Source organism: Ceratotherium simum, chromosome 24 (genome assembly GCF_057802395.1).
Source record: "Ceratotherium simum simum isolate JZ-2026a chromosome 24, ASM5780239v1, whole genome shotgun sequence".
NCBI lineage: Eukaryota > Metazoa > Chordata > Mammalia > Perissodactyla > Rhinocerotidae > Ceratotherium > Ceratotherium simum.
This window is the reverse complement of record NC_141923.1, coordinates 10,507,789-10,796,146: the sequence shown is the minus strand read 5'-3', so window position 1 is coordinate 10,796,146 and position 288,358 is coordinate 10,507,789. Positions and strand designations below refer to the sequence as shown.

General features: G+C 46.5%; 2 protein-coding genes across 8 annotated transcripts; both read right to left on the bottom strand.

Moving 5' to 3' along the window:
- Nucleotides 1-41,987: 41,987 nt before the first annotated feature.
- DICER1 (dicer 1, ribonuclease III) lies at nucleotides 41,988-110,483 on the bottom strand. 6 transcript variants are annotated; one of them, XM_087447986.1, is made up of 30 exons: nucleotides 110,408-110,428; nucleotides 92,212-92,275; nucleotides 91,182-91,282; nucleotides 90,629-90,770; nucleotides 87,393-87,581; nucleotides 86,599-86,761; nucleotides 85,475-85,605; nucleotides 84,143-84,277; nucleotides 83,534-83,694; nucleotides 80,982-81,150; nucleotides 79,239-79,711; nucleotides 72,810-72,942; nucleotides 71,044-71,286; nucleotides 70,295-70,449; nucleotides 67,614-67,746; nucleotides 66,744-66,819; nucleotides 65,931-66,070; nucleotides 63,959-64,138; nucleotides 63,516-63,729; nucleotides 63,162-63,315; nucleotides 62,024-62,206; nucleotides 61,662-61,767; nucleotides 61,044-61,219; nucleotides 59,294-60,077; nucleotides 55,782-55,937; nucleotides 51,821-52,709; nucleotides 49,900-50,168; nucleotides 46,955-47,117; nucleotides 46,788-46,863; nucleotides 41,988-46,447 (listed from the first exon to the last, which is right to left on the bottom strand). In XM_087447986.1, exons 5-30 carry the CDS (start codon nucleotides 87,534-87,536, stop codon nucleotides 46,282-46,284), a joined length of 5,772 nt encoding a protein of 1,923 aa, XP_087304112.1. In that variant the 5' UTR covers nucleotides 87,537-87,581; nucleotides 90,629-90,770; nucleotides 91,182-91,282; nucleotides 92,212-92,275; nucleotides 110,408-110,428; the 3' UTR covers nucleotides 41,988-46,281. The 6 variants fall into 6 exon arrangements, 5 of the variants coding, with proteins under 5 accessions (XP_087304112.1, XP_087304111.1, XP_087304115.1 ...); XM_087447985.1 differs by lacking the exon at nucleotides 90,629-90,770; XM_087447989.1 differs by lacking the exons at nucleotides 90,629-90,770; nucleotides 91,182-91,282; nucleotides 92,212-92,275 and having other exon boundaries at nucleotides 110,247-110,483.
- A 44,861-nt stretch (nucleotides 110,484-155,344) lies between these two features.
- On the bottom strand, nucleotides 155,345-266,843 carry CLMN (calmin). 2 transcript variants are annotated; one of them, XM_014790518.2, is made up of 14 exons: nucleotides 266,700-266,843; nucleotides 190,945-191,006; nucleotides 185,668-185,763; nucleotides 183,425-183,508; nucleotides 178,302-178,394; nucleotides 176,144-176,334; nucleotides 173,971-174,164; nucleotides 172,973-173,055; nucleotides 167,321-168,961; nucleotides 162,881-163,077; nucleotides 158,554-158,614; nucleotides 157,655-157,725; nucleotides 157,143-157,239; nucleotides 155,345-155,621 (listed from the first exon to the last, which is right to left on the bottom strand). In XM_014790518.2, exons 1-14 carry the CDS (start codon nucleotides 266,779-266,781, stop codon nucleotides 155,457-155,459), a joined length of 3,117 nt encoding a protein of 1,038 aa, XP_014646004.1. In that variant the 5' UTR covers nucleotides 266,782-266,843; the 3' UTR covers nucleotides 155,345-155,456. The 2 variants fall into 2 exon arrangements, with proteins under 2 accessions (XP_014646004.1, XP_004434299.1); XM_004434242.3 differs by lacking the exon at nucleotides 157,143-157,239 and having other exon boundaries at nucleotides 155,345-155,625.
- Between the last annotated feature and the right edge of the window lie 21,515 nt (nucleotides 266,844-288,358).

The following is a 288,358-nucleotide window of genomic DNA, read 5'->3' as shown; positions in this document are numbered from 1 at the left end:
ACGTGGTCTGAACACGGGAGTAACAGATCTGATTAAGACACAGACCATGTGGACGTCCCCAAAGATGTCATGCAGATGTAAGCAAGCAAACCTCCAGTCCTGAGTGATAAATGTCACCTAAAAGGAAGCACAAAAGTAACATCGGGGAAAGGGGAGGCTGCCAACCCCACCAGGGAGCTCCCTGGAAGCGGGGACGTCTGTCTTGCGGGTGGATTTTGCAGTCCACAAGTTTATTTATGTGTCAAATACATCTGTTTGTTAAAGAACAATTAGAAAATATCTACAGGCACAACGAAGCTGCCGCTACGTCAGGCATGCTCTGACCTGTGCACGGAGCCTGCTGAGGTGCCCGCGTGCTCCCCACCCGGGGCCACAGTAAACCTACTGGGCATCTGAGAGGAGGAGCCCGCGCCAGTCCCGGGGACCGCCGAGGCCCTGCCACCCCTGAGGGTCAGGCTAGCACATTCTAAGCACAGGGACTCTCAGAGGGACCCCAAGCAGCCTGAAGGGCTGGCATTAGGGAAGCGGGCCTGGAGCTCCCCCAAGGGGGACAGACAAAGGAAGAGTAAGGACCTGGAGTGCAGAGCCCTGATTTCCAGTCCTGGCTCCACCGCTTAACCAGCCCTGTGACCCAGCCGTCTTCTCACCAGCCTGACCCGCCCCAGCGGCTCCTGCTGCTCCGCACAAGCTGCCTCCAGGCCCGGCACTGGCTCACCCTCCATTGTGCTGCACAGAATGCCTTTAGGTGCAAGAGATAGAAGCCAAGCCAAACTAATTTGGCCAAAAACTGGGTTGATAGGTGCCCAGAAGGGAGTTCGAGGGTGGTTCACTCCACGTAGCTCTGGACTCTCCGTCCACCAGTACAGCCAAGGGGATAGCCTCCTTCTGGAAAGTTCCAGCCAAGGGCTCCCATTGGCCAAGCTGGGTCATGTGCCCGTCCTTGCACTGTGGCTCGCATCCTGCTTTGCCCAGCCTGGCTCACTTCCTGGGATCCACGGTGGGGTCAGCTCCACCTGGACCCTATGAACTGAGTCTGGAGAGGGGCAGGTGCCCAAAAGAAACTCAGGCTGCTGATGCCAGGAGGAGGAATGTGTGCTGGGCTGCAGAGGGGGCAAGCCGGCGCCCCACAGGTAGAACGGCAGAGCTGTCTGGAAAGAATGCCCACCCTCTTTCCTGGGGAGGAATTGTGAGAGGTGTGCTCATGGAGGCGTGTGTGTGTAAGAGTGTGCATTTGCAGGAGTGCATATGAGCACTTGGTAGCATGCAGAGCTGTGCATTGGAGTGCGTGTGTGTGGAAGCACGTGAAAGTGTTTGAACAGACGTGTGGGCCTAGTGTGGGGTGTGAGTGAGCACCTGAGTGTGGGGGTGCTACCCAGTGGTGGTGGGGGTGGGAGCCTGGGGGCGGGGGCCTGGGAAGAGGGAGGGGTCTGTGTGACGGCTAGTGCACACAGTGGGTGGGGTCTGGCCAGCCAGTAGGACACACACATAAGAAGGTCCTGCCACTGCCATGCCCCCTGCCTTTCTCAGAGGTCTCCAGAAGGCCCGGGGATGAGGAGAGGCAAGTTGACCAGTGTGGGGACCAATAGGCCACCCAAATTCCCCCCTTCTAGACAGGCAAGGTGGGCCGCATTGCCCAAGGCTGTGTCTAGGGGAGGCCCTGGGGCCACCTCAGCCAAAGGGTGCGATGACAGAGCTGTGGCACTGTCCAGGGAGGCGCCCGCCTGTGCTGCCCTCTGCCCTGTGCCCGCATCTGCAGGACAGCGCCCCTGGGAGAGGAAATGGGTCATCACACATCCCATCCCAGAAGAGGGGCCCCGGAGCACGCTACACGGAGCGGGATGTTGGCTCCGGCCCAGGCACGGCCCCAGGGGCCCTGGTCAGTTAGCACCACCACTTTCCTCCACCCAAGCCCCTCATTTTCCCACTAAAGGTTTCAGCCTTTGCTGGGAAGACCAGCTCCAGACTAAACCCAGCACTAGCTGGAGACTCATCCTTTGCCTCCCTTTAAACAGCGCCTACCATGGCCTCGGGCTCCTGGAGTATTTACAGGACAGACGAAAAATCAAACAAACATTCTAGGAAAGGAATTTGGCCCAGACTGGGGCGGGGGTCCCCAAGCCTTTGGCCTCCCAGATAGTTTAGGAACAAGGAGCTGGCATGGTGGGGGAGAGCATGTGAGGTGTGCGCGTGTCAGGATGGGGAGCAGGACATGGAGGGGGTGGAGGGATGCTGGGGTGGCAGTCTCCAGACCATCCCCACCCTAAGCCCCCCTGACCTGCCTCTCACAGCCCTGGACACACACCCTAAATACAAGAGCCACACAGAGGGGATGGGAGCAGCCATTGTGTGTGTTAGTCAGTCCATTTATCCTGCCTGGCTCAAAAACCAAAAAGGATTTGGAGCAACATGAAAAGATACATAAAACATAATATAAAAAAGATGTGAAGCGACCAGCCGAAGGGAAATAGGGCAGGAAGAATGAGATGAAACCCGGAGTCAGAGCAGCAAACAATGACAAGGCTGAGTCCCGGACACTCCGGCCGTGGGTGGGCTGCAGGTGAGGCTTGCACCTTCCACGGAGCCAACCTGCCTCAGAAGTCATTTCACCAAGAACCACGGTATATAAAACAGATGGAAATGGGGCTGCTCGGGGTGGGGGAGGGGAGCACTCAGGAGCCCGAGCTCTGCCCCCTCGGTTCTCCTCCCCCCGACAGCTGTCCTGAGCCACCCCTCAGACCCCCAGGCTCCAGTTCTAGCATCTGGAAACCTCTTTGCTGCTCAGTCTCCTATGCATTCACAGCAAGCGCAGCTGGGGCCGGGGACCTCTCAAGCTCTGCCCAGGACTGAAGCAGGAGAGAACAGTCCCCCCTGGGTCCTCATGGGACATGCTGCCATGGGCCGAATGGTGTCCTCGTAACATTCTGACAGCATAGAAGTAGCTTCTAGGGCTACTTACCCTGCCTGTGAGGCCCCCGCAGCATGAGGCACCTCTCCATGCCATGAGACGGGCCCTGTGGTCCTCCACTCGTCACAGAGGAAGATACGGAGTGTGACAGCCCGGGGCTCAGACCCACACCTGGCACTGCCACCTCTCTGAAGGGCTGTCTTTTGCAAAAGGGAGAGACTGGTCCAGCGTGTCCCCAAACCACAGGACTGAGACCAGGAGGCCAGCCTTGCAGACGGCTGTGTCCACAAATCAGAACCAACGAAGGGACTGGGCTCCCTTGTCACCCAGGTGTCCAACACTGCCGACCTGGAGCAGCACGGGGGACCAGAGGCCACCGAGTCAGGGCTCCCACCCACCCTGAAACCCTCTGCACCCAGAGCCCCAAGGGTTTCTCCCTCAGCCTCCCCTTCTGCTCCACACATCCGACACCCAGGAGGGAGCCCTGCGCTTGCTGAACTGGGTGCCCAGTGGTGCTTGGTCAGGCGCCAGCCTCTCCCTGAGGCCATCTAGACCCCATACCACTCATTAAAGCACGGCCATGACTGTTCACTACCAGGGGACAGGGTGGAAGGAATTATTCACCCCTGACTGGTGGCCTTACAACGGGCGTCTTGCCTTTATGCCCTTTCCGCGGTATACGCGTCATTGACGGGAATTCTCATTTCATGGTTTGCCTTGTCAGAAGGCAAAATCTGATGCGTAGCAAATATCTCTGAGTTCACCAGTAATAACCCCCAGGAGATCATACTGAGGAAGTTATATGCTACCAAATAATAAAATATCTCCAGCTCCTTTCAGAAGCTTTGGACAGCAAAGAGACCCCTCCAGGGGACTCGGAAAACCTTCCGACAGGATCTGTCTGGCTCGTCCTGCTTAATGCACAGTGACTTAATACATCACGGGAAACGGGTGGCGGGGCCAGGAAGCCAAGCACAGCCAGATTTCTTCGATATGAAATGCCATCAACTGAAAGATTTAACAACACTTCTGGGGAGACAAAAAACCCACAACGCTAAGTATACACGCAGATGCAAGATGTTGTCCTGACTTCAAGAACGCTGATAAGCTGGAAGAAAGAGAAAGATCATCCATTTCAAATGAAGGAAATATGGTAAATTGCTGCCCCTTTGGACCTGCAAAGTCTCCGGTTCCAACCCCTTTCCCTGGGGGCACACTTTTTAAAGCTCCAATAGCCATCATGTCCTGTGAATCACACACTCTAAAAATGACAGAGAGAATGCGCCAGTCCGGACACATCAAAGGGCCCCAGGCAGTCCCATCTGTCCCCTGAGGCCCCTGCACTGCCATTCCCATGCCCCACATCCACCCGGCACAGTCCATGTGTCCCTGGATGCAGAATTTAAGGAGAGGGAAGAAGAGCCCCAATGGAGTGCCTGCCATGCATCGGGCACCAGCTAGATGCTGGCCTGTCCAGGCTGAACTCCTGCCCCCAGAGAGAGGAGAGGAGAAGACGATTATAACTTATGGAGTCCCTGCCGCGTCCGCCACTGTGCTGGGCGCCACGCACGTGCCATCTTGTTTGGTCCTTGCAACTGCTCCGCTAGATCGTGATTATACCCATTCCATTGATGAGAAAATGGAGGCTGGGTGAAGTGAAGTCACTTCGCTGAGCACGGGCAGCCAGTAAATGGTAGAGCCAGAATGTGAACTCAGCCGCTCTCCCAGAGCCTTCTGCGCTCTCTGCCATCCCATGTAGCCCTTTCCCATCCCCCGCAGCCCGGAGCCGTATGGTGCCCGTCTCACCTCCACCCCTCCGTACACAGATCCCATCAGCTCCACCTCCTGATCATCGACCTCTCCAATCTCTCCACGTCTCTTAATTTCCACTGACACAGGCTGGGACCAGGCCACCACAGTCGTGGTCACAGGAGGCCACCATGACCTCCCAATGGGTTCTTACCTCCCATGGTCCCATATCCACATTGCAGCCAGCACTGGCTGTAGCACACAAGCCATACAATGCCTGTCCCCTGTTTAAAATGCTCTAAAGGCTTCCCCTTGCCCTGGAAATAAAATGCTCCACCTACAAGGACCCAGATGATCGGCCCAACCTTACCTCCGACCTCTGGATCATGTTTCAGCACTTCCGCCTTCTGTCCATCCTTCCCACGTGCGTGCTTCTTTCCAGCCTCAGAGCCCTCGTACATGCTGTTCCCGGGCCTGGAATGCCGTTCCCTCCACAAGCCAATCCCTCTTCATCTTGCACAGGCGAGATTGCCACAACCACCCAAAGTTGCCTTCTCTCCCAGAACGCGACTCTTTTCCTTAAAGCCCTTATCACAAGTTACAACTATATATTTTCCTGTTTGTTTATTAAATGGTGGTCTCCTTCACTGAGCCATAAGCTCACAGACACCTGGAATTGGGGCTCTTTTGTGCTGCTCACACTGCATACAGTTGATGTCAAATAAATGTGCTGAGTGAATGTGCGAATCAGTGACTAGGAAGAGCATTGCTGGTCACCGTGACATGTCCTCCACTGACAGGGACAAGGCTGAGTGATTCCTCGTCACTGTGTCTCAAGCAGACACCAACTGGGCAGACTTGGCAATTTTGATTAAACAAACTGTGGTACACCCAGGCCCTGAACTCCTCCTCAGTGATAAAAAGGAACAAACTGGGATGGATCTCAGGGGAATTATGCTGAGTGAAAAAAGTCAGTCTCAAAGGTTACATACTGTGTAGCCCCATGTATATAACATGCTCCATGTGACCAAATTATAGAGATTGGAAAAGATGAGAGGTACCAGTCAGGCACGAGGAGGGCGGGCATGACTGTCTAGGAGAAGCCAGAGCAAGATCCTTAAGGTGAACTGTCTGGATTGCGATCGTGGTGGCAGATACACGAATTGACACACGGGAGAAAATGTCATAGAACGATACACGAAGATGTGCAAAAAATAAAACCACATGAACACATGTAAAACCCGGTGAAAGCCAAGCAAATCCTATATCTAGTTCACCGTATTGTGCCAAACAATGTCCTGGTTTTGATAAGGCATTATAGTCAGGTAAGATGTCACCGCTGGGGGAAGCTGGGGGAAGGGTACACAGGACTTCTTGGTAGTGTTTTTGCAACTTCTTGTGAGTCTCTAAGTATTTCAAAATAAAGAGTAAAAAAAGTAAAAATTTAAAAAGATGGATTTCATGTGCTACCCCAGGCTCGGACTCTCCAGGCCCACTTTTCCTCCCTCTCTCCTTGGGACACTAGGTGATACCTGCCCCGGGGGGCCGCTTTTCAGCTGGGAAACCTGCAGGCAACCCAGAGCCATGGGCCGGTCACCCACTCCCGTAGGTGGAAGAGACTGGAACCCACAGGCCCGCCCCTCAAGCGTGGTTGGGTAATGCACTCATATAAGTCAGGGGCCTTACCTGGTGCCTCATTTTTGTACCAGATTCCGAGGGAGGATCCTGTATGTTTCCAATGTGATCAGAGGTAGGAAGAGAAAATGCTCCTCCAAAAGTTGTTGCTGACGCCCGAAGCCTGGCACCCGCCTCTACGTCTCAAAAGAGGCATTTGGCGAGACGGCCACATGCAAAGCCCACGCTGGAAACCTTCTTTGTAGACCCCTCCCTGACAATCTCGGGATGAGGAATCTTTAATTGAACCGTTTTGTCCCAAAGAGGCCGAACATTTTATCTCTCAACTGAGCCACAGGCCACAGGCAGAAAAGCCGCTGGTTTTGGTTAGGGGCAGACGCCGTGCCAGTGCTGCTGCGTTAGACTGTGAGATGGGGTACAAGGGGGCCTGCCTGGGTTTGCGGCTCACGGGTGAGATGGCAAGTCTGGTTTGAGTTCAGTCCAGATTCTGGTGGGAGAAAGTGAAAAAAGTAAGTTCTCGACTTGTGGCCACACAGCGAGCAGGGCCTGCATCTACGCTGTAACAAGGCTGTGGGTACAGGGCTGTCTTAACCCCTGGCTAGATCTGACATTGACTGTCTACACAGGCAAAGGGTGGGCAGAGACTGGGGGTCTCCAAGGTGAATGGAATCACTGAATCGGCCTGGTCTAGGGGAATGAGCACTGGAGGAGGAGGCAATGGGGTCCTAGCCTTGGCCCTGCCCCTGATTCACCATGTGACCCTAAGTAAGCCCCTTCCCCTCCCTGGGTCTCAGTTTCCCCATCTTCACAGGGCCCTGACGTCTGAGGTTCTCGTCACAGCTAAACATTTACCTATACCAGGTCATATCAATCATAGCACTATGGACACTTAAAGCCAGAGCATTCTTTGCTGTGTGGGGCTGTAGTGAGCACTACAGGATCTTTAGCAGCATCCCTGGCCTCTACCCACCAGGTGCCAGGAACAATGCCCTTCCCCCTACACACAACGTAATAACCAAAAATGTCTCCAGACACTGCAAATGTCCCCTGGGGAGTAGGATCACTCCTGGGGAAAGCCACTGCTCTAGACTCACAAACACTAAAATCCGGGAGGAGCGAGGAGTCCAGATCCTGCCTGATGAAGGAAGCCCCCATACACCTTCTCCATCAGACTCTCTTCCTCCCATCTCTGCTCCAACCCCTCCTGCGCCGGGAGCTTCACAGCAGAGCCATTCACTCCCGGACAGCACTCCTCACTCAAAGTCTCTGGATTGAGCTGCAGTGTCCATGGCTGTTTGGAACCATCCAGAACTGGGCTGGGCCCTCCTCTGTGTTCTGGGCCATTGGCTATTTGAAGAGAACCATAATTTCCCTTCTCTTTTCCGGTGCCACCCTTGGGGGAGGACAGGCACACGCCAGGGGGAGGACTGAAGAGTGGGGGAGCAGGTGACCTGGAGGCTCTGAGAAGGGGAGGCCCCATGCGCTGCCCCAGAGCCTGACAACTGGAGATGGCACCTGCCTGCAGGTACAGACTTGCTGCTCCCTGCAAAGTTAGTGCCTGACCGCGGTGGGCACTAATGGCCTCCCAAGCACAGTGTCCTCACCTGCCCTGCCCTCCACCCGAGCCGATGTGAGGCCCCAGGGATGCTAATGGATGCAATTCCTTCAGGGCTTTTCTGTCCTTGCACAGACTTTTTATTGCACCTAAAATCCCCTCATCCAGGATAAGAAATAGTCACAAACTACCCAGGACAGGTGGCCCAGGAAGTCATTTATGTCAGCAGACAGAAATCCTCATTAAAGAGGCTCTCCTTGAACCACTCCCGGCCGAGCCCCATCCCCTCACTCTGCTCTGCCTTCCTCTTTAGACTCGCTGTCATGGGGCACAGAGGGTGCACCGTATTTCTGTATCCCGTTCATTGTCAGTCTTCCGCCTTCAGCATTAGCTCTATGAGGTGGGGTCTCTGCCTTGTTCCTGGCTGTCTCCCCAGCAACTCGACAGGGCTGCCACACACAGACGCACAGTACACTTTTGTCGCAAGGGTGCAAGATCACTGATGAGTCCTCACTGGGGGGAATGGCCGATGGAAGTTGGCAAAGCGAAAACAGAGGAGCCCCCCTGAGGCTTGAAGACCCCCCCGAGCTGGTGTGGTGAGGGTTGGGGTAAAATAGATATCTCCAACACTGATGCTGGGGCAGAAAGAGAAAATTAGTGAATGCTGGAGTTGGCAGCAATCTTAGAGGTTATAGCAGCCACCCTTATGCAGATGTGATAATCAATACGTTTATCAACTAATATGGTAATATAAGTTAATGTATTAATCAATATAAAATACAAATTTGAAAAGTATTTAATTTATTCTAATATATGTGTGTGTATACAAACTAGTTGATATTATAGTTGAAATTGCTCAACAAACCATTCTAACGATCACCCAATGGCTGGCTGGCTTTTGGCAATTGCTGGGTGATGCTTTGGAATGGTGGATACTAACTAAATGACATCCCCGCCTGAGCCATGATTGACACCAGAGCCCCCGTCTCAGTCAGCTCAGGCTGCTGTCATGAAATACCACAGACCAGGCGGCTTCAACACAGATGTTTAGCTCACACAGTTCTGCAGGCTGGAAGTCCCAGATCAAGGTGTCTGCAGATTCTGCTCCTGAAGAGCCCTCTTCTTTGTGTGTGAGCAGAGAGAGAACTCCGGTGTCTCTTCCTCTTCTTAAAAGGACACGAATCCCATCAAGGAGGCCCCACCCTCATGACCTCATCTAAACCTCCTCAACTCTCGAAGGCCCCACCTCCTGATACCATCACCCTGGGGGTTAGGCGAGGACTGTGGCGAGGACACAAACATTCAGTCCATAGCACCCCTAAGCCCTTCCAGCGGCCCACCCAATGGGAGCCACCAGCGCCCCGGTGCCAGCCCTGTGCTGCAGCCAGCCCACGGACAGAAACACCACTCCTGTGACCTGGCCACCTTCCCAGCTGGACACTTGACCCCGTCTGACCTCGTCATGTCCCAGACCTCATCCCCATCACTGTCCCCTCACACCTGTGTCCCAGCCTCTGCCCCCTGACTGGAGTCCTCTTCTCTCAAATGCTTACATGGACTTTTACATGGAAAAGTATTTTGCGTTTTCACTCAAAGGTTAACTTCACAGTCAACCTTCCTTGGCCACCCTTCCTGAAACTTCAATGTCCCCACTCCCGACAGCCCACCCCTCTCTCTGCCTCCTTTTCTCCCTGCACCTGTCCCCAGCTGGCAGGCCGCGCACTGTGAGTTAGGAAGGAAGGAAGAGCGGGTGGTCACTGCACTGGGGAGCCTCAGTGGCCTCCAGGAAGTGGCGTGTGGCCGCCATGAGGAGGCTGCTCACTGAGAACTGTCGGGCCCACTGCAACAAAAATATAATAGGATCTTAAAAGGAGATGGTAGGGCAGAGGAAAGGAACCTTCTTGAGTGCCCAGCGCCTTCTGTCTACTACTCAGTCATTCTTCACGGGATCCTATGAGACAGGTATTTTCACTCCACGTTCCAGAGGTGAAACCAAGGAGGGTTTAAGCTCAAGGTCACAGAATCACGCAGCTCAGAGCCAGGACCAACTCCATGTCTGCTGGCTCCAAAGCCCAAGTCTTCTCTACGCACGGCCTCCACATCTAGGAGGCGACAAAAACACAAGACAGAAACCAAAAGCTCTAGGGCGTGAGCCTTCTTCTCATCTGTGTCCCACAGGGATCCCAACGGCCTGGATCCCGGAGCACTTAGAGGGTGGTTGGCAGCAAGGACCTGACACTTTGGGGCCATGAGCTCGCGTCCTCCCCACCAAAAGGAGCCAAAGGCCCGGGCCCTGCTCTGTGTTCCTGCCCGTCACAGCTGTCGGCTCCCATCAGGACACGGCCTCTGACGTACAAAACCCAGGCCCTGCCTCGGGCTGGTTTCAGGTTTCTCCAGCACAGTAAATCGGTGTGTTTTTATTTCTCCATCTGTAAACATCTCTCCATCTAATACAGTAACTGCTGTTTATACAGAGCTATAAAAACAGAGGTCAGAGCACAATAAGATTATAGTCTTACTTCAATGCATCCAATCCATAATAAAATAAAATCTTACAAACGATCCAGAGGGCCCGTTTAGGGGTCCTTTAAGAATTAATGTCTGTCGTATGTAAGGATTCTATTTGAGCATATTTTCCACAGCTGTCAGGACCTATTTAAAAGGCAATATCCTTTCGCTGGCATTTGATTTAGACTCTGTTTATACCATGTGGAGGATTGTTAATTCTGTGACATCTGACTCAGGGATGTTTGGTTACACCAAGGCCACCGCCAAGGGATGACACATGACGGAGTGTGAGGTCGGGGAGCGGGGCTGTGGCCCGGCTTCCACCAGGCTATCTGTCGCTGATGAGGTGTGCCCGCGGGGACGGGACCCAGCAGCGGGGACACGAGACGCTCTGCTTGCCAGGTAGCGTGGGCTGGTGGCAAGAAGAACTTCGGCGTGAGATGGAGGACATGGCCCAACCACATGCTGGTGACAGGCCTTGGGCGAGTTCATTCGCCTCTCAGAGGTTGGGGTTCCCAGTTAGTAAGTGGAAAACCAGGCCTTTACCTTACGAGGTGCTGTGGGCTGAATCGTGTCCCCTCAAATTTCGTATGTTGAAGTCCTATTCCCCACGACCTCAGAATGTGACTGTATTCGGAGACAGCGCCTTTAGAGAGGCAATTATGTGAAAATGAAGTCCTATGGGTGGGCCCCGATCCAATCTGACTGGTGTCTTATGAGAAGAGGACGCAGACACACACAGAGGAAAAACCAGGTGAAGACACAGGAAGAAGACGGCCGTCTGCAAGCCGAGGAGAGAGGCCTGAGAAGAAACCAGTCTACGTATTTATTTCCTATGGCCGCTGTAACAAATTAGCACAAACTTAGTGATTTAGAACGATACGCATTGATTCTCTTACAATTCTGGATGTCAAAAGTCCAAGATGGGTCTCACTGGGCTAAAATCAAAGTGTCAGCAGGGCTGGTTCCTTCTAGAGGCTCCAGGAGAGAATCCACTGTCCTGGCTTTTCCGGCTTCTAGAGGCTGCCCACATCCCCTGGCTTGTGGCCCCTTCCTCCATCTTCAAAGCCGGCAGCGGAGCGTCTTCCCATCTCTCCCCCCTGACTCTGCCTCCTTAGGCTGGCACATCTCTTCCCACTGGCTCTGCTTTCATATTCTTGCACTGAGCAGCCCACAGCACCCTTTTAATCTGCAAATCAGATCACGTCACTCCGCACCCCGGGGTCTCACTTGCAGGGACTGAGATAGCCTCAGGGTGGCCCGTCTGCTCCCACTCCTGATGCCTCAGGTCTCCTCTCCTGGATAACTCTGTCCTCCTCACACTGGTCTTCTGGTTCTTTCTGGAATGCGCCAAGTATGTTCCACCACAGGGCCTTTGCCCTTACTGTGCCACCCGCACATTTCTCCCAGAGACCCTCACTGCCTACAGGAGTCTGCGGAAATGCCCCTTGGTCAGACAGCTCCTCCCTGACCAGGCTGTCTAAATAACAACCCGGTCCCCCAGCTCCCATCCCCTAAATCTCTCCATCTTCTTCCCTAACAGCTCATTTCTGCATAGGATTTGTCATTGTCTGACACAGATTTATCTGCTGATTATCTGTCTTCCCCACGAGGGTGTAAGCTCCATGGGAACAGGATGTGGTCCGGCTCCATCTCCAGCGCTGGCGGCACAGGGGAATGTGCACACACGGTCATGGTTGCATAGACAGGTGTGCACCTTGAGTAATCTGTGGCTGAGGTTGAAACCTGGGAAAGGTCACTACAGTGGCTCTTGAACCAGAGAATGTCTGAGCCGGAAGGCCTTTCTGGATGGCCCTGTCTTGCCTTGCCCATGCAGGAACCCGCCGGGCACTGTGCCCAGCAGGTCGTCCACCTGCCCTAGGTTGAAGAACTGAGCTTCCCCGACTGCCCTAGGAGTCCCTCACTGGCAAGGACCCGTACTCATCTTTTTCCAGGATTCCAATAAAGAGCGTGATATATGTTGGTCTCTCAGTACATGTTTGAGGGAGAGAGAGATGGATGGTCGAGTAGATGGAAGGGTAGATAGTTGGAAGAAAGATAGGTGGATGGATGGATGGATGGATGGATGGATGGATGGATGGATGGATGGAAGGATGGAAGGATGAATGCTTAGATGGACAAATGGATGCATGGATGGATGCGTGTACAGATGGATGGATGCATGGATGGATAGATGGGTGGATGGATGGAAGGATGGATAGTTGGATGGATGGCAGGCAAGACGATAACAGGAATGGATGGATGAATGGATGAAAATCAGTGACATGGAGCTCATCCTCTCCAAGGCAGCCTATGTCCATTGGAGACAACTGATCAACGCAAAGCCCTTCCTTGAGTCTGTTGGAGTACATTTCCCTTTGTGACACAACTGCTGTTTCTCCAAGAACTGTCTTCTTTTCATTTTCTATAGATTTGTAGGCAGAAGAAAAGAGTGACAGTGCTTGTGTTCCCTGCTTTACTCTGTGCTCCCAGCCAATTCCTCTGGCAGAGCACCACCCGCTGGGCTGTAACCTGTTGGGTGCGTTTCCCCCATGACCCCATGAGCTCTCGGTGTCCCGCACAAAGCCCGGACACCAGGCCGCAGTCATGAAGGACAGCAAGATCCTAGCCCACACTAGGATCCCCACACCTGTGATGCTCATTCACCCCGTGGTGACTCCATTCCAAAAGAAGCTTCCTGTGGGGGCCGTGGGGAGATGGAGCTTGTGAGCCCTTAAAAGGAAGGCGAGGTCAGATACTTCGTGTCTGCCCATCCCAGGAGTTCAGCAAGAATCTCTGGTGTGCTTTTTTAAAACATATATTAAGAACCAGGCCCACATTCTCACCTACTTAACCCTCAGAACAAGCCAGCTAGGTTGCATCACCGCCCCCTTCTGTAGGTGGCGGAAACGGACACTGAGTTTAAACTGGTCTGCCCAAGGCCACGTAGCTAGTACACGGTGGAGCAGGCCCTGAGCCCGGTCTCCTGCCTGGCTCCATCTGCACACACCCACACTGACAGAAGCGAGAGGCGGGCCCCGAGCAGGTGTCTACAGAAGGGGCTGCAGGCAGGATGACGTGGGCCTTTGTGGGGTTCTTATTTCTGCTCTGTTTCCCTGGAGGTCATTAAATATCCCAGACAGGGAGGACCCCAAAGGATATCTGGTACATAGGGATCCCTGCACAGAGGGGAAACTGAGACACATAGCAGGAAAATGGTTTGGCCATGGTCACAGAGCAAGAATGTGGCAGAGGTAGGCCTAGTCTCAGGCATCCTGGCCCCCAGACACCACCCCTATTTTCCTGCTGCTTCTACCTGCTCTGGAACCCATTTCACCCCTCGTAGCTCCCTGGCTTGACCCCCTTTCTGGGCCATGCTGGATGCCCAGAAGGCTCCGTTGGAGTCAATTTCAAGTTGCCCAATCCTAGGCTCTTACTCCTACTGGTGTCCACTCCTGAGAAGGTGTATTAGTCAGGGTTCTCCAGAGAAACAGAACCATTAGGATGTGTGTATATGTATAGAAAGAGGTTTGCTTTAAGGAACTGGCTTGCACAATTATAGACTGGCAAGTCCAAAATCTGCAGTATGGGCTGGCAGGCTGCAGACCCAGGGAGAATGCCAACATTGCAGTTCAAGTCCAATGGCTGTCTGCTGAGGAATTCCCTCTTGCTGGCAGAGGTCAATCTTTTCCTCTATGCAGGCCTTCAACTGATTGGATGAGGCCCACCCACATTAGGGAAAGCAATCTGCTTGACTCATAGTCCACCAATTTAAATGTTAATCTCATTAAAAACACTCTTACAGAAATGTCTTGAATAATGTTTGGCCACAAATCTGGACACTGTGGCTCAGCCAAGTTGACACAAAAACTAACCATCACAGAGGTGAAAACGTCCATGCAACAAGCAGATCCTCAGATCCTCGCACAACGCAGTGGCTTGAGCTCAGGGTCTGCAGCAGCTCTGCCTCTGGCTGGCTGTGGGACCTCGGACAAGTCATAATGTGTCCAGTGTCACACCCTCAACTGACGATGGGAGTAAGATACCCGCAGTTTGAGGCTGGAGCACGGATTGAATGGGACAGTGTCTGCAAGAGCTCAGCAGAGTGGCCGGCACGCAGGGATGTCGAGGAAAGACCATTTCATGGCAGCAGTAGAAGCAAGGCCCCATTGGCTGCTGAGCCGAGGACCGGCCCTCCCCCTCCACTCCCCTGGCCCCTGTCTGCTGGTCCGCTCTGCGTCTATCACACACCTGACCCTTGCTGAGTCTTTAGCCTGATCCCCTGCCCTCCTCCTCGGAGGCAGATCCACTACTGCCTACCTCTCCTCTCACTTCCGGATGCTCCAGCCACCAGCTAATTCAGCCAGGCCTCTGGACCCCTCCCTGGCATCTGTCCACGTGGCCACCAGCATAGCCCATCCTGGAGCTGATCTCCATTCCCTACCACACACGTACACACACACACACACACACACACACACATATGCACTCAACACATACACACATATGCACCCCAACACACACACACACACACGCCAGGATTGGACGGCTCTCCTAATCTGTAAAAGAAAAGGTTTGGCATATAAAATCCCCTTTTGTCTCCACGCTGACATGAGAGACAGCCACCTCCAGCCCTCCTGGAGGGCTGTCACCCTGGACTAAATGGTTCTAAATATTACACAGTTTTGTTCAAAAATTGTTCACAGAGACCTCCTCTGTGCCGGCGCTGTGCCGCGTTCTGGGTGAGACCACAGCGAGAACGGGTGACGGATTCGTCTTGGCATCGTCAGGTGACTGGCAGGGACTGTGTGGCTGAGGGGCAGATGGACGCCTGGCAGAGAAAAGGGACTGAGGACCAAGCACTTTCCTTCATCCCACAATGGCTGGGCCCCCTCAAGTGCCGGAGGCTTGACCCCTCTGAAGGCTTCCACCTGAGGATGTTGTTGTCCCAGGCGTGAGCTGCCCCTTGGACGGGCCCCTCATGAGTCACCCATGAGTGGCTCCTGGGTGCCAGGCCCAGGGACACTGAGAGGGATCACCAGGGCCCTGCCCCCAGGGAGGAGGATGATAAACAAACTCACACAGCAGATCTCATCCTCCCAGGATTAAAGGCCACACCAGCGCAGATGGCGAGAGTCACGTAGAGACCAAATATCCGCACGCTCCACCTCCTCCCACCACCTCGGGTGCCCTGCGGGGCCTGCGGTCAGAGCCGCCTCCTAGCAAGCCCAGCCCAGCCGTGTCCTTTCCCGCATCCCAACGCATCACACTTCCCCACTCCAGCACCAGCCCACCCAGTTGGCTGGTGTTTGGAGCCGCATTTGAGGAAAAAGATGCATCTGTGAGTTCCTGGGAGCTGGGGCTGAGGGAGGGACGGTGGCCTGGCCACTGCCACACCCAGGTCGGTCCCAGGCATCGTCCATGGGCCTGCGGGGATGGAGGGAGGAATCACCTGCATTATTTAAATTACTTTTTCCTCCCGTTTATTCGCTGGTTGCATATAGTTGAACATGAATATAAAATAATGGCCAGACAGCCTGACTCCACTGTGAGTCCCGAAATCACAGTTCAGACGGATGTGTTCCACGATGCAGGATGCGGTTCCGTGGGGGTCTGGGATGCGTCCTTCGATGTCATTGTATAAACATGCTCATCAAGAGCCTCAGCCGTGCAGCAAAGCCACGTGGGCCGCATATATGTAAAATATCTAGCTCCACAGAGTAAGGTGAGGGGAGAACCAAGGAGGCCGGGAGACCGGTGACAGCCCAGCGTCGCCGCCCACTGTGTGCAGGGGTGGCCACGTCACTAACCTCCTCTGCACCTGCACAAGGAGCAGGTTATAGGGGGCGATCCTCAAGGCCTCTCCCACTCTAACAGTCCTGTACACATGGAATGTTCTGGGCTCTCTCTAGAATGGCAGCCAGCTGTAGTTGTGAAACTTTTCACAGGTGACTTCCTTCTGGAAAACTGCTGGAAACCAGAGTGACACAAATAAGGTCGATGGGAGAACCCAAAGGCTTGTCCCAGACTTGAATTCAGGCCTCAGAGGTGCTCCACAGTGGGTAAGAACCTGAACTCTGCAGTCAGACAGACCTGGTTTCTAATCCTGGCTCTGCTCTTTGCAGGCTGTGTGACCTTGGGGAAGTTGCTCAACCTCTCTGGGCCTCATTTCCTTAATCTGCAAAATGGAAGTGATGACAATCACTTTGAGCACAGAGGGAGGCATGAGGGTGAAGACACATCACGTGAGAACTTACTGGCAAAAATGCCAGACAAATAGTCAGTGCTTCCTACGTATTTGTTGTGCTGATCAATATTGAAATGTGTTCCTGGGGTGCACAGACACAGCCCCACCCGCAGTGGCCACAGCAGCACGGCTGGCCAAGAGGCACACGGCATCATTTGGCCTGTGAAAACATTTTGGTGCAATTTTCTGACCCGCAAAAATATTTTTACAGTGAAAACGCATGTCTGGCGTGGAGAGGCTCAGTATCACGGGCTGGTTTCGCTTCTCGGGAAAATAAACAAAAGTAGATTTGCAGACACCAGGGGATTGACCCAAATCAAACAAACGTGGCACTCGCCGGGCCCAGCGTGCCCCCCGCCCCGCCCGGCAGAGCAGCCAAATCTCAGACCAGGTCACCAACCCGGTCACCCGAGAGGGCACAGAGCCTCGCAGCTGGAGGGCGCCAGGACCCTGGGAACGTACCCACTCCTCATTTCTCAGAGGAGGTGACAAAGCCCAGAGCAGGAAGGGGACCTGCCCAAGACCACACAGCACGACTGTGTTTGCTCGTTTGTGTGCTTGACTAGATGTTTAATGTTATTTATGAGCACACTGATTCTTTAAGGAAGCGTTCTCAGCACGGCTTTTACGGGAGGGCAGTGCAGTCTGGGAAGTGCTGACATGCCCAAGGTCATCAGGTCCAGGGCTCGAGCTTCCTTCCTTCCCTGTGCTCTCAGAGCCTTTACTCTGCACTAGATGGCTGTTTCCCGGTCAATTTACTCTGTCTGGGAAGGCGGCGGGAAGTTAAGGAACAAGCACGAGTCTTGACAGAAAACAGGGTTCCCAGCATCACCGCTGATTAAATATGTGACCGTGGACAGGCCAGTAATGTGTCTATGTTCTATTTCTTCCTCTGTGAGATGCCAGGGAGAGATAAACCATCAGTGACAGGTCGACGCGGTGGAATACAACACAGCAATGAAAAAGAACGAATCGCCCACACACACACACCCAGACGTGCTGAATCTCACAGACATGGCGTGGAGCAGAGAAGCCTGGTGACTCCACTGATGTGACGTTCAAGAGCAGACAAAACCCCTGGGGTGATAGAGGCCAGAAGAGTGGTTGCCTCCAGGATGGGGTAGGCGCCGGCAGGGAGCCCACAGGAAACAGCTCACATCTTGGTCTGGGTGGTGGTTACCTCGGTGCCCACATACGTAAAAATTCACCCAGCTGTACCCCAAAGATTCATGCACTTTGATGCACATAAACTAGGCCTCAACACACATAAGTGAGATAAAAGGACAATGACAGAGGTGCCTGCTTCATGTGGGCGAGCTGTACTGTGGACATGTTGTGGATGAGAAGGCAAATGCAAGTCTTCTATTTATCATCCTGATCAGTATTTTGGAATCACACCTTGTGCCCCCTTCATTCATAGACGGAATGACTGTGTAGATTCATTCGTAACTCGACTGTTCCTTCAGCCACTCGACACACACTGGGCATTCAGTGCAGGCGCACATGCGATCGGGCTGGCATTTCAGCAAAATCATTCTGGTGCTGATGGAAGGGCTGCTGGAGGGGGCAGGAGAAGAGGCTGGTCCGGGAGGGAGGAGACAGAGAGCCGGCTCTCGGGCCTTTTGGCTGATTCTCAGTGAGTCGCTCCAATCAGAAAACTTACCGGCTGAGGGCTGAGTGCGCTTGCAGCCAGCTCACCCCAGAAGTCCGGCAGGAAGCTGCCCTGGTCAACACTTAGCCACCGGAGATGCTCAGCGAGGTCTGCTCACAGCAGAGGCGCCGTTAGGAACCACTGTCCCCAAGTTTTCCCAGCCACAGGCCTCCCCACTGTGCCTCCAGGTGTCGAACATTTGGACGGACCCAAGGATAATCTTGGAGAAATAAACTAGGCCCAGGAGTAAAGAACAGGCAGAGGGTTCCCTTTTGTAGGAAATGCCAGCCCTGCTACTCTTCCTTCTCATTAGCTGAGCGATGCAGCAGAGACTGTGCTCGACGGGGCTGCAGCGAGGAAGGCACACCGGCCTCTGCCTCCAGCGAGCACACACAGCTCTGCGCCCACCATCACCACTGGGACAAGCGCTGAGGAGGAAAAGGAACAGGGCACAGGACTCAGATGTCAGGGAGGCCTGGCCTCATCTGGGGTGCAGGGGGGCCTCCCGGAGGAGGTACATCTCAAGGATGAGGTCACAATTGACCAGAGGAAAGGAGCAGGTGGCAGAAGGTGTGCCAGGTGGAGGAAGCTGTGTGGACAAAGGCCCTGAGGAGGGAAGGGGCATGTCCTGTGCATTGATGAGGGAGAGGAGGCTGGTGCCCGCCGAGCAGGGTGTGGGAGCTGAACAGCACGAGATGAGGCCGGGCCAACCCAGGCCGGGCCTCTAGGCCTCAGCAAGGATTTGGGTCCTTCTGTGAAGAGTAGGGCAAGGGAAAGGGGGCTCTGAGGGTTAAGCAGGAGCTGACTTGGTGACAATTAGAGTTTTTACCTTCATTCCGGCCACCAGGTCTCCAGAGAGTGGCTTAGAGGAGGCAAGTCTGGAGGGGACAGGAGACCTTTAGGGCCTATAGGAGTCATCCAGGTGAGAGGGAGGAGAGACTGACCACGGGGATGGAGAGAGGACAGACCTCTTTCCTTCCTAGGAGGAGCAATCCCAGGGCTTATGACCAGTCAGGGGTGGAGAGTCAAGAGAGGGAAGGATGTGGGGTGATGCCAGATCACTGCCTGGAGCCCTTGGGAGGAAGACAAGGCAGGGGGCCCCTAAGTCCGGAACGTGCTCTTCTCTTACCAGCACAGAGCACTAGCTCTTGCAGCCCCGGATTGGAGTGGTCGCCCCAGCTCATGAGGAAGCCAAGCTGAGCCCAGAGGCGTTGGAGAAGCAAGTCCAGGCGCCCAGCTCCCTCCTTGTCCGCAGCCCAGCACTTCTCCAACGCCACGGGCATCGAGTCACCGGGCACCTTGGTCAAATGCAGGTTCTCGTTATGCAGGTCTGGGGCGAGCCCGAGAATCTGCAGTCTAAGTCCCACACTGTCGGTCCACAAGCACACTGAGCAGCCAGGGGTTACGGCAACTCCGCCCCGGCTCTAAGTCGGAGACTTGCCGGCCCCGAGCCTGGGGGAGGACCAGGAGCACAGTCCCCACCACCAAGCGGTTTTCCTCTCGCCTGCCCCCACCCTCAAGGCAGGACCTCACTTCTCTCTCCCAATCCCATCCTCGGCTCTCCCCAGGAGTCCCCTGAGTTTGTCATTTACATGCTCAGGATCACGTCCTCTTCGCCACCAGGTGGTGGCTACCATGTTCCTGCTCACCTGCTCCCGGACCCCGCGGTTGGGGAGCGTGGAGGCCTCTGAGTCCTGCCAGGCCACCAGAGGGCACGACCAGGCGCTGCCGCAGTGAAGCTGAGCTGAGGGGCCCGAGGACATGCCCAAGCGGCGCTAGGGAGTAGGCGGTCTGCAGCCCGGAGAGCCCTGGCCGGGGGTGTGCAGCGAATGCATCCTGGCGGAGGTAGGCGGTGCTTCAGTCACCTAGGGCGGCCTTAACGAAGAACCACGAGCTGGGTGGCTTAAAACAACAGAAATCTATTCTCTCCCAGCTCTGGAGAATGGAAGTCTGAAATCAAGGTGTCAGCAGGGCCCTACTCTTCCTGAAGTTTCTAGGGAAGAATCCTTCCTTGCTTCTTCCAGCTTCTGGTGGCTTCTGGCAGTCCGTGGTGGTCCTTGGCTTGTGACAGCTTAACTCCAATCTCTAAGCCCATCTTCACATGGCCTTCTCTCTGCGTGTCTTCACGTACCTTCTTCTAAGAACACCATCATTGGGCTCAGGGCCCATTCTACTCTAGCATGACCTTGTCCTAACTCAGCTCCATCCACGAAGAGCCTATTTCCAAATAAGGTCACATTCGCAGGTTCTGGGGTTAGGACTTCAACACATCGTCTAAGGGGACACAATTCAACTCACAACCATGGCGGAACCGAGGAGAGTGTGGAAAGTGAGGCGGGAGCCGGGAGCCCCCCGTGCTGCCCAGTGAGGCGGCCCCACAGCAAGCACGTCCCCTGAGGGGCCCTGCCGCGTGAGGACCCGCTGGATGCCTGCTGTCTCCGCAGCCTCCCCGGCCGCCCAGCAGTGAAACCCTGGCCTGTAAACTCTGCTCCATGGGCTGTACACTGTTTGTAAGGTTTTAAATAAACACCCACAGCCCTTCTGAAGTCTGGTGGCTCACCACTCCCCCGGGGCTTTGGCAGTTGTCAGCAAACTCCACAGCCCCAGACCCTGAAAACTAACCGACGGGCAGAGCCACCCACAGAGGCCAGCGGGGGGTTCCCGAGGCGGCAGCCCAGACCAGGGCACCTCCCACGGCCCTGTGGGGCCAAACCCGCAGTGGGGACGCAGCACAGGGGGCCGGGGAGGGGCGGGTTCCCAGGGGCGGGTTCCCACTCTCCGGGCTGGTTCAGATGCTGCCTGGAGGGTGGCAACTCAGTCGCTCCTTCCCCTGCAGCCTCGGTTTCCCCAGGTTGTTCAGGGAGGCCCAGCCCAGCCCCATGGGGGGTGGTGCTTCAGGGAAAAGACTTCATCCCCTCGGGTGGGCTGGGCCCAGGAGCGGGTCCCTCCTCCCCACTCATGGAAGTCGGAGGACCTCGGTTTCCCTGTTGAAAAGACAGACGGCCTTTTATCCCTTGTGGCTTCCGGCTGGTATCACTCTACAGCCAGGGTCACAAGCTGGCGGCCCATGTGCAAAATTCCGTCCCTATGTGGGGTTAATTGGGCTACCAAAGGGGGGGATTTTAAATGTTTTTACGTAATGGCCAGTATTTTAAAATGGGAAATTTCATATAGAAATCTGGATTTCAAGCTTTCTGTGAAAACTCCCGTCTGGCAGCATAGACCTGCATTGCCTTCTGGAAGGCCACGAGCATTCACCCTTCTGCTGCTGTTTCCTTCTATTGGATTGAGAAAACAGTCAGGCGGTTTTTGTGCTGAGGACAGTCGTGCGTCACATAATGATGGGGACACGTACTGAGAGACCTGTCATTAGGCGATTTCGTCATTGTGTGAACATCACAGAGTGTACTTACACAAACCTAGATGGTATAGCCTACTACACACCTAGGCTACATGACACTAATCTTATGGGACCGCCGTTGTCTATGTGGTCTATGGTTGACCAAAACATCGTTATGCGGCACATGACTGTATCTTTATCAAGTGGGAAAGAGCCAGATGAATTAAAAAGGCACAGTTTTCGGGCCGGCCCCGTGGCTTAACGGTTAAGTGCGCGCACTCCGCTGCTGGCGGCCCGGGTTCAGATCCCGGGCGCACACCAACACACCACTTCTCTGGCCACGCTGAGGCCACGTCCCACATACAGCAACTAGAAGGATGTGCACCTATGACATACAACTATCTACTGGGGCTTTGGGGGGGGGGAGTAAATAAATAAAAATATTTTTAAAAAAAAGACAGTTTTCAAAAGGAATGTTGAGACCAGAGGAATGGCCTAGAGACTTTCTAGGGTCATAGGACGCCTTCTCATCTCCCACCTGGTCCACCCAGCACTCACGTGGAGACCTCCTGGATTACAGTCCACCAGTGCTTTCCCCAGCTTCATGCTTCTGGATGGTTCCACCCAAGGGCACAGATCAAAGTGGCCGTTTGCCTAGATGTTAAAGCTCAGACTCATGCCCCTTCAGGAACCGAATCCCAGCTCTGCTCTCCCAGGCTGTGAGGCCTGGGCAGGCTGTGGAACCTCTGAGAGCCTCAGTGTTGTCCTCGTCTGTCAATGGGACCTCCAGCTGGGGGAATGAGGGATTCAGTGAAGATGATGGGTGAGGAATGATTAGCACACTAATTGGCAGCTACTTTTATTGTTGTTAGGGTTGTTTTTCTTGCCGCTGCTATTGGTAGGCGGCTCGTGTCTTGGTTTCTTTCTCCCGGAAGCTGACCTAAGACCAGGAGGCAGTGCAGACTGAGAGGGAGGAAGGATCCCAGGACAGGCCAGTAGTGGGGTAGAAGCCAGACAGGGAAGGGAAGGCAGCTGAGCAAAGGTGCAGGGTCAAGCCCATTACCACTGCGGGCAACCGCCCCCTAATCCTGCTGGATGCTCTGGAGCCACTGCAGCCCACACACCTCAGAGCCATCCACCTGCCAGGTGCCCCACCCCCATGAACACAGAAGCTGCGGCATTGATACACCAACTCTGGGGGCTCACTGGTCCAGGGCTGCCGCCAGAGGTTGTTCATCTGGCCGTCTGGCCTGCACAGTGGTGGGCGGAGTGGGCTCTGCAGCCAGAGAAATGCTGGTGCCAGCGTTTGGGAGATGAGGGGTGAGACCTGAGGTGCTAAAGGGGGAGGAGATGCGGGCAGGCCACCAAAGCGTCTGCTAGAGCTCATGTTCCTCTTTTACACGGATGCAAAACTTGCACTCGATTCCATGCTATGTCCATGTTTGTTTTAATGTAAAAATGTATTGGATAAATAAATAAATATTGAGCCTCAAGAATTGAGTAAAACCAATATTATAAGAAAATGCCTTATGTTTAGCCCGCAATTTTTTGTCCTCCCTGGCATGCTACAACACACACACACATTGAGATATCCATGACCCAGTTTGTGAAAACTGGCCATAACTTACCTCATTCGAACCTCATCTCAATGTTGTGCGTTAGGCACATGTTGTCCCCATTTCACAGATGAGGAAACTGAGCCTAGGGTTTTAAATGACTTGCTTAGACCTGAACTGGTAAGTAGGTGAGAACCACTGGAAGAGGGCCCTTCAGCAGCAAGACCACATGGAGCACAGGCTACAGAGGGGCTCCCCTATGTACCCCCTGCCGGGAAATAGCCTCTTAGGAGCGAAGGTCTCCTGAGGGAGAGGTGGTAAAATTAGGCTTGCATTTCAGAAAGATCACTGTGGTGACTGTGTAGAGAAGGGATCAGAAAAGACTGAACTGGGGACAGTGGAGGAGTGAGGAGGCTGCCTAGACACGTGCCCTGGTTGAGCAGAGAAAGAGACCAAAACCAAGATCTCTAACAGAAGAATTGGCACGACCTGGGGGTCACTGGCTGGGGGATGATGAGGAGAGGAGGGAGGTTTCAGATTTGGGCAATTGGATGGATGGTGGTGCCCTTCACTAAGACAAGTAGCACAAGAGGGGAGCAGCTTTGGTGGGGCCGGGAAGACCGTCAGTTCTTGATGAGTTGATGGTGAGGGCCATCCAAGAGGAGAGTCCAGGAGACGGACGGATATACGGGTCTGGCAGTGAAAAGATTGGTCTGGGCTGAAGACGTAGACCTGGGGAGCCATTGGCACCAAGAGTAATTATGGCCATGGGAGTAGAAGACATCACCCAGAGAGAATAAGGAGAGGGGAGGGGAGAGCAGAGCCTGGGGCAGAGCCTGAGGATCCCCCACACCCAGGGTCGGGCAAAGGATGAACCCATATAGACAATTAAGCTGTGGTCACAGAGGCCAAAGGAGAACCTGGAGCTAGAAGAACATGGTGGCGAGGGCAGAACGTAAGGCCCGCGGAGCCTCCCTGGGGCTGGCACACAGTGGTTGCTCTAAGAAGCCTTTCTTGATGGAAGGAGTACATGAATGAATACATTTCCTTAGTGCTTTGCAGCTTGCAAAATTCTGCCAGAACCATGGGCCCATTTGACTCTTGCAGACGGCAAGCAAGACTGACTCCATACGACTCGAAAACCCGAGGCTTCCAAAACTTCTGCAGCTTGTGGAGATCCCAACTCCTAGGTGCTTCCCAGGGTAATTTTTCTTGCTTTAATCCTGCTGGACGGTTGGGCCCTTCCCTGGCTCCCCATGGCTCTGTCTGGCCCTGAGGGCAACTAATTGGTGCCGTGAGGTTAAGCACTTTCCCAGAGCCCCCTCTGTACCCCTCCCACTGCCTCTCACACCCCTAAACACCAGGCTGGTGGCTGCACCAAGCAGGGATATTTGGTGTGTGAGAGCTGATTGGTTTTTGACAAATCCAGCTTGGCCCCTTTTTAGCACCTACTCATCCCCCAGGGGCTAGAAATCTGATATTTTAATGATTTGCTCCAGACCCTTTGAGGGGTGGGGCGGTGATTCTGTGGAGCCAAATTCCCGGTGGAGGCAGGCCTGGTAGATGTAATTAGCAGGTGAGGACTCGCTGGGCTGGGAAGTTGAGTGCTGTCAGCACACAGTGGGCTGTGCTGTTAACTCACTTCCATTCCAGCAGGAGCGACTTTCCATCCCCCAGAAGTGGAGGGAAGGCCTTCTCAGCAAGGGAGGAGAGAGGCTTTCAGGAGAGGTCCCTCTTGCGGCTGCACAAACGGTTCCCCTCTACTCCTGTTGGTTTGGTCCCAGCTGGTCTGATTTCCCCCAATCTTTTTTCTTTCTTTCCTAAAAGATTTTTCTACATCCTTCTGATTCTTTCTTTGGATCACAGAATCTCAGAGGAGATTTAGCCTCTCAGAAGGAGACTAAAGTTTCACCTCTTCCTGTTATAAATGGAGAAACTGAGGCCCAGCGAGGATAAAGGACTTACTCAAGGTCACACAATGAGTTAATATGATCATTATCGTCATGACCACCAGCAGCAGCAGCAGCATGACCAACATAATCATTATCATCACCACCACCATCATCACTATCATCATTGTCATCACCAGCACCACTGACACTACCATCATCATTGTCGTCATCACCATCATCACCACCATCACCACCATCACCATCACCACCATCACCATCACCACCAGCATTACCACCACCATCATCACTATCATTATTGTCATCACCAGCACCACCAACACTACCATCATCATTGTCGTCATCATCATCATCATCACCACCATCATCAACATAATCGCCATCATCATTATCATCATTGTCATCATCAGCACAACCGACACCACCATCATCATTGTCGTCATCATCATCATCACCACCATCATCAACATAATCGCCATCATCACCACCATCACCACCATCACCATCATCACTACCATCACCACCAGCATCACCATCATCATCACCACCATCATCACCATCACCATCATTTATTTGTTTATTTATCCAAAATTATTCCAAAAAGGATTCAGGACACTTAGCCACCACAGATCTTGGGTCTCCAGACTCCTTCCTTTGGGGTCCTCCTTCCTCCATCTTGCCCCCTCTCTCTTTCTGCAGGTCTCCCACTCTCACATCACCTCTCCATCATCCCCTCCCTACACCGAGAGACGGCTTCTGTCATCTAGGATCTTCCCGTCAACTCCCCCATCCCTTGCCCAGTTATCTCTCATGTACACATTCCTTTTCAAAATCTCCTCTGTCTCTACTTCTTCCTTTTGCTTAGGGGATGACTGAAACAGAAGGATCTTGGAGAAGAAAAATATGAAACATGGCAGATGAAGGGGAAAAATGGAAATGAAGGAAGGAGCGTGTAGTGTAAAGTGAAAAGGGTCCCAGGCATGTTGCTGCTTCAGCCCCACAAGGAGGTAGGTGGGGACACTAGACGAGCCACTTCCCCCCTCGGCACCTCAGTCTTCTCCTTCAGAAAATGGTCTGGGAGGAGGGAAGGAAGGATTTTGCTGGAAGATCTGAAAACCCCACACAGCTCACACATTGCACGACTCTAAGGGAACGAGGAGGAGGGAGGAGGCCCCTGGTCCGGGCGTTCCCTGAACTGGGCAGAAGAAACACTCATCACAGCCCCCAGCCCCTAAAATCTGCTCAGCCCCAGAGTCTGGGCCGCATCTCCACACCCTACTGGGGAATTCGGGTTTCAGCGGCCAACTCTCCTGACAGCCGCTCCTTTTTCTGGATGCCTGTCACTGGAGCCTCCTTAGACGGGGTCTGGCAAGCTTATGCGTGGGAGGCACCAGTGCTCTGATCTCTGCAGGGACAGCCACACTGGCAGTGTCACCCTCCAACCTGTGCCCTCCTGGGCGACCTCCTGAGCGCACCAATCCCCAGCCTCCCCTCTTCCCGCCCACTGCTCCCCCATGCCCTCTTCCCCGCCCTCCGTCCTCCCAGCCTCACTCTTTGCAGCCTGACACTTCGAAATGTGGGGTCCAACTTTGCCTGGGTTTGGCCAGAAAACATCCATCCATCACAGCTGCATCTTTGGAAGGAGAATGAAATTCACAAAGCCTCCTCCAGGAGCCTCCCAGCAGGGAAGAAGGCCAGCTCCACTCCCCTCCCCAGAGTGATGAGCGAAGGGACATAGTTAACTTCAGGCTGCCCAAAAGCCCCCATGAGCCCAGGGCGAGTGGTCCAGCCAAGGCCTGAGTTATGCCCGGCAGAGCGAATCTGACAACCTGGCCAGGCCGCCTTCCCTACGGCTGCCTAATGAGGCCCTTCCAGAGACGGCTGCGAGGGGAGGCCACAGCAGTGCTGACGTCCAGGGGACCAACTCGGTCATGGAATAACTGACCTCGCTGTGCCTCGGCCCAGCAATCAATCCCACCTGGCCTGGCAATTCTGGGCTGCTCTGGCGTTCACGGCGCCCAAGGACTGGGCGCTTTGGGAAAAAGGAATCCAAGGTAGCCCCCAGTAAATGGGGGGACAGCCAAGAGCAGCGCCATTTCCCCTCCCTTGCGGGTGGGGGCCAGCTGGCAGGGGACTCATAATCACCTGGGAGACACTGAATGTGACTTAGATAATATCCTGTGTGCCCGGCCTCGTGCTGAGCACTAGAACAGTCCTGCTATGGTGCCGTCATGGTCACTTTTGTGCCAGAAGGTCACACAGCTGCTAAGTGGCACGATCCGGGTTCAAACCCAGCCCTGCCTGATTCCAAAGCTATGCTTTTCTTCGTTATGTCATGTCATCTCCACCTCTGACCATTCACTCTAGCCAACCCACTCATCTCAGTGACACAAAAACTAAGGGTCTCTGGGTAAGTAGCTTGCCCAGGGTCACCCAGCAAATGGATGGAGCCTAGTCCTGTGCGGCCCCAGTGAAGGTGGGTGGAGGGGTAGGGGAAGATGAGGTGAAGGAGGAAGGCTGGAGCTGGGTGACAGCTGTGATGGGCCAGCTGAGGAGTGGAGCAAGGAAAGTGGGCGAGGGGAGTGGAGCATGGAGGCAGAGAGAGGAGGAGGAAGCCATCTGAGGAGGGCTGGGTGTGATCTGAGTATCTTTTCATCTGAAAATTCTGACAGCTGCATGGGACAGGGGTGGCAGGAGAGGAAGGCTGAAAACAGGGCAACCACTTAGGAGCTCTGAGAAAGGTCCCGGGGGGCCAGAAGCAGGCCAGAAGGAAGGGCAGAGCCCTGGCAATGGTCGTGGAGGGATGGCGGGAGAGGCACTTCTAAGGGAGCAGTGAGAGGAAGGGAGAGGAGAAGGTGCCTGATGTTTCCAGAGATGGAGAAAAGCAGGTCCATCAAGCCCGTGAAGAAAGGCAGAGGAAACAGCGGGTCTACCTACACAGGCTACGTCTGGGGAAAGCTGAGTGGCATTGGGAAAATCAGGCCTGGGCTTAAAGTCAGGTTGGAGTGTAGACGTAGAATCCACTCCACACATTCAACATTCATTCATTCAATAAATGTGTATTGAAAATCTCCTCTTTCAGACTCTGGACTAAACAATGAGAGAGATAAAGATGACTTTGTATTGGTCCTTGCACTGCAGAAGCTCAGGCTTTCCCACTGCTAGCACAAGGGTGACGGCAGAGGAAGACCTCACCTCCTTCTTCTGAAATGAGATCCAGGATACTCCCACCTCCATCCACCCCCAATTCTATCTGTCCCCATCTCAATCCACTCCCTCTCTATCCACCCCCATCTACAAATGCCCAAACTCTATCCACCCCATCTCCATCCACCCCCACCTCCATCCACCTCCACCTCCATCCACCCCGTCTCTATCCACATCCGTCATCTCCGTCCACCCAATCCCACCTCCATCCACTCCCACCTCCATCCACCTCATCTCTATCCACACCTCTCATCTCCCTCCACCCAATCCCATCTCCATCCACCCCCATCTCCATCCACCCCATCTCATCCACTTCCATATCCATTCACCCCCATCTCCCTCCATCCACTCCCATCTGCATCCACACCCATCTCCACACAACCCAATCTCCATCCATCCCATCTCCATTCATCCTCATGTCTATCTACCTCCATGTGCATCTACCCATCTCCACCCCCCCCTCCCCTCCCTCCACCCCCGTCTCCCTCCACCCCCATCTCCCTCCACTCCCACCTCCATCCACCCCCTCTCCATCTACCCTCATCTCCAAACACCTCAGCTCCATCCACCCCTCACCTGCATCCACCCCATCTCCTTTCACCTCCATCTCCATCACCCTCATCTCCATCCTTCTCCCCCTCCATGGTCAGAGTCCAGGTTTCTCCTCACTGCATTGCTCGCTGTTTACCTCTGTGCACCACCTCCCCACCTGGACTGGGGTCACCTCCGTGGCAGGAGCCACCAACCCCCATGGGGCTCAGTGCACAGTTGATGCTCAGCAACCGAATAAGATAACTTTGATTACTGTGCTGAGTTAACTAATAAAGATCCCCATAGGTAAATAATCATTAAGTGGTTCCAAGTTCTAATTTTTTTTTTTTTTTTTTGTGAGGAAGATCAGCCCTGAGCTAACATCCGTGCTAATCCTCCTCTTTTTGCTGAGGGAGACTAGCTCTGAGCTAACATCTATTGCCAATCCTCCTCCTTTTTTTTTCCCCCAAAGCCCCAGTAGATAGCTGTATGTCATAGTTGCACATCCTTCTAGTTGCTGTATGTGGGATGCGGCCTCAGCATGGCCGGAGAAGCGGTGCGTCGGCGCGTGCCCGGGATCCGAACCCAGGCTGCCAGTAGCGGAGCGCACGCACTCAACTGCCAAGCCACGAAGCCGGCCCCAAGTTCTAATTTTTGAAAAAAACAAATCAAGTAAGCTACCTTCCCAAATTTGTGGGTGAAGACAGCTCTTTGGGGTCAGCTCCTCCGTTTTGCTTCTCAGTCATTCAACAACAGACTGCATCTGCTCTGGGTGATACAGAGATGAATCGGACACCAGCCCCCAAGAGGCTCAGAGTGGGGCTTCAGGAAAGCAAAGAATAAGACCGATAACATGTGGCAGATGTGTATGGTAGGTGCACTGAGGAAATTGTCGGTTATACCAAAACCTGGAATCCAGGAAGGCTTCCCAGAGGACGGGCCGCCCTGAGAGCCGGGTGGGGCCGGCCAGGGAGAGAGGGAAGCCTGTTTTGCAGAGCAGAGGCTGGGAGGTTGAGGCCATGACAGTGGGAGCACGTGGGGAGGCTGGAGGGCGTGGATTTCCTCCTTCAGGGGCTTGGGAGGCCTCTGCCAACCTGTTCATAACGTCCGGACCAAGCTAGGCCACTGGGCTGATCAGACCCCGGAGTTTCCTAATTGCATCGTCATTGCCAGCCCTGGAACTATGTGGCACTGGTGCCCAGTCGACTTCCCAAGTCCAACTCTGCCTGGAATACCCCTCTCCCACCACTGCCCCAGAGTCCTGCCCAGCCTCAGAGGCCACCTCCCTTCCAAGGTGCCCCTCTGATTCCACCTCCACCCACCTCCCCAGAATCCATCACTCCCCTCTCTCTTACTTTGGGACTCCTTTGGCACCTTCCTTGGAGTGCAAATTGTGCTCTGGCTGGTCAGCTGGATATTCAAGTGTTTCCTTTCCCCTTTGTAGGAGGCCGCACTGTGTAGTGGATGCGAGTGGGCTCTGGATTCAGAATGTCTGGGGGGAGGGCAAGGGAGGAACTGGAAAGCTTCCTGGAGGAGGTGACCAAACTGTGTCTTGAAGGAGGGAGGAGGAAGTAGCACAGGCGCAGGTTGGAAGGATGAGAACACGGCGTATTTGGACCATGGTAGGAAGTTGAGTGAGATGGAGAGTAGGGCGCTTGGTTGAACAGAAGTGGAGTTCCTAGGGGCTGGACCAGGAGGGACCGCCCATATAGTGTCCAAGAAGGCAGACACAGCCCCTCTCAGCCCTAGAACGGAGCGCACATCACCTGGATGACACAACACCTTTAGCTGGCTCAAGGCTACAAAGCACCAAGGCGTTTCCTAAAGAGTTCTCTATCTGACCCTAGCAGTGAGGAGCTTTCTGGCCGGACCCAGCTCAGGCTTCCTTCCCCCTCCCTTCCCGGGACTCCCAGTCTGCGATCCTATCAGCTGTCACTTTTTTTTCATCCATTCACTCACTGATCATCATCCTCCCCACTTCCAACGCTTCAGACAGGCCGTCCATTTAATTTTGTAAAACTAAACAGCATGCTCAGTTCTTTCAGAACGCACTCTGAGCGTGCTATGTTCTGGGGAATGTTTTTCAGAGCAGTGAAAAATTTAATTTTTTCCCCCAGCATCGTGATGTGTCAAACATAATTTATGCCTGGACATAATTCATCCTTAAAGATAAATATTGAAACCCAAGAGAGGAGAGACGGCTGCAGAATTTCCAGGGGCAGAGGGGTGGGCAAGGGGGTCTCCCTTCCTGATCCCACCACTGGAGGAGTGAAAAAAGTGTAAACTCAATGAAAGTCAAGTAGCTAACTCCAGGTCTGGTCCCAGTCTCCTTCTAGAACTGCTGCAGACTTTTTCTTTTCTTTTTTTTTTTTTTTTTACAGGCCTCTTTTGTGTCTGTTGAACTGTTGCTCTGTCTTGCATAAAATCTCTTGCAATAGAAGTCCTCAATTAAAGTCACCTGCTGGTCTTTGTCAGCCGAGCTTGACGCTGTCAAATCACGCAGAGCTCCTTAAGCCAATACAAGTCATTAAGGAGGAGGTGAATTAGAGATCCGACATGGCGGACAGGAGCCATCCATAATCGATTGATATCTTCCTCTGCTGGAGGCGGGGTCTCGGGGAGCCCCCCCCCCGCTGGCCTCCTCCGCGGGGGCCTCTACCCCTGGATCTAATTAGGCTGAGGCTCAGCAGGTCCGAGGCTGCGTTGAAAGGCCATCAGTAGGCGAGCCCATTAATAACTCGCCGGTGCCCTGCGTATTGTAATTGTCAGGCTGCAATTTACAGTAATCCTCCGATGCAAGAGCCTAAGTCGCTGCAGCTGATTGGAAATTCATACACCCATTTGAAAGAGAAAAACACAAGATGCGTGGGTTAAAAGGCCAAAGCAGGCAAGTGTGTGTGTTGAGTGACAGACATTTTAGTACTAGCCTGGGACCATATTTTAAAAGGTCACTGAAAACTCTTGGCTTGGGCCCTCTGACAAACAATGAACGTTCCATATATTTATTTGCCATCTCTTTGTTTTTACAGCAAGCAGAATAAATGAGTTAAATGACGTTGTGCGGGCCTGCATATCGTCAGCACAGGTTATAAGTCATTATTAAACTCCATCAAATCAAACCAAACCCGGTCAAGGCAATGAGACCAAAAGTTATTTGCATTCCTTCTGTCATAAAAAATCATATCCCCTTACTCAAGACTTTCGTTTCTTTATTAAACGCAGCCACAAGAGTATTTCAGGTCTGGCAATATAAGCCGGGAAAACCTTTCTCGGTATAACTCAGTATAACAGCTTAGACCCCATTCCACTAAAAAGTCCCAGTCGAGCGTATCTGGGCACTCAATCAAGACATACATATTACTTTTAAATAAGATTAGCTTTTATATTTTGCTGCTTAAGTTAAAACTTTTCATGTCATTCTCTACTTTTATGTAAACTCCAGCATAATTCTGTTTTAGCAAAATACTTCAAACAAATTAAAAACCTCAAGTCGAACGTGTCCTTCACAAAAACTCTCTTAATGGCATCGCAATGTGTTTGCTGACACTAAAACACTTTTAAATAAGATGGATTTTCCCTCCCTTCCCCTGCATTTGTAATTACGGCCGTGCAGAGCGCGCCTTCGGCTACGATGGCAAAAGCAGCTATTTGTGCTCCAAAAGTCGTTTGACTAATAACTGACCAGTGACCCACAGCAACTGTGTAAAAATTCTCTCTCCCTGTCCGTCTCCAACTGGGTTCTACGTTAATTGTGTAATGGAAAGTGATGGACAGGGGTGATTTGGGGAGGGGGTACCGGGAAGACAGAGGGAGGCGGGAGGAGGGAATGTGTCCCCCCCGAGTGGCCGTCATATGGTAAACCACGGAGTTGTTGACCACAGTATCTTTCTGACCTGATGAATGGTTGGGAGGAGACTAGAGAAGCAGAGTAAACAATTGGACCCTGTATCCACTCCTAATCCAAAAAAGATGTCAGTAGCCATTATTAAGAGCAGGGATTTGGGAGGGCAACTGTTTTGAAAAGTGAACTATAAGCAATTTCAGGGCCCATGCGGGTCACTGATCAAATGAAAGGGAATTGACTATTTCTCCGTGGCTCTTCATTTTTACATCCGCTGTGTATTCCGTGGTATCTTCAGCCAGAGGCAGAACTGCAGCGTTAGCAACACTCCCACGTCTCATTCTTCCACTCTGGGACACTGCATGGACGCTTCCCAGCTTACTCCCAGATTCCCCACATGTGATCTCATGGAGGCCAACAACATCCCCACAAGACAGGTGGGAACTGCCATCCCCATTTGACAGCCGTCAAAAGGAAAGCTCAAAGAGGTTGAGAAACTTGTCTAAGGTCACGTCCGTGGGGTGGCAGGCAGAATTCTAAGATGGCCCCAAGATGCCCACCCCTTGATGTTCACGCCCTGTATAACACCCTCCCCTTGAGTGTGGGCAGGACCTGGGAATATGATGGGATGTCACTGTCACCATTAGGTTATGTTTGTATGGGAAAGGTGAAAGAATTTTGCAGATGTTATTACAGTTCCTAATCAGTTGACCTTGAATTAATCAAAATGATATCCTAGGTGGGCCTGACCTGATCAAGTGAAACCTTTAAAAGAGGGTCCAAGCCTTCCCTGCAAAGAGAGGCTGAAGAGGAAGAGAAGCTCTCCTGCTGGGTCTTGAAGAAGCAAGCTGCCAGGAGTTCTGCATCTGCAGGGAAATGAATTCTGCCAACAACCCCATGAGCCTGGAAGGATCCTGAGCCCAGAAGAGACCTCACCCCAGCCAACACCTTACTTGCAGCCTTGTGAGACCCTGAGCAGAGGGTCCAGCGAAGCTGTGCCTAGATACTTGCCCCACAGAAACTGAGAGGTAATAAACGCGTGTTGTTTGGAGCCATCAAATTTACGGTCATTTGTTATGCGGTGATAGCAAACCAACACACATGGCTGGTAATGAACTCAGGGCCTCCAGGCCGCCAACCCAGTAGACTTGCCCCAACATCCACACTGTGGCCATATTTCAACCCCATATGTGGACTCCTCCCTAATATTTGCAATCTAAACATCAAATATAAGCTTACTTTTAAGTAGCTTTTATCCTACCATTTTCTTATCCCAAAATATATTCTTAGACTGAAACCTACATCTTGATTTGGCTATTACTGTGAAAATTATTTAAGAGCTTTCTTATAATACAAAAAAAAAATACCTTTTCCTTTTCCATTTCAAAGGTCTACGAACAGCAACATACTTGACACCAATATGAAATTTTCTTGTTAAGCCCATAAAAATCAGTACCTTATGAGAAAAGTCGTACCTTTACAAACACCTGACTAAATATTTCATAAATGCAACATACAGCAAATTCCTCCAGTAGATTCACTGGATTTACAACCATCAAACTATATTAAACTTACAATATCAAGATTTATCACCTATTAAATGGAGTCTCGTTTTAGTAATATCTCGCATTTGATCCCAAAGGATCTCAAATACCTTCGACCCTTCACCAGGGCACTCCACTGTAATTCACAACGAGGTAATCAAAACCCTCATTGTAATGCCGCCCCTGCCATGTTTGGGAATTAGCTCACCTATCAAGGAAAGGTAGCCAGATCTGGGAGAGAAGGCAGCGGCTGCTTTACAGAGTGCAGAAATGGCACCAAGATCCAGACCACGGGGGAAAACCCACAGAGAACCAGAGATGAAGAGTCAGAGGGTCCTAGCAGGCCTCTGCCCCAGCGGTTTTCAAACATTAGTTTTTGGCAATAGATAAAACTGGAATGGCTCAGGCTGAGGTAGAAAGAAGAGAGGCCCCAGCCCTATACCACCCCCCTCTTCCGACCCCATCAGCCCTCTGCGGCACACAGTGGGAGACCCTGTCTCCACTCCGGTGGTCCCTCACCTTGGCTACATATTAGGATCATCTGGGCAACTTTTTTAAAAAATGCAGATGCCCGGGCCTCACCCCAGAGATTCTGATTTCGTTGTGATTCTAACTCACATTCACTGGTCTGGCTGAGGCCCCATCTTATGTTTGAAGAACCTGAAACTCTTGCGAGGGGAAGAGATTTGCTTAAGAAAGTACAGGTTTAAAACTATAACCCAGAAAGATATAGCCTGCTCTCAGAATGTTTGCAGGGATGTCATTATCCATGTTGAAATTGTAAATCTGAGTTAAAATGTGTGAGTTAATTTTGAAGATTTATAGTGATCGCTTAACTCAAATAATTCCTCAAAAACGTTCAGGGCTTATGATACAGGCAAATAACACAACCCAAGTCTTAGGAATCTCCCTGGACCCAACACCAAAGAATAACACAGTCTGTTGAAGAGACTGCAAATGTCCACGGCACCACGGACCAACGACCACTACAATGGGACATTCTGTAAGAACTTCTACTCATCCCTCAAAACCCAGCTCAACTATCACCCCTTCAGGAAATGTTCTCTTAATCCTCCAGCCTTCTTCTTCCATGTGCTGGTCAGTTCTTTATTGGAGGGGACACTGGATTTAAATTATTCAGTTATATGCAATTGTCCGTACCATAATTGGAGCCTTGAATGCAGGGTGTGTTTTTTTCACTTTTCAGGGATGTCTTCAGCACCCCTGCCTATCTTTACTCATCTGTAAAATGGGAATGATGGTAGTATGGGCTTTTATATGAAATACAGGGAAAGTGCTTAGAACAGAAAGCACTCAATCGATGTCATCTATCATTATTATTTAAACTTGGCCACACCACTCCACTTGTCACTCGAATACACTACCCTGTTCTACTATCTTCCTAACAAGTAGCATTCTCTAAAATGATCAGATTTCTTTGATTAAGATCTGTCCCCCCTCCACCACACTCCCACCCTGCTGGCAGGTAAGCCTCCATGAACGTGATGGACTAGTCTCTCTGACTGAATCCCATTGACCCCAGAAGGCCTGACCACTCGAGTGGCTGCTGAATCGGTACTCAGGATGAATGCACAGATGATGTGCTGAGCAAAAGAGCAAGCACATGACCTTGGTTTCTAGGAATTGACGGTCTTCACCAGCGATGATTCAAATCTCTATTATTTCTGCATTCACAACTTAAATCTTCATGGCTTTGAGTATTATCGACCGTTAGTAAACCCTGCGGGCAAGCTCCTTCACTGTACAGAGACAGGCCGAGGGAGGCGAATGACCCGGCTAGAGGGGCAGACAGAGGGCTGCCCTACGGTGCAGGCTCCGGGGCCCCCGCTGACTGGCTCCTTTCAGCCTCCTTGGTACAGGAGGGTTATACCAAGGAGGCTTAAAGTCGGACAGCCCCAGAGGCATGTCTGGGACTCAGGAATTCCAGATGCCTAGAAATGCTCAGACCACCAGTTGACAGTACCTCCCCTTCGTCAACAAAATTGGTTTTAGGGACTTTAGTTCTGGAAAGCCTAGATTTTCTATCTATAAACATAACCTCAAGTTGGAATTCTGCCTTGTTCAGAGGACTGATTCAGCCCTTTATTCCAAAATAGGTAAATATAAGTAAAAATAACTAACCACTAACAAAACCCAAAGTGGCCTTACGGCTCTAAAAGAACTTAAAGCTCAAATACACTTTCCCATAAAAGCAACTTCTGTCCCACCGTGTCTGCCCGCATTTGAGCCTGGGCTCTCAATGGGAGAAAACTAAGAGCGCGACGCCCCGTCGCGTGCAAAGCCACGGCTGTCGTCCCCTTTGTCTTTGCAAAACGGCGTGTGAACTGTGGCTGGACCCATTTAACACGCTGGCCCACTGGGACCCGGCGGCACAAGCCAGCACAAAGTTCAGCGCTGTGACGATCGAGCGCTCCCGCCTCCTCAAGAACCACCACACTCACCGAGGTCAGCTTCATGTCGAACGCTTAGTAGCTGCTCGATAAATACATTCTGGACTGAGGAATATCCATGTGTTTGTTACAGCCCGTCTCATTCCCAAAAGGATCTGTGGCAAGAACACAACAACCGTGACTGCACAGATGCTGTAACAGGATAGGATGGAGAGTCAGGGAATGAGGGCAAGGGGAAATGAGACACTGCTAACACAAACACAGGGTTTTATTCCCAGAAAGGAACTGTCCGTTGATCTGGCTGTGGCCTGTCTTCCCACGAGGATCCACGAGGATGTAACAGTTCTTCATGTCATTCACTGCTCTGTCCCCAGTGCCTAGAAGAGTACCTGCACACAGAAGGTGCTTAATAATACTTCAGCGAATAGATGCACTGGGGGTCTGCTAGGAATCTGGCTCCGAGTTGCCTAGTACTCAAAGCAGAAAGGGAAAAGATTGGCTACGACATTCAGTGTCCATTCCAACCAAATCTTCAGGAAAAGAACAGGCTCTTCTAGACATTTCTCCCCTGGGTCTTGAACTCTATATGTATTAGCTGTCAGCGTGACCAGGAAACCCACCCTTCACCCAAGACTGTGACACAATACTCAGGAGGGACCCACGTCCCATTCCACTGGGTGAAAACATTGTAGAAGGCAGGGACTTTCCCTGCTCTCTCCTCTGCTGACACCCCCGCCCTTTCCCTCCAGATCCTGCACTTGATCCGTGTCCTGAAGATTCAGTAACGTCCTCAGACAGCAGAGAGAGGAGGGCATGGCCCTGAGCTGAGACCAGCGTCGACTGAGGTGCTCCTGCAGGCCAGCGGCATCTGGGACCGGAACGTGTAGTGGTGGCTAGGACACGGTCCTTTGCATCCCACAGCTCAGACACGAGGAGAGATGGTGACGATGGGTGAGAGGTGCTGTGAGAAGGGGAAGGGCCTGCAGGGGGACCCAGAGGACGGGCGCGGGCTGAGGGTGTCCCGGGGGGCTGGGCGCCCCTATGTCTGCGAGGAAGGGTGATGTTGGACGAGCAAGGAGGTGGAGGATGGCCAGGAGAGCTTCAGGCAGCGTCAACGGCACACAGAACGGCCTTCCTGAAAGCTACAGACGTGGGGTTATTGGCAAGACAACGTCCATCACCTCGAGATGGGTCCCGGGGTCTGCATCCTGCTCTGGGACTGTCAGGGGCCAGCCCCTGGACGTGAAAACTTGTTTTGACATAAAACACACATTTCAATAGCTTTACTTCACCACTGCTAGCCACAAGCCAAGTTTAGTCGGGACCACAGGACTAGACTCACCCACCGTGGGTGGGAGCCAGAGCGGCCCAGTGATTGGAAAACCTTAGGGTTCCCTTCCAGCCCACTAACCGCAGGGACGGCTGGTCACCTTCACATGTGACCTCGGACCCGCTGGCTGGCAGACCAGTCAGGCTGGGTTCCCGGGCCCTATCAGAGATGTGGTTCACCAAATGCCAGGATGCCCTTGGTAGGGCATGTCTTCAAGTGTGTTGCTCAGGACGCTGGTCCCATAAGATCTATTGTGAGGTGTCTGTGGTCTAATAAGTTTGGGAAATGCAGCCCTTATCAAGCCCCAATGTACTTTGGCATAATAAAGGACCTGAGAAGTCCTGCAAAGAATGCTGCTCAATTTTGTTTAACCCATGATCGTCCAAACAGTTAATCATGGGACCTTTTTTTGCCCTATCACATCTATTAACATCCCTGCAAGTCTCCATCTCAAAGGCAGATGCAGGCACTGAAGGAAAGAGGGGAGGGGTAGGGAGTCTTACAAATGAAAGAGAATGTTCTAAACAAAAAAGCAGGGAGCACTCAATGATAATAAGCAGCTCACTGAAAGTTATTTCCTAAAACAGTTAGAAAAATGTTTCAAGATACGAATAGCACTCTAGTAGCAGTACTTGGTCATCTAACAACTTCCTACAAGTCGCAGTTACGGACACACCACCCATCACCCTCTGCCCCCAACCAAGAAACACTAGAGGAGGTTCCCAAGATCAGAAAACACCCCATTCACGTTGCAGGGTGACAATGCACTGCGGGCTGTGCTTGTGCATGTGTGTGTTTGTGTGTGTGTGTAAAAGCCCCAGCTTCACTCAGCTTTTCACTCCTATTACAATGGCACCTGACAGCATAACAGCAGTGGCTTGACTCAGCGAAAGGGGCTTTCCTTTTTCCTCCAAATAGAGTGAATGCAAAAGCAGGAAGGAAAAAGCACAGAGGCTCAAGGAAACTCTTGCTTCTTGTTGGACGGGGCAGAGCGTTACTAACATGGGATGCCAACAGCTTCTCTGACCGAGACTGGCCTCCTGCATGCAGCCCTTCAATGGCCAGTGGGCATGTCCCCAGTTTATCAGGCTAATGTAAGTCAGGTAACAGAGTAATGATAGGTTCTAACCCTGGCTTTCTAATGAAGACGACCACGAGTCTTTTCCTCGTTTGAAAAAATGAGCTACTAGGATGACATACAAAACAAAGAAACAAATAAATCTCGCAATTGCTGCCGATGTTGGTCATGAGTCGTCACCTTCTGGGATTCTTCACAACACCAAACATCTATAACATATACATACACTCACATATTCTAACTCCACCTTTATCTCAAATGATCCACACAGAGAATTACTGAACGATGGTTAAACACTTGTTTCGATTTAGGCAGGTATGGGTTCGTGGCCCAGCCCTCTTACTATGATCTCGGGCAAGTTACTTCGCTTCTCTCTGCCTCACTTTTCCCATCTGTAAAGTGGGCACTGTAGTGACAACTGGCATTTATTACGGGCTCATGTGTGGGTACTGTGCCCAGCACTTTTTACGTGAACTCCACTGAACCCGAATGACTCCGTCCTCATTGTAAAGGCAAGGACGTGACGCTGAGTGGTGAATAACTCGCCTGAAGTCACACAGTGCTGGAAACCAGGTGGCCTGACTCCAGTTCTCAATTTGAATCTCTGTGCTCTACTTCCCTCCAAAAGCAGCTGTTTCCATAATCGTGGTAGGAGTAAATGGCATAAAACGTGTAAAACATTTAGTACAGAGCGGGCACCTATCACACAATAAATCAACATCATTCAATAAATCTTAGGTCCACCGGTCCTTATCTGAAATCCTGGAGGCCAATGTGTTTTGCAACTCAGAATTTTTCAAGAGAGAATTTTGGAGAGTAAAAGGCAACCCACAGAATGGGAGAATACATTTGCAAATCATAAATCTGATAAAGATTTAATATCCAGAATATATAAAGAACTCCTAAAACTCAACAACAAAACCAACCCAATTCGAAAACGTGCAAACGACTTGAATAGACATTTCTCCAAAGATCTATAAATGGCCAATAAGTACATGAAAAGGTGCTCAACATCACTAATCATCAGGGAAATGCAAATCAAAACTACAAGATACCACCTCACACCCATGAGGATAGCTACTATCAAAAAAACAAAATAGGGGTCGACCCGGTGGTGTAGTGGTTAAGTTCGTGTGCTCTGCTTCGGCGGTCCAGGATTTGCAGGTTCTTATCCTGGGCGCGGACCCATGCACCACTTATCGAGCCATGCTGTGGTGGTGTCCACATATAAAGTAGAGGAAGATGGGCACAGATGTTAGCTCAGGGCCAATCTTCCTGACCCCAACAAATAAACAACAAGTGTTGGTGAGGATGCGGAGAAATTGGAACACTTGTGCATTGCTGGCAAGAATATCAAACGATGCAGTGCTATGGAAAAAAGCATGGCAGCTTCCCAAACAATTAAACATAGAATTACCATATGATCTAGCAGTTCCACGCCTGGACATACATACTAAAGAATGAAAGCAGGGACTCAAACAGACGTGCGTACACCAGTGTTCGCAGCAGCACTGTTCACAAGGCCAAAGGTGGAAGCTACGCAAACATCCACTGGCAGATGAATAGACTTAAAAAACGTGGTAGATACACACAACAGAACACTATTCAGCCTTAAAAAGGAAATTCTGACACATGCTACAACGTGGACGGACCATGAAGACATCATGCTACGCCAAAGGACAAATACTGTCTGATTCCGCTGATACAAAGTACCTAGAATAGTCCAATTCATAGAGACATAAAGTGAAATGATGGATGCCAGGGCCTGGGGGAAGGAGGGGCGAGGAGTTAGTATTTAACGGGTACAGAGTTTCAGTTTGGGATGAAGAACAAGGAAATGGATAGTGGTGATGGGTACACAACCATGTGAATGTACTTAGGGCCACTAAACTGTACACTTAAAAATGGGTAAGCGGTAAGTTTTATGTATAATTTATCACAAATAGAAAAAAGAAACAAAAAGGTCTCAGTGTTGTTCCCACGTGGCCTTGCAGACAGGATGGAGAGCGTGCTCCCCACCTGCACATGCACCACGGGTGCAGCCCCTCGCTCCTCGCGTCCTACAAGGACCACAACTCAGCTCTCCACTGAGCCAGCTGTGAACGGCATCCAGCATTCCGTCTAGAACGTGCATTATGCTTACGGATCTGCAGCAAGAAAAACAATTCTCTTCCGTCTGGATTCTCTTCACGCACATCACGGCTGCAAACCGATATGCTTGGCCAGGCTGTGTTCTCAACTGCTGGCCACGGGAGGGCAAGGTCACGGTGGCAGGAGGGAGCTGTGGCATGAAGGCTTGCCCTCAACCCTCCAGTGAATTCTGGGCAGCAACACCTACACACACAAGCACGTAGCACTTAACCAAATTCCTCAGGATTAAAATACACATACGTTTTTCCCCTTTCATTCAGAGAAGTCAGAAGGAGGGAAAAGGAAGGGATTAATTTAAACTCTTATAAAGGAAAACTAAAATTTTTTCTTGTTTTAAGAAACTTACTCTCAACCGCCTTGTCCCTACAGGCAAGTCCTTCCTAGTAGCGCTTAGTTTACTGAGTTACAAAAAGGTTGGGTCAAGGCTTGAAATAATAGAATTCTTTCTTAACCAACAATATTGGAAGCGTGTCCTAAAAACCCGGAAGCTGAAATTCTGTCCACTTGATTTCAGAGTAACCAAATTCACTTAAGGAATGTGTCAAACGTGTCAGAAATAATCCAGGACCTGGAACACATCTGTCAATGTGGCAGAATTTCAGAAAAACACACTGGTATTATTTAAATCTTGAAAAGAAAAAGACAATTGTTACTATTTAACTCTACAAGTAGACGTGAGGCAGAACTTGGTAAACAAAATTTTATCCTATTAAAACATGCATTTTTACATGACCATGGAATTAATACATTTTAAAGATCATTTCTGCTACAGCTATTTAAGTGTTATCGCCCACTTGAACTGAATCAAAACGAGAAAAGAAAACGACAGGACACAAAGTGAACAGACCATAACTTTATTGGAGAATTACTCGGCTACAATTATTACAAAAAAAATGACGAAAGGTAACTGTGACCCATAAGGTGCAGACTGCAAATTTCTGCAGCATGATAACTGAGTGAATGAATGGCATCACGTTCCTAAAGCAGCTGCAGCGAGTGACGGCAAACATCTTATTGCCAATCCAACTAGATGTGTTAGTTTTACTTGATTTTAGTCATTTTCCTTCACTCTATTTACAGCAGAAAAGCCAGAAATTTTACTTCCTGTTCACCTCGGCATTTTTGCTACACAACCTGCTGCTGCGGTGAACTCTGAGTGCACCTACAAAATTAAACTGTCTGTGGTTGCTTCCAAATAACAATGGGCTAGGAAAAAAACAATGAATGATTCAAACATATTTACAAGTCAGTTTCGAAAGACCATTTTCACTGCTAGTGGAAAATACAACGGTCTCAACGCAGATCCCCTAGGTATTGCTACTGGCGTCTCCAACAACTTTTAAAACCATTTTAATATTCTTGGTCTTAAGCATATCTTAAAAACTTTTCATGTACAATATAAAATAAAGAAATTTATTTGGAAATAATTAAGTTCCTGAAAAGTAATCAGTGGTTGAAAAAATATACCTATTTAAATGTAATTAAAATAACCATATAGGTAATAAACGTTACAGGAGTTTCTCTTCCGCAGATAACACAAACTGATCAAGGATTCTAACGTGATTTCAGAGGCAAGCTGAATAAAGATATCAAGGTTTCGGTTTGGTGGCTTAAATTTTGTGTGAAGCATTAGATGCCCCAACAGAGCAAGACACCAAGTTTTAAATCAATGGGGTTCAGCCTGACTACGGTGGGTCTGGATCTTGACCACCCTCTGCTCTCTGCAGTCGCCATCTGACCTCAGGGGACGACTGGAAGGCTGAGCAGCTGTGCTTACAAACTGAACCAGCAGAAGCGAAGCACCCTCAAGTCTCCTGCTATCCGGGCAGGGTAATCTGAATGTTTCTGAGGGCAAGCTATTATGAAGAAAGTAAAAATATCAGTATTTTAAAATATAATTACAGGAGTGTTAAAGGTCATTCGAAATTTAATCATTTCACATAATGTAAAAAAAAAAAGAAAGAAAAAACTGTAACAAACATTTTTAAAACATAATTAAGAGTTCAGTTAACAAATCTTTGTCATACTTTCACAAACAGTAAAAATGCCACAGACAAAAATGACCTATTTAAGTTGTGCAAGTATATGACACATTGCAGGCATTATAATTATCTTTTCCAAATTCGGTAAATCCAAACAGCAGCGAGGCCAAACCACATTTTTTCCTCTCAGTTAAGCATCTTTTCCTTGAAATGAGGTAAAGCACGGTACCAAGGGCAATGCTTATCTGTGCTACATGAACAGAACAGAGGGGAGAAAGCTATTACAAACGCAGCATAGTCAGGACTGCTGAAAGTATATTATAAAAGAAATTAAGAACATTTAACAATGAAGGCTCAAACCAACTGACCTCCACACAACCATGGTAAGGAATTTCCGTAGTTGCTTTTTCAAGACACGTTCATCAGTCCATCACACGTGTGCTCGGGCACAAGCCCACCTCCCACTAGTACAGGTTTTCCATATTACATTCGGTCTCACATTGCAATCACAGGAACAAAAGGTGACATACACGGTCGGAAAGTGGGGCAACATAGAGTGATTTTTTTCCTTAATTAATGGATGCAAAACATTTCAACAAGCTAAACTGGGGAAAACTTTACAGCATTAAAAGTCAGCAGCACAAAAGCGTTCATAACCATTTCATATGTCTAACTCATAGTTTTTATTTTTTAACTTAGTAACCAGGGGATCAGAGAATGCTTCAAAGCGTGAGTCACAAATTAAAATCAGCTATTTTTCTCCAGCAACAAAAAGTGAAATAGCTAAAGTTTGCTGTTGATAAACATTTTGAATGGTAGCAGGAAATTTGAACCCCTGAGAATGTTATGACCTAATCATACCCAAGTCTGAACTTTTTAGTATTAACAAAAAATACTCTTCTTACGGTTACAAAATATATTGAGGCATTTTTCTCCCAACGGGAACTGTAACTGTGAAACAATCTGATTTTGGTGCCAGGAGCAAGAGAATCCCTTAACACTGGGACGAGTGCATTAGACCCAAGGCAAAGCCCTCAGCCCCTGGCATCAGGTAGTTTATAAATCATCAAGAGATCTGTGACACAACTTCATCACACATCACCCTCACGGGTAAAATTCACATCCAGCCTTACTGGTTAATTGTACATGTTTACCATTCTATAATTCAAGAATTGCTTGGTTTTAACTTGCCAAGAGATCTTACACTGAGGTTTTTTAAAAAACCAAATAGAAATCTAAGGTTCCAAATCAGAATTAAATACTTTAAAAACGAGTCCACCCAAATTAATTTGCTCAAAAACCCATTTAATAATTTAAATCTTGATTTCAGTTTAAGATTGGAGACAACAGATCATGTTGGAGAAGCTTCACGGCCCCTCACTCAGCCCCGGGGAAGCGGAGCTGCCAGCTTTCTGTGTGCACACATGCAGAGGTGTCTCCCTGGGGTGAGTGGTGCAGAAAGAGCAAGAAGCACAGTATTCAATCGCAATTTGAAACAGAAATGCAGCATCACATGAAGCATCAAGTTCAGAATGATGTGCTGGAAAATATTAGACACCTCTGCTCAGCCTTCTTAAACTTCAAGCATAATTAATGGGGCAAATTGCAGCAAACCTCTACTGGTATGTTGGTGGGAGTGCAAGACTGACCCACAGCTTTTAAAAAGGTAAATTAAGAGGTATTATAGTTACAGTGCAAAAAAAAAAATTAAAATTTCAAGCATATACATAAACATAGCACCAAACAGGGGAAAAACATGCATGCAAAAGAAAAGAAGAACTGAGGTATTTAAGTGAAGAGTGCCCTACAAGTCTAATTAAAGAAACTTAGGCAAATGCCTAAAAACGTCTTTTTTTTCTTTTCCAAAGATGGAAATAATGAGCTAGTTTATCTAAATTAATGATCTAAATCACAGATGTATCAAAATTACGGCAGTTTGTGGCAGACGTTAACCTTCCATGGCATTAACAGCACAGCTTTGGTAGGTGAAATACGCATGCAACATCGTGAAAAGTACAGTAAGAAATTTACGTGAGAAGACTAAGGGTAAAGGTGCTCTGTTTTGCTTCTTTAAATAAGCAACCAATCAATTATAAAATCTGCAGCATATTTTAGGTGTGATATGTCTAAAGTTTATTTTGTTAGAGCAACAGCCTACAGGGCAAAATTATTTGCCACAAACAATTTCCATCAGTGGAACGACCTAGCAGGAGGTTGTTAGTAAAACTGGGTATTTAGCCAAAGATCATGTTTATTATGGTGTTTAAAAAAATCCATAGACTACATATTCTGGTTTTTAAAATGTCTTCAGTACACATATAACAGAAATCCTAATATAATCCTGTAATAAGTTAAGTCACAGCCATACTAGTGAGTTGTAAATATCACGCTGTCTCAACATCTAATGCATAATAACATGAAGGGAATGTAAAATAGTTTGTTCCAAAAAGATCAGAAATTAAAGAATATCCATGAGGATTTTACTTTTAAGGCAAGAACCTTTTTATGCAAGACTATGTGGCGTGAGAAAATTAAAATCTGATTTAACAACATGCCAGCCATTGTTAATTAAAAGTCTGTCCCTTACTATTAAGTGCAATAGCGACCAGGAAACATCATCTTACATGATCTAACATGGAAAGAAAAGACAACACGGGCACACTCCTCCTCTCACGAACCGCGTCATTCTACGGGGCTTATCAACTACGTGGGACGGTGCTACCGCAGGAACGGAGGCCTGTCAGTGTCGCTTAGTTCTCGGGACTGCTGGAGGTTAAGCTCCTTGGCCTCCTAATACTAAGCCAAGCTGACAGAAATTAAACTAAAAAACAGAAACAAAAAACAAAAAAAAACTGTCAGTGATTATTCTGACCACTTGCTAAACGCCATCATTAAAGCACTCGTGATTTAAACGAAGCAGAAGTGAGGAAAGACAAGATTGTGTTTGCGCAAAAAACTAAAACTACCATTAGTTCCAAAGTTTTTATACATATGTTAAATGTTTTATTCTGTAATCTAGCTTTTTATCAAACAAACTTTAAATTCTGCCTTCAATTCATTCCACTCAGTATCAACTTTAAATCATCCCTTTCAATTTAAATATTTTCCACCTTAATTCTGCTTTTTTTTCTTTAATTTTAAAAAGGGGTTTCAGCTGTTGGGAACCTGAGGTTGATTGGCTTTGAGGCTTCGTAGGGCTCTTCTTGCGGCTGCAGATTTGGCAATCCTGTAACTTCGGCCAACACCTTTAAATTTCCCCTTTCCTACCACTTCCACGGTGACTCTGACCTTGCCGTCATAAGTTCTCTCAGCCGGGCTGTAAAAGGGCCAAACAGCTTGAATGAGACGTCAGAAGTATTTATTATCATTGTCAATCAGCGCTGAGTGTGCACTCTCAGGCTGAGAGCCTCACGCACAAGCCGACAGCACACAAAGGAAATGTGCACTACAGCCCACAGACAGGGCTGCCGTTTCTCCCTTAATTCAGCATGCTTCATAAATAAAAGAGAGAAGTCAATCAGACTACAAATGGAAACTGCTAAGAGCACGCCCCAGTGTAAATATTTTTCAGAATCCTTCATTTATGGCAACTTTGAGAACTTTTCACCCCTTGTTTTTAAGTAAGTTAACTTTTTTCCATGCACAATTTTGCTTACCTAAATTTGGCAGTTTCTGGTTCCATTTCAAGCAATTCTCGCACAGGGGAACGGGGCACATTAGCAGAAAATTTTTCTGTAATCAAAATGAAAGAATAATGTGAATAATATCCTTGAAGCTGTTTTTAATTTTGCTTTTGCTTCTTTCAAAGGGGAGCCCACAGTACCTATTAGCGGCCGCATCATAGGATAGTACACCTGCCAAACCATCTCCAGGGACATCCCACTATCCATGTAAATGGCACCAGCAAGCGACTCAAAAATATCCCCCATGGCCTTTGGAACTTCAATATCCTCTTCTTTCTCTTCATCCTCCTCAGATCTCCTAAGCTAGTACAGAGAGAAAAGGGACTCGTAAGCAAAAAGGCCACTTCTAAAGGCAGTCCACAGAGGTGTGTCTCTTTTCTTGGATACGATTTTATTATATCTTTAACAAGGATAACAATATCAACGATTTATGGCATGCTTACTACATCATAATAGGTTCTTCACACACATTATCTTATCTAAAAAAAGAAAAAAGTTTTCTCAGACTTCTCAAAAAAATCCCCTCCCATTTAGTATGTCTATATTCAGCACAGGAAAAAAATTACTTCTAAATAAAAACAAAAACAACTTTTAACATAAAATTAGAAAACAGTCAATGAATGTATACACAAACTTCAAATTCACCTGTAGTCAAAGAACTGCACATTAAAACAGGTCTACTCTCGGCGGCGTGGCGAGGAGGAGGCAGAGTACTAATCACAACGCTGACAAGCGTGCATGCGGCTTTGGGGAGCAGAGGGGCAATTTCCGTGTCATTGTTTGGCAGGGAAATTCTACTTGGAAGGTATGTTCCTCCAAGCTCCCTTTTTATTAAACCACTTATAAATGTATACTATAAGAGAGTACTTGCCACAGACTAGGTATTCAAATTAACAGAATAAAAACTTACACATGTATCAAGTGCCTTTTTAAAGTTCATAATTCTCTGATGCAGCAATTCCATCTTAACAACTTTATCTTGAGGTAAGTGGATATATAAGCATATTCACCATATCCATGCTTATTAAAAGCTCTAACTAAAAACAACTCACATATCAAGCCACAAATGACTGTTCAATACACTACATTATAGCCATATACTGACTAGTGTCTCCTACTGAAAGTCCTAATGCCAGTCAATAGACGGAAAGTCGTCCACAACACATTAAGTGGAAAGAACAGGTTATAGTATACCATGCAGAATATAATTCCATTTTATATTCTATGTATGCTTATGTCTCTATACATTAACAATAAAACATCACCAAATGGTAATTTTGGTTATTTCTGAGGTGGTATATTTGCATAATTTAATTTTCTTTTGGCTTATTTGTATCTTCTAAAATAAACACAACCTATGAAAGAGAAGGGCAGATAGTAATTTTTAAACAGACTGTTTAGCCATACAAAGCTCTACATAACACATTTATAAAGCTGACTTCTGGAAAAACAAGACACTTATTGTTCCTATACCATGGTTTTGAGGTCTCAAGTTTAATTCTCTCTTTTTACAGATAGTAAGTTAGAAGAGCCAGACCAGGACATTCCAATCAGTTTTTGTAACTTCTATACATGTGTTTATATAAACAAAAGGATGAACAAAACTAAGAGAACCAGTATGTCCCACTGTCATCAAAAGAGAACTTAAACCTAATTTTGGCTAATTCTTCAAATTCTAACCTTAAATATTTCTAACGAATGAGAGTAGGAATCATAATGAACACACAGGAGATGGTCCTAATTCCTCAGACCATCCATCCCAGAGGAGGGCACGGGTGAGAGTGCAGGGGAGGATGCTGCCTCCTGAGATCCCCTCAGCACATCTTCTGTGCAGCTCACAGTCTCAGACACTCTGCCCTGTGGCCAACCTCAAAGCCCAGACTCTTAATTTCTCTCACAGAAAGTCAAGGAAATGTACTACTTCCCAAAAACGGTTTGGCGCCATTAAAAAAGGGAAGGTACAAATTAAAGAAAAAACAATTAAAACCATTACTAGAGTTATAATTAAATTCCTTGACTCCTTATAAGAAATCTACAAAAACAGGAGAAAGGAATCAGAAGGGGAAGAATAAGGAATGAGAGTGCTCTCCTGGGCACACAGGTATGCAGATAGGTGTTTGTGAAGGCTCAGAGGAGACTGGAAAGATCTAAGCAATGTCTTTTCCTACAAAACTTCAAAACAGTTCACAAACACATTAGAACTAGCTCCATCATCAAAGAACCTTTGGCTGAACCTACAGCAGAAGCCTCTCAAATTCCAATGGTTAAAAATTTAGAAGTTTGGTTTTTAAATGAGATTTTCCCATTTCAAGTAGAAGCAGTATATTCGTGATGCTTATCTGAGATACTGGCAAATATTTCTGATCCATTTTAAAAAGACAGACAGACAGACAGAATGAAACATGCTGAGCTTTCACCAGGGTTAAAGCCACTCTAGGGGCGGGGGGCGGACTCGCACTTCTCTGGCACGCCTGGACACTGGAAGCCCGAATCAAGGCCTGGGAACAGGACGATAACGGAGCGCCACGGGCTCCTCTATGCACTGGAAGGACCACACCAACCACAGCGTGGGCAGTCGAGTTTAAAAGGCCAGCCTGAAGACCACAACTCAGTAACAGTCCTCCCCAGAGAGGGACTGCGTGCTGGGCACCACAGCCCTGGCCTTCAGCTGTCTCTCGGGACAGCTGTGCAGCCAGGACTCTGAGACTATGGAGCACCTGGTTGGATGGCTTTTTTTTTTTTTTTTTTTTTGTGAGGAAGATCAGCCCTGAGCTAACATCCGTGCTAATCCTCCTCTTTTTGCTGAGGAAGACCAGCTCTGAGCTAACATCTATTGCCAATTCTCCTCCTTTTTTCCCCCAAAGCCCCAGTAGATAGTTGTATGTCATAGCTGCACATCCCTCTAGTTGCTGTATGTGGGACGCGGCCTCAGCATGGCCGGAGAAGCGGTGCGTCAGTGCGCACCTGGGATCCGAACCCGGGCCACCACCAGCGGAGCGTGTGCACTCAACCGATAAGCCACGGGGCCGGCTCTGGATGGCTTATTTCAAACAGGGAATTCAACACGCTTTCAAAGGGCACCAACCTCAGAATCCATTCCCTGCATTTCATTCTTCTCCAGCTGGAACTGCACGAAGTCGTCGATGACGTGGAAGAGCTCGGGCGACACCGCCTTGAAGTACTTGTGGTAGTCGTACTTGACCGCCAACGACGCGAAGATGGTGTTGTTGACTAGCGCAGAGCGCAGGTCGGTCAGGACCCCCGGGGAGTGCTGCCGCGGGTCTTCGTAAAGGTGCTTGGTTATGAGGTAGTCCAAAATCGCATCTCCCAGGAATTCTAGGCGCTGGTAACAATCTGAGGGAGGATCCCAAGTGGAGCCATAAGTTTGGGCAAAAACACTTACACGATTTCCACAGAATAACTGATCCCAGACCCACTTTAGAGAGTTTATTGGGGTTAATTTTCACATATATTCTTCCATGACAAAATTATTTTTCATATCATACTTACTGAAGTCTATGGAAATTAAATTTTAATGGCAAATTAAACACATTTCTGATACATAAATTGGGGTCATAAAATCTTTAAGTGGCCCAAAGACTAACGGTTGTTAAGAAAACAAGATTTCCCAGGCAATGTCATTATCACTGAACCTTTCCCTTGGGCACTGCGCTGGCCAGGCAGGTGCTGGGCATTATTCTGAAGTCCCCATCACACGTCCTCCCTTCGGCAAAGCCAGACCCTCACACACTCCCACCCACTCCACCCTGTGCTGCCATCATTGCCCTTCGTCTCACCCACGCTCTGGAGTGCGTGTAAGTGATGCTATGCCCTGCCACTCCTGGGTTATATTTGCTACACAAGATGACAGTTAGTACAAGAAGACCCTTTTCTCAGCTCGAATCAGAAGTGCTGAATTTGAAATAAATCAAGAGATTGAGAAAGAAGAGCTGTGGAAGTGAGCAAAGACCTAAGGCAAAACGGCCGACTGTCAGAACGTGCAGTGGCTGTGCTATCCGCACCTCTGCGTTCTCACATGACTACACAGAGGAGAGGGACAGGGACAGAAGTGACTTGTCCCAGCAACCCCAGTGCGTTAAGAGGCAGGGGCGGAGACAGGCTGGAGCCCAGGTCTCGTCCCAGCAGGGTGCAGCAGACACCACGCTTCCTTTCTCTCCACAAAGACAAACAGGTTTGAGTTTCACCTGAGTCTTTCCAGTCCAGTGTCAAATAATTTTTCACTTTTTGGTTTTACTTTTTTCTGATCATCTTAACCTACACCGTTTTTCTTATACAAACTTGATACTTTGCTTTGCTATTCTGGATTTGAGCACTGATTACTCTGATAGAGAAGACCACATATTGACCTGAGCTGTGCTTCACAAGCTGAGGCTGATTTGCGTTTAGGCCTCTAGTCTCCCTCCTCATCTAATAGTTTGGGAGCCTATTAAACCAAGGGGGGAAAAAACAGGAGCCCAATGCAGAGAAGATGACAGCAGAGCCACAGTAAGGGCAATGAAACCTTCCATGAAGCAGTTTCTTTTAATCTATTCATCTTTAGATTTAAAAAGACCTTAAGAGAGGGGCCTTTTTGTTCAGGAAGAACAATCAAGGATGTGGAAATACATCCAGAATTTACGAATAGATCAAGAACCAAAAGCAGCACTGAACGGGCATCAGAAAGATAGTGGGGTAGGATAAAACGGGAAAAACACACCAAAATAACTAAGGCTCAAATTTCTCTAATTACGCAGCATATAAACTGACACATACGCAGGGACGTAAGACAGCTATACTCCCAACTATCAAAGCGCAGGAGCATGCATGCTCCCAAAAAGACGAGAAAAATCAAGCTTCTTTCATTTTCATTTGCTTCCTCCCCCCACCATGCATATTAAGCACTAACTCCGTACATGCATAGATCATTTTTTTCACAAGGCCAAAATAATGCGATTAACACAAGGCCTCACTTTCAGAGAAACGAAGTTTGGTCTGGGGCTCCTTACCAGTAATGGTATTGTAGTGGTAGGAGGCATGTGTAAAAGCCTGAAGAAGGTAAGCCTTATTCTTGAATCTGTAGTTGATTTTCTTTTCAAAATTTTCAAAACCCGATATAAGGTGATTCAGTGTTTTATCTGCATCTGGATGATCAAACATACATCTCGGTGGAATCTTCAAACAACCATATTCCAAGTCTTTCAAGACAGGAGAGCGTGAGCTGGCTACGGAGGCAGCAGCACAGCCCCCAGAAAGGTTCTTTTGTCGGCTGTGGAAATTCTCCCCAGTCGGGCACATGGCCTCTTCCCGCTCAGCGCTTTTACTCAGCGGGAGCACCTTCAGCCCCAAGGAGCAGAGGAAAAGCTGCGCAGCCCTCTCGCCACAGCTGGTCAAATAGCAGCCCAGCAGGGCTTCCACACAGTCGGCGATGCTTTTGTCAGCAATACACTGCTCAGTGTGCAAGTCGTAAGAAATGGACTGTTTCCCCGCGTCAACACCACAGTTTTCTTCTGAGGGATTCCAGAACCCCACCACAAAGTCATCCTCTTCAACAGCTTTGCTAGGATCCAGATAGCACATTGCATCCCAAGAGCTATAGTCAAAATCCTCAAAATCTGATGAAAATGGCATACTACCTAAGGAGGATTTTTTGGGCATTTTCCATTCATATGCAGAATCAGTGGTTGAAAAAGGAGAAAGAGAAATTTTCTTTACAAAAGCTCCTGATCCCATTAACATGTTATCTATAAACTTGATATGTTCCTGATCGTACTCCAGGAAGTCATCCTCATAATCGGCGTCCTCCTTTGGAGCCCTCCACATCAGGTCCTCCTCCTCCTCATCATCCTCCTCAAAGTCCTCGTCCAGTTTGCCATTAGCCAACATGCAGTCTTTTGTCTGAAACCAGGGGGAATGGGTAAGGAGGGGAGACATAGCTGCTGTTTTTAAAAGGGTTTGAAACTCAATAAAAGCAAGGGTTATGGATAATTTCAAATGACAACCACAAATACTAAAAGGCAACTTTAAAATCATGGCCATTTGTTTTCAATTAACATAAAATAAGTTATTTAATCATATAAACAAAATAAAACATGTTCTTTGAATGTTCATTCTCTAAGTTATAAAATGACCTCTATCCAGTACGAAGCTTTAAGCTAAGGATTTTGTACACGGATATAAAGTTAAAATTAATGTCCACAAGCCAAAACTTCAGCTAAGAATTCTAACTCCGGCAGGATACACAATGAAAGTACTCATACGCCGATCAGACAGAGAGCTTCAATTTTGCTGACAAAGTTTTAAAATGTTTTCAAATTAATAAAATTAAATTCCAGATGTAGAAAAAGCATAATCTTTGCCATGAAGAGTATAACATGAAAACTGATAAAATTATTTTAAAAATCTTTATAATATTAAAAATGTACAAGAGGGTTTTATGAAAAAGTTTTTGTATCCCTATTGCCACTTCTAAGTACATTTGCTACAATGTGAAACTAAACTGCTTTGCTTGAAAACTAAAAGTGATCACTGAACTAAGCTACGAATTTGAGAAATTTTGCTCTTCTCCTCTACTGAGCTACAGTAATGAGGGTAACAGATTATAGCATAACTGACAAAAATAGAAGAAAATTTAGACTAACATGAAACACAACAATCCAATTCCTGTCAGAAGCTCTTTGCTAATTCCAGTTTCTTTGGCAAAAGCTTATTTGTGAATGACAACCTTCATAATGGGCTGGATTCAGTAACGATGTAACTTTTTTGCTAGAAAGATGCCCCATTTCTGTTGTGCAATAACAACAACAAGTTTTTACCTCGAGGGGAAAGGCAGGAGGGTGTGCTTCAATTTTGATAGTGTCAACTTTCCAGAGTATTTTGACAAAAATTTTTCAAACTTTCTGTCAAGCATTTTTTAAATCCTGCAAATATTTCATTTTAAGCCAGACTCAAAGAGATACAGCATATTTGTTTGAAAAGAAATACGAGCAGCGAGCCAAACCATATATCAACAACTACATACCTTTACATTTTTTTTATAAAAAAAGTTTATAAAATTTTTTCAAGAAAAAGGAAAGAACACCAAAAGAAACTACAGCGGCAGGCCTCTAGGAACTATTTCCCGTTAAAACCTTATATTTTTCTAAGGTAACATGAGATATTTTTGACTATTGTTTGGTCTTTAAGAAAAAAAGGCCAAATTGCAATTAAAAAAAATCAAAATGAATAATTTTTTTAACTAAAAAAATCCTTATATATCTTTAGTAAGATGATACCATAAGCTAAAACTGGCAGAGCTCAAAAAAACAAAGGAGTGGCTTTTATCAAAAATAAGCTGTGTGATGATCTTGGGCAAAGTTCTTCAATACATCTGCATTTCAGTTTCCTTATCTGCAAAATAGTGGGATTCCACCTCACTAAATGGTTTCCAAGAGCCCTTCAAGCTCTTTAAAGAAAACACCAGCATGAAACTCTTCTCTTATAGTTCAAGGCAACTTTCTACCTGAGTTATTACCACCTTCGACATTCGTGTGCAAAGGGTTCCCTTAAACCTATTTGCTGAGGAGGGAGGCGGGCAGAACAGGAATGCAACAAGCATGTGCTTTCCAGTATCATGTAAGGACCTATTTCAATTTATTAAGTGAAAATATGAACGGTATTTTTAACGTATTCCAAGAACCAAAATGCCAGGTCACCTAAAATGTTAAGGAAAATAAAATAAAAATTTTGTGTTGTATCTTGAAAAAATTTTTTTAAATCAAAAGGACATGCCAATGTCACCTCCCGCTAAAAAATTTTTGTAAAGAGCCAATTATATTATGAAACAGTATTTACAAGACAGGATAATTGTTACTGGAATATTTTTCATAGAAATGCAATATTTTCTCTAAGTTTTCAAAATCTACACATTTTCCTCTAAGGCTCTACCTATTTCTAAATTAATAACAAAATGTAATTTTTCTAACCTAACTTGCATTAAAATATTCTCTTAATGCTTTTCCAGACAAGTTTAATTTCTGGAATAAGTCAAATATTGAATGAGTTAAAAACATACTCCATAAATAGGTAAAAATCAAAATAGAGCCACAGAGCATGCTACCTGGAAATACTAAGTCAGATATGTAGGATATACATGTCAGATAGAAGACAGGAAGAAAATGCATATTTAGAAAATATAACCTGTGAAAGAAACGGTAGTCTCATTGTTGGCCTAAAGCAAAAATGAAGTAAGAACTATCCAGTTTATCATCAATACAAAATAAATGTCCGAGAAATGAAACTGTCTGAGACGCCTGTAACTTGGGCAGAGGCACCAAGTCCTTCCCAGCCACCCACAGCTGGACCGACTGCTTTCACAGCTCCGAGGCCTCCGAGGTGCCCTCTGGCGGCCTTCAAGACAAGACAAAACGAAGCAGCTGTAGCTAATAATCTGGAGTCTTCTAAAGTCAATGGCAAGATTTAAACTATTTCTAGAAAACTGCAACCTTTATGTATGATTTTTTGTTTTTACGTCACAAGAAGAGAAACAGTCCTAAGTGCAAAAACCCTGAGCTGCAAAAGCAAGATTTTATTGCAATTATTTCATAGACAGCCTAGAGATCAGAGTTCATTGGAAAGTCACTTCACTGACCAGAGCTAAGGATCTATGATAATTTAATACACAATTTATCATAATAGTAATACATAATAGTAATGTGAAATGTTATGGGATTTTGCTTTTTTCTTTTCTGGGTCACATCATCAGACACTTTTCAGCCTCTGGGAAAGGAAGATAATAGAAATCGTCCTCTATCAAAATTACAACACTGTTTCTAAATTCAATGAAAAGACAGTCTATTTAGAGGAATTAATTCAACATATCAAATATCTACTCTATTTTAAACACACCAGGGAAAAGAAACAAAAAATTAATAGAACAAAACTGTCCCCACCTCACCAAAAAATAAATCCTTCCAGGTACCAAAAACTTACCATTTCCTCTTTTTCCCATTTCTCTGTGTTACTTTTGTCTTGATTTACTACATAACCAGGAGGAAGCCAATTCACAGGGGGGTCAAATATCGACACCACCATGCGGCTGGGCAGGCCCTTCTTCTTTCCAAGCCGATAGAGATTACAGTTGCTGACCTTCAGCAGAAAAAACTTTCAATGAGACACTTGTCCGTAAATGATTACCGCAGAAAGTCACACATGGCACAGTAACGTAGTCTCAGCTAAATGTTCTTCACATGACTATAACTGGGCATCAAGGATAAGACTGTATAGCTTTTCTACCTATTCACAACAGGAAATATTAAATTCCCATGTATTCTATATCCTTTAGTCTAGTTAGATGAATATTTCTGAATATAAAATGCAGGTCAGAAAAACTGATGTACATACATACGTAAATTCCTTATAAAGTCAGAAAAAACAGTTCAAACAATTTCAAACTTTTGAAAGCACAATCTGATAATATAAAGTGCAAATTGCTAACTGGGGCTATCAGAATAGAAGAGAAAATAATGCATATAAAAAGTCCAAGGTGTCACAATACTCTCCATGAAATAAAAGGGGAGAATGCCATAAACTAAAGTGACAATTGGCACTGAACAGAGCTAAAATAATTTTACATTCTAGAATCTAAGCCACAAATATGATTTCAATTGTAATGTTTTCTCAAACATTATTCCTTTGTTTTGGATGGCATTTTAAGATATTTTTGTTCAACCCTTTTAAAGCAGAGCAAAAGGTAATAAAGAACAACTCCATGTTTATTCACATCAATAAGATAGCTTTACTGTCTACTCTCTGGTCTGTTTTTCCTAAAGCTTCCATCTCTTCCCTAATTCACTCAAATCATTGCACATCTGTCTAGTTTTTACTCGGAAACTAGGGTCTAGAACTATCAATCTCATCTTTATCTCCTAAAGACTGGGTTCCCTTGTATTTAAGCACCTCATGAGCCCTTTGTCCACATACTCAGTATCACTGAATGAGCACCCACCCTGGGAGAGGCACCGCCCGGGCACCCCAGAGAACAGAGTCAGCCAGACCGAGGAGCAGTCTCTGCTGACCACACAGCGGGGGGGACAGGAGTCCACACAGGACACTCCCGGTGCGCTAAGTGCTCTCCCACACGCCTGACACCTAGCAGCTTAAGTCAACGCTAGTTTCCGTTTCCATACTCTGAGAACACAACATCACAAATGCCAACAAGAAGATGAAATGCAACAGGGACTTGAAAGGGATGGAGATCACACTCAAAGTCGACAGAAATGGTCGGCAGGATGGAAAACGAAAAGAAGTAAGTAAGGACCCCTGTGAGGCACAAGGGAGGACAGGCAGAAGTCAACAAGGAGAAACGGGGGCGAGCACTCCGAGGGAAGGAACGCAGCGCGGGGGTGGACACTGAGTCCGAAGGAAGAACAGCAAGTGGCTTAAGCTGGTGAGGGCACAAGACGCACGTCGGTGTGAGCAGTGAAGGGCCTCCCACACAGGCTGAGCGGCTGATAACGACGTCGGCCGGAAACAGAGGGGCAGAGCTTTCTGAGCAGACGAATGGACGAATTTTCAAAATATAAAATAATTTCTTTCTTACCTAATAGACAATACCATTACTTTATACTCATTTTTAGCCTGATATTTTCTTCCTGCAACCAGCCCTTAGAAATCTCATTTGTTCTCAGAGCTTCAACTATCACACTTAGAAGACTACTCCCTCAAACTGTATCTAAGTCCTAAATTTTCAATTATCTGAACATTTCACTTCAAAATCCATGAGGTCTAAAGACCCTAACCCTGACCTCCTTCATTTCTGTCTCCTCACCACCTGCACCGTCATAGCCCCAGCTTCCCAGTTTATACGGTTGTCATTACTGCATCTCCAGTCTCTCTTCCTCCAATCAGACTTCGAGGCAGCAGAGAAGACTGGGGAATGGTGTGGGCTCTAGCTTCAGACACACTCCTGACTAGGCGAGACTAGCTAGATGACCTTATACAAGCTAATGAAACTCTCCAGCCAAGAGCTTTCTCACCTGCAAAATGGGGACATGCTCTCTACTCTCAGGGGCTCACTGAGAAGATTACATGAGAGAAGGTCTGTAAAGGCTCAGTGTAGTGCCTGGTGTTACAAAGCAGTATCAGAGGCAGGTCAGCGTGGTGGTGAAGAGCCAGGCTGTCTGGGCTCTGCCACATACTTGCCCTGTGACCTCGGGCAAGTTAACCTCTCCTGCCTCAGTATCCTCATCTATAAAATGGGGATAGTAAAAGTATACATGAGTACAAATAAAATAATAAAATAAAAGACACAGAATTATAATGCGAATTAAATTAGGTAATTAATATACATGAGGTGACAAGAGCAGAGTAAACCCTTTGTGAGTGTTAGCTAAAATTATTATTTCCTCTGAACTATCACTCCCTTCAGTCCTTTCCTCACTGCCAGAACTCCAGATCTATCCCATTTTCTGCAAAAGCTTAGACTTCAGAGGCACAGCCAACGGCTCAGCTTGGTTCAGTTTTGCTTTTCCACTCGCTGCATTCTGCTACGAGAGTGAACTGATCCTACCACTCACTGACAAAACCCTCCAACAGCACCACAACTCCCGAGGGCACACTCCTCGGCCTGGCACTGAAGACCTTCCACCAGACAGCTCCAGCCCACCTGTCTTTCTCAGTCTTCTCAGGTACTTCCACACATGACTGATGCCACAGTTTACTCTGACGGCTGCCACTCAGCCACGTGTTCATTGTTTATGCAGCGTGAATGCACCTCTTCCGTTAACACCTTCCCTGATCACAAGTGACATTCCTTCCTTCTCAGTGCTTAGGGCAATTAGCAGCTTTGTAAATTACTTGTCAAGCAGGTACATGCTGCCTTGTGACACCTCTTATCTTCATTTAAATATTTTACCTTCACTACTTTTCTTCCTTACATCTTATTTCCACACTAAGTGGATCATGCCCTTCCTTTGGGCTATCAGAACTCTGGTAGGAGTCATTCTCCTTACACTGGAGAGTCACTGAGCTTGGGGAAGGTACTGTTCCCTCCTCTCCCTGCTCTCCAAACCCTTGAAGACAAGCTCCTCCATGAAAGATCAGTGTCTTATCTATGCTTGTTCGCCTTGTATGCCAACACAGCACCCTCCCAAGTAACTAAACTAAAGCACAAGTTCCTTGAATAATATTTCGTTACACCAGCCTCAGGATCTAGGAGGTACACACATTCTCACAAATAGCTTCATTTGAACTGAATTTCTATCATTAAATAAGGTACATACAGATCAGCTTAAGCCCTAACCCCTGAGTGCTTCCTCCTTGGACGACAGATGTGTGTCAGCTCCTGAGCGGGCATGCCCCGGGCTGCATCTGCACGCGTCAGGTGCAGCAATCCCCATGGGTAAGACTCTCCTTCCTCTCTGAAATTATCCAATACTTTAAACTACTCTGATGCACAATGAATAATTACTCTAACTGCTCAAAATGGAAGAATTATTTCTTACCTTTTTGCTTCTCATATATGAAAGGCGGCCCTCGTGAGCGTCAGGATAAGTGCAAAATAGATAGGTGGTGATGGCATGCTTCAAAAAGGAGTCACCAAGCATTTCAAGCCGCTCCAGGTTAAATCCATCACTAGCATTTGAAAGGGTCAAAGCCTGAAGAATAAGTCCAGGATTTGGGCCCAGAGTCCTCGAGGAGTACCCAGGAGAAGGGCTCAGCTCAGAATCCATCCTGTCCTGGAGCGCTTTAACAGCTTCTGCAGTACCAGGCGTCGCAGCCTTCATGGGACTTCCATCTGAGGTAGATGTGTTAGCATTTCCATCAAGGTATTTATTACTCAGTAGAGTACATTCATCGCTGGGCTTGGGCTGGTTCTCGTAATTGTATAAACTCTGAATGGGAGATGAGGTAGTTGGTTGTACAGGTATTTCCTGCTTGTAGTCATTCAGCTGATTTCCTTGGCAAAAGTCTCTGTTAGCTAAGTCATAACTGCCATTGGCAAGATTTCTACTGTAAGAAAGACCATTAATTGCCATCAGATCTGTGGAAACCTCAGTTTGGAGCTTACCCGGTGACTCACTGAACAACGTTCTGCAGTTCACAGACATTTGGTCATGATTTTCTGGAGAGGAGGTTCGATTAGCACCTTGATGTGCAGCATTTTCAGGGACTACAATTGTGCTGTGCTTACAGTAATTATCATTTTCAGCTGAAGAGGAGTTAGCAATTGAGATGAAAGATTTGCTGTCGATAGATTTTTTCCACCCGAAGTCTAAGTTAGGGTATCTGCAAAGACATTTTTATAACTTTTCATCAGATCCTTCAAAAGGGCTAGGCTTAGAGCAAGAGCAATTTGAAGGGAATTTAGAAGGGAAATGCTTCCAAGACAGAAATCAACATAATGGGAATTCTGCACAATGTAAATTACTAAGTGGGACGTAGTTCACTGCCCCACTCTAATCCCCTGCCCTAAAGCACATGGTTAGACCATGAAGCTTGGGGTCGGCCTGCAGGACCTGGAGCCACAGACTTCATGGGTTAGGATCCCAGGCCCTCCGGTGACTAGTTGGGTAACTTCGCGCAACATACATAACCTCTCTGTGCCTTAGCTTCCACACTTGGAAGAGGGGTTAAAATAATCCCTACCTCACAGGATTGTCCTAACAATTAAATGATCTAATACAGGCTATAGCTTTTAAACCAGTGTTTGACACTATAGTACGTACTCAGTAAATGTAGTTGTGACCATTACCATTATATTTTAAAGTTCCTCAACCCCTAGGACCATCTTGGTCTTGCCAATTGGATAACCAAAATTAATTTGAGTGGTTAAACCAATAATTTCCTTAGAATGCAGAGACCTTACTAGTGGGAAGAACATAATGGAGACAAAGAACATACTGACGCAATAGCCTTTTAATACGTATTTGATTTCATAAAAGAGGAACCAGTCTTAAAATGTCAGCACAGTAACGATGAACTGTTTCCATTTTCACTTCACCTGCCATCACTGAAGGAGGAATAATTATTTTTTACCTTAGATCTCATCTCCTGTAACGTTACAAGAACAAAGGACTCAAAGATCTGATATATAGATTTTCACTTAGGAGTCAAATGATGCCTTTATTTCATGTGTTTTCTGTCATCTTGTAAGAACGGTTTTACATGAAATTAAAATTTGAGCTTAATTCAGTTCTTTTGCAATTAGGATTTCATGACCCGTGTCCTTCCTGGCCAAGAGCACAGGCGTACCTAAAATCTACGGGGAGGGATCGGACTCCCACGCCAGCATCGCTGGCCGTCTGGGCTCGTAGCTCCTCTGCGGTCAGAAGGCAGTGAAGGCGATAAAGAATGCTGGGGAGACAAACTGCTTTTCTCCACAGTGATGCTGGAATTGGATGGATAGCACAGAGTTCTGGGACCAGGATCTGAATGAGGAAAAACAGAGAGAGAGAAATATAAAGCAAACACATAGAAGAATAAAAAATAAAGTTTAAGACCAATTTCACTAACAGATAAAGAAAAAAATCACAAATACTAGCAAAATCTTGTTTTTTAAAATATTCTTTTATTTTTATTTTATTTATTTAAAAATATTTTTAAAAATAATCGTTTTTGGAAAATGGGATTTATCTTAGGATTTATAAGGATGATTTCATGATATAATTGTATCAATGGACCAAGTATAAAAGCTAAACCTCTCATACTTACCAAAAAGACATTCAAATAAAAGTCAACACATAATGCTAATTAAAACAAAGCAAAACCTAAGGGCTGGGCAACTTCCAAAAAATTCAGTTTACTTGATAATATAAAATTCAAACTTATCTTTAAAAACATTAAGTTATGCTGGTAACAATAACTCATTACCTGTTTATTCTGCAGACTTTCCCATTTGGCTTTCCTCTTCTCAGCACTGCTTAGAGGAAGAGCTTTCCCCTTCTGATTCAGATGGCGAGGTGTCAAAAGATTAAGTCTATAAAAATGTCAAAATAACTTTATCAGACAGACAGAAACAAGTACACTCTCACAGTGGTCCTACAACGTGAGTGTGCCTACAAACCACCAACTGCAGACCCAGGGGTACAACTGGGCAATTCTGTATATAACGGATCTCCTGATCTCAGACAATTTAAGGGGGCAGTGCAGACGGCGAACCTCAACATTTGCCTACTGACTGCTGGAAATAATGCCTCAAGGGAAATCAAAATGCCGTTTCTGAAATTGCTCACCTTGAAGATGTGTGGTCCACATCCAGCAGCGGCTGGTTGAGATTGGTCAGATCAAGGTTATACTTTGTTTTATAATATTCTGCAAAAGTTTCATACTCAGGGGAAGGAAATTTACTCAGTGGGGTAAGATCAGTGTACACATCAGCTACATAAAATCGATGAGGCTGATCAAAATTGCGATATCTAAAAAAGAAAAACAATCAGTGACTTTTTGGTTTAAATCAACTATTCTCAAAACACAACTGTTTTTAATATGGAAACGTAAATTACGATTTTAAAGTAAGAGTTCAAAAGGTTAAAAATAAATAACATTAATGAAAACTTCAATTCCAACAAGACCTCTATCTCAAGTAAAAAACTAACTCCCTTCTCCCTGCTTTACTATTATGCTTCTTCTAAATATCTACACGTTGATGACACATGAAAGCTAAAAGGCCCCTTTAAATCTCTCTTAATTTCATCAATAGAAATAGTACAGAAAACTTTCAATATCCAAACTGAGTAAATACTTTGTAGATTACTAAAGCTAAACATGAAAGACACTTGCCACATAAACTGCACCATTTATGATACTGATAGTTTCATGATAGCTAACATTTAAAATATGGCTTTGAGGTGCAAAAAGACAAAAAAAACTCAAAGAAAGACTGAATGATAGCCGTACTCTAATTCTTTGAAAAGTGTCTATATTTAATTTTATTGCTCAAAAATTCCATCCCCTAAATTTTTACAAAATAAGAAAAGAAGCATTCTGATTTACTATTTTCATTGCACTTAATAACATTATTTCTTATAAAAATGTTAAGAAAAGAAACTATTATTTATGATCAAATTCTATTATTGGGGATTTGGGGATTAAAATCTATGCTTTTTATAGACTACATTATCTATCAAATACAGATATAGGTTATCTGACCTTCCCAGAGTAAAATCCCTTGACCTACAGTGTTTTCACACTTTGTTTTTTCAGGAAGTAAACTGGAGAGAACATGTCCACAGTAAGGTGAGACCTCAATTTGCTATTAGTAATATCCACGCCGAAGTCCCAGCACACTCCCTTCCCAGGTGAACCAGGGAATCTTTCTGGATCCTGGAAACAAAGGATCACCACCACTTGGCTTTCCATTTAAACACCTACCTTGGAATGATAACTGCATCTTGGTAATCTTCTAATTTAAAAACAAAGGGTGTTTCTTTTGAATACTTTGTACTGGGAATGCCTATGCGAGCTTCAGATTTCTCAATGTCTTCCATGAATTTAAAGTCAATGTCCAAAGTGCTGGAGTCATTAACTTGGGGGGAAAAAAGACTCTTTAGCTTGTTAAAATATAATAATACAGGTAAGATTCTTACTTAAGCTGTATATTCATACACATGTCTAACTTAGTTATCCAAGTAAGAGATTTCTGTAGTATATACAAGCTAATTGTCAAGCAAAACTTGAGTCTCTTAGCTCTCTCAGTGCCCACTGCAGAGTCTGGGTGCTCCTTACCAACGTTAAGAGGTAGAACACAGTATGCTGAGTCAGCGTCTGTGGGCTTAAACTCTAGTGCAGGTTTTTCAAGCCGAAGAATATGTGAGAATATGTACTGGTGAAGTCTTGTAATCAACTCAAGCATTTGTAGAGACAACGTGAAACCAGACTTCTTCAACTCAATAGATATGGTAACCTCTCCAGAGCGGGTGTACACAGGAAAGTGCGGAATCTTAGCAAAAAGAAAAACAAAGCACCCCTCAAGGTTAACAGGCATTTTATTCCATCACGAATTAACTTCAGAAGAGGAATGATGCTTTCTATCAGGGAATAGAAGAGACACCTCAATTTTTAAAAATTAAACATACTGAGGTAACAAAAGGCAGTTACTCTTAAGTAGTTTTTCCTTTTTTTAAAAAAACAAGATATTTTTAAATAAATAGTCATTACGAAGTGTCTACCTGAGGTATGGGTTTGGCTGTCAGTATTCCAAAGCATCTTGCGGTATCCTCAGGGGGATAGAGCTTCCGCCTTCTGAAGTTGAGCTCATCCGGTAAAGGTGTCGTCAGAACCATTCCTATCACATACAGGTAACAGGGCTGATCCGGTTTGGGATAGCTATCCCGCAGACATTCTGGAATCTGGAATTGTAAAGAAAAGTTAAGCATCAAGCTAAAGTATAATCGCCTCTTCTCCAGATGTTGGCAAGAAAACAAATATATTCCTGGCTTTACTAAAAGCTGATGAGAAAAAGCTAAGAAAATACCCAAAGCATGAGACCTCCCAATTGTTTAACCCCACTGGGGACTCAGCATTTCTCAGGTCTGAGCTGCAAGGTGGCCCATGTTATCTACCTTATAATACACTGTTAACTATACAGCTAATACCAAAATTATATAAAACAAACACTTTTTAAAAGTGTTTAAAAACAAACATTTTTTAACACTTTTAAAAAAAATACTATTCCTTTGATCTATTTCTTTTGACTAGAGAATTCTTTTCTTCCTTGGGCTTTTTAGTGTAGAATATGCGAAAATAAAGGTACGCAAAACCTCCATATAACCCTATCACTCGAAGATAATCTTCATTAACATTTTGATATACTGTATCATCTCCCAGACTTTTTTCTACGCAGAAATGTATATAAATGTATACACATACATATCTTTCATTACAAATGGAATCACATAACAAAGACTGTGCCAAAACCTGATTTTCATCTCCAGTTACTAAAATGAGAATATCTTTCGGGGTCAATATGAATCAATATCACCATTTTTAATGGCTATCTCATTATACAAGTAACCCATAACTTAATTAATCTAAGCTTGTTTCTCAACTTTCAGTATTCATACAACCCTACCCAATAGTCTTACAGTTTCTGAGGGTCAATGACATAAATGATCACATCTGTAGTTAAAAGGCATAGAAATGCTGGCAAGAGATGGCTATAATTAACAGAATATCAGATAATACAGAATGTATCTATTATTAAACAGGACACAAGGCAGTACTATGCTTCTCAAGACACTTATTATTAGTGCCAACAACTGTCATATGAAACTAGTCCAGTGATCTTTTGGGTAAGTGTTAGAGCAGGAAAACTGAGGGAAACAAAATTTCAGGGAGATGAGTAACATTCATGATTTTTGAAAAACTGACATGATTTTGAGCCTTGAAAATGCTTAGCTGGGTACAAGTTTTTCAAAAGTAAAAACTCAGTAAAATTGCAAAAATAAAACAAAAGAACCACATATTTAGGCTAAGATGAAAAGTACATAGCAAAACTTTGCTTTTGTTTGGGGTTCTTATGAGGTAACAATATTAACAAATATTTTAAAAGTAAGTCTTTCAGCCAGTATGGCCCTAACTAGAAGTCAGACTCAGGGACACTGTGGTACCTGAACCCTGCTAGGACGCCATGTATCAAGCTGGACATGACACACTGAAAGAATCGATTTCTACTACTCTTGTAGGCCCATCCTAACTCCTGACACATACTTGTGCCTACGCCTGCTGGTGTGGCCCACATCTTGAACAGGCAGCTTTCCACTTGCCTGTTTCTTCATATAAATCCTCTTTTGTTTTAGCCCCAAACATAAAAAAGTAAGAATCTTACCACTGAAGTGAATAAAACAAGAAATGTCTCTTTAAATGAAATAAACTCATTCTGGATAGAACCTGACAGATGAGTCCAAGAACACTTTTGAGAAGAAAAACAAAAGCAACGTCTGAGGTGGGAAGGGCACAGAGTGCACATATGAAAGTGCAGGAGCTGATCTCAGGGAAGCTGTGAAGGGGAAATGAGCTGAGATCCAGAGTGGGCCACGTTACAAGGGTTTGGGAAGCCAAGCAGAGGAACCTAGATGTGATACGACAGGAAACAAAACGTCAGAAAGTCTCGATTTTTATTCAGGTCTAACCAATACTAACTGCTTTTGGGTAGCACTGTCTTCGTTTTGTGGAACCTGGTCTTCCTGGAACACTGGTCTCTTCTTCATCATGTAAATCAAGCTCTTCCTCATATTTAACAGTCTCTTTCCCAACTGGCATCAAATGGTCATCCAGTTCGCCTAAGAAATTTAAGGAGAATTAACTTAACAATCCCGATTTTGCCTCTCTAATTAATTAGTAAATAATACAGAACAGCACTGTGCTAGGAAGCAACTGGAAGAGGGATGACAACCAAGACACCTTTGCTCTTAACAATAAAGGAAGCAGATGTGATACTTGAGGCAAAGTCTGTCTTGGCACTCATACATTCAATGGGAGCAGGATCACAAATTCTGTTCTACAATTCAAAAATAAAAACATCTAAACAGGAAAACAGCACGTCAGCACTTTACAAAAGCTATGGAGAATTTTCTAAAAAATGGATTAATCTGTACACTAATATAGACTAATTTGAGAGACTGACATATTAAAACACAAATGTTCATGATTCAACATTAAAACAAACGCTCATGATTCAACAATATGAGAAACCTTTACGTATTTAAAACGGGTCAGCAGAGGGAGCGAATAAGCGACACTTGTTTGCAGTCAGCTGTGGAAAGCACAGAGCTTCCCCCACCACCAGACCTTCAAGTCACATCCTACGTGCACCCTCGCTCACCAAAGCACACCAAGGGCAACGGGCTCACAGCTCCACAAAATCCTGAGGGACCTACACAGTCCTTGATATGCTTTTGTTTTACAGTGTTTTTAACTTGATCTTTATTTGCATGTACTTTCAAACACTCTTACCAATTTTGTGCAGTTTTTCACAGCAAATGAGAGCTACAACTCTTTCAGCCAACCGTATACAGCTCATTGGTGGACCCTGAAAGTAAAAAAGCATTTCCATCGTATATGCACGCACCTATATTACCATTAGCACATAAAACAGCTAAGAAACCTCTGGCCCAATAGCTTTCAAGTTGAAATTTACCAGAGCAAAGTTCTTTACGTTGAAAAATGTCAACAAGTTTAAAAAAAATCCTAATCTCCATATTTGAAATAGCCATCTTTAAAAATCTTGCACAGTAAAACCTAAGTTATAACTAAGATTTGACAATTTTGATGAATTTAAATTTCTGTAAGATTTTAAGGTATCTTATTTTCACTAATCTACAAATATGTAATAAAACAAAATAAAGATATATTGAGACACGACTAACACATACATTAATAGTACTGAACAACTTTCCATGTACAACAGAAATGAGTCATCCTGGAACAGCCAGAAATCAGTATTGGGACCAAGGACAGCAGCCACACAAGGGCTGCTTTTCAAGTCCACAACGAAAGAAGTAGAGCAGCCTAACTACATCTAAGGAACTCTGCGTCACTGTGAGTACCAAGCCACAGCTAGAGGATTCCGTCAGAAATGTTTACACTAATAAGACCTTAGAGGAAACTTCAGAGGTCACTGAGCCCAATTCTAAGAATCTGTAGCTTATATAGTCTATTGAAGATTTGAACAGGTAGTTGACTACAAAAAAGATTTATAAATCTACTTTTTAAAGTAGAGTTAAAGCCAAATTTATCTATAACTTGCATAGCTTAGAGAAGCTGAAAAAAAAATCCATTAATAACATACTTTAAAGACACAATCATTTCTTTTTCTAAACTTACAACAATGGAGGCTCGAAGAGGTGAGTTAATTGGCAGATAAAGAGTTGAATAAAATGTACCATCAGGCAACTCTCGGGTTCTACATTTAGGAGCTAGATGAGTAAATGGATCACTTGGTAATCTAGCACAGTATCTGTGAAGAAAAAGAAATTCTGATGCTGAATCTACAACTGAGAAATACATGAAAAACATCTGTACTGATATTCACGTCCTCAAGTTTGATATTTTACGTCCCTCTCCCCTCTACTGGATTGGTATTTATATGTGCAGTTTGAGCTTCATTGCTTTAAACTTTCAAAAAGCTGGCACAGTGTTGAAACTTTCTGGATCTTTCTGAGATGATGTTCTGTAGCTGCACTGTCCAACAGGGCAGCCACTGAGCACCTGAAATGCGGCAAGGGCAGCCAGGCAACTAAATTTTTTATTTTATTTTAATTACAACTGAAATTTGAATTTAAATAGCCATATATGCTTAGTGCTACCGTATTAGACAGTGCAGAAATATTGTTCTGAATCCATTAAGAGAACACATTGCCAGTGTTTATTCCTCAACAATCTTACATTTGCCAGCAACCACTGGGGCCTGCAAGGAAGACATCACGAGAGGGTGGAAGGCCAGCCCAGCACTGATAAAGGAGGGCATGAGAACAAGACCACCCAGGAGCAGCACAAGGAGAGTGCTGCAGCAGGGCAAAGCCAGCTTAGAGGAACTGAGGCCAGGTAAGGAGGGTGCTGGGACAGGAAGGCAACTCAGCGAAGGCCAGAACCCACGCAAGGAGGGCACTGGATTGGGCGGCAGCCCTGCCAGGTCAGGACCTGTGCGATTAGGGTGCCCAAACATGGTGGCAGCCCTGCAGAGCAGGGAGACTGGCTACATACAGGGAGACTGCTCATAAAAGTAATTATTTTGAGGATGATGGGAGTCAGATTTCTCACTACTGAAGAAGCCAGGAACAAAGAGGAAAGCCAGAATAAACTCTCTGGTGTCAGCCTAAAAATGGAGGTAACAACAGATAGGTAGTCAGATACAGAAATAAATATAGATATAAATGTGTGAAGATATATACATGTATATGCATAAATATATTTCCTAGCTGTCTACTAAAGAGCCTGAGAGCAGCAACACTCCACTGGCAATGAACATACCTAGTGCTCAGATCTTGGTTTCTAAACACCACTCATTCTCCACTAAAAGAAATCAGGGCCTTTTGGAGAAACAGGTGATATCCAGGCTAGGGCAGGGAAAATATGAGTTGAGTCTAGAACATCTTAGTGTGCCATAAAATAAGCAAGTGTTCAAAGAATCATGGTGACATGTTAAAAAGACATGGAAGCTAGCTTGAAGGGGCTCCCACCAGCCAAATCTGAGGCAATTTTAACATCAAAATAAATGATAAATGATAGTAACAGATTATAACCCACTGAATAAAACAGGAGTCCATTAGTTCACATTGGATAAAAAAATAAAAAGGAACAAATAAATGGAGAAAAAAGAAAGCTCCTCCTTACAGCAGAATGCCAACTAATAAATGCAGAAAGATTAATGAAATTAGAAAATCATTTTGCAGACATCACAGTAATAATCAATTCAGGCAAGAAATATCAACGGATAGTTAAACTAATGGGTGAAACTGGGAAGAGGAATAAATTTTACATAGTCTCAAAGTATCTCCCCATGAAATATTCACAAATTATAAAGGGGGAAAAAAGGTAACTTTATAATAGAGAAGGCTGGCAGACCTTACATAAGTGATCAGGTCACCACCACCACCAGTAAGAGCACAAATTGACAACTGAGTGCACCAGACAAGATGGAATGAGAAGAACACAGCAACACTTCTGTGATATGCTGGCCAAAAGTGCATAACCTGGGTCTAATCATGAGAAAATATCAGGTAAACCTAAACTGAAAGAGAGACTACAAAATGACCGGTCTGTAATCTTCAAGAGTTTCAAAGTCACGCAAGTCAAGGAAAGACTGAAGACTGGTTCCAGGTTGAAGGAGACTAAAGAGATGAGAAAAATGGGTACAACCCATGATCCTGGACTGAATCCTTTCACTTCAAAGAACAACGTGAAATGGTCTATCTGGGTGAAGGGTATATGGGAGTTCTTTGTTTCGAAATAAAAAGTTAAAAAGAAAATCTTACATGTTTGCCATTCCTTTATTTTGTCTCTGCATGAAATTTATCTAATATACAGTCTAGGTATGTATATGCTTTTCTTAGCTTTTAGAAATGTTATTACCAACTCAGGACAAAGTAAATTAGAACACTCTCAAAAACACAAGTTAATTTATCATAATCTTATGTTGTTGCTAATGGAAAATTCAACATACCCCCAGTATGGCACAAAGCAACAAATTTCAGGATTTAGGAAAAAATTAGTGAACACTGTAAAATTAAATTAAACCTAATTAAAACAAGCATGCCTTCATTATGTCAGCCTTGCCAATGAGAAGTAATTATTTATTACTACGCAATACTGTTTTTGCCTTTTAACCAAAAAGAAGAATGAATGGAAAAAAGCAACTTTTTTTTCTCTCATCAAAATATTACAACCCCATAAATGAAAAGACTAGTGATTGTTTGCAAAAGGTAAACAATAATACAATACATACAGGTTTAGATTTAATCTTGCAATACTCATAGGTTCTCCATACAACGGATTTGATACCATACCTATTGATGTGTCCGATGGCCGTGTTGATTGTGACTCGTGGACCACCGTCATCGGGCCTCAACACGTATGGTGGGAAAACGTCATCGTCATCCACAACAGGCTCAATGTCAGTCTCACCAGTATCAATTGACTTGGAACATTTGTTTCTCAAGATCTGAACATTTTAAAAACAGAATTTAGGATGAGCAAATGTCTTCTTTGCCATCCGTTAGATGCCTGCTTCTGCACCTAAAGAGAAAGCTCTCTTGACATGAAACATCTCTCTCTTCTAAACACACTTCAATACTCCAAAGTCACCTGCTGCAGAAAATTTCTCCCAGTGCATCCCTCCCAGCTCCAATCACGTGGAGACACTCACCATACAGGTCTAAGGTCTACACTGCACTGAACCTACACAGACACACGTATGTGACTGCCAGGCTTTCACGAGTACAGAGTCTTCGTCGTCACTCTCAAATCACTCTACAACTCAAGCAACCAACTGTTACGACACTGCCCACCCTAACAGTACACCTTCACTTTCTAGGCATTCTTCCTCAATAATCCATGCGACCATTTTCACCGCTATTTTATTGTGAGCTTTCAAACACTTTGTAAAATACTGCTGGTTCTTTGTAATTATTCTCGACTTTCTTATAATGTGCACATTGCATACCCCTGTTGAGACTATTCTCTGTAGATAAAACCGTTTTTATCTATTTCTAGGCACAGAAAAAACAAAGATACCATATTAAGTTTTAAATCTTACCTTTTCAATAGCTTTGTATGTTTTAAGGTCTTCTTCAAAACTTTTTATTTTGTCTGTATCGGCTAACATTATATAATTAGAGATTGGTGCCCTTGCTCTTCCCTTAGATTGCACATAGGATCGATACTCTGTAGGCAAATCAAAACGAACCACCAAGTTGCATTTTGGTATATCAACACCCTCTTCCACAATACTTGTTGCAATAAGCAGGTTGGTCTCATGTGCTCGAAATTTCCTAAGTACCTAAAAAAAAATCCACCAAGAAAAGCAATTCTAAGAAATTTTCCAAAGAAAACAATATAGTAAAAATAAGTGATAACTGTCATTTCTGATGCATACTCTGGGCATGCAAAATCTTTAAGGCCAGGCTAAAGAAGATAACATCACCACAGAAAACTCCAAATGCATAAACACTTGAGCAAAGAAATTCTGATTTAATGATAATTTTCAACTGAATATGACTTGAAAAATCAAGGTGCCTTTCCACTCTACAGAAGTACCCATGTACAAATCACAGAAAGCCTTCAGGTTGAAGGGGCTGACTTCTTTAATGACCACAAAAGAATCTAATCAACAAAGTGACCAAATGAACCCACTTCTGGAGTCCTGTTGATATTCTGACCTTCATATGATACCTTATGTCTCTGAGACTGGGCCAACATATTTACAAAGACTTCCAAACTCACTAAAATCCCCAAATCACTTGGAATTAAAAATTACAACTGGGGCCGGCCCCGTGGCATAGCGGTTAAGTGCGCGCGCTCCACTGCTGGTGGCCCAGGTTCAGATCCCGGGCGCGCGCCAATGCACTGCTTCTCTGGCCATGCTGAGGCCGCGTCCCATATAAAGTAGAGGAAGACGGGCACAGATGTTAGCCCAGGGCCAATCTTCCTCAGCAAAAAGAGGAGGATCAGCATCGGATGTTAGCTCAGGGCTGGTCTTCCTCAAAAGAAAAAAAAAAAAACCAAGCAAGGTATAATTTACTTTCTGGCATTTTGGGACATTTTCAATTTAAGGAATCAGAACTGATTAAAAAATGAAGTGTAAACTTTTTTCATACTAGATTTAAAATAATATCATTTCCAAAACCTAAAAAATAAGTTAAATAATAAAGTAAGTTGGTTTTTAAACAGATCTATCAGACTCTGGCTATTGAACTCACCAAACTTGGAATATTATCAAAAAACTATGACATAGAAAATGAGTTCACCATGAATTATTCTGCTACTTTTAAGTTAAATAACAAACTGTAAGTAGGTTTTTGTTTGCAAGCCAGAACACTATATTAGGTTTTAGCATCTTTACAATGCTGCTTCCTATATTAAAACCTTAAAAAAGATGAAAAAATTTAAACCAACATCTTTAAAATATAGTGTTTCTTTTAAAGTGTTCAACCAAGCCAGGACTTTAAACAGAAAACAAAACACTTTCTAGGAAAAGATTTCAGTTTGTTGCTTCAGAGTTTTATGGAGTCAACGTTACACATGCTTTGTATTTCTATGAAATGTACTTGTGTGCCATCAGTCCAATAAAGGAAAATCGTTGATGGCAATTAAGACACAAAGTTAATTTACCAGACAGTGATTCTAATTCTGAACATAGGAATCACTATACACTCTCTCACAGGAGACAACTAGTCTATATACGAATAAGTATTCCATATTACAAAAAAAATGCTGAGGAACTGTAAAGAAAGGGAGCTCCTAGGAGCAGAGTTTGTCTGTATATGTTCTGAAAATTGTTATTGTACAATTATTTTAAGTTACCTCTTCCTGTTTTCTGAATTCTGCTTCCATCTGTTTGTTCCGAGGCTGATTCTTTCCAATGCCATGTCCAGTTATAAAATTGCTGCTGATGTAAGCCAGCTCTGGATCTTGTTTGCCAGCTTCCTTTATCAATCTAAGAAAATTATACACATTTGGAAATTAAGCATTGCTGAGGGAAAAAAACTTAAACTTTTGTTTGTAAGGTCTCCCTTAAGATGGAAATACAAGTATTTTTTGCCAACATACCTAATAAAATGGTCTTGGTATTTTTTTCCAACCAGCTTAAACAGAAATCACTGCACTCTCCACTGCACAGATCTGTGGACCAAACACTTATAACAGCAAGTAGAGGGCTGATTTACACTGACGAGTGAAATGGTCACAGCGCCTCAAACTTCCTAACTGGGCAGTGCTGACTGAACAGAAATGCGGCCCAGGACGGGACAGAGCTAGGCAGAAACCAACATGGACTCCTCATACTCCCTGGCTTTAGGCCAGGACTTATAATGAAAAAAGCCACACACACTTCTCTAAAATCTCAACGCAATTCTCTAAATGCATGCACAACTTGCAGCAGTAGCAGGCACGCCCTTCTCTCCATGGTCATGCTAACAAAGAATAAGTACCAAAGGCCCTGACACCAAAGCGAGAATGTCTACAGCAAAGGAAACCTCACTCTCCCTCTACACGTAATAAGAGAGTTCCAGCTGTGCCTGAAAGAAGCACAGTTCCTTCTTTTAGTCTTACCCCAACACCCTGAATCACTGGAAGCAGAGCTCTAGGGAAAGAAATGTCTCCTCCATAAGCATCTCCCTTCCCACCACTTCCCTGACCCCAGGCCACTGACCACAGTTCTGCGTTACACGATACTGAGCTGGGCACAGCAATACCAGAGAGCCCCGATCCCATCTTGTCGTGAAAGAGAAGAGACTCCCAACGCGTCCCTCTTCCTGCCTGCTCCTCTGTATTAACCCAGAATGCTAGCAACCTAAAGCTGGCCTTTCAGCTGAGAAATGGAAAAGAGCTACAGGATGGGATCACGTTACCCAGGTACAGAAGGTTAACAGTTAGTGTTGCCATTACAGCTATTTTGGAAATATCCACATTCAAAAACTCAGCACACAGGATAAATGGTTCCACACCTGATGTAAGTGATTCCATATGGTTCTTCTGAAGGCGTACAACATAGCATAAATTCCTAATAGAAAACTGCGTTTGTAAGTCACACCATTTTTTTTTAAATACATGAAACAGACTAATATCAAAGAGCTTGAAGAAACCTTGAGTGGCCATCTAGATTATCTTCCTGCCTCCCAATCAGCAAAACACTTACACATCTAGGTTAGAGAGTCTGTTCTACAGGTCAAGTACTTAAAATGTTCAGAATCAGAACTTCCTTAATATGTTCCAAGCTTTGCTTAGTTATTATAATAAACCTATGATGTCAGTAACAGAAAGCAGTGTTACATGTAAAATAGCAAAAACATCTAAAATATGAAATTATCTTAAAAATAATATGTACTTCCAAATTTTAGTTTATGTAAATAAGCATCAATTTGAATGTAACAGAGGTAAAAAGTGCATTTCAAGTTACTCCTAATTAGGCAAACAATGTATTTTACTTTGCCAAATGATCAGTCTGGCAGACTTCAATTAGCTGAGAAATGGAAGCACTGAGTAAATCTGCTCCTCCTTAATGAAACCCACAGCAATACCGCCAAGAAGAGACAACATGCACATCAATAATCAGAATCTCTTGTAAGCAACAATTAAACGCTATACACCTATGCTGATAATGTTTAGAGAGAAAGCCTTTATTTCCCTGTAGATCAGTTTAAGGACTGCCTATCATGTGCCCAGGAGGAAGCTCGAGGCTCCTGGAGAAAGAAGACTAGGTCCACTGTTGTCGGGAGCTGAGGAGTGAGCGACACAACTGCTCTCAGAGCTCACTGGACCACAGGACTGCAAGACAAAGCCTTGTTTCTTGTTATTTTTACACTGAGTTCAGGCGAGCTGTTCTGCACAAGCTGTGTGATGAACTACACTGTTCTCTAGTGCGCAGAGCTTCTCAAACGATCTGCAGTGAAGAAATGGTTCTTTTTTTTCTAATTTCAAATCCATCAGAAACTGAATTAACCATTAAGAAAATAAAACTAAAAAAGCATTAAAATCCAAGCACCAACTGTATTATATTCAGCTGACCTAAGTTACTGTCAAAACTCAGAGTTTCTAGACGCTCACCCCTCAGTCTCTACACCTCACTCACCACAGCTGGCTCCAGCCCACAGACCACACTGTGTGTACATGCACACTGCCTCCCCAATTACATCGAAAATAGCACAGCCCCAGAAAGGAAACATGTATGCTAGATTCAGAAAACTAGTAGATTACTACTGAAAATTGTGATTTGATAATATTAAATGTGCTAATTCACACAGTCAACCATAAGGGGAAAAAATTCAAATATACAAACACATCATTTGAAATCTGTCAGGTACCAAAGTACGTTATCAACAATACCTTTAATAGTACCCTTCCTACTTATATTTTCTTGTGAATGTGAGACAATCACATGCAATTCCTCTATGTCTTACCAAAAACTCTACCACTGACAGTTACAATATACTGATACTGTATCCCCCAAATGTGTTTAACGTAAGAAATTAGCACCTACTGTGTCAGGTGATAAAACAGCCATTTTATATGTTGTCTCCTATTAACAACCCGATAAGAGAGGGAAGTATTACTACTATTTTACAGATGAAGAGGCTGAGGCGTTAAAAACTTAAATAACTTTCACAAAATATACATCTAAAAAATGGGTAGAAATAAAAGGAACCAGGGCTCCTTGGAGAAATGGCTGACTCTACAGCTGGAGCAGGGAGAAGGCAAGAGCATGGAGCATCTCGTGGCACCAAAAAGTAAGGAAGTGCTCAAAAAACAAAAGGATGAGATTATGTCAAAGGGACCCAGGAGCCAACCTCAAAGAGCTCCCTGTGGCCCAGGGGCGAGCAATCTGAGCAAGAAAGGAAATTACTAGTATCAGATTATAACCCAAAGTATAAATCAAATAAACATGAGTCCCACTGATAAAAGAAGACGATTCAGTAAATACAGATAGATAGATAAATTGGATAAAAGAACAAGTTTTCCTTACAGAAGAATTCCAATAACATACATAGATAATGCCCCTCTCCAGGAATGGAGCTTAACCCCTCCCTCCCAGGATAAGCTGGACTTGGTGACTTGCTTCCAAAGAATACAGAAAGAAAAGGGAAAAATAGTGACTGTACAGTGGAGAAACCAGGCACACACCATTAGGACCAGGTGACGAAGTCTACCACCACGAGTGATATCTCATGTCGATATCATGAATCCCTGTGATGAGAAGGGCACGTCACTTCTGTGGATTCTTCCAAATGCTAATACCCCAGCCTACTCCCGAGGAAAACATCAGCTAAATTTAAACCGAGAGGCACTCTACAGAATACCTGACCAGTACTCCTCCACACTGCCAAGGTCATCAAAAACAAAGACTGAGAAACTGGAACAGACCAGAGGAGATTAGGGAGACAGAATAACTAAATGCAATATGGGACCTCGGATTAAAGAGAGGACATTAATGGAAAAACTGATAAAATTCAAATAAAGTCTGGAGTTTAGTTAATGGTAATGGTAACACACCAATGTTAGTTTCTTGGTTGTGACAAACGTACCATGATAACAAGATGTTAATAATATAAGAGATGGGAGAAACCAGACAGAGGTATAGGGCAACTCGGTATTATCTTTGTAACTTTCCTGTAAACCTAAAATTATCCCAAAATAAAAAGTTACTATGAAAAGAAAAGGGGGCGATAGAGATAGGACGTGAACCCAGGTTTGTCCAACGCTAATGTCACACAACACTAGTAAATGACACAGTGAGGGAACACTGGACTTGAAGGGTGGAAGCCATTTCAAGCCACTTGATAGCAGTGTCATTTTGGGAGGGTCACAAACTGAATCTTAGTTTCCTCCTCTATAATATAGGAAAAATATCTACCTTCCTCCCTTGTGGAGTGTTGTGATATTTAAAAAAATATATATATAGGTAAATCAAAAATCATAAAGCTCTATACATATAAGGCAAAGGAAAACAATAAACCTAAGACTATGCACAAACGTACATATATACAGAAGTAGCTGTCCATTTATTTTTTTAATTAGGAGAGCAGAAAACTACCCATGTATTACAATAGCTTATATTCCCATCAAACTTCACTGAAGAAGGGTTTTTCCTCCCATTAAATTGATGGAAGGAAAGAATCTGGATTTCTGGAAGTTTTTCTAAGCTTATTAAAAAGCTTACTGAAACAAGACCCCTATTGTATATTTAATTAGCTGCCCATAAAGTCCACTCTCAAACTGCTCTAGATTCATCATGCAACACTAAATTCCAGCCACATTTTATGAAAGTTGATCACAATTAACCTGATCCTCAAAGTTAACAGGAAGTAACTGATCTGTTTTTGATAAACCTTTTCAGGCTAATATTCCTGCAATGAAAACTGGCACATCCCTACATTTAAAAAAACACATAAAGAAGAGAAAGGAAGAGCATAAACCCCATTTCTGCTCTTCAAGCCCCGGAACATTTATTTAATTCTTAAATCTCTAAATCCTGTATGGGGGCAGGGAATATGTCTATAACTAGCTTAGAACTGTGCCAATATTCAACTTTTCTGACCCCTGAAATGCTTTTTCCCCATTCTGAGAAATGATCCCAACAGTCATGCTCTCCCTGGTCTGTCTCCTGGCAGTCTTCCATCGTAAAGCACTGGTTTTCAGTGTTCTGTGAGGCCCAGGGGCATTATGATCGTAGAGAGAACTGGAAACCAGGAGGCAGGATATGGGGATTCTAGAATTGTCTCTGCCACTGACTAGTAATTTAACTCAGAGCAAATCACTTTTCCTCCTGAGGCCCTTTTTATAAAAATAAGTGGGTTGGATTAGATAGTCAGTGAAGTCCCTTTCCAATCTTAAACTTCTGATTCCAATGTAATTCACTACCTAAAGTTATTTTACTTCATATTCATCATAAGGATCAGGCCCAACGACTATGAAAATTACTAGACTGAAAATCGCCAGATGACTACCCCAGAGTCCAATTTCTTGTTACTCAAGTAAGTTTTCAAAGCCCCAAAACAGTCAGAAGCAGTTTAGAAAAAAAAAATCTCAAATTGCCTCAGGAAACAAAGCTTAATTTCTCCTCAGAGATCACCAGTTGCAGAAAAGGCTCTTAGGGATCAACTTTGGCCAATTAATGGATCTCATAGAAAAGTAGATTGTCTGAAGTATAAAAGAAGGACCCTTTTTTGCCCTTATAAACAACAGAGCATCTATCCACAAACCAAAAGGACCATACATTAAGTGACCACTGGACACAAATTTGAAGTCCAGCTCCTTGGCTAGGTCTGTATTCAGGAAACAAACTTCTATCGAAGGAGTGGGAGGGGTGGAAATCCACAACCTAATTTGGATTCACTGTCACCTTTGCCAATATTCTCAGAATTCTTCCCTAACATTTTCATTCTCTTCTGATTCAGAAAACTTTAATATGTGGTCTATGAAACAATCCAAACTACAAATCCAGTTGTTCTAAACTTTTTCCACTGCAAACTTGAATCAACATTTGTTAAGGAAAAAAGCTAACATAAAAAAATGAGCCACAACAATACCCAGATGAGGGGCTGGCCCGGTGGCGCAAGCGGTTAAGTGCGTGTGCTCCACTGTGGCGGCCCAGGGTTCACTGCTTCGGATCCAGGGCGCGCACCAACGCACCACTTGGCAAGCCATGCTGTGGCTGCATCCTACCATAAAGTGGAGGAAGATGGGTACGGATGTTAGCCCAGGGCCAGTCTTCCTCAGCAAAAAAAGAGGAGGATTGGCAGATGTTAGCACAGGGCTGATTTTCCTCACACACACAAAAAAATAATAATAATATCCAGATTAAATTTATCCTAAGATTACCTGAAGAAGAAAGCTTGGTGTGAAATGCTTAATGCAATGCCTAACACATAGTCACAGATGAATAAATATCTGAACCGAATCTAACAAGTGAATACAAAACAAGAAATGCTTTACTTTAACGTAACTTAATTTGTCTATGCTTGCTCTCTATTTTAGATGAATTAGAATGGATTAGCATCCTTTAAGAAAAAAAACCTCAGTCTTGTCAAACCTAGCCTTTTGGAAAAGCTATCGTATACATAATCATCCTCTCTGTCAATCCCAGGACAGCATTACAAGAGAATTATGATGGTACCAAATGAAGGACACTTACATAACCCTTCTGCTAGCTCTTAACACTATCAGAGCATATCACTTCACAAAACAGAAAGCTGCCTTGTTCTACTATGGAAAAAAATGTTAATCTTAGAGATTTACCTGTTTAAGACAACTGCCGTGTATCTTCTTTCAACAAAAATAATTCCGCACAAAATATTGGTAAATGGAGAAGGAAAATTTGTCTCTGGCTTCTCTTTTTCTTCAATTTCTTCATCCTCATCATCATCCTCAGAATCACTCCAAGACACGTAATTATCTTGATTCCTATTATTATACCACTCAACACTTTCAAACTGCTGTCGCTCATACGGTTTATATTTGCGTAAGATTTCAAGCAGTTTTATGACCTTAGGAGTTACAAACTTCAGGTCAAGTGAGGCAGGTGAGAAGTGCTCTTCACATAGTGCATGGATTTTCCTTAGGAAAGTGTCTGTAAACAATAGAAATTTCCTGTGCAGCTCCTCTTGTTCATGTTTGATATATTTCTGTAGTTCTCTTACCATCATTCCAGCTACTTTATCTGCACACCAGGGTCCCAGAACTACCAACACCGCACGACAGTCTGATAGTATCTACAAAAAAATGTAAAGAGCCAAATGCTAAACAATAATCTTGTAGCATTCTCATATGGAGTTTAACCAGGATTTAAGCTGTCTTCAATCTGCCCCTTCAAAATAAATTTACCCCACTAATATAAACACTGAGGTTAATTCCTAAGGTTGGGGGAGGGGCCAGTGGTCTTGTCAAGCTCTACTTTCCCATATATACGTGCCCAGAACCATCCTTTTCTTTTCCCCAGCAAAAATAATCAAATCAAATAATAGAAATTAAAAGATGCAACTGTACAAGGTTAATAAAACTTAATTTTAGATCTGTGATTACTTAGAAATACAACCGAGTCATTGGCTTCCAGGTAAATATGCAAGAAATTATGTAGAGGAGTAATTTTATTTTAGATATCAAAGAAGAGGAAGACAGTTTTCCTTGAACTTTATCTATGTCCAGAGTGCCACAACTTAGTACCCTAGTTCAGAGCAGAACGTAAATCCATAGCGAGGCTATAACTGAGGAATCGCCAGTTCTGCAGGCAAGTAAAAGACACACCGGGTTGAACGTGGACTTAATGAGAATGTGGGCTGAGGAGAGTCTGGGCATTGCTGCTCCAGAAAAAGTCAGCAGGAGAGAAATTAGGACTCAGACTCAACAGTGTTAACATTCACAAATGGTTGCAAAGTCCTAGGACAATGGTTCTCAAGTTTTAATGCATCAAGATAACTGGAAGGCTGGCACATCTCAGACAGCTGGACCCCACTCCAGAGCTTCCGATATAGAAGGTCAAGGGTGGGGCCCACAACGTGCATTTCTAACAAGTTCGAGGGGAATGCTGATGCTGCTGGTCTGGGGTCCACACTTTGAGGACCACTGTCCTAAGGGATCTCTTCTCAAAGCTGTACCACTCAAGGAGGATGGGCTCATATCCAGTTACATACAAGGAAACAGCAGAAGAATTTCTTTAGGCCCAAGGATTTGAGCAAGAACTAACTCATCTGACCAAGAAAAAAAAATTGGACTCACTCTTTATACTTATAACCATACCATGAATCCTAACTCATCTCCTTAAACCAGGGAGGTCTATACTTAATAATATAAATGTCTGTCGGGTCATAGTAAACTCAACCCAATATGATATGTTCAATGAAAAACATCCAAAGACACAAGAAGTAAGGCCTTAAACTAAAATGTACAGAAAGTAGCCTCATTAGAAGCATATTTTCATTTCAATATTAAAAATAAACACAAGTCTTTTATTATACTTCCTATACTTACTTTGGATATGCTTACCTGTTTAGAAATTAAAGTAGAATCTCTTTCTTTTGAATGTACAGATATGTTACAGTCATTGATAAAATTAAGTGCTTCCTCTAACTCCATCAGCAGTCTGTCATAAAGCCCACTTCTGTCAGTAAATGGTCCACAGTCTACCACAATCTCACACGGCTGAGAAGTATATCTTGAATATCAGAAACAAAAGTTGTCAATACCACCACATATTCCCTACAGCATTACGATCCATTACATATCTAAACCGAAAAGAAGCTTCTTATGGGGCCGGCCCCGTGGCTTGGTGGTTAAGTGAGCGCGCTCCACTGCTGGCGGCCCGGGTTCGGATCCCGGGTGCGCACCGACGCGCTGCTTCTCCGGCCATGCTGAGGCCGCGTCCCACATGCAGCAACTAGAAGGATGTGCAGCTATGACACACAACTATCTACTGGGGCTTTGGGGGGGAAAAGTAAATAAATAAAATCTTTAAAAAAAAAAAAGAAGCTTCTTATTTTCAGCCTGTGTACCTCCTTGGGACACGGGCAGGTCACCACAAGCCTTCCTAAAGAGGCACTCTTGTCTCTGTGCTGTGTTTGCCTGTTAGGTCTCAACGAATGACTGCTTAAGGCTGACAGTCAGAGAACTGTGTGAGTTTTGTGATTTCACTATCATCCCAGGTTTTCTGTTTTGTTTTTTCAGTTTAGACTTCCATCTTTTGCCGCCTCAGGCATTTGGCAGGATGAGGAACAATGTTAGTCAATATACTCAAGAAACTCAATAATGATTACTTCTCAGAAGCAGAAACAGGGATGGGGGGTAGATCATAGGGTGAAAGCATTATCATTAAATTTATCCATTCCCATACTATTTGAAACTTTCACCATTTGTACGTATCAATTTTATTTTTAACGTATTTTTAACATATTCTTGTAAGGAAAGCTCCCCTAACTTCCAATCCATTATGATATTCCTTGGATCTGTCATGTCTTTCATAAAATATGACAACCAGAGTGGCACATAATATTCTAATTAATGATTAATTAAAGAAAAGAAATACAATAAAGACATATTTAAATACTATAGTTTTAATTATTCTCAATTAGAATTTATACCTAAGCAAAGAATCATGTTTAGAGAACTAGGTAATGCCAAATTCAATAGATTACTTATCAGTTATACTTAAATGCTCTAATACCTGCAACTTCTCCTGAAGACTAACAAGTACTACAGGCCTAGCAATCTAATTCAGGTCAGATAAAAGCAAAAGTATAATAGCCTTTTACTTTTACATCACACATGCAAAACCATGGAAGTCAGAAACAGCATGTCCTAAAGGTCATGAGATTTGTATTTCATTCGGCATTTGGATACCCAAGTTCCACGAATCTGAAACATTACCTTTTCTTCTCATTCTACAAGGAGAACTTTTCCCAAATTCCTACAAATGAGAGGCACAGTGCAAGGTGTTTTCCATGTGTCAATGTAATTGATCATGAAAGAATCCCCGAAACCACCGTCAATGCCATTTTACAGGTTCAGGGACAGTAAATGACTCACTTGAAGTCACACAGCTTAAATTAGTGGAGCCAGTATTCAAAACCCATGTCTGATTTAATTCCATAACGTGAGAAATCAGTCTTCTCTATTTATTATAACTGTTCCAAGAACCACCACTTGGTAATCTTGAGCCTTGTTAAAGACTGTATCCAATAAGGATATAAGGATATTTTAATATAAATTGAATTAGTTACATTTATTTTAAAACCTAATTTATATAAGCTTCCTTCCACTAACTTAAACAAATCAAAAAGGTTGTGTGTGTGTATGTGTGCGTGCACACATTTTAATGAGACTCAAAATAGCAACCTCCTCAAAAAGAGACAAACCTAGAAATCATAAACAACACCTTTCTCAGAAATTCATACCCATTTTCAAAACTATAAGGTGTTTCCAATTATTTTAAAGCATATTGTAAAATACTGAATTCTCTAAATAAATTGATGTTCTTTCAAAGCATCATGTGGGACATTTAGGTCAGAACAACAAAGCACACACATTGACAGAAAGGACACTAATTTACTGTTCAAATTCCCAGTCCTTAACAACATCAGCAAACAGGAAAGGCCGATGTTAATGCAATATTCTCTCAAGTCAGAAACACCTCCATCTGCCACTCTCTGTGGAAACAAGGTTAGATTCCTGCATTCACAGGTAACTGTCCTGATAAAGAATTCTTAGTCTTGCTCATTCTTTCTAACAGCCATTTGTTCACTTAAACAGGTACTCTCTGCAAGGCACTATGAAAGATCCTCAGGCTTAAAATCAGTTATAGCTGGTCTCCTTAAAGCTGAGTTAGTCAGAGTACATACCTGTCCAAGACCACCAAGTGAATCGTAGTGCATACCTGTCCAAGACCAAGTCAATCGTGGTGCATGCCTGTCCAAGACCACCAAGTCAATCACAGTGCATACATGTCCAAAACCACCAAGTCAATCGTGGTGCATACCTGTCCAAGACCATCAGGTCAATTGTGGTGCATACCTGTCCAAGACCAAGTCAATCGTGGGGCATACCTGTCTAAGACCACCAAGTCAGTCGCAGTTTCAGCATTACTCTTAAGAATTTTCTCCAGTTTCTGAATCTTTTCTTCCAATTCCTCTGGATCACATTTCCCATTTAAAATGGAAGCAGTCAGTCCCAAAATACGAGGACATGATGGACAATTTTCACAGAGCTAACATAATAAAAGATACTGACAGTAAGGAATTTCACTTTGCAAGGCCATAACAAAAAAGACATCACCATATTAAAACATGTCAAAAAGAATAACAATACTAAAAATATTACTTATGGAATTATTGTAGCTTGTTTAAAAGATGTGTTTATCAAAAAGTGACATTTAAATAGGCTACGGCAGATTATGTAATTCATTTATGACAAATTATGTGATTCATTTATTTTGTTTAAAATTTTATTATAGGTTTAGAGTATTAGAGATTATTATAGTTTACTACTATAGACTATAGATATAAATGAACATTAATTTAATATTCATTTTTTCATACGCTGGAACCACATTCCCAAAGCTAGTAACTAGTATTATTGCTTTTGATACATAAAAACATTGCTTATACTCAGTAATTTGACTTGAATTATTAAGACAATAAAATCTAAAAACTTACCTTCATAATTTCTCGGTAGGGGTGATCTAGGATTGCAAGATGACACTCATCAAACACCAAAAGGTTAATGTCTGACAGTGATAAGTAACCATTTTTCAAAACATTCAAGGCGACATAGCAAGTCATAATGAGAACCTAAAATAAAATCAATATCAGCTTACAAAACATGCCATTCACCTGCCTGGACACACTCATATGAAATCAGATTATGGAACCATTGTACTGCAGATGAGGATTAAGAAATTCATTAGTCACGGGCCAGTCCCGTGGCTTAGCGGTTGCGTGCGCGCCCTCCACTGCTGGCAGCCCGGGTTCGGATCCCGGGCGCACACCGAAGCACCGCTTCTCCGGCCATGCTGAGGCCATGTCCCACATACAGCAACTAGAAGGATGTGCAGCTATGACATACAACTATCTACTGGGGGCTTTGGGGGAAAAAAATAAATAAATAAAATTATAAAAAAAAAAAATTCATTTGTCAAAATTTAAAAATTCTAAACATATAGAAGCTCATACAATGGAACCAACTAGAGTTAGGAAAACACAGAAACGGACTATGACAAAAAATTCTTGATAACGGAGACGATGTTTTATGATAAATCTACTAAATCTATTTCAGGTTTTCAGGTTCCTACAGCCATATTTCAACTGACGAGACCTGTTAATTCAATCAAATCAAAAAACAATTCACACTGCTTTTTCCCTTTTTTCCGTTGAACTGACAGGTTTTCTAGAAGACACAGACTAAACGTTATTTTGATAGCTTGTCATTCTGTGGACATGTAAGTGTTCTATTAAGGAGGACTTAACCCAGTATGTGAGACACACTAGTAGACGGTGGACTGCTTACGGTTAGTTAGGAAGCATTTCTTAACCACTCCAGATCCACCAACACCAACACACACGAGGCCCTCAACGTTTGCTGGCTACACGGAAACATCTAAATTAGAGGAAGTCTCTGTCAAAGACAAAGATCTCAACCAAGAAATGTCTCCAGTTTCAAGACATTTAACTCAAGAGTAAATTTTCTGAAAGCAGGTTATTTGCAAGTTGGAAATAGGTCGTAGAAATTTGTGTTTTTTAAGTAAGTAAATCGTATGGTAAAGCTGTTTCTTCTCCAAGTAGTAAGAGCAACACAAATCAGTCATTTATTTGGTTCAGGATGAGACTTACAGTGAGAAAGAGCACATCAGGGCTAGTTTCTAGGCTGACAAAGCACAGGGAAGCAGAGTTTCCAATTCTCACTCAGACACCCAAGGCACAGGTACATCTTATAAACCACGTCAAGGATCTGCAGGGATTTATGAAGAGCAGTTTCTCTACAAGTCTTACCTCGTGCTTAGTAAACTCTTGGTTCCATTTCTCTTTTGTCCAAGATGCATTTCCTTCTAGGTCTGAGTATTCCCCAACCTTGAGATCTGAATGCGTTCTGACAGCTGACACTTGTTGAGCAACCTGGTTGGCTGATTACAAATATAATACTCCATGTAAATACGAGAAAATTTACCTAGTTGGCTCTCTGGACGAGTAATGATTAAGAGAGTTAAGGAAATCCTTATTATTATATATTATACCTAATCACCAATTTTTTAGATAGCCAATTTAAAATCATATTTCCAAGGTTATCCTCCAAAATGCACTTACTAGACTCACCACCTGCCTTTTGTCCTTCACTTCAGGGAACCTTATACCACCTTCCTTCTCTGAAGCTGATTCACACCAACCTAAGAATGTAACTTCTAGGCTGGAATGCTAACTACTCCAGATCCACCCCTCCTGTTTTCTTCACTAAAATTGGATCATTTCACTAAAAAGTAAGGCAGTTTAATACTTATTTAAAGCACATGAGAACACCACATGCTGAGACAATCTAAAAAAAAAAGGAGAGGGGCAACAGGGTTATATTAGTGCCCTAGCAGCTTAGGTTCACATTTTATACTTTTTCTCTTAATATATGATCCCAAACACATAAAAACCAGTATTTTAAACTCTTACTGAATATCTAACTCTTAAGAAGCATCTAATTTTATTTCTACAACTGGTATAGCAAAACCATAAATCAAAAAGTTACCTATCTCATAATTAAGCACCTTCTGACATACTTTGTGAAGCTAAAATATCAAAAACAAAGTAACTGTAACAACTCAGATTAGATTATGTTCCCAAAGTAATCCATTCAAAAGAAATGCAGAATCAGAATTAAATACAATTACATTTAAGAGAAAAGCTTAAGTTTAATACCTATGAAATGAAATGGCTAACATTTAAGAGAAATACTATAAAGTTAAGAAATAAGACAAAATGATATTTCTGCTATCAGAGCTTCAACAAGCACATTACTCATCAAACTCTCTACACTTCCATAACTTAACTTAATATCCATAGGGAAAATCTGCTTAACCATAAAGTCTCATCCAATTTCCCCCACGCAGTTTGATAAAATAATTTTTTGTTACCAGAGTTAACCAAGAACACCGTCCTTTTTCCATTTCTGTTGAAGTCTCCCCTGATCTGATAGGACAGCTCTTTCGTGAGTAGTACTGCAATAAACGTCTTCCCTGAGCCAGTGTTTAAACAGACTATGGTATTATGATCCAGAGCTGCTTCAAGCAGTTCAACCTAAAAACACAGTGGAAAAAAAGATTATACACTTCTTACCTAAGTACAAAATTTAGAAAATTGGATTTTGTTCTAATTCAGGAAATTTCATTTTTTCTAAAATCTTCCTCCAATAAATTTTCCAAAAAACATACTTTCCACATCTTTATATAAGAATAATAATCAGAGGCATTAAAATGCCTGTTATATATAGCTGTGCTGTGTAAACAGATGTTGAAATGGCATTTACAATTTCTTTAGGAGTTATTTTTGCACGGACAGAATACTTCTCTAGAATAATATGAATGCCCAAATTTACAGTAACCGTGGTTCCGCCGGTTCATGGTTGTTCGAACAAATCTCAATTCCCACCCAGCTCATGAGGACAGACACACCCAAATGGATATTAATGAAGAGTGAGGTTTCAGAGGAAAAAAAATAAGAAACTTCACGAATAAAACTAGCAAATCAATTACCTAGCAGATGTTAGAAAAGAAAAGGTCTATTAAGAACAAAAGTATTTGGAATGAGAAAATTAATCAGAAGAGGAAAGCTTGAAAAGGTAAATGAGTTTTATATAAGTTGTGTCAACTCTATGCTAATTTATTCCATTTTAGTGAAAATGCTCCAGTATTAGTGTTCTCATTAGTACCTGATATTTTCTTGGCGTGTAAATGTTATCATGAATTGCTTCTTGTTGCCATGGCAGTCCAAAGAAAGGACCCATTGGTGAGGAAGCAGGGGTCATGAGCTGCAGGCCTGCCATGCTGAGGGGTTGCAAAGCAGGGCTTTTCATTCATCCAGTGTTTCTTTCATTGCATTTTTGTTCTAGCACAGCTTACTACAAAAGGGAAAAAGAATACCATTACACAACCATGCAGGGTTAAAAACCAAAGAAAGTACAGAAACAAGAGAAACATCAGAATATCATTCCTATGGGCCTTTTCAAACTCTCCCTATAATTGTTTTAGCTTTTTCTTGATCTAAGAGGATCATTTTAAAAGTCAAGCATTCTATCCATTCAACCCAACAATTCTACACCTAGAAACTTATCTAAAAGAAGTAGACAGCTGCACAAAGATATAAGTACATGAATATTTATTGCATTATTACTTAAGAACAAGAAACAACTTTAAAGTGTATTAATAAAATTAGCTAAGTAAATTATGGTATAGCTATATAAGGGAATACTCTGAATCCATTAAGATAATACACATCTATATTTACTGACATAGAAATGTGTCCATAATATACCTTTAAAAGAAAACATGCATAGTATGATGTCTTTTTAAATATATATGTGTATACATAAAACACGTAAATATATACATCAACAGGTTTCAAACATTCTTTGCAAATTCTGTGACGCTATTATTGATAAAATAATGAGACAACATATGGAAGGCACTTACTGTGCCTGCACACAGGAGAGATTCAAATGCCTGCCAACATTCTGTCATTGCATCAAAAGACCATAAACATGGAAGGTCATTTTCCTCAAATGACAACCCATCACAACTGCACAGCTGATCGGCTCTTTATATATGTACCTCTAAAATTATACATATTCCAGATAAATTAAAACAAAGCACACCATTCTGTGAAATGGAAGTTTTCTCATGGTATTGAAGCACTCTTCCATATTTCATGTATTCTTTTTCAAAGATAAATTTGATAATGTAAAATGACAAAATAAAAACTGAGTCTTTAAAATTCCTAACCTGCAGATAGAGGGTTAGGGTTTCAAATCTCTATGTGAAAGTCCATCATCAGCTTTCCTGACACTCAGCAGAATTTACTTGCCCCGTAGAAGGGAATTTTCTGTCTTGTACTGCTTTGGAGTGTTCATTGTTATCACTCTATGAAACCAGAAAGAAAGAATCCCGCTCTTTGTTCCTTGACGACAAAAACTTTGAATCTCCTGACTTGTTAAATTTATAACCATGGTACAACACCGTGACTTAAGTTGTTGCATCTAATCCAACAACAAGTCTCAAGTGTAGAGTCTCTTTTATGCATAGGCGTAATACCAAATTCTGATTTCAGAGATTAATTCATTTGACAAGAATTCAATATCCAGCTAATACGAGTGTGACCTCAACTAAGTGGCACAGGAGCAAATGGCCGCAGGAGCCGAGGACCTTGGCAAGGCAGGCACGCCCGCAGCCAGACAGTACCACCATTCCATTATCCTCTCAGAAGATGGCAAGCCAAGTACCCCAGAGTACAACACAAAAGACTATCATGTTAGCATTTTCCCTGGATCAAACAGAACTATGTTCTTCATGAGAAATCATCTGCTCGTTTTCTACTGAACCAAAGCCCAACAGCCACTCCTCGCACTGCACACTTAGTGTCTACTTTTCTCAATTCCACAGGCCCACAGGATGCAAAGCCTCAGGCTCATAATTCAAGCTTCTTACTCAACACAGCTGCCAGGAACCTGAAGTGAAATCTATCTTACCTCCTTTCCTGAGATCCGACAGGTCACTCTGAAGGCCCACGGCTGAGGTCTGCAGGCACGTCCCCCTGGCTGCCACGCCTGCAACACCTCTACACTTCTCCTGCGTTTCCGTAGGCTGCTTACTGGTAGGCTATTTATCCTGAGGCCTGACTCCGCACTTTTCACCCAACCCAAATGCTAATCCAAGACCAACCAAAGACACGCTGGAAGGTGTTAGGAAGCAAGCCTAAGTCCTCGTGGTGGATGGGAATAAAAAAGGAAGGAGAAAAGACGGCAGCAACGTAAGTCCCAAACACGCCTTCCTCCACCTCCAGAAACCACATACGGCCAGGAACCAGCAGCACCCCCTCCTCCCTACCACTGTCACCATTTCTTCTCATAGAGATAACATTAGTAATAATAATAATTAACAACTTTGCAAGAAAAACAGTTTAAAAAATAAATGAGAGGAACGTTCTATTTTTTAAAAGGGGAGGGACTATATTCTTCAAAAATATCAATATCATAAAATAGAAAGACTAGGAAAATTTTCCAGATTAAAGACTATAGAGATGACAACTAAATGCAGTAACTGATCTCAGACTGCGTCCTACACTGCAGAACATGCATAAAGGACATTACGGAGTCCGCTGATACAACTGTAGACAACAGCATTGTTAAGTTCACTGAAGCTGATAACTGCACTATGGCTAACGTAAGAGAATATCCTTATGCTTAGGAAATATACAGTGAAGTATTTAGGAGTAAAGGGCCACGATGTATGCAACTTATTCTTAAATGGTTCAGAAAAAGAAACGACCTGTAGATACAGAGAGAGAGAGTATGTGCAACCGATAAAGCGAATGGGGCAAAGAGGAAAAGCACATATTCCTGTCCTATTCTTATTCTTGCAACTTTCCTGCAAGTTTGAAATTATTTCCCGATAAAGAGTTTTAAAAAGTAAATAAATAAATATGACCAAATAGACTAGGATTTCCTTGAGTATAGGAGCTGTATGTCTCACACATATTTGTATCACCCACTGTACCAAACCACGCCCTGGACATGGCAAACAAAACACTGCAGGTTTGTAGAATGAAAACAGTGTCCACATGAGTGACGTAAAAACCTTCAAACAGCTCCTATTTATGTTTCATAATTTATATCATGTTGCATATATTCACACAGAGACACAGACATACACACCTTTTTCTTTTACTGGCACACATGCTCCAAAGAACAAGATGTGTGTCATTCTTTGCAGCTCTTAAATTTCCTGGTACAATGTACCACATATACATTTAAATATTCGATGAAGTGAATCAGAGATTCACGAATGTCCGCACAATAACTAACGTAAAGAACAGAATCATTCAAAAAAAAAAAAAAATCAAAAGATATTTCTATTTGGTTTAGAAATTTACACCCACCCCATTCCTACTCACCCTGAAGGGGGAGTGCAGGAGAGGATTTGCAAGGAAATGGAGGAGAGCAATTTGATCCTCTCAATTATATTTTCCATACGGTCATAATATTTAAATTCATTTTCATTCATTTAGTATACAGTGGCTGGCACCAGTAATACACCTTCGATTTAGGGAAAGCAAATCCAAGATTAAAAAATTCAACACATAATCCAATAACGTGAAAACAGAAAAACCTATAATTTTGCCAATTTTTACTTTCTTTGGCATGTTTAAATAGATTTTTTTTTTCTTAACTTGGCCTTAAACAAAAGCTCTGAATCCCCGCTGGTAAGTAAAAGTTCTATAGTTTCACGGATTAACTGACCATGGTTAACTGCTTTAGCAGAGCCAGAGTAACTCCATGTGACTGTTGTTCAATCACAGATTTTAAATTTCTGGTCAAACAATTTACACTCATGAAATTGGTGAGGTTGTTTCATAGCTTCCATATATTACTCACTTAGAAATAACTTAGTAAAACACATGAATAAACTCTCTTCCTCTCTCCATATATGATAAATCACAGATTTACCGTTTTAATGTTTGAGATCTCTGTGTTGCTGTTGTCTGAACTGCATTTTGACATTGTGATAGCAGTTTTTTGGAAAATCACAGCATGCCCAAGCTTCTGCTCTAAAAATAAATGCAAAAATAGCGAAGTTTAAGATTCCTGTACTTAAACTGAATACAAACACATCTACAAGAGAGCCCTATTGATAAGAGGACTTGAATAAAGGCCATTATTTTGTATTAAATTTTAAACAAAGGACATTTGGGTTATTTTAGGATACTAAGTCTTACTCTAACACAAAGAACAAGAGAATGAACTGCAATAATAGCATGCCTAATTCCCAGAGATCTGGGGGAAAGAAAAAGTTAGAGAAAAGTTCAAGAAAAGATTTCAAAATGAATACAAGGAAATCAAACAAAGTAAATAAATTCTAAAGATAGCGACTAGGAAAATAAATAAATAAAAGCATAAGTATGTGTTATTTCCTAAATTCACATACACAGAAGAAATAAAGAAGGTCATCAGAAGAGGGACTTGGCTGAGAAATCCAAATCACTACTAATAAGTATTCAATACGTGTATGGACTCTACCAGCAATTCCAATTTCTCAAAATGAAATTAAAAACACCAACTCAAAGAACAGTTAAACCCACACTATAAACTCTGTTACAGGAACACAGTTCAATGATGTTAATGTTGTGGGGAAACTTAAATTTCGGGGTGCTTCTCCTAAAAAAGATTATAAATCAAAAATGAATGAAGCATAAAGTACTGAGATGAAAAGCTTAATTTAATTAACAAATGTTGATTTTATTAGATTTGACACCAGATTTCATTTATGCTCATTAACTTACTGCAATGCCTCTATTACCACAAGCTCAGAAGAACAAATGGGCAGTGGTCTTTTACTTATCTATGTCTAGTCTAATCATTTAAATGACATTCCTGTGGAGGTTAAACTTTCCCACTTCATACACAAATTTGTTTTGCTAATCAGTTAACAAAGCAGAATGGGGAGACCTTAACACTACTTTAGCATGTACATATTTACCTCAAAATGCTGATTCTAAGTTCTTTCAGTTTCCAAGTCTGTATTAATTCATACCCTAGGTAACCTAAAAGCAATCAGAGAGAATATTTTAGAACATAAAACTCATTTTAAAAAACCAACTTTAAGAAATTACCTACTTGACAAAATTTTCATATTTAACTTATCAAAATAAGATCTCTGAAAAAATAATCTATTGGGAGTCAAGAAAACAGCTTATGTCTGAAAGAGCTGCCCTTTAAATTAGTAGTTATTATGTTATAATACAAATGAAAAATTTTTTAAAGTGTCAGTACAATCCAATTAGATATAAGGGGAAATTCTTGGCACTAAATTATATTTTCCCCCAGTAAAATCTGGCTTTAAAAATACTTAAACACGATGGTCAGTCAGTATGGTGCTTTGCACGAGCTGTCTCCCTATCTCCTGGTATGTCGACTTGTTTTCTAAAGCTACCTCCTACTTTGACTCTTCATTCCATCCTGCACTGTCAGCTGGTAAGATGCAAACTCAACACCCCCGCACGGCCTGATGCACCACACTCTACATCATCTTCCTCTCTTTGCTGAGGAAGACTGGCCCTGAGCTGACACCTGTGCCAGTCTCCCTCTATTCTGTATGTGGGTCGCCGCCACAGCATGGCTGACGAGTGGTGTAGGTCCACGCTCGGGATGCGAACCCATGAACCTGGGCAGCTAAAGCAGAGCGTGTGAACTTAACCACTATGCCACCAGGCTGGCCCCTCTGCATCTTTTCTTAGCATATTCACCTCTTTTTTAGAAACACCATAACCAAAATAATAAACTGATAATCCTTTAAAATTTAATGCAACTCCACTATTACAAAATTATTGCTGCGTTATCCACATTATTTCCCTGGACAATTCTGTATACAGATACATTAGAAAGTTAACATGCCAATTGTTCATAATACAGAGCCAAGAGGTCAAGTTTTCTAATTTTAATTGATGACCACCACGATTTAAATTACGAACACGCAAACTTCTGTTGGATAGGCCCCCTTAAGATAACTCTGAAACAAAGGCAGGCCACTTACCAGACACTCAGTCAAGTTTTAGTATAAACCAACAAACTTAACCCACATTAGCATCTAAATCCAGTATAGGGCTGTGCTCTTTCAGACCAAGGTCTGCAACAAGAGGCCGCTAACTAACCCTTCTGGTCTGAAGTCTAGAGGTATCTAGAGCCTCCTTGGTCCGCATACTCAAAGTGGGTAACAGAAAACTTCCAACTTACTCGCTTTATTACAATGTGTCACAGATTCTGACACTACTAACTTTACAAACATTACTGTCCAGATTTCATCCCTCCTCTCAGGAAGCCCAAAATGCACAACTACCATAAAGTACCACAGTGCACAAAGGAAAAAAACACACAATATCAACAAAGTGACACTAAAACACTGTCAAAAGTACTTCTTCTGTAAGCTAACAGATAAAACTCATAAAGGTTTGAAGAGTTTTTAGTTCTGAGTAACAAATATGCTATGGAGACCCCAAGGCATTATTTTAACTCCAATCTCTAAGGGCACACTCAGCTATGGATACAAAGTAACAGGTTTATATGGTTGTTGGTATAAAGGCAAATGAAGAATAAGAGGCTTAATTCTTCCAATTGAAAATAAAGGGAAGAAACTCTTCCTCCTCCCTTTTCTTCAGAATTTCTTTCTCAATCCTTTTCAAATGTATGTGAATCTTTTTCAAAGGTAAATAAGCCTCTAGCCAGCCTCACCTCTCAGGAATGTTTCCTTAAGGACCTGTGAGCCATCTGAAATGTAATCGTCATGAAAGATAATGCCCCATCTCCCAGTTTCCTAGGAGGAGATGGGCCTAATTTGTCACCCGACTACAAATTGCAAAACCTACCTCCAGTCATAAATTACAAGAAAACTAGCAATTTTATCTTGAAAACATGGATGTAAAGTGTTGTAACACAACTATATGAAAGAGTAGGATTTCTTTCTGTCTTTGCGATCTCTTCTGTGAACAGCCTGTGGTGCACATCACATTCTGGTTTAATGCTTGCTCAAAAATAAAATCGTTTTCTTCCCGTCTACTCTTGTGGAGTTATTTTCTGGGTTGGAAGGAGATTTTTGTTGTTTTTCTTTTGTGGTTGTTGTTGAGGTGGCAGTGATTTATAACACTGTATAAATTTCAGGGGTACATCAGAGGAGATTTTGTTTTTAATTATATTTCCCCAACACTGCCTTTAAAAAAAAAAAAAAAGTCCAATTCTCAAATAGTATTCATGCCAAATAACAAAATTCCATTTCTCGGAACTTAAACACTAGAGAAATTCTAATGTATACTGCCCAACTATACTAGCGAGAGGAGTTTTAAGAAGGAAGATGGAGCTAAGAAGGCAAACATTTAGCTATGTTAACAAGGAATCTGCACATGGAAAGGATCCAAGATGTTTACAAACAACTCCCACCAACCTCCCTTTTCTAAATTAAAGTTAGAGGAGAGAGTCTCTGCTGTTTTAAGCTAACTTCATAAGCCAAGCTGATGCTCTCACCTCTGAACACTTTCAACTACACAGTCACTCCCTCCTCACAGAGGCCTTATGAGGCAAGAGGGGCACTGAGGAAGGCCAGGGGGGATGTAGAAAGCAAAGTCACTTTTTTTTAAGTATCTTTCATTTAAAATCATCTGAATGCCAGCAACGGGTCCACTGTCAGGAAGACCAAGGTTTATGAGACTCCACTAAGTTTCCCTACGGTTGTTTCCTTGCCTGTAAAATAGGAACACCTGACTATTATGAGAACTAAATAAGATCACACAGGTTAAGCTTGGTAGAGAAAAAGGGCTTTTAACACAGAAAATGCTCAATAAATGGTAGTTTTTAATAAACCACACTACCATCTCTATCTAGAACCATTCTCAAACATTCTTAAGACTTTAAGGAACTCAAAGAAAACCTAAAATGTTTTATTAATCGTAAGATTCAGTACAGAAAACTTAAAGTATGTATCCAAGATTTTATACAGTATTTTTAACCAGATGAACCTGAAAAACCACAAACTCCAAACTACCTAGTCATTATGAATTTACAGTAGGATCAAAACCAAACAAATTTAAATCATAAAATATGGTATGTAATGTGAAATAAAATTAAATAGCTTTGTGTCTAAGAGTTCTCTTTAAAAGCAAAAACAAAAAAATACTATATGCTACTTCGGTATGGCTCCACAGACATCACTGAAAATATTACTTCACTTAACTGTTTCTTAGGCAATGAAATGGTACACAGCTGGGCAGGAAATCATCATCAAACAGACAAGTTTCAAAAATGTAAAATATAAGGAAAAACAAAAAGATAGGAAATATCCAAAATATCCACAGTATATAAAATAAATATTTCAAAGATTCATCAACTACTATTTGGTGAATATAGATTATGAAAAGACTAAGGTCAAACCAAAGATTGAGAGACCAAAGAGAAAAGAAAAGGGATAATAATTTCAAGAATTTAAACACTGGTATCTTGAGCTAATACACAGCAAAAGAGAAATATTTCCATTTTTACTTTTGTCATATCTGTCATTATTAATTAGAAATCCTTGCATATTAATCTAGCCTACAATATTATCACAAACCTCACACAGAAATGCTCCCTTCAGCATTACCATTTATAATAGCAAAAAATGGCCCCCCCACCCCGTGCCCCACTATGTCTAACAATGAATGAGGGAATGGTTTGGTAAACCATGGTTCCTTTTACATGATGCAATTCAACTGAGCCATTAAAAATAATGACAGTTTATAATGAACAAAATGCTTATCTTATGGCATTCAAGGAAAAAAGCAGAACATTTTTATTTATAGTAAGATCGTGATTTTTGTCTTCAAGTTAAAACTAAAGAAAAGGGAGGGAGGGAGGGAAGGAGGAATGGAGGAAGAGAAAATTCACCCCAAAACTGAGGATGGGATTACTACCATGAGCAATTTCTTTTTCCTTAAAATTTTCCTGCATTTTAAAATTCCCCACAGTTTAAACACTTTATTACGTTTAGAATTGGAAAATAAACTTTCAAACTGAGGATGATTTATACGAAGACAACAGTTTAGAGATACATGATTCTGTTTAAGGTATCGAAAAAAAAAACTTCTCCCTTCTTAAGCCATTAAATGTGGTAAAATTTACCCTAGTTTCTATAACTTAAACCACAAATTCACTAGCTTTCTTTTCTTGCACTACTCTATGAACCAAACAAATTTCTGGGTTTCTCTAAATCTGTAACATAAACATATTATGTTTACATTTCAACGTAATTATGCCTAAAATTAGATTTGTCCAAAATTGCAGTTGAATACAGGTCAAATACCATGTTAACAAATTCCATCCATCAAAACCTCCATATAAAAAGTATCTTCTAGGCTGCCAGCCAATGGCCCATTTACTTGGAATACTTCTTAAAAAGACAACATTCCAACGTATCAAAATGGCACAGGCACCGCCCCTCCCCTTCAAGTTACCTACAATGACCCACCCTGCAGTTTTATTTCAAGACAGGTAAATCCTTAATACAGCACTAGCTTTCAAGGTGAGTTTTAAGGTTAAAATTTGATTCCAAGTTGCTGTACTTTACTCAATAAAACATGGTTCAACAAGTGCTAGAACTTGACTCAATTCATCACTACCTTCTGCCTATCTTTTACAGCAGGGAAGAACATCCACGAGGAAGAAAGGGCCACAATCTTTTATGTCAAGCTGTTTTAAGACAATACAGTGTGAACATTTTAACAGTAAAGAGAGGTCAGTCCTGAGACAGAATGAGCCTAAGCGACTGCCAAGTATGATGGATGTTTAATCAACGCTGAGTCAGGAGAGCCAACATATCAAAAGTTCCGGGCAAGAGGTGCAGCACGACATCACAGCTGTGTGCAACCACTCATGTCATCTGCCTTCCCTATAATTCCAGAACCAGGACGTCCCAATCTCTACAGATGAGCTTCTACTGCTGGGGCCCCTCCCCCACTCACCCACCCCAAACTTTCCCTAAAAGCCTGACGACTCTCCTCTCACCCCGCACACACGGACTATACCACCAAATCGGGGCCTAATTATATCTTCTGCTCCATATTAGATGTTATTGCTTGCTATGCCCCCCCAAAATTGTAAGATCTTTGAAAGGAAAGACACTGTCATACTTGACTTACATAGAATTTAAGGAAAGCTGGAAATATCCATAATATATTTTCATTAATTATTAATTATAATTCTATGGTGAGAATAAACCTTATTGCTCTAACAAATTAACATATATCTTTCTGTAAGTTGAATAAAAAATTCAATTCAGATACTTCCTACTTTCAAAAGACTTTAAACAATCCATATTATTTTAACAAGTTTAATGCCCCCATCCTTGTTCCCACACCCCACAAAAGTTCAGGGCTGACCTGAAAAAGCTGGAAAGGCATCAATTTGTACAATGATAATTTTGACATCATCCAACTATACCCATCCTCCTATCACAGTCCTCCTCCAGGAACTCCGACCTACAGGATCCTCTTCCACATTAATGCAGTCTGATCTGACACTAACCTTGAAAATGTTTCAGCAACAATTTAAAGTTCCAAAGTTACATAGTATAATTGGAAAAACCCAGATTCAAATAATACTTCTCATTAATTTTTCATTTTAGAAACTGTACTTTATTAAGTTTAAAATCCATATAAAACTCTATGCAATGTCAACTAATAATGTAGAAGGAATGACAGAAAAATCACCATTTTTAACCATCACATTAGTAATTGAGGCAAGAATCACTAATGAATGCTACAACTATTGGGTAAAGGTTATAAAAGAATACTTACATTGTCTCAAAGTATCTCTGCACAGATTACCTACTAATTCAGATGAAAATTGATATTTTTACACTGGAAAAGCCTGACAGATACCACCTTAACTCAAGTGACAAACATCACCAATACTGGGACAGACAGACAGAAAACATGTACCTCCTAATGAGAAAGAAATATCATGTATGTCAAAAGTGCAACAAAACCTGAATCTAATCGTGAGGAAACATGAGAACCAAACCTGAGATTCATTTTACAAAACAACGGGCTTGTGCTCTTCAAAAATGTCACTATCATAAAAGATAAAAGCTGAGAAATTATTCCAGACTAAAAGAGTAAAGAGACGTGACAACTAAATGCAGTGCACATCCCTGGACTGAGTCTTCTATCAGGGAAGGAAAACTGCGATAAAGGACATTACTGGGATGAAGGGGGATCAGAATACGCCACCCCGAAATATGCCACTTGGGCATAAGGACTGTCCTGAGCTGAAGGCAACAGAGAAACAACACAGGAGGCATTCAAGAGAATGTTCTTGTTCTTAGAAAACATATCTTGAATATTTAGCAATGAAGAGCCTAACACCTGTTACTACCAAAGGGTTCAGAAAAACAATAATGATATGCAGAGAGAGAGAGAGAGAATACAAATGTGGTAAAATGTTAATTACTGGTAAACGTAGGGAATTCTTTATACTGTTTCTACAACTGGTAAGTTTGAAAATATTTTAAAACAAAGTTAAAAACAAAACTCTACTAAACACTGATATATATGTTTGGCTATCAGTAGAACACAGAAAAATGGAACTTATCCAATTTCAGAGTAGTATAAAAAGTAATATTTAAGGTGGTTTTCCCCACTTAAACTTTTGTTTTACCTCCTGCCCCTTAAATTATTCATTCATGCATTCAACAAGTATTTATTAAGCAAGACATCTCGAGTGCAAATTTGTATTCTGGAGAAGGTGAGAAGTGGACTTGAGTTCAGTTTTGGAGAATGAGTAGTCATAAGTACTGGCAGGGTGGGGGTAGAGGACATCCTGGGGGAGAGGAGCCAGCAGGTGGAGAAGCACTTAAACAGAAAGAAGGCAGGTCACGCTGAGGAAACGACAAGCAGTGTGCTGGAGCGCTCATCCCACGGGAGGATGGTGCAACAACGCAAGTGGTGAGATAACCAGCAGCTGGATCATAAAGGGCCTTATAACAGAGCTCGACGGGGATTTGAACCTCATCCTGGGGGCTTCAAGCGAGATTCCAGCCTCTGCCTTTTTAGTCTCAGTGCACACCAAGAGTTCTCACCTAGTTAATCTCAGCCCAAGAACAACTCTCTGGCCAAGGCCCACAGTCAAGAACATCGGAACACAACGAAGAGTCTCCCAAACTTGAGTCTTGCCTTCAGAGAAGACGTTCCTTATCCTGGTTACAATCATTGCCTCTGCTCATAGTGGTTTGCCTGGAACTGTCCCTGTTTGTGCACTGGAAGTCCCTTGTCCTGGGAACCACCCATCCACCTACCCCAACTGTGGACAAATCAGGATGGTTGGTGACCCCATCTCTAGCTCCAGTTCTCTATACTTGACTGCCTACTGCACATTTCCACTCAAGAAATGTACACATTTCTTAAGATACTATTTCATACTTTACTACTTATTTTCATTGTCACTATCACTTAGAAACAATCCTTCAAAGAACAACAAAGAATATGTAATTATAATTCATTAGTCAAATTAATCCAAAGCGAATTTTGGCCAAAGATTAAAAATTCAGCTTCCAATCTAATTACAGATTTCACATACCAACAGCTTTTGAATATCATTAGTTTTCAGGGAACTAACTTTGTCCATATAAATCACACTTGTGCCTAAATTTTAAGAGTACAAAAAGCCTAATTTAAGTGGCATTAACCACTGCCTATTCTTCCATACACCACAACAAAGAGTATTCTTTATATTAAACCACTTAATGATCTCTTGAAAAGTTGTAATTTTTCCAAATGGAGCAAAGGTTTATCTGGTTATTTTTATTTTTAGTATCAATTATTTCTTAGGGGCCACCAAGGAAATACTTGAGATTAAGTGCACACACAATTTACCTAAATTAACATCTAAAGAAACAGAAAATTTGAAGAGGCCTATAGCTTTTAAAGAAACTTGATTATTAAAAATTGATTAGAAAACTCCAAGCCCAGATGGCTTCACTAGTGAATTCTTCTAAACATTTAAAGAATAACTCCAATCTTAAAAAGAAACTCTTCAGGAGGACAGAAATAAGAGGGAATACTTCCCAACTCTTTCCACGAGACCAGCATAAACTTGACACCAAAACCTGACAAGGACATTACAAGAAAGTAAAATTATAGACCTATCTCTCAAACAAAAAATGTAAAAATATTAAACAAAATATGAGCAAATAGAATCCAGGAATATATAAAAAGGATAATGCATCATGACCAGCTGTGGTTTATCATAGGAATGTAAGGATGGCTTAACATTAAAAACTCAACTGATTTATGAAGGCAGTATAAAGCTATAATAATTAAGGCAGTGTGGGTACTGGCACTAGAATAGACAATGCAACAGAACAGAACATGGAGAAAAAGACCCATACATATACGGTCACTCACTTAATGGCAAGAACAATACTATAGTACAGTAGGGAAAGGATGATCTTTTCAAACAAAAGCTAGGTTAATTATGTATCCAGATGGAAAAGTGAATCTTGACCCCTACTTCACATCATATACAAAAATCAGTGCCAGCTGGATTACAGATCGAAAGGTACAAAGTAAAACAATAAAGTTATTAGAAAAAAACATAGGAGAATACCTTCATGTCCCTGGAGAGAGCAAAACTTTCTTAAAACATAAATGCATTAATCATAAAAGGAAAAAATTGACAAACTGGACTACATTAAAATTAAGAACTTCTGTTTATTAAATGATCTGGTTAAGAGAGTGAATAAGCAAGCCAGAGTAGGAGATAGAGAAACAACTCCTACAAATTGGTAAGAAAAAGGCAGACAAGCAAACAGAGAGTGGGCAAAGGACTTCACAGCACAAGATATCAAAATGGTCACTAAACTTCATAAGCAATTAGAGTAACGCAAATTAAACCACAATGAGCTACAACCACACACCCATCAGAATAGCTAAAATGAAGCCGACAGACAATATCGAGTGTGGAGGAGAAAGCGGAGTTTAGAGAACTTTCATACACTGCTGGTAGAACTGTGAACTGGAAGTATCTGCTGAAGCTGAATATATACATACCCTATAACCCAAGTAATTCCATTGCTAAGTGTATACCCAACTGAAATATGTACATATATTCACGAAAAGACATGCACAAGAATGTTCAGAACTACACTATCTATAATCGTCAAAACTGAAAACGAGCCAAATGTCCATAACAGACAAGTAAATATCGACATATTCATACAATACTATAACTAGATGATGCAACAAGGAATAAATCTCACAAACTTAAAATGGTAAGTTAAAGAAACCCAACACAAAAGCTAACATAAAACCACACCACATGACTTCCATTAAAGTAAAAATAAGGAAAAGTAATTAAGTCAGTATGAAAAAGTAATTAAGTCAGTATGATGTGTACTTTTGGGGGGGGTGTAGTGCCTGGGAGAGGGCACTGAGAGGAGCTTATAAAATACTGGTCATATTTGTTCGTTGATGTGGGCACTAGTTACAGGTGTGTTCACTTCACGTATCCTTATAATTGATGCACTTTCCTACATATCAACTAAAATTGATTTCATTTAAAGTTTATTTTAAAAGAGAAGCAAACAATCTTTAATACAGTATGTAAAAATTCTTCATTTACCATGGTGAGCTTTTTGGTAAAACCCCCAGAATAAGAGGGGAAGGGATAATATTTACCCTTATTGAGCACTTAAATTCTATTATCTCGTTTAATCCTCAAAACAACATCAAGGCAAGTATTATCTCCATTTTACAGGGATCTGAAATAACTTACCCAAGGACAGTTGACTAATAAATGGGAGAAGTGGAATTCTACTTAAAATTTTGTCTTTTACTTCCACAACATACAATACACTATGGTCTCATGGGAGGTGTCTATTTACATCCATCTGCCAGTCAATATAAGTTGCATCTCGATGTGTTCCTTTTGATCTCCCTGGGGGGTTGAAAAAGAGTGGACCCAGAAGCAAACTGAATATTCTATTTTTAACTGAATCTGCATAAACACATATAAGTAAACACTGCTTTAATTGTAAAGCCTTAGCAACTGCAATCAGCCCTGTCCACTGGCATTTCTCTTGGCCTTTGTAGTCTGGAACATAGGACTCAATAAATAACAACCACTGACTACAGAGCTCACCGTCTTTCCCAGTATCTGTATTCCATTCAGCTGAAGACTAAACATGATTTACTGCTTGACACAAACACTACATAATGACTTCTCTCTCTAGTGAAAGGAAGAGTGCTACCTTAAGAGAGATTATCATCATAAAGGGGGCTCAAACATAGTGAAATAAACTAGATAAATTAATATTGCAGAAACTAGAGTGGACTGCGTAACTTTTTCCTCACTCAATACAGATAAGAGGTAAGCATTTTGCCAGAGCATTCGCTGCTGAGGCAAGACAGAGATTTCATATGTGTATATACCTATGTAAAAGTGCGTGTGTGTGTGTATGTGTATGCATGCTAAAGAAGCCTTAAGAAAATTATCGATTTCCCTACTCTTGGCCAAAGGATGGACCTAACTCATATGTAAAAAACTTTCCGGAATTCTCCTAATGTCCAGCAATGAAAAAGCTAGGGATTTACAAAGATTGAGTATGAAAACAATATTCTCCTTCAGAATTCTGTCATATGTTGATAGAAACTTTTTTTAACAAGTGTATCCCAAAAGGAAAGCATCCTTTGACAACACTTCATTTCACATATTTTATTGAAGAAGGGTTGGAAACTAAAGTCCATATATTACATAAGCAATAAAGAATTAATGACTCTTTTAAGATGGTAATAGTGTTTAGAAATTACAGCTTGCCTTGACTCCAGTTGAATTTACATACTGCATTTAAATGCCTAATTTAGGTTGTTCTATTATCTGTTCATATATTTTAATCAACAAAATTCTGCATTTTTCTTAAAACACTCAAAATTATGTTTGGTCTAAAATTAATAAATTACTTGAGTTTGTTACATGTAACAGGTACATATAAAGATTCAAGAATTGGGTTTTTTTTCTTTTTAACGTTAGCTGTACAATATACAAGACCCTGAAAGAAAGCTAGGTAATCTCAGCACAGTGTTACATACAAAACACAATCTTTTCAAATTAAAATACAAGAGCGCGTATGAGACACTTTTTCCTCATTAACAGTATCAGAGGCCTCTTAACGGGTCACTTGCTCTTCGTCATATTGATCAGATCGAAAGCTTTAAACAGTTCCTGTCAGATTCTTATTCATTAACAAATATTTACTAAGCTGTACTAGATGCACAGATAGAAGATGAAAAGACTCAGCTGTCTCTGAAAGATTCTGCCATTCACTCAAGGCACAATCCGACTTTACCTACTTGTCAAGCCTTATTTCCCAGGGTCTTCATCTTACATTTCCTGCTCAGAACATCTCACAATCCCATCATCTACTCTCCTGTGGTCACTGTATACAAATCTTAGTGCTCAACAATGCAGTCTCTTCTCCATGTCTCACATTTAGTTTAGAGTCTCAGCCTGAAATGGAGAAGTCCCTGAGTTATATGGGCACTTCAAAGATCACCGACTATAAGATCTCGTGGAGACCTGTAAATGTTATCATTTTAAAAGTGGGAAAATTAAAACAAAGTCTAGAAAGGCCAGGCTGACCTGCCCTTAACACACAGCTTGTTACTTAGAAGTAAAGCCAAATGAAAACCCAGGTTTCTTAACCACTCATTATTTTACACTGTTCACTGAATGCCACCAATCACATCTGCCTCCATTATCTGGAATGTTGTGGTTGTTCTTTTGTTAACCTATGACCTGAGCTTACATGTGCAGACATAGCCTAAATCAGCATCTATGGATGGGGTTCAGGAGGCATCCCTGTACCTCCTATAACTGTATATAAAAGTACGAGTATGTACATGTACATTTCTCTGGGGATAAGATTCATATCTTTCATCAAATCAGGAATCTCCAAAGAGTAAGAACCACTGGCCTACATCAAGTGCACATGACACACATTTAAACAGTGTGCACTGGTCTGAAACAGAGATTCAAGGACAATGCATTTATTTGTGCTTAATAGAAGAATAACGGTTATTTAGGGAAAGTTAGCAATATTTAAGGCACTATGACACTTGGTATCATTATTATAGAGACACAACTAAGACAGCTGAACAATCTGATCCAGTATACACATCCTCGATACAGAAAACTTGTCTGTGAAATATTACTCTCAAAGACTCTTTCCTTTCTCATCTTCCATTATAAAACTGGACATACATCTTAATATTTATAATTTGGGGGGAAAAAAAAATCACAACATAATCTAATCACATTAAGAACATAGCAAAATTTTCTCTAACGTACATATTTAAAGCAAAATAACATCAGCTAAATTTTTTCAAGTAGTAGTTACGTGCTAGAACTGGGCTAAGAGTTTAAGAAGCTCATTTTTTTCCTCGCAACCTCAAGAAGTAGACACTATTATTATGACCAGTTTACAGATGAGGAAGCTGACTCAGAGAGGGTGCCATACACCCTGTGTTCTTCAGCTATAAATTGGAGAAATGAGAATTTGAACCCTGGTCTCTCTGACAGCAAGGACTTGCTCTTACACATCCCTCTAATGCTGTAATAAAACATTAATATTTAATTTTGCAAAGTGGAAAAAGCTTAAAATACCACTGATCAGAACTACCCAGGAGCGACGGCTGTGCAGCAGGATGTGTGCAAGGAGGAGAGGCCGTTCAAATCTCTGGGTTCATCGTGTTAATCTTGTCCTCCAGGCTGTTACCAACAGAAGGAAGACAGAAATTCTGGAATCCCAAAATATCTCAGTGTACCGGCTAAGCTGACTGCCTTTTTTTTCCCTTCAGATAGGGTTACCGATCTAACTCCTTAATCACAGAACCTTTCTACATCACTGCAGAGATCAGTCTCTAAATTGAGATCCTTCTCTCATTATTTGAGTTCTTTAAGTACGTTATCTCTTAACTTGTGAACTGGTTTGCTGACATTTTCTAATGCCCAAAAGAATTTCCAAATGTGTTTTCAAAATCCCTACTTCACTGTACACACTGAGCTGTCACCTAAAAAAGAACCACCACCACAACTATCAGGGTTAGCCTGCTTCAACAATGAGAAAGCCTACAGTGGCAGTAAAACTCCCAACTCTTACAGCAACCTTCTTCTACAGAATGCTTAACACTCCTCTCGGCCCACAATGTTTCTACGCACCTAATCATATGTACCTCACAAATGGAGAACCAGGCAGCATGATCTGTCCAAAACCCGAACAGTAATGATCTTTTCAAAAGCCTTAATATACAAGCAATATTATTCTCCATAAAACTGTGTTAGTTTCTAGTACAGTAATGCATGGCATAAGGACGTTTCGGTCGACAACGGACCGCATATAAGACAGTGGCCCCATAAGATTAGCACCGTACAGCCTAGGTGTGTAGTGGGCTACGTAAGTACATTCGATGATGTTCGCACAACGACGAAATTACCTAACAATGCATTTCCCAGAACGTATCCCCATGAATAAGCTCTGCAGGACAGTACTGCAGAAAGTGCTATAAAGACAAACTACTTTATTCACTCAACAAACCTGAGCACCTTCTAGTGCCAGGCACTGTCCTGTTCCATCCTTACTATTCTATACACCTTAACACAGCCAAGACATCGAATGGCACTTTGAGCCTCAAAAGTCAAAACATTAAGGCCAAAATTGAAGACTTGCATGTATTATTTCTAATAACAGTCTTACTGGCATCCTCAGACAATGTTTCCTGGTGGCATCTTCTCAGCCACTTATTTAAAATGTACAGCAACTTTGCATACTGAAGCAGAACCAGCAATTCACTGACAATTTTAGATAAACAGGAAAGCCGTTTTGTACTCAGAATTTATTTCAACAAAGGCCTTCTTTCTTGACTGAAAACTTCAATTTCAGCAGCTGGACCTCAAAAATAATGCTCTTCTCTCTGTATTCATCCATCATGCATATACCACCGTACTCGAGTCCTACTTTCTAGACCAGCACATATTCCTAAGGATGGGCAGAGAGAATGTGGAAAACCCTGACAGCCTGTACCGACCAGAAAGGAGTGCATCTGTGAATGGACTCCTATCCAGCATCTGGCAAAAGCCTGAATGAGACAATTGGTATTTGACAGACGGCATATGAAAGATAAATTAACTAAATTCTAATAATTCAAGTCACCAGAACAATGTACACCTCTATTACTAAAGCTTTTCTATTATGCCTGAGGCTTTTATCCAGTTTCTCTAAAATGGCACGTGAAAAATGTTTCTCTATCACTGTAAAATGTAAAACATTTTCTCCACATATTGTTAATGTCATTTTATGTAAGAATTTAAACTCTTATTCTTCATACGAGAGAAAAGTCTGCTTCTCCTGATTAATTGGTATACTTCCTTTCATTCATCAATGCCAACTATAATTAGTCCTGTTTCCTCTCTTGCTTTGACTAATAAAATTTTTTTAAAAAAACCTTGAGTTACAGCAGATGCTGAGCTATCCTTCCCCAAGCTCCTCATCAAATTCCCTGCAGCTCCCTCCAGTCTACCCCTTAATCTTTACCTTTATTTTCACAGTCCTCTCAAACACCTATTCTATGAGCATCTCAAATCCTTTCTTGAAGTAGACAAATAATAAAACATCTGCATCCATTGGGCTTTTAGAATGAGCTAAACTCCTGAACATCCTAAAAGCAGAGCAGAAGGTAAACAGGATAAGCCACTTGGCTCCAACTCACTTTTTGCACAAGTTCAACGCGGACCTTACTGGTGCCTTCCTCAGCATGCAACAGAGCCAACACAGCTCCATGATGACCAACTGAACAAATCCAGTTATCTGAATATCTACCCGCCAAACACTAAGAGGAACTGAGATCATAAAAAAGAGCAAATCCTGGGCCTCAAGGAGATTAAGGTCTTTTATTGACACAGAGGAATTGTTTGTAGGAAAGTATAACTATCTGAAACAGCCCTGAAAAAACTCATATTGCAATAAATGCCGAGTCTAGTGTTTTGATGATCAAGAAACAATCTGACCACTTCTGGGTATATACCTAAAAGAAGTGAAAGCAGGGACTCAAACAGATATTTGTAAACCCATGTTCATAGCAGCTTTATTCACAATAGCCAAAAGGTAGAAGCAACCCAAGTGTCCATCGATGGACACACAGATAAGCAAAATGTGGTGTGCATATATACAAAACGAAGTATTATTCAACCTTAAAAAGAAAGGAAATTCTGACACATGCTACAACATGAACGAATCCTGAAGATGCTATGCTAAGTGAAACAAGCCAGTCACAAAAGGACAAATACTGTATGATTCCACTCATATGAGGTTCCAAGAGTAGTCAGATTCATAGAGACAGAAGTTAGAAGAGTGGTTAGGAGGCTGGGAGGAGGGTGGAATGGGGAGTTAGTGTTTAATGGATAGAGCTTCAGCTGAGGAAGATGAAAAAGATCTGCAGATGGATGGTGGTGATGGTTGCAAAACAATGTGAATGTATTTAGTGCCACAAACTGTACACTTAAAAAGGGTTAGAACAGTAAATTTTGTTATGTATATTTGACCACCAAAAAAAAAATCTGAATTATTCAGATAATCAGAGGTCCCCTGATCATTTAAGGGTAGACACTTTCATTTATTCAACAAGTGTTAGCTAAGGTCTGACCTATGTGTTATGCAGGTTTTCCCCTAAAATCCACGTGGAATAGCAATGCAATACAACACAAGGACTCTGAAATCAAACCATGATTCAATCCTGGCTCTGCCACTTCTAGAACCATAACTCGGGGCAACTATCTCCGAGTCCTAGTTTCCTTGCGTGTACAATAAGGACAGTGTTGAGTTTGTCTCAGGGTCACCATGAAGATTAAATGAGAATGGATATAGAGGCACCTGAAACATCCTGGCACATAATAAGCAGGCACTTATAAACGTTATCATTCTCTCCTTTGCCACAGTGATGACCACAGGAAGCTAAGGTCACAAGTGAGAGAATGTCTATGAAAAACCTACTTTCTCAAACGAAACAAGCATCTCCTGTGTCAGACAGTGGCAGGGAATAAATATCTCACTGCCATAAAAGTCATCCTTCCTAGAAGGCAGCACTACTCTAAAAGTACAACCCACCATGTAACACCACAACATCACTATCTAATAAGAATCGTGAGCCACATCAAAATAAATGCCTTCCAAAGCCAAGACAACAAAACTCAGCAACGGCAAAACCACCTCGTTATACAACTCACACACAGGGCCTCAGACCTAACACAGCAGACAACTGAACCCTTCAGTGATGAGATGATAGCATAAAAAGTAAAACAAGCCCTTACTAAAATAACTGCAGGAAAAGACAGTCTTTTCTCCCCAAATTAAATTCAACTAATACATCTTTACTTAAAATAGCATTTTGATGCCATGAATTAATCCATTAACCAAAATTACCAATTTAAATGTTTACAGCGACCCTATTAAAAGCAACCTTTTAGTATTTCTAATCTATAGACACTTTTATAAAATATGGCCTAAAATAAAGTTTCGAAACAATTATGTGTGTGTATATATAGCACATATGACACATAATATACACGTGCCACAGGTAGCTAGCTAGCTTTAAAGACACTCTGCAAAATAAACTGATTATTCTAGAACCTAGTTCCAAAGATATTAGTGATACTAAAATTACAATTTACTAGCAGCCTCATTCAAAATCCTGTACCATCATCCATCCTTCAATAAATTATTGGAGCTCTTGGTTAAGATGCGTATTTTTATTTAGAAAACTTAATGTTTACACCAACACATTTTCAACTTAACCTTTTGTTAAAGCATTTTTTTAAAAAATACTTTCCAAGTTTCTTAACTCCTAACTTCTGCCCTTTTCCCTTCACTGAGTGCGCTGCACTTGAAAAACAAGCGACACGAAGACAACTGAAAATCAAAACTGTCAAGATTCAGAAAATCCAAAGACAGAAGCATCTCAAAGACACAGACTTCAAAGTAACACTCTTGAATAAGATGAATGTTTTTAAACCGTGCAAGTCTAAGAACGCTTAGACTTATCTTGTGGGTCAGTAACGTGTCCCTTTAAGCACGACTTCCCCACAAAAGCACTGACCGAACACCATAGAGCCAGGAGTCCCCACTCATCTGTTTTTGCAAATCTTCAGGCTATTAAAGATGCATTAAGTGGTTTGTTAGCTCCGTGCTGCGGGCAAAGCCATCGGGGCAGCTCAGCTTTTCTAGACAATCTACAGAAATCCCACGGGCTAACTTAAAACATACACTGATTTCCTAAAGATTAAAAACCCTTAAGAAAGGCTCCTTGGGCAGGGTCCAGGCGTTTGGGTACAAAAACATCGGAGGGGAGGGGCGGAAAGATGGCCTCGGCCACCCGCCCCGTGGGACCCAGATCTGGTCACCTGCCAATAAACACGAACAATCCTCCGCGGGCGGGCCCCGAAGCTCGCGCTTTCCTGCCAGCACCGACAGCCCGGCTTCCTTCCCTCCCAGCCCTCTCCAAGGGGTCCGCGGAGACCCAGCGGAGCGGCCCCCAGCAGGGCAGGGCCCGAGGATGCTCCAGGTGCCGCTGCGCACTCCGCACCTCTCGGTGCGCCACCCGACCCGTCAGAGCCCCGCTCTCCACGGGCTGCGGGCGAGCGGGGAGGACAGGCTCCAGTCCGCGTGCCCACCCGCTGCCCGGGCGAGCGCACGGGGTCCCTCCACAGCGCCCACCCAGAGGGCCGCCGCGGTCGGGGAGGCGCGGAGCCCGGCGGGGGCCCCGACCCCGCAGGCCGCGCCGCCCGGGACCAGGCGAGGCCGCGCATCGGCCCGCGCCGGTGTCCCCCGCGGGCCAGGCCGGAGCGCGGGCCCAGCGCGCCCATGCGGGCCTCGGCGTGGAGGCGGGCGCCGGGCCGGGCGGCGCCGCTCCCCGCCCCGACACAAAGCGGCTCCGCGGGAGCCCGCCTCACCTGCAGCACGGGGCGCCGCGGGCCTTCGAGAACCATCGGACCCCGCTCCGGCGCGCGCGTCACAGCCCAGGCCTCCCGGTGCCGCCCGGCGCCGCCGCCGCCGCCGCCATTTCCTCCCGCTCGCCGTCGCCGCGTCCCCGCTGTCAGGTTACTCCATTCACCTGGGCCTGGAGCCGCCTGCGCCGCGCCGCGACCCCTCCCGCTGGCGCCTGCGGAGACTGCGCAGCGCCCGGCTCGCCCGCAGCCCGCGCACGGCCCGCGGCAACGGCGCACCGCCGCTTGGAGAATCCCACCGGCGCCCGCGCCGCCCCGCCGCGCCCCCACGCTCCGCTCGCCCGCGCCGGCATGAGAGCGGGCCTGTGATTGGACGCGGCGCGGCGGTGAAAGGTTAACCCCGGCCCCCCAGCCACTCAGGAGCCGGGAGACAGCGGACGCGGGCGGCGGAGGCCCAGGCGGCGTTTGCGGCCCAGCGCCGGGGCTGGAGCCGGCCGCCCACCGCCCGCCGCCTCTGCAGCCCCCAGGCCCCGCGCGCTGAGGCGGCGGACGCTCGCAGGCTGGCAGAACCTCCTGGCTCTCGGCATTCGCCCGCCTCCATTGTTGCCCGTCTGGCACCCACCGCCCCCTAAACGTGGCCCTGCCCCCCGGCGGTGATTGTTCTCCCGCGGGCTGCGCGCCCCTTTTGCCACTCCCCCCTTCACTTTGTCAAGACCTTCCCGCTTGCCTGCTCTTCCCCCGCGTTAGTGGTGCAGGGCCCTCCGCAACTGGGGAGACGACAAACCCCACCCCACTCCCACCCCGGAACAGGGATAACCAGAAAACGAGATGGGGACAGCGGCCCCGTTTATGTAAATCGTTCATTTGCTGGGGTCGCAACCGTGTACCATACCTTGTAGCTGTGAATTAAAACCTGGAGGTCAATTAGGTGACTAGCTTAAAGAAAGTCCTGTTAGTTTATCCCAAAATGCAGGCAGCTCTGCCAGAGGACTCAGTGATACACTGGTTTACTGCAGAGGAGGGATGGTACCAGCAACCACACTTCTGCTAGTAAGAGTTAGCTCTTGGCACCTACTCCCCAGACTGTCTGGGGCTGCGCGGTTCCATACAGTGGTTACTAGCCCCGTGTGCCTACTGAGCACTAAAAATATGGGTAGTGCTAATTGAGACGTGCTAGTTGGAGCTCAGATGTATGTGTTCTTTACCAAAAGAGAATGTAAGACATCTCACTAATAACTTCTTATATTGATTACATGTGGAAGTGATGTTTTTGATATATTGGGATAAATCTAGTTTCGTTTTTTTTAATGTGAGTAATAGAAAAATGTTAATGTCTTAGGTGGCTAGCGTGAATTGACCAGGGTAGTGTAAGCCTGTGATCTTTATGTGGAGCCTGTGAGGTAGGTGCTGTGATTGCCCCCTGTTTTAACAGATGAAGAAAATTAATAACCTCCATCAGGTAAGCAGCTACTAAGTGAATCACTGAGATTTGAACCCGGGTAGTCTGGCTTCAGGGCTGATGTATTCAGTCACTGCAGTGATCAAATTTTAATCATATATTTACTGTAAATTGGTCAGATAGAAGTTTCACCTAAACATAGAATGTTCATGGGCAAAATTAGGAAGTAGTCAGAATGCTCTTGGCAGACCTCTGTAAAAATAATGTTTCTTGTATGTCAAGCACTGTGGGCAGTAGACCTCCCCAGTCATATGCGTAAAGGCTTTTGGGAGATAATCCTTTATGAGAAGGATGGCATCTCAAGGCGGGGGTAGGCACCACGGTCCACTAGCAGTGGAAATTTGTGGGCAGGTAAAACTTGCATCCCCTCCTGCAGTTGCCTCAGTCTGTCAAGATCAGCTGGGTTTCTCCATCAGCAGGTTTGTCTGATTTTCATCAATTTTTTTAATTTTTGAAATAAGTGGTACAACAACTCGATTAAAACATGGGCAGAGGATCTGAACAGAGATTCTTCCAAAGAAGATATACAGATGGCAAACAGGCGAATGAAAAGATGTTCAACATCACTAATTATTAGGGAAATGCAAATCAAAACCACAGTGAGGTATCACCTCATGCCCATCAGAATGGCTAGAAGACAAGAAATAACAAGTGTTGGAGAGGATGTGGAAAAAAGGGAACCCTCATAGACTGCTGGTGGGAATGTAAACTGGTGCAGCCACTATGGAAAACAGTAAGCAGATTCCTCAAAAAATTAAAAATAGAGCTACAATATGATCCAGCTATTCCACTTCTAGGTATTTATCCAGTGAACACAAAAACACTAATTTGAAAAGATGTATGCACCCCTATGTTGATTGCAGCATTATTTGCAATAGCCAAGACTTGGAAACAACCTAAGTGCCCATTGACAGATGAATGGATAAAGTTGATGTGGTATACATACACAATGGAATACTATTTGGCCATAAAGAAAGATGAAATCTTGCCATTTAAAACAACATGGATGGACCTTGAGGGTATTATGCAAAGTGAAATAAGTGAGATGGAGAAAGCCAAATGCCATATGATTTCACTCATATGTGGCAGAAGAAAAAACAACAACAGACAGACAAACACATAGATAAAGAGAATGGATTGGTGGTCACCAGAGGGGAAGGGGGGTGAGGGGAGGGCAAAAGGGGTAAAGGGGCACATTTGTATGGTGACAGATGGCAACTAGACATTTGGTGGTGAACACGATGTAGTCTATACAGAAGTCGAAATATAATGATGTACACCTGAAATTATATAATGTCATAAACCTATGTTACCTCAATAAAAAAATTAAGTAGTACATACATATGGTGTATCCATCAGAAAGCATAAAAAGGTATACAGTAAAAAGAATATCTCCCCCATACCTGTCCCCATGCCTCAAACAGGTAACCATTGTTTCTTGCTCCTTCTTCTAAAGAACTTTTTTATGCATATACAAGCCAAGACGTTCCTCATTTACAAAAGTGATAGTGTGCCATACACGTATACTATACCTTGCTTTTTTTACTTAATATATCAAAAAGATATGTCTACAGCAATATATACAGAGCTCCTTGCTATTTTATTCAATCCCCATAACATTTTGTGTGTGTGTGTGTGTGAGGAAGATCAGGCCTGAGCTAACATTCCATGCCAATCCTCCTCTTTTTGCTGAGGAAGACCGGCTCTGAGCTAACATCTATTGCCAATCCTCCTCCTTTTTTTTCCCCAAAGCCCCAATAGATAGTTGTATGTCATAGTTGCACATTCTTCTAGTTGCTGTATGTGGGGCGCTGCCTCAGCATGGCTGGAGAAGCAGTGTGTCGGTGCGCGCCCGGGATCCGAACCCAGGCCGCCAGTAGTGGAGCGTGCACACTTAACTGCTAAGCCACGGGGCCAGCCCCCCAATCCCCATAACATTTTATTGCAGAGATGTGCTATAATTTATTTAACCAATTCTCTATTGATGGAGATTTAGACTTCCAGTCTTTTGCAATAAAACACTGATCCATTTGGAAATGATTCAATATATGGGGTGAGGTATGGATCCAAATTAATTTTTTTTCTGGATGGCTACACAGTTTGCCATTTATTGGCCATTGTTGAAGAGTTCACTTCTAGACCCTGTATTTTGTTCCAATGGTCTATCCATGCTCCAGTTGCTGGTTTGTTTTAAATCTGGAGACATAAAATCTTGTAAAGGATAACGTTTCACACTTTGTATGGATCACTAGAAATCTTGGAGCTAATATTTCGGCTCATGTTAAGCAACAGTACAGTACCATGTGGTATGCATTTTCTGTGTGCTAATTTTTATTTTCCCTTTGCCATGATTATTTCTACAATTTGTTTTATTTTTTGTAGCACATTCCAGGATATAAATATACCTTGTTTAAGACTCTCTGTTTGCAAGTAACAGAAACCATCATGAAGTACCTTAACCAAAAGGGAAGAGTTTGTCATAAGGATGTAGGAGCTTCTCACAAAAGCCAGGAGCAGGAATACAGGTACAGCTTAGCAAATGACTGGAACCAAGAATTGGAAAGCTTCCGGGAACTTAAAAGTTGCTCTCTCTGTCCTTCTGTGATTCTTTTTTGTGATTCTGCTTCATCTGTGTATCTCCCTCTACTGACTGATTCTGCTTTTTCATCTACATAGGAGAATATAGCCACCCTCATGTTCAGCTAGGAAGTCAGCCCAGTGTGGAGTCAGAGCCCCAACAAGGAAGGTGGGGCGGCTGTCCTGCAAAGGTAGGTGGCCATCTACAGGGGGACTACACAAAGAAAAAACTATATGGAAGATAATGGAAGCCAGAGTTCTCACTGTTGGAGAAGGGGCTACAAATACAGAACGGGGAAAAGCAAGAAGGCTTGAGAGATTGGATTGGAATTAGAAGTATTGATGTGAATTCAAAGTTTTCAATATATATAGATATAAAAATAAATATAAACGTAGAAGTATCATATAGAGGAGCCTGGAACATCTTATTGTGCCAGAAAGTATGAAAATGCTCAAAGAACGATAGAGACATTTCAAAAGGACAAAGCAGTCAGCTTGAAGGGGCTCCCACTGGCCAAATCTGGGACAATTTGAGCATCAAAATAAAATATGATAGTAAGAGATTATATTCCATTGGAATAAAATAGAATCCATGAGTCCAGACTGATGTTTTTTAAAAATGAATAAATAAATGGGGAAAAGAGACAGCTCTTCCTTGGAGTAGACTGTAACTAATAAATTTAGAAGGAATAATGGAATTAGAAAGTCACCATTTGGCAATCGTCAGACAAGAAATATCAATATTTGCTAAATCTAGTGGGTAGAAGTTGGACAAGGAATGAGATATTTGCATAGGTTCAAAGCATGTCCCCGTAAAATTCTTATTTTAAAAATGAGAACTTGACAAAAGAGACTCTAGCAGACACCACCTTACTCAAGTACTCAAAGTTAACTGTCATGCAAGGGTCAGACACACACCCCACTGGTGCCACATGGGGTTTTTGGGGGGAAACTTACATGCAGAGAAGTGGCAGAGTGCATGCTGCCCCCTGAACTTAAATTGTTGCACGGCATAGGCCAAACATAGCTGCTGTGTGTGCACTGTGGCCAAGGTTCCAGCAGCCAGGTGTACAACAGACAGAGACAGAGCCCAGGATGGAAAGTGGGCCCCACTCCCACACTGTGTTACATATTTATATGTTAGCCTAATTGGGCTTAGGGAATTCCTAGTTTCTCTAAGTAGTAAGAAATACATCAAAGGAAACCCCAGGTAGAGTGCCAGGAAGTAAGCACACCAAGGGCCAAGGTCTGCTTAGAGGGCCCTGGGGACAGCCTTGCCCACTAGGAATATTGACACTGGCCCAAGGTCTTGTCTCTCTGCAGACCTACTCAGTCCAGCTTAGCGGGCTCTCAGCTCTGCTATGAAAAAAGGGACAGAAAGGAGCCTCCAGGGCCATCCAGATTCGTCTCTGATCATTAATGTCACCTGTGATGGGACAAATCAACATCAGGTGCTACAGCGTCACTTCTGTAGTATTTCTGCCAAAAATGCATGTTTTGAATATTAGAGGAAACATTGGACAAACTCAAATTGAGTGTTAGTCTACAAAACGATTGGCTCATAATCATGAAAAATTTTAAGATTATGAAGGTCGAAGAAGGACTAAAAAACAGTTGCAGAATGAAGGACACTGAAGGTACATGACAAGTAAGTGCAATGTGTAATCCTGGTTTAGATCTTTTTGCCCTAAAAGATATTATTGGTATAATTGGTGAAAAGTGAATGGAGTTTCTGAGTGAAGGGCATATGGAGTTCTTTGTGCTTGTGTATTAGAGTTCTCCAGAGAAACAGAACTAACAGGATATATAGATAAATATAAGAGGAGATTTATTATGGGAATTGGCTCATGCAGTTATGGAGGCCAAGAAGTCCTACAGTCTGCTGTATGCAAGCTGGAGAACCAGGAAAGCTGGCAGTATAATTTAGTCTAAGTCCAAACGCCTGAGAACCAAGGGGCCATTAATGTAAGTCCTAGAGTCTGAAGGTCCGAGAACCAGGAGCACTCATGTCCGAGGGCAGGAGAAGATGGACATCCCAGCTCAAGAAAAGAGAAAGACTTTGCCCTTCCTTTGCCTTTTTGTTCTGTTCAGGCCCCCAACAGATTGGATGATGCCCGTCCACACTGGGGAGGGTGGTGGATCTCTTTACTCAGTCTACTGAATCAAATGCTAATCTCTTCCAGAAACACGCTCACACATACCCAGAAATTATGTTTTACCAGCTATCTGGGCATCCCTTAGGCCAGTCTAGTAGACACATAAAATTAACAATGACAACTTTCTTGCAACTTTTATGTTTGGAATTATTTTCAAACAAAAAGTGAAATTAAAAGCAAGAAAAAGAAGTAAAGCTGTAGAAAATTCTAAAGAATCTGCAAAAGACCTACTAGAACTAACATATGAGTTTACCAAGATCACTGGATATGAGGTCAATATGCAAAAATAATTTATATTTCTATATACCATCAATAGACAATTGGAAACTGAAATTTTAAAGTATCAGAATAACATCAAAAGACATGAAATATTTGGGGATAAATCTAACAAAATATGTGCAAGAGTTTTATGTTGAAAACTACAAAACACTGATAAGAGAAAGTAAAGAAGACCTAAATAAATGGAGAGGTAGACCATGTTCATGGAACAAAGACTCAGTATCATAAAGATGTCAGTTCTCCCCCAAATTGATCTATAGATTCTAGGCAGTTCCAATCAAAATCCTAGCAGGATTTATTCGGAGAAATTTACAATTTGACAAGTTGGAGGGTGCAACTACCTGACTTCAAGACTTACTATAAAGCTACAGTAATCAAGATGGTATGGTATTGATGTAAGGACAAACATATAGATCAATGAAAAATAATAGAACATCAAATAAAAAAACATATATAGTCAATTGATTTTTGCCAAAGATGGCAAGGCAATGCAATGGAAAAAGGATAGTCTTTCCAACCAATGGTGTGGGAACAATTAGACATAAAAAAAAAAAAAAAAAGAATCTCAAACCATACTATGTATATATACAAATACTAACTCAAAATGGATCATAGACCTAAATGTAAAACCTAAAAGTATAAGACTTCTAGAAGAAATCACAGGAGAAAATCTTTGTAACCTTGGGTTAGGCAAAGGTTTCTTTGATAGGAAGAAAAAGTCTGAACCAGAAAATTTTAAAAATTAATAAATTGGACTTCTCAAAACTTAAAACTTCTGCTCTTTGGAAAAGACATGCTAAGAAAATGAAAAGACAAGCACAGACTGGGAGAAGATATTTTCAAAATATATATCTGCTAAATTATTTGTGTCCAGAATATATAAAGAACTCTTACAAGTTAAGAATAAAAAAGTCAAGGGGCCAGCCCAATGGCATAGTGGTTAAGTTCACCAGCTGCACTTCAGTGGCCTGGGTTCACAGGTTTGGATCCTGAGCGTGGACCTATACCACTTGTCAGCCATGCTATGGTGGTGAGCCACATAGAAAATAGAGGAGGATTGGTACAGATGTTAGCTCAGGGCGAATCTTCCTCAGCAAAATTAATTAATTAATTAATTAAATGAAATACCAAAAAAGTCAAATAACCCAATTAAAAAATATGGGCAAAAGGTTTGAACAGATCCCTTACCAGTGAAGGTACACAGATAGCAAATAAACATGTAAAAAGTTCCTCAACGTCATTAATTGTTTAAAAAATGCAAATTAAAACTACAATGCATACCTAATAGAATGGCTCAAAAGACTGACCTTATCAAGTGCTGAACAGGATAAAGAGTAATTAAAACTCTCATACATTGCTGATGGGAATGCAAACAACCACTTTGGAAAACAGTTTTGCAGTTTCTTATAAAGTTAAATACGTACTTTCCATATAACCCAGCATTATTACTCTTAGATATTTACCTTAAAGAAATGAAAACAAATGTCCTACAAAGACCTGTACATGAATGTTTATAGCAACTTTATTCACAATAGCCAAAAACTGCACACAACCCAAATGTCTGTCAGTTGGCAAATGGAAAAGCAAATTGTGGTACATCCATACAATGGCATACTACGCAACAATAAAAAAGGAATGAACTATTGATATATGCAACAACATTGTTGAATCTCAAAAGTATTATGCCAAGTGAAAGAAGCCAGACACAAAAGGCTACATCCTATAGGATTCCATTTATCTATCGTTCTGGAAAAGGCAAAACTATAGAGAAAGAAATCAGATCAGTGGTTGCTAAGGGCTAAAGGAGAGGGGGAGGGGATTGACTACAAAAGGGCGCCAGGGAACTTCTGGGGGTGATGGAAATGTCCTATATCCTGATTGTGGTGGTGGTTATACACTGTATACACTTGACAAAACTCATTGAACTGTACACTTAATTTTACTAAATTTAAATTAGACCTCAATAAACCTGACTTTACACCAAAAATCCCAGTGGAGACTCCTCAGTGGAGCTCACTTACGTTTTCATGGTCACCCTAGGCTCTATACAACTAGTGCACAAACCATCTTTGCTCAGACCACGTTGACTCAGACATGAAAGCCAGCTTTCCCTCTATTTCCCCAGCAAGCTCCTTCTCTCTCCCTAAGCATAACAACCCTTACCAAAAATGCATGACGTTGTTAGGAGGAAGGGAGGAAGGCAGGATGGGGGGGAAGAGGAGAGTTTGCCTCGTATCACTGAAAATAACTTCAGTTGAATGGAAGGCACCGTTGTCCTCGAAGTGACTTCTGGACACCCCATCACCATAGAGTTCCTTTCTGCCTTCACCTTGCTTCACTCTCTCCTCCTTCTCTCCTCGCAGGTGGTGTTTTTTTCATCTCTTGGAGTCTGAGAATAAAACTTCTCTCCCTCCACCCTCCCAGAAGAACTGATTGTTCTTCTGCTATAACAACATGTAACCCCCAGAAACAGTCCAAATTGATCAACTCCACACGAATACACATGCTCCTGTAAACCGGCCAGTCGATGACAGCCCCTACTTTCTGAAAGTCAGCTGATTAACAACCCTCAGTCCAGTAACCACGTCTCCATAGCTAATGGTCAATCAATCCCTGACATTCTCCTGTATGGAAGTCCTCTGATCTCTGAACACCACACTTCCCACTGCCTGTTTAAGATGAGCAGCCTGCTTTGATCAGAAAGACCATGCCCTGCAAGTACAGCTCTCCATCTCTTAAGCAAACTATCAATTCAGCTCTTTAACTCAGACATTGGGTGGCGGCGTCTTCCTCAGACAGGTCTTAGTTCTTGTTGACATCCGTAACTAGCAAGGGCTCACCCACCCTGATCAGCTTTATCAGAGTATTTCCCCCAAGAGAGTTCCTTTCCTAAGGGGAATTCTGAGTGTTGCTGCTACAATATTTTTTCTCACTTCGTTACAAAAACACTCATTTGTTCACTAAATATTCATTGAGCGCTTCCTTTGTATGAGACACGATTTTAGGTTCTAGAGCTATCGAGTTGAAAAGGGTAGACATAGTCCCTATTCTCATGGAACTTACAGTCCAGCAGGAGAAAATGTCAAATAATATCAATAAACTTTGAGGATTGCTATGATGGCAGATGCGTATGGGTGGATATGGGGCATGCAATAGGGGAGCCTAACTTAATCCATGCGGTTAAGGAAGTTCTTCCTAAGCAAGGAATCTACCTATGAGCTGAGACCTGAAGTACTAGAGCCAGGTGAAGGGTAGAGAGCGTTCAGGTAAAAGGAACAGGATGCCCAAAGCCCAGAGGCAAGAAGGTGTGGCTCATTCGAGGAACTGAAGGGAGTCCAGTATTGACCCAAACCTGGGGCAAGAGCTGAGGAAAGACGGGAAAATGGCACCAGAACACAAAGGAACTTGTGTATCGAGTTAAGGATTTACTGTTTCATCTCAAAGACCGAGAAGCCATAGAAAGGTTTTTAAGCCAAAGGTGATGTGATCAGATAGACCTTTTTAAAAGTTAACTCAAGGCGATGAGGGAAATGGAGAAGAGCAGAATGGAAGGGTTCATTTGCAAGAGTGTAAAAGATGTGATGGCTTTGATGAGGATAGTCTCAACGGGAGAGGGATGTAGCTGAATTACAGAGATTTCGGATGTAAAAATGTGTTTTACTTTCCTCTTTTATGTTGTGGTTTCAAGGCCACGAAGACTCTAGAAGGTGCAGTTAGGGTAGAACATGCCAGTATTAGAACTCTGGGATCCAACCAAAGGGTTGACTCTGATTAAGGTTAGCAGTCTTTAACCACAAGGTTAAACTTCTTTTGTTGTTATTTTGCTTTGTTTTTAACAAAATAATTAAAATAGCTAAACAGGAACATTAATCTAGTCAAATAACATTTTCAATTAGAATAAAATGTGGAAAAAAAGATACACCAGTCAGACTCATTCAATACCTTTTTCACTGTCACAGATTATATCCTGCTTCTCTTTAGACTTGAGTAAAATTAACTCAATATTTCTTGGCATCTCCTTTTTTGGGGTGACTTGCGCCTCAATTGTGTCTGTTGCCCTCACATCAGTACTGAATGCCTGAGGCTTAATTTAGAACTGAAGAACTTCAGACTATGCAGTGTTTTACCAGGGAACGTTATCTAAACCTACTTTCTGCTTTTCCCAGTACCCTGAAGAGCTCTCCTAGGGAGTGTCAGTATCTTTTCACTCCTACTGGGAAAATAAAACAAGAGAAAGATTATAGCCATGTGGTAACCATATCAGTGTCATGGTATTTGATTTTCCCCCCAATTGGAATACAACAATTTCCCCATATCTTAGCATCAACTCTTTTTCATTTGGGAAAAAAAAATAGTGAAATCTTAATTTATATTGAATTGTTACTCAGTAAATAGCATTCAGGCAGCATTAGCAGTTCTGCTGAATACGTTTCTGAAGAAGGTTGGAATTACAAAATCAAGTTTGCCCACATTTTTTTTAATGCAGTTAAACAGAACTTTAATATTGATTTTAAGTAGCTCTGTCATTCATTCCTTCTCTCGTCACTACCATTCACCAACCTGTTTTCCTAGAAAAATGAAACTTATGATTTTTTCTCTTAGTTCTCACACTCCAGATTTTCTTCCCTGCAATTCTCTGACATTCTTCCCCATGTGATATGAGCCAAGCAAATCAGAATAAGGCAGATGCCGGGGTCACTCCCTGCTATTGTTGAATGTTTGTGTCCCCCCAAATTCATATGTTGAAATCCCAGGGTGATGGTATTGGGACGTGGGGCCTTTGAGAGGTGATGAGGTCCTGAGGGTGGAGCTCTCAAGAATGGGACTAGTGCCCTTATACGAGGGACCCCAGAAAGCTTGCTTGCCCCTTCGACCATGTGAGGACACAGCGAGAAGTCAGCAGTCTGCAACATAGGAGAGGGCCCTCACCAGAGCCCGCCCATGCTGATGCCCTGATTTTGGATTTCCAACCGCCACAGCAGTGAGAAATAAATTTCTGTTATTAATACCAGTCTGTAGTATTTTGTTATAGTAACCCAAATAGTCTAAGGCACTCCCTATGTACATCTAGTATCTGGGAGCACCTTGACATACTGTATGTATTAGCTTGCTAGGGCTGCCATAACAAAATACTATGGACTGGGTGGCTTAAACAACGGAAATTTATTTTCTCATGGTTCTGGAGGCTGGAAGTCCAAGATCAAGGTGTCAGGAGGTTTGGTTTCTCCTGAGGCCTCTCTCCTTGGCTTGCAGATGGTCACCTTTTCCCTGTGTCCTCACATGGTGTTCCCTCTGTACACCCGCATCCCCGGTGTCTCTTTTTTGTGTGTCCAAATTTCCCCTTCTTATAAAGACACCAGTCATACTGGATTAGGGCCCACCCATATTTATCCATTTTACCTTAATCACCTCTTTAAAGGCCTTATCTCCAAATACAGTCACATTCTGAGGTCCTGGGGGTTAGGGCTTCAACGTAGGAATTTTGTGGGGACACAGTCCAGCCCATAACACTATACAATGCTTCTGCCATCAATGGGGTCTCAAGATGCATGTAACTGACCCCTAGAATGCCATCTCAATCTGGACACTGGTGGGAGCCACCTCCCTTACTTGTTCACTGTCCAATTATGACATTCCCTCTTACCTAATAATTCAGAGGAAAAAAAGAGGCTATTAAGTGCGAATTCCCTGAAATCACCTTAACCTCAAAACTCATCTCTTTCCAGATCTAGGATCACCTCTTTCCATTTCATATGCTATATTGGTGTAGACTGATTTTTCTAACACATAGATCTGATTGGATCATTCTACTACTCAAAACTTCAATGGCACCCCAGCCAAACTTTTTAGCATGGCATTCAAGGTCCCCCATAATCCAGCTTCTACCTGGGATTCCGACCTCACGTCCTGCTTCCCTGATCTCCCTGTACTCTATGTTCTGGCAACACTGACCTCCTTGTGCTGCTATGAAGACTCTCTCCTTCCCAGAGACAAGATGTTTGAGTTCCTATGTTTTGACTTGTTACGGTAGTTATTCTACAGGTATTTGCTGGAAAGCCTTCTTCCCCTCATCTCTGTCTGCAGAGCCCCTTGTCCTTCAATCAAGTTCACTCGAGTACCGTCTCATCGTGTCTCCTTCCCTGACTCCTCTCCCACAAAGAGAGTTAATGCTCCCTCCTTGGTTTTTTGGCAGCAGCTTCACCCCTGATTATAGCACTGATCAACATTGTGTTTACTCTTCTCTCTGCCTCCCCACCTTCACCCCCAGCCCACATCCTCACTGAGCAGAGCTCCTCGAGGGCACAAGGAGTGGTGTTTGGGTCTTCCTCAGCTCTGTATCTCCAAAGTCCCCACATAACAAAAGTAAAAAGAAAGAAAGAGAGGGAGGGAGGGAGAGAGAACAAAACCCAAGTCTTCCTTCCATTTCCTAGGATTTAAACGTATATTCACCCCTCATGCCACTAGTATGAAGGTGCTCTTCTCTGTTTAAAGTTTAGCTGAAAATACCTTCTTTTGTGCAGTTTCAAGGCAAGTTACACAGCACACTAACTACCACAGAAGGCAGTGGCCCATTTTTCAGTGTAGCGCACACAATCATTGTTTTGTCTGTCCCAGCACATGCTTTCAAGTAGGAATTCTCTTCCCCATGATCCCATCTCTGACACCGTAGTTCTGTGGGACTGCCAGTCACAGACCCTACCCCTAACCTTGGAGCTGGACATTGGACATGTGAAGGCAGGAGCAATCACTGAACACCTTTCTCCTGCCATGTGACCCCAACCTGGCCAATCAGAAACCTTCCCTAGGATTTTTCTGCCCAGAATTAGTGAAGATGAATCCCTTTGCCTCACTGGTCAGGATTTTGTATGTGGGCCTGGAAGCTGCTGGCACCATGTTCCCCAAATGTAGGGAAAGCCCACTCCAGTAGAAGCAAATGATGCCAAGAAACAGAAGAGCAGAGGTAGGAGATGGAGGCAGGGAGTGGAGGAGGAAGGAGAGACAGATAGATTGAGACTAACCAAATTTATTTGGTTTAAGTCCCCGATTCAAGGTATCCTTAAAGCCAACTTCACGCCTTCCTGTCCCCATTATTTTTAAGTTGTTTGAATTGCATCTCTGTCATTGCAAGTAAAATGATTATGAATAATAATAAGCTTGAATTTCCATTGATTCTTGGCAATTTTCCATTAACTGTGGTCACAGGACTGTATATATACATACACACACATATATATAGTGGGAGAGAGGTCAGGCTCTGCAGTCAGGTAATCTAGATTGGAATCCAGCTCCATCTCTTACTAGATCAGCTTATTAAACTTGCCTCCTTCATAAAGTGGGAATAATAGTTCCCATGACGTCGGGTTGAGAGAATTCAATGAAATTACATATGCAGAGTGATTAGCACATAATACGCATTCCATAAGTTGTAGTTATTACTAATATTAAAGACATGTAGCAAGAATAACTGAAATCAACTCAGCAAGAGTAGCAACAAATACATTTGCATGTCTTAAGTATAGAGATTCTCTACCCTTATATCCCTGAGCTGCAGAATGAGGGAATAGTACCTGGTCTATGCCCTCAAGATGCTGACAGTCCTATAAGGAAAAGAATTTTCAAAATGTATGAGAAGTCACAAGGTAGGCCAAGATTATTTGCCAAAGAAGAATTGTAAATAGAAATTTAAAAGAAGAAAAGTTTGCTTCAGTATCAGTGACAGAGGTTGATTAGATTTTGAAGAGCAAGTGGGATTTGCAGAGGTGGAGAAGAGTCTGGACTTGAATTTCCAGCAATAGAGAAAGAGTGTCACAAAATTAAGGAGCTGGACATTGGGAAATGCACATCAAAACCATGATGAGATGCCACTTCACACCCATTAGGATAACTTTTATCAAAAAAGGAAAATAGTAAGTGTTGGCAAGGATGTGGAGAAATTGGAACTCTTGTGCATTGCTGATGGGAATGTAAAATGGTGCAGCCACTGTGGAAAGCAGTTTGGCGGTTCCTCAAAAAGTTAATCATAGACTTATCATATGATCCAGCAATTCCCCTTGTAGGTATGTACCTAAAAGAAATGAAAGCAAGGACTCAAACAGATACTTATGTACCAATGTTCATAGCAGTAATGTTCATTATTGACAGTAGCCAAAAGGTGGAAACAATCCAAACATCCATGGGCAGACGAACGGATAAACAAAATGTGGTAAATACATACCATGGAGTATTATTCAGCCTTAAAAAGGAAGGAAATTCTGATACATACTACTAAGGTTTTGGATGAAACTGAAAAACATTATGCTAAGTGAAATAAGCCAGACACAAAAGGAAAAATATTATATGATTCCACTTACACGAGGTATTTAGAATAGGCAAATTCATAGAGACAGAAAGTAGAACAGAGGTTACCAGGGGCTGGGGGAGAGGGAAAGGGGGAGTTAGTGTTTAATGGGTATAGTTTCTGTTTGGGATGATGATAAGGTTCTGGGTGTGGATTGTACACTTAAAAATGGTTACCATTAAAAAGAGTAAATTTTAGTTTATGTATATTTTACCACGATTAAAAAAAACTTAAAGAGCTAGAAAGCACCAGGGGTTTGTAGAGGGATAAGCAGACCAGTTTGGCCTTAGCAGAAGGTTCATGAAAGGCTGGATCCCAACACTTGTGTCAAGAGAGCTACTGGGAGACTGAGGGAGATCATTTAAGGAAGAATTTGTAACCACAACAGTGATTCCTAGTGGTTATGAGAGAGGAAACACCCTTTTCAGCTTGAGATCCTGGTAAGCAGACTGAATGTGTATCAGAAACAGCCATCTCCATGACTCCTGCAGAGGAGCTCTGGTATGGCAAGGAGTGAGATAAGGAGGAGACCTGAGTGTGGAGGAAATTAACTGGAAATCCAAAAAGCTAGTTTGGAAGAGTAGACTGCGTCTCCTCTCCTGCCCGACCATTATCTGAGCTAAGGGCTGTCCTGTGCTCCATGCTTCAGCTGCCTTATTCCACTGGGTCAGCACAAACCCCCAGGTAGTAGTAACTATTGCTATCCCATTTTACAGATGAAGTATTTGAAGTCCAGAGATTTCAAGTTTTTCCAAGGTTAGCCAGCCAGTAAGTGGGGAAGTTGGGTTTCAAGTACAGGTCTGTTCTGATTCCAAAATACGTTGAGTGTGCAGATCCTCAGGACAACTCCTGGAGATTCTGATTGAGTGGGGGGGGGGGGCCTGGGACTCTGCAGGTATATGAAGCTCCCAGGTAATTCTGATTCAGAGAGTTGGCTATGGACCCCAGTAGGGGAAACCATTCTCTCTCCTGCTCCTGGAGCCCTCCTGGCACCGCTAAGGACTCAAGACAAACAGCACTGCTGTGAACCAAATCCGGTGTCTCCCAGCCATTGCTGCACTGGGCCATACTTCATCCAAGCAGACATCTGGGGACCCCTGCCGTTTGCAGGCACTGAGCCTGCTAGGCTCCAGGGCTACTGTGGCAGGTCGCTCACAATCTTTGTTCTTCCAGGTCTGTGCTCACCCATTTTTTCTCCTGCCATTGGCTCCTTGAAGGCCAGAGCCACGTCTTTTAAAGTCAACTTTGTTTTCCAGGATTCTGGCCACAGTCCCTGGTATATAATAGATGCTTTGCCAAGTATGTATACAGGTTATAGTTGATTTTTTGTGAAGTAAGAGGCTGCTTGTTTTTTGTATTAATTTACCTGCAGCTCAACCTGCCTGACACCCTCTGCCTTACAAATCTCTTTCTAGAAACTTGTTCACAAGAGTGTGAATCATGCCTCTATGCAACAAGGGACACATTTTATAGTTGGTTTGGTCACTCTTCGTCTACATGTACAAACTGGCCTGAAATGTTGGCAGATTTCCTATTACTCCAATCAGCATAGACCATTAGGAAAAAGAATTCACAGTAAGATAAATTTTATATTTGTAAATTATCATCAGTCTTTCAAGACTGGCCAAGGCAAATAGGTAACCACCAAGCTTCCACCTTACTTGGTAAGGGGGTACCTAGACATTGTACCCCAAACCTCTTTCTAAAAGGCTGCCTTTCCTCTTGGTTTGCAAAACGTAAAACTCAACCCACAGTCTTTGATTCAACTTTCTCTGCTCACCTTTCATGATGAAGATTTGAGCCTATACTTAACATTCTAAGTTGAACTTCAGTTTTGAGACTTCCCATGGTGTCTACTCAGCCAAGCTAGCCTTCAGCTAAAACCTACTCCCATCTCCCATTAAAAGGAAACTGCAAAGAGATCCTGTCTCACCTGTAATGGTACTCCAGCGACCTGTTCAATAGAGAACTGTTTATCCAGAGGCCATCTGGGGGAATTTCCAGCACCAGGAACACCGACCAGAATGCAAATCCAGCCCTGCCCGTCCCTGGCCTCCTCAAAATTCCCCACAGAAGCCATCCCCTCAGGCTAAGGGTCAGACTGCTGGCCCTGCCCCGTAGAACTTCTGTCCATCTCTCCAGCCTCAACTCCTCCACTCCTTCCCTCCAATTGTCCCTTCCAGCTGTGTGCAAGCCCCGAAACTTTAGAGCCTCTTGAGGGCTGTCTTTGAGAATGCTGCTTCCTCTGGCTGGCATGCCCTCATCCCACCTTCCTTCTTCACCTGGCTGATTGTCACTCATTCTTCAGAGTGCAGCTGAGATGTCACCTGCAGGAAGTGTCCCTAAGTCTCTAGTTAGGATTAATGCTACTTGGTGGCACTTGGTACTTAGCACTACCTCAGCGTTTATCAATCGCGTAGAAGCAGGCCGTTCTCTGTGTCTCCCAACCTAAGCTAGCAGCCCTTTGAGGGCAGGAAACGTGTCATATTCCTCTTGGTGCTGCACGTACTTTGCACCAATCCAGGGGCAAAGCAGTAGCTCAATAAAAGTCTGCTGAATGAGTGAACCCTAAAGTAAGACACATCTGTCCTTTTGATGTGACTGTCACTGAACTGGCTCTTGAACAGATACCAAGGAATATAAAGTAGGCTAGACAGAGAAACAAATTCCTTCCCACGGGCTTCTTCCACAGCAGCCTCTCGTGTGGCCCCAGGGTGGCTGTAGTCCTCCTCTCTCTTAAAGGGTACACACTATGCGGAAGTTGACCACTTGCCCCGTGTAATCATGAGTTTTTTAGGTTAAACTATCCATATTTTGTCTTTCCCTGAGAACTTTGGCCATTGAGCAATGGGAATGTTTCTCTAATTTCCCACCCACAGTCTCAGCAAAAATCCAGAAGTGTCTCAAGAATTGTGCAGCTGTACTCAGAATGACATTTCCTCGAGGTTTCCCCCCAAAATGAGCTTCCCTGCCTCTGGCTGGGCCAGGCCAGGGTGAGCTACATGTTCTCAGTGGTCCAGCATTGTTAGGAGTTTTGCTTTGGGAATGGCATTTGTCTGCTCATTGTTCACTTGTGCTGCAGAGCGTCTTCTCAGGGACCACTCCTGTGTGCTTTAAAGCCACACAAGCCTGGACTTGTGCTGCCAGAAAGACTGCAGGCCAGTGGCTTGTGCAGACAAGCTGTTTTCCTAGTTGATTGTTCGTTACAGCTTGTCTGCATTGATCAATTTTTGGGGGTGACAGTTAACAAAAATGAAAGCTAGCTACCTTAATTGACAAAGGGATTTTGTTGGAAGGATACTGTTAAATCCCATGATATAGCCCTGCTATATCTGAGGGAGAGCTGAATAATCAATGGGGAGGGCAGGTGGCAGGACAGATGTGAGAACCTCGGCGGCAGAAGCTCATGCTCCATCTCTCTGGCATTCTGCCATTTATGTGACTCAATACCCACAAGTCCCAGGTCAAAATTCTGAACCCGTGGGAGGAAGAATCTGATTGGCCCAGCTTAGGTCACTCTTAGACCAAGGGAGAGAAATATGGCTGTTGACAGTCCCCCACTGTGAGTGGGTATCTTAGTTTCCTGTTTCTGCTGTAACAAATTACCACAAACTTAGTGGCTTCAATGTATTCTTTTATAGTTTGGGAGGTCAGAAGTCTGAAATCAGTTTCATTGGGCTAAAGCTGAGGTGTTAGCAGTGCTGGTTCCTTCTGGAGGCTCTGAGGGGAGGATCTGTTCCCTTGCCTTTTCCACTTCTAGTGGCCGCCTGTATTCTTTGGCTTATGGCCCCATCCTCCATCTTCAAGGGCATCATTCTGCTTCCAACGTTACATCGACTTCTCCTCTTCTGTAGTCAAATCTCTTTCTGCCCCCCTTTTATAAGGACACTTGAAATTACCTTTAGTGTTCACTTGGATAATCAGGATAATCTCTCCATTTCAGGATCCATAACTTAATCTCATCTGCAAAGTCCCTTTTGCTGCATAAAGTAGCATTTATAGGTTCCAAGGATCAGGACAAGGATACCTTTGGGGGCCATTATTCAGCCTACGACAGTGGGTTAGAAAGTTTTCAGAGAAGGACAGGTGGATGAAAAATCCCAAAGATACCCACAGATACCCGCTACTGTGACATCGACTGATGGTCGAGTGATTGCTATGCCCCAAGCATTGTGCTGAATACCTTACATGCATTAATTCATTTAATCTTTAGTGCTGCGCTGAGTGGATGTTATTGTTATCTCAATTTTACAAATAAAGAAATTAAAACAACAGATTATCAATAGAAAACTCATTAGACAAAGGACACAGACACACACCAGTTAGTAGTGCATTTGGGATTTAATTCCAAGCCTGACTGACTTCAAGGCCTGAGTCACCAGGCTTTTTATTGCCAGGCTATGCTCCCCAAAAGCCCACCTGTACTGTTTCCAAGTTCGTTGACATATGGAGGCCTATGGACACGGGCGGATTTGTTAGGGCAAATTCTAAGGTAGGCAAAGCTTGTCTTCAACACTCTTCGTGGCATTTTCTCCTCTCTGACAACCTTTCCTCAATACTTCATGCTGCTCCTTGGTAAATTCAATCCTTCCTGCAGATTTCCCTTCCCCAAATAAAAACTCGTGCTCTAGACCCATCCCACTTGGTTAAGGTGACCATATAATTTATGGTCCAGACCTCAGCAGTAGTGAAACAGGATACTATTGAAATAACATTGGGATGACACACGTAAACTGGCCGGATGGAAGTCAATCCACACTTACGTGTCCTGTGACTTATCTCCTCAGGGCTCCATTTGTAGACAGCTGATTGAAAGCAAGGATTGAATAAGACACTGTAAGTGGTTAATAGATAATAATGGCTTATTATCCCTGTCAGGGGTATGTATTAGTATTCTGAAAGACATTTCTGGAATCGCAATGATTTAAATCCAAAAAGAAAAATCACAAATGGTAGTATTCCTAGTATTGAGAGAGCCAGGGGCAAGGTGTGTGTTTGGGGTGGAGGAAGGAGGGAGTGGGGACCAGAAGAAGGAAAGGAGAATATTTTAGGTGGAGGGCTTCCTAGACTCCCCATAACAAACTCCACAGCAGTAGAAACCACCTCTGCCTGTCCCTAAGGCCAGTCTTCGGTCTTCCCACCTTTGTTGTTGACTGCCTGATGGCCTTAACTGCAAATCATCATGGATTTCAGCAGTGGACCAGCAGGATAGGGCACAGAGAAGGAACTGGATGGAGGTCAGGGTTTGGGAGACTAATGCACCTGTAAGCTGGAGTCAACAAGGTTCCCAGGATCCAAAAGATGTTGATAGATCTGGGCTTGGTCCAAGAACACTCAGTGTGTTGGGTAGGGCTCAGTAGCAGATGAGGTTCTCAGAAAGCATCCTGACCTCACATAATTTTCCAGTTTGTGATAAGATTCCAACTGATAAGTGAAGATATTTGGATAATAGTTTTGGGCTTCATGGAATGAACTAGAAAAGACTGAACAAAGTCTCCAAGTTTCAGCCTAGTCACCAGGATTCAGGGCTGTTCGTGCATCTTTGCTTGGAGAACTAGGAGACAACCAAGAACTTGAGCAGAAGCCCAGAACCATAGACTGGGCAAACAAGGCTGGAGTATGGAGGAAAATCACAAATTGGTGGTCAAACAAGGGCTATTTGACCAGCCATCAAGCTTAGAGCATCACCATTTACAGCAGCACGGGCAGGTCCCCCAGCATCCCACTCCCACAGCGCGGGGGGCCTCCCCAGTGGCCAGTGTGGCACTTGTAGGGGAGGAAAAACAATCTTCTTTTTACCTTCTGAGTTCTTGGCTGAGACCCCTGTCATCAAAGACAGATGAACAAGAGAAATACGAAGTTTATTAACACGGGCAGCACACATCATGTGGGAGAAACCTAAATCGAAAGTAACTCAAAACGGTAGCTTAGAATTCCAGCTCGATAGCATCTTCAACAAAGAACGATAAATGTATAGAGAAATGATAGGACAAAGGGAAGCAGTTTTAGGCTTCCAAGGCAGGCAGACATGGAAGGTGGGAAGGTAGGCATGTAGGAGGAATTTCACGGCGTAAGATTCATTTGCAGATTCCTCTGGTGCTGTGTCTGGGCTGATAAGAATGTCTTCTTTCCTCCTGGTACAGAGGGGGTACCTCTCACATGGGGGTTTAATCTCTTGCTTTCAGGAAGAAAAAGGAGGTTCAGAGTGTCCTTCTTGTGCCTGCTGTTTCTCAAGTGCCTTTAATGCAAAATAATTAATATGCCAAAATGATGGTATATTTTGGGGTGACATATTCTGGTTTCCTTCACAGTGTAGGTGGCTTCCCCAGAACATGGATTCTGCAGTACACAGTGCTCAGCGGCACCCAGCACCCAGCATCCTCCACTGGTGGTTTCATAGTGCCTCCATGACTGGCTTTCCCCAACACCTAGAGGATGGATGCCAGCAAGTTCACCAGCATGGCACCGCAGCAACTGCTCCGCCATTCCGTAAGCCATGCTCTGCCCTCAGACAATTCCCAGATCTCAGCCCTCAGCCTTCTTTATATCTGCAAATCCTGTATGCTTTAGCATTCTCTTGACTTCTTACTAGGCCATCCCTTGTGACACCAATCTCTGTTATAGTTAATAATTCTTTATATTACAGTTTTCCTTTTCAAATTTCTCTGTGGTTTCTGTCTCCTCACTGAATTCTGATTAATACAGAGAGTGTTGACCACAGAGACTGGGCACGTTCTGAATGGGACATGTGGCCAGCCCTGTTAGTGCTGCCATCTCCATTCATCTTATTCTGTTAGTGGGGGTCCTTAAACTAGGTTCACAGACCCCAAGAAGCCTCTGAATAGAATTCAGGGTGTTCATGCACCAGGATGAGAAAAAGTTGCATTTTTGTTTTGACCAACCTCTAACTGAAATTTAGCATTTTCTTCAATTATGAATGTAGGTGATGGCCACGGTAGGGTTAATAGTGCCTGTGACTCTGTCACCAGAAGGAATCAAAGGTATTTTTATACCACATTACAGTTGCAGATAACTTATAATTTTGCTTATGCTCATCATGACTGAAGTTATGGTAGTTATTAGACCTGCTGCTATCTTTGTTGTTAATGCAATAATAATAAGCAAAAATGCAAATATTTCACAATTTTTTTTTTTTGAGGAAGATTAGCCCTGAGCTAACATCCATTGCCAATCCTCCTCTTTTTGCTGAAGAAGATCGGCCCTGGGCTAACATCCCTGCCCATCTTTTCATACTTTATGCAGGATGCCACCACAGCATGGCTTGATAAGCAGTGTGTAAGTACACGCCAGAGATCCAAACCTGGGAACCCCGGGCTGCGGAAGTGGAGCGTGTGAACTCAACCACTACACCACCAGGCCTGCCCCTTCATAATTATTTTTTAATGTAAATATTTAAAAAAATTTTTCTCTTATAGACTTTGAGAATTCTGAGAAGTAGTTTCGCCAGATTGCCAAAGAGATCTGTGCATAGGAATGGTCAAGGACCTCTGCTCTATAGTGATAGAGGTTTTAGCCAGGCACGTGGATAGCCAGCTAAATGCTTAATTTCCCAGCATCCGTTGTTGCTAGCATGGCCATGTGACCAGGTTTAGGCCAATGAGATGTGACCAGAAATAACGTGTGCAACTTCTGGATCATGCTCTTAAAATTAAAAGAAAATGTCCTCCCCTTCCTTCCTCTTTTCTCCCTTTCCAGGGCCTGGACTAGGGACACAGTGGTGGGGAACTGGAGCTGTCACTTTAGACAAGGTGATAGAAGGTGCATGGTGAAGATGACCGAGCTACAAGATAGAAAGAACTTGGAAGCCCAATACCTTGGAGCCTAAACTCTTAAAGGAGAAACATGACCTTGTATTTTATTTAAATCCCTGGTATTTTGGGGTTTGTTCCAGCAGCTGAATCAATATCTTGATACAAAAGTCTGTGAAATCTGCAGAAAATCTGAACAATATTAGAAACTGAATCCAAATTATTTGGGCTGAAACCTGCCCTCTTTGAAGAATCTATTTAGCTGAGAGAACTGCTCTGGAGAGGGAGAATGTGGGTGGCTTAACTTCAGCTGCCCTTGAGTAGGAAGCTGATCGCCCTTGTTGATGGTGGATTCCAGTGTGCCAAAGTGTCTGTCCAGGGTGCATTCTACTCAGCCCTTGGCTGGATCATTGGACCAATTTCCGAGCATGATACACATCCTATTTTATCCAGAAGAAGGGATTTTTTTTCAAGGATTTAATTCTCTTTGTTGTTCCATTTATCCTTTCATTCATTTAGTCATTCATTCTTCAAGAAAGATTTCTGGAGCACTGGCCATGTTCCAAGATTCCCCTCCAGACTGGCAAATAAGTCACAGCATCTGAGCCTGGGAAGCTCTCAGTCCAGTGTGAGGGCAGGAGGCAGAGAGAAAGGAGGTATAGTAACATCCTAATGCTTCACAGTTGCTTTGTGGGGCAACACTGAATAGACTAAGTTACCAAGGCTCTGATTTAAGAGTTCATGATCTTAAACGCAATAAAAGTTTTTCTAGTGATCTCTGGTATTTTACTTAGTATGAAGAAATCCAATTATATACCTTTCCTAAAAATTATCTATGAAAATGAGTATTTGAAAAAAATCAGCAAAAGATGACTTAGTTTTTGAGATAAATAAAAATAGTAATAATAGTAGTAATAATAATAGATAACATGGCTGGAACACTTTTTATGTGCCAACAGGTGGATCATAATCAAATGCCTGATCACTCCTTCTCTGAATGTCCCGTTTTGGCTAAAGATGCCACCCAAGTCCAGTTAGTGGCCCAATGCTGTCCCTTCTTTTTTTTTTTTTTTTGTGAGGAAGATCAGCCCTGAGCTAATATCCATGCCAATCCTCCTCTTTTTGCTGAGGAAGAGCGGCCCTGAGCTAACATCCATTGCCAATCCTCCTCCTTTTTTTTTCCCTCTTTTTCTCCCCAAAGCCCCAGTAGATAATTGTATGTCATAGTTGCACATCCTGCTAGTTGCTGTATGTGGGAAGCCGCCTCAGCACGGCCCGAAAAGTGGTGCTTGGGTGCGCGCCCAGGATCTGAACCTGGGCCACCAGTAGCAGAGCGCGCGCACTTAACCGCTAAGCCAAGGGGCCGGCCGCCAGTGCTGTCCCTTCTGAAGGTGAATTTGAACTCCCTCTTGTGATTCTGTTTCCTCCTCTTTATACTGTCGCTGTGCTGGTTCTGAACCTCTATTTCTCTTCTAAACTCGTTACCATAGCTTCCTAACCTGTCTCTCTGACCTCAGTCTTAACCTGCTATAATCCACCCTACGCTTTGCTTCCAGGTGATTGTTCTCTGGTCTCTGCCCTGCTTCAAAGCTCTCAGTATCTGCAAACTTTTCACCCTGCAGTTCAAGGTCCTGCAGAAGCTGGTCCCCGCTTATGTAACTTCTTGTCCCACCATCTTACTAAGTGCTAGCCACACCAAGCTACCCTGTTTCCTAAATACGTGATGGAATTTCACCCTTCTATGCAGTTACCTGTTCATGCTGTTCCTTTTGCCTGAAATGCCCTTCCTCTCTTCTGTGCCTTTAGAAATCCTACTGTTCTTCAGTGTTTATCTCAACTGTCTCCTCCTTTGTGAGGTCACCCCATTCTGAGAGCTGACACCCCACTGCCCAAGCCCCTACTCCCTGCAGCTTCCTCTCTACTTTCAAGGCACATTGCATACACTTTATTCCAGCACTTTTCACAGGGTCTGGGTTTTTCTTGAGTATCTTTTTCATCTACCAGACAGTAGTTACTTGAGGCTTCTCCCAGTTCAGAACATGCCATCTGGCCTGTGCTGGGCATGACTGCTGTAAATGAATGACCGGCCTGTCATGGAACCATCACCTCTGATCGCGTCCTTGAGTCGCTGTGAAATGCTGGTCAGCCCAGGACAAGCGAGAACACCATGGCCTCTCCTTACTCTTGCTCCTGGACCTCTGTTTCCCTATCCACCTCTCCAACACTTTCCAAAAGGCCTTTCCCTTCTCATTTAATCTCATCCCACACCAACGACTGTGGCTTTAGGTAGAGTAGAGTAGCTCCTTTTACACGCTAAAACCTCAGCCCTTCTGAGGCAGCGCCAGATCAGCAGATCACCAGATGTCAGCCTGAATGAGAGGCCGCCTTAAAACTGCTCCACTAGGAGATCCTGAGGGCAGCATCCTCATGTTAATTATGTTTGTATCCTTCAGAGTCTTTCAAAATGCTCTCAGCATGACAGTGCTTATAAAACTCCTAAACTAAATTCATTATGAAAGTGAAGTAAGATCCATAAAGTCAAAAACCCAGAGACAATCAATTCAAAGTATTCACAGTAGATGGAGCTATATATTTCACTGTGGTCTACTCTGTATTTCATATATCATGTGAAATTATTAACATGACGGCAGTTCTTAATCAGTTCATGCTTTTGCTTAAATATATTAAAAGCCATGGGACTCACTTGCCCTGTTTATCCTTGTTAGCTATAAATTGTTAGAAAATGTTATTAAAGAGTTTCCCTAAAAATCGTACTGTGATTAAAAGCAATTGGTACAAGTAATTCCAGACATTATTAAAAGCCAGAGATAAACACTAATGTAAACTACAGACTTTAGGTGATGATGATATGTCAATGAAGGTAACAAATGTACCACTCTGGTGGGAGATGTTGATAATGGGGGAGGCTATGCATGAGTGGGGCAGAGGATATATGGGAAATCTCTGTACTTGCCTTTGAATTTTGCTGTAAACCTAAAACTGCTCTAAAAAAAGAGAGTCTTAAAAAAAAAAAAGAGCCAGAGATACAATAAAATCTTAAGACCCTAATAGATAAATTGTGCAAAGGACATTTACATTTCATATAAGAGCAGTCAACTCACAAATAAAGAAGTCAACTGTACTTGTAATCTTAAAAAGGCAAAAAGAATAAAAGAGGTATTTTTTATAAATATATTTCTAAAATATATTTTCTAAATTAACCAAAAATGTAAATGACAATGCCCAAATCCGGTGAAGTTCTGTTAAAACTGTTACATTCATAGTAACGATAATTGGTGCAGCTCTCCTGGAAATCACCTTGGCAGGAAACATGAAAATAATCACTCTTTTGAACTAGTGATTATATTCCTGGATACTCTCACTAAGAAATAATCCAAAAGGAAAAAGATAAATTCATGAAGTTGTTTATTATAGCAGTTTTGTCATAGTAAAACATTCAAAAAAATATTAAAAGACTAAGCAAAATATGATATTAGAATGATGGAATATTCTGCAGCCATTAAAATGTTTGCAGTCTATATAAAGATATGAAAAATGCTTGAGTGAGGAGAGGGTTGGACCAAGCATTTCAGAAGATAATCCTATATCCGTGCTTTAGTTAGGCTTTGTAAAAATTGTACATAAATATAAACAAGGACTGACATAAATGGAAAAATTAAAATAGTGTATGTTTTAGGTGGTTACCAGTGGAATTTTCTCCTTTAAAATATTTTTGTTGTTATAATGTCCTGCAGCTAAAAATTTTTGAATAGCTACTGCATCCTTTTACCACTCAGATCAAGGCAGGTAGAAATTTGTTGAGATTTAGAATTTTATATCTAATCAGAAATATAACATTGTGCTTGGTCTTAGAAAGATCTTCTATTTTCCATCAATAGTGCACATATTTCTGCCCTCAATCTTATATAAATTAAATCACTAGACCACAAGATCTTCAAAAGGGGGAGAAATAATACTTATTAATCTGTTTTCTTCAGACCCAGCATAGTGCTTGGCACATAGTAGACACTGAATCTGAATTTTCCTTAATCTATAGTGACTATAAGTAATGGCTAAGAAAATTCCTTAACAAGCTGTTTTCAAAAGTTCCCAGCTTTTGGCTGTGAAGTTCACGGATTTCCTCCTGATTTACTGGACCTAAACCAAGCTAATGAGGGTCTTTGTGCATGGGGTGTTCAATACATGACATTCAAATGAATGTCCACTTGATGTAGTCATAGAAATTAGTCCTCACCATACACAAAAATTAACTCCAAATGGATTAAAGACTTGAATGTAAGACCTGAAACTGTGAAAGTTCTAGAAGAAAACATAGGCAGTATGTTCTTCGACATCGGTCTTAGCAACATCTTTTCAAACACCACATCTGACTGGGCAAGAGAAACAATAGAAAAAATAAACAAATGGGACTACATCAAACTAAAAAGCTTCTGCACAGCAAAGGAAACCATCAACAAAACGAAAAGACAACCTAACAATTGGGAGAAGATATTTGCAAACCATACTTCTGATAAGGGCTTAATCTCCAAAATATATAAAGAACTCATGCATCTCAACAACAAAAAAACTACCAACCCAATTAAAAAATGGGCAAAAGACCTGAACAGACATTTCTCCAAAGAAGATATACAGATGGCCAACAGACACATGAAAAGATGTTCAAAATCACTAACTATCAGGGAAATGCAAATCAAAACTACAATGAGATATCACCTCACGCCCGTCAGAATGGCTATAATTAACAAGACAGGAAACAACATGTGTTGGAGAGGATGTGGAGAGAAGGGAACACTCATACACTGCTGGTGGGAGTGCAAACTGGTGCAGCCACTATGGAAAACAGTATGGAGATTCCTCAAAAAATCAACGATAGAACTACCATATGATCCAGCTATTCCACTGTTGGGTATTTATCCAAAGAACTTGAAAACACCAATTTGCAAAGGTACATGCACCCCTGTGTTCATTGCAGCCTTATTCACGATAGCCAAGACTTGGAAGCAACCTAAGTGCCCATCAAGGGACGAATGGATAAAGAAGCTGTGGTATATATACACAATGGAATACTACTCAGCCATAAGAAACGATGAAATCCAGCCATTTGTGACATCATGGATGGACATTGAGGGTATAATGCAAAGTGAAATAAGTCAGAGGGAGAAGGTCAAATACCGTATGATTTCCTTCATTAAGTAGTAGATAATAACAACAATAAACAAATACATAGGGACAGAGATTGGATTGGTGGTTACCAGAGGGGAAGGGGGGAGGGAGGAGGGTGAAAGGGATAATTGGGTACATGTGTGTGGTGATGGGTTGTAATTAGTATTTTGGTGGTGAACATGATGTAGTCCATGCAGAAATAGAAGTACAATGATGTACACCTGAAATTTTTACAATGTTATAAACCAATGTTACTGCAATAAACAAAAAATTAAAAAAAAAAACAAAACAAACAAACAAAAAAATAAATAAAAGCTGCATCTCCTAAGATGACAGACAAGATAAGAGCCATGACAGCAGATTTTTGGGCCTGTTTTTATGAGATCCAAACATGAGTATGCCAGTGGCACAACCAGATGATTTTGCATTAAAATGTATACTTAAATAACTTAAAAAAAAAAAAAAAAAAAAAGAAATTAGTCCTAAAATAGGTCCAGAGAGATGAAGTATCTTTCAGTCTCATCTTTATGTAGTCGAGAATAAACTTCTGAGGTTAGGGAGCAACGAAGGGTTCAAGACTCCTTGGTTCCTTTTCCAGTATTTCTGACTCCAGCAGGATAGACATGGGACATGGCAAAGACCAGGGGAACCATGTACACTTTGTTTAAGAACAAGGCCCCTGAGTAGCACACGTCACGTTCACTTAGATCTTATTGGTCAGAACTTAGCCACATGGCTGCACCTACCTGCAAGGAAGGCTGGGAAATGTAGTCTTTACTCCATTTACTAGGTGGCTAGGTGGCAGCTAAACATCTAGAACAGATAGTAAGCTACCACTAGTAGTCTGCCGTAATAGGATATTTTAAAACTTTTTATTATGGAAAATTTCAAGCATATAAAAAATGTATCATGAATTTCAATGTACCCATCATAAATCTTCAACCACTATTAACATTTGCCAACCTTGTTTCATTCCTCCCGCCCCCACTTTCCCACCCTCTACATTTTTTTTCTGGATTTTTAAAAATTGTGGTAAAATATACATAACATAAAAGTTGGATTATTTTTAGCATGACATTTTACCCATAAATACTTCAAAATGCCTCTCTGATAATGACTTTTTAAAATATCTGCCATTTTTATATGTAACAAAATTAACAATAATTCATTAATATCATCTAATTTCCAGTCTGTATTAAAATTTCCCCATATGTCTTAAAAAAAGCCTTTTTATAGTTGCTCATTCAAATCAGAGTCCAGACAAAGTCCATACATTGCATTTGATTGTTATGTCTCATAAGTCTCCTTTATCCTATAACATCTCCCCACACCTGCTTTTTAAAATGTCACTAATTTATTTCTGAGACCAGGCCATTTTTCCTGAACAATAATATTCCACAGTGGGTTTTTAACTTATGTTGAATTAGGTCCTCAGGAAACATTCTTTAGAAGAAATTTCTAGAATTTTCTGGTCAAAGGGGATGATCATCTCTGTGGTTCTTTCTTACAAGTGGAAGTGTTTATTAAGTCTACTGACACCGGTTGGGAATTATCCTATCACATTCCTCACAGCTTGGTGAACACCAGGGGGCATTTGAAATTGTATGCTAATGTGTAAAATAGCACCTCTATTTACAGTTTGTTAATTTAAAATGTGTAAAGTAGTACTTTTAGCTTACATTTTTTCAGTTGTCATTTTCACTCATATATTTACTTACCATTCATGCTTTCTCTTCTGTGACTTGACTGTTCACATCCTCTCAGTAGGCAAATGGTGTCCCCCTCTGACCCTTCTAGGTAATTCTGTAGTAACTTGTTATAATCACAGCTGTCCCTCATCGTTTTTATTAAACTCAAAAAAAAATTGTGTTCATATTTTTAGAGTTTTAGGGTTAAGGAAAAATTGAGCAGAAGTACAGAGAGTTCTCATATACCCTACTCCACCCTTCCTCAGTTTCCCTGATTAGTGTAGTACATTTGTTACAATTGATGGACCTACATTGCCACAGCATCACGCAAAGTCTGTAGTTTACATTAGGGTTCACTCTTTATGTTATACATTCTGTGGGTTTTGACAAATGCACAATGACATGTGTCCACCATTACAGTATCATACAGAATAGTTTCACTGCCCTAAAATCCCCTGTGCTCCACCTGTTCATCCTTCCCTCCCTCCCCCGTGAACCTTGGCAACCACTGATCTTTTTACTGTCTCCATAGTTTTGCCTTTTTCAGAATGTCATATAGCTGGAATCACACAGTATGTAGCCTTTTCACACTGGCTTCTTTCGTTTAGCAATATGCATTTAAAGTTCCTCCATGTATTTTCATAGCTCATTTCTTTATATTGATGAATAATATTTCATTATATGAATGTACCACAGTTTGTCCATTCACCTACTGAAGAACATCTTAGTTGCTTCCAAGTTTTGGCAATTATGAATAAAGCTGCTATGAACATTCACGTACAGGTTTTTGTGTAGACATGTTTTCAACTTCTTTGGGTAAATACCAAGGAGCATGATTGCTGGACTGAATGGTAAGGCTACGTTTAGCGTGGTAAGAAACTGTCAAACTGTCTTCCAAAGTGGCTTTCTCATTCTGCATTCCCACCAGCAACAAATGAGAGTTCCTGTTGCTCCACAGCCTCACCAGCATTTGGTGTGGTCAGTGTTCTGGATTTTGGCCATTCTAGTAGGTATATAGTGATATTTCATTATTGTTTTAACTTACAATTCCCTAATGACATGTGATATTGAGCATCTTTCCATATGCTTATTTGCCAACTGGATATCTTCATTTGTCGGGGTGTCTGTTCAGATCTTTTTTTCACTTTTTAATTGGGCTGTTTGTTTTCTTATTGAGTTTACAAAGCTCTTTGTATATTTTGGACACAAGGCTTTTATCAGATGTTTTTCAAATATTTCCTCCAGGTCTGTGGCTTGTCTTTTCATTTTCTTAACAATGTCTTTCACGGTTAAATTTACTTTTGAGATAATTGTAGATTCACAAGCAGTTGTAAGAAACAGTACAGAGAAATCCTGTGTACCTTTTCCTCAGTTTCCCCAATGGTAGCATCATGTAAAACTATACTAATATGTCACAATCAGGATATTGACATGGATACAGTCAAGATACAGAACATGTCCATCACCACAAGGGTCCCTCCTGTTGCCTGTCCCTCATCTTTTGAACAGTCTTTCCAGCCTGAGAGAAATTCTTGCATGCGGAGTCCTGCCTCCCAATGAGAATGAGAACTCAAGTCGAAGCTGGGATAGAGACATGGACATATACGTGTAAGATTGATTTGGAAGTGGGAAAGTGAGAAATCAGGCTCATGACGCTCTTGTGTTTTGTTGGCGTGGTTGTGGTGTGGGCATTGGGCTTTCAGGGAGGCAAGAGAGGTGGAAATTTGCAAAACTGAGCTCCTGGTGTGGAGAGGGCATGGGGGTAGCCCTTGTGCTTTCCCTGCAGAAATTTTCTCATCGGATTTGGGTATTGTTCTCTAAGTGTTAGCCTCAGGTCTGGTTCTTTGTCTCTCCCAACGATTCTTCTCATGATCCCATATCCTTTTATTTACTTATGTAGTTTATTTGGGGAGAATTTATAGCCTTTGATTATATAAACAGAATAAACAAACAACCACCTCCCCCCAGCTTTATTAACTACCCCACCCTTATCCTTTTAATTTACTTCTTTCTGTTTGATCATCCAGAGTCAATTTCTCTTGCTTGGAACAAAGAATTTTGACTGAGCATTTCCCTAAGACTCAGGCGCCACTGGAACCTAAGAAACAGGTGAACTTTAGAGTATTTGTGTTTATAGGAGTTTTGCTACGAAAATATTTGTGGAAACCAAAATAACACAGATGGCCATCTGAGACTGGACACCAGTTCGTTTATATCAGTGAGTTAACCTGTGAGATAGGCAGCAGAGGAGAATAACCAGAATACAAAAGATGCTGAATTTAGAAGAATAATCTTAGGTGTGAAAATCGCTCAGCACCAGCCCTTCCTCTGAGGCAATAATCAAGATATACATTGGGTTATGGTGGAAAGTTAGATTTTAGGGATAGAGGCACCAGGGTTAAATTTTTTATCTTGTCATCTATCTGCCTGTGTGACACCTTGGACAAGACACTTGACATCTCTCAGCCTCTATTTCTTCATCTATAAAATGGGGATAATAATAATCTACCTGCAGGGTTATTGCACGGATTGAAGGAGAAAATGAACATCAAGAGTCTGACAAACTTTCCAGTTTATGATAGATATTTAATAAGAGGTCATTATTATTAGGTGCCCTACTGGGAAAATAACGAGGTAACCCCATTCCCTGAGATGAACAAGAGGAGACTGGAGCAGACATGACCAGCTGCCTTCCCAATATTCATCATCCCCTTCTTCTTCATGAACAGAGAGATTTTTCTTCCTTACAGGGCAGCAGTATTCCTAGCTAAGAACTACATTTCCCACCATCCCTTGCAGCCCAAGGCTGGTCATGTTCCACAGTGTCAGCCAATGGGACTTACACGAAAGTCTACTGACACTATTTTATTTTCTCCCTGTGGCTTCCTTCTACTTTCCTGGCACAGAGATGTGAGGTGGCAAGGGAAGCTCTCCTGCCTAGTTTTCCTCCCTACGGCAGGAGGTGGGCCCCAGGCCAGAACCCTGGTGGCCACTCTCTCCCCGTGGGTCTCTGTGAGCCCTGCCCAGGAGGTTCACCTTCTTTCAGAGGGGGCCACTTCTGGGGGCATAGAAGGCAGGCTGATGTGATGGAAAAAGTCTGGTGGCCCCAGGTTCCTATTCTAACTCTGTGGGGTAGCATGTGGATGAATTCATTTTTTCCAACCTCAATCTTCTTGTGGGCGGGATGGGGCCGCCCACCTCAAGGGATGTTTTATGATCATGCAATGAGTCCCTCATCTAGCACCTGCAAAAGTGCTCAAGAAACGGTAACTCTGTTGCATATAGAGCACTTTCTTCTCCAGCTACTCGGTGAGCTCCTTCTGAGGATGGACTTGATCTTATTTCTGACTCTATCACCAACACCTCGCCCCATGCACCCAGCTGGCATCCCATACGAGAGTGTTTAATGAACAAGCTGCCCCTATCTGGCCCATCCTGACAGCCAGAACTTAGGCAAGTGTCACCGAGGCTGCTAGTTGCTGTCCCAACCTACATCCCTCCTCTTGTTAGTAATTCATTTAGCAGAGTGTTCAGCCAAAGGACGCCCTTCCTGCCCCCTAGCAGCTAGGGTCAGCGACTCAGCTTGGGCAATGAGATCAAAGCTGACGTGTTGTGTGGTTCCTCTGGGAAGTCTTAAAAGGCAGGGCAAACCTATTTTTGCCTCTTCTTCCATTCTGCAGCACAGAACTTGTGTTGTTTGGATGGACAGACACCACTTTGCACGTGAGGTCAAGGATAGTAGTCTAGAAGAACGCCGGGAGAAGCGAGAAGGACAGGGAAGCTGCCAAAGCAACCTTGGGTTGAGGGCCTCTCTCTTAAGAGAGACAAAAATAAAACTTCCATCATGTTTAAGCCATTGCTTTTTTGGATTTTCTGTCAGAGGCACTGAAGTTAATCCTAAATGTTACAGCAACTAATGGAAAGAAAAATATCACCCCATCTTCACATTTGAGCTTTTATGGCATTGCTGCCCTGTCCAAAATAAGACTCGAGCCACCAAGGTAAGACACGATTACACACAGCTGGTTACAGGCTTTGGCGGTCCAGGCGCAGGATCTATCTTCCTATCATGTTACCCCCGCCCTCCGCCTCTTTGGTTCATGCGGCCAGATATTGGATGCGTTTTCTTCCTGTATTTTCTCCATTCAAGCAGGGAGCAGGCTCTGCACAATGTCAAGGGCGGTTTATGAAGGGCCTCCTGGCAGCTGTGTTCAAAAGATGAAAAATGCGAAGGCAGCAGAGTGAGAGGAGGGAAGGCCCACCTCGGGGTGGGGTGCAGAGGAGAAAGTGGTGAGAGAGAGACCAGTCTGGGGCTCTGCAGGAGGCTGGCGGGAATGCCCTCATGGGGCACTGGGGACCTGAGATGCTAAAACCCACCAGGGATTCCCAAGCATCAGATGTGACACATTAGCAGAGCAGCTACGGGGCCGTTGGGGCTGGGCCCTTCCCAGGGTTGACAGATGACCCATCATCCCCGGGGCATTTCCCACACCATGGGACCTGGTACCCTTGGGCATGGAGAGGGGAAGGAGACGTGACAGGCATCTCCACTTAACGTGTTCAGAGTCAAACTTCAAACCTGCTCCTCCCATGTCTCCCCATCGCAGCTGTAGCACCTCCATCCTTCCAGCGGCTCAGGGAAAACCTTGGAAACTTTCTTGATCCTTCTTTTCCTCTCACACCCCACACCCAATCCATTAGCAAATCCAGAGGGTCTGCTTTCAAAATACATCCAAATTCAGCACTGCTTACCACCTCCCTGCCCCCACCTTGGTCTGCGCCATTGTCGTCTCTGTCCTGCCCTATTGCCATGGCCTGCTGGCTGCCTCCGTGCTCTGCCCTTGTGCCCCCAAGTCTATTCCCATCGTGGCAGCCAGGGTCAGCCTGCTAAAATGTGACTCAACATGTGCTCCAAACCCTGCAGTGGATCCCGGCTCACTCACAACATCCTGCAAGGCCCTACCTGACCTGGCCCAGTAAACTCCTCTCCTACGTCTCCCCCATCGCTCACGGTGCTTTAGCCACACTGGGCTCTTTGTTGTCCCTTAAAAACACCAGCCATGGTCCCAACTCAGTGCCATTGCACTTTTTGTTCCCTTGGCTTGGAAAGCTCTTCCCCCAGATATTCGAGTGACTTGTCCCTGTATCTCCTTCAGGTCTTTAGTCAAATGTCTCCCCCTCAAAGAGGCCTTTCCTGACTACTCTATTAACATTGCATCACCTCCCCGTGCACCCCCAATCCGATCCTCCTTCCCTGATCTTTCTTACAGCACTGAGTGATACGTATCTGACATACTGTGTCTTTTACTTATGCTGTTTATGTCTATCTCTCCCCACTAGCACATGAGCTCTAGGAGTACAAGGACTTGGGTTTTGTTTATGCCTCTATTCTCAGCAACCAGAACAGAGCCTGGTACCTAGCAGACTTGCAAGACATTTTTGTTGCACCACCTTTTATTCCCTTTCCCTCCTTCTTTGCCTCTCTCTTGCTGCCCTGCGATGGCACCCACCCCCCAATGACGCATCAGCATATAAGCTTTGACTGAGGCTCTGTTTTCTGGGGAACTCAGGCTACTATAGTAACTTGCTGTAGGTCACACAGGGTAAGAGACAGACCCAGGATGCAAACCCAGGCAGGTGGTCTAACTCCAGAACTATATAGCAGCTGCTTCTGCTGTTTCTTCTTGGAGCTTCGTGTGCAAAGGCTCAAGGCAAGGTAATAGTTAAAAAGGGTACCTTCCCTACAATTTCCACAGCTCCACAACCAGTTGGCTTCCCTGTTACCCTGGCAACAGTACTATTTGTTGGGACAAAGGAAAGAGAGTGTAATTTCTGGCTGGCAAAGACACAAACACACATGGAAATAAGAATTATCCATGAGATGGTCAGCTCGTGAAATTTATACTCAAAAATTTCTTAAGAATACATGTAAGTTTACAAGATCATTCATCGTAGCACCAAGCCTAATATTCCTTAATAGAAAACAGTCAAATAACAAATACTCCAGTTAATTTCCCACAGGTATAAATTATGGAAATAGTCATATCTTCATTTACAATAATCAATAAATAAGAGTGCACATTCATACAATTTTTTTTACAAAGATCCCTTTTTACAAAGCTACAGCTATGTATATACTAAATAGACAAAATAGTCCTTGTACTACAAAATAACATTTCACTTTTTTCAATAGTCCTCTTAGAGCTCTCAGTAAAAATGTTCAGACATTGTCCACTAAGTCCTGCCATGACATTACAGGAAACTGTAGCATCAAATCTGTTAAACATATTACAGACCTTGAAAAAAGAAACACCTATCACCATCCAATACACTATGTTCTGAACAAACTCCTGTTTCCAGGTTTAGGAATTTGTACCAACAATAAAGCGTAGGAAACAACCATTTTTCCATTTTTACTATTTGTCTTTGGCTGACGTGACCAGCACCAATGCAAGTGATACAGGCAGCTATCTTAAGGTGCAATTTCAAGGGCAAAGGGCCCGTCCCTTCTTCATTGCTCCCCTCCCCCCAGGTACCGCGCCCACCCCAGGGACATTCTACACAAATGGGCCAGCCTTTGGTTTAAGGGATCCAGTGCTAGAATGCAAAGAGCCTCTGATTCCGAGCGGAATTTCTGTGCCTAGTTATTTTGAGTCCGTTAGCGGAAGGGGGAAAAGATGGGAGCAGAAAGGTCCAGTCCTTTATAGCTATTTATTCCTGCAGCTGAACTTCTCAATTTGAAAGAAATTCCTCTGGGAAACGGCCTCAGATGCTGACTTAATTTAAAGACACCAGTTTAGTTCTGGGAGCCCTAGGAAGCAGATCTCCCACATTCTATGCCAAACTTCCATCCCCACACCTTTAACAGATGACCTTCGTCTTACCAAACCCTTTCCGAAGGCACCTTTCTTAGATACTAAAACTGGGAAGCAACGCTCTAAGCTTTGGCATTCACTGACAAGTACAGAGATGCATTTATTTTAAGCAAATAGGCCACTTACTGAGATTTAAAAAATAAATCTAACTTGCTAACCTTTGGATTTTTAAATCCAGGAAGGACTTTTAAAAAGAAGTCTTCAATGTCCCACCCAGACAGGTAAATGAATTACTCAAGGTGTCACAGCAGGTGAGCCAGAGCTAGGATGTGAGTCCCTAATGCCCAGGCCAGTGTTGTCCTCCTTTGGAACAATGTCAACTCTCCAGGTTACAGACACCCCCAGAGCCTCCTTTAAAAAAGTGTTCCACTCTTTGCATGACATTTAGGAACACAGGCATTTTGTGGCTGTCCTTCCTTACAGCACAGTCTTGCAGAGAATATGCTCTCATTGACTTTGGGTAGGGCTAAAAGAAGTGCTAGCTGCTGCAGACGGAATAAACCTATCAAAAGATATTTTTCTATTTGTTTTTGCAACAATGCAAAAATCATGACTTTTACATTTAAAACAAAGGAAAAATAATGATCCACCTCACAGCCAGCCCATTATGACTTCATCCAAGTAAGCCACATTCTCCACGCCCATTTTAATTGTGCTCTGCCCAGCACAATGAAATAAATTTGCTTTTTGAAGGAGAAAGCCTAATTTCCTACCCTGAAAAGCACGTGCTGGAGGTGGACAGGTGATTAGCTGTGGGCAGGATGTGTAGTTAACTCAAGTTGCTGAAGTCTTCGACGTTAGACACTGAGATTTTACTGCTAAAGGCCAGTCATTTTGGTTGCAAATTTGCAACCATAGGCTAAAATATGAATTTGAGGCATCCCCAGTCATTTTTATGCGCACATGAAGGAGATATTTAAGCAGTTTTGGTATGAGGTTGGGAGTCAACGTGCAGAAACTTGGGGAGGGGAAGCAAGATATGAGGTGGGGGATTGCAACACGACTAATAAAGCTCGCCACCTTCCCAAAGTGTGGGAGAATTTCCACCCACACTTGCCAACTAGGCCAAAGTCACCAAGAATCAGAATCTCATATGTGCCTGGTTCTGCCCCTTACTTGCTCTATGACCTCGTTGTTGCTCTTTCCTGTACTTTAGTTTCCTCTCTGAAATAACCGCCTCCCAGCACTGTTGGTAAGGGTCCAATGTGTAATGAGTATACAATGGCTTCAACTTCCTCTTGTAAAAGCATGAGTTAGATTTGAGACAGAGCAGCTGGCAAGGTGAAGGCAGACTGGCAGAGGGTGGAAGAAGCTAGCGTCAACTGAATGTTAGGACAGGAGGTATAGTCAAGGCTTGGAGGAGAGGGACATGCAGAACAAGGAGCTCCTGAGCCTTTTACAATGTCACAACAAACTGGCAAGGAAGCATCATTCATTCGACAACATGTCCTGAGTGTCTGCTCTGCACAGAAGATGCTCAGAGAGGTTAATTTGCCCAAGATCATCCAGATATCTGAAGACAGAGCTGGGACTTGAACCTAGATCTGGCTGATTCTCAAATCTGTCCTCTTTCCCTGTCCCATAATACCTCCCGGAGAAGGAGAAAGGGAGTGATTAAAAAAAAAAAATGGGTTGTTTAAGAGAGCCCTGCCAGATGAAAGCTAGATTTGACATCTGAGTATCAGGGATTTAAAAAGTTAGCAGTGTGATCAGGGCCAGAGATTGTTGAGTTGTGCGTGTATTTAAAATAATGCAGTCCAACAGTACAGAATACTGGTTGTCTTTTTCCCATAAACCAGAATGTTTTCTGGCTTACTGATGCTACAGCCTGGGCTGGGAAGAATTGCTTGCCTGGTGTGTTTTCATCAAGGTTCTCAGAACAAATTATAAACACAAATAAGTCATTCTTCCTGGCATGGTGGGGTCTGGCCATTCCGGAATAGTCCGAGGAGCTCTGGAGCTCAGATGACCTCTGCCGACTCTCAGAGAAGCAGGAGCTGTGAGTCTCTAGGCCTTTGCCCCATTCCTCGAGCAAGCTCACCTCACAACGGTGGAGAAATCAGAAGGCCTGAAGGTTGCTGTGCCATTGTTAAAAATCAGAGCGATAAGGCTGGCCTGGTGGTGTAGTGGTTAAGTTCATGCACTCTGCTTTGGTGGCCTGGGGTTCGCTGGTTCAGATCCCGGGCACAGACATACACACCACTCATCAAGCCATGCTGTGGTGGGACCCACATACAAAATTGAGGAAGATTGGCACAGACGTTAGCTCAGCAACAACCTTCCTCAAACAAAAAGAAGAAGATTGGTAACAGATGTTAGCTCAGGGCCAATCTTCCTTACCAAAAAAAAAAAAAGAGAGAAAAAAAATCAGAGCAAAGAGGGCCATGTGCTCATGTGCAGCCTGAAGACATGGTGTCTGCACACAATGGAAACAGAAGGTTCAGAGCACAATGCATGCAAAGCCCATGCTTCTCAGGCACCAGGCTCACTTCCCCGAGTTGCTGAGTGTCGTTCTTCAAGAAAATGCCTGACAAGAAGCTGAGTTGAAAACATCTGTGGAGCTCAAAATCCCGCAAAGAAGCTACATGTCATTTCTTGGCTCCCTGACACTGGCTAACTAACTGTTAAGGCAAACTCCACAGCAATTTTCTACAAATGGGCATGACATCACTCACGCCAGCTCTCAGCCTTCAACCACCCACCCCAGGTCTTGGACCTTGTCATTAGGGCAGCCCTGCTCACCAGCCGGATGAGCCACAGGAACAACCTGCCTTTCAGGGGGGCCCCAGATGGCAGCTGCAGGCCCAAGACGTTAAATCTTCCCCAAAGGCAGTGTCAGCGGAGATTATGCAATGTCGGGAAGGAGAAATAACACATCTGGACCCAGAGAGCTTTATGTGCTCTTGTTTCTTGGCAAGAGCACCACTGAGAAGGTTCTGAGAAGCCGGGTTGGCTTGAAGCTCCAATACAGCCCACTTCGGGGACTCCAGGATGTGAAGCTGAACGCAGCAGGGTGACTCAGCAGAGATCCCTGAGGAAGGTCTCCAAGCAGAAAGGAGAGAGAGGTCACGACTCAAAACTCCAGTGGGCCTTTGGGGTCCTTCTGGAGATTGGAGATAAACCGAGTTCACGAGAAAGAGTTTGTGTCCCGTGACTGCAATGACATAACCACGGAGAGAAGAGTTCTTACAGAAGAAGCCATGACGAATTCTGACATTCGGTAAGACACACTCTTTACTCGCTTACTCTGACCTGAGTTTGTGAGATTAGCTCCACGATGTTCTGAGTCCTCGGCGAGGAGGGAGGCGCAGGTCAGCTTCAGTGACTGGAGGCTTCAGTTTTGTAGGAAACTAAATTGGGAACGTCCCTCCCGAGGGCACTAGCTAGCAGAAGTGACTAGTCACTTCTTCCTGATCTTCAGTTTTCTTATTTCTTAAATGAGGTGCTGGAACCCCCATGATTCCTAAGGCTACCGAATAATCGATGACTTAGGAAGAGGGACCATACAGGCACTCCAAATCTTCTGCTTTCTAAAATGTTCTACCCTTACAAGGAGCAGGCAAGCACTGCGTAGGGCAGAGGGTTGGGGGGACTATGCTGAACCCCGGGAGGGAAGAAGCCACATGTGTCCCAGCGGCTGTTCTGGGCAGCGAGGGTGTACTCCCCGGCTCCCAGCCCTGCTGGGAGCCATCTCCCCACAGAGGGCGGGTTTGGCCGGGAGCAAATGCTCGCCATGTTCCACACAGCCAACAACAGAGGATGCACCCTGTTTGTTCGCTGGCAAACACCAGCGTGGACTACTTGTTTCTAAACAAAGTGAGGGTGGCAAAGAAAATCTTGAAACTATATGACTCTATAGACCGGAGCTTTTGGGGAGGCGGGAGATCTAAGACAATTTCCCGGGGGTAGGGGGTGAGCAAGGGGGAAGGAAGTAGCACAGCTATTTTAACTGCGGCATGCAAGTGGAGCTTCCTCGCACTGGGAACCCTCTCCTGCACCTGGCAGAGCGTTACACGAAGGCACTCAGCAGAGATAGCTCAGCAGGATGGATGTTGCCACTGCCCCAGCTGGACTCAGGGCAGGTTCACAAACAAGTCAACAGAGCAGCGAGCTACCTAATGAAGTAGTGAGGAGGCTCCAATGGGACCTGCGGTTCAAGATGGTGTACTGAGCACATGGGCTCCTTTCTTCCCTTGTGAAACTCCACGAAAATAAGAGCAAAGGAACGGAAGTGATGCAACGCTGAAGATAAAGGGATGGAGATGAGGCAACAGTAGGCAAGAGATGCCAACCCACTTATGGCAGGGGCAGAGCTGTTGGAGAAGTGAGCAGGGCGGAGGAACCCTAATCCCACCCAGGCACCTGCAGAGGCATGCCACCGAGCAGTCAGGGTGGCCGTCATACTCCATGGGGAAGTTAGAGGAGCTCCAACCCAGGGACGCCAGGCACAGCGAAGCGGGAGAAAGTCAATGAGTCTAAATACTGACTGTGATGAGACTGCCTGCTCAGAGGTCAGGATGGCCACTCAGGTGTGCGCTGGGATATCTGGGTACGGCCCTACAGTCTGTGCACTGCACAAAGGTGCTTGGCTAAGGGGGTAACTGGGAGTTAAAATCTAGCCCTTGCTCTGCTCCTCAAGCCTTGTCCTAGCTCATGGCTGTATCTTCCTGGAGGAATGGGCACAAGGTACCCTCTGCCAGTCAAACCAAGAGCCCATGGGTGGCTTCTGCCCAGGGCGGCACCTTTTTCTAAGTCATCCACTTAGAGGGGACACCTTTTTTGAAATTGCATGAGGGCACTGGCATAGGCCAGTAGCAGCCCTGTGAGCGTCCCTCTTTCCAAGGTAGGAGAGAAGTGGAAATAGCTCTAAAGAAGGGTAATGAGCCCCAGAGAAAAGACCTGCAAATATCAATATGTGGGGTCCTCCCATGAAGAGTCCAGGTGTCCACCTGGTGACCATATAGAAAAGCCCACCAGTGGACACACAGAGCTCCCAGTCCGTTTTCCGATGCGTCACGATCCACAGGATCACCGGATAGTTGAAGAAAACTTGTAACATGAAAGACAGAGACTGAGACCAACCCAGAGAAGGAAACTCAGAGAAAACAAAAGCAGCACAGGGAGCAGAAAAGAACTCCTAAACCCCACTCTCATGACCATCCACAGAGAGATCTGATCTGCACCCACGAAACAAGAACAGGATGCGATAAAACAGAAACAAGAGATCAGCAACAACATGTTTGGAAATTAAATAAAACATTCATCATGTATATCGGGAAGATAAAGCTCAGTAACTCTCCCTGAAAGCAGATCAAAAAAATAAAGGGACGAGAAACAGAAAGGATAAAAAATATTGGAGGATTAGCCTTGGAGGTCCAACACAGGAACAATAGGTGGTCCAGAAAGAAAGAATGTGAACAATGACCAAAAAATTAAAAAAATTTCCTATGAGAACTCAGCATGAGGTATGACATCAAGGGTACAACACCATCAGGACAGTTCAGAACACTAAGAAGAAAGAGATCTTAAAGTTTTCCTGGGAGGAGGGAGAAACCCAAGTCACATCTAACAAAGACTTCCTGGGAGGAGGGAGAAACCCAAGTCACATCTAACAAAGTCTTCCTGGGAGGAGGGAGAAACCCAAGTCACATCTAACAAAGTCTTCCTGGGAGGAGGGAGAAACCCAAGTCACATCTAACAAAGTCTTCCTGGGAGGAGGGAGAAACCCAAGTCACATCTAACAAAGTCTTCCTGGGAGGAGGGAGAAACCCAAGTCACATCTAACAAAGTCTTCCTGGGAGGAGGGAGAAACCCAAGTCACATCTAACAAAGTCTTCCTGGGAGGAGGGAGAAACCCAAGTCACATCTAACAAAGTCTTCCTGGGAGGAGGGAGAAATCCAAGGCACGTCTAAAGTCCTGGGAATCAGAACAGCATCAGAAATCTCAACCACCACGTTGGAGGTGGTGGGATGGTATTATTTTCCACCTGCCATTCTGTATCCAGCCACATCTGCGTAAGGGCAGAATAAAGACATTTTAAGTTATGCAAAATCTCAAAATATTTCCAACAATATTTACCTCCCATGTTCCTTTTCTTAGGAAGTTACTAAACAATATGCCACAGCAAAAGAAAAAAAAAGGGACCTGTAACCACAGTATACTATCTGGCTCACGAGTAAACAGTCCTCATACACCTAACCTGAACAGAGATGTACCAAATAACATGACCTAATTATACTGGAAAAACAAAGGGAGGTACAGGTAAGAGCAAACTCTTCATCCATCATAATAGCAAGTCAGTAGATGTTTCTAAATTAATTCAAAAAATAAAAGAAACATAAGTATTTTATGTAGAAATGCAAAAGTAAACATTAAAAGAAATAGTTAGAGAGTGGAAAGTGTTACTTCCAGACAGCAAGACTTAGGGGGCTGAGAGTTCTCACTAAAAGCCTTATAGTATTTGTTTCTTTTTAAACTATGAACACATATTAGTTGGATAAGAATTAAAAATAAATTCTTTAAAAAACATTACAAGCCATGGGGTGGTTTGTCTTGCAGGCTTCTATATCCACCTTCTATACCCAGCTTCTTCCATATGTGCCTATACTCCAATGAGAATCCTTCTTTTGCCTTAAAAAAAAATCAGTTTACTACCAACCTGAACCAAATGACGCTAGGCATCTTGCCAGTAGATGGTTTTCAGCAATATTACACGTTGTAATAGGGGAGAGAAGCCTGCAGAGATTTTTCTGAACAAGGTCTAGACCCATAAAATGAAACAATTACCGTCTGAGTGAGCTCTTCCCTGGCTCTTTAAGCATCTAATTTAGGCGACGACTGCATGGTGTCCAGGGTTATAAAATACCACACATAACCTTTACTATCTGTACCTTTGAGCCTTCCATGATGTCAGGGAGCTCATTAATTAGCTCCTTTTCCAGGAGACACTTGGCCTTCGAGATGGAATCACTCCAAGTTCCCAGCAGCTTTCAGCTTGGAAGTCTTAGCTTCACTCGTGGAGAGAAGGCAGGCTCTAATCAGAGCGGGTTAGAGGCCAGATTGCGACTGTCATCGACTAGCATGTGCTACGTGAATTCTTTTGGCCATGCTAGAATTCTGTAAACTTGAGACCCACTGCTTGAAATGAGCAAGTCCTTGGCTTGCTAAGATGGCAACGTGATTCCTGAGGTAAGAAGAATGCTGGAAATGTCCATGACAAGCTGTTAGAGCTGTCATGGGTCCTCCAGAAGTAAGAGGGACAAGCCTGAAAGTGAATACAACTTCCTCAAGGGAAAAGTAGGAGAACAAAGCAAAGGCTGATGGTTGGCCTAAAAATTTTGGTTTTGTTTCAAGGAGGACATTTTTATCTAGTCATTTAATCTTTTTTGCAGGACATTCAGGGGCCCCATGGAAGTTTCCTAAAAGAGGTGACAGCTCTGGACTGGGCATCAGGTGGCCTGGGTGCGCTTGCAAGTCTGTTTCTGGTTGGCTGTGTGACCTTGGTCAACCTGCTCTGCCTCTCTAGGTTCAGCAGACAAGACGCTGTCTGAGGGCCCCTCCCGACCTAATAGTTGGTGATTTTATGTGTCGCCTAATACATGCTTATTGAGGGGGAGGACAATGGGAGAAGGAAGCAATACACAGAGTCACCATGACCTGCATTTTGGCAGGAAACGGAGCAGAGGGAGCCCAGGATGGAGGAAGACGGAAGGGCCGGTGGATGTCTCTCTCCTCTCACAGGCTGCCTGTTCTTGTCTACCTCTCAGGGTGCTTTCCAGAAAGCCTTTTCCAGAAACCCATTATGATGGACCACAAAGGATGCCTGTGCTTCTGAGGCAGTGGTGCACGAGGGCTTGTCTGGGCAGGAACCTGCTGGACCACTTCTAGCTGTAACATCAGCTAGAGCTGATTCCCAGCCCCACCACGTCTGCACTCCTCCTTGGGGCTTTTAAGGGGCTTTTGGCAGTGCCCTCTGGGGCCTTGGGGATCAGCACTGATGCTTCAGGAGCCATTGAAGGAAGCCAGGGGCTGTGGAGGCAAAGTGGGGAGGACCCCAGGCCCTGTCCTGTGTCAGCCGGAGCTCTGCTTTTAGTGTTGTCTAGACTGGCTCCCCTCAAGAATTCATTTGCAAGGAGGGCTCCATTGGTGGAAAAGACCTGAAAATCACAGCTCTACCTCAATTCCATCAATGCAAAAGTGAATTTAAAATGCATCCCAACCTTCCCCCCCCCCCCAAAAATCTAGGGTGAAAAGAGTTCACTACAGCTCACAACACAGCCTTCACTTTCCTCCTCTTTCCTCCTTGGATCTGCCATTCCTGGATGTGCTTTCCTGGATCTGCCAGATTTGTGCTGCTCAGTTACCCCTCAACGAACACAGCCAATCGCCAGACCACAACAGGTGTGCAGACACCCAGCACCTTCCCTCAAATGCCGCCTCTTGGAGGAACACTCGGCAGTTTTCTTCCCAGTGGAGGCTCTGCCTGGGACATCCACCCTCTTTTCATCAGGAGGTCTCTCGAGGATCTGAGAGCTAAGTAACTCAAGTCCATTCAGGACCTTAGAAATCCGCATGTGGAACGACCTAGGACCCAGGTTATGGCTAAATATTAGGAACGACGCTTAGTATCTGACAAAGCAAGGCACGCAAGAACCCACTCCACCCAAGGATCCAGTCACGCACCTGAGTTTTGAGTACACAAAGAGAAAAGCATGCTTTGACTCACAGGAGACAAAGGAAACATGAAAGAAAAAGCAAGGAGAGGGATTCTAAGTTTCCTTGGAGGTCTGCAACTGTCTGCAGAAGTGCCCCAGCCAGAACCCCAAATAAAATGAAGAAAGAACTCCCACCCCGTCAGGGTCCAGTCTTTTTAATTGTGCAGACACGCGTGTCAGAGTCTGTTGACGTCCAGCTGTGGGAAGAGCAGCAGGCAGTAAACCAGGAGCCAGAGGAAGAGAATAAAATACATCACATCCGGCTGCTGGACCAACTGGGTCAGCGAGTCGCTCTGGGGGCCACGGCTCTCCCACGACGTGGCTTCTCCAGAGTTGTTGGCCTTCCTGCAGGAGGGAAGACACAGGCAGGGCAGTTACGAGCAGGTCCCCAGTTGAGTGGACCCCACTCCCTCCCTGTACTGCAACCTCACTGCTCGACTGGAGAGCTGAGGGCTTCCAGGGAGGCGTCCAAGAGGCCCCCCATTGTGTGTGCAGACCCACGGCGGAGGGCCGGGGTCCAGGTGGTCCTCTGAGCTTTCACACGTATACCCAGTTCATCTCCACAACACTAAGAGAGAGGAGCTGTCAGCCCATTCTGCAGACAGGCACATTGAGACTCATGGAGTGGAGCAGCTTGCCCAAGGCCACACAATTACTTTGTGCTAGAGCTGGAACCTGGGCCAGGTCTAACTCCCAGTCCAGGACACCTTCCTTTCCCCCACAGTACTCTTAATGCAGGGTTAGATACTGACAGCTCTCTGTTGTTCATTCAGGACAGAGAGGCCTTCATAAGCCATCTAAAAGAATAGTGAGTACTTCGATTACAGATAATTTAAAAATAGCCACGAGAAACAAATAAAGACACATCCCCCCACCACCAAGTTTTGTTTTTGGCTTTGGAATATAACTTTTAAAATAATTAATAGATTTGATTTTGGTCAGATTTATTGTTCTTCTTTTATTTTACAGAAAGTAGTTAAAGTGACATTTCGTTTTTTCCTGGCAGATGAAGCCCAGAGCGGGCAGTGTGGTGGTGACCAACCACAGCTGCAGATTCGCACGAAGGAGGGTTGGGGTTGGGGGCCATCATCTGAGTGGAAGGGGCGTTGGGAGCCTCTGCTTGAAGCTGCATTTACAGAAGCCTAGGGCGTAAGCTTCTTAGGGTCATTTGGGGCGTGTGATGGAGATTATGAGAAGTGCAAACACCCCGTTTCTGAACTGTCTCTTGACACAGTGAGAGGCGAGGCCAAGAGGCAATTAACCGTTCGCCTGGGTCTAGAAACTGATCCACAGGCAGACAACGGACCACTGACCGAATTTCCTTCTCTTTCCTAAAACTGTTTCTAGAAAAAGTTGAAACTATATTTATTTTTTATCACAAAGGGAATAAATGCTCAAAAACATGGAAGAACACGACTGCATTTCTCAACCCTGCAGGCTCAATTTTCAAAGTCTCTATCTCATAAAAGCTACAAGTATTCTTTTCCTATGAGTGTGTCAAGCCTAGCGGAAAATGTGAATTAATATTTCCATTTTAGGGCAGGGAAGAGAAACAAGTCTTGCCTCTTTTTTAGGAGCCAGAGTGGAGGAGTTCTATGAATTACACTCCTGGGTGTTGGGCAATATTGAGACAGAGGCTTCCCATGCCAAGAACCTAAGTCCTTCCAAGCCAATTCTAGTCCGTAGCAAAAAAAAAAAAAAATCAATAAAATTAAGTGATTCAATAACTTTAACAGGGATGGGGCATTTCAGAATAGTCAGAATTTTAGGGATTTCTCTGGATTGCTGTTCTACATGGGCAGTTTCACAGCAATTCAGCAATCTTAGTCTAGGTCCTCTAGTTCTCCAACAGTAAGAAATACTTTCATGGACATCTTGGCATGTTTGTATTCCCTCTTCATGTCTGCTCTGATGCCATAAAACTGTAAAATCAGCTCAGTGAGCTTCTCTGTATTGTACCTGCAGTGGCGACACAGAATGAACATGCTTGTCAGGCCCCGTAGCATTTAGAACACACACAGAATTATATCCCTACTACTTCCGCCTGCCTCCACCTCGGACAGCCAGCTTACGCCGCTGCGTTACTTAAATGCAGCTGCAAGCTCATGACCCAGAACTGTCTTTCAAGTGAGTCATTTTCTGAACCATGCGCTGCCCATCAATGTTAATTAATACCCACTTTTTCCTCCCACTCATATTCAATTTACATTCATTTTCTCTGAAACAGGTCTTTTCTTGCATTATCTTGGACTCTTATTATTGTTATCAACACAGCACCGTTGGGAGAAACAGCCACCCCTATCAGGTAGTCCGCATAATGAAAACAGAAAAAAAAAATTTTAAACCCCATAAAACTCGGAGCAAAGCCACCAACCTGGTTAACATTCGGTTTCTCCTGTCATCCAGATCGGCTGAGTTCCTCAGTTGAACGTAGCTAGAATGATCCTACAGTGAAATTTATAAACAAAACCCCCGCAACCCAATTAGTAAAGATGAAATCTCTGAAACAGAAAATAAAATGATTTTAAACATACAAAGCCGGGCATGCCACGCCGTTCTCAATACTGCAAACATCTAGTTCCAAAATCAAACTGCTAAAAGATACATTGTTCTACCCTTCCACCCCGCCCGCTACTGGGAGAGGCCCCACCACACACACCCCGAAGCCGGGCTGTGGACCACGGTGCTCCGGGTCCCAACACATCTAGGGTTAAGTAGTTGCGAATGTAAAGCAGACCCTCTACTTATGCTGCACCTCTGTCTTTGAATGTGACCTTTCTGGGTGTGTGTGCAGGGAAGGGGTGATCTTGGATGATCTTGGATGCGTTCCTTTTTTTTTTTTTGAGGAAGATTAGCCCTGGGCTAACATCCATGCCCATCTTCCTCTACTTTATATGTGGGATGCCGCCACAGCACAGCTTGATCAGCAGTGCGTAGGTCCGTGCCGGGGATCTGAACCCACGAACCCTGGGCCGCTGAAGTGGAGCGCGCCAACTTAACTGCTACGCCACCGAGCCGGCCCCTTGGATGCATTTTTATAACAAAGAGGCCTTTGGGCTTTAAAATCATCACTTTATTTACATCTCCTATTGCCCAAACTGAGCAGCCGACTGGACTGTGCTTAACAACAAGGTTTCAATGTGCTTGTCTTCTATCCAAAAGCATTAGCTGTTGCACGGCAGTAATTTCAAAGCTCTGGGCCGGGGAGGAGGAAGGATGGAAAGGAATTGATTAGCGGGGGTGGATGGAAGAAGAAGAAATTCACATACTAACCGATTCCAAAGACCTATTATTATGTTGTCGAATGTAAATGCTGGAGTCACTGTGACTGGTCCTGAAAAATAAACACACGTTTTGAATTGGTGCCACCAAGAGCTCCCCATGGCTCCGCTGTACTGTCACCCCCATCCCGAGTCTTCCACATGTGGATTTAGGCAAGCTATGATTTCAGACCCAGCAACGGAGAGACATTTTATTCAATATGCCCACTTGGGTTGGAGTGTAGGGTGGGTATTAGACAGACATACCGTACCCTTGTCTATAAGGAAAAAACTGAGAAAGAATTTTAAATAGAAAGCAGACCACATATTCTTAAAAATCATAGAGTTTCGAGGCAGGAAGGGATTTCTTTTTCCAAGCATCTCCAGGTCCTGGGACTCGCCCAAGGTCCTCTGCAAGCTAAAGGCAGATCCAGGCCGAGAGCTGGTGCCTGGACCAGGGCTCTGGTACCCTTTCCAGTGCTCCTTCCACGTACAGTGCTGCTCTCTGCCTGTGCAGCTCTCGGGCGCACCACCTGTTTTCCTTTCATACTCGAGGAGGCTAATTTTCTGGCCCTACCTTTGAGGCAGATGTGAATGTATCTCTGACCTTCTAATAAAGCTGGCCCACCTAGGGCTGAGGCAAAAGGTATCTAGCCAGAGGCCTGGGCTGATATCCTGGCTCTTGGTCGATCAATTGGCAAACTTAGCCAAGAACTTAGTCTCTGATGAGTTTTACTCGTCTGTAAAATGGATCATCACTCCCACACCACCTGCTTCACGGAGCTGGTCGTGCTGGTGGGGAGAACAGTGTACCGCAGGTGGACATGGCCCTGTTTTGCTACTCAGCAGGAGAACTAGGCATTGGGTGTCGATGTACCCTGGTACAGAGATAGTCATCTCGGCTTCCTCAAGGGAAACCTACCATGTGGCATCCTGGGGTCCAGAAAAAAGGCATTTGACCCAAGAGTTTATTCCCGGGGAATTCATCACTGGCAGCCTTGCTGTTCCTGCCCACTGCTGTCCTGAAAACCTTACCAAGCTCCTCCCTTGCACTGGGCATGTTCCCAGCTAATAGGTACTGGGTACCTACTATGTGCCAGGGGCTGGGCTAGGCCTAGGGAACTTCAGTCCTCGTCCTCCATCCAAAGCCTGTGCTAGTTTTTCCTGGCCATATCACAGCACAGAAATGAAACAAAATGCACCTACAAATAAAAAAGACTCTTGGTGCCTGGAACCCAGCAGTGTCCCGTGAGAACTGCCTCCACACTCTGGAGCACCTGGAGATGCACAGGCCCTCTCTTCCCCGCGTGTTGGTAATGTTTTCTAGCAAAAAAGCACATCCCCATCAAGAGGGGACTCTCGCTCTTCCCCCTCCCCTTTTTTTCCAGCATGCTGGCTTTTAGGTGGTTTTTCTGTTTTGGTATAATCAATGTGAGACTTATTCAGTTTGAACCCTGAACTTCACTCTTTCAGCAAGCGTTATCAAGAGTCTACTGTGAGCCAGGTGCCGGGGACCTGGCTCCTCCGGGAGCTGACTGCAGACTGAGAGCACACTCATTCATTCATTCATTCACCCAAAGAATGTGTGTTGAGTGCCAACTGCAAGCCAGGTGCTATGCTAATTGCTGGGCTATGCTAGTGGGCCCTCCCCGCCTCCAGGAAGCTGGCTCACTGTCTAGGGGAGAGCAGATGATAAAAACATCCTTACAAAAATGATTATAGAAATTACTTTTTGATAAATGCTGTGAAGAAAAGAGTAGAGGCTATGAGAACATATAAAAAGGGAACAAAAACAGCCTGGAGGGATCCAAGAAGGCTGCTTGGAGGAAGTTGTAGTGGTGGCTGAGACCCAAGGGAGCAAGGCAGGAGACAAGCTGGGGACACAGTGGCTTCAAAGGCAAAAGAGCTTGGGGGGGCATTCAAGGATCTCAGCTAAGGCCGGGGGCCAGGCGCAGTGAGGATGAGGGGAGAGGGTGACTGAGGGTGACTGAGAGTGGAGGGAGATGAGGCTGGGGAGACAGAGATCTTGCAGGTTCTGGAACAACGGGCCTTTCTGCCTAGAGCAGTGGGAAGCCACAGGGTGACCGAGTTGAGGTACAGCCAGGAAAACATCCTGTGCCTGGAAGAGAGATGCCCAGGGCTCTGTCCCATTCAATGGTGTTGCGCCAGGTATTGTAAAGGGGGTGGTAGCACCTCCCACACTGCAGCCAGCAGGTGCGACAGCCTGGGCACAGGAGGGGCCCCAGGGGTGCTCGTTCGTTCATTCACAGGAACGAGCACCGCTCCAGGCCACCTTCCTACATTTGCTATGCAGCTTGCACCTCGGGCTGAACTGGGGTGAGAGGGGAAGGGGGAGCTGGGAGGGAGCTGCTGCCTGCTTCACGCAGACTGTCCACAGACATCAGAGCCAAACCCCTGCACTGGAAGGTCACCCAGGCCTCATGCCCACACACACCGAAATAACGGGTGACTTTTCCATATTGTCCCCCTTCGTCTCATCTTCCCAGGACAGGTTTTGCTGGTCCTTCTCGATGCTGCACGTATCCAAGATGCTCGCTTTCCCCCACCGCTCTCCTGGATTCTCCTCCCACCTCCTTGCATCCCACAAATATTGACTGCGGGGCCTGCTGCGTGCCAGCTGTCTGCTCAGGCTGTTTCTACCACCTGGAAGTGGAAGAAGGGCCTCCTCTCTCCTCCCAAATCCAAGTCCCACTTAGCCCTCAATGCTAGACTCATGACGTCTCAGCGCCTGGGCTGCCCTGACCCTCTCGACCTGCCTCTGAGGCCCAAAACGTGAAATCGCTATCCCCTGTTAACACCTAAGGTGCCCTGCCAGTGCCAGTGGAATAGGTGAGCACATCCTATCTCCCTCTAGACCGTGAGCCCCTGGAGGATGGAGCTGTGCCTGAATCACCACTGTGGCTAACCTCCTCTGAAGTCCCCAAGTCTAGCAGACTCGGTCTCATAGTGGCTGCTCAAAGATGACTGAGAACTGACCTGCTGAGGGAGAAGACGAGCGGTCTGGCAATGACCAACGGCCCTCCCTGAGTTGTGGTGTAGGTGCCAGCCCTGCGCCTTTTGCCCATAAGTGTTTGTCTGCACTTAGAGCAGGGGCCAGCTGAACACCAAGACTTAGATGTCTATTGGACAGTCACGTCCAGGGGCAGGGAGAGGGATCCTGGGAGTCACGGGCAAAGTCGGCAGCAGCCTTCCATTGTGCCTGGCCCCTCCTCCTCGGGGTCCCATCTGCTCTCCCTTTGTCCCCCACAGCCCAGGCAGGGAAGCAGAGCAGAGGGGACATGGAAGTCTGGGTATCTGCCAGCTCCTCCTCTGGCTCTCCCCGTCTGGGCCTCTCCTCGTTCATTCCCCAAATGCATATCCAAATAATTTCCCTTTGCAGCTGGTAGGACTCACCCACCACAGGCAATGAGGGGTCATGGAAAGAATGTGGACTGTGGATCTGACAGTTCTGAGTCCAAGACCCCAGCTCTGCCACCTCCTAACCTGAGAGGTGCCCCCTGAGCTGCCCTGGCTGTATAATGATGCACATTCCCACCCGCCTGCCTAAGGGGGTGCCCATGAGAATTGATGAGGAAATGTATGGAAAATGCCTGAACACATAAGGGCGTGGTAGACGGTGACTGCTGGGATGACGTGGCATAACGAGGAGAGCCCAGGGTCTCCTGACATTCAGTTAAATATTGTCCCTGGGACCAATCTGGCTCACCGGGGGCCTTGGAGTGACAGAGCAGATGTGTGCTCCAAGCTTCCTGTAGCTCAGTCAAAGCTCATTGTCCTCCCTGCTTCCTCCTCCCCTGAGATAATTCACCCACCCTTACTTCCTGGGAACCAAACTCTTGGGCGAAGCTGTAATATTAACATCCGGCTTCCATGTGACAACGATGAAGGGTCCCCTCAGCGCATATGCTGAAGTCAGGAAGATGCTGACTTTATAAACGGCTAAGTTAGGTCTCTACTGAGCCCAGCCAGCAGGTATCTGGGGAGGGGGTGGCCGGGAGAGTCTCAAGGTCTCTTACTTCACACCCCACACCCGCCTAGGGTTCGGCCATTCCAGGGCACCCTGATAGTTTCACCCAAAGGTACTCAGAGTGAGGAGAGAAGGCGAGCTTCATGTCCTTCCATTTTTGCTAGTTATGAGCAGGTCTGGTAACAGTGAGGCCAGGTGGGGGGACCCAGGTGTGACGAGGAGGACTTTGTATGAATCTGATTTCCCTCGTCGTCCAGTCCCACCCCTGTGCCCCCATAAATCAGAAACTGAAAATGCAATGAGTTCAGAGTAGCTCTCCTGCTTGGCCTACAGGGTGAGAAGATATTAGTACCTGGAAAGGACTTTGTGGTCGCCAGTGTCTTCTTCTAGGTCATCTGAGGATCGAACAGTTCCAGGTGCTACAAATATCGAACTTTCTACGTGGTCCACATGTTTCCTTTTTTCCTTTTTTTTACTGCTGATTGATTCTTCCATTACCTTTGCTTCTAAAGGGTTTGCTATGTTTTCCGAGTTTGGGGATTCCTGGGACTTAAGGACAGAAAAACCAAACACAAGTCAGCCTTTTGTGCCGAGATGTCGAGCGAGTGACCCACCCAGCTGGGCTCCACTCCACCTTGATTCCAAGGCCCAGCGAGGGCGTCCCTTCCAATTCTGCCTCTCCTGTGACTCCTTCCAGCACAGCCTGCCTTGGAAGAGAATCCACCCAACCTCCTGCTCCCTGTGCAGAGTTCAAATGCTCCAGACGGATGGAGTGAAAACAGCATGGGTTTTAGTCAGTAAGACCTGGTTTCAAATCCTGGCTAAGACAGCTGTCTGATCTTGAGCAACTGACTTTATCTCTCTGACCCTCAGTTTCCTTGTCTGTCAAATGGGTATAATAATTATCAACCTCTTCCCACCATACCATAGTGTTTCCTATAAAGGATGTCTCTTACAGTGGGCAATGGTTGGACCCTTCACACTACCATCGTCCACTTAAACAGAGGAGCAAATCTGGAAGCCAGGTGGGTCAAGGGGTGCAAAGGTAGCCCCGAGTTTGGAGAGGTACAGACACAGGCAAACGTATAGCTCGTGGGGTGACATCTTCACTGTGCCTTTGGCTGAAGGTGGATCGTAGAGCAACATCTCTAGCATTTCTTTGATAAGGAAGATTCTTTGACCACTGTCCACACCAGGCACTCTGAAACCCATCAGCAATGCTCCTGAGGGAAGTCAAGCAGCGTGGGAACTGTTGGGGCCCCTCTGGAGAATTCCTTCAGGGGCTGGAAGAACCTGCTCAACAGGTGTCAGAGTAAGAGGATCGGAGTCCCCAGGCCCGTGTATCCCCGGAGAACAAAGCTCCGGACAGACATTAGAAACGCTCTCAGCACCTTGAAACGCTAGCCCTCCTCCATCATCAATGGGCAAATGCTGCCCTTTCTGAAAGGTAAAATGAGGAGAGGGCGTTTTTTTAAAGACCAGAAGAAGGAAAACCTGCCAATTTCTAGTTCTTTTAGAAGATCTTTTTTCTTTCTTTTAAAGGAGGGCCAGGTATCAGAGAGATGCTCCATCTTGTGTTGTCTTGTCTGCCAGGAAGCAAGACTCCCAGACCTCACCTGTCATCCCAGGCTGTACCCCACCCCTGCTCACCCACAGGGATCAAGGCCAGGGCTATGCTTGGGAGCCAACTGCAAGGTGGGCTGGGGAGGAGTGGGCGCCTGTGTGCTGGACAGGTGAGAGCCAGAGAAGCAGATCGGAGCCCCGAGATGCAGGTGGCGCCAGGATCGCTCCCGCACTGTGCCCAAGGGATGCAACCTCTCCCCCCCAACTCAGCGTGAGATGGATCCAAATCTAGGTCTCCGGATTCCATCCCTAGCCCAGGGCCCTTTCAACCCTACCCAAAATCACCCGCCCACATGCTGGGCACAGGCAGGTGCACAAACTGGAAGGAAAGCAGAAGAGGATGAAATGCTATGCCTGCCGCAGGAGAGGGACCGAGCCCCTAACTAGCCGTTTTCAGTAACACAGAGGGGCAGAGGTGCAACTCAGGCTTTCTTCCTGCCACCCACACTGTTCCCTTTTTTTTGTCCTAAAAGGGCTTTTTGGCCCATAACAATCCAGAGAATCGTCCTGTTACTGTCACGGTCCCCCAACCTGGGGACCCCAAGACCTGATCTCACTGAAGGACATTTCTAACCCCGTTGGATCTTGAGGTCTCCCTCAGGAAGAGCCTGCTGGGGCAGGGCTGGCTTCTGACAAGTTAGCAGACAGCAGGTGGGAGGGGGTGCGGGACCAGCACTGGGATCCTCTCCCCGGGGCAAGAAGGGGAAGACCGCAGGCCGGTCCACGGCACCTGAGGAACCACCGAGGCCTCTTCTCTGTCCAAAGACAGACATAGTGTGGATGCCTCTGCCCCAAAGGGTCAACTGGTCCTGCCATGCTTGCAGTCTAGGCCATCACGGCCCCAGAATTCTGCTCCTCCCAGTGCTCCCAGCAGCTCTTCCCCATTGTCTGGAGTTGGCAAACCGATAAAACCAAGCTAGCCCTTCTGGCCTACCCAAATCCTGGATGTCTTTAATGGCTACTGATTCCCCTTTCTCCTGGAGCCCTCCCAGGCTGCAAGGCCTTCTCATTCGTCTGAGCACCGGTGGGCCCCTCACTCCACCTGAATCTCCACTGCGTGACCCGGAGCACCATCATTTATCTCCGAGTTTAATTTACCCTACGTTCGCCTTGCCCCCAAACCGCCATGCGATATACCTTTGTTTCCTGCATTGCAGGCCCTGTCAGGCTGGTCTCTATAGCCCAAAGATTAATACACAAATGCTCACTCTCTGGGAGAGAGGATCACAACCTGGGAGAGAGGATCACAACCCACGAAAGCAGCTGGAGAACTGTCGGAAGTGTTCCGGCTAGAGCTGAGAGAGCAACTCTTCTGCCTGGGGGGGAGCTGTGAAGGCTCCCGGGAGGAGGTGATATTTGCATTGGGCTTTGAAGGTGAATAAGCGATTGCCAAGTGAAGGGCGTCTAGATCAAGCAAAGCCGGGAGGCAGAGGAGAGCTGGAGTGTCTGGGAGCCAGGGAGGAAGCTGGCTTGGCTGGAGGGGACCAAGAGAAGGGGACCAGAGGGGTGGGTGGCCAGGTTGGAGAAGGAAGAGTCTCGAAGGTCATGCTTAGGAATTTGGACTTTATCCTGGAGACAGAAGTAGGGGAGCAATGGGATGGGATTTGTGTTTTGGGATCTACTGCAAGCGGTGGAGGGGCTGAACTGGGGAGTAGAGCTGGGAAAGAGTGGGGAAGACACGATGGGATGGTGTTAAAAGCCATTTCAGAGGAGGTCAAAGTGATCTGGGATAGCTGATGTCCTCAGCACAGGCCCCACTTCCCCACCTTGGTTCCCATGCTGCACCCTCCACCCAGAACTGCCTCCCCAGCTCCAGAGGCCCCCACACATGCAGCCTTTCTGGATCTGGGTGAATCTCCCTCTGTTGAACCCCTGAGTCCCTTTGCTGGGCCCCATCTCTTATGTCTGATGCCACATTCCCTCACAGCACAGTTACTCGGGATGTGGTCTCCCCAGCATCAAACACCCAAGGCAGGATCTCCTTTGCCTTGGTTCTTCTGCCAGTGAAGAAGAGGCACACTGCCTTCTGCAGGGGTGGACCGAGTAGGCAGGTGAGCTCCCCTGGGGTCCTTTCTCCTCCCAGCTGTCTCACTCTGGGGCCCTGTCTGCACTGTACCCAGCAGAGGCCCAAGCAGTGTGGTTTTGGATCCACTCCCACATTCCCAGCACTGCGGTGGGGAGCTCTTATTAACAGGAGGACTCCTGCAGGAGGACCCTCCCACTGCGCCCCCACGGGATCAGGCCAGGGCCCCTGCACCTCTCACTGCTCACTCCGGGGGTCCCTCTTGAGCTGCTGGGCCAGATAAAACGGGAACATCAAGTGGCAGATAAGTGTGTGCCCAGCTCCTTGAGTTCAGAAGTGCGTGCCCTGCCTTGCCCTGTGTACACAACCCACTCAAACCACAGGAGCCAAATAACAGTGCTGAATACACAAAAGGCCTTTAAAAATCAAGGCCGGGGGCCGGCCCTGTGGCTTAGCGGTTAAGTGGGCGCATTCCACTACTGGTGGCCCAGGTTCGGATCCCGGGCGCGCACCGACGCACCGCTTCTCTGGCCATGCTGAGGCCACGTCCCACATACAGCAACTAGAAGGATGTGCAACTATGACATACAACTATCTACTGGGGCTTTGGTGGGGAAAAAAAAAACGAGGAGGATTGGCAATGGATGTTAGCTCAGAGCCGGTCTTCCTCAGCAAAAAGAGGAGGATTAGCATGGATGTTAGCATAGGGCTGATCTTCCTCACAAAAAAAAAGGAAAATCAAGGCTGGAGTCAAGGGTGAGGTCTCGCGGGCTGCGGCAGGAGGCGGGGCTCCAAGTCTCTAGGAGCACGCCAGGTGTAGCTATGATTACTCTTTAAAATTATTTCTGCTGCTACCATGCTGGAGCCTCAACCACGACCTCATTTGATCCTCCTGGCGGCACTGTGGGCAGGGCCAGGACCCGGAGGAGGCCAGGGAGGCACCCAGGGTGCAAAATTCAAGGCGCGCTCATTCTCAGGTGCCAGCCCTGCCCAGGCCCGGGCCCCAGTGCGCGCCTCTTAAATTTTGGCCCCGGACGCTTGTGAGGGAAGCTGCTGTTTCCCTACGTCACGGAGGAAGAGGTCGAGCCTCAGAGAAGCGCAGAATGCCCGGCAGGACCCAGGGTTCCCGAACCCGCACTCAAGTACCTGATGGCTCCCCACGGGGGCACTCTCTTCAGCCTCCCTTTGCTGGTGGTCCTCTTGGCGGGGTGGGGGAGCGGGTTCCGAGGCTGGTTTGGCACCGTCCGCCCCGCTGTCAAGAGACGGCGCCTGGACGCCGGCCCTGGGGGGCTCCTCGCCCGGCCCGGAGAAGCTGCAGCTGCTCTGAGAGGCCTCGGCCTCCTCCTCCCTGGACCCCAGGTCGTACAGGTAGCCCTCTGGTTCTTCGAGGTCCATCTCGTCGTTTTTCAAATCCTCCGAGCCTTCCGCGTAAGCCTCCAAAACTGCGGCCAGGGGCACCTCGTAATGCGGGTAGTAGAACAGATCGTGAGGAATGACGGAGATCTTGGAGAGGGGCGGCGAGGGTCTGAAGTCCAGGCCTTCTTCGCTGTGACTGCCAAGGGTCTCCAAGCTGACACTGCTGTTCGGCGGGTTGCAAGGCAGTTCTCTGCCAAGCTGCGGGCCCTCGGCGCCCCACTCATCCTCGCCGTGAAGGCGATGGGGGGACTTCTGCTTCGCCTTCTCATATCCTTCTGGCTTTTTATCCACTAGTGCCTCCTCTGGGGCCAAAGAATAGCCTTCATCTTCTCGCTCAGGGTGCTTGTGCGGTTCCTGCTTGTCAGCCTTCACCGGGGGCTCATCCGAATCTTTCCTTTTGTGGGCAGATTTAGCTCTCCTTTTGCCCAATTTCTCAGCATGATCCTCCAAAACCTCATCCTTGGCAGGTTTTTTCTCCCGGGGCAAAGGAACCTCATTGAAAGCCCGGCTGGTGGAGGCAAAATCTACTAGGTCGCTGTTAAATTTAGAGGCTTTTAATGGGATGCCTTCGAAATAGTCTTCTTCATCCATAGGTTCTACAGTCAGCAGCTTAACCTTGATCTCCAGGGATTCGGCCATAACGGTATTCTCTCCCAGGGGTGAAAGGGGACGACCTTCTTCCTCCTGGCTGGCTGCACTCTCCAACGCCCCATTCCAGGAGGGGGGACGCTGGGAAGCCTCAGAATGACTGGTCTTACCATCCGCCAAGGAAATGTCATCTGGGGCCTCATCAGAGGCTGCTTCCGGGATCTTTGGGGCTTCCTGTTGCGTCTTTTCCTCGGCAACCTCAACCACCAAGATGTGTGCATCCTGCTTGCACAAGTCCTCTGTCCCCCTTGGGCTCCCTTCAAGGAGGTCTTGACTGCAGGGTGGGCCCTTACTGCCGGAAGCATCCTTGTAGGCGTCAGCCTCAAAGTGCACGGTTTTCTTCATTGGCAGAGAGTTGGACCTCTGGTTGTCCTTTCTGGATGATAAAATGGAAGATTCTGGAGATGGCTCACTGATGCTGCCGGTCTTACCTGTGACCCCTTGGAGGACCTGGTCGGTGATCTGGTGCATGAACTCAGAAGAGCTGTCTGACAGCGCACGGTTGGAAACGCCACCCGGGTAGCATTCCTTCACGCTCTCGGGCTTGTCACAGACAAAGACTTTGGAGGGTGGTGGGTGGCTGGTTTCATGGTTAACCATGTAGGCACGTTCCCCATTTTCAGTCAGAAGGAGGACTGTGCTCTCCTGTTCAGAAGGGGTTTCTTTGATGCGGACAAAGGTGGATTCAATAGGGGCTTCTTTATCTGAATCCACAAAGTCCTCCTGCAAAGAAACACAGGGCAACGTGAAATGAGAAGAGTGTTTAAGTATAAAGTATACTCCCCTCTCAACAAACAAAAACCAAAGTGGAAAAAACCACTTCAGAACTAACGCGAAGTATCCCGATTAAGATGTAGATGGTTGCAAAAGACTACTGTTCCTGCTGAAATGTGAAAACACCAGATACGTTCAACATAATGTGTTTTTTTAAAGCTACGGATGCAAAGAAATCTCAATGACCTGAACTCTAGAGAAGGATGAGCCCTCCCTAAGTGAGCAGAGACAGTCAGCTCCTTCATACCTGTGGGCCATTGCCTAGTCTGGGTAGGACAGGAGAGGTAACCCACCGAAGATAAAGAAAGATCAGCCAAATCTTTATTGATTGTGTAGGCCAGTATGAGAGACAGAATCTGCAAGGGCCCCAAATGCAAAACCAATTCTCCTCTTATGCTAATTCTCCCACACAGGGACTTTGGCTGAGTATGAAGCAGCTGAGAGCAGGGCTGAGGAGCAGAGGGCCATCTTGGTGGGACGGCAGTGCCTGGCTCCCGAGGCACTGGTGGAGAGAGTGGACTGACCTCATACTGACATCATTTGAAACCAGAGGGCTAAAATTAAATAAAACGGCAAGGCAGCTCCTTGATGAGCTGCTTATCACAGGTCCTTATTTGGGATAGGGCTATATTCTCTGGGGGGGAAAATGTCATCTACCTCAATCTCCACTGTTCTTTTATACATCAGGTCTGGCAGAAAATAAAAAATTTTAAGACACAAAGAAACAGGAGAATGAGACCCATAATCAAGAGAAACCATAGTCATTAGACATAGACCCAAATGTGGCCCAGGGTTAGAACTAGCAAAGACTCTAAAATAACTACTTAATCTACACTACCAGCAATACAAAGGTTGTTCTTCAGGCTAAAGGGAAATGATCACAGATGGACGCCTGGATCTGAAGGAGGGAATGAAAAGTACCTGAAATGGTAAATATATGGTCAATAATAAAAGACTATTTAAAAAGTTTTCTTAAAAAGTCTTCTGTTTAAAGTAACAATAATAACAAAGCACTGGGGACTAAAACGTATGTAGAAGTAACATAAATGACAGTAACAGCACAAAGGAATGGAGAGGAAGTGAGTGGAATTGTTGTACATATAAAAATATATAAAATATGCGTTTCACTTAAAGTGGTATAATAGTAATTCAAGGTAGACAGAGCCATGTTCAAGATCAGTATTATAATCTCTAGAATAACTCCTAAAAAGATAAAATGAGGAGATGTGGCTAAAAAGCCAATAGAGAAGATTAAATGGAACCAGAAAATAATAGAATAATCCAAAAAGAAGAAGGAAGGAAGGACAAAAGAACATAGAACAGATAGGATCAATGGAAAATAATAATCAAGATGGTAGATTAAATCTATGTAAATGGACAAAAAACACACTAATAACATGACATGCTAATTTTGTCAGAATGGATAAAAAACATGACCCAACTGTACAGTGTTTACGAGAGAGATGTAAGCACATCTACTCTGAAAGGAACAAGATGGAACAAGATGCATCATGCTAACACTAATCATAGGAAAGCTGGTATGGCTATCTTCCTATCAGACAAAGTACACTTCAAGACAAAGAGAAATTGCATGCAAATAAAGCAATCAAGTCAGTCATCAGGAAGATACAACAATCCTAAATGCGTGTGTGTATACAGCACAGCTTCAACGTACATAAAGCAACACCCGACAGAACTAAGAAGAGAAATAAATCCACGGTCATAGTTGGAGATTTTTAACATATCTCTCTTGCACTAATTGATAGGAAAAGCAGGAAAAAAAACCCAGTATGTTTACAGAATATTAGAATGGCATATTAACCAACGCCACTTAATTAAAGAATGTCGATTCTTGCACTGCATAAGATACATTCTTTTCCAGTGCATATGGTCCATTTACACATATAAACCACATGTCAGGCCATAAAGCTGGGCACAGAGTCTGGTACGTGCCAGGGCCTGCTGAATGTTGACTGAAATGAACTGAACTCAGTGGAACTGTTAAGGAATAGCTCAGTGGGTGTCCAGATCAGCTGCGACCTCTCGTCTGTACCCCCTGCGGCTGTAAAGGGACCGTCCTACAGTGATGCACTGTGGTCTGTGCATCAGGATGCCTGTCTCCAGATACCACATCTTGTTCAACCTCTGTTTCTCCAGCCCCAGTCTCTGACCCCAGCCCTGGGGACAGCCAAGTGTCAGATTTGCTGAATCCTGGCTGTGACCTTTGACTCACACAAATACCATTAAGTTTTAGTTGATTCCAACTCTGCCTACTGCTTAAGAGCTTAGGGCTAACAAAAGCCCCGGTGCCTGGTGTTTCAGTATTTAGTAACGTGCTAGGAAAATTGAATTACAAAATAATAACCACCACCACCATTTGCCGAGCAGCAACTGTTGTCCAGGCACAGGACTTGGTACTTGAAATATCTATTTATTCTTTACTCAACTCTGAAATGTGGGTAATATTTCCGTTTTACACATGACATCTCATAGAGACATGCATCAGAGAGGTTAAGGAAGCAGCTCAAGGTCACACAGCTTCAAGACGTAGATCTGACATTCCAGCCCATGGACTTCCCGCTTCTAAAGCATGCTGGGAAGTGCTCTGTGGTGCAGGGACAGAGGGGAAACACACACACAGGTAGGGACAGGAATGAAAGCCACAGCACAGGAGGACCCCATCTGGCTCTTCTGAGTTGTACAAAATGGGGTCTCAGTCTCAGCCTTATGTTGTAAGGGATCTAAGACCCTGAACTTTGGAACCACAGAGATCTGGGGTCACACCCCAGCTCTGTCCTTGGTAGCTGTGATCCTGGAGAGGCCTTTACGCCTCTTTTAGCGCCCTTATTCTCATCTATAAAATGAGGATAATGACACTGAACCATGTGGGGCTGGTGGGGTGGCAGGCAGCCCAGAGACACACAGGACAGTGGCCTCACCAGCCTCCAGCTAAAAGAGCAGCCCCGTTCCCCCTGCGACCTTAGCTCCTTATGCTCAGTTTTTTTCTGTTTAGTACTTACAACTACCTGAAATGATCATGTGTTTGCTGACTTATTAACTGTGTGCTGTATTAGAACCAAGCTACACCAGGTCACGGACCTCATCCGTCTAGTTTATTGCTGAGCACCCCTGGCCCAGCAGTAGCTGTTCAGTCAATTACCACTGAATTCAATAGAGGGCTGTTGTTGTTGTCATTATTATCATCATCTCAGGGTTGTGCATGGGTTGGGTGCAGATTCAGTGGAGCCATGACAACTTCTAAAAGGCCCGATTCTGCTCCAAAAATAAAATCTGTCCCCACCTACAATCTGGGATTCTGAAAATAAAAAGGCATGCTTTTGAACAGTTGTTGTCTTTTATCATTTTTCACACTCTGATACAATCTGGTAGACCGCTAAAATGTTCCACCCAACATCTAAAAAATCAAGTAGCCGATCCCTATGACAAGTGAGCATCTTTTTTAATCTTAATAAAGTGTGGTGTGGGAGGAGGTTTGCAACAGGTGTGGCTGTCTAACTTCTCATCCTTTATTTTTTTTTTTGTGAGGAAGATCAACCCTGATCTAACATCCATGCCAATCGTCCTCTTTTTGCTGAGGAAGACTGGCCCTGGGCTAACATCCATGCCCATCTTCCTCCACTTTAAATGGGAAGCCGCCACAGCATGGCTTGACAAGCAGTGGGTCAGTGCACGCCCGGGATCCGAACCCCGGGCCGCCATAGCGGAGCGCGCACACTTAACCGCTACGCTACCAGGTTGGCCCCTTCTCATCCTTTTTTTTTTTTTAAATGTGATACATGTTATATATGATTTTGAAATTAAAATGTGGCAACACTCAAGAGACTTGAGATCAGGTTTTGATTATTACTGCTCATCACACAGAACAGCACCAGCTTTGTCTGATGGCCAGCTGATGGAAATGTACAGTTTCTGAATTAAAGGTAAGAAAAACAAACGTACGGCTTCCAACTCCGGGAAATGTTCTAGAAATTGTGCCACGTAAGTCACGATAGACTGCTCATCTGGTGTGTCAACCATGATGTCTGTTAAGAGAGACACAGGAGTTAGAGGGATATACAAACACGCCATTTTTAAATAGGATCAAGGGATGCTTGAGGGTGAAGAATCCCACAGGCCACTGAGGTTTTTTCTCTTTATTTTACACTCGAGGAAATTGAGGCCCAGAGAGAGTGAATCATTTGACTGAAGTTGCACAGCTGCTGATGAAGAGAGGGAGCCGGAATGCAGAATCCAAGACTCCTTATTCCTAAGATCATCCATTACTCCCCGCTGTCTCAGTCCCTCCACTGTGAGCAGCCAGCTCGCTGCCGGCTCCATCAGCGAGTCTGGTGACCCAGGACCCTTACTCATTGCTGGAGTCCCAAATTAGCCTAACTCCCGTGGAAAGCAATTCGACAGAGGTAGCCAGGCGCCTTCAAAAGGTGTGTACTTTCCAACTCTGTCATTCCTCTGATGGGACCTGGTCCTGAAGGAAATAATCTGAGATGCACACTCAGCTTCATTCTATAAGATGTTCACTGCAGCATTATATACAAACCCAACTATTTCTGAAACAACCTCAACATCCACCAGTGGCAGAAGAGCAAAGGAAATTTTGGTACATCCACCAGATGGACCATTATGCAGCCAATAAAAACATATAATGAAGACATTAGGGCAACATGCAAAATACTTATGTCATAATTATAATGTTAAGTAAAAAAAAGTAAGATCCAAACTATATATATACTGAACGATCCCAATTATGTAAAAAGATTGTAATAAGATGCACAGAAAAATACTGGGAAAATGATCTCAGTGGTAGGAATACAGAAGATATAAAAATGTCTTCATTAGATTTTTCTGTATTTTCCAAATTTTCTACATGGACAGCATGTGTTACACATGTAATAAAAATTGTTAAAAAGGAAGAAAGAGAGAGAGAAAACCACTGCTACCTTCTGGCTCCAGGAGCCTGGGGATATGCAGGGCGTCGTGTGCGATGCGGAAAGCCTTCTCCAGATTTTCCCTCATGGAGTCTTCCAGGGCCTGCTTCATGTCCACCAGGCTGGGGTCAATGGCCTTGATCACAGCCAGGAAAGCCAGCCCACTTCTCCAGCTGCCCGCAAAGTCCTGCACGGCCACGCCATACCTGAAGAAAAGCAGGTTAGCAAACGGACTTCAGGATAAGGGGGCCAGTCTCGCTGGCCTCGGAGAGGGGCCAGGAGCCGCTGACCTTGCAAGGCAAAGACGCCCGGGCCCTGAGCCCCGGCAGAGCTGTAGCGAACCGTTCATATTTCTGCTTCCGGAGAAACTGAATAAGAGTTGCACAAAGAAGCAGAATAGGACCTGTGTTCCCCAATTCCCAGATATATACAGGAGCAATTTTATACACTGTTCATTTTATCACTGATACTCAAAACGCAGCAAGCAAGGATGTGCTGTGCAATAAAAATGGAGCCAGAAAGAGCCAAGTTCACACCCCAGCTGCCCCTCTGCGCTTCTGGTGCTGTGGCTTTGGGCGATTTATGGACTCTCTAATTCTTGTTTATAAAATAGGGATCATCTCACTGCGACCTCTCGGCCGCTGCTGCAGGGAAGTATTAGGTTGAATCCACAAGAACGGCCGTGACACGTGGACAATCTAATGTGCAATGTAGGTGACACACGGAAGCCACCCTAGACACACTTAGCTAGCCACACTAGCTAAGTGACAGCTAGTGTCATTATTAATATAAGTAAAATTAAAAATTTAAAAGTGAAGGGCAAAGATAGATAATCCTGCCAGGCACTAATTTCCTTTAGAATCCATCCCCTGAGACTCCACCAATCTCCCAACTTTCTTAAAAAAATAACCAAACATCTTTTTATTTAGAAATCATTTAAGATTCATAAGAAGCTGCAAGAGCAGTCCAGAGGGGCCCTCGACACCCTTCACCCAGCTTCCCTCAACGACAGCATCTTACATCACCAAAGGGTGTCATCAAGACCAGGGCACTAACTTTGGTACAAGACTGTGACTTAAGCCACAGACCTTACTCGGATTCGCCAGTTTCATAATTGGGGGGGGTGTATGTACCACGACATTTCATCGCAAGAACAGACTCCTGGAACCACTGCCATAACGGAGATACAGAGGTGCTCCATCCCCCCAAGACACTTCCTCTCCTTCAGTCACCCCACCTCCTGGCAGTGAGCTCTCTCTGGGTTGATTTACTTGTCAACAACATTTAACGGTTGTTCACATTAACCAACTCTAGCACGCTTGACCCCTCAATCAAAACTCCAAGGATCGACCCTCTATTCTACCTGTTTTCTTCTCCCATCTTTTATTTCCATACACCAGGGAGAAGGGATGCGATGTTTAAGTGCTTATTCAGTGCTGGTACTGCAAGGAGCTTTCACAGAGTTTATTTCATTTAATCCTAAGGATCCCGTAAGGCAGCGAATGGTAAGTTACCATCCTGCAGATGCGGCTTAGAGAGGTAAGTGATTCACCAGGATCTCCCCGGTCTGTATGTGGCAGACAGAGCTGGGGTGGCCCTGAGGTGGTGTGGCTTTTGCCACATGTGGCCTAGCTTTCTACCCATCCCTGCCCAGGGCGCAGAGGCCCAGGGGATGCTGGCCGGCTGCCAGTAAGGCCTGATACAAAGCTGATGGAAGCCCTCGCCGGCCGGCACGGGGGCTAACAGGACGCCGGGAGCTTTTTTCCTGTTCACCTGTCTCAGTTTTGGAAAGGCCAAACCTAACTCTATGTCACAGCCTTTATGGTTATTAGTTTTTAAGTAGGTACAGACTCTGAAAGATATCCTGAAGCTTAATAATAAATATGTACATGTTATTAGGATCCAAGAGACATCCCCATTTTGGGAGTTAACCTGGTGAAAGCCCCTTGGATTTATATTCAAATCCTCTCATCAGCTTTCTGCAAACCAAACATTCTGTAAATACAGTTTTGTGTGTGCAGAAACTGAAGAACATACAGCATTCCCTGTCCTAATAGTCTATACAAAGCAACAGGCATGTAACTGGCACATAAATGTTAATGCCCCTTTCCTTCGCCCACCCCGGGAGGGTCCTCCTCCCTCTGCCTGACAATAGCCTGGGTGGTAGGGACGGGGCACCACTTACTTCCTCGTCTTCCTCTGCACCCACGCCAACAGGGTCCGGATGGCCTTCCTCTGGTCTTTCACCGATATCGCCGCGCTCCTCTCTGCTGTGGGCGTGGGTGGGAAGGAAGAGTCTGAGTCCATGCCCCCCGGGCCGGGTGACAAGCTGGAAGATGGAGAGTTTCTGCTGAGGTTGCCCGTGAGCTCCTTAATCTGGAAGGAAAACAGCCTTTCAGACCCCAGAGCCAGATCCAGCACACATGCTATCTGACCCGAGGCCATGTGGACCCTGGCTGAGGTACCAGCTCACACAGAATGATGGCTGTGGGTCAGGGGACAGGGCAGTACCCATGATGGCCTGACCGTTTCAGGTGGCTAGTGATAGGGACAATGACACTTCACAGGGAAAATCATCTCTTCCTGGAGTCTCTCAGGCTCTGGCCCAGAAAGCATTGTACTGCTTTAAGCCCCACTGCCTATGCTCACCCTGGTCCTGCCGCCCAGATATCCTTTCCCTCCATCATTGAATTCCACTCAAAATGTGGCTCCTATCATGGGGTGCTTGTGAGAAATGCAGAACCCCAGGCCCTGCCCCTGATCTATGGAATCAAAATCTGCATTTCAACACCACCCCCAGGCAATTCATATGCAAAGTAAAGTCTGAGAAGCACTGGTCCAGTGCACTCCTACTCAACCTTCAAAACCCAAGTACGGTGTCACTTCCTCCAGGAAGTTTTCCTCACTCCCCTCGCCCCTCTGAGGTAGTTGCCCCTGCTCAGCACTCTTACAACACTCTGCTCGTACCCTGATCATAGCTTGCACCCCAGAGTTCTATAATATGGGACTGACTTGTCTGTGATCGCAGAGAGTCATGAGGGCAGGACCGTGTATGTTCAGAGACATATGCAGAGAGAGACCAAATCGACATAGAGAAACTCAATCGACATTTGCTAAATGAATGAATGAAGATCTGGGGTGGATTTAAGGCCTTGACTTTTTTTTCTTTTTCTTTTTTCTGGCAAGAAAGATTGGCCCTGAGCCAACATCTGTGCCAATCTTCCTCTATTTTGTACGTGGGACACCTGCCACAGCATGGCTTGATGAGCAATGCGTAGGTTTGCGCCTGGGATCCAAACCCATGAACCCCAGGCCACTGAAGTGCCTGTAAGCTTAACCACTACACCACCAGGCTGGTCCCAAGGCCTTGAAGTTTTTACACATTTTCTGGATGTTTCCAGCATCTATCAGAGAATTTAACAAAAACATCGGTAACTGAAGCCTGTATATAACACTGTACAGCTGACAAAGGGCTTTCCCACACAGCATCTCTTGGTGCTCACCACATATTATGACCACTGCTCCCATTTCACAGATGTGGAAACTGAGGCTCAGACAGAGAGCCTTTGGTTTTTTAAGTCAAGGCTCACATAGAACTCGATCTATTGTCTCCAACCTTCTTTGTGCTTTTTTGTCTCTGAAATGCAAGCATTGAGCCCAAAGCCCCAGCAAATCACCTCCAGGCAGATCATTTCTACTCTCGGAAGGGCAATTAAATAATGAGCCACGATTTTCTATTTCAAAAGAGGGAATTTGAGAAGATGAAATGCCAGCTGACTCCCTCATATTCAGGGAAGAGAACTTGAGCACAATTTTAAACGCCACCTTCACACTCCAGCCACAGACCCTGTCTTTCCTCTGTAAAATCTGGTTTCCAAATCGAGGCAGAAGGTACTGAGGAGGGAAAGATAAGTCCAAGGTCACAAACGCCTCTTCCACTGTACGAGCTATCTTTCGTACAGGCTCTTCAATCGTCTCTGCTGAACACCTGAGTTACTTTAGGAAAGGAACTCGACCAAGTTCAATCTTTGGCGGGAAGTAGTTCCCCAGTTCTTGGGACACTTAGAACAAAATTATTTTTTGAAGTAAATATTTAACTCTTCAAGTCCCAAGAGGATGGATACACTCTTCTGGAGAACAGAGCTCACGCCACTTTTAAAATCACAGGGACCCAAAACCTTCAGCAACCAGATGCCTCCGGTTCTTTTGCAAGAAACAGAAAAGTCAAAATTTGTCAGAAACTAAATCTCACTGTCTCCCTCGATCCGGCCCCACTCTCCCGTTGCTGCTGAGTAGACTCAAGGAGATTGCTACCGCGTGTTATGGAAAGGAAATTATTTTACCTGGAAGAAGAGGATTATGTTCCATATCAGCCCGAGAACCAAAGAGGGGTTGCCATCTGCTATTTCTGCTGCGTCGATGCTAACCAGTTTTACCTGGAGGGAAGCAATTCATGAGCTTATCGTGGGTGTCCAAGGAGGCTGAAACACGTTATTTTCTGAGGCTCTCATGGGCTTCTCTTTCTGCCCAAGGCCACGTCTCAGGGACCCCAACATGCAAAAGTGTAACCATGTTTGATAAACACGTACATCGCACTCACCACGCGCAGACACTATTCTAAGCTCCTTACAAGGATTAACTCAGTTTGTCCTCCCAATAACCCCACAGTGTAGGTACTTCTCTTATCTCTATATTTCAGGTGAGGAAACTCCAGAGAAGCAACACGCCCAGGGTCACACAGCTAGTAAGTGTTGTCATTCTCTCCCAAGGAGAGATGGTAAGTGCCCCCAGGGTCTGTCTGCATGTTACACTAACACTAGCAAACCTCCAGATTTAACACGTCTTTGGACAAACACTGAGCACCGACATCAGCCATCATGCCCCACGATGGGTGAGATAATTATCCATTGCTAATTAGAAATAGCGTGTCGGGATGAGGCTGATACCCAGAGCTTCTGCATCATTACCAAATATCCTACTGATTGGTTAAAATGTGCTTATTTGAGAAACCCTTAGGAGATGACCTATTTATTTAACTAAGTTCTGACCACTGGATGATGCTCTTGGTGAATCCCTGAGGCACTGGTTCTCAAAGTGTGGCCTCTGGACCAGCAGCATCTGTACTGATTGCCTGGCAACTTCTTAGAAATGCAAATTCTCCTCCAGACCTACTCAGTCAGAAACTCTGGGAGTGGGGCCTGGCAATCTGCATTTTAACCAGCCCTCCAGGTGATTCTGATGCAGGCTCAGGTCTGAGGACCACTGCGAGGTCATCATTTTATTCTACAAACAAAATCTGAGCCCATAGATCACGGGTCTGCAAACTTCTGTAAAGGGAGAGAATAAATAGTTAAGACTCTGCAGGCCACATCTGTCTCTACCACATTTTCTTCTTCATTCTTTATAATGCTTTATGAATGTAAAATCCGTTCTTTAGGAGGAAGAGAGGAGAAAAAAATTAAGTCAAGGTAGTCTTTCAAATCCGCCCTGCAAAATTCTGCCCCGGGGACTGGGAAAGAAAACATGAGGAGACCATCTTACACAAACTCTCCTCTCTTCCTTTCCCTCAGGGCTTTTGAAGGTCTCTGATCCTATCAGTTCATCAGGGGTTTCTGACAACACCAATCATAGGGCCTGGGCTTTCCTAATTAACGGAGAGACTCCTGAGTTCCCTGGCTCAGGTCTGTTCCGCAGGCTGATGCCAAAACTATAATTCAGACAGCACGAGCTCGTCATCACTGGCAGGCTGGAGCCCGGAAGGAAGTTGTCAGTATTGTGAACAGCACAGCCGATCAAACTCAGGTCCAATATTCCGTCCACATTCGTCACGGGCACACGTCCCACCTGATGAATCACCTGCGATACGCGGCCAGCTCGTCTCCTGAACCTCTGCTCTGACAGCCCCCTCTGTTTTTGTGGCTTATGAACACAATCCAATGCAGGGGGATCAAAGCGGTTAGCTAAGTTGATCATCCTGGCCTTCACTCCCACCTGGAGGAAGCCCAGCGTGTCCCTCTGAGCTGAGGTTCGTGGAAAACGTTCCAAAGTGAGAAAATGACAGAGAGCCTTGGAGGGATGCAATGAACAGGATGGAGGGGAGAGGGAGGGCCGGGCGGGGAGCAGCAGCTCTTGCGAAGGCCATTTGGAAAATAAAAGCACGAGGGAAGGTGGTGACTGCAGAAGGTCCAGGGCCTCAAGGAGCAGACATTCCAGAAGACCTCGCCTTAGGTGCCCGCTGCTGTTCGGTTCTCCGTGGTGAACAATGTAACAGCCAGAAGTCAGTCAGAAGCTTCAGGGACAATGTCCTCCTCCTCTTCCCCCAGCTCAGCTGTTTTTGTCATATTGACAACAGGTGGACCAACTGGCTTATGGGAATACTCCTTCTCCCCCTCTGGCTGGCACATCGGCCATGGGGCAGCAATAACGGTCATCACGTAATGCCTTCCCCTCTGGAGCCCTGACCTCCTGCTGAGTGGTTTTCATGGCTTAGCTCATTTAATGCTCATAATATACCCATTTCATAGAGGAGGAAGCTGAGGCTCGGAGAGGCTGAATGATTTGCTGGAGGTCACAGAGCTGGTCCCGTGGGGCAACTGGTCTCCGACAGAGTGAACGCTGTGCTCTGTGATGCACAATTGTGGGAGAGGGAGGAACAAGGGCTGGCCACATCTAACAGCGTCTGAATCCTGGGGCAAAAAGGGCCTGACCGCTGCCCCTCCCGGCACTTATTTAGCAGTGACCACCCAGGTCTGGTCACTTCTTTGGCTCAGCAGAGCCACTGTGGCCTGTCCTCTCTCGAGCTGGGACAGTGGGACAGGAAGGGGCCAGTAAGGGCCCAGGAGTGGCTTGTGGATTCTGGGAACGGGGCAGAGGCTGCATCTGAAATGCCTGTTTCCCCGTCTCACCCATCTGTGCTCACCTCCCCACCCCCCCGGGGCATTCACCTATCTTACCTGCCTGCAAATGAAGCCAAATGGGGCACAAAGCTGCATAACACACCCACATTTGGAATATTTCCAGGTTTTTTAATAAAAAATAAAGAGGGGCGCCTTCATGTTCTATGGACTGTACGACAGCCACCGCAGACAGTTTGGGAACATTTAGGGGTGGATTACAGAAGGCCAGGCCTCCAGTGTGTGCTCCCACACTGCCACACCTGTGCTTGGGTGGGGGTCCCACCTGGAATGCCCGCCCCCTTGCCCCCTACCCCCCGCCCCGGCTTCCCAGGAAGCTGTTTGTTGTCGCCTCTGCAGGATCACCACTCCTCTCCAGCATGCTGTCCACGTGGGGTCTCTTCCGCCAGACTCAAAGCTCCTTGAAGGCGCAGACGTGCTTCTACCACAGCTGTGTGTCCCCAGCACCGAACGCAGCCCCAGGTCCCCAGAAGACACTTGGTAAATGTGCCCTGAACCGTTGGAAGCAAACCTACGACCCAGCTGGGAAACTGACACAGGCAGCGGGCGAGTTCTGCCTACAGCACAGACCAGTCGACACGGCGCGGCTGACAGAGTAGGAAATCACTCAGGGGTCGACACTGGAGAGAAGAGCAATGAGCATCCTAGGCAGGTGCTCCAAGGCCCCACGGTACCCCAAAACCACACTCCTTTGGAATGATGGCGGGGACACTGCTTCGAGGAGCCACACCTAACCCTCCCTCCAGGGGCAGGTGATGGAGGAGGATGAAGTTGGAAGAGCCGCAGCCTCGCCCGGGCCCGCACGTGGCTGAACTCTACCCGCACGGGCACACTCAGCCCTCAACGAGGCTCTGGGCAGGTTTGGTTTTTACCACTTATGTTTTACAGATGTGGAAACTGAGGCTCAGAAAGTTGACATCATTTCCCAGGATTGGGAGCCAGGGCAGGACCCGGGCTCTGAACTGCCACGTGAGAGCCGAGGCTGATGGGGAAGCTGACTGCACAGAGGCCAGCCTTTTAACGAAAACGTGATGTGCTTTTTTAAAAAACAGCTTTATTGAGATATAATTCACATTCCAATCAATTCACCCATTTAAAGCCTACAACTCAATGGTTTTTAGGATATTTACAGATATGTGCGTCATCACAGTCAATTTTAGGATGTTTTCATCACCTCAGAGAGAAACTCCGAATCCTTTAGCTAACACTCCTGTAATCCCCCATCCCTCCTCAACCCTTGACAACTACTAATCTATTTTCTGACTCTAGAGATTTCCCTGTCCTGGACATTTCATAGGATAAGAGGTCCTTTGTGTCTGGCATCTTTCATGTTTTCAAGGTTCATCCATGTTGTAGCCTGTATCAGTACTTCATTCTTTTGCATGGCTTAATAATATTCCATTGTATGGATATACCACATTTTGTTTATCCATTCGTCTGCTGGTGAACATTTGGGTTGCTTCCACCTCTTGGCTACTGTGAATGACGCTGCTATGAACTGTGCTATGCTTTTGGTGGCCACCATCTGAACTCCCTCCTACGTCTGGGACTTTCCCCACAGTAAGGGAGGCAGAGCCCACCTCCCTCTTCAAAAGCCAAAAGTGCTTTCCTCTCTCCACTTGGCAGCTGGGATGTGGGCCCCGACCCAGGCTTGGCAGCCCAGGCCTTTGAATCTGAATGTGTGACATGGAGTTCACTCCAGGGGCTGTGGTGGGGGCAGTGATGTCCTTCTCCCAGGGGCAGCGGATGGAGGGGGGCTCTGCAGTCCTGGCACCCAGCACCCCCAGGTTCCATCCCAGACTCCCCAGTCTTTCAAGTTATTCTGTGTGCTACTCGGCATCCTTTTATCGAATTTCTTTCTGCTTAAATCAGCCAAGCTCAGCTTCTGTCGCTTACCACCAAGAACCCCAAGTGAATCAGACTCTACAATGAAGTTTTACTGAAGAGGCCAACGCATCGGGCAGGCTGAGGGGATTTTACCCAGACTAATTGGTGAAACTTAATGAAAGGGGAGCTCTGGAAATTTCACCCCTCTAGGGCCATCCTTTCTCATTTTTGAAGGACATGAAGCAGAATTCAAAACACAGGAAAAGCTAATTTAAATCCAGAAAGCTCTATCAAAGAGGGGAGAACTTGGTAATTTTTCCCTGGCTCATTTATCCCTTTTCTCCTTTGCTTTTCCCATATTCTGAGCTCTAAGAGAAAGTTTTACCCTCTGACGTGCTCACCATACCCTTATTCAAAGGAAAGAAAAAGAAAATGTCAACTAAGATCTAAAGATTTGAGAGCCAGTCAGCTGTGAGTCCTTCCCACCACGGGATGTCCATCGGAGTCTTCATCCTGATGCACACAGAGGGGTGGGTAGGGGGCCAGGGACTATCTTTCCAATCGCTGGATTAGCTCAGTTCCGTTACAGTTCAATTTAGTTTAATCTGACCATTTTAGCAGGGTCTCTTTTACACGCTTCTCCTGTGACCAGTACTTAACTTCAAATTATGTCCTTTTCGTCACAGGAAAGGCCTGTGTATACGAAATGTGTTTCAAATACTTACATTGCTATCTTCCAAAAACTTAAGTGCCTTCGCTATGTTGTTCAACCGAAAAATACGATGGGACGATGATTTGTATTCATGCAGCTGTAACACAAAACAGAGCAAAACAAGAGGTTAAACCAACAGAGGCGCTCAATGCCCAGTGGCGCCAATGGGTGTGTTTTTCTTATTCTTTACCTTTTTCACATGAATCTCAAGAGAAAGTTAGCGGTTCAGAGCTGAAGCCCACCCCTTATTTATGGTTCCCGGGACTTAACTCACTGGAGTTGGTGAATGGGGGGAACCCAGGCGGGTTAAACGAGGGACAGATTTGTCAGATTTTTCTCTCTGAACAGCTCCTGGCTTTTGGTAACCCTCCCTCCTCCAGAGACCTTCAGGGACATGTTCTCCCCTCTGCGCTGATGGTTTCTGTCCAGACAGGGAGCATCCACTGGGAGCATCACCACACAGCCCCTAAATCATCAGGCAAGTCCCTCCCTGGGCAGCAGATGTTTCTGTTTTCTGGCCAAGAGCTTTGTGGACAGTTGTCCCAGATCTGGGGGTGGGGGGAGAAGGAGAGAGAGGGAAAGAGAGGGGGAGAGAGAAAGAGAGAGACAGAGAGAGACGGGGGGTGGGGGTGGGGGGTGGGGAGAGAGAGAACAGAAAGAGAGAGAGGGAAGGGGGAGAGACAGGGACAGGAAGAGACAAAGGGAGAGGGAGACGGAAGGGGAGAGAGAGTCAGAGAGACAGACAGGCAGAGAGGGGGAGGAGAGAGGCAGAGACAGAAAGAGAGACAGAGTGAGACAGAAAGAGATCCCGAGAAAGAGAGAAACAGAGAGTGGGACACAGACAGAGAGAAAGGTGCCGGCAGAGCTAAACGCTGACGTTAGCTGTACATACTGGGAGCCCCATCAGAGTGACCCACCCTGAGCACACTGCTGCTGCTCCAGGGGCTGGTTTACATGACAAGGCAAATCAGCGGGGGTCAGGTGTGAACCGCCAGGCAGAGCTAACCGGTAAGTGGAGGCCTGTTCTTGGCTGGGCTCCAGAATCAAAGACTCTTAACAGAGGCCCAGCAAGCATGTGGCAGCACCGACCAGTGCTCTGGCCACGAAGTGGGAGCCTGTGTTGCTGGGAACACAGAACAAGGGACTCTAATACACTTCAGCAAGCCCTTTGGGGACTATGCTGCTGGCTCATTGCAAGACCTGCTGAGAAACCAAATACTATTTTTACCTCAATGGGTCCACCCTTCATTAGAATTCATTATGCAACTTTTTGCACAGCCCCCTTGGGGTGTGGCTAATGGGCATGTCCCATTTTGCCGGGGGGAGAGCAAAGATGGGAAGGGTGAAGGGTGTAATAAGATTCCAGCTACATCAGATCTGAGAACAGAAGCAGGGGCTCCTGACCTTTAACCTACGATTAACAACAGATCGGGAGAGGTCGGCACTGGCTGAGCTGTGGATTGGCAGAGAGGGGACTCCATCTCTGTCCCTCTGTATCAGCCACGATGGGTCACACACCTGACTCTAGAGCGGGGTTTCTCAACATCAGCACCACCGGCATTTTGGCCAGATCACTGTGCCCCCTCAGGGCACATTTGGCAATGTCTGGGGACATTTTTGGTTGTCACACCTGGGGGTGTTGCTGGCATCCAATGGGTAGAGACCAAGGATGCTGTTGCATAATCCTGCAACGCCCAGGACGGCCCCCCACTAAAAAGAACAATGCAACCCACATGTCAACAGTGCTGAGGCTGAGAGACCCTGCTCTCTGAAGGGGAGCAAGAGGACCAACCTGCACATAGCAGACTTGCACAGGATCTTGAACCTCAAGATCAGTTGGTTCAACTCAATGTCGGTCATACTTACAAGAAGGTTCTAGAAGCCAGCAGTTCTACCTTTAGACTCCATCTTCCTGATTCTTAGCTATCATTCTAGTTAATATAATCACTGGCTAGCTAAACTTTAATGATCTACTTCCAATCTTTAGCCTTAAAGGACTCAAAACACTGAGCAGTTATTTATTTACTTACTAAAGTATATTTGCTAAAAAAGAAAGAAAAAAGATACTGCTTGGTTACCCATGATAATACCACTCTTAGACACTGAGAAACGAATGTCACCTTCCAAGTTTCCTGCCATAGGACTTCCGTATGGCCAGGTATGTGTACACACATATAGATCTGTATTGAAAAGAAACCCTCAGCACTGTTCTCCTTTGCGTCTTATTTCTTCCCAATCCTTCTGTGACATACGTACCAGATTTCGCCCAGACAGGACTTCTAACAAAGCCATTAGGATTTTGCCATCTTGTATATCAATGAACAAATCTTTCACTTCTAGAGGTGGGTTGCACTATGGAAGAAGGCAAAAGAAAGCAGCCGATTAGTGACATGTGTCATCCACAAAAGTACTTCAGAGCTGCAGGTTTCACTCAAGAGAAAGCTTCCAGACTTCCAGATCCACCTACAGGCAGCAAGGCCCGTCCAAGGAGGTGGTAAGCCCGTCCCCCTGACGGTGGCGCCCAGGCAGCGAGTACGCTGGAGAGCCACGGAGGAGACAGTGTCAGGGGGCCGATTGAACAAGTGACCCTTGGGGACACTTCTAACCTGATATCAGACCCCCAAAGTAGATTACATCCACATTCCTCCTTAAGGGAAGAAAGAAATGCATGTCTTGATTATAGCCTTCCACAGAATAAAATAATTCTAGAAGTAGGGTTCACATGAAATTACCTAGAGCAAGCCCTTCACCTCAGATTTGGGGAAACTGAGGCTCAAAGAGGCTGGGCAGTGTGCCCAGTGTTTGGCAAAGTCACGTCTTTTGTATAGCCCTGTTTCCTCATCAGGACACCTCGGCTAACCACAAGTGCAGCCCGGATCCCACCACGATGACATAACCCTGCTCAGTGATCCCCTGGGCCTCAGACTGGGTGTCGGCAGGGACCCCCCCATCTTCAGTACTGCCCAGTCTCCACAGGTGCACTTGTCTGAAGCCCGCTGTCACTTCATCAGTATTTAGTCCAGGTCTGGAGGTGAGGCCCCTTGGCAGAGAAAGTCAGGAAGGTGGCTGGTGTGTGCGCCCTGGGAGGGAGCGGAGGGTGGATGGACACATGGCGGGCCTGCTGAACGGCCGATGGTTGGGTGAGGGGAGAGAATCTCTCCTTCCACCCCAAGTGTGTAGGTCTGTCAGGAACTCAAAGGTTGAGAGGCTGATTTTCATGTACGTGTTCATACATATTTATATGTTTAGCTACAAAAGTAATACATGCTCATTATAACAAATCAAACTAATTAAAATTGTATAAAAAGTTAATCAGCTGAGTGCCAGCCCCGTGGCTTAGCGGTTAAGTGCGTGCACTCCGCTGCTGGTGGCCCGGGTTCGGATCCCGGGCACACACCGACGCACCGCTTCTCCGGCCATGCTGAGGCCACGTCCCACATACAGCAACTAGAAGGATGTGCAACTGTGACATACAACTATCTACTGGGGCTTTGGGGAGAAAAAAAAATGAGGAGGAGGATTGGCAATAGATGTTAGCTCAGAGCTGGTCTTCCTCAGCAAAAAAAGAGGAGGATTAGCATGGATGTTAGCTCAGGGCTGATCTTCCTCACATAAAAAAAAAAAAAAAAAGTTAATCAGCTGAACGCCACTCCCTCTGTTCCTCCACAAAATCCAGGCTTCCTGAGATAAACCAATGTTGTCTCAAGATGCACCTGTTACCTGTTCCACTGAAAAGCAACACACTTGAGTTCAAATCCAGCCTCTACCCTCAACAGGGACTTGGCTTTGGGCACTTTCCTTAACCTCCCTGGGCCTGCGAGTCCTCGTCAGCAAGGGCTCAGAGGACAGGGGCCCAAATAGAACAAGACCATGCAGGAGAAGAGCCTGCCACAGCACCTGCCTTCTCAGATTAACAGCATCAGTAAAACCAGCTTACTATTAAGTGGCTTCCTTCCTGCAGACTCTTGGGGTGCCCTCTGCAGTACGGCTTTTCATCCAGGGGGTGTGTGCCTCACGGCTTTATGAGGGAAAGGGAGATGTCCTTAGCTGGTGGCCCTCTGCAGGGCTCGGCTCTTGAATCACCCTCTCTCCTCCCCACCCAATTCTTGTTCTGGGTTCCCTGGGTCATTAAAAGGCAGCCCCAGGTCACCCAGGCTCCTCCCTCTCCCTGGGGGAAAAGGCAACTCCCCACACAGGATCTGGAGCGTGGAGAAGGCCTGGGTGGGAAGAGCCCGAGCAACCCTGGCCCTCCTCTCTGAGCTCCACTTGGAGAGGTCCACGGTCTAGGTGAACCGACACTATGCCGTCCGACATGGGGTCCACCGAGAGCTTGGCTGGCCATAGTCTGCAGTCTATGGGTTCACCTGAAACTTGTCGGTCAGATGCTCCAGCGAAAGAATTTGCAAACTGTGTTCCAGGAACCCTAGGCTTCAGCAGAGCAGCCGCAGGGCGCCCCATGGTGGCCGAGGGGCGTCGAGAAGGAGGCTGACCCACTGCCCCCTCTTCATCAGAGAGGCTCAGCTCTTACTGGTCTTTATTTAGGGTTCCAGGTAAGACCTTGCTTGAAGAAAGCTTTCTGTTGACTAAACAAGCTTGATACTAACTCCTTTAATGCAGCACGGTTAGCACTTGCTGCAGCAGAATCTCGGGGAACAGGGTCCAGAAACAGGCATTTTTAATAAGCCCCGACCCTGGCATGAATTCTGTTTACCTTTTGGAATTGGGGCCTTTGGCAACATTAGGACAGTTAGGGTGGGTGCTCTCTCTGCTCCTGGGTACAATGAAAGGGGGTGTTCACATAGGAGACAGGATTAATGGGGGTGGTGGCAGCTGTAACCAACCAGAGAGCCAGTAGTAAGGAAAATCTTGGAAACACGGGGGATCTGTGGCCCAGGCACCCTCTTCCTCCGGGAAGGCCTCCTCCCGGTGAGAGCCTCGAGGGTCTCTGTTTTCTTTTTTCATTAAGGAAGGTGGCATTTCCTTACTCCTTATACGAGCTCCCTGACCCCCAGTGAGTCAAAATACTGGGCAGTTCCACCCACAGGTGCACAGAAAAGGGCTTTGCTTCAAGGACAGCAGCGACTTTGAACCAAAAGGCAAATTATTTTCTTTGCAAACTCCTGAGGCTCCTTGGGTGCATTCCACCGGAGCATGAGGGCATCAGGTTACCGAGCCTCTTACGGAAATGTTATTCCTGTTAATGCGAGGCAGAAAACGTGAGACCCAAACAAAACAGCCCCTGATAGATGGACTCACAAAATTCCCAGTTACCAGCCCGACCGTGGCCGAGCCCTGCTTTTGTGTTCCACCTGGAGAATAATTCCCATTGACAGTGTCTGTAAGAGCCGCAGCCGCAGCAGCAAATGGGGCCTTGGCCGGACTCCATCCTGTGAGATGGCAGGAGGAGAAACTGAACGGGCTCCAGCAAAAACACTCCTCGGGCCCCAAACATTCCGCGGGCTTCACGAGATTGGTATGGCCGAATAAACAGCACCCCCAGGGCTCTCTTCATGATCTAACTCCTTCGGTAAATTAAGGAATTTTTCCAGAAGCCAGAGACTCAGTAAATATTTCTGACAGCCTTCAACTTGCAGTTAAGCCCAATTCCCCAAGGAGTTCCTGGGTTTCCTTTACATGAAAGGTGGTTCTTGAGAGTCTCAAGGTTAGAAACATGGCTGTTAATTTTGCCCTGTTTATTAGGCATCAGTTTCAGACGCTATCTGATTTGTCCTCAGAGTGGGTGCTACCCACCTGCCCGGAAAAAGGCGAAGAAGCATGGCCAGGGAGAACATCCTTGATACGATGAACAGTAACAGAGGTTCACTAGGGGTGGGGGGAGGTGAGTGCCTGGGTATTTGCTATATTACCCTCTGCTCTTTGCTGTATTTATTTTTTAATTAAAAAAAAAGAATGAAATACGCCATGGCTACACTCCGTCCACCAGGAGGAATTTCCAGCTACCCTGACACACATCAGGCATTAATTTAGGAGTTCAATGAACTCAGGTTTGGGGAACGGGTTTCCTTTTTTTCCCAAAATAACACTTCGCTTTACGAGCACTGCCTTTAAAATGCCCCAACAGTCAAAACAACTGGCAAACGATTTATAATGCTTCATCCGTGACATACAATCTTTCACCTGAGGAGTTCGGGAACCTCCTGAGTCAAGGGGAACCCATTCTACAGGTGGGGAATAGAGGTGTGGGTGGTCAAAGGCCTGCTTGGGAAACACTACAGGCCTAAAGGTAAACTGTGAGAATTAGAATTTCCGTCAAGAGCTCTATATCCTAAAAACCACACTTATTTTCTCTGCTTTCTAATCATTTCAATGATTTCCTCTAAGAACCTTTCTTTTGGGTTAACTCGAAGGACAGTCAATTGTTACTCCTGCACCTTTTAAGAGGAAAGGAGAGAATAAAATACATTTCTAACCTAACTCAAGTGGGGTACTTGAAAATTACCAGCTTTAAAAAGAAATGAGAGGACTGGCTGGGTCTGTTCGGAGAACCAGATCGTGGAATTTAAGAAAGAAGTGCAGTGAGTAAAATGAATCCTGATAAATCAGCTGTTTCACAAAGAGAAAAATAATCTCTCCTCCCCCAGCCCTGGGCAACTTAGAATGTTCCCTGCCTCGGGGCCTAATCTAGTGGGTAAGGAGGGCTCAGATTTCTCCCTCCGAGCTGTTCATCCACCTCACGTCAGTCCCTGCCCCTCCTCTGCTGCTCATCCTTTCGTCTGCTTCTCAGCAGGAGCTGGTTGAGTGCTTTTGTTTTATGGAGTGTGTGCATGAGAAGCTTGCAGACAAAATGCAATTCAAAATGGCCTGGCCAGAGAATGTTAGAAAGAAAGAAAAAGGGGGAAAGAAGGGCCACAGGAAGAGCTTCCTTCTTGGTGGTGGGGTTGCAGGAAGCCATTTAACTTCTCGAAGCCTCTGTTTCCTCATTAGTAACAGGAGGGGTGGGGGGTAACGAGAATCGTCATGAGGATAAAGGAGATGTGTGATGCACCAGGCAGGTGCTGGATGCACCAAAAGGGGCAAGTAATACTGTTAATCAATAGCAACATTACATGATTAACAAGGGAATCCGGCTTTGTTAAAAGGCATCAAGAATTCTTGCATAAATCAATTCACCTGGCTCTGAATGAGAGCCCCCTATGGAAAGTCAAGATGCCCCCCACCTCGCTGGGTTTGCGTCCCGAGGGCACCGCCTCCTGCCCATGGAAGGGTTTGGATTTTTCCAACAATGAACGTCTTCTACTTTTGCTCATCCATTCCTATTTAAAGACAGACCTCTTCTTTCCCAATGAGACTGAGAACCCCAGGAGGAGAGAACCATATGTCCTAACTCCATGTTCCCAGCACCTAGCTTGACACCCAGCAGTGAGAACGCACTCCATAGGTGTTTAAATGAATGAGTGAAAAAAAATATCAACAACACTAACAGAGCCACCATTTCCCCCTCCCCGCACTATGAACTGTACACTCAGTTACGGACAAACCTACCACTTACCAAGAACGCCAGTGCCCGCTTACCTTCTCTAGATGCAGATTTATCCATCGAGTGAAGGTCCTCTTCTGCACATTTTCCCTCTCAACTGAAAATAGAGAAATGCCATCAGCTGGGCAAAAAGAAACACGTGCAAAACCCCGCCCTCCTCTTCCCAAGGGGGGATCCTAGGAGGACGGCAGGCAGAGGCCCGGAGGGTCCCATGTATGAACGGAGGCTTTCCCAGAATGGGGGTGACAGGTGGTTAGGTGGCGCCTAGAATCCATTTTCCCCAGCCTGAGCCCAGAGCATCTTCAATAGATTAAATACCCATGAATTTAGACACACAGAACAAAACGTTCTACACAACGTAACGTGAGCATTTGGGCATTCGCCTCTCCAGCTTAAGAAGCACTGGTGGGAAGATACACACGAAAACCACAGGGTGACGGCACCGCACACCTGGCTTGGCAGCGATGGGTCTGAGGAGCTGGGATGGAGGAGAGACAGGGTAAGAAGGAGGGGAGGCCACTGGTTAGGAATTGGGATGGGGGCTCTGGAAGGTGCCAGAGAGTAGCAGAAAGAATTTGACAGTCCTGGGTCAGACTGTCACCTCCTAGCTTTGTGCCCTTGGGCCAGGCACCTGTTCCCATGTCTGATCTGCCCCATGAAAATAAGAAGCTCACGTCCGGGCTACCAAAAAATTACCTGTGATCCTTCAAATCAACTCAACACAGTTCTTGGCACAATGGTTGCTCATTTTCTTTTTCTTTGTAGCTCTTATTTTCAGAGCCAGGGAACACTCTGCGCCCTCCAGGAAGGGCGAGTTCTGCAGGCGTCTGCTGCAGAGCCACAGTGAGCAGCGAGGACATAAACCAGACACACATCCCTCCTCCCAGGGGAGAGCGTTTCCCAAACAGGTTTCTGAGGAAAGATCTTTCCTTTTCAAGGGTTACTGCTATCTATCCAGCACTAATTGTGACCCGGACACTTTGTTTCCATTAATCTTTAAACCTGACAACACTGTCTGCAAGGTAGAAACTATTATTTCACAGATGGACAAAATGGGGCCCAGTGAGGTACCAGGACTTGCCCAAGGCACCAGCTGGAGAGAGGAAGCTGGGCGTCACCCCAAGGTCTGTCCGCCCCCCATCAGCCAGCGCCCTGGAAATGGAAGGCCGGCGTTTGAATTCCAACTCCTCCAATTACAGCAAAGGCGTCGGCAATAGTAATGACAATGATTTAAAAAGTATTTACCGAGGACTCGCAATGTGGCAGGTCCCCATCTAGGCACTTTACACGAATTCACTGATTTAACTCTTCCTACAACCCTCAGAGGCAGGGACTAGCACAACCTTCAGATGGGAAAACTGGGGCGTTTGCCCAACATCACACAATTAGTAAGGTTACTGTTCCTATTTTACAGATGAAGAAACTGAGGGTTGAATAGCTAGTAAGCAGCAAAGTTGGGACTTGGAACTGGATTCTGTGATCTTCCCACTCCCTCCAAGCTCTGTGGCATTGGCTGGCTTGGTGCCCTGGGACCCGGAGGGAGTTTCCGGGATGGGTGGCAGTGCCAATGCCTGGGTCTGGGCGCCAGTGGACTGTGGCAGCGCCCACCCCCCCACCGGCAGCTTCAAGCTGCTACACTCTCGGGAAGCTTCCTAGAAATGTCGGAGCCAGATGACTCCTGAATGACTAAGTTCTGGATTTCAACATATTGGAAGAACATATCACATACACTTAAAACCATTTCACATTTCTTTAGCAATAAGAAAATGAGAGGCAATTTATCTCCTGGGGGAGAAAAAAGGCTGCGTTTTCTGTAACGACTGTGGTTCTTTTTCCCTCTCAGCCTCATTATTAGGTAGATAGTGGTGCCCATAAATCAAAGTTTAATATTGTGCCTTTCAATCTTTTTAATTGAAGAGCTGGCAGACAGTAATTATGCACAGAACTGCTTTTCTCTCATTTTCCTCCTTTTCTGTAAGGGAAGGTCACTGGCAAGTAGGTATAAGGATTAAAGATCTAATTCCAGGGAACTGTGTTATGTGGGTAGGGAGAGGAGGGAGAAAGGAAAAGAAATTGATGGAAATGAGATAAGGAGGGGGCATTTGTTACAGAGTCTCAGAACTTTCCAGAAGATCAGAGAGATCTTTCCACTTCTACAGCTTTTTCCATAGTATAGGTGTTCCACAGTTACCGTCCCTCTGTTGATGGACACTTAGTTATTTCCAGTTTTTCACTGTTATGAGCAGGGCAGCCACAAGCCTCCTTGTACAAGCACCCTGCTACGTGGTTCTTTGTGCACAAGCGTATGAATATATTTCTCATGCTTGACGACTAAAAGTGGAGCTGCAGGGTCTTAGTGGTAGGCACATTTAAAATTTTAACAGCTACTTCCAAATTGCTCTCCCAAAAGGCTGCCCCAGTTTATACTTTCACCCCCACCTGTCTTTAAACAAGTTTATGGGGATTGTAAAGTATTTACACACACATTCAAACCCTCAGGCTGGTTTCTCCATATGGCTTCAGAAAGAGCGAAGTATGTTTGCTGAAACAGAAGTGCATTCAGTGAAAGCCTGAGAGATCCTGGGCTAGGCTGTTAGTTTAACAGTGCTGAGGGTGTAAATGAGGAAGTAGGTGTCTGTTACTCTATATACTCCTCATCTATCTGTGTACCTACCCACCCATCTTTCCGTCTGTCCTCCATCCATCCACCCATCCACCTACCCATCCATCCACCACCCATCCATCTGTCGGTTCATCCATCCATCCATCCATCCATCCATCCATCCATCCACCACCCGTCCATCCATCCATCCATCCATTCTCCTAGCAGATACTCATTCAGTGATTACTCCTTGCTGGGACTATGCCAGACATGTGGGCAAAATCAGAGATGAAAAGACTAAGAATTCATGGAGTCTGTGCTCCAAGAATTCACAGCCACACAGGAGAGAGAAAACATGGATGCCACAAGGCACATATGAAGTAGAAATGAATTAGAAATTTTGAAGGCTGATGGGATGGGAGCGAGCAATTTCAGATCTCATGGGGCACTCCTCCAGGGGCCCTAAGAGGATCCCACGGTAGAAGTGGGACATGGAGGGGCTCCTGAAGGCAAAGACAGCATGCTAGCCCTGCCCTGATCCAGAGCTAACCTCTGGGCAGCCTCACTTCCGATCCAGCCAAGGCCAGCGGGCGAATCTGGGCAGCAATCAGCTTCGGCAGCAAAGCTGACCCATGGGAGGGCAAGATGATGACCGAGGATACCAGGGGACCGTGAGACTAATCACAAATAGCAGATGAATCCCAAACTGAACTAGGGTATGGAGACCATACTTTCTGGCCCTGAAACTGGGACACATTGCTCAGTACACAGGAGAGAGAGACTGCAAGAATTCAGCCTGCCTCAGATCATCCACTTGAAAGCCACACACCATCAGCTGTGCGACCTTGCACAAGTTCATAACCTCCAAAGCGCCTTTGCCTCAGTCTCCTCTCTACAGAACGAGAATGACCGTGCCTCCCTCACGGGAATGCTGTGAAGATTCAGTGGGATCACCCCGAAAGGCATCGCCACAGCTGTTCCAGAAGGGCTGCTACCCTGCCCCCCAGTCACACAGCATGCCCCGGACTTGGGGGACTTTGTCTGGTGTCTGACGCTCTTTTATGGCCTTTTCCATTTCGAATGCCCACCCCCCTCCTGCAGGCTTTTGCTACTTCTGGCCTGCCAAGACTCCATAAACTTTATATAGTTTCCATAAATCCCACGGCCCCTTTTCTCCACCGCACCTATCACGTTGTAAAGGTGTAGGAAACAGTTTCTCTGGAAGGGTCTGGCTTTCTCACGGAGTGTTTGGGGGGCTTGGTGTGGGTTTCCTGGGCAACAATAGGGTAATAACAGCACCGTAAAAGCGCCATCCCAGCTCTGGCTGGCTGGCCAGGGTGCCCGAGTGCCGGGGCAGCACGGAGGAGGAGGAGCTCGTGAGGCCCTGGACTCCAGCACCCGAGACAGAAAGGGTGGCCCAGCCTTCTGGCCCAACTCCACCATCCCAAATGCCCAGGCGTGACGTTGTCCCCGGCTCTGCCAAAAACAATGTGAAAATGGGAGGTGCGACATTTCTCCCTTCTCCAGGCCATCAGTGGCCGGTTCAGGAGTCGGGAGCCACAGAGAGAGGGACACTGGCTCTTGGTGTTAAAAGAGACTCATTTACACTTGTGGCCTTCTTTCCCTCGAACCTACATTCTCTATAATATTTCCTCTATAATATTTCTGCTGTTCCGGGCCCATGAGAAAGGCTTGATGGCTTTACCTGTTTATAAAAGTTATATGCTCATTATAAAAAATTAAAATACAGGAAAGCATAGAGAAATGTATCTAAAATCTCTTGAAATCTCATTATACCCAGAGGTCAGCACTATTGACATTCTCTTGACCATCCTTCCAGAACTACACACACACACACACACACACACACACACACACACACAGAGCTAATGCACGTAGATACTTGTACACAATTTCAGTGTGATCAGTAAACGACTCAGCGTTTCTCAAAGCATGGCACATGGGTCACTGTCACCAAGAGCCTCTGGGGTGACAGTTAAAATGCTAATCCTTGGACCCCATCCAAGACCTACAGACTCACACACTCTGGGGCTGGGGCCCAGGGGTCTGCGTTTAACCAGCTTCGTGGGTGATGACGGCGCACGGTTTGAGAACCCAGGTCTTAGTGGGAAGAGACAACTGGCACGATTCCGTGGTCACCTTTGGGCAGAGTAGAGAATGTGATGGGCACGTCACTTGGCATAGGAGAAAGAGCAGACCACAAGGTGGGGACAGGGATATGGCTCCCGGGCTTGCTAGGACGATTAAGGAGACATCGCTCACTGGCACTGGGCAAGAAAAACGTCCTCTCCTTTCCCTCTCTGTCTGAGGGGCTCTTCCTGATAACGGCTGTAGTCCCTGAATTCATACAGCTGAGAGGCGAACCAGAACTCGCCTAGGAGGACTGCAAACCAGAATTCCCACAGGGAGGACTTATCCCTTCACGTCCATCTGGACGCGTCAGTTGGGAGCATCTGTTTCCAGCTTCAGAGGCGCTGCCTGGGCAGGGGAGGAAGGCCGATGGGGCAAGTGTGGCCTCATCTCTAGGTGCGCTAAGACCTTAGCACAGGGCGGGGCACGTCATGAGTGCTTAATAAACACAGCTGTTATGACTGCTAACCTTGGATGACCTACTGAACTTCTCCGAGGTTGAGTTTCTTCTCTGTAAGATGGACACAACGCCTCCCTCCACCGAATGAGACAATGATGCCCGTGTGTGCTGGCTGCATCAAGGAGCTCAGGACACAGACTCATCCGTCCTCACAGTTCACGGCACCTCCTGGACACACACACTGGCCCTATAGACGGCTCTCATTTAGCAAGTCCTCACAGAGCCAAATTCCTCTTTCCAAGTCGACCTGGCAGCCACCGAGGCTGGGAGAAGCCACTTGGCTCCTTGCAGCTGGGGCTGTGCTGGGGAGGGGGCGGCAGTGGCAGAAAGGAAGGGTGGATCCCACCTGGACCCCAGTGGGGTGTGTGTGGGGGTGTCACACCCCCACGATTGGGACAGCAAGGTCATTGGGAGCTGATGACAGCTGGTGGGCTCTCCCTATCCCTGGTGGGAAGGTCACCGGGGGTAAAGCCCCCCACCTCTGTCCAGGAGGGTGGGGCAGGCAGGGCCCCGCACTTTCAATCTTTATTCCTGTTTTGTGCTGGGGGCAAGACTCTGGCATCCATCTGCTCCCATGCTCCATGCATTGTTTCCTGCAAAGCGGGGCACGGTACAGAGGGCCATCTCAGCTCCAGCGGACAGCCACAGGCCCCACTGGTGGCAGTCTCTAGGGATTCCTCTAACAGCAAGCTGGTCCAGAAACCTCTTGCCCAACCTTACATATCAGCAGCCTCCTGAGACACTTACATCTACTTTTCCATTCTTGGTCTGCGCTGACTTCCTTTACTGTCTGGGAAACCCATTCTCCTCCTTGGAAAAATATTCTTTTTCTCCATGGCTCAGACTCCTTCTCATTCTAAGGGTGCTATTTGGCTCACTTCAGCCATGCCCCTCACTCCTCAGCTCCGGCTGGCCCCCGGGGATCTTTAAACTAGGATGGAGAGAGATCTTTTCTCTCTCTGGTCACAGAGGCGGCCCCCCGAGCTGCAGGGCCACCAGACCATACGAGGGTACCTACCGCCCACGGGCAGTGCACCGAGAAGCCAGCACTTGGGCGGCCCCCGCCTGCCCCTCCAGCCCTCAATGCTGCTGGACCCCCGGGAGCCTGCGGCCGCTCCAAAAAGAGGCCCCCCCATTCTGCCCCGACGCGCCCGGCCCCTGCTTGGTGGTTTCGCTCCTTTCCCCATCTTTCAACACCTCCCAGAAACACAACCTCATTACATGGCCCCATGCTGGTTCACTTGAGAAATAAAACTCAGAAACAAATTAAACAGCAATTTCTTTTTAAACAGGAGAGGGGCCAGGCTTCGGCAATACCAGGCCAACGTCCTTCGGTTCCGACTCCTGGGGGCCGCTTCCCCCCATCGGCTCTGGCGGTATTAAAGCCAAGGCCTCCATGTGGTTTGCACCAGCAGCGATTTTGCATTTCATTTCCTTTGTTTTTCCTCCCTGAATGTTTGCTCTGACCCAAGTCCCTTTTATCGAGACTTTGGTAATAAAATGCAAAACCCTCGTTGGGACCACAGGCCGAGCAGCATGCAACTACTCAAATAAGTGTGCAGAGAAGCGGCAGGCTGAGCTGGCAGAGTCCCCTCACCCTCTCTCTGGCGCCTCCGCTGTCTCATCTCCTGTGTCCCTCGTGCTGGCCAGGGATGCGCCGATGGGCATCAGGACGAAGAGTGAGTAGCCTGCTGGACCTGGCGCAAACCGGTGGTCTCCCCAGTACGCGCCCACGGAGACTCAAATAAAACTGCCAAGCTCATTCTAACTGGGGACTTAAATCCAATTCTCTCACAGGTCCCAGAGGCCACCAATTAACATACCACGTCCTGCCCCACCGTGGCCCTGCTTCTCAGCTGCTCCAAAACACATAACCCAGGGCTCCAAAGAGCTAGTCCCAATTACACACCAAATTAAGTTTTAAGCTATATATATATATACAGGGCTGGTGCCTGTAACTAAAATAAAAAATAAACCTGCTCTAGTTTTTTTCTGAGAGTGACTCTGTCTAACTTCAGTACTAAACCTCAGTCCACCTTGATTTATGACAGATGACGCCAACCAGTCATAAAAACCCACGCTTAGACAAATGAAACCAGAATCAAGATGAACAGACAACCAACCAGCTGGGAGAGAATATTTGCAAAACATACATCTGACAAGGGGTTGATCTCCATAATATATAAAGAACTCACACAATTGAACAACAAAAAAACAAACAACCCGATCAAAAAATGGGCAGAGGAAATGAACAGACACTTCTCCAAGGAAGATATACAGATGGCCAATAGGCACATGAAAAGATGCTCAACATCACTAATCATCAGGGAAATGCAAATCAAAACAACACTAAGATACCACCTCACGCCTGTTAGAATGGCTATAATCACCAAGACAAAAAACAACAAATGTTGGAGAGGATGTGGAGAAACAGGAACCCTCATACACAGCTGGTGGGAATGCAAATTGATGCAGCCTCTATGGAAAACGGTATGGAGATTACTCAAAGAATTAAAAATAGAGATGCCCTATGATTCAGCTATCCCACTACTGGGAATCTATCCAACGCACCTGAAATCGACAATCCAAAGAGGCTTATGCACCCCTATGTTCATTGCAGCATTATTCACCATAGCCAAGAAGTGGAAGCAACCTAAGTGTCCCTCGACTGACGATTGGATTAAGAAAATGTGGTGTATATATATACAATGGAATACTACTCAGCCGTAAAAAAAGACAAAATCGTCCCATTTGCAACAACATGGATGGGCCTGGAGCGTATTATGTTAAGTGAAGTAAGCCAGAAAGAGAAAGACAAACACTGTATGATCTCACTCATATGTGGAATATAAACCAACACATGGACAGAGGAAACTGGACTGTGGTTACCAGGGGCAGTGGGGGCGGGGGTGGGCACAAGGGGTGAAGGGAGTCATATATATGGTGATGGACAAACAAAAATGTACAACCCAAAATTTCACAATGTTAGAAATCATTAAAACATCAATAAAAAAAAAAAAACCCACACTTAGGAAAAGGGATTTTAATATCTACCCAGATGGGTAGACCAGGGTGACACGACCAGCCCAGGGAGACTTCCCAGACATGTCCAGCTGAAACAGAGAGAGGATTTAAGTGGTGGTGTACAGATCGTTCACACACCCACCCAGGTGGCAGACATCGATGAGTATACTCAACCTCAGATAATAATATGTGGATCCTGTCCTCATGGGCTTCCTTTGCTAGGTTCTCGAAGTTAGGATGGACAGAGGGAGAGGAGGAGGGGGAGAAGGAAAGCAGGAAGGAAGGAAAGGGAAATAGAAAAATATTCTCTTCACATACCATGAAGACGCACCTTATGGGTCCCTGACTCTGCAATCTCTGGGGGACTGAACTCTCCATCGTGAACCATGAATGTTGCTGATTTATTTTTTTTAGGAAGGTTGGCCCTGTGCTAATATCTGTTGCCAATCTGTCTCTCATTCTTTTTTTTTTTTTCTCCCCAAAGCCCCAGTACGTACTTGTGTATCATAGTTGTAGAGTTGTAGCTCTTCTATGTGGGACGCTGCCTCAGCATGGCTTGCTGAGCAGTGAGTAGGTCCGTCTGTGCCCAGGATCCGAACCGGCGAACCCCGGGCCACTGAAGCGGAATGCGCAAACTTACCCGCTACACCACCGGGCCGGCCCCCGATTTTTTTTTTAATATCAGTGCTTTCATGAAAGTATTCTGGCTTCTGAATACTAACTTGAATAACTTCTAAAGCACTGTTTTCCAAACCACATTCTGCAGAGTACTAGTTCTAAAAGACCTCTCAAAGGAGGAACCCAATAAGTCTAGGAAATATTGCATATTTCCCCTCTCATGGATATTTATGATCAGTATATTAAAGGTTCTGATAAGTCCTGCAAAAAAGAAATTGCTTTAACTTCGTCTACGCTAAGCTCATTTAAAGCCAGACCCCTTTTTTGTGTAAAACTAATCAGAACTTCTTTGTAGAATCCTGCTTTGGTGGACATACAGAGAGATGTTCATCAACGGGGGGAGACATCTCCACTGGGTCCTTACAGCCAATGAATTAGGCAGTCACACCTCCTGTGACAGAGACCACCATGTGTTCATCAAACCCTGTTTCCTTTTCCTCTTGGGCACAGAGCCAAAGTACATTTCCCAGCCTCCCTTGCAGGTGGCGGGCGTCACATGACTGAGTTCTGGCTGATGGAATGTGGGTGGTGCCACTTCCGTACAAGGCCCGTACAATCCTCCATGCCTTGCAACCACTACACGGAGGTGACTCCACGGACTTAGAGGAAGACAGAGCCACGAGAGGGAAGGAGTCCAGACTCCCGTGTGTCCCCTTGGACAAGGATCACCCCATAGAGACGCCCCATGAGGAAAACCACTGCTGGACCGTCGGGTGAGTGGGAAATACATCTTCACTGAGTTAAGTCACAGTCATCTTGGGGGTTGTTGTCACAGCAGTTGCCCACCCTGGCTAATACCTGTCTTGAGGGAGAACCAGGCCCCCAGGGCGAGGAGGAAAGAAGTCAACATTCATGATGCCTCTTCCAGGCACAGGAAGAATCACTTAACATCCGCCATTTAATCCTCACGGCAACCTCAATGGTGCTTCCTGTGTGCGTGAGGAAACTGAGTCGCAGAGACAGGGAGTGACCTGCCCCAGCACACATCTGAGAGAAGAATCTAGCCTAGTCACTGTGTGCCAAGACCCTCTCCCGGCACCACGCTGGGCTGGCTGAACCCCTTCAAAGCCAACATCTTGCTGAAGAGCCTTCATGAAGAACCCGTTCCATGCCCAGGTTAGCTCAACTGCAGAATAAAGGCTCACCTGGTGTTCTGATCCTTATGAACAGAGCTCAACAGGCCTAAAAAGAAGAATTAGCTCCACCTCTTGGGTTCAGCTCTTTTTAAAAAAAGAATTAAACATACTCAATTTCATATAAATGACTTTGATTTGCTTTTTTTTTTTTTCCTGAGGAAGATTAGCCCTGAGCTAATATCTGTTGTCAATCCTCCTCTTTTTTAGCTTGAGGAAGATTAACCCTGAGCTAACATCTGTGCCTATCTTCCTCTATGTTGTATGTGGGTCACCGCCACCGCATGCCTGCCAACGAGTAGTGTAGGTCCACACCTGGGATATGAATTCACAAACCCAGGCCACCGAAGTGGAGTATGCCGAACTTAACCACTATGCCACGGGCCAGCCCCTGATTTGCATTTTTAAGCACATCATCTTCAATAAAACTCCACACTCGCCCTTCAAATACTGATGTTCTTATGTACATGCAAAGGCCAACCAGCTGAGAGAAGCTCTAGCATTGGGGTGACTAACTGTCCTAGTTTGCCCAGGACAGAGGGGGACCCCAGGACAGGGGATGTTCAGTACTAAAACTGGGGAAGTCCCAGGCAAACTGGGATGAGTGGGTCATTCTAGCTGGTAGACGTGGGCGTGTGTCCAGGAGAGCAGGCCTTGAAGGGACAGCCGCTGGGAGGGGCAGAAGGCACCGGAATCCACGTGGGAGACAAGGACAGGGAAAGGCAAGGTGGCTAATATTTGCTTTACATGGAGGGACACACCGTGAAATTCCCATTTACAACTTCTACCTGCCAACGAAAAGTGACACCAGCGTGAATTTAAATTCCTACCCTGAGCAGGAGAGGTAAGCACTGGAAATTGTGATGGGGAAAGGCAAGAGGTGTCAAATTCTCCTCGAGATGGAACCGTCGCCCACATTTCACGTTAATTAGCACAAGAGATGAGAGGCTGCCCTAAGCCGGAGCCTGGGGACCGAGCTGTGCCAACATGACAAATACAAAGCCTTCACACATCACTGGTTCCTTTCTGAAATGCATTTGTTTAAAACAGACAAGAGTCATCTACTAACACAAACCATCCAAATATACACACGCGTGCCCATGAGTGTGTGCATGCGTGCATACATACACATGCACCCCCCTCGCTGTAGTGTGGCTCACTTTGAACCCTCTTTAGGGACATTTAGAACTCAGGGTCACTAGAGGGATTTTATCATTACAAGGTCTCCCTTATGCCACAGTGGTTCTGACCCCAAGGACTTCTCTGGCATTGAGGTCAAGGTCGGATCATTGTCACTGGGTGGAAACCCTGTCGAATGGCAAATTCCAGTTCTGTAAACTTAAAGAAACCCACTGAGACTAGACCCGTGATTCTCAACCCCGGCTGCACATGAACAGTCCCCTGGGGAAACTTTAAAAAACACAGATGCCTGGCCTCCACTCCAGACTAACTGAATCCGAATCCCTGGGTGTGGGGGCCCAGGCATCTGCATTTTTAAAGCTCCCTAGGTGATTCTGACACTGAGCCAAGGTTGAGAACCACCGCTCTCCCTCAGGAGTTGGCAAATTTTTCCCATCAAGGGCCAGATAGCAAATTTCTTAGAGTTTGTGGGTCACATAGTCTCTGGCAATTAGTCAACTCTCTGGTTGTGGTGGAAAGCAGCCAAGACAATACATAAATGGGCATGGCTGTGTTCTAATAAAACTTTATTTATAAGAATAGGCAGTGGGCCACAGTTTGCCAAGCCCTGCTCCAGACTCCACAAGCCCTACTGCCTGATTTAAGCAGCCTTTCTAGCTGTACCCCTCACAGCCCAACTTCTAAATTCAGTTTCAGGCTTCAGAAGCAGGGGTTTGTTTGCATTGTTTACTGTCATAAGAAAATCAAAGAGTGGTGGCGGGGTGGATGGGCCAGCAGGTGTGTGGGGGGGAAAGAAAAGAAGCAGAAAACTGAGTGTTAGGGACCTGCAAGTCAGGGAAATTCACTTGGATTGTCTCCTCCCGTCACCAAAACCATAAGAAAAATCACATTTGGGCAACCAGACTTTTAAGTAATTCTTGCCTTTGTTTTCCTTTTTTCAGCAACTGGCCTTTTTCAAATCAAGGTATGTCACCTCCTCCTCTCCCCCTCATCTCCTACTAAATAATGTGCCCTTTGTCTGAAGAATCCAGGGAACATTGAGATGAAAAATAACCACAGTCATCTTTGATCTTTTTTCTTCTTCTTTTGTAAAGTTTAAATGGAAACAGCTTAAAAAAAAAAACAACAGTGCTACTTGTAGGTAAAATTTCTCAGTAGATTAAAATTTTGTTCAAGAGTTGTAATCTTTGCCTCCATTTTCCACAAAAAAAAACCAAAATTATTCTGCCTCTCAGAGCATTCAGCAATCCAGTTTTCTGGTTGGAGAGGCCCTGAAATACGGAGCGTAGCTTCCCATCCAACACTGCCCTAAAGACACTCACACAGAGTCTGCGTGAATTCCTCCCAGGACGAGGCGCTCAGCACCTCTCCAACATCAGGCTTCCAGTATCTCAAAGCTTGTCTTGTGGAAAAGGGGAAAGTTCAGTGGGTACAACCAGGAGCAACAGTCAGGAGACAGAGGATGACAGGTTTTGGTTTGAGATCAGGAAACTAGGCCCTCAGAGCAGACCAACAGTGGAACGGGCTGAAAGGCCAAACATTTCCAGTTCTTCAAATCTTAACATTTTAGAGAAAAACTAAAAACACACAGATACTCTACGTCAGATGATTCTGACAGGAAGCCCTGGTAAATGTTTTTCAGATGAGCTAGAAGAAGGTTTTGTGACTTCTCTTGAAAACGACTGTCATTCCTCCCTCCAGACACAATATGAAAACTACTCCTTGTCACAGGCTTGTTAGGGGTGAATTTGTATTTGAAAATGAATCCGTACATGTATCGAGGAGACGAAACCATACTAGTCCACTGAGAGAAGGGACACGTCCTATCACTAACAGACTCTTGAACAGACTCTTAGACAAGAAGGCAGCGGCTACTGTGAAGAGTCAGGTTTTCCCCTCCGGGGCAACAGGAATCTCGTAACCAGTTGAATTTCCTTTTTCACTTTGCTGTCAGGAAATTCTTGATTAAACTTGAAGTCCAAGTTTAACAAATGAGCGGGACTGTGGCCTGTGCCTCTGAAGGCTAACTCTCCCCCAGACTTCAATTTTTACAAAAATATTATTTGATTCAGATTCTTCTGTTTATATATTTTTAACTTTATTTTATGGTATATTTTAAGGTAAGCCACCTTAAATGTTTTTGTTCAAGAAAGTGGGGTATAATAAACAGATGAACAAACATGTCAATGAGTAAATCCACAAGTAAACAGAGTGTCTTGTCTGTCGTTGTCACCCCCGCCCCCTCCAGTACCTGGTGTGTTAGATGCTTGTTGAATAATTGAATGAACGAATGAATAAATGAATGGAAAACCCATCTGTCAGTCCACTCATTGCACTTGGCCTCTGAAACCACCATGCTCCTTCTGATACAGCCTGGATCACTCAGTTTCCATCTGTGACCCTGACCTCTAATCTGTTGATCTAACTTCACCAGCGTGCCTCTAGGAACAAAACCTAAGTCTCCTCCCTTTTTGTACCTGCCCCCTGCCACCCCCAGCTCCTGCTCACAGTATTGCTCAGGCTGTTAATGTGAGCCACAACCCAGGGGGAACCCACCAGACTGAAGCAAGACAGTCCGGATGAAGACACCCAGGCACCAGTATGGGGACCAGCTCTGCAGTGCGCTGGGCCGAGGGCCCAGTGAACATCCATCCTGGGGGACGGTCACTATAGCTCTGTTGGTGAGACTCTGACCTGGAATCCAAGCTGCCACTTGGGGCTGTCCAGGGCACTGAGACACCAGGAAGGGAATTCTCCCAGGCTACCATTTTCTTCGCCCAGGTTCAGGTCCCCAGAGCACAAGCCTAAATCCTTAACAACCACCACCCGCCCATGTGGCCAAGAGCCACGTCCGGCCCAGGTTAAGCATCTTGGCACTTGGCTTAAATGAATGGCCAATTACGGTGCAGCGTCTGACTGCCCCTCAGGAAGAAAAGAGGTGCTGTGCCCTGAGGCACCATTATGCATGAAGTAATCTTCATGACTCCTTAGAGATTCTGACTGTGTGCTTTTTGTTGCTAAAGCCGCTGTGTGTCTCTGGCTCACCACGCGCCCCGCACTGTGCATGCCGCCTCTCTTTTCTCTGACCAGTGACCCTATGAGCGAGGGACTGTCATTGTGGTGTGCACCCCCTGCGTGCTCTGCGGGGCACCCCTTGTATGGCATGCCCCTCCCTGGCCGGTGATCCAGGCGATGAGGGCAGTGGGGCCCTGGAAGCCAAGGACACAGCCACTGGATCAGGGTTGAGCCTGAGTGCCTTCTTGGGAATTCAGAATGGGACCGATTCCAGCCTCCACCTGGCTGGTCCCTCGAATGGACCGGGCGGCATGGAGGCCATCTGCTGCCACGTGGACGGGAGAGCAAAAGGTCAGTCGGGAACTAAGAAAGACACAGAGATGAGAGACGGGGTGAGAAAGATGGAGGGGGAGAGCATGCAAAGGAGAGTTCCGTTCCAGCCTGTTCCTGAGGCCCCTGCACTCTGGCCTTTGAATTCAGTGGCACCCACGGTCTTTTCTTAAAGTAAATGCAATCTTTTCGCTTAATCACGCTCTCCTGGGTTTCTGTTGGTTACAATTAAAAGCATCCTCACTAATTTCTTCAAAAAGCAAACTGCAAATGAAAAAAGAGAGATGAAGGGACACCTGGAGAGGAAGAAGGCTTAACGGACACCAACTGATTGCAATGCGTGGTCCTTATTTGGATCCCAATTCAAACCGACTGTTTTAAAAATAAAATGATTGTATTCTGAAAGTTCAAAAACATAACTAAAATAAATTCTTAGAAAAATATAAAATGCCAAAATTAGGGCAAGAAGAAACTGGGAATTTAAATAAATCAACAAATGTTAAAAAACAACAATGAAGAATCCTTAACTTGAATGTTCCTGATTCCCATTTTACAGATGCACTACCAAAGCAGGGACAAGTTTGGTCACCCTTCTAGTAGGTAACAGAGCCAGGTTTCACACAGAGGCCTGGCCCCAAAGCCTGTGTCCAAACCGTTACACGGCACTGCCTCCCAACCTCGACCCTGACCAGTACGGCCACCTCACAGACTTCCCTGTAAATCAGGATGGACATCATTACAAGAGCTATTCTTACTCCTTCCAACTTAGGTCACTACCTCCTGCAACGCTGCCTGCCGTCTTGGCAAGTCCCTCTGCGATGGAGGCATACTGTCAGCAGTTATTAGCAATCTCACAAATTTCAGTCAGTTCTCCCGCACTAAACTGCATCTTCTACAAGGGAGGAACCCTATCTTCAAGAGTCGAAAAGCTAGAAAAAGGCTTCCCTGGGGGAGCAGGCCTGAGGTGGGGGAGCTAGGGTGGGAGAATACTACTTTTATTATAAGCTTGTCAGTATATTTTATTTTTTTAACTACATGAATACAATTGATAGAAATTTTAAGTTTTACTTAAAAAAATTATTATGCACTCAACCCTGTGCATGGTGCAATATTTCTGATCTTTTGTCCTCAATACCATTGGGGGAAATATTTACAAATGTAAGATCTGACACGGGAATTTTCTGTTTATGAAATTAATAGATGCCTGTAACAGAAAACATCAGAAAATACAATACACATGGATTAAATTATTCCAAGACTGCTTATTTCCTTCCATTCTTCCTTCTATTTAACATAATTTGACCACATTATGTATGCAATGTGGTATTCTGTGTGGTGGGCACTGTTGGTTGCCTGGCCTATATCTTTTCTCAATTTTCCTGAATGGTAGGAGTTGTTGTTGTTATTATTATTACTATTATTAATACAATTTATCGTGCTCTTTCTCCATCATTGTATATCTGCTGTGTTGGGGAAAGCGACAGATAACTTATCTTAGTTTATAGGCACAAGGAACCAGACACATTCAAACCTGACAGTGCAACTGGCACAACCCTTCACGATCCTGGATTTCCAGCCCTGGCTGCAACAACAGAGTGAAACTTTGTGACTTTCTCCTTGGGAAGAAGGTGGATGAATTCTGATATGAAGAAGGTACGTGTATGTTGGGTAGCTAATGGGGTAGACTCTAGCGGACACTGCTGGCTGCCTCACCAGTTTGCATTCTTCCCTTCTTCTCAACCAATGGAATCCTGATTTAAAGTCAGCAAGCTGCCTAGTTTAAAAATGATCATTTCCCAGCTTCCCTTGCAGGCAGGGGTGGTCACATGACAAAGCTGGGCCAATGAAGTGGAAGTGGAAGTTAGGGGGTGGGGTTTCCAGGAGTGCTCTGTACAAGGGAGCAGAGAACACTGGTGTGTGGGCTTTTTCCTTCTCCTGTAATGGAGCTGTGAAGTTGGAAACACAACAGCCACTGCTAAGAATGACTGAGCAGGGAAGAGAAGTAGCTGGTTCCTCGATGGCCCTGCTGGGCCCCAGAACTGGCCCCAGCCTGCTTATCTCTGGCGTCATCATATGAGATAAATAAATCCTCCTTGATGAAGTCACTGTGAACTGGGTTTTTGTTACCTGCAGCTCAACACAATCCTAACTGATACAATACCCGTCCTCTTGTTATTATAAACCCATCACAAACCTTCAACGCTCTCCCAACCATATCCCTCTTGTTGGACGGTTAGGCTAGTTTCAGTGTCTTTGGCTGCCATAAATACTTCAGTGAGGAGCACTTTATGTGTAAGCACTTGTGGCCCTTACATTTCTACAGCACTTTACAATCTGCAAAAACTCCTTCACCTCCGTTCTCTCATGACGCCAGAGGAAAATGACTCAAGACGGGATGGCTCAGCGGCCAAATTAGAAGCAACGGGCTCTCTGTGATGTCTTCTCTCTCCTTTATGTTCCCCATAACATCTAAGTTCTGCTCAGAAAGCCGTCCAACTTCACTAAATAGTGGCTGCTGAGGCCAAGCGAGAAATGAGAAACAATTACAAATTGTGAAGAGCTAGGGACATGTCATCCAGGTTCTAAAACCCTGCAGATTAACCCTCTTGGAGGTCACCCTCTGAAGCCAGGAAGCCTGTCTCTAACCGCAGGGTGCAGGGAACCAACGACTGGAAGAGATTAAGGCAAACACGAGGGCTCCTAAAGACCGTGTATTGCTTGGGGCCTCTGAACACATGGTGGGATTGGACAAAAGCCTCAGAGACGATGAGCCAAATGTCTGTGTGTCGGGGGGTGGGCTGGTGGAGCAGGGGGTTGACTGGGAAGAATAGGTATTAGAAAAGGTGGCAGAGACTGTGAGATCTTGGAAAGGCATCAGGAGAGGGCTGGTTCTTAACGACATTACAGGAAAGCTGCTCCAGGGACCACCTGGAACCAAGCATCACTCCCTCTAAACTCTAGGTTTCCTGAAAGCAATTTTTATTTTCCAGGTGGTGTATGCATTCGGCGTCTGCACGCAGTGATCCCACGTGTGTGTATAGCGGGGTGGGAGTGTTGAGGGGCCAGACAACACCCATCTTCTTAGTCCCTAGATGATGTTGATGTAAAACCGCCACCTGCCATCTTGTATTCTGCAAAGGCTCGGTGCCTCTGCACTTGATGTCAGTTTCATAGATGGAGTCCCAACATTCTAGCTATAAAATGAATCCCATGTTCTCATTGACCGACCCTAGAAAATCAGAGATGTCAATCAGAGATGTCATAAAAGAGACTTATCTCCGAGTCAAGTGGTTGTTGCGCTCTTTAAAACACATTTCTTCCCTTGTCCAATTTTGAATGTCTTCAATTTTATATAGAACTCATTTATTATAGAACAAGGAGGATCTGGTGTCAAAACCACCAAGGTCATCTCTTACCCTTGACTGTGAAAACCAGGAAGCTATATACATCACGTTCCGGGCTGGGCACTTGTGAGGTGGGTGTTAATATCTCCATTTTACAGATGAGGAAACTGAGGCTCAGATAGGTGAGGGAATTTAGTGCTCAAGATCACACAGGAAAAAAACAAAAGGAATTCTAAATGTCTTAGGCAAATTCGCCCTAATCCTGGAGTGAGCAGTGTCACAGAGAGAATTGTTGGGCCTTTGTTAGGGAATGGCCCCTCCTCCCGCTGTTCAATTACTTCTTTCATAAGGAGCAGTTGGAACCTTCCGGGTCTGGTGGTTTTCCGAGACATATTCCTTTAGTTTGCTTATTCTCAAAGCTGCAGGCCCAGGTCCTCGACTCTGGTCCAAGGGCTGGAGCCAGGCCTCGGGTCTCTTCACGCAGAGAGGAGTTTTCTGCCCTCGGCCCCTGCAGAGGGGAAGGATTAGACAGGCAAAGCCCAACTTGATTGAAAAATAACTTCCCTCCAGGCTGCTTTATGGCTTTGCGCCTCTTCCCTCCAGCTCTCGCGGAGTCTGGCCCTGAGACCGGTAGACTCGGGGTGGTCCTCGCTTCTCCGAGGGGCCGGAAATTACCAGAGGAGCGCCAGGGGGTGCCGAGCAGGCCATCTGAAGTAGAGCAGCAACTTATTAATGTTTTTAAAAAGTTTAAAAGTGAACACAGCGCACTGTAAGGAGTTGAGGGGCTCTGGCTCCACCACGGACTAGCCCTGTGATGGTGGGCGAGGGGCTTCCCTCACTGCCCCCGTCTGTAAAGTGGGGGGGGCATCCCCAGCACCACGGGGTCGGCGTGAGGATGAAATGAGAGCTGGTGTTTACAAAGGGCTCAGAACCTGACCCACAGCAGTGACCGCAGAGGGGACAGCCCCAGCCCGTGCCTGAATGAGCGCATCTACATTCGTCAGACCAGCCAAAGCCGGTTTCTGGCACCCCTTCTGAGCAGTGCAGGATCTGGCCTTGCCCAAAGAGAGGTCTGGGCTTTGCCCCAGCTTCTGGGAGTAAATTGGGTCATACCTGAGAGGACTGTGCTTGTCTACAGCAGGGGCCGACCACACCAGATCTTGTGTGGGGTTGGCACACCAGAAGGACCCACCATGCGATTTAGGGTGGGAGCTGCGGGTCACACAGTATCAGTCAGCCTGGAGACTGAGTTCAACCACGTGGGTAATCAATCAATCAACCATACCTACGTCACGAAGCCCCAATAAAAACTCTGGGCACCGAAGCTCGAGTGAGTTCCCTAGTGGGTCACTCTCTGTGCATACTGTCACAGGTCGGTGCCAGGAGGTTGACATGAGTGTAACAGCTTTAGTGAGTTCTATGTCTTTCTACTGAATTATCAAACCTGAGGGGTGGTTTTGGGAGCCCTGGAACTTGCAGTTGGGGTCAGAAATGAGGGTGGTCTTGTGTGGAGACCATTCCCTCAACCTTCACAGTTTGGCGAACTCCAGGCAACTTCCCTGACACAAACCCTCCTGAAGCTTCACGCCCACTGTCACCCCCAACCACCCAAACTGGAAAGGATGAGTGGACAGAGGAAGGGAGCTTATGCCTGACTAAGTGGAGTGTTTTCCAGATGCGATCTCATGGGTGCCTCAGTTTACATATCTGTAAAATGGGACCCACAGCGCTTACCTCTCCAAGTTGTGAGTTGCCCAAGGTCTCACAGCTAGGGAACAAGAACACAGGATTCAACGCCATGGCCTATGCACTCTGCACACAGCCACACTACCTCTAGCGGGGCTGAGGTCAGCCTGGGGGTGAGACAGGCCCACCATCAGAAGGGGGTCTCACTCCTATGGAAAATGCTGTTTAATACATATTAATCATCACACGTACAAATATGGATTAAGTCTCACCCACATGCTTGGGGATGTAGGGCAGTGTCACCTAACACTGCCTGGTCTTGTCATGACAACCACCTGGGGTGCTCATTAACACAGCTTCCCAGGCCCAGGCCCTGACTGAGAGGCTCCGAATGCCCAGGGAGGGGCCTGGGAATCTGTATGGTTAATATCCCACTGCGGACTGAGTCTCACAGGGGCAAGTTTGAGAACTGAGGTCAAGATGTAAAGGGTCTCGGTTTCCCCCCTGGCAGCACTGCTATTGGGCAAGTCTCAGGTTCCAGGCCTCGGTTTTCTCATCTATGCAAACAAGGTGATGATCGTGGCTGTCCTTTCTCACTCGTGGTACGGCTGTGAGGATGACAGGCTTGGGACAGGCCCAGCACCACGACCCAGGAGCCACAGTCACCCCTAAGGACAGCAGGTACAGCCCGTTCTGCCCAACGCTTGTTAGAAAACACAGATCGGTGCCAAAGCAATTTGATCTATTAGGGAACAATTTAAGCATGACAAGAATTTTGCATTTGCTGATGCACAATTTCATCTTCAGGAAACACTAGATGTATACAGAAAGCTGCACCCAGCTGCTCAGAGCTAAACAGAGCTACAGAGGAATACACAACACACACACATTCGTGTGTGCACATCTCAAACATCTACCAGCTACCTTGGTTCACCGTGTGTGTTATGAGCCACACTCGTCCACATCTCATGCTACAACCTGCTGTGGGCTGACTTGTGTCACCTGCAAATTCATATATTGAAGACCTAACCCCAGGACCTCCAAACGTGACTGTATTTGGAGACAGGGCCTTTAAAGAGGTGATTAAGTTAAAACGAGGCCTTTAGGGTGGGCCCTAATCCAACATGCCTGGTGTCCTTCTAAGAGGAAATCTGGACACACAGGAGGACACTAGGGGAGTGTGTGCACAGAGAAAAGACCACATGAGGACACAGTGAGAGGGCGGCCACCTGCAAGGCTAGGGGAGAGGCCTCAGGAGAAACCAAACCTGCCGGCACCTTAATCCAGGACTTCTGGCCTCCAGACCTGTGAGAAAATGAATTTCTGTTGTTTATGCCACCAGTCTGGTCCTTTGTGACGGCGGCCCTGGCAAACTACTACACAACTTTCCATCAGATCTCAGATCAGCCTCCTTGATCCACCTCACAACAGCTCACATGCCGCACCCTTCCCACGCCCAGTCCACAAGCAAGCTTCAGGCCTTTCTCACGGCAGGATGCCGTATTTATTATAGTCTTTACACACTTAACCAACCGACAGGTAGAAAACTGTGCTAGTTTTCCTTTCAGGTTCCCATCTCTTTTTTAAGGTGTGACTGACAAGTTTTTGAGTACTGTGGTCTTCCCTAGACTGAAGGTTTGTGTCCCCCAAATTCATACGTTGAAACCTAACCCCCAACGTGATGGTGTTAGGAGGGGGCACCTTTGGGGTGATTAGATCAAGAGGGCAGAGCCCTGATGAATGGGATTAGTGTCCTTCTGAAAGACACCCCAGAGACCTCCCTTGCCCCTTCTGTTACGTGAGGACCCAGGGAGAAGCAGGAGCCAGGCCCTCACTAGACACCGAACCTGCCAGCCCGTGATCTTGGACTTCCAGCCTCCAGAACTGTGAGAAATAAATTTCTGTTGTTTATACATCACCCAGTCTGTGGTATTCTGTGATAGGAGCCCCGACTTACTAAGACATGCCCCAGACCTATTTTCCCTTATTCTCATTTTTTTTTTTTTGGTGTGGTGATTTTTAGGAGCACATATGTCATGTTATAGCAGAACTGACTGTACTATTCTAAGCACTTCACCTAAATTAATTCTTTTAACCCTATGAGGCAGATTCTATTATTATCCCCATTTTATAAGTGAGGAAACTCAGGCACAGAGAGGTTAAGTAACTTGCCTACAGTCACACAGCTAGAAGTGGGCAGATCTGCAATTTGAGCCCAGGTGGTCAGGTCCAGAGCCCAGGCTCTTGACACCAGATGTACGGTGGCTTTATGGGTGGACACAAGGGGAACAATGCCCCCACACTTTCCTCTCTGTGGGCACCCTCTACTGGTCCCCGCCACCCACTCCTCTGCACCCCATTAGGAAGGACTTCCCGGCACTCCCCACATCATTTTAAATCCAATTCTGTTCACAAAAGAGCACAATCTGATCAAGCTCATGAATGTTTAATGAAAGGAACTCTCCCTGTTTTGTGAGCACAATGAATCTTGCCCAAGGAAATGACAACCAGTGGCTTTGTGATTCAACAGATAATGGCAGTGCTCAACACTCTGAAAATGCTTTCTCTATGAGCACGGTTTGCTCCCTATGAAAAGGCTGGCCTCCTAGAGCACACTCTACCTGCTGTGCCCACAGGAGGGCATGTGCCTTACGCTTGCTGAGTACTAAGTGAGGCCCCAACCCCTCACGTCTCAACCATCTCCTAAATATTTACTCAAGACGCTTACGTGACCAGAGAGAAGACCTGGTGGCTCCTGGCAGGACGTTCCTTAATTTATTCATTTAACAATGAAACTGAACAATGCACTGGACACATGACATGCGTCTGTGCTGGTACAGGCGAAAGACTGCTGAACACAGGGGCCAGTCTGCATCTTGCTGGGCACACCAGCACAGGAAAACCATGGGGGCAGGAGAAGACTCTATTGGCGGACGGGCCGCCAGCTCGGGAACTTCCCAGGTAGGGGTGGAGACGGAGCAGGAACGTGAAGGTGCAGTGGGGCATCAGCAGACAGGGAAGGGGAAGACAGAGGGCATTCCACACACAGGGACAGCGAAGGCTGGAGGGTGTCTGACGATGAATGGGAGGGTCCGAGACTTGTCAAGCCCCAGCTCCCTGGCAGGGAGAAGTGGGGCATAAACAGGGAGGGGCCCTCGGTGTGAGAGCCTTCAACGCCACCCACGGGGTTCCTCTGGTCCAAATATAAAATGAGGCTATTATTCCCACGGAGTCCTTACATTAGAATGTGTCGTCTTCCATCCTGGGTGACAGTTTACACTAGTCAGAATCTGAGAAGCAAACCACAGGCGAGAGTGAAATAGATGATTTATACTCTGTTCATCCAATTAAACAATTGTCCAGTACCTGCCGCCAACTGCCTCTAGATGAGGAAGTATTTCTTACTGTTTTTATTCATTGTCCCTCTGTGTCCTCTACAAAGAATAGATTTAAGCCATTCTCTTGGATGTGAAGGATGCCAACTGTAAATGAAGGTGTCTAGTCATTGACCAAGACCCAGCAGGAGCCACTTACAATGTTTTGCTAATCAAATAACTATGTGCTTAAGTGTTAAAAATATTTTAACTGCAGCTCATTAAGTCAAATTAATCTCTTTCAGTGAACTTGCATTACTTAACACATGAGGTGAGGAGAAGGGAGCTAACATTTCCAGAGCCAGGCGGTTGGCTAAGAGTGCTCATGAACACCACCTTGCTTAACTTTTACAACGATGATATGTTCAAACTCCCTCTTTTGGAGGCTGCCTCCTTGCTCCCCTGCCCCTGCCACATGGCTATGAGGGGTATGGAGCTACCATGTTCTAATATGCCCCCGTGTCCTAGGTCATGACCCCATCACATCTCAGAACCCTGCCCCCCCAGGTTAGATTGGCTTAGAGGACACGGGACCCCAGCTGAGCCAATCAGCCAGTTCCCTGAGAGCTTTGAACTTGAGACCACAGAGAGCATCAGGGATGTCTCTCCCATGACTGAAGCCATGAGACTTGAACTTGGGGGCTAATGGCAGCCACATATTCCTCTGGGTGGAGAAAGCTGGTGGAGAGAATTAGACAAAAAGCAGAGAGGAGCAGAGATGACAGAGGAGCAACACAGTTGGGGAGGCTTGAGTCCTAGTTTCCTTTCTTCCCGGGGCTCAGCTGCATCCCCCCACTGCCAGTGGCTTGTTTGGTTCCTCTTTCTTGAAATCCACAAGCAGATTTATTCCCTTTTGAGCTTAGGTTACTTCCAGGTCAGCTTCTGTCACTTGCCACCAAGAGTCCTAACAGGCAGGCATTATCATCACCGTTCACCAATGAAGAAACAAGGTGTGGGCACTTGCTCCAGGCCACGCTGCTAGAAAGTTTCAGAACTAGAGTTTGACCCCCAAATCTCTTTCTATTTTCAACATACCTTTGGGTATGTGCAACAGAAAGAACAGTCTCCAGGATTGATGCTATGGGTCCTGCTGGTTAGAACATGGGGTGCCCCTGGAGTTAAGGATATAAAGGCATCTGTGGAGACAGGAAGGTTCAGTTCTCCTCTATCCTTCCATCAAGCCCCCTGACCTCCAACCACCCGCAAAGAGCAAAGAGCCAAGGAGACAGCCCTCTCCAAGATGGCTGCTGTCGGGTGTTGCCCTGGCCCTGCATGGCCTTTGGAGTCTGGCAGAAGTTGGGTCCTCTCTTAGCTCCACCACCCAGCTGTGTGGTCAGGGGCAAACTGCTTAACTTCTCTGTGATAGGCTGAATTGTGTCCCCTCAGAAATTCATATGTTAAAGTCCTAACCCCCCAGTACATCAGGACTGACTGTATTTGGAGACAAGGTCTTTACAGAGGCAATTCAGTTAAAATGAGGTAATTAGGGTGGGCCCTAATCCAATATGACTGGTGTCCTTAAACACACACAGAGGGAAGACCATGTGAAGACACAGGAGAAGACGGCCATCCAGAAGCCAAGGAGAGAGGCCTGGAACAGATCCTTCCCTCACGGCCCTCAGAAGGAACCAACTCTGATGGCACCTTGATCTTGGACTGCTGGCCTCCAGAACCGTGAGAAAGTAAATTTCTATTGTTAAAGCACCCAGTCTGTGGTACTTTGTTATGGCAGCCCGAGCAAACTAATAGATGCTTTGAGATTCATTCTTCCCACCTGGGGATTACTGACGTGATACCTGTGGCCCGGGGTTCGGGGGTGTTGTGGTAAGAATTATAAATGAGACACACAAGGCACCAGTGCCATCGGCATGCCCGCAATGGTAGCTATTCTTTATGTTCCAATAATGACGCGGCCCCAAGAGCTGCAGAAGTTTCTCTGCCCTTTGCTAGCCTTTCAAGGAAGCCCGTTTCCTTGACAACAATCTCCCCAAAGGAGGTGACACGTTTCCAGCTTTCCTGAACAGACGGCTCTAATCTGAAGGGCTGGTGGGAAAAGCCAACTGCGTCTCTATGCACAAGGGACGGAGAAGCTTCCAGATATTGGTTCATCCCAAGAGAAGAGGGAATGGAAGTGTGTATGGTTCACTGGACGCCTCCAAAGAGCCCCATGTGGAGGAGAGGGGTGCTCTCAAGCACAGTGGGGTGCCCTGGCGGCTGACATGAACAAGTGCCGGCCTGGAGCCTCCTCTGGCCCGGCCTTGAGCCCCAGGGCTGAACCCTTAGGCCAGGCGGCCTGTGACAAAGAGCAAGAGCCAAAAAGAGAGTGCTGGTAGGAAATATCTTTGAGGAAACGGGGAGCATGTGGGGGCTGGCATCGCAGCCCCAGGTAACGGAGCGCATCTCCTGTGAGTGTGTGTGTGTGTGTGGTGTGTATGTGAGTGTGTAGGGTATATGGTATGTGTGGTGTGTGCGGATGTTTGTGGATAGTGTGTATATTTGTGTGTGCTGTGTAGTATGTGTGTAGCATGTGGTGTGGGGGTATGATGTGTGTATGGTGTGTGTGTTTGTGTAGTACGTACATATTTGTGTGTGTGTGGTGGGTTTGGGTGTGTGTAGTATATGTGAGGTGTGTGTGGGGATGTTTATGTGGGGGCATGACGTGGGTGGATGTTTTTGAGTATATGGGGGTGTGTGCGTGTGTAGTGTATACGGTATGTGTGGTATATGCAGGTATGTGTGTGGTGTGTGCATGGGTGTGTTTGTGTGGAGGTATGACATGTGTGGGTATTTTTGTGTGTGTGTGTGTGTGTGTGTGTGTGTTGAAGGGGTTGCTTCTGGACCTGGAGGCTGGAGCAATGAGCAGGGCCCGCCAACCAGGGCTGGGAAAGGAGAGGGAGCCGACCAGAGAGCGCCTCCTGCGGGCAGGAATGGAGGAGGTGACATGCCTATGTTTGGTTGGGACACAGGACAAAGCTGGAGAGCTCGGCCCCCCACTGGACCCCGGCCGTCCACCGGCTCCCCCAACCCCAGACTTGACCTCAGGTGCGAGAGCAGGGAGGAAATGCCGCGTGGACAAGCCTGGCGGGTGCCAGAACACGTACTCCACAAGGACATGGGTGGACACCCCGCCCACCCTCGCCCGGGCCCTCCTGGTGTTTCGAGAAACGTTTGGGAGGAAACAAGAAGGCTGAGTTCCCACAGAGCCCCTGGGAACAGGCCAGAAAAACACGACCTTGATCTGCTTGGGGATCCTGTCATTATGCCTAGTGGGGGGTGGGGGTGGGAAAGGCGTTTACTTGTCTGCATCTTGCCCCCCTCCCGGGCATGAACTCCCCGAGGACCACAGGACGGCTTCTTCCTTTGAGCCTTCCCCCTGGCCAGCACAGGGTGGACACCTGTCCCCAATTATGTGCAAGTGCTGCTGAGCTAATTATGGACAAAAGCATCATGTCCAACTGCAAATCTCTGAGTGCTTAAACCCCCAAAGGCTCTTCATAACTCAGGACTCCTCACTGTGCTGACGCGTGACCCCTGGGCCTGGCCCACCCGCTGCCCAGCTGCACCAACCCTTCCTCTCTCACACCCACCCTGGACCACTATTCCCTTTGCTGCCACACATCTTTGTAACTCCCTAACATGCTTGCTTGCCGTGCCTCCGGGCCTTTGCATATGCCGATCATGCTGCCTGGAACACCCTCCCTGTACTTCTCCATCTACTTGTCAAATTCCCCAGATGCCTGCCCTGCCGGTCCTAAGGTGAGCAGGCGCCTCCTCTCTGCTCCCCACTATTGCAGCACCCAAGATTCTGTGTATAATGACTTCCTCGTCATTACAGCCTCACTGCCCCCCACAGCTGCCTGGCATTCAGGGAGCACATCATTCACTCAGTCTTGCATTTTTTTGTTCATTAAAAGAATGAATTAAATAAACAAATCTAATTAATGCATGAAATATTTGTGGAAAGAATCAAACACTTATTATATTACCAACTATCAGGTGGGTACAAAGAATTATAATAGACACATTCTCTGCCTTCAAAGAGCTCATGCTATTGTCACACAATAAGATAAAGGTATGGGAAAAATGACTAAAATCTTGCAGTTATGTCACAAGTCAAATCACTGGTAAACGGAATAAATATTGTGGGGTAAGACAGGGTAGGAGAAAGATTCTGGGAGGCTAGAGTGACCCTGGGAGGCTTCCTGGAGGAGGTGGTTTTGAGTCAGGTCTTGAGTGACTACACGACCCAGGTTATCCCCATTGACTAAAGGTAATACAGTTGATTCTCATTACTCACAGTAATTATCTTCTAGAAAGTCACCACGAACACCAAATTAGCAAATACTGAACTACTGCTCCTATGGGAAATATGGGGCTAGGTTCCTGTGAACCTTTGGTCACAACATTTTTGTCAACTGATCAACACATACCTTGTTTTCTGTGTGTTTCTGTCGAAAGACACCTTATTTAATATCTATTGTCGACTCATGAACACCGAACTCATGGCCAACAGCATTGTAACGAGGCTTACCTAACACGTGTATTTTCTCCATGAGGCACAGCACTGTCTTCTTGCACTTCAGCACTGAGTGTGGGGCCATTTAAAACAGCGAAATCACCAAGAAAAAACACAAAAATGCTAAAAATGTGGCACAAACTAGACCTCAAAAAGGACCCTTGTTTGCAGCACGAGAGCCGGAACAAGAAGAGGCAGATTGTCGCTTTGTCCCATCGCAGCTGGGAATGTGTGCATTACATGACTCAAATTTTTTGCCACTCTGCACATCTGCAAATGACTGCGAAGGCACCACAAGCACTGATTTGAGGTTACAAAGGCGCACTGCATATATGGAATCCGTGAATAGTGAGCATCGACCGTAATTAACAGCAGCCCCCTTTTCACTCTCAAAAGTTTGAGAGTCACGAAGGTCTTGGGGACTGGCGCCTTTGCAGTGGGACCCAGCAGAACACATAATTCCTGTGGGGTAGGGTGGCTCTTTCGACTCGGCCATCCCAGGCTGCCTGCAGGTGTGCAGGCTTCTCCCTCCCATCCCCACTGAAGGCATGCGTGCCCCAGACAACACGGGGATCCCCACAGCCCATCTCCTGCTCGCAGCGAGAACCTGGAAGTCATCACTATCCACTGCCCTGGCCTCCGAGAGCATCCATCAACTTCGCTCTGAGAAGGAACGAACCCCGACAATCTACAAGTAGCTCCCTCTCCCAGATGCCTTTCTCAGGAATTTCTCCTCCAAGCAGCAGCTCAGCTCAGGTCTCAGGAGAGCCGGCATCAAAGCCTGGATGACAGACGCTGGGGCTGGGCCAGCGTCCGCGTCTGCATCTCCAAGTGTCCCGGGAAATCAATCTGAACTTCCATGGGTCTCCAATCTTGATTGATTGTCAGCAATCAAGTGTCATCGCCTGTTCAAAGGCATTAAAGCCATTCTCCGAGCTAGGCTCTCAGGGACTCCCTAGAAGTTGACTTTTTCTCACCTGCCCCAGGGTTACCCCAGTTTTTGGCCTGGCTACTGAAACTTAACCTCCCCAGCTATTCTGTTCTCCAGAAGGCCAACCTCACCTCCCTCCACAAAAGACAAACAAATACATTCCAGGGACCAGAGGACAGCTCGGCAAGCTACGACCTGAAACATAACCTAGAACAAGCAAAGAGGCAGCCAAGAGATATCTACTTGGCATCTATTAAATGCCTAACAAAAATAGATGGCATTTCCTGAGCGCCTGCTGTGTGCCGGGCAGCCACTGTGCCACATGCTTTAGAGGTATCACCTTATCCAGTCTTGCTAAGTTCAGGGTAGGGGCCACTCTTTTCCCCATTTTCCGGATGAGGGAGTCGGGCCTAGGGAGTCAGGGAATGCGCCCTGGGTCACACAGCTTGTCCTTCTGGGAGGTGGAATGTGAAGCCATGGCTGGGGCTCAGAGGCCAGCTCTTAACTACTGTGCAGGGAGCGCCACCCCAGGCTTGGCCGAGCCAAGCCAGTGGACATGTGGCTCCCAGGGCCGGGCACCTCGCAGGCCTCAATGACCGGGATACTGATGAGAGAAGAGAGCAGCCACAGCCACCCAGAGAAAGGGCTCTGGTATGGCCCCGGAGGAGATGGAGTGACCTGCTCACTTCACCCCAAATGCAGAATTTCAATGACGAAGCCCTAAAATTTACTTGGAATGTGAATACGCATTTAGAATAACTGGATATTCGAGTTGGAGGGGTCGGGGACAGTGTTATGGAGTGAATGCGTCCCCCCCAAAATGCATATGTTGAGATCCTAATCCCCAGTGTGATGGTTTTCAGAGGTGGGGCCTTTGGGAGGTAATTAGGTCATGAAGCCCTCACAAAAGTCCTTAAAAAAAGGACCCCAGAGAGCTTCCTAGTGAGGACACAGTGAGAAGACGCTGTCTATGAACCAGGAGCGGGCCCTCACCAGACACCTAACCTGCTGGAGACTCGATCTTGACTTCCAGCCTCCAGAACCGTGAGAAATAAATTCCTGTTGTTTATAAGCCACCCAGTCTGTGGTATTGTCATAGCAGCACAAGAGACAAGCTTTGCAGAGCCTGAAGTAGCCACCAGGGATGAGGTGGGGGTGCTGGGAGAAGAAAGGAGACCTCGAACAAGTCCTATAAGCTGAGCCTCAATTTCCTGGAAAATGGACATCATCGCCGTGCCCACCTCGTGGGGTTGTCGTGAGGACTGAGTTAGTGCCCGTGAAGAGCTGAGACAAAGGGATGGCACAGCAAATGCCCAGTAAGTGATGGTTGTCACAGTCATCGTCACCATCATCATTATGGCCTCAGACACTGCAAGTCCAGACTGAACACCACCATTCCCAATGGGGCCTTTTGAAAAAGAAGCCTGTTACTGACCGAGTGCTGGCCAGGCAGGTGCCAGCCTTGAGCTTGGTGTTCAACACACCCGCACCCTGTTTGATTTAATCCTCACCCAAGCCTGGTGCGCAGCAGTGGGAAGACTGTGACCTCCGGGCAAGATCTGGATTCTGACTCTACTCATCCACTCGGCAGCTGAACAACTCTGGGTCAGTCCTGTAAATGCCCCGTCTTCAAACTCGGGGAAGTCACGTATCCAAATGCTCAGTCAGAGACAGGGCTCAATAGACAGCCAGTATTTTCACAAAGCCACAGAGGCTCAGAAAGGTCAAAGCTATATCCCTAGAAACTCAGGAGGAAAGAGTCACACCCAGGCTTCCCAGCCTCCTTGCACTTCACAGGTCAGCCCACCGCCTCTGTGGGCATGTTTGGAATAAACAGTATGATGGTTAATTTTTTATGTGTTGACTTGACTATGCCATGCACCCAGATACTTAGTCAAACATTATTCTGGATGTTTCTGTGAAGGTGTTTTTTGGATGAGATTAACATTTAAATCAGTAGATGCTGAGTAAAGCAGATTGCCCTCCATAATATGGGTGGGCCTCATCCAATCAGTTGAAGGCCTTCCTAGAACAAAAACTGAGCTCCCCAAGCAAGAAGGGATTCTGCCGGCAGACAGCCCCTGGACTTGTACTGCAACTCTTCCCCAGGTCTCCAGCCTGCCAGCCTACCCTGCAGATGTTGGACTCGCGAGCCTTGATAATCGCGAGAGCCAATTCCTTAAAATAAATCTCTCTCTACATACACGTCCTGTTGGTTCTGTTTCTCTGGAGACCCCTGATTAATACACACAGGTATGAGCTGTGGCATGTGGAATGTGGGAGACGGGTGGAGAAAGGCACTACCTGGGAATCTGACCTCCTGTCTGCAGTAATTTGCAATTGCTCCAACCATATCAATTTCTCATTTTCGCTTCCCAGTGAATCACATTTCGAGCAGCTGGCTGGGATCAGAAGGAACAAGGCATTCTTTTCACGCTCAGACAGCACTGTTGAACATTTACCTTCCAGTAGCCTGAAGCAGGCAGAGGAGGAAGGGCCTCCCTCTGACTTTCTCCAGCCTTGAGGAAAAAGAACACTCTGATTTAATGAATTCGAGTTTGAATATAATCAGATTTTCTCTATAGCAACAGCCCCACCACACAATCCTCTGGGAGCTGCAAGCAATGAGCAGCCATCTCTGGGTGAAAGCCATCTCACACGCAGGCCACGGGAAAAGCTGCCATGGATACGTGGACAACAGAGCTTTGCATGTGACAGCCACGTCTAGGCCTCGGCTGTAGACCAGAGCGAAGTGGGAGTAAGCGAGCCGTGCCACGGTCCTTTGATTCGGCAGCTTATAGGTGTTTCTGTAAAATTATGCTTCCCCTCCGACTGGCAGATGGACTGAAAAGTGGTCAGGCAGCCTAACCCAAGTCAGAACAGAAAGGGCTTGATCCCAGCTCGCGACTCATGATGAAGGTGATGGCACTTTGTGTTCACATCTTGCCTTTCAACTCATGGTCGCAAAGGACACTGATGTGGCCTCTTGACTGTGGTCGACAGGCTTCCCTCCTGGGTCCCCAGGCCCGGCTGCCTGCCCACCAGAGGTTCGTGCACCCCTCCAAAGTGTGGAGACGCTCTTGGGAGGCGATGGCATCTCCCGGCTGCTGCAGCTAGCTGGGGTCATGTGACAGAGTTCTGGCCAATGGAATGGGGTGGAAGGATGTATGTCACTTCCGGCCCGGCCCTACGCCCTCCCACGTGCTCCTGCCCTCTCTCTCCTATCCCATCTACTGGCTGGAGGGTGGACCTTGTGTGAGTGAGAAATTAAGTTCTGCTGTGTTCAACCCCTGCAGTGTGTAGGTTTATCTGTTACAGCAGCCAGCGCTCCACTAACACAGGTTTCCAGAGCCCAAGGAGGTAGGATGACTTGGTCAGGGCCCAACAGCCAGCAAGGGGGAGGCCAAGCCCAGGACTCAGGCCATCAGTGGGGACCCTCCCCTGAGGACGAGCCACATCTCTTTGCCAAGCCACGGTCCAGTTAGCGCTGTCTTTGCTGACCATCTTCCCATCATCATTACCTAATTCAATGTTTTTAAGGTAATTCAATGAAAAATAATTCCCCATTATATTTGCCAAGTGCCTCATTCATTTTTCTTGAGATATAATGCACATACCATATACCTATTTAAAGTACAGGTCAGTGGTTTTGAGTATATGCACAGAGTTGTGCAAACATCACTACAATCTAATTTTAGAACACTTTCATGAAAAGAAGTCCTATAGCCATTAGCAGTCATTCCCCATCCCCCACCCCCAGGCAAACACCAACATACTTTCTGTCTCTCTTGATTCGGGACATTTCATATAAATAGTCATATAATATGTGGCCTTTTGTGACTGGCTTCCTTCACTTAGCATAATGTTTTCAAGGTTCATCCATGTCGTAGCATGAATCAGTACTGCATTCCTTTTTATTGCTGAATACTATTCCGTAGTATGGATATACAACATTTTTTTATCCATCCATTAGTTGATGGACATTTGGGTTGTTTCCATTTTTTGAATAATTCTTCTATACTGCTACGAATATACATGAATGAGTTTTTGTGTGGATGTATGTTTTCACTTCTCTTGGGTCCATACCTGGGAATGGGACTGCTGCTTATGGTAACTTTTGGACATTTTGAGGAATTGCCAGACTGTTTATAAGGCAGCTGCACCATTTTACATTCCCACCAGCAGTGTATGAGGGTTGCAATTTCTCCACATCCTTGCCAACACTTGTTATTTTCTGTCTTTCTGATTTTAGCCATCTAGTGGGTATGAAGTGGTACCTCATTGCAGTTTCTAGTTCATTTTCATAATGACTAATGATGTTGAGCATCTTGCACGTGTTTGTTGGCCATTTGTTTACCTTCTTCGGAGAAATGTCTATTCTCCCCTTCGCCCATTTTTTTGTTTTTTTCCTGAGGAAGATTCACCCTGAGCTAACATCTGTGCCAGTCTTCCTCTATTTTGTATGTGGGATGCCGCCACAGAATGGCTGTCGAGTGGTATAGGTCCGCACCCAGGATCCAAACCTGCAAACTCAGGCTGCCGAAGCAGAGCATGCTGAACTTAACCACTACACCACGGGGCCAGCCCCTCCTTTGCCCATTTTTTAATTGGGATGTTTGTCTTTTTATTATTGAGCCATAAGAGTTCTTTATACATTCTGGATGCAAGTACCTTATTACATATGTGATTTGCAAGTATTTTCTCCCATTCTGTGGGCTGCCTTTTCACTTTCTTGATGATGTCCTATGAAGCCCAAAAGTCTTAATTTTGATGAAACCTGACTCATTTTTATAAATTATTCCCGATGAACCGATTATTCTGAACAATTCCGTCCCAGAACAGCAGCCATGCTCTCCCGGCCTGTCTGCAGAGACCACATCCCCAAGGAGCACGAAGATGATGCTCAAGATACGGGGATTTTCCGCTCTCCTCTCACATCATTTAAGAAGTATTCCCTACCTGGGAACAAAGTTGGCCTGAAGATACAAGTGACATTCATGCAATGGAATATTACGCAGCCACTAAAATTATGGTGCAGATCTACATAATGGCAGTATGTTTAAACAAATGAAGTGAAAGTATCAGGGAACCAGGCATCACCTAAGGTCTAAGCCTGTCTTTATTTTCCCCAATTGAGGCATAATTTACTACAGAAAAACAGGCAAAAGTTAAGTGTACAGCTCAATGAATTTTAACCTATGTGTGTATCTATATAACCACCACCCAGACCAAGAATATAGAACATTTCCATCACCCCAGAAAGTTCTCTCATGCCCCTTCCCAGTCCATATCCACCCTGTCCCCACCTATGGTACACACTATTTATTTTTTGTGTGTGTGAGGAAGATCAGCCCTGAGCTAACATCTGTTGCCGATCCTCCTCTTTTTGCTGAGGAAGATGGGCTCTGGGCTAACATCCGTGCCCATCTTCCTGTACTTTTTATATGGGATGTCGCCACAGCATGGCTTGCCAAGCAGTGCGTCAGTGCGCACCCAGGATCGGAACCTGCGAACCCCGGGCCGCCACAGCAGAGCGCACGTACTTAACCGTTGCGCCACTGGGCCAGCCCCGGTACACACTATTTTGACTTTTACCCCTGTCGATTAAATTTGCCTGTTCTTGAACTTCATATACACGGAATCACACAGTACGTAGTCTTTTGTGTCTCTTTTTTTTTGTTCTGTTAATGTTTTTGAGATTCATCCATGTTATTGTGAGTATCATCAGTCTGGTCTTTTTGTTATTGCTGTGCATTGTTCCATTGTGTGACTACTGCACGATTGGTTTATCGTCTTTTCTCAATGGACATTAATCCTGTCTTCCTTTAAAGAAAAATATAAATATTTGAATGGAGAAAAGTGTGGGAAAAAAAATGCCAAAATGTTGAACAGGGATTGCCCTGGGTAGAGCGAGGCACTCAGTCCACTGGTAGCAGAGGGAGGGAAGGAGGGAGAGCAGGAGGCTGGAGCAGGCTGTGAAGACGAGGAGACCCAAGGCGGAGGAGTTTGCAGGAGGCTGCTGGCTGGGGAGGTGGGACGGGGGAGGGCGCTCAAGGAAGAGGGGGACGAGGGAGGGGATTAGAGCAATGCTAGCTGCTATAACAGACCTCCATGGGGCCTGGAAAAGAACGGGGTGGGTGGGAAGCTCCAGAATGCCTGGAGATGAAGTCAGCCATCCATCCACACACACAACAGATCTCTCCTGCCCACCTACTATGTGCCAGGCCCTGTGCTGGGGGGCCGGGAATCTCGGGCATTTTAGCAGTAAATTCACTGGACACTTCTGAGCTCCTTGATGTCTGGGGCAGCGTTCAAAGTGTGGAGTGTGGTGGAGACAGATTCAAGTTCATCCTGCAACACACCAGCCGCATGTCCTGAGTTAGTCCATTCCTTCTTAATTTACCAGACACTCAAGTCAGGCTGTGCACCCAGGCCTGTGACGGATACCAAAAGAACCAGCCCGACACGGGCCCTGCCTGTGCAGAGTCATATTCTCTCTGTGCAGAGAGAAGACAGGCCAAACTCAAACTAATCAATAAAATAATCGTAGGTTGTTCATGAGGGATCCAGAGGGAAAACACCAGGGGCGAGGTATTGAAAATCCTCCCTTATTTATTCTAAAGTAAGTTTGCATAAATACTCACATGGTTCAAAATTCAAAAGGTATAATAAGTGAATAATAAAATAATAAAAGTGAGCTCTCTCTTCCATCCCCCTCTCCAGCCAGTCAATTTCCTTCCCCCAAAGCAAACAATTAATCATAGTTTATGTGAATTCTTCCAGAAATATTTTAGGCTTTTATAAATAAATAAATGCATGAATACACATACCCACCCTCCCTGTCACTCAGTTTAGCATAATCCTAAAGGACTGGACCCTGAGGAGTGAGGAGGAGTCAGCCTTGCAAAGTGTGGTGAGAAGAACATTCCAGAAAGAGGGATGAGCAGGTGAAGCCCCAGAGGACGTTCCGAAGGCTCAGAGGTGCGGGCAGAACAGTGTAGACCGGCTGTAATTAGGACCACTCTGAGGAAGTTCCCAGGGTGAGCCAGTGGATCGCCCCCCTTCCCACCCAAGGCTGCACATCTGGGTGAGCTCACCCCCTCCTCACCCCTACTCGGGAGAACTCCTCATCTGGTGTCAGGCCACCTGCTCGTCAGTGAGGAGGAGGTGGCGTTTATGAGACTATAGCTCACTTATAACTAGGAGCTGTAGGTGACCAGCTTTGTCATCTGGTAGGGCCTGACACCCCAGTCTGAGGTTGGCTCACCCCTAAACAAATAATACTCCCAATGCAACAAGCCACCTTCAGGAAGGGCCCCGAAAGGCTCAGCGACGTTTGTGACGGATCAATAACAATCATACTTATTCTTCACCCCCTAAGCTCAGGGCTGCATCTCAGAAATTGAACAACCTTGAATATCTAGCCCACCGCTAGGGGAGGTGGAGGAAGGAGGGCAGGTAAATGGGATGTATATTTGACCCATGCTTCTACAAATACTGCCTCTGCCCTCACCTGCCTGGTGTCCACTCTGACTACACACCTTAGGTCAATAATGATGATAATTGCTACCATCTCTCAGGTCCTCACTGTTTGCCAGAGCCGGTCCCACAATAAACTGCCTGTATGGGATCCTCTCTCAAAGACGTCTCAGCGGACCCATCTTCCACCAGCCCAGCCTGCACTCAGGACCTCACAGTGTCCACTTTGAACTCAGCTGTCCAAATCTGACCCCTCCGCCCCCTTCGGTTGTCAGAGAACACGTGGTTTACCTGCGTGGTCTGAAAGTTCTTTTACTTCCTTTTCCCTGTGCGTGTTGGTGGCAGGGAAAGGCAAGGAAGAGTCTTCTCCTTCTTATCTCCTCGGTTTTATTACCTTGGCTCTGGCTTACCAACCGGTTGCGTGCCATCCTTTATTGCAACTCTTATATTTCCTGACTATTATCATTTTTCTTCCCTGCTGTCCAGTCCCTGCCCCCTGTTGGTTTTTTTCCTCCAATCTGCTTCCTCCTGGAAATGCTTAGCCATCGGATCTCTGCACCCCCACAGCCCTTCTCCCTCCTCTGGTCTTTCTTTCCATTGCCTGCTTGGAAACACCTGTGTTCTTTCTTTCTCTCCCATCAGACCCCATACTGCACACCACACCTTATAACCTTCCCAGAGCTGCGTGGCATCCAGGACCATGAAATCAGCCAGTATTTTAATTGCCACCCCTGCCCAAGCACAGTGGTCGTGGGCCCGTGGTTAGCTATCATCACACGGTCAGGAGCAAACACACTCCCTGGGGAGCTGCCCACCTCTCCGCCTGGTGTCACTTCCTGTCAGGTTTCTAGGTATCTGGCACATGGCCCTGGCCACCGGTTGGGAGGGAAGCAAGTCCTGAGCCCCAGGAGCTGGTTACACCCAGCATGCTGCCTCAGAAGGACATCTCCAAACTGCATGCAGCTCCTTGCAGGGGAGACCCTGACTGCCTTCTTCCTCCCGGGTGTGTCTTGCAGTATTATTGTAAGACAGTCACTCATTCATTCAACAAACATTTACTGACCCCTCCTATGCGCCAGACAGTGGTTTAGGCCCTGGGGAGACAGCAAAGATGGGTATCTTGCAGACAACACAGACAAAAGTCCCAGACGCACAGCGCTGCAGTCTGGTATGGGAGGGCCAACAATCAGTTGGATAAATACGTAAAATGTCTAGTCTGGTAGCTGGGGATAAGGGCTAAAGAGAAAAATAAAAAATAAAAAGAGAAGGGGGATGGAGATTGTGGGTGAAGGGGGGAGGAGTGGAAAGTGGTGATTTTTATTTCCCCCAATTTAAATTTAAATCAGTGGTTCTCAATCTGTGATGATTTTGTCCCCAGTGGACATTTGGCAATTCCTATTCATGTTTTTTTTTTTTTTTATTGAGGTCACATTGGTTTATATCATTATATAAATTTCAAGTGTACATCATATTACGTCTTCTGTATAGCCTACATCACGTTCAAGACCAATAGTCTAGTTGCCATCTGTCACCGTACACAGGTGCCCCTTTACCCCTTTCACCCTCTCCCACGCCCCTTCCCCTCTGGTAACCACCAGTCTGTTCTCTGTATCTATGTGTTTGTTTGTTGATTGTCACAACTTGCAGGAGGGGATGCTACTGGTATCTAGTGGGCAGACACCAGGGAGGCTGCTAAACATCTACAATGCACAGGACAGCCCCCATGACATAGAATTATGCAGCCCAAAATGTCCACAGCACTGAGGTCGAGAAACTCTGATTTAAATACAGCAATGAGGTGAGGCCTTACTGCGAGGCCGTGTATGTACACATACCCGCCCCTCCCGCACAGGTTCTAGATAGCCAAAGCTGATCTCTTGATGCCCCAAACTCCTTTTGATGGAAATCTTTGTAAACTCACTTACTTCCCTTATGAGAAAGTGGCAGACACTTGAGTACAGCAGCTCAGGGAAGGTTGGGCTAATCAAAAGAAGAGAAACAGGACGAGAAAAAATGAAATGGGGAGATGAGGGCAAAGCACAGAGAACTGGGTTAGGGGACAGCTAGGCAGGTTTCCTCCAATCCAGGATGATCAATCAATGAGTGATTATTTATTCATTCATTCAAGAAACCCTGAGCACTAATCCTGTGCCCCGCTCTGTTCAGCACAGGATATAACAGGATGAAAACGCATCATCCCTGCCTCCCAGGACCTCATGGTCTAAAGGCGAAGAAACTCAAGCTACAATCTCTGGTGGCGGTAAGCTCCTAACCCCCTTGGCTGGGGGGAATCAAGGAAGGCTCCCCGAGGAGGTGATGCCTGGTGGCGCTAAGCGTTAAAAGATGCATAGGTGCTTTCCAGGGCGGTGCTCCGGGTCAGTCTGAAACTGCCAGCACCAGCAGGAGACCCTTGGATGCAGGAATCGCTCAGCCTTGCCTAGGCTAAGCGGTCCCTCTGCTCAGAGATGCTCCAGCAGGACCTGGGAAATCAGGTGGCAGGTATTTCCTGCCCACACATGTGTAATCTACTAGTACACAGAGCCAGGATCAAGTCTATCTCTGGGAAACATTTCTGAGATTTCTTACAATCAGCTATGACAGCATTTTTGGCTTGAAATTAAGATGGTCTCATTCAATTCCATTCTTAGCTGAACTCTTTCTGTCTGTATGGAAATTTGGAAGCGAGTTTTAGGAATTCTGACTTCCAGCCGCTGATGATCCTTTGTGACAGCATGCTGTATTCTTGTACAGAGATGAGCTACTCCAAAGCTGGCAGATGAAGGAAGAGAGAGAAGCAGGTAGGCACATGCTCCACCATCCCCCAGTTCACCAGAGAAGGGCCCCATCCTCATCTGCTGCGGGCCACACCTGCTGAACCTGGCTGTGTGTCCCTGGTCATAGTTAGTAATTCTCCTCAACGCATCAGCTGCATGTGAGATGACACTATGTTAATTGGGTTCTGAAGGGTGAATAGGAGTTCACCAGGTACAGTTGGTGGAGAAGGGAATGTCCAGGGAACAGAATGTGCAAAAAGCATGAGCAGTTTGGTTCTGCAGGAAAAGAGGATGGAGAGAAGGCAAATGCCAGATCTTGAATGGTTTTTCTTGAACTAAGATTTGAACTTCTAGAGAATCAGGGGGAAGGGCCAAATGAGACTTAATTTTTAAGAAAATCACTCTGGCAGCATATGGAGAGGAGACTGGAGTGGGAAACAAGTACAGCCAAGAAGCCAGTTAGGAAGCTGTATTAGTCCAGGCACGTGTGATGGAGGCCTGGACAGGAGCAGGGGCTGGGAGGTGGGGTGGGAGGGGTCAGATCTGAGGGAAGACCCAAAGATGTGTTCAGAGCTGACCATGAGGCAGTGCGGAGTGAGGTGGGCAGGCTTAAACAGGCAGTTGCATCCAGTATGCATGGCATGCATTCCGGCAGGCACTGAAGTGGCCCCTGGGGTCCTTCCCTACGGGTAGAGCAGGCAGGATTCCACAGGGGAAGAACCAAGAGACCTGATTTCCAAGGCATTTCTTGCTTCTGCCCTGGAAGTTTTTACATCCCTCCTGATCAGGGGCAGCTGACCACAGAGAAGCCCAGAACAGGGTCCTGAAGGGGAAAATGGGCAATTTCTAACAACCTCTCTGCTTCCTCTCTGCTGAAAGCCCTCACTTCAGCAGGACTAGCCTGTTCTTTTCTGAGCTGTCAGATGCAGGACCAGCAGAGTGATCACCGATCTGAGCCCACGCCCTTTCTGTACACAAGACACAGAGGACCAGGGGAGGGAGTGACCCACCCAAGATCACAGAGCAGAGCCGCGGCTGGAGCAATTCTTGGGGCTTCAGCTCCAGGGCTGTTTTCTGTTGCATGATGCCACGGCTTTCAGAGTCTGATTTTAAATAGGATAAAAAATTAAACTCTAAACCACCCATCCTTAACTGATGCCTGAAATTATACCCATTAGAATCACTCCTTTAGGTAACTGAATTCTCTCCAGGAAATGAGAGCATGAAATTCAAATGTGTGTGTGAGAGAGAATGAATTTGAGCCCAGGAAGGCAGAGGCCACATCTGCATGCTGGGGCTTCTGCAGAAACAACAGAGCTTCTTTTGTGCTGTTGACAATTGCTTGGTAAACACAGAGTGAACTGGAGAAAATGCCTTCCTCCTCTGGAGACACACATCAGGACCCACAAAGTCCGATAGAGGAAAAGATTAATTATGACTGGAGGATCTGAGAAGGTCTTCTAGAAGAGCGGACATTTGAGCTGGGTATTAAACAGGGTGAGATCCTGGGTGGGTGGGAGGGCGGGTGGAACATCAGGGAGAGTGTACAGGTGCCTGGATTCCTGGAATAAAGGCAGAGAGAATCTCTGGGAGGTGTGGCTAAGGTGCAGGCTCCATGGTGCTGCCACGCCCTCCACCGATGCCCATGGCAGGCATCGCTAATCAACCACAGCACTCTTTCCCATGGATCCCAGACTTGACCTCAACACCCTTCTGCCCGGAGCACTCCAGGCAGCCACTAACAATCGATCCACATGATAAAGTCCACGCGAGATGTCTGAGCTGTGGGAGGAGGAGAGGAGATGAGGCAGGCTTGGGTGCCACATGCCAGGCTGAAAAACTTCTTCCTCTGGCTATTTGATGATACTAAGGAACTACAGTTTAATGTTTTAGGTGTGACCATGGTATTGTGGCCATATTTTTAAAGAGTCCTTATCTTTTAAAGAGACATACTAAATTATGGATGAAATGGCACAATGTCTGAAATTTACTCTAAAATTGTTAAGTCCCAGAGAGTGAGGTGGGAGAATGGAGAGGGGAGATGTCATAGCCATACCATAGAGTATTATTTGTCCATAAAAAGGAATGAAGTACTGACACATGCTACAACATGGATGAACCTAGACATCATGCAAAATGAAACAAGCCAGACACAAAGGCCACCTATTGTATGATTCCATTTTATTCCAGAGTAAGTAAATCCATAGAGACAGAAGGTAGATCAGTGGTTGCCAGGTGTAGAGGGGGGAGGGATGGGGAGTAACTGCTAATGGGTGCGGGGTCTCCTTTTAGGTTGACAAAATGTTTTGGAACTAGATAGAGGTGATGGTTGGACAACACTGTGAACATATGAAATGACACTGAATTGAACACTTTAAAACGATTAATTTTACGCACTTTGGAAAAAAAAAAGATGTCCTCAAAAATAAAAATGTTCTTATCCAAATAAAGAATATTAATAAAATAAAATACACAGGAGTTAGACACGTGCAGATGGAGAGTCTGGCGAAGAGGACACTTTTGCTCTAAAGGATTTTGCACGCGATTTGTAGACAGACACCCATCGTAAAAGGCACATCTATGATTTGGGAGGAAGAGTGAACAAGTAACAAAAAAAGGCCAGTGACCATACTCCAGCTGCCTCCCAGGTCTTGGTCCCCCAGGGCTACCACACTTTGCTTCCATCACCCTTTCTGGAACCCCAGCCCTCGCCTGCGCCAGTTCCTCGCACCTGCCTTCGGAGATGCCTCTCCTGCGAATCTGCAGAAGCGAGGAGAGGCGATTCCGACGGGCTGACTCTGCAAACCAGGAAAATGCTGTGGATTTGAGCACCTACGTCTGCATCTATACAAATAAATAAAAACCTGTCTGCCCACGCCAGCCCTCTCTGCCCACAAACCTTCTGTCTGATAGGCAGCGTCTCTGTAACCCCCTGGCACAGCCCTGTGGTCAGCCTCCATTGAAGTCGTGTGCATCACACAAACCAGGGGCCAGGTGTGCTGGGCCTGCCTCAACCTGTCCGCCCTCCTCAGCACAGGTCAGAGGCCCGGGTATCTCTGGGGTGCCAGATGCATCACGGGCAGCAGCTGCATCCATATTTTTCACTGGCTCAGAGAGGGCGGGAGGAGGGTCTGTGAGTGCCCCCCTTCCTGGAGTGCAGCGGTTGTTAAAGCTAAGCATGCATGAGAATCAGCAGGAGGCTGTTCACACTCAGATCGCTGCGCCCCACGCCCAGAGTGTCTGATGCAGGCGTCTGGGGTGGGGCCTAATAACCTGCATTTCCAACAAGTTCCCAGGTGATGTGGAAGCTGTTGACTCAGGAACCACACTTTGAGAACCACTGTTTCAATAGCTTAGTATCCTAAGATTTCCACAAAGCTCAGACAATACTTGAGCACTCAGAGAAATCCTGGGATTCGGGTCTTTCGTGGGACCCCGCGGCTCAAGACGCATGTCCAAAGTCACCAGCGTCTCTCCGCATGCTCCTGCGTTCCTGGAGGACACCGGGGCTCCTGGCCAGCTCTCTGCATTTTCCCTTCTCAATCAACCCACGAACAATTACTGAACACCAAGATGCTCAGTGCACACTTAAATACCACCTACCAGGTTAGTGTTTCCTGTCCATGAGCTCATGTGTCCTTTCAATGACCCTGTGACTCAGGGCAGGTTTGATTGCTCATTTTGCAAACTCAGGAAGGTAGTGACTTGTCTAAGATCTCACAACTAAAGAACAGTGGGGCCTGGAAGAGGACCCGGGCCTCTGCCCCTAAACCCTGCTCAACACCACCACAGCAGAGTCCCCCCCAGAAGCCCTGTAGTCTAAAGTGTCTTACTTATACAAGGTGTCCACTCTTACGGGTAGCTGCAACCTAGAGAGGCAACAGCTACAATCCAGCTGGTCCAGGGGCAAAGGAGCCCAAGGAAGGCACCTAATGAAGTTTTGGGATCAAAAAAGAGGCTTCTTGAAAGAGATAAGACTAAGGGAAGTTTGAAAGAGGAGTTAGCCAGAGTGACATGGCAGGGCTGGAGAGAGAACAGTGTTCTAGGCAGACGGAACAGTAAATGCGAAGGCTGAGAGGCAAGAGAGAGCAGGCCTGCTTGAACAACTGGAACAAGGGCAGCCAGAGCACAGGGTTCTGCTAGGCGACAAAGGACGAGGCCAAAGACATGGGCAGGTTGCCTAAGGGTCTTACGAGAAGAAGTGGGAGCTCATCTCAGCCATCACTGGCAGGAGGGAAAACTGGTATTGCTTTGGAAAACTGTTGGGATGCAGCGACAAAAATAAAACACATGTCAACCCTTTGATTTAGCAAGTCCGTCTCTGAGTACAACCCAGGAGAAACAAGTGCTTATATCCACCAAAAGACATGCCCAAGAATGTTCTGAACAGCACTATTCATAAGAGCCCCACACTGGAACCACCCACAGGGAAACAGATAAATCGTGGTACATTCATACAAAGGAATACTACACGGCAATGAAAAATAACCAACTACTGCTCCCCACAACCTGAATGAGTCTCACAGACATAATATCAAGCAAAAGAAGCCAAGACACATGTACACAAAGCCTACATACTGCATGGTTCCACTTATATGAAGTTCAAGAACAAGCAATGCTCATCATGGTGACAGGAATCGGGATGGTGGCTACTGCTGGGAGTGGATATTACTGGGAAGGGGCAAGGGGGAGCTGCTGGGGTTCTAGAAGTGTCCTACATCTGGATCTGGGTGGTGGTTACATAGGTGTGTGCACATGTTAAAATTCACCAATCTGTATGCTTAAGGTTAAGGCACTTTGCACACTTTACCGTATGCATATTATACTCAATAAAAAACCCATCGAGAAACATACTTATAATTAGTGCACCTGCTATATGTATATTATACCTCAATTTTTTAAAATGTTAAAAATGGGAAGTTTGGGGTTCATAGCTCCTCGACAAACCAGAGGAAGAAAGCAATCAAGCAAGACTGAAGGAATCCCCGCTCCCCACAAACCAAGCCCCCCACCCTATCCCAGTGTTGCCCACTTCCTCCACCATCCTAGACCTCTGTGCAACTGCCCTCCTGTTCCTTTTATACCCAATCCCCATCCTCTGAGAAGCCAGCCATCCATGGTGAGACCCCGTCAGGCCACAGCCAGCTTGTCAACCACCCCCACAGGTGAAATTACACAGGGGTGACACAGAGCTAAAACAAGAGGGATGACATTCTGCAGTGGCTGGGCCTGTGCGCAAGCAACCCTCACCGAATAAACCTTTATAGGTGCAGAAGAAATGAAGCCCAACAGCCGAGGCGTGTAAAATTTCAAGGCAAAGCATCCACTCTTTGGAGGATGTCTTTTAGGGATTTCTTCAAAGTAATGTAACCTTCAGAAAAGAAACGCTAGTTGGTCCTCTCATTAAAGAGGAGTTGTCTCAAATCCAAGGCTGTTCTTCCTGTCTCTTACAGTTGTAAAAACTCCCCTAGCAGAGTCTGCCAGATGGCCAAGGGCTCCTGGTGAACAGGCTGGTGCTGGGTCCCCTGGGGGTGTCGTCAAAACATTCCAGGTCCTCAGGGACCCCTCCACTAACCTTTCAGTATCCTGGCACATCAAAACATTCTGTTGGCAAAGAAACAGCTTCAATACAGAGAGCTTCTCCTTGATATCCATAGAGCCCTCTACAGTTTTTAAAGCATCTCATGTATGATAGATTATAGTGCTTAACCCTCACAGTGACCGCGGGTCAGCCCAGTTTACCGGCATCTTTTGGCTGACTGTACTTTGTGACCCTGTCACATTTTGCAGTCCCTCTAAGACATCCAGATCCTAATTCCTAGAATCTGTGAATGTTACCTCTATGTGGCAAATGGGACTTTGCAGATGTGATTAAGGATCTTGAGATGGGGGGACTTCCCTGAATTCTCTGGATGGGCCAAATGAAATGACAAGGGTCTTTATTGGAGGGAGGCAGAGGGAGATCTGACCCAGAAGACAGAAGAAAAGGCCATGGACAGAAGCAGAGTTGGAGAGAGAACATGAGCTGCTGCTGGCTTTAAGGATGGAGGAAGGGGCCACAAGCCAAGGAACACAAGTGGCCTCTAGAAGCTAGAAAAGGCATGGAAACGGATTTTTCTCCTAAAGCCTGCAGTAAGAATGTAGCCCTGCTGGTACCTGGGCAGTGGGGCCACATCAGATTTCTGACCTCCAGAATTGTAAAACAATAAATTGGTGTTCTTCGAAATCAAGTTTGGGGTAATTTGTTACAGCAGCCCAGGAAACTAACCTCCTTATGATGCTGTGAGGTACTGAATATCAAGAACAGCTTTTCTGTTCTCAGAATTTCCCACCCCTGACCTAGCAGGCTGGCGTGCAGTGGGGGCTCCATCAACACCGGCTGCACGAAGGCAGTAGATGGTGAGAGTCAGAAGCACAGGACTTGGAGACAGACAGACAGACCTGGGTAAGATCCTGGCTCTGCCATTTCTCAGCTGGGTGACCTTGGACAAGTTAACCTCTCTCTCTGAGCCTCAGTGTCTTCATCTATAAAACAGGTATGGTCGGTCACCTCCGATTCCCAGAGCTCATGCAGCAGGGTGCGTAGTTTAGCGGCCCAGGAATAATGATGCAGAGAAGGTAGGACTTCTAAGGATGTGTGGTGCACACAGCTGCAGCAGAGATGAAAACACGCTTGGAGCGAGTGTAGCTCTCTGAAATAGCAGCTGATGCTCTTATTATCATCATTAATATCCTCCTGGCCACCTGCTAGGCTCCGACCCGACCAAGCTCTTGTGTCGAATTCTTCATCTCTTCCTCCCCAAAAGACCAAGAACAATTCAAGCAGCAACCACCTTGGAAAAGGCTCTAGCTGGCTGGAGCAGGACCGGGGCTGTGGCCCTGGTTACTGGAGACAACATTCACAAGCAGAGCAGGAGGCGTGGTGCTTCCTGTCTGGCTGGGGCTTGGCTCCCCGGCCAGGAAACCACCTGCTGCAGGCCTGTGCTGAATGGGAGCTGTGCTGCCCGGCCATGGCTCTGTAAACAGATGCCTCCTCCCGCCCACGCAAATCTGCATCCTACAGAGCCCACTAATACCTGGGACTGCAGGCTGCCTACGCCAAAGACGAAAAAACCCAGACACCCGCATCCTCCCTGGAAACGTCATTGGCCAGGGTAGCCGCCTGTCATCCCCCGAGGCTCCCCGTGTCAGGCATGGCTAGGGATGATCACTTTCGCAAACAAACATCACCCCACCAGAATGCAGGCGAGGGAGGGGTGAGATGGGTCCTAACAAAGCCGGCTGGGGAATGGGAAGCGATATCGCCCTCCGGAAAAGTCATCCGGTCTCGCCATATCCAGAACCCAGGAAATAAATTCCCACAGCCTGTGACCCAATAGGTCTCCCTCTCGGTATTTGTCCTAAAAGATCATCAGCAATGCGGGCCGAGAATGAATGTGCAAGAAAGTTCATCACAGCAGGATGCATCAAAAATCGTGAAAAACTGGAGGAGACCTGAATGGCAAACCGTGGCTAAATAAATCATAAGGAGAATTCTTAGGCAGTCAGAAAAATGATGTTTATCCAACATTTAAGACATGGGAAAATTCTGAGATCATAATAGAAAATGAAAAAGAGTGAGATCTAAAATTATATATCCAACCTACTGAAATTGCTGATGGTAATGATAAGCATTTATTGAGTGCTTAGTGTGTGCCTAGTACTACTCACGTGATTTCGCATAGCTTTGCTGCAAGCCTGTGGGGAAGGTCTGACTTTAGACCCACTTCACAGATGAAGGGACGGAGGCATGGAGAGAATAGGTCTTTAGCTCAAGGTCACTCGGCCTGTAGGCAGTGACACTGGGACCAGAATGCAGGTCCACATGACTGCGTGTTATACCACTTATGTTAAAACCATTGACACATATACAAGAAAAAAGCCGGAAAAGCAAATATATTAAAATGTTAATGGTAGCCGTTTCTGGGTGGTGCCATTTGGGATGATTTTTATTTTCTTCTTTATATTTTGGGTATTTTCCAAATTTTATACAGTGGACATGTGCTACTTTTAAAACCAGAAACTGGGCTATTTTAAAAAGCCTCCAGAGATTTCATAACCTCCCTGAGAATAGTTTAAATAACAGCGACACAAACAAAGACCAGTAATGAGGGCTCTGCCCTCCCAGGACTCACCTACCCCCACCCCAGCCTCCCACGATATGATCAAAAGCCTTACTGTCTTACACATTGATTTCCCTTCCTCGGAGATGACGCCCTCGACTTGAAACAGCTTCAGGTCAAAAGCCTGAGAACAGCTCTTGCCCTCTGCACACTCAGGGGGCAGAGGGGACCCTCTGACCTCATCTGCTCTCTGATTCCCAGGCTGGTGGCAGGGTGGGAGGGGAATCACTGCACTCGTGCCCCCACTAAAAACACAAGGAGGGATGGCTGGGAGCTGGAGAGAAATCATGAAGGTTCAACACAAGCAAGCTTAGGGCAAGATAAGGCTCTGAAACGTCAGGCCTGGGAGAGCACAGGATGCCCGTGGGGGCGTGGGGACAGGAGGCCCTGAGTCCGTGCATCTCCTGGGACACGGCCAATTCACTCCTAGCACACCCAACCAGCCATCAACGGGATCTGATGGAGGCCACCAAGTAGCAGGAAAAAGAAGTACATGAGCGACACAGAGCAGAACGCAATATGGCACGTCGCCTTTCATGGCTGTGAGAACAAATATAAATGAGAGATGATTAGAAACCAAAAAAATAAGAATGACGATAATTATGTCAGAGTGAATGGACTTGAAGATACTTTTCTTTCTTTTTCTCTCCTATTTTCCAAGCTTTCTCTAATTTGTTTTCATATCATATAAAATAAACATATATATATTTCTAAGCCCTTCTGGGAAGTCTGCCAGGCTCCGTTCTTCACTGGTCCCTCTGGACCCACGGCCAGGAGCTGTTTCCAGCTGACTCTGGGCCCCTGACCCGGCCGGCAGGAGTGAGTGAGGCGCGTAAACCCAGCACCAGTGCAGAAGGGCAGGGCCATGCTGGCGCACCGCCCCTGATGTGGCCCTCTCTGGTTTGTAAAATGAAAAAAAGAATCCATGGCAACAACAAATCCCGGGGCTGAGCGGTCCTTGCGAAGCTGAGAATGGGGTCCAGGCCCCTTCCCGCCCTCCTTGGGGTCATCAGACAAACCTGTGGTCTCTAGAAACGAGGTCTGGTGTTCTAAATGGTAAGGAAGGAGGCAGCACGAGGGGAAAAAAAAAAAAAAAACAAAACCCTCACTCCCCATAGTCTCTCACCTAACGTTCCAGCTAACATTCACTGAATGCCGGCAGGGAAGGTGGCAGTCCCAGCCTGGCTAGGGGGCGGCGTGGGCTGCAGAGAGGAAGCAGGCGCTCCCTCCACACCATCACTCACGAGAACGGACCAATGGGATGCTGGGGAGGAGGAGGGCGAGGCGAGAAGTCTGCCCTGGAGGGCTGCTCCACCTCCCCACGCGACCCCCTCCCCACCCCCCTCACCCCACACAGCCAGGAGGGTGGGTCAGCCTGCCTGCTGAAGAACCTAAAATGAACGGGTAGGATTCATCCATGTTTCTAGAGGTATTTGCTGAGCATCTACTACGTGCCAGGTCCCAGACGAGGCTACAGTGATGAGCAGGATGCACGGCCCCTGGTCGCCACGGGGAAGCAGGCATTAACAAAGAAAACACCACTGTAGAATTACAAACTAGAATTGTTGCAATGAAGGAGAAGTCTAGGCCCTAGGACATAAAACCCCAGGATGCAGGAGAGGGGCTGGGGTGCTCATCCAGCATGCATGGGGAGGCCTTGCACACAGTCACTGCTCAGGGACCTACGGCAGGTTGGCCTAAGCCCACGGGCTTCTGGGTGGAAGGATCATATAGAGAAGAAAGACCCTGGAGACAGATCTGCGTCCACATGCCAGCTCCCCCTCCCTTCCTGCCCCTTCCTAGCAGTGTGATCTGGGGCAAGTTACTTCCTGGTCTATAATAACATGTAGAAAAGGACACTGATTTTAAAGTGCTCGGTTGAGGATTAGGATGTAATTCCCTGTACTGTTTAGTCTCCATTGCACACCCCTCCCTCCAATTCCTCCCCCATCTGGGAGGCTGATCCCTCCGCAGGCTGCATCACTGGGCACCCTTGTCCTCTGGCCACCTGCCGTGTTCCACCAATGGGAGACGCTGGCAGGACAATGGGGGCAGAGCGGGTCAGACGATTTATGCCCCCGCCCTCACCCCTGCCTCCCCAGCTGTGGGTTCAGCAAGGGCTGCATCCATCCACCTGGGCCCACGGCTCCTGCCAGGGACCCCTCACCAGGTATGGCTACAACTCCACCCTCTCTCCTCGCCCGTAACAGCTCCCCGCTGCTGCGAGTCCCCGAGTGCTGCTCCCTCTTGTTGGGGCCCTCCTCCCGCCTCCACCTCTGGAAACAGCCCTTCAGCAAGCCCTGCAGACTCAGTCCTGTGAGCTTCCTGCCGGGCTCCTGCCTGATAAGGCCTCGTGATATACTCCGTCCATTCTCGTCATGATTACAGGGTGAGGGCATTACCCCTGGGGAAAATGGGTCCAGGCTGCACTGCTCAAAAGCTGGTTAGTTCAGTCTAATGTAAGAGGTTGGCAGCTGGAAAGCATAAGATGGAAGCTCCAGAATAATCAGTTCAGAGGTCAGAGCTATCATTCACTCAACAAACATTTCACCTCCTGCATGCCGGCACTGCGCCAGGTGCTAAAGATAGAGGTGAAGAGGAGACAGCCTTTATTCCCGGGGAACAGCCCAGGAAAGGTGACAGATGTAAAGACAAGCAACTGTGCACAATGGCATAACTGTGATAAGAGCTGAGAACTTCGAGGGGAGACACTGTTAGTCTGCATAGGGGTGGTGTCAGGAGAGGATTCTCAGAAGTGGTGTTGGGCTGGGCCTCTTTGGATGTGTAGGAGTTCGCTGGGCTGAAGGACCACTCAGGGAAGAGGGAAAAAAGACAAGGAGAGGAGAGGTCTGGTGGGGCAAAGGTCAGTGTTCTCATGTTGACCAAAGGACCAGGTCACTTAAGTGACAGCTGGCCAGGACAGAAGAAAGACCCACAAACAAACCCTGCCACAGGACCTATGCACTTGCTGCTTTCTCTGCCCACCAAAGTCCTTTTCGCTCAAATCTTTGCAGAGCTGCTATGTCTCATTGTTCACCTCCTCAGAGGCTTCCCCTGACCACAAACAGCTTCCTGGATGAGAATCCTACGGCCACTGTGACAAAGGACCACACACACGGTGGCTTCAAACAACACAAATTGATCTTACAGCTCTGGAGGTCAGAAGTCTGAAATGCATCTTACTGGGCCAAAATCAAGGCTCTATTCTTTCTAGAGGCTCTGGGGAAAATCCATTTTCCTTTTCTAGCTTTTAAAGGCCTCCACATTCCTTGGCTTGTGGTCTCCTTCCATCTTCAAAGCCAGCAACAGCTGGTCAGGTCTTTCTCAAGCTACACCACTGACTCTGACCTCTGCCTCTCTCTTTCACTTAGAAGGACCCTTGTGACAACTCTGGGCCCATCTGGATAATCCAAGATAATCTCCCATCTCAAGATCCTTCACTTAATCACATCTGCAAACCCTGTTCTGCCGTGTAAAGTCACACTTCCACGTTCCAGGGATCAGAACGTGGACATCTTCAGAGGGCCAGTATCCCGACTGCACACTCCCCTCTCCCTCACCATCACTCTCCCGCCCTTCAGCCCTCTTGATTGTCCTCCGAGCACTTCTAACATCCAGGTTCGGATTATTTGTGCACTTGTTTATGGCTTATCTCTCTCCCTACGATGTGAAGCTCCAGGATCTTATCTGTCTGGCCCACCTTGTGTTCCCAGCACTTAGAACACTGTCTGGCACAGGAGATGCCCAATAAAGATGCGCTGGAAGGGAGGGAGGGTAGGCAATGAGGCCCACCTGACAGCCACGCCCTGGCAGGCCTCCTGGCCCGGCCCTGGGGGGCAGCAGTTTTGAAAAGCCTGAATCTTGCCTGGCTCTTCCCTCATGGTCACTGAATCCAACCTCCTCATGGAGCCACCAAAGTTCGTGTCCTAGAACAGTCACCCTCTGGGCCAAGGGAGGCTGGCTCACGGTTGGGGATCACTAGGCAGAAGGAGAGCCAGCCCAGGCCGAGGGCTGGTGGATGCAGAGCCAGCTGAGTAAACAAGGACTGGACCCAGGTGGGCATAGGGGCTCACGTGTCTGTAGGCACAAAGGGAGTGGCCCTCAGTAAGCAAGGCGCAGGGCCCCAGCCCATCCTGGGCTTGAGGGAACTCCTGTCCAAGATCTTGCGGCAGTGACCTCCTGGGAAGGAGGGACTGACTTCCCCACTCCCAGCCAGGGCCCACATTTTCATCTTGCACTGGACTCCACCAATTAGGTGGACGGGCCTGGGTATGGTTCATAAATATACAGACTGTCAAAGAGACTTATGAGGTAATCTAGTCCCAGGGCAGTAAATCCTTTACCCATGTGAAATACTCCCAATCCAGTGCCATGGCAGACATTACTCATCAAACCCAGCTCGCCATCCCACTGAGCCTGGACTTGGCCCCACCCCTTACCTAGACAGCCACAACCAATCGATCCAAGAGGCAGCACAGTCCAACCCTTCATCTTATGGGCAAGGAAACGGGCCCCAGAGAGAATGACCTGCTGAGGACCACACAGAGCGTGGAGCTCACCCTCCGGCTGGCTGACTTTTTAGGTTTCCCAGGCAGCCTTTGTCAAATGATGAACTCTGAAAGCCGACTGCCGTCAAGCCCACACTCCTTTTGTAACGTGAATTACTCATGAGTTTTAGGAAGTTCCATTTCCATCTAGCAGGTTAAAATGGAGACACAGAAAACACTAGTTGGATGGATGCAGCTGTGGGGAAGACAGGACTAGGGGCAGGGCCCGAAAGAATGTTTCAGTGCCCCCCACACACCAGGCAGAATGCTGGGAGCTCATTCTTTAAAAACTTTTTCTTATTAGTAAAAACTCAACATGTGTGCAGAAAAATTAGGAAATACACACAAGTGAAAAGAGGAAAATATCAGACGCCCACTGGTCTACCACTCAGAGAAAGCCACAGTCGGCAGCCTGGGGTCCATCCAGGGGCTTTTATTTTTTTTTTATTTTTTTATTTTTTTAATTTTTTGTTTATTGCAGTAACATTGGTTTATAACATTGTAAAAATTTCAGGTGTACATCATTGTACTTCTATTTCTGCATGGACTACATCATGTTCACCACCAAAATACTAATTACAACCCATCACCACACACATGTACCGAATTATCCCTTTCACCCTCCTCCCTCCCCCCTTCCCCTCTGGTAACCACCAATCCAATCTCTGTCCCTATGTGTTTGTTTATTGTTGTTATTATCTACTACTAGAAAAAATAAACAAATGGGACTACATCAAACTAAAAAGCTTCTGCACAGCAAAGGAAACCATCAACAAAACGAAAAGAGAACCTAACAATTGGGAGAAGATATTTGCAAACCATACATCTGATAAGGGCTTAATCTCCAAAATATATAAAGAACTCATGCATCTCAACAACAAAAAAACTACCAACCCAATTAAAAAATGGGCAAAAGACCTGAACAGACATTTCTCCAAAGAAGATATACAGATGGCCAACAGACACATGAAAAGATGTTCAAAATCACTAACTATCAGGGGCTTTTAAATGCAGCAAACGCTCCTCTTCCCTCTCATGAGTGCAGGAACTGCAGAGAAAAGGCCTCGACGGCCATCAGATGTGACAATGAGGGGCTTGGGCCCCTCCTCCCACCCCGAGGACCTGGCTGACCACCTGGGCGCTGACCACCTGGGCACAGTGGCCCTGTTCAGAGGCAGGACACTGGTCTTGCTCTGGACCCGAGGAAAAGGGCACTGTGGGTCCTGACATCTAAGGAGGATCGTCTACAGAGTAGACCCCAGCCTGGGTGCAGAGGAGGCCCCAGAGCCTGTGGGGCTCATGGCTGGGACAGTCGAGGGAAGAAGAGGCTGCTGCCAATAAGTGCCAGGCGCTTCCTGAGTGGACACGTCCAGTCCTGGCGTCAGGCCCACGACACAGGGGAAAAACAAAACAAGCTCAGAGAGGTCACCCAGCTGGCAGTGGCACGCTGGGATTCCCATCACCCTGTAAGCCCACTGTCAGTGACACTCCCCACATGTAGTAATTATTCTGAAGACCAACAGTTCCACAGAAAATGGAATAAATCGCCCTGACCTCATCTAGACCATTCCCGATGTGCACACCCCACTCTCTCCATCACCGCCATCGTTCCCCTCCACCTGACATGCCCTCCGCCAGCCCCATCTCTCTACTGGGCTGCTTTGTTTCCAAGGGGGCATCAACCTTGGGAATCCCATGGCCCCACGTAACACGTGTGCCCCCTGGCCCTGCTGTGCACACAGTCTGCCCGCGCACAAAGCCGTGGGCATCCGCGGCACCCAGAGGGAGCCCAGCCCTGCCCCACGCAGCCTGTCCCTGGCCGTGCCACCTCGGGCAAGTCCCTAGTCCTCTCAGTGCTTCAGGCTCCCCCTCTGCCAAACAGGGATGACAGCAGCATCGTTCAGGCACGGCAAGGCTCTGAGCTCGGTGTCTGCCTGAGTAAAGCTGGGGGGAACACTAGGATGCTAGTAGCTTGGTCCTGTGGGCCTATCAGAGCTAAGTGTTGAGTAAATATGGCTGGATGACTGGATCTTGGATATCTTCATGGTGCATCCTCTCTTTATGGTGTTCTCCGCAGCCTGGACATTAATAACCAGAGACCAGTTATAGAAAACACAGTGGGAGTAATAAAAATGGTGATCATGGGGAACCTGAGTGCTCCAGGGATTATATATACATTATCTCTTTGATTTCAGTAACAAGCAAGAGCGGAAGGAGTTATTGTGCTCATTTTACAGACAGGAAAACTAAGACCTAGAGAGGTTAGAGATTGGTCCAATGCCCCACAGCAAAAATACGGCAAAACTGAGAATTGTGGTACAGACTGTTGGTTGCCTCCATGACCCCAAATATCCATTCTCTTTTTCCTCCATAGATATAGGAATGCCTGTTCTTAACTGGGCACCACAGGGTCTATTTCCCAGCCCCCCTTACAGTTAACTGCAACCATGTGACCTAGTGCTGGCCAATGAGATGTAAGCAGAAATGCGACGACGCAGTTTCTTGAAACTTCCATTAACAGAGAGCTAGCATTCAACCCTTGACCCTTCTTTGTTGTCCTTTCCTCCATCCTGCTGCCTGAAACACTAATACAATGGCTGGAGCTCTAGCAGCCATATTGGACCATGAGGTCAAGAGCTACAGCAAGGGATGGCAGTGCAATGAGCTAGAGGGAGGCTGGGTCCCAGCAGATTCTGTGGCGCAGATTGCCATACCAGCTTTGGACAGCCTACACAGAAATGTATATCTGTTTATGGCACTGTTATTTGGAGTTTTCTGTAATTCACAGCCAAATCTAATCAAGACTGATCTAGAGTCACCCCCAGGTCTGTCTCTTTCAGAGGCGGAGAAAGCAAAGGCAGGCCAGCTAGTGTGCTCCCAGGGAGGGCTCTGGGCTTGGTGCCCTTGGGGGTCAGAGGGAAAGGGGGGCCGTCAGACTCCTACCTGTGGCTCTCCCCGCAGGTTTCACTTTACTAGGCTTGAAAGAAGTCTGTAAAGTCTCATTTACAAGGTAAATCTATGCCTCAGGCTCAGCAGGGTTCCTGTGGCTTTTATGAGGAAGAGATTTGAAAGATCAGTTTAGAAAGCACTTATTTACATCAGTGGTCAGAGAACTAAAAAGGCCTCTTGTGTGCAGTCCTGTTTACAGGGACACACCAGTGACACGAAAAAAACCACGATGAGGAGATTCTCAGCTCGTTGGTGGTGCCTTTCTTTGAGACTGATTGAGGTGTCATTTACAGACAGTAAAATTCACCCTTTCTTGTGTACAGTTCTGTAAGTTTTGATTAATAAAGTCATGTAACCACCACCACATTCAAGATATAGAATATTCTATCACCCCAAAGAGTTCCTTTGTGCCCCATTGTATTCAATCTTCTTCCCCTATAACCCAGCCCCTGACAGCCACAGATCCATTTTTTTGTTCTGATGATTTTGCCTTTTACAGAATATCATATGCATCAACTCATATGCAGAGCCTTTAGAATCTAGCTTCCTTCACTCAGCATGATGATCTTGAGATCCATCTGTATTGTCTTTGCTGAGCAGTATTCCACTGAATGGATGTACCACAATCTACGTGTCCATCCACCAGTGGAGGGACATTTGGACTGTGAGAGAGGAGCAGCCCTGGGCAGCTTCCTCCTGTGTCTCCCTGGCCCCCTCGCCCATTCTTCTCCAGAGCCTGGAACCAAAGCCCAGGGATCCTTCCCTCCCACCCTCTGTGGAGCTGATACACAGAACAGGGACTGGGAACAGAAAAAGGGGGATTAGCGAGCTGATCTCATCTTCTGGCAGCTGCTGGGCCAGGAGTCGCAGCTGGGCTGAGGGCAGGCCCTTCCAGAGGGAGAGCTCGCCCCTCTGTCCAAAGGTGATACGTCCAGGTACTTAGTGTATCATACTCCTTGAGCCTCAGTTTCTTCATCTGACAAATGGGGAGTTAGTAAAAGTAGCTCTCTCATGCGTGGTCGTGAGATGCAGGTAATCCCTTCACAAGGTGCCTGGCACATTGTAAGCACTCAAAGAGCGTTAGCTAGAAATAGAGGTGGTGAGGGTGAGCTTGGTTCATTGATTGGTCTCCTCAAAGGACCACCAGCCCCTGGGGAGCAGCTAAACACGCAAATTCTCAGCCCTGCCCAGACCTACTGAGTCAGAAGCAGGGGGTGGGGCCCCACAGCTATGGTTCCAGGTGATTCTAGGGCAGGGTTCCTCCGCTGCAGCCGTGTGGACATTCTGGGCTGGATCCTCCTCTGTGGTGAGGGCTGTCCTGTGCGTTGCAGGATGTTGAGCAGCCTCCCTGAACTCCACCCACTCGAGGCGAAGAGCATCCTAGCCATTGTGACAACCAAAAATGTCTCCAGACATCGTCAAACGTCCCCTGGGGGCAAAATTGGCCGAATTGAGAACCACTGACCTGAAGTTTGAGAGCCGCTGTTCTACAGAGCATGAAGCAGACCCCCTCCCTGGAGGAGCTTATAGGGGGAATTGTTTTTAGTAACAGTAACCTCCACTGGTGGAGTTACCAGCTAGATGCCAGGCCTTACTCTTTACGCAGCACCATTTTATTGACGAGGGAACGGGTTCCTAGGTCTGAAGACGCCTGGCTCCTAAGAGGCAGAGCCAGATTCAGCCCAGGCTGTCAGGCTCTGAGCTGCGGTATCTTCATCCCACTCACACCACCTCCCGACTTTCGCTGGCCGTCTCCCTTCCTTCTCTCTCCTCACCACAGCTACACCTCTCCAGACAGTCCCCTTCCTCAGAGAGCTGCCCCATGTGGCTTTGTCCACTCAGGCCACCTGGGGGACTCCTTTGCTTTCATGCCCGGCTCTCCCAGGGCCATAAATCATCTCCCTGGGATCCGTGCCAGCCAGGGAGGGGCCGAGACAAGCCCAAGCTTTGGCTAGACTGTTCTGTTTCATTTTTATTCTTGACTCCCACTCTTTCCCATTAGAACTGGCTTAACAGTTCATTTTGTCTGCATAAGTGCCAAGCAAGGGGAGCTTTGGGGATCCAGAACCCCACTTCTGAAAAGAAAGGCAATGGCAGCCCTAAGTTTAAAACTCACCACAAATGTCAATCAAGAGCCATAAAATGTTTGACCAGGTCATCATTTTTCAGGGAACCCGTCCTGAGAAAATACCACCCCAGAGTGAAGATGGCTGTACTGAGTGAGATGCTCAAGGCGGTGGCTCCATTTGGAAAGCAGCCTCGACAATTCCAGCCCGGGTGCTCTGTGGGGCATGATGTGTCCATTCTCTGGGCACTGCTGGACCATCTCTGGACCAGGCCCAGAGAGGCAGCTCAGATCAGACTCTCCCGCAAAGGGCTCACATCTGATGGAGGAGTGGACAAGTTACAACAGTGTGACAATGAAGTGACAAGGGCTGAGACACAATGCCAAGGGCAGAGGGGGCCTCACCCAGCATGAGGCGCCAGGGAGGGCCACCTGACAGCATGGAAGAAGGCCCTGGATGAGACATTACCAGGAAAAATAAAAAGCAGGACTCAACCCAGTAATGCACACAAGTGTGAAAAATATGAACTCACATGAAAACAGACCAGAAGGGACGACACAAAGTAACAGCGGCAGTTGCGTTAGGGCTGTGGCCCCAAAATATGGTTGTACGACCTTTATAACCATATGACAACAAAACCAGTGATTGCCACAGATGATTAACCAGTGGATGCTCCCCTGTGGATCACACCGCCATACCGCACCAAGTGCTCCACACACATCATTAATGAGGCGGGCACTGGTTTCCTCCAAGTACAGATGAGGAACAGGCCCAGGGATGTCAGGGGGCTTGCCCTCGTATCCATGGCTTTTGTGGCACGCGAGGGCTCTGTTTTCAGACAGAACACTCTCTGAGGGCAGAACACTCTCCTGTCTTGCCTCCATCAGCACCACCAGCCAGAACTGCCCCACCAGCACCCCCAATCACCATTTTAACTCTAACCCCAAAGCTTCTAGAGCTGAGCCCACTTGGGGCCCAAACAGACGGATCAGTGGGGGTCTGTGGCCACTGGAAAGAGGACTCTGGCACATACTTGACCCATGTGCTCAGAGGCTGCTGATTTCCCTGCACCAGGTGTGCAGAGTCAAATCTAGACCTCCCTCGGATCCACATCCTCCTCCAGCCCAAATCCCGGCCTCCCAGGGCGCAGGACAGGCCAGCATCACCCGATCTGGCAGCCAGTGGGTCAGCAGGGGCAGCTCATTTGCCTCTGCAGCATATAACATCACCAACACATTTTGCTAAAGAAATGAACATTGCCAACAGGAGGGACAATGCCAACAACTGCTGTCCGTCATGAGGGTGACAAATGTCAGTCAGCTACAGAACGCTGAAAGGGGGGTGAAGACTTGTAGATCTCCTACCAGGTGTGGGGGCTCCACGGCCATCCCTTTATCTGAACAACCCCGCAAGGAAGGCAAGATTCACTCGCATTTTCTAGATGAGGCATGTGCGACTGAGAAAGGTGAAATAACCTGTCCAGGGTGGCAGGTGACGCTAGAACAGGTGAGTTTCTTTCCTGTGATGGAGTCAGGGGTCAGGCAGAAATCAGGGGTACGAGTCCCCCTGGAGAGTCTCAGGGACAAACACACGGTAGTAATTCAGAAGGGGGCTCGGGCTCAAAGACATTGCACAGGAAGAAGAGAACCACAAGCTCCAGAGTCTGCAAATTTAGCACTAAAAGGTCCTTAGAAATCCTAGTCTAACCTACTCATGCTGAGTCGAAATATAATGCACGCCATACATGGAATGATACATTTTCTAGTGGCTGTATTACAGAAAGTCAAACAAAACAGGGTGAAATTCATTTAAATAATATATTTTATTCAATCCAATGTATTATCATTTCAACATGTAAGCAAAATGTAAAAACTATTAACGAGATGTTTTACATGCTTTTTTTTCATAGTAAGTCTTCAAATTTTGTGTCTATTTCACATTCACAGACATCTCAATCGGGACGAGACACGAGTCCTCAACAGCCACCGGTGGCTGTCATAATGGACAGTGCACGTTTGACCCCTCAATTGGCACTAAAGAAACTGAGGTCAGAAGACCTCACTAAGTAACTCTCTTAGTGTTTGTCAACTACCACCATGTGGCTCTGAATGGGGCCAGAGCCACACACCTGTCAATCACAGGGCCAAACTCAATTTTGGTGTGAGATTGGTATGGCTTAGTGGAAAGAGCACAGGTTTTGGAGCAAGAAAGATCCGAAATCAAATTCTGACCCTGCCACTAACTAGCTGTGTGGCCATGGAACTAGTACTTGAACCACGTGCCTGCACCCCAAAACACACAGATGAGTAAAACTAAAGCCACCCCCACTCCATAGGCCAGCATCAGAGCCAACCCGTGTACTATCAGCGGCAGGGAGCGCCTCTTTGGAGCTGAGCCTATTTGAGAGGAAGCAAATCATAGACCTTTTGATCCCTCCGATACTGGCCCAGAGCCGCAGTCTATTGCTTTGCTGAGTGGGAAAAAGCCAGAACCACCACCTCCACCTCCGGAGACACGCCCATCTTCACCCAGGGCGGGGCTCAAGGACTCTGCGCACTCGGGGCTCCGGATCTAACATGGCCCTGAATGCAGCCTTTGTTGGCTCAAGTCAATGGAGCCGTGTCCATGAGCCACGGTTCTGCCCACCTCAGCGTCTGGGCGAGTGGTCCCCTCCGCATGGCATGTTCCTCACTCCCTTCCATCTGGCTGACTCCCATTGATTCTGCTCATTTCAACTTAACATAGCACCTCCTCTGAAAAGGCTTCCATGGCACCTGATGCATGGTTTCCTTGCTAGACACTCTCACAACAGTCCCCCATCACAGCTGTCATTATGCCCTGACGGGATCATGGGAACTGACTCCTACCATGGAGCAGAGGCTAGGTCTGTATCTCCCTGGTGCCTGGCACCAAGCAGACACTCAATAAATATTTGTTGAAAGTCGCTGTTGCATGAAGCTAGCTCAAGAACCAGAAAGGCTCTGGGTTGGTTTGACACAGAGGGAAAGCCGGCAATATTCTGGAAAACAGAAATAAAAGCTAGCATCTGCACCTGATGCATTAAGTAATTTTCCGTGGAATAATCCCAAAGGGTCAGGCATTATTGCGTCACTTTGCTGGATTCTTCCAACAACTGGCAAGTCCTCAGTTATAATGGACACAATTCACAGAACAACTATTACATCAACTATTGATTTCCCAAGAGCCTCAAAGCTGGAGCTTCGTATCAAAGAGTCTTTTGAGTGAGGGGCACAGGCAGTTACAACTCCTCTGTGTACGAGACAGCTCTTTGGAGAAGCACGGTTTCTCCCTCTCATTTGCATACATGTTAACCCTACTAGTCCTCAAACAAGTGGTACCACTCCCAGGTAGAAACGTTGGGGGAGGTTTTGACTGTCACATGATTAGCATTTTGCGGGCTCAACCAGGATGCTAAATCTCCTTCAACATGTGGAACATCCCACTCAAGGAAGACCATCCTGCTCCAAAAACCAATAGTGTCCCCCAATACTCACACACTGAGGAATGCTGGCCACAAGCCAGCCTAGTGGATGTCTGGAGGGGGAAATGGTGGCAAGGGGAAAATGAAGTCAGGTCACGTCATTATTAATGAGGACCCACTAACACCATTTCCCCCCTGGGGCCTTTTCCCACCCAGCCTGGACTAGTCACCTTCTGAACACCCCAGCACCTTCCTGCCTCTGCACCTTGCCTCATACCAACGTCCTCACTCACCTGGAGGGCAATCCTGCCAATCTCTACCTCCCCGAATCCCCAACCAACACAAGGTCCTGCTACACAGCACCTTGCTGGACGGCTCACTGCAGTCATCTCTCCCATCTCCAAAGGATTCCAGGCCTCCAACTAGACAACACACTTAGTGCTTGTCAACTACCTCCTGGGGTCTCCACAACATGAGCCCCAAGTGTAGACACCAGGTCTGACCTCAGAATATTGACTAAGTGACCAATTCATTCATGTCATTCATTTGAGCCCTACCAAAATATCAACCACTGGACCAAAATAATTCCTATTTTATTTTAAATAAAGAAAGAAACATTTATTCAAAAGGTCCTGATTAGTATTGAGCATTCAGCATTCACAATTTCAATGAATCCTCCAAACAACCCTGGGAGGGCATTACTATTATTAAAGTCACATTACAGACAGAAGAGCTCAAAACTCCACAGGGACACGTAATTTGGCTAACATTCCACACTACAAAGTGAAGGAACTAAAATTCAAGCCCACACCTGGCTTCAAACACCTCTTTCCACTACGGCCAGGCAGGCTCTCCTTTCTCTGGCTTTCTTCTTATCGATCAACTGTGTGTCGTGGGTCAGGGCCGCAGGACAAAAAGGCATCGTTGCAGAGGTCCTGAAGGTCACCTACTGATTCTGGCTTCACTGGAATCTCTCCAGAGTGTTTCCACGGTGCTTCTCCTCCTGGTGATCAAACCCTCTCAAAAATCTAGAAGCTCAAGTGAAGTCAGCCTGACAATGTCAGATGGAGGATCAGGCAGGATAACCTTTAATTCTGCCATGAAGAATAGCTTAACTTTCAAAGCCTGGCACCAGCCAATTCTCCCCCAGGTAGCCGTGGCTTTGGGCTTGGGAAGGCTTTATAAAAGCAGGCAGGGTTCCAACATCGAACAATGGAGAAACCAAGCGAGCTGCTCCTTCTGTGGTCTGGTTTTTCTTTCCTGAGGAGCCAGTGCACCCCGTGGGCAGCAGAGGCTGCAGCTTTAAAACAGGGACAGCAACGAGAAGAAGTGCGCTATGCTTAGTGCCGGGGGTCCGATTAAAACTCCACCTGCCAAGCTGAGAGGAGCTTTCAGCCTGCTGATCGAGGCCTGAGGGGACCTCAGAGGCAAGTCCGTTGGAGGAAGTCCCTCCACCTCTATAGCTGCACCCCACCTGGACCCCTGACCCCCAGGCCTTGGGCCCACAGCCCCAGGTAACCAGAGTGTGTGGCTGGGAAAACAGCCATTAGGTGTGACCAAAACCTCTCTTCAATTTCCCGGTAACCAGTATTCAGCAGCAGTCTCTGGAAAACAGTCAGAACGGAGGGAACCTAGCCAAGCAAGTAACTTCACACTTTGAATCTTCAAGGCGACGGTGAAAGCAACACCCACCTGCCAGCTTCCTACCCGGCTGTTCCGACACTTGGAAAGGCAGGGAAGTGACTTCTCGGAAAAGGGGACAGACTCAACACAGGCTTCTAATCTCAGCCCATCTCAAAACTCTACTAAAACCTAGAGCAAAGGGATTTTGTTTGTTGTATGTATTGTGTATTTAGAATATAAACCCCCAAGGATGGAAAGGACAGAAGAAGGGAAGACAGCAACAAAATTCTGCAGGGTGGAAGGAAGACCGACCTGTTGATTTAGCAAACTCAAGAAACCTACATCCTAAGTGGCAGCAAGGAAGGACAAAAACCGACCCAACTTACAACCCCGAAGTCCCAAAGGTTCAGGAATGAGAGGCGACAGGCATCTCTGGAAATGGGCTTGGGGTGGAGGAACACAGTACAGGATTAGATGAAAGAACCAGTGGGTCTCTGTATCCCCTCCCCCACGTCTCCCAACTGGGTGACTGTCCCTCCTCCATCAGGCACAAGACTGGAAGTTTATTCTCTAAGGAGGACAAAAAAGAAGGTCTCAGTGCAAATCGTACTGAAAACGGGCAGATTCAGTGATTTTCTGCATACTGGATGCAGAGGACCTTCCTGCTCCAAGCCCTCTTCCTTCCTTCAGCTCCCAGACCCCTACCCCTCACCCCCGCAGCCTGGCCTTGACCCTCCAGGATGGAGACTGTAAGAATCTTCCACAGGGAGTCTGACCATCCCAGGAGGAAAGACCTAAAGATGCTGACAGAGGGGCTCCCCATGACACAACGCAGCAGGGCACCCAGCAGAGAAGCCCCTGGTCAAGAAGCCCTGCCCCCTGTGCCCCCGAGCTTGCAGTATCCTTTTCAGTCCCCAGCTCTTAAATGTGAGAAGACAGCAAGAACTACGAGCTAGCCAAAGAAAGAAGCTTCTAACGTGAAAGCTCCAGACCAAACAAACACGCATAAACGAAGACAGGCAGAAGGAACACACACATCCAACGTGTGCCAGCCCAGCTCTAAGACCTTGACCTCCAGTAGCTCACATAACCATCACAACTCTGAGGCAGATCTCGATTATTATTCTCATTTTACAGACGAGGTGTTTGAAGAATAGCGAGGTCATATAACTTGCAAGCACAAAGCAAGCAAGTGGCAGGGCTGGGATTCAAACCAGGCCACTGGGCTCCATGCTCTCAACCACTGCCTTTCAGAGCACCACCCCAGCCATCACCGGCCCTCATTAATATTCTCAGCGTGTAAGAGAAGATGCTGCAGCCCTGAAACAAGACTGGGCTTCTCTAAAGCATAAGAAAGGGCTCTTGCAAATTAAAAATGTGGCAGATTAAAATATGGAACATAAAATCGATGAAACCTTCCAGAAAATTGAGCAAAAAGAAAAAGGGATAGAAAATAGAAGAGAAAAGATAAGAAAATCAGAGTATTAGTCCAGGAGGACCAATACCCAAATAAAAGGAGTTCTAGAAGATTACAGAAAACCAAGGAGCAGAAATCGTGATGGAATAATCCAAGAAAACTTTCCAGAACCAAAGGCACAGTTCCAGATGGAAAAGTCTCATTCAGTGCTCAGTATAATGGAAGAGAGAAGACCAGCACCAAGGCAGGTGACCCTGAAGTCTCAGGGCAGTGGGGACAGAACGAGGATCCTGTAAGCTTCCAGAGAAAACAAACCAGGCCACACAAAGGATCAGGAATGGCCTCCCACTTCTCCACCACAACCTTGGAAGCTAGAAGACAATGGAGCAAGGCTTTCAAGACTCTCACAATCTCCAACCTTGAATTTGGTCCTGAGCTCACCTAGCAATCAAGCATTAGAGGAGAATCAATTCATTTTCCCATAAAAGTTCTTAGAAAATTTACCAGCCGGGCACTCTTTCTCAAGGAGAAGGTACTCCTGTATTCAAAGAATTCAGCCATAAGATAGGATACTGGAGATCTAACCCAGGAGAGAGGCGAGGAGGACCACAGGTGATGGTGACAGAGGGCCCAGGAGATAGCCAGGCCCCACGTGTGGAGGGCAATGACTCCAGACTGGACAGGTCAGAGGACCCTGACGTGCTCTAGGGAGGAAACCGAGAGAATGTACCTGGTGCACCCAAACAATTTCAGGGGATACCTGAAACTACAGACAAGTTAGGGAGGAATTAACAGACACATAGGCCAGCAACAGACAATCTTTATTTCCAAGGAAAACAGAAAGTAGAGCAAGAAAGGAAAAGTGATCACAATTTACTACACAATGAAGCTCTGAACAGCCCTGACCAAGTAGTTACAGTGTAAACCCCAATTACTGGTCTTACCAAAATTATGATGAAAATACATCAGAAGTTGCAGGCACAGGAAAGATTTGAGGTTAAAAGAAGAGGAGATCTACATCCTTACCTTCCACAGTAAGAAGTTGGAGCCTAGAAGCAAAACATCAAGATGAAGTAACGCATGCATGTTATTTTGGAAAATACCAAAATCATCAGCTAAAAATGCTTGCAAGCAACTGCATCTGGGAAAAGGGACAATGAGAGAGCAGCACTGTTTTTCACATAAACGTTGGAGGATTATAATTATGTGTGACTTGGAAAAGGCAAGAGAAGGGTATACAGACTTTGACGAACACAAGTGACCTCACTGAATGATCTAACAGCCAAGAGAAGCTAGGATTATTCCTTTTTTCATGAAAAAGACGTGGTCAGGCTCAGAGACATTAGTTAACCCTAAAAAGAGACTAAAACTAAAAACTCAGTTCTGCCAGACCCCAGCATCTACACTTTCCCTTTGAGTCCACATTCACATATTCAGCAAATATGAACTGGGCACACACTGGGCCTGGGACAGGATTCTAGGCCCCGGGACACAGTGGTGGACGGCACAGGCCTGAGTTCCTGACCCAATGGGGCTTCTGGTCTACCGACAGGAACCAAGCCATCACTAATAACAAATCCAAGTGTGGCAGGGCCCACCCTGGGCCGCGGCAATCTACCAAGGGTAACGCTTGTCTGATCCTCGCCTCCTCCTCTGCTAGCCCATCACCAGTCCCATGGCATTAGGGCACCCTGTCCCGCTCAGCCCCCACAGGTAAGCCATCACATCCATTTCATGGCACTTGCCCACAGCACTTCTGGGAACTCAACAGGCCATCACCTGGGCCTGCTAACACCCCACATGAGGCTTTGTTTTGGAGGGTATCACATTTTGTTTTGTTTTCCATCAGAGTCAAGCTCAAAGCCCAGGCCAACTCTCCAAGGGAGAGCTCCACACGGTCCCTTGTGTACATCAAGGGACAGTGAGTACCTTTACAGACCGACCTCCAGTAAGTGCTGGTGGGTCTGGGGGGCCAGGGCAAGTCTCAGGTACCAGAGTGTGGAATGAAACCTCAGCTGTGCTGCTCACTGGCTGGGGGATAGGGGGAAGCTGCTGAACTCCCCAGGGCCTCAGTGTCTGCATCTGTAGAGTGGGGATATAACACCAACCTCAGAGGGTTACAGTAGAATTAAATGATGTAATGGAGACGACTGTGCTTTATGATGCGCCATCGCCATATAACCCAGGATGAGGAGGACAGGATGGTCTCCTATGGATGCCTCCGGTCACTTCTGCCATAATTCAAGGTGACAGGGGTTTCATCTCGTCAACCTCTTAAAATGGGATCCTTGTCCCCACTCTTCTCGGATCTACCCCCGGGAATCACTGGCCAGGAATCATCAGTTAAGAATTTACCCTTTATTTTGTCACAGTGTGAGGAACCCGGCATGTACGGTGATTATAAACAGAATCGGCTGAGTCACTGAGTTCGCTCTGATAAGGCTCAGTACCCAAGGCTGGCTGACTTCTCGCTCAACATCCCTTGGCCTGCTCCAGCTTTCCTCCTCGGTTCCCAGGCAACTGCCCTCTGCACATCCGCCTGGGCCTTGATCTAGTGCTCACCAAGTTCCTCCCCCTCCCCCAAGACCAAGTCCCCCCTCCTACCACCTCCTCCCCCTAACTCACTCCACCTTCTCAGACTTAGTTCTGGTTCCTGGTTCTACCACTTATCAGCTCAGTAGCTTGGCATTGGTAATACCCTCACTCAGCCTTGGTTTTGGGAGGATAGATAATAATGCCCATCATGGGGGTTACCTGGAAGATGGGGCACAGTGTCCAGCACGGTGGTCATCTCCCCATCCCCCCACCCTCCTCATAATCACGACATCAATGCCCTATAACCAATTAAGAAGATTTTTGCACAATCAGTACTCTATGTCATACGTTTTACAACAACAATACTCCAAATTACCTTCTGTCACTCAAGTCGGGTCCTCGCTAAGTCAGCTTGACAATGAAGGGGACAAGCTACAGCATAGGGGGCCGTTTCAGTTACACTGCCATCTTCACTGACCGCATCTTTGGGAAATTACTGGAACATCTGATCACATTTCATCCTCGTTTTATAAAAATAAGTTGAAACAGAAAAAAAAATGAAAGTATCATTATCAGTGATCACTACTGGTTTCATAAACTCAACACCATGGAGACGATGGAATCAGAGCAAGGAAGGTTCTAGGTTGACCTTCAACTAAGAAGAGAGGGGAAGTTCATAAAAATGGATGAAATGATGGACGTACAGAATGGTGTTGTTCAACCACGCTTAAACAGTGAGGCATGATTAGGAGTTTTCCTTCATTCTCTGGGAATTTAGGTTCCTCACAACTTAAAGGTCTAGCCTTGGACTGTTAATGTTTGATGTAATGTAACCAAAAGTCGGGACCTGCCTCTAAGCCAATACCCTAATGATGTTCTCTTGTTTTCTAAACAGACTTTGATATTTCACATCAAGTAGAAGATTGTTTATCCATAACACCCAGGATTTGCCCTGCTCTGGGTTAACAGCATTTCCGGAGTTCATGTATCTCAACTCTAAAAGAACCCAAGGATTAGAACAGAGATGTTACTGCTGCCAGAGTATGTTGAATCCCTGGATCCACACAACAGGGTATGTACCTAGAGGCCACTATGACATCACCCTCTTCATGCCAGGGCAACAAAGCATAGACTGGGCCCCATGACATCGTCCCCTGGTTATTCACAGCCATGCATGTATCTCAGATCACACCACCACTGCATTTGGACTCCTGGGTAAAGAGTCTCCGTAGGCCCAGGCAGGCCCGTCCCCTCAAATCCTGCTCTCCTGCCCTTTGTCAGGCAGCTTCCTCAGGTTCCACAGCCACGTGGTGGCAGCCCTGTGACCAGAGCCCAGGTCTCTGCCCTCCAGTTGAGGCTCAGCACCATCACCCTGGCTGTCCATCAAACTCCTTTGGAAACCTAACGGGCATTCCAAGTGTGCGAATGTCTCCCAGATGTGCCTCTTCTAGGGAAGAGGAGAAGCCTGACAGCCACTACTTCATCTGTGTATCAGTTTCCTCTTGCTGCTGTGACAAATTACCACACACTTGGTGGTTTAAAACAACACAAATTTACCTTACAGTTCTAGAGGTCAGAAATCCAAACTGAGTTTTACAGGCTAACATCAAAGTTACCAGAACTGTGTTCCTTCTGGAGATTCTAGGGGAACACCCATTTCCTTCTCTTTTCCAGCTTTTAGAGGCTGCCTGCACTCCTCGGCTCACGGCCCCTTCCAGCAACGGCACCACTCTGACCTCTGCTTCCATCATCACACCTCTTCTCTCTCCCTCTGACCTTCCTACCTTGTTCTTATAAGGATGCTTGTGACTAACTGGACCCACCTGGATAATCCAGGCTACTCTCCCCATTTTAAGATCCTTCACTTAATCCCAACTGCAAAGTCCTTTTTACCAAGTAAGGTGACATATTCCAGGTTCTGGGGATTAGGATGTGGGCATCTTTGGGGGGCCATTGTTCAGCCTACAACAATTTAGCAAACAGTTCTGACGTCCTACTCCGTTAGAGGCTGGCGGGACAAAGACGCATGCACTCCTCTCGTGGACCTACTCAGGGTGGGCCCCAGGGAGGCCAGAGGCGTTGGCACCCAGGCGGGCGCAGGCGGGGTTCAGGGAGGCTGCTCTAGGCGCAGTCATGGTCATTCTCTGCAGGAGGAGCTGCACAGACAACGGTGCAGGGACAAGAAAGGGCATGGCCTGTGGGGAAACAGGAAGACATCTGGGTGCAGCTGGGTCTGGTTCATTCCAGGAAGGACAGGAGGAGTGAGGGGGGCCAGAGCACACAGCAGGGCTTCTTCCCGAGGGCAAAGAGGCGTCTTGGTAGAGGATGGACATGGCGAGAGAAAGATCTCCAGGTTGCCGGGCTGAAGCAGGATTGGAGGTGCTGGGAGACACGAAAACAGTGGTCTTGGCAACTGAGAGGAGGATGTTTGCAAAAGTAGGCGAGGATGGACAGGACGCGGGAGGTGAGGGAGGGGACAGTGGAGGATACCAACAGAGGGTTAAGTAATTGCACCACCAAATTGGCAGGTCATCTCGTGCCCTCACCTCCCCCTGCCCTAGTTCCTGACTAGAAGGCCTCAGAATGCTACTTTTTAAGTATGTCATACCGGAGAGGATTAAAAATAGTTTAAAAGAGGAGAGGAATATAAATATCGCAAAGGCTTCTGGTTGCATGGAAGGCCCCCGGGAGAGGGAGGCAGGAGTGGGGCGTGATGTCATTGGAGCCCTAAAGGTCCTTCTAGTTAGACCCCCTTCAGCTTTTACCGGAGCTGAAGGTCCTGCTGGTTGACACCAAAATGACCCCAGGGCTTCTGTAAATTCCCCAGATCTCCCTGGCTTTTCCTCAACCTCAGGGGCTTTGGTCTATAATCTCCAAGAAGCAGTGGATCACGGGGCTCAAGAAGGGCAAGAATAAAAGGTGAATTTCAATTGCATGGGCCCTCTGGGACCACCTCTCTGCACTGCCCCCCGCCGGGCCGCAATCCTACTGAGGAGCCCACACCCCACCCACCACCGCATGCTCCCCTACTCCCCAGCTGCACACTGCCTGCCTCTGCGATCACAAATTCCCCCCCCCCAATGCCCCCACCCTTAAGGCTGGATTGGGCCTCTCCCCCCATAGTCCTGCAGCACCCACTTTGAGCATCCTCAGTCCTAGAAAATAAGTTCCCTGCCATCCTACAGGAGGCTCCCTGGATTCCCACATTCCGCAGGGGAAGATAGTAACTATTTTTGGTTTTGTGGGTACTCCTCTGTCGCAACTACTCAATTACCATTAAAGTGCAAAAGCAGCCATGGGCATATGCGAACGAATGGCCACAGCTGTATTCCAATAAAACTTTATTCACAAAAACAGGCAGCGGGCCGGATTTGGGCTGCAGACCATAGTTTGCCAATCCCAGCTCTGATAGAAAAAAATTAACAAAGGAAAAGGGGACAGACCAGGGAGGAAAATAAACCCTCAAAGATTCTTTAAAGCCACACTTATGATTTCTGATGCTGCCTCTAATTCCCTCTGTGACTGACATAATCTACCACTGTTTAAAAAAAAAAAAAAAAAAGAGGCGCAAAGAAGGGGTGGGGGGAATAAGGAAAGGTTTCTATGGGAACAGGGAATTCACTTTTAATGGTTCAATCACCAAAGAGACAATTACTTTATTTTTCTCTTTGCCCCTCTGAAGCAGGGCAGATGTGACCTATGGGTGGTCAGGCAGGAGGACTCTGCCCAGCGCCTCAGCTGTTCCAGTCAAAACTTAAATGCCAGAGTGTTCCACGGGTCAGGGGGGCAGTTAATGTAATCTGGCCTCTTGGGCAAAGGGCTGCTTCCCAGGAGCCCTGGATGGGGTCAGAAGCTCTGCCTCCCCCACCCGACTGCACGGTGGCAGGCGGCTCCTCGCTGCTCTGCCGGAGACAAGGCCAACCACCAGCTGTGGCCACCAACAAGTGATTCTGTGGCGAAATCTCCTCCAGGTCTGCTGCCAACCGGACCAAGGGCCTCCCTCTCGCTCCTGACAAACCGCTTAGGTGATGGGGCTCCGTTTTACCTGGCCCCAAACGCTCTTGTTCCTCGGTACAAATGTGCATAGTTGAAGGCAGGAACCCCTAGTTTTCCGTGACCGTGGGCAGGTCACTAAACCTCCCTGGGCGCCTTCAGCTCTGCCCAGCTGGTTCAGAGCAGGTGTCCCAGACCTTCGCTGGGCTTTTCATAGAAACCGCAACTGATCAGCCAAGAACAAACCACCGCTGCATGTCATTTGCCACGTGCACATCTATAACAAAGCTTATGGGCTGCAACCTTCTCCACGGGGACCTTTAGTGGCAATGAGTCTCCAGCACCTGACAGTGAAAAGAATCCAGGAAGGCAGCCAGCCACGCTCAGTGGCACCCAGAGTCCACGCCGCCGCCCGATCCTGTGTGCCAGGGACTGGGACGCAGATGGCAGGCTCTGTCCAGGTCCCACCACTCCTTCTGCTACCTTCCAGGGGGCCCATCTGAGCCCCTGACAGTGCAACCCTCTCATTTTGCAGATGAGGAGACTGAGGCACAGCTAGGGGAAGAGATTTCCCAGGATCCCACAGCAAGTCAGCAACAAAGCCTGGACCCAGACCCCCAGGCCTTCAGCTGCCCAGGTCTGGCTGTGGCTTCCCCGGCTGCACAGTATGCTCCACCTAGAGGGGCCCCTCAAGAAGAATCCACATCCCGAGTTAGGGATAGAGCCCAGACTGGAACACGGCCTTTTGTGGGCAAAATCCAGAATTAACTCAAAGCCTGCAGCTTGACTCCAGCTGGGGGCCTGAAAGGAATGTTCTCCACGATGATTCATGTTTTAGAACCAAGCACACAGCCCCGGGCCAGGGCACTAATAGGCACCAAGTTCCTGGAGGATGTGAAACCTCTGCATTTGGTTTTTTTTTGGTTTTATACAGAAACCTCCAGCGCACTTGCTGTGCCCTCCAAGATCCGGGGCAGGCAGAAGCAGGACAGATTCCTCCTCGGCTCCTCCTCTTCTCTGGGTGCTGGATAACTCTGACCACAGCGACGTCCCTGATCCCACTGCGGTATGCGCAGGAGGTCCAGCGCTATGGGGATGGGAACCGGGAGGGGCGGGTACTGGCGGCAAGGAGGGGGTGGGGAGTTGTGCGAGAGGAGGCTGGTGTGGCATCCTGAACCAGACCGCAGAGGGTCTCGCACACCAGGCTAAGGGGCTTGAACTTGAGCTCATCAGCGGTGCAGCACAACTTTTTCCCATCACAGCATTCATGGACAACGATGCTGTTCGCCCTGGGGCGGACCAAGGAGCTGCCCTAAGCCCACACTTTGGCCGTGGAGACGCAACGAAGGGATTAGCAGGGACGTGTGTTGAGTGGCTGGGTGATGGGTAGAATAGAGGAGGTGACACAAGGCCCAGAGCCATAAAGAGGTCACTTCAGGCAAGCCTGAGGAGGGCCTGTGCCTGGGCCTGAGCCAGTGGGATGGAAGGAGAAAGTGGACACCACGGCAAGGGCCAATCTTCTTGCCCACACAGGCACTGTCCTGCCCCCGGGCCTGCCTTCAGGCATTCCAAGCTCTACACCGTACAATGTGCAATTCATCAGTCAGGTTTCTGCTTAGCCCTCAGGGTCCAAATCCAACACCCCTTCCTCTGAGAGGCCTTCCCCGCTCCCAGCCGCGAGGCCACCAGCTCCTTTACCTGTGCGCCCATCGCACCCGACTCACAGACTGAGTGCGCGAGGATGTGTGGGCCTAGTCTGACCTGGGTTCAAATCCCAGCTCCACTTACAAGTCTGTGACCTTGAGCAAATCCTTTCACCTCCTCTTCTGAAATGAGCACCTGCCTCAAAGGCTCGTGGAAAACACTAAAGGGAGCAGTCGGTGCCATGCCCGGCACGCAGGCTGCTCTCAGTCAGCTTAACTGTCACCTTTCTGTTTGGCATTCAATCCAGGTGCCCCAAATCGCAGCTCCCATTTGCTGACCCTGGGAGGTGCTCTTCCCAACAAATTCTGACTGAGGGAGACACTGAGGCTGGGGTGGAGACACCGCTTAGGGAGCACCAGCCAGCACCGCCCAGCTGGCAGCAGTGGACACCCCGCCTGGCTCCCCCAGAGCAGCAGTGGGAACAGCCTTAGGTCTGCCCAGCCCACCTGACTCCGTCCAGCTCCAACTCCGGTGCCAGGGCCTAGCCAAGGTGCTCCGGAACAATGAGGTCAGGGGTCATAGCATTAGACCCAACGGGCACCAGAGCAACAGGAGACAGCCTCAAATGGAACTGAAGTCTGTGCTGCTAGAAGCAGAAAATTCAAGCCCAGTCTGCTTGGGTGCCCATGACGTCTTCATGCTCCTTAGAGGCAGGGAAGAGAACCAGCTTTGCAGGCCCTGGTGTCTGCAAGATGCTATGTGCCCAGCACAGGTTTGCTACACTGGACAGAGAAGGGCTGTGGATTTTTGGGGTGGTGGAGGCCTCCTACATGAACAGGACTGTCTTCCAAATCCTGGCCCAACACTCCCCTTTGACCCACAGTCAAGTGACCCCAGAACTGCTGGGGCATTCAGCTGGACCCCGAGGCCAAGTCAAAGAGAAAGAGGGGACAGCCGAAGCAACCTTGTCATCGGAAAGGGGCCAGAGCTTTGCCACCCAGAGCCAGGCAGAGAACTAAGGCACAGACCCATTAACCAACTGCCTCCAACCTCAGTTCTACCCCACGTGTCTCCAAGGAAGCGGGGGCCACTAGGTGAAGGCTGCCAGCATCCTGCAATTCCGTTTTCTCCTCTCCGAAAAGGTCAACAGCTTGGGCCGCCCCCGTTTCCTCACAAGGGACACTGTGAGGGTGGCACAGGCAGCCTTTGCCCAGAAGGACATCCACGCTCTGCTGGAGGGTCCATTTACAAACATCTTTATGAGCCATCGAAGTGAACATATCCAGGACGACTTCACCTGCCCGTGTGTCAGGTACAGCAAGGCATGTGACAGGCCTCCTGGGAGAGGCCATGCTTTCTGCCCAGCTCACCGTGACCCCAGACAGGCCTGGATGTCCTCATTCCAATGTTCCGTGGGGGGTGATCTGGTGACATCACCATCATAGCTGCACGGATTCCAGAATTCCACAGTCAGGGCCGTAGATAAAGGCTTCAGACGAGCAAGTGAGCAGAGGCCAACCTATCTCCAAGTCAATTTAAACAGATAGATGTATAGAGAGAAGTAAAGATACAGATGCATTACTGAACCCTTCTTCCCTGACATGCAATGTCCTCGTGACTGACCCTGGAAGCAGCTGGTCCCAGGACCACGAGAGTCAAGGCTTTCTGAAAAGAATCAGGACTGCCTGACCATGACCGCCTAACCATGGCCATGATGCAGCCGCCCCCTGCAGATGGAGGCTGGGAACCCTCCTCAGTCCCTACGATTACAGGTCTGTGAAACCCCACTGTCCCCATCGCCACGACACCTGTGACTGCCTGTGCTCTAAGGAAGCACACAGCCTAAAACACAGCCCTCTGCCTGGATGCCTCCTGCCTCCCTTGAGTACCACCCACGCCGAGTTCAGAGGAACAAGGGCCCTGCCCGCAGCCCGCACAGCTGGTCATCCAGACACGTCCAGGGCTGGACACCCACCAGCTGGTTTGGGCAGATGCTCTAAGCACAGAGAGGGGTGCCTTCTGCACTTGGCCCTTTGGCTGGGACTTCCTGAGTACCACAGAGACAAGGAGAGAAAATGTCTGCTAAGCATCCAGTCAAGAGACAGAGATGCCAAGGGAAAAATGAAGAAAGAAGACAGATTCCTGCCCACTCCTCCGCTCCCAGCCTCTTCTCAGCTATGCTGGGCAGAGAAGCAACCCCACAGTGCTGGTGTCCCCCTAAGACTAACAGCTTCATTTGTTCACAACAGCGCCAAACTGCAAACAACCCAAACATCCCTCACCAATGACCAGACCAACAGACTGCGGTACGTCCATACGATGGAAGAGTCCTCAGCCAACAAGGAACTACGCATTCTGTGGGTCTGGGGCTGGGAGCTGACACTGATGGATACGCTGGGCACTAGGGATCTCTTCCAGGTAATGAAAATGTTCCCAAACTGGATTGTTGCAATGTTTGCACAGCTCTGCAGATTAAGTGCAGATTTAAAATTATTGAATTGTAAACTTAAAACAGGTGAATTTTATGATAGGTAAATTATACCTCAATAAAGTCGTTTTTATGAAAACTCTAAAAAAAGGAACTACTGATACAGGCAAGAACATGGATGAATCACACCAACCTAATATAGAGCAAAAAGGCCAGTTCAAAAAAGTACATACTGTACAATTCAATTTTATATGAAGTTTTAGAGGCAAAACTATAGTAATAAAGACCAGAATATTAGTTAGGTCAGGGAGCTGTTACTGACTGGGAAGGGAGACAAAGCACCCATCTACGGTACTAGAAATCTTCTCATCTTGATCTGGGTGGTGGCTACATGGGTGTATCCATATGTAAACATTGGTTGGGCTTGCACTTAAGATTAATGCACATTTTATATACATATATACAATCATATATATAAATATAAGGTTTATAAAGTTTTGAATATTTATAAATATATGAATTTTATATATATATACAAAGTCATATATAAATTTAAAAGTATATTTTTTTAAACAGCAAAGCCCACTGATGCTCAAATTGTAACTGGCATTGCCTAAACGTGAGGACAGTTCACTAGCAGCTGAGAGAGAAGTGTCTACTCAGTGAACTCCTACCCAACCTTCAGGACCCATCTCGAATTGTCCCCATTCGGTGAAGCCTTCTCTCACAGTTCTAGGTGTAACTTACTGCCCTTATTGCTGAGCCTCCCTTCACAAAAGTCAATCTCCTTTACACTGGGAGCTGATCCTAGAGGAATGTAGGAAATTGTTGCACCAAGCATTGGTTAGTATGTGTTTATTAAACACCCACTGGTTGCCTAAGACAGACACACACACACACACACACACACACACACACACACCCCATGACAGCCCAAACCAGATGCCATCTCAGCAAAAGAGACTGATGCCCACCCCCAAATAGGATGTCAGTTTTCTGGCAAGAGGATCCAGGCACAAGGCTTATTAACAAAAGGGATCATTTTCAACATCTCCAGCCCAATCCTCCTCTTTTTACACAAATTTCAGCCAGAAGAGATCAGGGAGCACAGAGCAAACTCAGTTTCCAGGGCCCACTGCACTAGGCTACCCCTCCCCCCATTTCAGGTCACCTCTGCCTACACTGTCCCCGCCCCACCTGGGGGTGGAGCAGCTCCACGTGGGCTCCCAGGAAACATTCTATCAGGGGTAATGTTTAAACTTGACTGCTCGGCCACCCCCAAGCCTGCACGCTGCCCGCTGGGGCTCCCTGCCCTACAGCAGTAAAGGCAGTGCACCTGCTGGGGGGCACCCACAGCCCCATCACCCTCTGTCCAGGCCTCTCAGCTCTCTCTGGGCCCCGCCCCCGCCAGCCTTGGAATCTCTAGAAACCCAAGGCTGCAGGGGGAAGCTGCTAAAGAAACTTGCCCTGCCCGGGTCTATGTGCATGAAGAGAGGCCGGAAGTGGAACTCTGTCCAGTTCTGCAAAGCCCACAAACGAAGAGAGAGCCTGCAAACACACCTCCGGGAAAAGCAGCTTTCTTTGGGTGGGTGGGTGGCTTAGGCGGCGAGATTGTGGGTGACTTTTTCCCTCTAAATATTTTTGTGCTTTCTAAGTTTCCACAATGAATAAAGTCTTTGGAAAGATACACTTCATCTGTGGCGGGCGTTACCCCCAGCCCTTGTCAGACGCGCGGGCCACCCGAGTTTCTTTCACCTTCTCAAGCCAGCGTCCTGCGCCCCAGCGGGCGGGCCCCTCGCCCACTCCCCAGTGGAGCCCCGGGCCAGGGGAGGGGCAGCTCTCTGCGGAAAGTGGCTCCCCCACCGATCTGCGCCGCCGGCCCCCTTCTCCCCAGCCCAGCCCCTAAGGCACCGCCCCCCCATTCAATTCCCCTAGCCTCAGAGGTACTTAGGAAGTGTGCGAACTCACGGGCACACACACACGCACACACAGTCGCACTTTCTCCTCCCCTCCCTGACCTGGGCCGGCGCCCGCAAGAGCCCATGTACAAACTTCTCCAAAGTCGTAGCTGTGGCTGGAGGGGCAGTCGTGACGTCCCCCCAAGGAACATGGGACCCCCCCACACACAAACACACACACGTGTGCCTCCCCACCCCCTGGACAGTCTGGCAGGGGCGGCAATGCTGGGGTTTGGGGGCGGGTGTCTCACCCTCCTCCCCCCTAAGTGAGAGGAGCGGGGTCAGGACGGGGCAGGGCGGCGCGGGTCGCAGTTGCCCGGTGTGGGGCGGCTCCCGGGGCGACCCCGATCGATCGGGCGTGCCTTTCCGGGGAGGCTGAGGCACGTTACCTTGCAGGTTCTGGACTCGGATGTCGCTGATCTGCCCGATGAGCTCCTCCCGTTGGAACCAGTCCCACTCGTGCGCAGCCATGAAGCGCGGGCGGGAGGCCCGGGGCGCCGGGGCCGGGCGCGGGCGGCGGGCGCGGAGAGCCGGGCGGGCGGGCGGGCGGGCGCGCGAGCGGCACGCACCGGCGAGGGCGCCGCGGAGCCGGAGGTGGCGGGCGCGGGCGGGGCGCGGGCGGGGCGGGCGCGCGGTCGGGCCGCCCCGCCGCGGGCGGGCAGCGGGCGGGCGCGGGGCGCGGGCGGCGGGTGCGGGGCGCCCGGCTCGCGCTCACTCCCCCGTCCGGGGGCGGGGGCCCCGGGGGGCGAGGGGTGGGGCGGGGCGGGGGCGGGAGGCCGGGCTCAGGCCGGTTTGTTTTTTTCCGGGGTGTTTCTTGGTTGGATTGTTTGGTGGCAGACGCGCGGTGATGCGGCGCGGGGTCCCGGCCCCTAGATTGTGATGTCTCCGGGGGCGGTGGGAGGGGTGACGCAACCGGGGAGGGGGTGAGCCCGCGGTCCCAGTACCTGGTCCAGGAGGGCCCGCCCCCCCCACTCCCAGCGTCTCCCCCCACCCCCTGTCCCCGGTACGAACCCCCACACACACCCTTCTACCCCACGTCCCCTGGCCCCGCGCGATTCAGAGTGACGGCCCCCTGCGCAGGGGAGGGCCCCAAACCACGCCATCCGGGCCTGAGGGCGCCTTGAGGGAGCTGTGAGGGCCTGGGGAGGGGGCGAAGGAGCCTGGAGATGGAGTCAGGGGAGCCTCTCGTCTGTCTCCAAATTGAGGGGCCGTGATGAGGACTTCTTCCCTGAGTTTGGATTTTGGGAACCTTCTCCGCGGGGATCCAGTCCACAGATGAGATGACCCCACGTTCTGGGGAGGAGGGAGAAGCAGCCAACTCCCTGGGAGCTCGGGGACCCCATCGAGTCCTGGGCCACTGAATCTCCAAGTAGCCCTCTCTGGGGCTTTACCGAAAATGAGTATGGGCCTTTCTGGTGGGGTGTGTCTGTATGTGTTTCTTCACTGTTGCTTTAAACTCTTGAGAGTTCCAGGATCTTATCTTGTTTGGGGCTCACAATTCATACCCCAGGCAGAGTCTTGATTGGTTTTACAAACGCGGAAAAAGTCAGGCTCTGAAATTTGCCCAAGGCTGAGGAGTAAGTTAGGGACTCGAGGTCCCAGCCCCCAGCTCAGTACTCTGAGCTTTTCCATAGCGCCCCCCTCCACACACACACACACACACACACATACACACACACACACACACACACACACACGGAAAATGGCTTTTAAATGGGATATTCCAAGAGAAGAATATGGGCAGGGCTGGCTGAGCATTTAAACATTGGGTTTCATTCATCATTGCCATGTTCATGGTACCGAAATACTAGAAACCTAGATGGGCTACTCCCTTATTAACAGGTGACTATGGAGCCCTAAGCAGACCTGTGCCCTTGAGGCAGGGCCCTAAGGTGAGTGAGTCTACCTTCAGGTAGATTGAGAGGGCAGGGGGAACCAAGAAACAAGGAAACTAGATAATTACAGGTGGAAGTGTGTTCTAGAAAGGAGAAAAGCAACTAGAGGTAAATAACTGGGGGGGCGGGGGATAGGGCCCAGGGGAGATCCCTGAGGACTGACGTTTGCACTGAGCCTGAAGAATGAAGGGAGCCAGGACTGGGACAGCAGTTTGCATAGGGGCTCAGTGGAGACAGGCTCCGGGTGGCTTCCTGTGTGCTGCCCTCTTCTAGGTACTGGAGGCACAGCCAGGGACAGGATGTCACAGCCCGCGTGAGCTGACACTCCAGTGGGGAAGTTTATCCAGAGGATGAACAGGAATATAATGTCAAGGTGGGAAGCTCTAGATTGCTTTTTCTTTCTCTTTGTTCTCCATTTGCCATGTTTCCCACCATAAGCACATAGTTTTACAATCAGACGGAAAGCCAATAAGTTCTTTTTTAACCTCTTGAGGTCCCCTCCAGGAGTCCTCAGTCTGCTTCAGCTCTCTTCATCTGTGATGCTGCTGGGGGCTCCTGGGTGCCTGGGCGCGTGCCCTCGGGCTTGAGGGAGGAGCTGCCTTCTCCCTGATTTGATCTGAAAGCAGGTGGTCATTTCACACTCCAGGGAGCAGGGTCTGCTTCTGTGTCCGCAAAGCACGGGACTTAGTAGCCAGGCATCATCTAATTTTGCCCCATCCGCTAGGCACCTCCTGTCTTTACACTTCAATTTATTTTCCGTAATTGCTGTGGGGCTACGTTGGGCTGAAAATCACTTTCTTTCCAAAGCAAAGAGCCAAGAGAATTAGCCTTCCTCTCCATCAAGAGGCGGGTCTCAGGGAACAGAGGGCTTTAAACAATGTGGTGTGAGGTTAGCTGCAGGGATGGGCCATTTTTCACAATACAGCTGTTCTTGAAACAACTGTTCGTGTGACAACAGCCATACACAACGACTGTTCCTGTGAATGGAACCTGGCATCTTTGGGAAACATTGCATAGGCAGTAACAACTCCCTGGCAGAGAGGGGTCCATGATCACCAGTGATTGAGCACCAACTGTATACCAGATGTTGGATCACCAGCCTAAAGAACTTCTTTACTTTACATCAAAGTGGAAAGACAATTTTAGGTGGTTTTTAAAATGGCATGGGAGCCTGAGCCAGCAGTGAGCATGAGGCTGGCCTCTAAAAGCTACTTGAGGGCTGCCCCATGGCTTAGCGGTTAAGTGCGCGCGCTCCGCTGCTGGCGGCCCGGGTTCGGATCCTGGGCGTGCACCGACGCACCGCTTCTCGGGGCATGCTGAGGCCGCGTCCCACATACAGCAACTAGAAGGATGTGCAGCTATGACATACAGCTATCTACTGGGGCTTTGGGGGAAAAATAAATAAATAAATAAAATTAAAAAAAAAAAAGAAATGCTTTAAAAAAAATAAAAGCTACTTGAACATTCCTTGAACTAATGTGTCACTATCACCCCTCTTCCCTTCACTGTCTCTGGCCCTCCCTCATTGGTCCCTGTGCCACCTCCTTGCCCATCAACCCTGGTTTTACACTTTTTGATACAGTGACGCTGTACTGCTGCAGGTCCTGGCTCCACCCTGTCACCTCTAGGTCTTTGCTCATTCTGTTCCCTTTGAAATGTCCTTCCTCTCCCTTGCTCCGTGCACTTCACCTTGACCTAGCTTACTCCTGCCCAATCTTGTCCATCTCAAGAGAACCTTCTCCAACAGCCGTAGACCCAGCTGAGGGCCCGTCTCATACAATTCCCATAATATTCAGTACAATCTCATAATATCCCATGAACCTTGCTATCTTGTTTCCACGTTGCATTAAAATTATGTTTACTTGATGGTTCCACCCCATAAACTGTGAATTACTTGAGAACAAGGGCTGTGTCTTGTTAATTTCTCTATCTGAGCACTTAGCACAGAGCCTGGCATAGACAGAGCTCTCAATACTGAGTGAATGGATGAATGAATGACTCTCATTATAGGCCTAAACTCAGAAAGAAGGGACCAAATGACAGTTGACCCCCATGTCCTGGGCCCAAGTAAATTTCTGGGGAGGCGATAAGATAATGTTTGCATGTTGGCAATGGGCAAGGACGTGCTGCTGGGTATATACTAGGCAAGTATCATGCTGTGATATGTCCCTCCCTCGGGCGTGTGCAGCCTCCTGGTTCTGGAGTTTTGGCTGGGGGAGGTGGTATGCGACTTCCAAGGGGGATTGGGTTATTTTCCCTCTTGCCTGAATTAACAGTACTATTTTTCTTTTGCACTTTTATTTTTGGGAAGGAAAAGTGCTTTGCCTGAAGGCTTGGCTTCCTGGGAGTTTCCAGAAACTGATTTTCTAGAAGTTGCCCAATTCTGCTAGAATCCTTGTCATTGTTTGTTTGTTTGTTTATTTTTGTGAGGAAGATCAGCCCTGAGCTAACATCCGTGCTAATCCTCCTCTTTTTGCTGAGGGAGACCGGCTCTGAGCTAACATCTATTGCCAATCCTCCTCCTTTTTTTTTTCCCCAAAGCCCCAGTAGATAGTTGTATGTCATAGTTGCACTTGTCATTGTTTAAAACTGACTTCTGCCAAGGGAAAGAAAGAGAGTTGCAAAGAATCCCTAGTCTGAACCTCAAAGATCATGGAATCTAACATCCCTCCCCATGTAAGAATTTCTAAAACATCTGGCCCAGTGATCTTCCTGCCTCTGCTTATGGGGACTGATGGCTTCAGGCAGATAATCTGGACAGAAGGCTTGCGTCTCCACATCCCAGAGCCCCTTTGGGAAAGAATAGGAACAGCGAAGATGACCCCAGAGTACCCTCCCAGCCACTTCCAGGAGAGGAGTGTGGTGGGGGCTCCCTACAATGGGAAGTGGCTTTTCCTGGTCACTGCCGTGACCCTTTACGTGTGCACAGGCCTTTAGGGTTAGAACAGCCCCTTCCTCGGCCAGTGCTCGTCTGGTCTTCACAGTGACCTCATTAGGCCAACTAGGCGGGATCATTTTTAGATGGGGCTTAAAGCTGCTTGGTAACCTGCCCGAGGTCACAGAAGAAGGCAAACCAGACTTTGTCCCATAGCCCTCACTGCCCACCCACACCGATCCCAAATATGTCCAGACTTATGCTGTGGGCCAGACTAACACTCAGCAATTTGGTACTCGTCATATGTACCTATGTATTGTCATGTTTCCAGAACATTTTTAAAAATTCTTAGCTCCATTAAAATCATAGCATTCGTCAGCACATAAAAACTCTTAGGAATTTCTGCTTAAGTCCAGTTAAGAGGTTATAGTAGATCCTAGGTAGATTAACCAATGATTATCTTTCAAACAGACCAAGAACATCTCCTGGCCAGGGGTCTGCATTATGATGTCACAAGGCTGCACGGTAGGGTAAAGACCCTCGGCCTCATTTATGCACTTAACAAACATTGGTTGAATGCCCACCCATGGCCTGGCCCTGCATCGGGACCTAACCATGGACAAGACCCAGAATCTGCCTTCAAGGAGGCGGCCAGGCTCCGGAATTTGGGCTTTGTCATAAGGACACAGAGGAGCCTTTGGAGGATGAAATGGGGTCCGATTGTCCCTTTAGTTGTGGTGTGGAGAAGGGGTCAGAGGTGTAGGCAGGAGCTCAGGGACCCTGATGGTCTCAGTGACACAGGTGCATGACAGTGGTGGCCTACACCAGAGTAGCGGCTGTGGAGACAGATTCTCCAGCCGTTCGGGCAGTGGAAGTGACACACCTGGTGGCTGGCTAAGGAGGTTTGCAGCACCTGTCCCTATGATCTTCTCCCAGTGCTTGTGCGTTTCTCTTACCCCTACTTCACTGCCAACTCCTCAAGAACGCCTTGTAAGCAGGGCTGCCTAGTTCATCTTTGGGTTACCAGAGCCCAGTGCCATGCTGGACACATAGGAAGTCCTCAATAAATGTAGTTGCATGTCTGAATAAACAAATTATATTTAAACTTCACCCAGCCGCAACTCTAAAAACTCTTTGAGCCTCAGGCTCCTCAAGAGGGTCCGGGTCTCTTCTGTGACTTAGGAATGCCAGGTGTCTGCCTGTCTGCTGATGTTTTCCTGCTAAATTCTCCCCATTGATTGCTCCCTCCCTCCAGGAATACTGAGGGACATAATGCAAAGGCTGGTGGCAGAGAGAGATGCTGAGAAACAGAAGGACTCCAGGTTCAAGCAAAAGGATGGAGGACATGTGGTATAGTGGAAAGTGGAAAGACAGTGGAGGTTCAAGCTGTGTGATCTCAGGCAAGTTCTTAACCTCTCTGGGCCTTTGTGCTTTTGTCTGTGAAATGGGGCACAGAGTCCCTATCTGACAGGATTGCTGTGATGTCAAGGGTATGCATATAGAGAAGAGATGCTTCAGGAAGATTCAGATCATTTCTGTGGCTTAAAATGAACCTCACTCAGAGAGAAACTGCCCCTGAACTTGCGAGATAACCTATAATGTAAAATATTAATGTATTCTCTGAGATTTTAGTAACTTTTCGTGTGTGGAGGTGTTGATGGCTGGTTAAAAAAAAAAAAAAAAAAACTGCTTCCCTAAGTTGACAGCACCGGATGTCCCAATTTCCACAAATAAAGTCCTTCATTTCTTCCAGGTTTGAATAGTCAAAGGCTGCTTCCCTGGGGACAGCTCTGCTATTTTTTTTTTCGCAGGCATTAGAACACTATTTAAGGAGTGTGCATTTCCCAATAAAATGAATAATGAAAACGTTTTTCCCCCAAAGTGTGAGATGATGGCAATGTGAAAATGATGGCAATGCTGTGGAAGAGAGAAAATACCCTAGATGAGGTGTCTGCCACATTGCAGAAATGTAATTTTTTAAAAATATTTTGGAATGGAAAGCAAACTTGGTTGATGATAATCCCATCAGCGTCGGGGTGGTTTAAAAGTCAAAGCTTAGTGCAAATGAAGTCCCTGGGCCAGCCCCTTGAGCAGACATTGCCTGCATGGGCCAGTCACTTTCAACAAACTTATTGTGCATCTCCGGTCTGCTGCGCAGCTAACATTGACTTGAGAACTCATTCTTTGCTGAGGATTGTGTCAAGTGCTGTGCATTATCTCATTTAATCCTCTCAACAACCCTTCGAAGGAGGTACTATTATCATCCTGATTTTGATGAGGAAACTAAGAACAAAAAGAAGTTTGGTAGCATCCCCAACGTCACACGGGTCATAGGTTGGCAGAGAAGGGACTCGACCCCAGATACTGTGCAGAAACCAGGTCTGATCTTTCTGCTCCGCGTGAGCAGCCTTTGACCTTTTGGAACCGGCCAAGGTTACTAAGTGGAACAGTTCATGTTGGAGATTCACCGGGAAATAAGTTCAGCCAATTGTTGGCTTCGGGTAAATAAGACCACCAGGGGCAAGTTTTCCCCGCTAGGTCAGGAACGAAAAAACTCCCTCCTTTGCTCTCTACAGGGAGGTTTCTTATGTTTGTGTGAAATGCTGGAAGGCATTTCCACTGCTGACCCCTGAGCATCTCACATGGCAGTATATATCTCTGTGAAGAAGCCTCAGTGTGGCTCTGCTGGAAAACTATGTATGTTTTGTGCTGTTCAAATGGATTATTAAAAATTTTTTATTTTATTTTAACATGTAGATTCCAAAGGAGAAAGGGCAGAAGCCTTTATCCAAGGCAGCAACAAGTCCTGTCAGTTTTCTCTGATCTCCAAATCCATCCTTGGTAGCTAGTGTCCAAGATGGCCGCCATCAACCCTTCCCACCGACTCTTCCTTCACAGTAGGTGAGTGCTCCTCCTCCCTGAAGAGGCAGAGTCTAATTTTCCTTCCCTGAAACCTATGCTGGACCAAAGAACTTGCTTGACCAAAAGAATATGGTGGAAGTGATGTTCTGGGACCTCTGAGGCTGGCTCATAGGAAGCCTTGAGGCTTCTGTCCTGGCCTCTCAGGACACTTGCACTGGGGGGAGCCAGCTACCGTTTAATCTGAAACTGCCATACTCTGAGGAAGCTAAGCTAGCCATATGGGGAGGGAGAGAGAAAGAAAGAGAAAGAGGCCTCACCAGTCCCCAGCCACCCCAGCCAGGCACCAGACACGGGAGTGAACAGCTTTCTTAGACAAGAGCTCAGCTTCAGCCCAGTTGAGCTCTCGGTGACGTGAGCCCCAGTTACCATCTGACTACAACTGCATGAGAGACCCCAAGTGAGAACCTCCCAGTGGAGCCCAGTCAACCCCCAAATCGTGGGAGGAAACGCACTGCTGTTTTAAGCCACTAAGATCTGTTCTGAAGCACTAGATGACCAGAATGCCATGCCCTCGTCTCCATCCCTGCTGGCATCCTGATCCAGACCACCACCATCTCTCCCCTACACTCCCTCCACCCGTGCCTGCCCATTTCCATGGTCCCCTGACAGTCTCCAACCTCACACCCCAACCTGTTCCCCACACAGCCCCCAGAGGGATCTAAATGTCATCAGAGCATGCCACTCCCTGGCCTCCCATTGCATGGTGCATGAAAACCAGCCTCCTTACCATGTTCACACTGCTCTACGGGGGGGGTTCACACGCCCTGTTCAAGCCACCTGTTCCCTTCAGCTCCTCAAGTGAGTTGTTTTATATGCAGACCCCACGACCCAGCAATTCCATTTCTAGCCTATACTAAACAGAAATGTACACGTATATTCCTCAAAAGATGTGTTCAAGAGTATTCATAGCAGTGTTATTCTTAATAGCCAAATGTCCCTCAGGAGGAGAAGGGATAAATAGTGGAATATGTCAACGAGAAGGAAAGAACAACATGGGTGAGTCTCAAAACCATAGTGTGGAGCAAAGAAGCCAGACACAGAAGAGCATACTATAGGGTTCTGCTGGTAAAAAGTTCAAAAACAATCTATGAAGTTCAAAACTGAGAAGTTCAAGAACACTTCTATCTATGGTTAGAGAAGTCAGGAGAGTAGTCAGCCTTGGAGGGAGGTGGTGGATGAGAAGGGCATAAGGGGGTCCTCTGGGATGCTGGCCATGTTTTGTTTCTTATATAGGTCTGGTTACACAAGTGTTTATTCGCTCTGTGATAGTTCACCAGTTTGTGCATTTTTCTGGGTGTCTGTTCAATAAAGTGTTTAAAAAATGAAAGTTCTGCTCTGCTTCCTGCCAAACAGCTTTTGTATACACTGCTACATCTGGAATTCTCCACCCTCTCTTAGTCTTTCCCTCATGAATTCCCAGTGGTTGTTCAGATCTAGCTCAGATTTTCCTTCATTAGGGAACTCTTTCCCTGTTGTATCAGTCAGTCTTGGCTGTGTAACAAACCACTTGAAAATGTAGTGACTTACAGCAACAACCATTAATTAGCTCATGACTCTATGGTTGTCTATAGTGGGTCTTGTGCAGGTCTCACCTGGCTCGCTCATGTGTCTGCAGTGAGCTGGCACCTTGGCTGGGCTGGATGCTCTAGGGTGGCCTTCCATCTGTAGCAGTAGGCACACTGTTGGTGAGGGCACCTCTGTCCTCCTCCATGTGGAGGCTAGCAGGCTAGCTTGGGCTCATCACATCATGGTCTCAGGATCCCAAGGGCCACAGAAGAGGGCAAGTCTCCACACACAAGCTCTTCTTAAGGATCTGCTTGTGTCGCATTTGCTAATGTACATTAGCCAAAGCCAATCATATGTCCAAGCTCAGATTCGAGAGGTGACGAAATGAACTCCACCTCTGGATGGGAGGAATTATTACGGCCCTGTCTTCTAAACTATCTGCCACTCCCACGCTGTCCCACCCCACACAGAGATCAGCTTCCCTGATAAACTCTCACCACTCCCTGAACTTGTCCTCCATGGCACTCAACCCACTGTGACTGACTATTTGTATAGTGAGTTGTCTATTATCCTCCTCTCCCATATCCCTGTAACTATGTACAGGCAGGGGCTGGTGTGTGTTCACGGTGCCCAGCACAGTGGCTGGGACATAATGGATCTAATAAATATTTGGAGAAGGAAGTAGAAAGACGAGAAAGAAAAAAGGAAGGGGAGGACGTGGGAAGAAAGGAGGGAAAGAAGAAACCCTGAAAAAATGGAGACACTTCTATGGCAGAGGATAGACTGGACCACTTCTGGGAGGCTGGGTGCCCTACACATCCCTCAAACTCACTCTTCTCATTTTAGCCTCTGCATCCTGTCTCACCCTGTTCCTCCCACCTGGCTGCCCTCCCACTTTTTTTCTTCTGCTTGCTCAGCCCTTGGTTCCTTCAATGGGCAGCTCAAGGTTCGCCCACCCCACCTTAAGCAACCTTCCCCTCTATCCCTTCCTCCTGAGTATCTCCATGGCTCAAGCAGTCCCCGCCATCCGCTGCCCACATTGTCATGAATACATGTCCCCTCACAATCTCAGTTGAATGCCCCACCAGCCCCATGAGAAATCTAGGATGGGTGTATCAATATTTCCATTAAATGGATGAGAACGTGGGGCTCAGGGAAGCCCTGTGTCCATGATCACCCACCAGGAAGAGGTGGCACTGGGACTCAGTGTAGGTTGGTCTGGCTCAAGAGTCCCCACACTGCAATGCCCGCAGTGAGACCACACGCCCCTGAAGGGAGAGGCTCCCTCTGTCCTGTCTTGGTGGGCCTGGGCTCTTTGGGGGTAGCGGGAGCTGACAGAGGCCCTGGAGCTCTGGGGGTGGGACACTAGCACTTTGCCCTCGTGGAAGAGAGGAGCCCGATTCTCAAGAGGGGAGCGGACTTCCAAGGTCACACAGCAAATTAGGGCAGCCTAGGAACTTGTGGGGAACAAGTGAGAACTTGAGGCCAGTGGTCTTTCTGTCATGCTCTGTCCTTCCTTATTGCCTTCCCAGCCCCCTCCTTCCATCTCCATGCTCAGCTTCCAGCAGGGGCTTGTGACCAGCCAGGGGAATGAGACTAATTGTTGGGAGGGCCAGTTTCTGAGGCCCAGGAGGGAGGGGAGTGGCAGAGGGGGCAGGCAGACAAGGCGTGGGATTGATACCATATAAGCCTTTGTTGCACATCTATGACCGTCTTTAGAATTGTGCTTCAGTATAAACTGCTGGATGATCCTGGGCTGGCTAATTTGAACCTACACCCTCGGGGCAAGTGTTTGAAGTAACATAATCAGGAATTGTGCTCCACAGAACAGTGAACCTCAAATATGGTTTGCTAAATGGGCACCAGAGGGCTTGGCTAATTAGCATAAGAGATGTTGCAAATACTTTCTCACTGGTGAAATGAACTATGTGCAAGAAATGTGGTGACCCAGACCGTGCAGGTCCTTCCTCTCTGGGTGAACCAAGTTCAAGAATCCTGTGAACCCAGTGGCCTCACGCCTTCAGAGGAGCAGTCAGGCCGCAGCTCCAACTGGGCCAGCGTCACCGCTGAATGAGGCTCTGAGATGACTAGAAAACACAGATCCTGCCTCCACTTCGCGTCCTGCCTCCACGAGGGGACCTGCCTTCAGAAGAGGGTAGCACTTGCCTCAGAGTGATGCTGGCTTGCAGGGTGCTTGTCAGATGCCCCGAAAGACAGACAGTGGTCCCGGCTGTGTGCCTGCTATATGCGAGGTGCAGTTCTCGTTGCTTTGTTTGCATTACCTTGTTGAAAACTCACCACGGTAAGTGGATCAACAAACTGTGGTCCATCCAGACAATGGAATATTATTCAGCACTAAAAATGAAAAATGAGCTATCAAGTCTTGAAAAGACATGGGGGAAACTTAAACACATATTGCTAAGAGAAAGAAGCTGATCTGAGAAGGCTGCATACTGTAGGATTCCAACTATGTGACATTCTGGAAAAGGCAAAACTGTGGAGACAGTAAAAGTATCAGTGGTTGCCAGGGCTTAGTGGCGAAAGAGAGATGAATAGGCAGAGCACAGAGGATTTTTAGGGCAGTGAAACGACTCTGTGTGATACTATAAATGGTGGATACAGGTCACTATACATTTGTGCAAAGCCACAGAATGAACAACACCAACAGTGAACTCTAATGTAAAGCATGGACTTTGGGTGATGATGACGTGTCAATGTGGGATCATTGATTATAACAAATGGACCACTCTGGGGAGGCTGTTGATGGAGGGGGAGGCTGTGCGTGTGTCGGGGGAGGGGGTTCATGGGAACTCTGTGTACTTTCCACTCAATTTTGCTGTGAACCTAAAACTGCTCTAAAAAAATAAAGTGTATTTCAAAAAACCTAACTCACTGTGACCCTATGCCCCCTTGTCACAAAGGAAGAGGATGAGGTACAGAGTGGGTAAGTCCCTTCCCCAAGTCTTCACAGGGAGGACATGGTGGAGATGGGATTTGAGCCCAGGCTGTGCTGTCTGATACCGTGACACCCCACAGCCTGCCTCAGGCAGCTGGGGACTGGAGGCCTATGGAGAAGTGGGCTAAGGTGGCTGAGATGGGAAGGGACCTACAAATGTCCCTCCTTTGCTTCATACCCTCCATGGCTCTGACGCTGAAGACTGGCTCCTGCTCTCACCAGGCCCTCCAGCCTTACGTCCCAGCTCACACGCTTGCCCCTGGCTACACCGAGCTCCTGTCACCACACCAGGACCTGGACCACACCAGGCAGTTTCACATCCAGCATCTTCGCTCACCTGACTTACCCTCTGCTGCCCTTCCCTCCCCCTCATCCTCTGCCCACTAGGTAAACACCTACTTATCTTTCAAGACTCCACTCAGGCCTCACCTCTACAAAGAGAGTGATTCTGGACAGCCTATGCCCTTTGGGATAGACCAGCCTGCGGTCTACCCTCACTTTGCCTCACCTGGCTGTGTGACCTTGGACAAGTGACTCAACTGGTCTGAACCTCAGTTTTCCTCATCTACAAAGTAGGACAATGATGCTTACCTCATGGTTGTTGTATGGGTTAGAGAAAACACATCAAGCACCTGACATGGCTTCTGCCACATAACAGGTGTTCAAAAAATGGTACTTATTTTTAGGAAGTTTTTCCTGCCCAGTTTCCCCAGTAGAATGAACTCTATACACATGTGTCTCTGTGCCTGTAACCTCCATGGGCGTTAACCCATCACTACCTCACTCCCCTTGGTCTGTCTTTGTGAGCACTTCTCACTAGCTGGCATTTTTGACTTGCTTCTGTTCGTTTTCTCTCTCCTCCATGCCCCCAGTGCTGTTCCCCCTAAGGTACAGCTCCTTGGGGGCAGGGACCTTGTCTGTCTTGTTCATCTCTGGATTCCAGTACTTAGAATGCTGCTGGCACTCGGTAGGAATTCCATTAAATTTGGTTGGGGAAATGAATGAATAAATGAATGAATGAATGAATCTGTGCTCATCTCCTGCATTAGTTTTATTTCTCATCCGTCCCCAGCTCTGGGCACGGTGACTAGTGTGGATGTTCAGCTGTGACTATAGAATAAATCTTATCCATACTTATAAAATACAACAATATAACCAACACATCAGATCAACATGAACGAATCTCTCCGAGGAACTTAAGACTGATGGGTACTGTATGGCCATTCTCTGTCTCTATTCCTTGCTTGCTAGAAACCCATCCATGTCTTCACCTGGCCTTAGCGAATCTTTGGTAAGGGGATTGGCAGAGACCCTGCAGCCCAAGAGGATGGGACCTCCATTCAAATGTCCAATTTCTCTTTGCTTTTTCAAGTTGCGATTTGCATGCACCCAGATTTGTTTGGTTGCTGAAAATGCACACAGTCAGGAAATAGCACACGAGGGACCACCACGCAAGGGGGATTTGTAGTTGGGGGAGGGATTATCATATTTCCCAGAGTTTCTAGGTGAAGCCTCAGTATCAGAAAAATCTGTAACCCCACTCCTAATGCCCAGCCATATACAAATGGGTAGACTCTTCTTGCCATCAGATATCTTTGCCAGGGGGACCCCAGGTCCTGTGAAGTGACAGAGGCTGGCCACTCAGTAGGAAAGACTGGCTCCCTCCCTCACACCCGGGCCTGATTTGGGAAGGAAAGGAATGCAGACACTCTGAGAAAGGGTGACCTTTTCCAGCTAGGGCATGCGGCCAAACTCTGGTAACACCTTTCCATTAAAATTGATGTTCCTCTTAATCAGCAGTGATGGGGGGATTGTTTCTTAAATGATGCTAAATACAGTGATGGGTCCCAGGTGAGAAGGCAGAGTTCTCGTTAATTCTTCGCAAGGATGTTCCACAGTGGAAGAGGGCTTCTGGCAGCCCCTACCTGTGAGGAGGACCTGTTTCCTGAGGTAGGTTGACATGCATCTGGAACCAAGAATTGCCTGCATGTTGCCTATAATTTCCTTTTGATTTTATGTGTCCTCCTGCCCCCAGAGCCATTATTTTTTAAGAAAAGCAAAAATTAAAGCTTCATACCTCTCAGGAAGAGTGGGGGGGAGGCCACATGCCAGCATCTGGTAACTTGTTCACCCCAAGAATGACTTCACGTGAATCTGTATAACACTCTTTCAGAGGGTAAGCAGAACCATCTGTAGGGCCCAGGGAGCCTAAAGCTCATTGAGGAATTCCAGACAAGGCCCTCCTGGAGGGGTGCGGTGTCTCCAGCAGGGAATGAGGCTGCTCACTGTGGATGTGCAGCATGGTCCCCGAACTGTGAATGCCACCACGACTTCAGAGCCACATAGGCCTGAGCTGGACCCAGCAATGCCCACGACTAGTGGATTACGTAGTGCCTCCGAGGCTCGGTTCCCAGCTGGGAAATGGGCTGACTGTGAGGATTAAGTGAAAATCAACGTCTGTCTGGGCCATCCCTTTCCTAGTGGATGGAAACACCTTCTGGACACAAACGAGCAGCCATAAACATCTAGCCCTTATCCAGTTCCAGTTGCATGACCGTCCAACCAGTGTAACTGTGACTGATGTAAGGGATCGTCTCTGGATCTTGTGACGCCCCGTGGGCTATAAAACGAACTGCTGCTGTTTGCCTAGTGCCAGGCACGCACAGTTGCACCCAATCAGCACCACCTTCCAGGTAGATGGGCGTCATTGTCTCCATTTTACAGATAAGGAAACTGAGTCTCCAGAAGGGGGAGTATAGTAGACCTGCCCGCTGATTTTTCCTGTCCAACGCTGATCCCCTCCTCCTGATAATAGCACCCTGACGTCCGTGGGGGGAATGGCCTCCTCTCCGTGATGGGCTGGCTGGTGGGATTACCAATCAAGGTGCCCACAACCTGTGGCCAAGGAGTGGAACTGGGACCCAGCTCAGCCCATCAGAGGCTCTATTTCTTAGTCTCTGGAGTTTCTATCTCAAGCACAGGGACAAAAGCACTAAACATGGCTGAGGCTGATATGCCCAGGGGAAGAAGGAAGGGTAGTGGGCTAAGGAGAGCCTCTTGTTGGTTCCTAACGCCTGGACCCCCACCTAGCTCCAGCCCCACCCCCAGGCAGCCTTATTCCCCCTTCAGACTCACTTTCCTTTCAATTCTGAGACCCTCTTGGACCTGCCCTTTTCTGTATAACTTAGCCACATTGATTTCTGTTGCTTGCATCCCCTGAACTCTGGCTGACCAGGAAGTGACTCCTCAGGGTCAAGCAGCTGATGAGTGGCAGAGTCAAGACGAGGACCCACTTCACCAGGCTGCCAGGCCAGTGCTCTTCCCACCGTGCCACACGGCTGGCCTTGGGGTGGTCCTGCCCTGGGGAGAGCCTTCTGAGTGGGGAGGAGCAGCGTGAGTAAAGGCTGGTGACAGGGACGCATGTGGCCTCATTGTCGCAGAGCTGGCATGGAGGCCAATGTGCCGGAGCAGGGCTGTGGAGGCAGACTCCGGAAGCCTCAACGCTTCCACAGCCACATGGATGGTGTGGCCACACACCCTCTTGTCACATTTAATGAGATATCTTTTGTTCCTGTCAGCAAACTATTCTGCTATTGAAGTTCTCAGTCCATCATATATTTTTAACAGCAAAAGGGGACACCTTTCTGAGACAGGTTTCCTCATTTTACTTAATAATAGTGCCATATTGGCTGAGCAGTGCCATTCCAAGAGAGAACCATTCCCTCATACCCTTCCCTTCAAGAATCGAGGCGCTATAGAGTAAAAAGACCACCAGCCTGGTTTGGAGTCCTCCCCCGCCCCCAACACCTTGGGCAAGTCCTCCGAACTTTCTCTTGGTCAGTGTGCACTGGACTAGGTGAGGGCTGTGGCCAAGGCTTCAGAGTGAGATAACTTTAGGTTCACGTTCTCACCTTTCCCTTCATTCACGTACTGTGTGCCCAGGCCAATTTACTTAAATCTGTGAGTCTCAGCGTCCCAATATGCAAAAAGTGGGGTCAACGCCACCCATCGCATACGTAGGGGTGAGAATGAATTGCATTGTATGCAAGGACCTGGTGCCTCGTGTTTGCTTGGCAACCATTGAGAGTCCCGTGCCCCTCCCTGTGCAGGTTGGTGGATTTAAACTCCTTACAGCTGATGATCCATCAGCCTAAAGCAATCTAGGTCACAGGAGCCGGCTTTGAAGAACAATTCCCATACCAGCCCGCGGCCCACACTGTTGAGTGTCTACACAGCAGCTATTCCCAGCCTTTTTCTACCATGCCACCTCCTCCTACAGAAGCTTGAAATTCTAGATACTCACGTTCCCAGACTCCTTTGGCTATCAGTGACCACATGACCCAATTTGACCAATGAGATGACAGGAGAAGTGTCTCTTTTATCTCATTAGCCCCTGGGGGGCTTCAGGGTATTTCTTTCCCTGAAAAAAGGTGAGGGGCTGTGGGTTAAGCCCCCTTTCTTCCCACCTGTAGGCGTCATCATATGAAGATGTCACGTGCAGAGCCCAGGTCAGGGGTGGCTTTGCCGGCCTGTGGCCAGTGCAGACACTCTGAAGGGCCCCACACTTGGGATTTAGTACTCTGTGGTCGCCATCTTAAAATTCTGAATAATTTTATCTTTGAATTTGCGTTTTGCGAGTGAAGTCTGATGGGACGATGGAGCATGTGCTGGAGGCTTGGAGCCTCAATTCACATGTGGTCCCACCTCCCACTGCCTGCCCCCTTCCCCAGGAGGCGTCTCAGCCACCTGCTCCCCACCTCCTGGTGCTCCAGGCCCCAGCAGGGTCAGGGCGTGTCAGTCCTGTGGTTGTGGGAAGAGGAGCCAAGGAGCCAGCATGCCCAGTTGCAGGACGGGACCCCCAGCTGACTGCGGGCCCTCGTGAGAAGCATGACATTAAATAGCAAATAAAAACACCATGACAGGTTGAGAAACAGACTACAGAAGAAAAACGTTCTATATTTTAGTATCTTTTACAGCACTTTTTTCCTGCTTTTTAAACAAGTGGCCCTGCATTTTCGTTGTACTGGGCCCTGTAAACTATGTAGCTGGGCCCCGCTGAGACAACAGGTTGGGGACGGCAGAGACCAAGGATAGAAAGAAACTGGATTCTTGATTTGTTGAGCTGTTAAAACAACCCCGGAAGAGTCTCCCTGTAGTCTCCCTTAGCTGTTGATAATTATCTTCATTGTTTAAGCCGCTGTCAACTAGGCATCTTATTACTCGTAGCCAAAAGCATCCTAACACAAAGCTATTTTGTTTTTTAGTCTCAGGATGATGCATTTAGACCCCATTGACCAGCTGATTGAGAGCACAAGAGACAGCAGCATCTGTGTTTCTTATGACACTGAATAGTTAGGACCCCTCTCAGATCACCAAGCAGCATTTAACCTTGGACATTTCAGTAAGGTCCATTAACAGCAATAACAATTTCAGGACTCATTTTACGGTGCCATCTTGTGTGATTTTGATGTCAGTATTATTTTCCTCACTCTTCAGATGTGGAATCGGAGGCTCAGAGAGGTTAAGTAACTTGCTTAAGGTCACACAGCTCATAAGTGTTGGAGGCAGAGATCAGATCTGTGATGTTACATGGCTAGAAAGATGATGGTCTTTCCATTACACCGAGTCTCTCTTGAAGGAATAACTTGCTCCTTTACCATTCCCTCCCTTTGTCCCTGGTGCCTGCTGGAATTCTGATATGTGCCCCACATTGCTCTGGAGGTCACCCTCTGGCTGCTCATCTTCCTCAGGACCCTCACACCAAAGTCGCTGCCAGGACAAGAAGGCAGTGAGTGGGCATCAGACACCAGCGGGGCCCTATAGGTTGGCTCAGCGTCCTGTGTCCTGTCGAGGTTCCCTTGGCTTTGCTCTGTTCCTTCCTCTGGCACACCATTTACAGCTGCACCCCCTGGTCAGGTCCCGGGGGGCAGAGGGCTGATGCCCACCTCTCTGCCAAGACACAGCCGCAGCCGAGGGAGACAGAGACCTGAGCCCACCGGTATCGTCCTTGCTGGTCACTAGAGCTCAGTTTCTCTCCCCATGTATTTTTCCAGGACCCCTGCTTCCTATCTGCTCAGAGAACATTCCTAGACTCCGCTTTGCTTGTCTTTGGGCCAGTAATCCATGTTGAAGCCTGAGTCATGACAGGTGGAGGCCCTTGGAGTTCTCTTTGCCCTCCACCAGCCCTGCCAGGACGGCTCTTACCACCGCTGTCAGAAATGCACCTTGCCAGCAGCTTGGGGAAAGCCAGGCAGCCCTTAAAGGTAATAGCCATAACTGCAGCCAATTTTCGGTAATTGGTGGCATTTGCCAGGGAATTCCTGCCTGTCCCAGCAGCTCCGTGGTGCCGCCTCTGATCTCTACCAGTCTCTGTGAGACGCAAAACACCACTGTCATCTCCAATTACTCCAAGGGGCAGCGTCGCCTTGACCTTGCCACCATATGTCCCCAGCCTGCAAGAGGCAGCAGCAGCCACAGAGGAAGACCAGGTGGCAGGACCCCAGGCCCGTTCCTGGAGGCCGAGCCCTCTGGAAACCCAACTGATATTAAGTGGGAAATTGGGACTCAGAGCTGAGGGTTGGGGGGAATGTGCTAGTAAATAATAAAAAGTATAGGTTTCTGAGCATCTCTTTGTGGCAAGCACGTCTCTTTCTTCTTAATGTCTTGGAATCTTCTCTGCCAGGACGTATAACTGTCCCCATTCTACAGAGGCAGAAACTGAGGCTCAGAGATAGTCGTACAGGAGGGAAAAGGCATGGCGGTGGGTGGTGGTGGGAGTGTGCGCTGGGCGGGGCAGTGCCAGCCCAGGTTTGACTGGCTCGGGGTCAGAGTTCCTTCCACATTGCACAGCTCCTGGATCTGTGGGTGAGATGCAAACTCCATCTTCCCTACCGGGCTCTGAGCAACCTGAGGACAGAAACTGGGTCTCGCTCAAATCCGTGCCCTCCCGCAGCTCCTAGAGCATGCAGAGCTGGGCACGGTGCAAACACCCAGCCTCGTGGAGTCAAGTCCAGGGATCGGCTCCTCGGTCTTTTTTCTATCTCACTCATCTCTCCATGATGTCACCCAGGCTCCTGGCTTTAATATATCCCTTGACCCTGACAATGCCCAGCTTTATATCTCGTATATCCAACTCCCTGCTTGGTATCTCCACCTGATGTCTAACCGACGTCTCAAATTCAACACCTCCCATATTGACCTTCTTTTTCCTCCCCAACCAGCTCCCCCTACATCTTCCAGATCTTCGTGTCTGGGTACTCTAGCCTTTGCTACAACATTCTGTCAGTTGTACCTAAAAAAACAATTCCATAATCCTGCCATTCCTCCCCACCTTCACTGCCTCCATCATCTCTCGCCGAGATTATTGTAGTTGCTTCCTGACTAGTCTCCTGTCTGTCCTCGCTCCCCCGCTGCAGTCTAGGCTCAGCCCAGCAGCTGGATGGATCCTGTTAATACTTAATCCAGATGTGGTTGCTTTTCTGCTCCAGCCATCCTGTGGCTCCTCACTCCCCCATGGGGAGATTCACTGAGGTCATTGACGTAGTGACCTCTGAAAGGGGACTGCCACAACCAGTGGAATGATAAAGGCCCATAGCATGAACCATGGAAGCACAGGGCAGGGGGATTCATTCTGAATGGGGGATGGAAAGGCTTCCAGGAGGAGGTGTCATTGGTGCTAAGCTTTGAACCTATCTATGGTGCCGTCAGGGGCTTGAGACTTGCACAGAGCAGGGCCTGCAGGGCTGCACACTGGCGAGAGTGTCCACTGAGGGCTGATCCCACCAAAGGGTCTGACCCAGCTCCTGGGCGAACACGTGTTCACACCACCAAACCTTTCCTGCACTCCTCCTGTGTGCCGGCACTGGGCAGGCTCTCGGGGTGCAGCCCAGGACTCAGCATCCTCACTCTCCACCGTCACGAAGCACATATTCCATAGGGGTAGACAATGATCAACTACGCAAACGACGAGGCTCTTCGGGCAGCACAAAGACTATTATTATTTATAATGCAATAATAAATACCTGCACCCATTGGTACAAGCTCAAACGATGCAAATCATTTTTAATATTAACTTGAAAGATGCAAATCATTTTTAATATTAGCTTGAACTAAGGAAGGTCCACATCCAACCACAAGAAGCCCAAATCAACAGCAGTTCAGCTCCTCCCATTCCCCGCTTTTTGGGCTCTGGGTCCCATGCATAGCGTGTGAATTATCACTTTTCTTCCTCACGCAGGCCTGCAAGGTAGATACTATTGTCTGCACTTTCCAGACCCAGGGAGGTGAAGCCGCTTGCTCACAGAATCAGAGCCAGTTAAGGGCAGAGCCAAGCTTTGAACCAGGTCTGTCACCAAAGTGCCCGCGACACTGGGCCACCAGCCTGGGAGGATGCAGAGCCACAAAGAGATCACGTGTGGATTTCTTCTCTCACGGCTGATTCAGAGCCCTCCACCTCTCGTCTTCCAGGCTGGTGCACTCGGACCTGAACTGCCTGTCCCACAGGTTTGTCCTGCCCCTCCCCCACCGCACTGCCCACTGCCGCCCTCCAGGCTGAGCTGCGCTGGGCACACACCCAGAGACCTTTGCCCTGCAGTTATTTGACGAGAAACTTCTCGCGTCCTTCTTTTCCTGATGCCAGAGGCTTCTGCATACATAACTCTGCAAACTGCTGTGCTATTTCCTTGTAGAAGGCAAGGCGATTTTTATTCTCTCTTCCTTCTACGTCAATTCTCTCTAAATGTTTCTCCGGCCACTTCCTCCTTTCTTTTTTACAATTACTTATCTTTATAAGTATGTCTACACCTATATTTATAGGTGTAAGTAGGTGCTATTCCCTGGCCCTCAAGCATTTCAGAAGGAGGCTGGGATCTGAAGCTACAAGTGAGAATTATCTGTTTATCCACCTAAGACCTCAAAAATAATTCACAGTGAGCAGGTCAGGTTCAATGTGACGCGTCCACAAAATGGAATTCCAGACCCAGGAACATGTGGTGAAAATCAACGTGCAGACTCTCAGGCTGTGGGGGCTCAAACGCCGGCCCTGCGGCTCACCAGCACCATGAACATTCACCAGTCTCCCTCACTGTGCAGAGGCCTGTTTAATGTGGTGGAAACCACGTGGGCTTCGGCATTGGCAGGATTGGAGTTCAAATCCCGGCTCTCCCAGTTTCCTCGGGCAAGCTCTTTAACCGCCCTGGCTGCAGTTTCCTTGGTAAATAGTAACGATGATGTTTATCTGGCAAGGTCTCGGGAGGATTGATGTCAGAAAGCCCACAAAGGGCCTAGCACAGAGCTGGGCACACAGTTGGTGCCCAACCCCCTTTGTGGACTGCAGTTAGACTCTGAAAAGGTCAGGTGTGTGGCTGGCATTTGGCGAGTGCCCAACACCGCACTGACGGGTTGCTGTTTCCTGCCTGGGACACGTTCTCTTGCAGTGAGGCCCCAGAAAGGACTCCGGGAGGGAATGAACTGAGAAAGTGGGCTCTTAGGCACTCTCGAGCTTACACCCAATCACCATCACGATGGAACAGTTTTCCCCAGGGCCCAGTGTGACAGCTTGTGGATTCGGTAGATTCTTTGCTTCAGTTTTTCTCCTTCCACTAACCTAATGGCTGGTCACTTTGTGTATCTGTGCCAGCCCACCTTGGAAAGCATGGGAAAGGACATGGCTTTTGAGTGAGTCATTTTTCCCATGTGCTAGAAACCCTGTGGGTGGGGATGAGGAAGACGACACAGATTTGTTTGTTCAATCAACAAACATTTATTGAGTTCCTGGTAAGTGCCAGACACTGCCAGGCACTGGGGACACAGTAATGAATAAGATGAAGACCCTGCCTGCACGGAGTTTGCATTTTCTTATGGAAGGCTGAATGAGTAGTTAATAGAATGTCAGGT

Bases quoted from the DNA above. Each gene is read 5' to 3' on its own strand.
- DICER1 (XM_087447989.1), bottom strand. From the start codon at position 87,536: ATGAAAAGCCCTGCTTTGCAACCCCTCAGCATGGCAGGCCTGCAGCTC. The intron at 72,943-79,238 runs GTAAATCTCTAA...TAATTTTCTTAG, and splicing joins ACGGCAGTTGTCTTAAACAG to ATTGATAAAGGAAGCTGGCA. The intron at 46,448-46,787 runs GTAAGCAAAATT...GCCCTTTTACAG, and splicing joins CCAGAAACTGCCAAATTTAG to CCCGGCTGAGAGAACTTATG.
- CLMN (XM_014790518.2), bottom strand. From the start codon at position 266,781: ATGGCTGCGCACGAGTGGGACTGGTTCCAACGGGAGGAGCTCATCGGG. The intron at 185,764-190,944 runs GTAAGCGGGCAC...CTTCTTCCATAG, and splicing joins TAAATCTGCATCTAGAGAAG to TGCAACCCACCTCTAGAAGT. The intron at 178,395-183,424 runs GTAAGTATTTGA...GCTTCCCTCCAG, and splicing joins AGTTTTTGGAAGATAGCAAT to GTAAAACTGGTTAGCATCGA.